The sequence below is a fragment of the Panthera pardus genome, unplaced genomic scaffold (assembly GCF_024362965.1).
Source record: "Panthera pardus isolate Hobbes unplaced genomic scaffold, ASM2436296v1 HiC_scaffold_25, whole genome shotgun sequence".
In the NCBI taxonomy this organism is placed as follows: domain Eukaryota; kingdom Metazoa; phylum Chordata; class Mammalia; order Carnivora; family Felidae; genus Panthera; species Panthera pardus.
Window position 1 is genome coordinate 5,898,602 of NW_026526821.1, and position 282,407 is coordinate 6,181,008.

Below are 282,407 nucleotides of genomic sequence, written 5' to 3' on the forward strand. Positions count from 1 at the left end.
CAAGATGAAGGACATGATACACACATTTGCAGGATTTGGGTTGCAACCGACTGAAACTCACTACACGGTGGCTTAAACGATCAAACGATCTTTTTCAATAAACGAAGAAATAAATGTTTAGTCTCAGTACGTCTCAAATAAAGCATGGGACGTACTTAGACTGAAAGCCATTCATTATTGGGGCGCCTGGGTGGCATCCGACTCCGGCTCAGGTCACGGTCTCGCGGTTCGTGGGTTCGAGCCCCGCGTCGGGCTCGGTGCCGACAGCTCGGAGCCTGGAGCCTGCTTCAGGATTCTGTGTCTCCCTCTCCCTCTGCCCCTCCCCCACTCGCTCACGCGCACTCTTTCTCTCCCAAAAATAAATAAAAAATTAAAAAAAAATCGTTCATTATTTGTCCAAAATTCACATTTAACTGGGCATTCTACATCCTTCTTTGTTAATCGCAGCAATTACAGCCGCCCTTCTCGCTCTGTTTAACCGGAGAAGCTCTGTTTCTGTTTTCTGTGTCGAGCATATGTGAAAAGCGTCCTTGATCAAAAGTTCCAGCTGCTGAAAAAAAGAGGCCTGTAAACTTTAGACGGACATGGTTCCCGTGGCCCCTTCCAGCTCCCTGATGCTGTACCCTGCAGGCTTGTAGCTGTAGGCAACAGAAACCATCTGGGGCTGACTGGTACAGGAAAGGAGTTCACCGGAGGATCTTGTGGGGCTCACAGAAGTTCCAGGAAGGCCAGAGAACCAGGTTGGGGGTCTCTGCAATTGGGAACATGGCCCCAGATGGTTCTGCAGAATGGCCCAGGCCCAGGCTAGCAGCATCTGACTGGCTGGGACATGGTCACATGCTCTGGTTGCAAAGCAGGCTGGTCCAGGGCATCTCTCATCTGGGGGGGGGGGTGGGGGGTGGGAGGCTGCTTCCCAAGATGGGAGATTCCCTGAACACAAGGGAGGACTCAGACGCAGAGGGGAGGAGGGAGACCCTTGGAGGCAATGGCAGTGAAGGCTTAGGGTCCTGGAGAGAGAATTCTGGATTTTGATGTTTGTGGGGGAATTTTCTGAGCTGGCAGGGGTGGGGGGGGCGCTGCTTTGAAACGCACAGACCTTGGGGTCCTTTGGTGTGGGGAGTGGGGAGGCTGCATACACCCTCCAAACCCAGCAGAGACCTATACAGGGACAGTGGCAAACTGGAGTCCAGCATCTGGCTGGTAGATGGGTTTTCTTTGGTCTAACAGTTGAAAAACAAATTGAATTAGCTGCCCATACACACTGAGAGCCGTCACATAAAAGCAGGGTTTCCGCTTCTCTTGAAAGTTAGCATTCTGTGGGAACGTCAGAATACAATTCCTGGATGGCACCCCCCCCCACGCCCCCACAGGAATGTGGCTTCCAGCTCGCCCTCTCCCCAGCCCTCCCTGTTAGATCTGGGCCCCGGGTCCCTTCCTTCTGTTGTGTTTGTCTCGTGTGTGGTCTCCTTTAGTGGAAGAGGAGGAAAGTGAATTCTAACTTCGGAAACATAGAGTCCGCACACCCGGCGACATCAGCACCCCCTGGGAACCGAGTAAAGGTGCAGAATCACAGGGCCCACGGGGACCAGGGGTGTGGGTATGCGCATTTTGACAGCTGGGGGGGGGGGCGGATTTGGGAAATTCGACAGCACAGTCAGGATGGAGAAGGTTTGCTTTCAGATCAAGCGAGGGGGAGAAATGATCTGCTCCCAGGCCATTAAACCACCAGGTGCTTCAAAGCCCGGGCTGTGCAGACAGATGTGGCTTTGGATGATGGTCTCCTCCCGAATGAGTAGCGTGACACTCTCAGAATCCCGGTCTGCTTCTCTGTGGTCCGAGAAGAACAGACCCGCGCCTGGGGGAGGGGGACGTGGGCTTAGGCAGCGAACGGTGTAGCAGGTGCCCCGCTTCGAGCTTGCCAGCCGCTCACGTCTGGGAAGCAGGAAAGGGCTTCTTCTGCCGCTCAACCGAGAATAGTAAATGCTCAAAACCGGTTCCTTCAACTGAGGCAGAAAACAACAGTCGTGCCAGTAAGAAACAAAACCGAAGCTTTCTTCTGGCTCTTTGGGAGACCCTGATAAATAAATCTATCTGGGAGCATCAGCTTTCCCTGGAGCGAGTGTGTGTGTGTGTGTGTGTGTGTGTTTTCCATCTGCAACTGTGGCTACTGCCACATGCACTGAAGACCGATAGGAGCTGTTTTGTGTCTTACTCCTCTGTTGAAAAATTTGTGCAAAGCCCCAGGGAAAGTGAGCTTGAGTCTCTATCTCCAGCGCAATGAAAGGTCTGCATGGAAAGCCACGTTTCATTACAGGAGTGCTAAAATAATTTCTTCTCTGGGGCAAGTGGACACACACACGCACGCACGCAAGGATCTGCACACAAGGATGTGAAAACCTGTGCACGAGGAGGCTCTCGGCCCCCTATTCCCGGCGGGCGTCTGACGTCCGTCCAGGTCATCAGGCCATGGCCAGGTGGGGAGACAGAGGGAACAGCTCGCTAGACTGGCCAGGCCGGGGGGAGGGTGCCCCCGGGGAGCCCCCAGGCCCGCTGAACTTCTGCCGGGACAGGTGGTACAAGGGTTCTGCTGGGGAAGACGAGGTCCCTACCTCCCGCTGAACCTGAGCGTCAGCAGGATGACTTTTTTTTATTGCCTTCGAGACACATGCTGACTCGGTCAAAATCGCTCGGGCAAGATGTGAGCGATGATGTATGAAATGAAAACTTGCCCCAGCGCTGAGAGCCGGGTGTGGACTCTCGGCTGGGCTGGCCAGACACAGCGATACCCCTCACGTTTCCAGGCTGTCTTTCAGCCAGGCGAAGCAGGCCCCAGGTGTGGAGCAGAGAGGGCGGATCCGGTTACGGCCGGCCGGGGAGTCCTGCGCTGGGTGCCCAGCTCAGGGAACCACAACCGGGGTGGGGGCTGGGGCACCGGCTGCTGGGAAACCAGATAGGCCCCCGGGAAGTTCCTGGGCCCTGGATGGCACAGGAGGGGCGCCGGGGGACAACGAGGGGGGTCAGAATGCAAGCCTTGCCCTTTCTTCTCTACTACTGTGATGCTGCTCTGCTCTCACCCCTCACCCCGCCTCTCGATCTCTCATAATCGGGAGAAATGGACTTTTCTCTGCTTGGCCAAAACCAGACCCTCACGAAGAATTGTGTTGTTGTTGTTGAATTTTTTTAATGTTTATGTTTGAGAGAGAGAGAGAGAGAGAGACAGAGCGTGAGCAGGGGAGGGGCAGAGAGAGAGGGAGACCCAGAATCCAAAGCAGGCTCCAGGCTCTGAGCGTCAGCAGAGTGTGATGCGGGGCTCAAACCCATGAACCACGAGATCATGACCCGAGCCGAAGTCGGTCTCTTAACCGACTGAGCCACCCAGGCGCCCCAGGATTGTGTTTTTTTTTTAATTTTTTAAAATGTTTTTATTTATTTTTGAGACAGAGACAGAGCATGAGCAGGGGAGGAGCAGAGAAAGAGGGAGACACAGAATGGGAAGCAGGCTCCAGGCTCTGAGCTGTCAGCACAGAGCCCCACGCGGGGCTCGAACTCACAGACTGTGAGATCACGACCTGAGCTGAAGCCAGACGCTTAACTGACTGAGCCACCCAGGCGCCCCTGTTGTTATTTTTAACTTAGAAGGCTTTCCTGTTAACATATTTTCCTTTTCATCCAGATCGTAACAGACACTTATCAAATGCTTTCTCTGTGCCCCAGTCACCTTGCAAAGCACTTTACATGAATTGCATTAGCTTCCAAATCCTCCTGGGAACCGTAGGAGAAAAGTGACCCTAGGAAATGGGCGCTAGTAGCCTCCCATTATACAGACAGGGAAACTGAGGCACAGAGCGCTTAAATCTCTGAGACAGAAGGGCAAGTGGCAGGGCTGGGGTGTGAAACCAGACAGACAGGCTCCCAGGGCCAGGCTGCTAGCTCCCCTCTCCCCGACTTTCTCTAAATGATCTCCAAGGTTCTGATGGTGTCTTCAGCTCTCAAACCAGCATCCCATACATTCCCGGCCAGATATTTCTCGACTGTGTGTTGGCATTCATTCATCCATTCATTCATTCATCCAGCAAGCATTCGCTGAGGGCTGGGTGCAGTGCTGGGGACTCCTGTGGGGGAGGAAGCAGGGAAAATAAAGAACACACCCCCTCCCCCAGAGTGGATGGCAGGAAAGATAAAGCCGAATCAGGTTGTGGGAATTCGGAGGGAACCTTATCTTTGCCCAGATCTTGGATATGGAGAGCGTGTTTTCTCTTCGCCTTGCATGAGAAAAGACGGAAGGGTCTCGGGGTGAGGGGTCTGGGAGACACCTCGCCCTGGCGCCTGCATGGTCAGCCCTCAGTGAACTGTGCTTTTCAGGTATTGGCTCTGCTCATTTTGCTATTCATCCAATGGGCACTTGCTGAGCACCTGCTGTGGGCCAGGCTCCACTGGGCTCCCGGTGGGATGTGCAGAGGGGTGAACCATAATCCTGGCTTCAGGGCCTTCCTGGGGTTGAGGGGAGCAGGGCAGATGCCGACCAATCAGTTGTTTTCATATGTAAATCGGTAGCACCAGCACCGGCCGCCCCCACTCCCTGCCTCCCTCGCTGGTCAAAATCCCCCTGAAAAACTTAAGAGTGGATTAAAAAGCAGACAGGGCTGCAGCAGAGGAAGAAAGTGACCTCCTTCATCTCAGCTGGTGACGGAAGTGAGCTCAGGGGCAACAAAGCCCCGCGTCTGTTCCTTGCTCTGCACAGCCTGTGCACCTGCTGGTCGCTCTGCCTAGGATGCCTTTCCCTGGCGAAGCTGGCTCTCCCTCCTCCTTCCAGGACGCAGGTCAACGGCATCTGGTCCAGGAGATCTCCTTCCCACTGCCTCATCCTGTTGACTTAGCCCCGTGGCTTATCACGAGATGATCTAGGGCGCGCCCCTCACCCGTGGACTCGGGAGGCCCGCCAGCACTCCTCTGACTGCCTCCGCAGGCCCCCGTGTTTGCTTCCTACCCACCACGATGCCCGTTCGGGTCTCTGCTCCCTGACCCTCCTGTGTTCCCTGTGCTGCCTGGCCCCGGCCGAGTGCACCACATCCTTCTCCGAGAGAATCAAGGGACAGCACTGCCACCCCTCCGGACCTCTAATCCCATTGAAGGTTCCCGCTTCGTCTCCTCTGGGCTGAAAGCCAGCTTTGCGATGGAGGCCGCCGTGCGGGCTCGCTCTCTGCGGTGCCCTCCAGCCCAGCACTGTGCTTGGCACTGGGACGGGCGCGTAATTTGCAGGGCCCAGTGCAAAATGAAAACAGGGGCCCTTTGTTCATAGATTAGGAAGAATTGCAACACAGAAGCAGCAGAACATTAAGCCAAGCGTGAGGCCCTTTTGAGCTTTGGGGCCTGGGCGTCCCCACGGTTGCCCGCCCAGGAAGCCCACCCTGCCTGACACGGAGGAAGTGCTTCACAAACCTTTGTTGAAGGAAGGAGTTAATGGATAAAGGGCAGGTGGAGGGGGCTTTCAAAGGGCCTTGACTGACAGGTGGGCAGAGGGGCCTCAGGACCTGTTCCACCTGGAAGCCAGGGGCCTAAGAAACATGAATGGCTCTGACTTGTAAGCCTTGTAGATCTCTTCTCCTTGCCTGGCCTCCGGCCTCTCTTCTCTGGCTGCGATCTTGTCGAAAAGCCCCCAAAGGACCGCATGGCAGAACCATCTCTGCTCCGGAAAACTCTAGAAGGCCAGGTTTATCTTGACCGACCCCGGAGCTTTCTCCTGTCCCCAGGCGAGGCTTAGCCAGACTGTCCCCCCCACCCCCCACCAGCCGGGGCTCTTGTCTCCCAAACTCAATACTTTACCTTCCTCCCAAACTCTAACCCACCATCTGGGAACTCCTAGCTTCTGGATTTGCCTCTTTGGGGCAGTCCTAGGAGGGGACGGAGGCAAGGTTGAACTTGTACCCACGGCCTCACTCGCACTCCGGGGGAGTATTTTGCTCCCGTTTTTACGGATGAAGACATCAAGGTTCTGAAGGGCAGTAATTCACCTAAGTTCTCCAAGCATCATCCAAGGCATCCGTGTCCCTGCCCAATAGCGCTGGGCCCCGAGGAGCTCAGGATGTTTGCGGGGTGAGGGAAGGCCAGGAGGGAAGAAAGGAGGTCTCAGGCACAGAGCCACAGAGGGGAACTGGGTGCAAGGTGGATCCTCAGACAATGCCAAGCCAGGGGCTGATGGGGAAGGGCGGACATGGGGTGGGGTAGGGGCCAGGGTATTCAGTCCCAGGCTCTGGAGTGCTAGGAAGTAAACGGGGGGGGGGGGGGGGGGGGGGCGGGGGCCCAGAGGGGAGTAGGCGGGGCGAGTTCTGCAGCTCATAATTTCAATCCTTCAGCAGATAATGATTGTGCGGCCACAGTGGCTACCAGGACCCGGGTCCAAGGCGCAGCGGGTACAGAGGAGGCTCAGAGAAGCCAGGCCTGGGTCTCCGGGGTGGGGGACTCCGTTTCCGGTGTGTGACGCGGGGCGGGGGGGGGGGCACGGGACAATAAAGGCAGCACGAATAACTCAAAACAGGAATCCAGGCGGTGAGGGGGGAGTTCAAGAAAACACAAGAAGTGACCTTACCTCTCCTGGTCCGGGAGGAAGTGGCACCCGAGTGGCACCCGGAGGTGGAGGGTTGGCTATCGGAGCTAGGCACAGAGGGTGGGAAGGGAGAGAATTCCGGGCGGAGGGGGGTGGCAAGAGCGAAGGCTGGCGCTAAGCGCTGGGAGGCGCACAGGGGTCAGCGTGGCTGGAGTAAATGGGGGGAGGGGGGCTGGTGGAGCAGAGGGGAGGGAGGGACTCGGGGTCACCTCCTCCGGGAAGCCTTCTCGGATTGCTGCGCGGCCTCCGCACCCTCCCCCCCGCCCTCCCCCGCTTCTTCCCCCTCAGCCCGAGAAGAATCCCACCGGTCCCGCTCAGGCCTCCTCCCTGGCCGGACTCCGCGTCCCCAGAGGGCAGGGCCGGCTCGGATTCCTCCCTCCGCATCCCCGCGGCGTCCGGCCCGGCGCTGGGCACCCCGTGGGCACTCGGTAAATATTTGTAGAGCGCACTAGAAGGAATGAATGAACCCATTGGGCGCAGCTGGGGGGAGGGCGGGGCCGAGGGCAGGTGGGAGGCCGCGGGCGCGGGAGGGGCCCTTGGAAGCCCGTCCTCCTCCTCCTCCTCCCAGGCCCCAGCGCGTACCAGTCTGGAGCTCCCGAGGCGGCCTCTCGTGCGATCAAGGGCGCGCACCGCTGGGAGAGCGACTCGGGGCCCCCGCTCTCCGCGCCGCAGTTCGGAAGAGAGTGGGTCGCCGCCGCCCGAGGGCGAGAGCGCGAGCGGAGCGGGAGGAAGGAGCGCTCGCTCGCCCGCCGCCTCGCTGCCTCCCCGGCGCTCGCTCTGCCGGCTCCTAGGTTTGCCGGCTGCTCCTCCCACCCGCGCCCGCCTCCTCGCTCGCTCGCTCGCTCGCTCGCTCGCTCCAGCCGGTTTCCGAGCCCCGCGGTGAGCCCGGGCGAGTGCGGGGCGAGGGACCCCGGGGCCGGCGCCGAGCAGGGGGCGGGGGTCCGGGCAGCAGAGCGCAGCCGGCCGGGGAGGGGCCATGTCCGGCGCGGGCGCAGCGGGACCCGTCTGCAGCAAGTGACCGAGCGGCGTGGACGGCCGCCTGCCCCCCTCCGCCACCTGGGGCGGCGCGGGCCCCGGTGCCGGGTGCCCGGAGCCCGGGTCGCGCGTAGAGCCGGCGCGATGCACGTGCGCTCGCTGCGCGCCGCGGCGCCGCACAGCTTCGTGGCGCTCTGGGCGCCCCTGTTCCTGCTGCGCTCCGCCCTGGCCGACTTCAGCCTGGACAACGAGGTGCACTCGAGCTTCATCCACCGGCGCCTCCGCAGCCAGGAGCGGCGGGAGATGCAGCGCGAGATCCTCTCTATCTTGGGCTTGCCCCATCGCCCGCGCCCCCACCTCCAGGGCAAGCACAACTCGGCGCCCATGTTCATGCTGGACCTGTACAACGCCATGGCGGTGGAGGAGGGCGGCGGGCCCGACGGCCAGGGCTTCTCCTACCCCTACAAGGCCGTCTTCAGTACCCAGGGCCCCCCTCTGGCCAGCCTGCAAGATAGCCGCTTCCTCACCGACGCCGACATGGTCATGAGCTTCGTCAACCTCGGTGAGTGCGGGCAGGAGGGAGGGGGTGAGCCTCTAGGTCAGGAGGCACTTTGGGACGGGGAGGGGGGGGGGGTGTCCCTTTTTGCACGCAGCCCGCCCATCTTTACACTCCGGGCGGTTTGCAAAACCGCAGTGCCTGGCGCAGGGTCCGAGCCGCCGTGGACCCCAAGCAGCGCGCGCCCCAGGTAGGGCGAGCCGGGCTCCTTCGGCCCGTGGGAGTTTGGCGGAGGAAGGGGTTGGTTTGAAGCCCCCTCCGGGTGAAGTCGGCCGGCCGCACCTCTGGGGGGCGGGAGGCGCCGGGCCCGCCGCGGCTCAGTTCAAAGCGCGGGGCTGGGTCATGTGAGCCGTGCCGGGCCCGCGCGGCCCCTGCTACCTGGATTTAAAGGGCCCTGTTGGGCGAAGCTGCCTTCCCGCCTTTTCGGGGCCCCTCTCAGCCCTGCCTGGACCTGGCATCGCCGGCGTCGCACCCCCTTCCCCGCCCCGTGAAGCCCTACCTGTCCCCTCGCGGTGCGCCCGCCTTGGCGTGCGGCGCGCCGCCAGTGTCTCCGGGCGCCCTCCTGGCGGCCGGGCGCCCCCTTGCCTCCCAGCTCTCCTGGCGGGAGCCGGGGAAGAAACGGTGCCATCGCGAGCTTTCTATTTTAAATATTTAATGATAGGTCCCGGGCGGGCAGAATCCATTTTCGGCGTTTATCACGTGTGGCGCGCAAACCGCGGGTTTTGGCGATTGAGTGGCGCGGGATCTCCGAGCAGACGCTGCCGGGGGCGGTCCCGGGGGACCTAGCTCTCGCCTGGAGCCGCGATGGCCCGGGGGACGGGCGGCTGGCGCTGCGGCGGGGGCGCGGGGGCTCCTCCATCAGAGCGCGCACGGTCGCCCGACTTGCTCAAACTAACCCCCGGCAGCGCGCTGTAGGACTGATGATCAAATATTTGGCTTCCCGAGATAACACGCCCCGATAGCGCCGTTTCCTGGGCCGATTTCATTCTACGTGTGTAACTTGCTGCGAAAACGCGAACGGAGCCAGGACAACAAACTCACGCCCACGGGCGCCGTGTCAACAGGGAGATGATACCGAAGCCCCCCGCTGGGGGCGCGGGGCAGGGAAGGGGGCGCGGGGGGAGCGGGGATCAACCCTCGTGCTTCCAGCACCGGATAAGGTTCCCTGAGTTCCCGGGTCGCCATTGTCTGTCCTCATAATAGCGAGAAATCAAATAGTGCAGCGACTCTCAAGCTAGAAAAGGGTGGGAGGTTTAGATGCCAAAATAACTTCAAGAAAGTTTAAATTATACTAAGCAGCCTGTTAGAAGGAGGCAGCTCCATATGTCCTGATTTAGAACGATCTCCAAGATGTATGAGGTGGAAAAAAGCAAGGTGCAGATCAGTGAGGTTAGTATGTGCTTGTATATCATCCGTTCCCCCTGGAAGAAGATACCATGAACGTGAAATACATTTTATGGGGGGGGGGGGGTAGCACTGGAGCTGGGGCTTAGGGAGTGGGAGCTGGGGTCTGAGTTTTCATTGTCTGCACTTTTGTCTGTGTGCCTTTTTTTTTTTTTTACAATGTGTATTTATGACCTACACCAGAACCTAAAGAAAAATTCCAAATATATTTATAAAAGCGGGGCTCTGTAACCATCCTGAAGCTGGGGGTTAGCCAAGGCCCTTTCTCTGGTGAGGGATTTATGGTATCTAATGCTCTCTTGGGTCCCCGTGACTCTCAGTGAATGCCGCAGGTCCCAGGGGTGGCCCTCAGAGCTAGGCTGGGGTCACTAGAAAGGGGTATGTAAACCCTGGCTTCTGTGGAAGGCTTTGCAAACCCAGTGCAGAAAAGCACCCCGTTTATATGGATGAGCCTCAGTGGTCAGGGCTCCCCCCACCCCAGAGAAGGACTAGGCTGCTGACTGAGCGCCTCTGGGAACCTTGGGGCAGGGCTGTTTGCTCTCCCCTGGTGGTGGGAGCGAGCTGGGACTTGTTTGGGAAGGCCACAGCTGGGTGGTTCACCTCCTCTGGCTGAACACACACCTTTCAACCCGTTAGCCCCATTTCTTTCATCTTGAAAGGACAAAGACCGGCTTGTCTGAGCCTCTTAATCAGTCGGGCTGGCTTTGGGCTTTGTGGGACAGTCCTGACTTTCTCAGGTCTTGCTTTCTGGAACATCACTCCAAATTAGATGGCAGAGTGCCTTTTAACAGAGTGCGCTGACCTTGTTTTCTTTCTCTCGCCGTCCCTAAAACTCGAGGTAATTAGTTGGGTGAAGACCTGGGCTGCAGTTTGGCAAGACTCCTCCTGTAGATGCTTTAAGGTTGGCCTTTAATTTCTGCTGAGCAACAGCACAGGAGTAAACCGCCGGTCCCTTCCATTCTGTCCAGGCTCCAGAATTTCTCCATGGGAGGGGCTTGGGGGTGGCAGCTGGGGGTGGAGGGGAGTCTGTAGGAGACTAATCTGGAAGCTAAGTTTGCAGAGGGAGCACATGGTTTTTCCCGGGGTTGCAAAGCGTAATTGATCTGTAACATACCAAGTTTTCTAAAGGTGCGTTTAGTCTCACTTTATCCAAGCAGAAGAAAATGTCATTTGTCCCTATCAGACCATCAGTGGGTATCATGCGGGGGACCTGGGGGACGTTGGGGGGCTGTGGGTGGAGAAGCTGGCGATCTCCACCACCCTCTCCTCCCTCCACTCCACACGGCTGCTGCCCTGCATGCCAGGGAGACCTCTGCCTGGATTCTGAAGGCTTTTGCAGACCCAGTGCATTACTCTTGTGTCTGCAGCCAAACCCGGTTTTGTTCGTCTAGGTTGTTCTCCTTGGAATTCTAGCTTTTTGCCAGGCTGAGTGGGGTCTAAACTAGAGAAGGAGCTGGGAGAGAATGTACAACAAAACCAGGTGCTGAGATTGAGGACTTCAGACCCCACCTTATGACAAAGACCAGCCTGTCTGATGACCCCCCCCCCCCCCCCCCCAGTGTAACGCTAGCTGAGCTGCGAGGGAGACTCACATCTCAGCCTGGGCCCCTTTGGTTCAATGGCGAGATTTGTAAACTGGTTTGGATTAACAAGCCCCTGATTCCTCTGTGTAGAACTTAAGTTTTTGAATTCAAAACAGGCTACCTTCTCTGAAGTTGTCCCCAGGCAATGTGAGTTCTGCAGACCGAATCCAGCCAGAGCCCCCTACCATTTTTTTTTTTTTTTTCTTTTTGCCTTTGGGGAAATCCAAGCGGCCCCTTTTGGAACCTTCAAAAGAAGCCGGCTGGCATTAGGGGTGTATGATGGGTGTTCGTCTCCGGCCCAGGTTATGAAGGAAGCAAATTTGTTGAATCTTCGGAGCTGAATTAAAAAAAAGAAAAGGCTGGAAACCGGTCATTATTGGACTCCACGTCTCAAAGTGGCTTTTGTTAACGCAGCCAAAGAGCGGGGAGAAGAAGGCTGTGCAGTTTTTTGCTTTATGCCATCTGGCTGTCCTTTTTGTTGACAAGTGTTTGGCATTACGATCTCTCCTCTTGCCCCTTAAGAACAGGCCCTACCACTGTAGACCATTAGAAAAAGATTCTGTTACAGTTTAAAAATTTCCTTCAGGGAGTGCTTCGAGAAGGGAGCATGGGCTGGAGGCATTTGCAGCTGTAACCTGGCTTGTGTTAAAATTTGGAAGGGGCGGAACCACATTCCAGCACTTGGAGCGCAGGCCCTCACTGGTGAGCAGCTGGAGGTTAATATAGATGTCACACAGGCTTTCCCCCTTCTTTCTAGCTTTCTTTTCTTGTTTGCTGCAGGGTGTCCTCACTCTAGGGCTGCACCAACAGCTGTGTGCTTCGGAACCCTCGCGAAATCGCTCCCCTTAAACCTCCTTTTCCTGCTTCTTAAATCACAGATCTTCTCCCACCCCCGCCCCCCACCCCTTTTCCCAAGGATATACGTGCCCCGGACTTGAACTTTCTTGATCTTCTTTGCATGCCCTTCGGGAATCCAAGCAGGTTGAGGCCGAGCCCTGGGTGCCAGCCTGCTGTGGCTAGTTTGGGGTTTTGATTCCGGGGCTCTGCTTTGGTTGTGGAGTGGGGCGAGGGAGGTGGCCCGGATAGATTGATTTCAGGACTGCAAAGGGACGATTCTGTGAATGCCCAGAGAGAAGAAACCGCTTCTAAAGCACAGCTCTTGGGACGCCTGGGTGGCTCAGTCGATTAAGCGGCAGACTTGGTTTCGGCCCAGGTCGTGATCTCACGGTTCGTGGGTTCAAGCCCCACATGGGGCTGTATGCTGACAGCGTGGAGCCTGCTTGAAATTCCCTCTGCCCCCTCCCGCCCCGACACCCCTCACCTTCTCCCCCCTCCCCGCCATCTCCCCATAAAGAAATGAACTCAAAACACAGCTCTTGTGAGCTGTGCATCAGGGGCCTTTCATCCCGTAGTAGGGCTCTCAAACCCCTGCGAGATAAACCCAGCTGGCGTCCGATCCCCTGACGGCCAGAATGCCTGTGATGTGAGCGAATATCACATGTCCGCTGAACTCCGAGACAAGTGATGACTTCATTCCGGGGAGAGTCCCATCTAAGTTGATTGATCACCCCTATCGCTTTAATATCTTTTTTCCCTATTGGGTAAGGTCATATTTGGCCCCTTGCAAGCATCACAGTGTCCTAACGCTCCCGCAGTCCCCACCCTCCCCAGCCTGCCCATCCGTTTTGCCAAATGGATATTTTGAATGGAGGGCCCGAAGGGCTGGCCGTGTTCGTTTCTTTGCAGTCACTCTTCAGACCTAGCTGGGGGCTGTCGACACACTGTTTCTGGCAGGCTGCTGCATCACTTTGCCTTCATGCCGTCAGGCAGTGTCGCGGGGGTTCGGGCACAGGCAGGGATGCGTGGGACCTGTCATGTTATCGTCAGAAGGAATGCAAAGAAATGCCGTGAAAACGTGGTGGTGAGAGAGCAACGCAGCTGTGTATACTTCTTATAAAAGACTTAAGTCCCACTGGTAAAATCAATATATTGAATTGCATGACCCTCTGCTTTTAATTAGTTTAAATCAAATGTGCCGGTGCCATTTTGCCTCCTCTCGCCTTCATGGGGCGAGGAAATACCAATATTTACATAGAAACTGTTAATTTGTGGTGAAAATGATGGCACATTTAGCTTCACACACCCAAATTGCTCAGACTTGATGGATCCCAGAGCAACGTGGAGTCGCAGGGTGACGTCACCGGGGCGCGGGAGCAGGGCAGAGGCGGCCCCAGGAATGCGGGGTCGCCTGGACCCTGGACGTCGCGCGTGCAGGTGGGAGCTGCCGTGGGTGCGGGTGCCCGGGGAAGCTGGTCTTTGAAGCATTTGGCCGGTTCTTACCCGGTGAGCCAGAACTGGTGAGCTTGACCCGTGCGTCATCTAAAATCTTTCCTCGTGAGCATTCTTACAAAGCTGTTCAGCGGGCACTTGCCTTTCTGGTTGTTTTGCGTCCTTGCTCCCAGCATGCTGGGTCTTTTGTACGGGGCAGCTCAAGGCACAGTACTTTATTTATTCCAGAGCTTCAGATGCTTTTCTTTCCAATTCCTGAAACAGTTTATAGAGGAAGGGGGGGGGGGGTTCTTTCGCTGCAAACGATCCCGTGTATGATCACGGCTATTATGTGAACCATTTGGTATTAGCTGTGTGTTCAGCTGCAGTTGAATTCTGGGTTTTGCAGCAACTGGCATTTGACAAATAATATCTGACAAAAATGTGACTTGGTATTTCTTAATATGGAACAGATATTTTTTCATATATTTCATAGTTGACCTCCCCCCCCCCCCCCCCCGAAAGATTGCTTGAACCCAACGGGGAATGACGCGGTGGGTGAACACCGGGGGCCGGCCGCCGCGTGTTCTTCCCCTCGCCAGAGGGGAGTGTTTATGATCTGGGGGGTGGGGGGGAGGACATCAGGAGCGCAAGAGTTTGACACTTACTTATGTGAAACTCAGAGCAGCATGTGCGATGCGGCCTTTCAACATTTGTAGCAGAAGGCATTGTTGGGAGCCGCGCAAAGCCTTTGCTGATCCGAGTGGAGTGGATTGAATTAATGACAACTCTGAGCACCAGTTTTAGGGTAATTGCTTTATTGTTTTGGAGCCAGGGTGCTTATAATCCGGTTCCTGTACAAACATGTTTAACGTGTGTTAATGCATTTGCAAACCAGAGCCTCTCAGCCCAGCCCTGCTTTCCATTAATTGATGTCGGTAGCATGGTACAGTGTTTCAAAGGGCTGGCCAAGTATAAACTGTGTTTCCAATTTCCTTCCTTTCCTGTGTTTGGAATGCCAATGTTAATTTGTTCCCTTGCGGGAGAGGGGGCTTCCAACTGCAGCTTTCTATAAAGGGCTTCACGGTGAAGGTCTCCAGCCCTTGCTGATGCTTGGGGCTGCCTGGCCAAGTTTCCTGACACTTTGCAGCTAATTCTGGGTGATATATGGAGTGGGGGGTTGGGGGGCTTCACTGCCTTGTAACGGAAGTTCTCGGTGACAGCCGAGGGTGTGACTTGGCAAGGGAGAACGGAAAGGCATCCGCCGCGATTTCTCTTTAGACACAGCTTAAACCCATGTGTCTGTTTCCTCTCTGGTTGCTGTGTGACCTTGAACAAGTTCCTTAACATCTCTGAGTTCGTGTCCTCGTTTTGTAAAGCTGGGTAACGATCCCCTCCTTCACAGATCCTCGCGAAGGCACAACCCTATCACACACGTGTAGAGCCTGGCAGACAGTAGGTGTGCACGAAACGGTGGCTCTCGTTTTTGTGGTGGCCACAGCGCTACTCATTTTGCTATATTGGTCTCGAGGTGAGGTTTTTAAAAAAATTTATTTCTTCACGTTTATTTATTTTTGAGAGAGAGAGAGAGAGAACATCAGTGGGGGAGGCGCGGAGAGAGAGGGAGACACAGAATCCGAAGCAGGCTCCAGGCTCCGAGCCGTCAGCCCAGAGCCCGACGCGGGGCTCGAACTCACAAACCGCGAGATGGTGACCTGAGCCGAAGTCGGACGCTCAACTGACTGAGCCCCCCCAGGCGCCACCCCCCCATATGAGTTTTTTAGTACTTAAAATATTTAGGTTAAGCCACCCATGTTATTTTAAAGATAGCAAGAAAATGGCCCCCCAAATGTGTGTGTGTTCGCACACACACGATTTCCTTCTTTCCGAGATCAATGAAATTTGAATGAGCACACCAAACTTCTTTGAGGATAAACAGAGCATAATGCTGACTATTTCTCTTGCTTTTAGCATCTATGGCTATTTAAACATTTTATTTCCAGGGAAACTAAAACTTGGGTGAAGGTATATGGGAACTCTCTGTACTCTCTGTGCAACTTTTCTCTAAGTCAAAAATTATTCCAAAATAAAAAGTTTTAATTAAAAAAAAAAAAAAAGCCCAGCACTGAACTATTTCTTCCCACCCCTTCTGGAAGATGGTCAAAGTACAAATTGTCTTTTCCTTCAAGGGAGCGACAAGCCCAAAGCATTCATTAACAGAACAGCACAGCCTCCCCACTCTTTATTGGAGCAGGTGCGAGGCTCTCCCCCACTCCCCCGGCTGGGGGTTAGGCTGCAACAAAGCCCTGTGTGGATTCAGTGCGTTTAGAAGCCTCTGGAGACCCTGGGACGAAAGAGAACGTCTCCAGGGCCCGAGACGAGGGGTGGGCTTAATCACTCGAGGCTTCCCGTAAATTCCCTTCAGCTCTTTCTACACTGCTCGAAAAATCTGACTTAGTGAGTATTAGGTTTCCCTGCATCTTTGAGGTCACGTGTTATTCTTTCCCATCTTTATCTCCCCAGAGTGGCTTTCAAGTTCCAATCTTTTGTTGTCTGGCTTAATTAAATTTGGCTGTGAATAAAAACTTGCACTGTTTCCAAAATCGAGGACTCGCATGTTTTTTAAGCACTGGAGTTAGGCCTGTGCTGTCTTGTCATGCCAGCCTCTCTCTTGCTTTTATGTAGTTTGGAAAAAAAAAAAAAATCTAAACACTTAGCGTGACAGTCAGCTTAGACTGGTTCTGTAATGGTCCCGGTGCTCATCTGCCCCGACAATTTAAGGCGGCCAACAGAGGCAAGCAAGTTATTCTGCGGTTTCAATGACTTGTGTTTGGCCTTTGATAAAGGACTCTTTTCTTGACCGTTTTTTCAGACAGTCTTACTATTTTGTTCTTGCACTGTCTTGCCAAATTCTCATGGCACAGGAGGTGATCAGATATTGGCTGCTTGTATGCATGAATGAGTTGAAGATGTTCTAAGGCAGCGGCTTCTGAATTTTTTTTTTTTGCTTCTGCCTCCCCACTTGTAAATTTCTGGGTCGAGGCCCTAATTAGAACTAAGTCCTATTGGGGGCGCCCGGGTGGCGCAGTCGTTTGAGCCTCCGACTTGGGCTCAGGTCGTCATCTCCTGGTTTGTGAGTTAGAACCCCACATCTGGCTAGCTGCTGTCAGCCTGTGTGCACAGCCCACTTTGGATCCCCTGCTCCCCGCCCTCTGCCCCTCCCCAGCTTGCACTCTCCCCCCAAATAAATATTAAAAAAAAAGAAATCCTACTGTTTTAGTTTTTTTTTCTTTTCTTTTTTTTTTTACCTTATAAAACATATCTAAAATATAAATTTAAGGAGGAAGGCACTAAAGGTAAAAACATGGGGCGCCTCGGTGGCTCAGTCGGTTGAGCGTCTGACTTGGGCTCAGGTCATGATCTCGTGGTTCCTGGGTTCAAGCCCCGCGTCGGGCTCTGTGCTGACAGCTCAGAGCCCGGAGCCTGCTTCCGATTCTGTGTCTCCCTCTCTCTCTGCCCCTCCCCTGCTTGCACTCTGTCTCTCTCTGTCTCTCAATAATAAATGTGTTTAAAAAAAAAACAAAAAGAAAGAAGACCCTAAAGGTAAAAACAATGCAAAATTCTGATGTTAATTGATACACATTTTAACTAATTGATCATTATTAATTAATACAAAATTGCACTTTTATTTAACGAGACACCTTCACCTAATTTTGCTCTCACGGGTGAGTTCATGTTGTGCGATAGAACTTGATGGCTTTCAGAATCGTGGCCCAGCAGTTCGGGATCAGCGAGCTAAAGGCCTGGTCCTACATTTTTATTATTTTGGCCCTCCATTTGCCTAATCAGCATAAGTGCAGTTATCACATGATAACAGAGACCGCAGTCTTGGTAGGCTAAACCCACAGAGGTTTGTTGTTCTCTTGTATTAAGTTTGGCTCCATTGTGGCTTGGTAGGGGCTCCGCGCCTTGGCCGGGTTGGCAGGGGGCGCAGGTCCCCTGGCTGATGGGGCTGAACCCTGTCCGGTGTCACCTGTTGCCAAGTCGGAGGGAAAGGCTCTGTGAATCGTGCCTGGGCTTTGACAAGTGAATGCCCCACTTCTCACATCTCATTGGTCAGAGCTGGTCACGTGGCCACAGCTGACCCAAGGTGGGCGGGGAACCTAGAACCCCAGCTTGGAAAGGGGAGCACCAGAAGGAACCTGGGAAGTGCTGTACTATGGTGGGAAGGCTTTCTCCCAGGAAGAATATGGCAGTGGAAGAGAGGAACTGTTGGCTGAAACACGATCCTCACTTTGTATTTAAAAAAAAAAAAGTTTTTTAGGGGCGCCTGGGTGGCTCAGTCGGTGGAGCGTCCGACTTCGGCTCAGGTCACGATCTCACGGTCCGTGAGTTCGAGCCCCACGTCGGGCTCTGTGCTGACAGCTCGGGGCTGGAGCCTGCTTCCGATTCTGTGTCTCCCTCTCTCTCTGCCCCTCTGCCACTCGCTCTCTCTCCTTAAAAGATAAATAAACATTAAAAAAAAATTGAAATGGCTAAAATGGTGAGCTTTAGGGACGCCTGGGTGGCTCAGTCAGTTCAGTGTCTGCCTCTTGGTTTCGGCTCAGGTCATGATCTCATGGTGTGTGAGTTTGAACCCTGTGTTTGGGCATGGAGCCGACAGTGGGGAGACTGCTTGGGATTCTCTCTCTCCCTCTCTCTCTGCCCCTTCTCTGCTCATGCTCTGTCTCTCTCTGTCTCAGAAGAAAATAAACATTAAAAAAAGATTTAAAAAATGTTTTTTAAATGTTTTTATTTATTTTTGAGACAGAGAGAGACAGAGCGTGAACAGCAGAGGGGCAGAGAGAGAGGGAGACACAGAATCTGAAGTGTTTTTATTTATTTTTGAGACAGAGACAGAGTATGAGTGGGGGAAGGGCAGAGAGAGGAGGAGACACAGAATCCAAAGCAGGCTCCAGGCTCCGAGCTGTCCGCACAGAGTCCCATATGGGGCTCAAACCCACGAACCGTGAGATCATGACCTGAGCCTGAGTCAGACGCCTAACCGACTGAGCCCCCCAGGCACCCCAAGATCCTCGCTTTTTATCTCCTCCACCAGTTACGCAGAGATTTTTATCAAAGCTTGGCTAGTAAATTTCCACCTTCCCTGACGTCCATCGGTCCTTAAAATGTACTTAATTATGATTGGAATATTTTCCCCACATCCCGGTGGGTCCCTCCAGCCTCCCCCAAGTGCTTGCACCCCATTGTGGAGACCAGTGTTTCTAGAAGTTTCTGCATCACTGAGGTATTGACATGGTTCAACAAGAAGAACCACTTCTCCTCTCTCTTCCCACTTGTAAAACGACTGACCTCTTTAGGACTTGTCTTTCAGCAAAAGCACGCTCCAGCCTCCGTCTGGTTCCCGACCCAGAGAATCAGGAGCCTGATTCTGGTCCTGGCTGGCGCTTGTCTGGCTTGTGCAGGGTATGACTCTGTCACGAAGTCTTGCCCCGAGTGGGGGTGCTGCCTTTTCTGCCTGGGCCTCAGGGCCACTTCCTGTAGTCTGGGTGGGATCTTGCAGGGCTGAATGTAGGGACTGAATTCAGAGAGTCCTTCGTCAGCTAAATACGCCACTGAAATAAATCCTAGTGATAAAGGACACCATCGTTTTGTAGCAGCCGTGGGGCTCTTACACCCCTCTTTATCGGGCTTCTCATTTAATTCTCTCAACGTTCTGCAAAACGAGTCGTTCCCCTTTTATTAGGGAGCAGGAAGGTAAAGGGGCCCCAACTTGCGTCGCTAGAAAGCTGTGGGGTTGAACGTAAAGCAGTGTACTCTTTTCTCCTCGGCCCATGGAGGTATGTGAACGGGGCTGGGGGACACGCAAGGGGAGTGGTGTTGGGCCACCGAAACACGCTGAGCCCTTGACCTTAACTTTGTGGTTTGGTGCATACCTTTTTCTGTCATCATCTATCCTGCTTATGATAACTCCCACCTCCCTCTCTGGGACCTCAAACAAACTGCCAGGGTGGAGGGTCCCGAGTGCCGTGTACCGGGGCTCCTACATGCACCCCACTCCCCTTGGATGGTGAAATTCCAGAGGCAACTAAAGATGGGTATTTAAAAATTTTTTTGGTGGCGGGGGGTGGGGGGGGGGGCGCCTGGGTGACTCAGTTGGTTAAGTGTCTGATCGGGTCATGATCTTGCGGTCTGTGAGTTCGAGCCCCGTGTCGGGCTCTGTGCTGACAGCTCGGAGCCTGGAGCCTGCTTTCTTTTTTTTTTATTTTTATTTAAAAAAAAAATTTTTTTTTAATGTTTATTTTTTTTTGAGACAGAGAGAGAGCATGAACGGGGGAGGGTCAGAGAGAGAGGGAGACACAGAATCTGAAACAGGCTCCAGGCTCTGAGCCATCAGCACAGAGCCCGACGTGGGGCTCGAACTCACGCACCGCGAGATCATGACCTGAGCCGAAGTCGGACGCTTAACCGACTGAGCCACCCAGGCACCCCTGGAGCCTGCTTTCAATAATTCTGTGTCTCCCTCTGGCTCTATCCCTCCCCCGCTCATGCTCTGTCTCTGTCTCTGTCTCTCTCTCGAAAATAAACATTAAAAAGTTAAAAATAAAAAATTTTTTAAGGTTATTTGTTTGAGAGAGATAGACACAGCATGAGCGGGGGAGGGACAGAGAAAGAGGGAAAGAGAGAATCCGAAGCAGGCTCCACACTGCCAGCACAGAGCCCCACGCAGGGCTTGAACCCACAAACCATGAGACCGTGACCTGAGCCGAAACCAAGAGTCAGATGCCCGACCAGCTGAGCCACCCAAGCGCCCCTAGAGATTGGTATTTTAATAGCAATACCTCAAGACACTCTAGAGAAGACTAGAATCACCAAATGCCTAAATGTCCACGAGCAGGAGATTGGAGAAATAAATCTGCAATCCGTTTATTTATAAATTTGTAATCAACCAGAAGGGAACGGAAGGTCTTCTTTCTTATGTAGCAATACAGATTCAGAATGATGTCAGGAGGGAAAAAAGCAAGTTGCGGGAAGATGTTTAAAGGTATAACCATTGGACACTGTGTCGAACCACACACACTCAGGAGGGGGCACCAGGTCATACTATGTGTCGTCTGTGGGTCCATACGTATGAGGTCACACCAGGGGCACTCCCAGCAGCTGCCTCTCGGGAGGCAGGGAAGGAATGCGATTGGGGAGAAATTTCAAGTAAACTCCAACGGTTCCTGTCAAGTTTTCTTTCTGTTACACTTTGCTCTGCGATCTTTGTTGATTACATTTTTTTTTTCCAGGCCCCAAGGACTCGGGGAAACCCTCCCAGAGAGCCGGTCTTAAGAGAATGTTCGGGGTATCATGCCCCAAGGGCCAATAACTAATCAATCCACAGACCCACTAGCGCGACAGGGACTCAGCTGGCAAATGAAAAGCCTGTGCAGCTGTGCCCTGAGACCTTTAAAACTCTTTCTGCCCCCGTTCATAAGATGCCCAATGTGCAGCAGACATTCGTTTATGAGCGCGAGAGACAGGGTTGGGGGGGGTCATGTTAGGTCTCTCAGCGTTCCTCCTGGTCCTGAACTTTGTAAAACGCACCCCCCGCCCCCACCACCTTCCCCTTTCTCAGGTTCCCTTTTCTGATTGACTTGACCTAACGTTTGTTGAGAGAGAAGCCCTTAAAAATGGCAGTGGGGCCTCAGAACCTTCCAGGGCTAGTAAATGTTTATAGGGTAGAGGCACCGGTTGGTCATTTCCTTTAGGAGGAAACAATAAATGAAGCTACTTGCCTTATACCTACTCGAACCCTGGGCTCCTCATTGTCTTAATATACTTGGGGGAGGGGGGGATGGGAAAGGGGGTCCAGAAACCTCTCGTGGCCCAGACGCCCTGGGAACTGGGCGGTGCCTTCTTTGGGTGGATGTAGGGCAGGGTTTCCCAGTCTTGGCACTCTTCGATTTTTAGCCAGACGGCGCTCTGTGGTGAGAGGTGCCCTGCGTGTTAACAGGGTGTTGGGCAGGCCCTGGCTCCTCCCTGCCAGGTACCCGTGGCACTGCACCCCGAGGCGTTTTGTGTCCAGACGTTGCCATTGTCCCCCGTGTGTGTGTGTGGGGGGGGGGAGTTGCCCCCAGTGGAGAACCACTGGTGTAGGGTACCTTTCCTCAAAGTTAGAAACTGATTTGAGAGCCTTTGCTTCGAACCCGTCGGCCCATGGCGGTGAATGGGCGAAGCGGCCTTTCTAGACCGATGGATCATTTTCCAGTCGAAAGGAACACGGACTGCAACCAAAATGTGAGCCCTCTCATGGGAGCACAGCGCTGCCTGGGTCTGAAACACCCTGGGGACAAAGAGGGAGGTCACATCTCTACAGAGTGGCATCATCTCCCAGGAACCAAAGTAGTTTTGTTTTGTTTTGTTTTGTTTTCATACTTATTTTGGGGAGAGCACAAGTCGGGGAGGGGCAGAGAGAGGGGGACAGAGGATCGGAAGCGGGCCCCGTGCGGACAGGCTGACCTCAGCGAGCCTGATATGGGGCTCGAACTCACAAACTGGGAGATCGTGACCTGAGCCGAAGTCGGACGCTTCACTGACCGAGCCACCAGCTGCCCCACCAGAGCATTCCAGTGACTTGTGCTCCGTGATGCTGAAAGGCTATTAGATGCACACTTAGAAGTGGCCCCTCTCAGAGGCATTGGGGTAAAAACGTCTCTTACCAGGTGACTGTCCTCCTCTCTCGGCAGGTAACTTAGGGGGTGTAGCGGAGAGGTGGTGTTTCTGCATCCACCGTAGCCCAAAAGCTGATTGAAGCAGGGAGACCTGCTGGCTTCCGGCCACGGCCCACGGCCCACATCTGAACCTCTGTCTGTTTTTGCGTAGCCTGTGAGCAAGAGTGGTCGTTACATTTTTTTGAGTTCATTTTTTTAAAGTAATGTTTACACCTGACACGGGGCTCGAACTCACGACCTCAAGATCAAGAGTGGGATGCTTTTCTGGCTGAGCCAGCCAGGTGCCCCGGTTTTTACATTTTATTTTAATGTTTATTTTTGAGAGAGGGAGAGAGAGAGACAGAGCTCGAGCAGGGGAGGGGCAGAGAGGGAGGGAGACACAGAATCCGAAGCGGGCTCCAGGCTCCGAGCTGTCAGCACAGAGCCCGACGCGGGGCTCGAACTCGTGAACCGTGAGATCACGACCTGAGCTGAAGTCGGACGCCCAACTGACGGAGCCCCCCGGGCACCCCGGTTTTTACATTTTTTTAAAAAGCAAGACACATAATCCAAAGAAGAAGAAGACTTCGTGACATCTGGAGATTAGAGGAAATCCAGGTTCCGGTGTCTGTACGGTTTGCTTCGAACATGCTCGTTCGCTTACGTGTTGTCCGCCTCTGCTTTTCCACCGCAGCGGGAGTGGAGTCATTGCAACGGAGCCGATGTTCTCCGAAGCCTTACGGTGCTGACTCTCTGGCCTGCTGGAGAAGGTCGCTGACCCCTGCTTCCGGCTGCCCACACCCTCTACCTGGGAAGGGCGAAAAACAAAGCCTGAGTTTTACGTGTCCCCCTTTGTCCCTCTACAGACGACCAACGACACAACGCACCCCGTCTCCTCCCGGCTGTTCAGAGGGGCCCCTCTGATTTATTTTAAATTTTTTTTTTTTCAACGTTTTTTTATTTATTTTTGGGACAGAGAGAGACAGAGCATGAACGGGGGAGGGGCAGAGAGAGAAGGAGACACAGAATCGGAAAGAGGCTCCAGGCTCCGAGCTGTCAGCCCAGAGCCTGACGCGGGGCTCGAACTCACGGACCGCGAGATCGTGACCTGAGCTGAAGTCGGACGCTCAACCGACTGAGCCACCCAGGCGCCCCATGGGCCCCTCTGATTTAAACGGATTTCTCCGCCGACGGCTTCTCGGCATCCGTCACGCGAGCCACGCGTCGTGCCTCCGTAAGAGATGCCGCAGCCCAGCGCATGCTGCTTCCTGAATTCGCGTGATCCTAGTAGCCTCCTCCCCGTGTTCTGCTTGTAAAAACTTCTACGGGCGCCAGGGTAGCTCAATCCGTTAAGCATCTGACTCGAGCTCAGGTTATGATCTCACAGTTTGTGAGTTTGAGCCCCGCGTCGGGCTCTGTGCTAGCAGCTCGGAGCCTGGAGCCTGCTTCGGATTCTGTGTCTCCCTCTCTCGCTCTTCCCCTCCCCTGCTCAAGCTCTGTCTCTCTCTCTCAAAAATAAACATCAAAAAAAAAACATTCTCGTAAAACATCTCCGGTGGTAGTTAAGACTGGCTCTGGGGTTGGACCTTAGGAGTCTAAATCCCAGTTCTGCCGCTCGTTAGCTTTGTGACCTGGGGCAGGTGATTATACTCTGGGTCCCCGTTTCCTCGTCTGCGTGAATACTGGCACCTGCCTCCCGGGCAGCTGGCGGGACCCCCTGGGCGGAGGAGAGAGGAGAGCCGGGCATGGTGCCTACGGGGCATTGGATGCCCAGGAACGTTAGCTGCCGGCAGTGACGGGGTCACTTGCCCGGCCAACGCTTGGGCCACCCGGAGCGGGCTGCCCGTGCTGGCCCCCAGCGTGGCGCCTCTGGGCCCCCAGGGCGGCGGGACCCTCCGTCGGCTTGTGCCGAGGGTCACAGTGGGCTGGACGCTGAGCTCTGCAGGCTTGGGGCTGACGGTGGTTCCCCCTTAGCCGCGATGACCCCCGGGAAGCGGAGAGCCCGTCTGAGTTAGCCGGACGTGAGACAGACCGGGAAGCTGGCTCTCTTATCGCAGATCCTGTTATCCCAGAAAGTCACCCCTTGCTGACTCCGATCCCTACTGATCGGTGCAGAGTTTTAGGGAAACACGGAACCCCCAGGCCCAGTCTGCATGTGCCGTCCAGCTCAAGGCACAGACAGCCCTTTGGATTTACACACTTGGCTGTGGGCTGGTCTACTCGTAAGAGATAAAATTAATTAATTAACTTAAAACTCGGGGCGCCTGGGTGGCGCAGTCGGTTAGGCGTCCGACTTCAGCTCAGGTCATGATCTCGCGGTCTGTGAGTTCGAACCCCACATCGGGCTCTGTGCTGACAGCTCAGAGCCTGGAGCCCGTTTCAGATTCTGTGCCTCCCTCTCTCTGCCCCTCCCCCGTTCATGCTCTGTCTCTCTCTGTCCCAAAAATAAATAAAAAACGTTGAAAAAAAAATTAAAAAAAAAAAAAAAAAAAAACTCACAGTAAAATTGTGCCTTTTTTTTTTTTTTTTTGGCTTTGGTTTTTTTTTCCTGAACGCCACTGATGTCACACTTAGTGGGGTGGCATTTCTTGTGTCCCCTCATGTTTTTATTAAAAAAAAATTTTTTTTTTAACATTGATTCATTTTTTGAGAGACAGAGACAGTATGAGCAGGGGAGGGACAGAGAGAGGGAGACGCGGAATCCGAAGCTCAGGCTCCAGGCTCCGAGCCGTCAGCACAGGGCCCGACGCGGGGCTCGACCCCACGAATGGCGAGATCGTGACCCGAGCCGAAGTCGGACGCTGAACCGACTGAGCCCCCGGGCGCCCCTGTGTCCCCTCGTGGTTTGATGCGAATCCCTGATACTTCTCCATCTTAAGTGACCCGCCCCCCCCCCCCCGCTGTTAGCATGCTTTCCCACATTCATTACCACATGTGAGGCCAAGTGGGGGTCAGGCTTGGCCACTCACTTGTCTGGCTTTGGGGACAGCAGGTCCGTGTGGCTTTGAGTCCCAGGTCGCTGGTGTGTGACCTCAGGCAGGTTACTGAAGGCACCCGGGCGCTCGGGGCCTCGGTTTCCACCTTAGTCAGTCTGGGCCATCGCAAAGGGCCACAGACCGGGCGGCTTAGACCACAGACGTTTCTTGTCACAGGTCTGGAGGCCGCAGGGCTGAAACGAGCCTGCCAGTGTGGCTGGGTCTGTTTTTCTCTCTGGCTACACGTGTCCTCTCAAGGTGAGGGCCGGAGCCCCAGTCACCTCCCCCTCGTATGGGGACGCTGACTCCTGCCTGGGGCCCACCCTCACGGCCTTCTCTAAACCCAATCCCTCCCCAAGACCTGTCTCCTGATAGCATCGTTTGGGGGTCGGGCTTCAACACGTGGGTTCGGGGGGCACGATTCAGTCCACAGCACTTTCCCCGTCAGGTGGGGCGGCTGGGGGCCCGGGGCCACAGAGACCGAGTGAGATGGTAATGGGGAACCCTCAGGAAACGAGGGGCTCCTCCTGGAGCTGCCCTGGGAGCCCTTGACTGCTGCAGAGTGTCTTCTAGGCCCTTCTGGGAACATGGTGATGAACCAGCCCCTGACGTGTGGACCGGTCTGCCTGGTACAGCTCACTGGGGGCGCCTGTGAGTCCCTCTCCACCCCCGGCCTGGGCCCCTCCTATCCAAGACCGCATTTCCATAAGTGGCTTCACATTTTAAAAATTATACTTCTGGGGGCGCCTGGGTGGTTAAGCGTCCGACTTCGGCTCAGGTCACGATCTCGCGGTTCGTGAGTTCGAGCCCCGCGTCGGACCCTGTGCTGACAGCTCGGAGCCTGGAACCTGCTTCGGATTCTGTGTCTCCTCTTCTCTCTCTGCCCCTCCCCCGCTCACGTTCTGTCTTACTCTCTCTCTCTCTCTCTCTCTCTCTTTCGAAAATAAATAAACATTCAAACAAATGATACTTCTGCTTTTTTACTCCCCTCCTATTACAGATCTTGACAAGAGGCCTGGACCCTTGCAAAAAAGTGTGAAAAAAAGGCAGCGGGTTGGATAGAAGCTGGGCAGAGTGAAAATTACCCTTGAGATCCCTTAGGAAGCTGCCACGTTGGAGACAGACGTGCTCAGCGCCCATAGGACCCAAATGCTTCTCTTTAATCACTAGCAACACCCTCCAGGACAGCAGATGGTGCAAGGCATATATATACCTCCCAAAGCCTGCTCTCTGCTTCTGTGGAGAGGAACGATGTCTCATCTAGGACGTGTTCTGAGTCACAGAACACCTGCCTAACAGCGGCTTTGGCGCTAAAGACATGTCATTATCTCCCATACCAGCAAGACCTTAAGGAGGTGATTCCGAGTTTGGGGGTGGTAGCTCAGTGGTCTCATCCAGGTATTCGTGAAACTTACGCCTTATCTTCACCACCTTCAAATTCCTCGTGCCCGTTGCCTCGTGGTTGCAAGATGGCTGCTACAGCCCCAGACATCACATCCTCGCACAATCTCACGTTCAAGGCAAGAGAAAGGGGATGCGTTCAAAGAGCTCCCCTTGCTTGGCCTCGCTCTTCATTTTCTAGAATTCTCTAGAAGATTTCTCCTTAAGTCCCAGGAGCCAACCTGGTTCATAAGGCCAGCTGTTGTTGCCAGGGAGGATGGGAAGGTATGAAAGTGGCCTCTAGCCAACGCAGTGGGAAGGGGGTGATTTTTGTTTCTCTCTCTGACACAGCCCCGAAGCTAGTTTCTGGTCTCCAGACAATAGTGTGCCGCCGTGAATGTATGAGAAGGCCGGTAGCATGTTGACACGAATTCAGACCCTCTGTGGCCCACGGAGAGACTTGAGCTTCTCTTTAGGCTCACCCCCCTAAGTAGACACAAGGTGAGTCCTCAGGACTCTAGCCAACAGCTACTTGTTTGCTGAAAACAAACTTTATCTTATCAGCTCAACCCTCCTGATCTCCTTAGACAGGGGAGCAAAGTGTTTGAAAAGTCCCGAGAAGGTCAGGAATCATTGTCCCCTGGGAGGAAGCAGAGGCTGGGCCCGGGGCTTGATCTGAGCTCTGCTTGTGGGACAGGTGGCTCCTGTTTCCCTCTGGACAGAGGATGAATCGATCCAGATACTCGAGGCATCGTAAGAATCCGTGTTGCACGGTTTGCTAGCCAGAGGTGGAAAGCTGCTTGGAGAGAGCCTGCTCAACCTTGTGCGTATGCTGAGAGCCGGAAAGAACTTTCAGGAAGTGGGCTTTGGGTACTAGGTTGCTTCTGCTTGCCCGCGAGAGAGTAATGCGCGAGGGTCCGAGTGTATCCTTGGGTTCGCCGGTAGGAGTTGATGATCAGAGGCAAAAGAGGTGGCAGGTATTTTCAGGGATCGTTTTTGGGCAGTGGGTGTTGGGTGTGAACAAAGGTACACATAACAGAATTCTTTGGTCCAGGCAAAATAAATCTATTCAAACTAGCTTAAGGGGGAAAAAAAAAAAAAAGGAAGTCAGTGCATCCCAAGCCTTAGGGAAGGACACGCCAGCAGCTTGCAGGTCCTTAGAGAATCCCAGGGTTATTCTCTCTGGGTCCCTCATCTGTCGCTGAACAGCTCCCCTCTTGCCCCTCTGCCTCACTGGTTTCCTCTGCTACCCTGTCGGTTGGGAGAAAGAAGGCCACCCACAGCAACTTGTAATTATAACTATCTGGCTAGCCACATACTTGCTTTCCCAGCTTCTCCAGCAGGTTGGGATAGCCACAGGATGCTGTCCGAACCAGTGAGACACAAGAGGAAATTTGCTAGCGGAGGAATGGGGTAGGAGGTGGTTCTGAAAAATATTTTGCTTCCAGATGAGTGACAGCTGAGCAAACAGAACTCTCTGTACTACTTTTTTTTTTTTTTTTTTTTTTCTGCCATGAATGTGGCTCTGTGAAGACATGATGTTTGGAGTCGTGGCAGCCATCTTGTGACCATGAGGCAAAAGGCCTAAGGATTAAAAATCAACATGCAGACAGTGGCAGAGCAAAAAGACCGAAGAAACTTGGGTCCTTGATGGTATGGTAGACCTCTGCACCTCAGAGAGACTCTGAGGCAGCTTGGATCACATGTGTACTCGTGCATCAGTTGGATCTAGATGGCAGATCGTGCTACATGAATAAGGTTGCTGGGAGTCAGGTTCTGGTCCCTTGTGACTGGGTTGGGGATTGAGGGTGTGTCTACTATGTAGTTATATCTGTGTTAGCCATTTTTTGTTTTAAGTTTTTTTGAGTTTATTCATTTTTGAGAGAGAGACCGAGCATGAGCAGGGGAGGGGCAGAGAGAGAGAGGGAGACACAGAATCGGAAGCAGGTTCCAGGCTCCGAGCTGTCCGCACGGAGCCCAATGCGGGGCTTGAACTCACGGACCGCGAGATCGCGACCTGAGCCGAAGTCGGACGCTTAACCGACCGAGCCGCCCAGGCGCCCCCGTGTTAGCCGTTCTAATAATCTAAGTAGGTACCATTGGTCAGGGGCTTACTATGTGCCAAGCATCCTTTATCCTCTTTACCTAAATTAACTTGATGACTTTTCCTAACAACGATTTCAGGTGGGGGCTATTATTATCTTCCTATTTTATAGACCAGAAAACTGAGCACAGAGTGTAAGTAGCTGGCCCAGGATACATAGCCAGGAAGTGAATTTAAGTTTGGAGGTCCGGCTCTTGAGCCGTCCCTCTTAAACTTGATCCTGAAGTGGTCCTCGGGCTCGAAAGATGGGTTTAGAGCAGGTTAGTAAAGAGCCTTGCTAATGGGCAGGTCATCTGCGAGGGCAGGAGGAAGCCACAGAAATGTTTTACAATCGAGTCCTTTAGACACAATACCCCATTTCTTTGATTATCGGCGTTTCTGAAACCAAAATGTCATAAAATCGATCAGCGTGTTGGTACCTTTTCCCCCAAGAGCCTTCATTAAGTTGATCACACCTCTTACAATAGAGGAGATACGGTAATAAATACTCGTGTTGTATTGAAGATGGATAAAGCCAGCCAACCTTTACCACGCACACTGTTAACAGAAGTGTAACCGTGTACAGCACCGTGCACAAATCAAGAAGCAGAACACGATCAGCTCCCAGAACCCCCTCGCGTCCCTCCCCGGGGGTGACCCCTGTCTTGTCTTCCCATGGCATGGATTCGTCGCCCCGGTTTTAAAACTTCACGTAAATTCAATTGTACAGGAATTCTCTTCGATCGCTACTGATCCTTTCCAGTGATTTGTAAGATGTCCCCAGGTAGAACGGGCTCATGTAAGCTGGGGAGCCTCCCTCTGGAAGTCGTTTGCACCTCTACGGATGATGTGCAACAGATTTCAAAACCATCCTTTGGCTTGATCGTGGATTCTCCTTCCCTGACCAGAAATAGGTGCAAAGGACAACGGTGTGAGCTCGAGGGCGTTTTGGCGTAGTTCAGTTTGGGGATCCAAGTTCGGCCTGTCGACAGTGTGAATAGCGAGGCACTTGGCTGGCTCGGTGGAGCACGTGACTCTTGATCTCGGGCTCGTGAGTTCCAGCCCCTCGTTGGGTGTAGAGATTACTTAAAAGTAAATAAGTAAATAAACTTGGGAGAAAAAAAAAACTGGAAAATGTGAACGTCAGACAGATGGGGCTCCTGAAGATCGCTGGTTCCAGCAACCCTCCCTCCCCCCCGTGTGGTCCAGCCTTTGCACACCTCACGTACACTATCCTGTGTGCAGCGATCACTGTGGATGGCTCTGTGGTTCGGTCCAAGTACTGGGCTTTAGAGAAGCTTTTATTTTGAAAGGGAGATGGGAGCCCAGCGTGAAGGAAACATACAACAGTCTCTTCCTTAGCTGCACCTGCACGGGGGGGGCCTAATGAGTTTGGGTTGATGGAGCCCAGACCTCAGGAAGGATTATAAATTCTCATTTGATTTGATTTGCTTCTAAAATACCTTAAGCCAGCTGTATGTGCCCAGCTGACCCTGGAGTCTTTGGCTGCTTTGGGGCAAGGTCTGGAGAGGCTCCCTCCTGTCCCAAAGCAGCTCCTCTCCCCAGTAGGGGCCACCCTGGGTGGTGGTGGGGGGGGGCTGCTGTGGTTAGGGCACATGTGTCCCCCTCCACCCCCTGCCTCTGTGACCTTGAATTCTTAAAAGGCCCCGTAACTGGAGGCCCCTTAATGTCTCCATTTTACAGAGGGGCAAGCTGAGCCTCCCAGAGATGGGTTAACTTGTCCTGAGTCCCTGCCGGTGGTTGGCAGAGCCTGTGTTCGAACCCGTGTCCCCCCCCCCCCCCCCGACCCAGTTATGTATTGCTCTTGAGCTGAGTGAGGCGAGGGTGCCGGTTGGGGAGGTTTCTGAAGACTCTTCACTGAGATACTGGAGAACCTGCCAAGAGTCAGGCAAGCGACAGAGCAGATGGGACAGTGGAGAACAAGCAAATTGTGACAGCTAACATCGTTCAGGACCTCTCTGGGTGGTGGCATTCTACACACAGCCTCTGTCCTAGCGGTTCTTAAAGCGGGGCCCCCAGACCGCCAGTACCTCCTGAGAATGTGTTAGGAATGCTGGTTCTTAGGCTCCACCCCAGACCCCCTGAATTACAAATGCCAGTGATCTCTGTGTTAATGAGCTCCCTGGTAATTCTGGAGTTGGCCAGTCCCTGGTCTATTTTGAGCCAACAGCAACCTGATGAAGGGTTGATTGATGGATTGATTGATTGGTTTTTGACAGAGAGAAAGAAAGAGAGCGTAAGTGGGGGAGGAGAAGAGAGAGAGGAAGAGGGAGAATCCCAAGCAGGCTCCACACTGTCAGCACAGAGCCTGACATGGGGCTCGATCCCATGAGCTGTGAGATCATGACCTGAGCCAAAATCACGAGTCGGACGCTTAACCGACTGAACCGCCCAGGCACCCAGAATTCAGTATTTCTAGAGCTCTCCCATTGTACAGCTCCACGGTTGAAACCTGTTAACGTCCTGTTGCTCAGTGTGTATACTCTTGGAGTTAAAACCTAGAAGAGGAGACCGTTAATAAACAGGTCAGCAGGCCCATCAAACTAATCAGAGCAGTTCAGTTCTAGGCGGGAAAGAACGGGGCAGGTGGGGGAGGGGAGGTTAAGGGATGTTACGCCCTGTGGGGCTGCGACCATCGAGACGAGCCCAGCTCCGCACGAGGGAAGGGGCTGGGGCGCCAGGGTGACCTAGAGCAAAGACAGAACCCAGAGCCGCGGAGCCACCAGCCTCCGTCCCAGGCCTCGCACACAACTCAAGGATTAACCTCTCCCCGTCTCCGTGGCATTTTTCACAATGGGGGTGTCTTTGAGCTGGGGGGAAAAAAACCTCCTCTCGTATCTCCGAGAACATGTGTTCAGACCCTGGTTTGCAGTGAGCTTTACACATCGTCTTGGTGCTTTAAGAAGCCAGCACACCGATAACGGCGAAGCATGGCTGCCCAATAGAACCTTCTTCCCGGACGGAAACGCTCTGCGTCTGTGCTGCCCGATACGGGAGCCACTGGCTTCACGTGGCCGTTTAGAGTCAGACGAATCACGCTAGAATAAATGGAAGCCTTCGGGTCCCAGCAGCACCAGCCACGTGTCAAGGTGCCCCGCAGACACCTGTGGGTTAGTGGCAGGCATATCGGAAGCACAGACACAGAGGTCAAGCGTAGAGGCGTGAGCTTGAACCCTTATAGGTCAAAACTGGTAGAACGTTGGCAGCTTTCCACGGTACAGCCCTGATGGGAGTGCAGGGAGGGGGCGAGACCGATGAAATCTGTCCCCTCGTTCTGCAGGGGAAAGCCGAGGTCCAGGGTGCCTGGGGTCCCGCTCACCTAGCCGAGAGCCCGGATGGGGCCCAAACCCGGGATTCCTGACTCTCTTAGGAGTCGTTTGTCTGTTTGCTCAGGGAGTCTCAACTCGGCGTGGTTGACAGTTGGGGCCGGACCATTCCCTGAAGGGGTGGGGGGCTGTGCTGTGCGTTGCAGGATGTTTAGCAATGTCCCTGGCCTCCACCCACTAGCTGCCAGTGGCAAATACCCCGTCAGTTGTGGCAAAACAAAACCGAATCCAAGCATTGCCCAATATCCCTTGGTGGGGTTGAGGGGAGGACAGAATCCCCGCGGTTGAGAATCACCGGTCGAGCCGAAAACAGCGGCCGGTTTCCGTTCTTTGCCTCCGCTCGCAGTTGACCAGGAACGGGATTTGGGGACCCGGAGACCCCCGGGGGCTGGCTTCCTCCCTCCGCGGAGCTGGGGCGCCCACGAATGAGGGCTGGCCGCCTGGGCTTACGGCAGGAGGCTCGACATGTGCTTACAGCCCATTTTTCTTTCCAGTTCCACAGCGTCTGGGTCTTTTTAGGCAAATAACTGGCTTCAGCCCTAGAGATAATTAAACCCATCTTTTCTCCCTCTCCCCACCCCATCCCCTAAACCCTTTGGTCCATTCAATTCACAATGATAACATTGTTCGAGCAACACTGAGCACATGTTGGCACTGAAGTGTTTAATCTTGCGGTACAGTAATTCCCCTGCCCCACCCCCACCCCACATCTGTGCCGCGCAGGATGACAAACGCCTGGCCTGCCAGCGGCCTCGCCTCCGCGCCTGGGTCTCTGGGCATCTAACAAGGAGGCAGTGTCTCCAAAGACCCTCTCGGAGCGCCCGGCGCTGGGACCCCAGGTGGTCTCCTCGGCAGCCCAAGTATTTGGTGGAAAGTTCGAGAGTTGAAGCAGCGGTTTCGGGGGCGGGGAGACAATGCTGCTTGTGTGCCCTCCGCCAGGCGGGGGGCTAGGGAGGGACGATGGGGAGACGGGCCAGTCTTGGAGCTGTCGGCCTCTCTCGGGGGCGGCTCTGGCCTTGGGCAGGAGCCGAACTTGCAAACTGGAGAGGGACCCGAGTGGGATGCGGTCTTCAGTCGCCGAGCTTAGCGTGTAAGGAGGCGGATGTGGCGAACTTGCTGTGCTTCCGAGCTGTGTCCTTACCTGATGATCTCCGCAGCTGTGCGGGCGGTGGCCGTGTCCAGCGTCAGGGAGGGGGTCCCGCGGCCGGTGATGCGGGCACCATGTGGGTGTTCGGACCGGCTGTGTGGCTCTGGGGAAGCGACTTGACCTCTCTGAGCCTTATCGTCTTCATCTGTAGAATGGACCTGATTCACGTGCCTGCCTGCCTCTGAGTAGGGCTTCGATAAGGGTCCCGTGAGATCCTGTGTGTGACCCCTGTGACGCGGCATCCAGGCCCGCGGGAGGGCCTGTGTAATCGTGGCCGTCCACCGCACTGCCATCCGCCTGGCTGCTGTCAAAACGGAACGCCAGAAGACAACAAGTCGACCCTTCCTGGTGAGGACAAGCAGAGACCAGAGCCCTCGAGCACGGTTGGTGGGACGGTAGGACGATGCAGGCTCCTTGGGAAACGGCACGACAGTCCCTCGAGAAGTGAAAAATATAGTTACCGAGGCTCCTGGGTGGCTCAGTCGGTCAAGCGTCCGACTCTTGGTTTCTGCTCAGGTCACCATCTCGCGGTCCGTGAGTCCCAGCCCCGCGTCGGGCTCTGGGCTGACAGCTCGGAGCCTGGAATCTGCTTCGGATTCTGTGTCTCCGTCTCTCTCTGCCCCTCCCCCGTTCATGCTGTGTTTCTGCCTCAAAACGAAATAAACATTAAAAAAATTTGTTTAAAAAGATGGTGAACCTTATGTATGTTTTAAAATATTAAATGATTAATATTAAATTACGTTGCATTGCAATGAAATAATACAATCTATAAATGAATATGATAATTAATATTAATAACGTATTACTGTTTTTAGTACTAAATATTAAACATAAAATTTAAAAAGCGATAGGCATTACCTAGCTCAGGGATTAGGCAGGGGACAGAGCTTCGACCTAACTGGGCTTTTATCGGTGTTTCTCGAATCTCAGGACAATGGGGCGCTCTCCCACACCCCGCTGGGGCGGTCAAGGAGCATTTGTTGAGCGAGTACAGTGGGGTGCGAGGAGACGCTGAGCTATTTTCCTGGAAGCATGTATCATTTTACGCTTTTGCGTGCTATTCCTTCACTGTGCGTGCGGACAGCGCCCTGTCTTCTTCTGGAACGGTTGCACAGCCGAGTGCCAACCGTCGTGTTACTAAGAGAACCTCTTCCTCTGGGAGTAGTTGGGTACGCCTGTTCCACTTTCCAGAGCTCCCGATTTCTGGCGTGCCTCGGGCAGCTTTCCAGACTCCGTCATCTCGCCGGGTAAATCTTCGAATGAATGTAGAGCCATCCTGGAAGTTGACATGCCCAAGGCTTCCGGGCCACCGGTTGCCTTCCGACAGCTGCCTTGGTAACAGTCAGCTCCAGGGAGTTCTGGACGTGTGACAGAACCTTCCGGGTGAAGTATATCTCTGTAGGAAGGAAAGGAGCCTGGGTTGGAAGTTTTAGAGTCAAGTCAGGATGGGGGAGGTTTCTGACGCGTGGGATCTCGAGCAGTCAGGCGTCCTTGAGAAGTCAGTTCTGGCTTCTGGTTATATTGTGGACTCTTGATTGGTTCTCTTGCCTCCCGGAGCGTCATCTTTATTAAAGAGGCTCAGAACTGGAGATCTTTGGACCAGTCTGTCTCCTCTGCCCGCGGTGCCCTTCCCTGTCCTCTGGGGCTGGTTGTCCCCATCCTTCCTCAAGACTGGATTCACCGTCTTCCGTGTGAAGAAGTCCCTCAAACGTAAACAAATGCACTGGGGTCTACAAACAGAAACTAAAACGAACTGTTCCTCTGGGGGCTGTGTCTCATTTGGCCCCGTTGCCGTTACCCCCACATTCTTGACATGGGAACAGTCAGGTGCATCTACCGAAGACCAGCGATTACCTGCCCGCTGACCTGCTCTCCCGCGTCAGAGTGTTTATCCAACAGAAACGTGTTCGCCAAACGGCACGCACCAGGATGTTCCTCAAAGCAGGGTGTGTAACAGCCCCAGACTGGAAACTACCCTCAAAGAGGAGACGGGGGCCTGTACCCACAACGGGGTTCTATACAGCAGTGCAGACGAGTGACCCATGACTACACACAGCCACACGGAGGGAGGCTGAGTGAAGGATGCAGACGCGGAAGGGTAAGCACCCAGCCGGCTGCGAGAGTCTGCGTGTCGGGTGTCGTGACCGTGGTCACCTGCATGGGGCAGAGGTGTTCCCTGATGTGTCAGCGGGTGGTGAGAAGGGACGCCCGGGTGGGTGGCTTCCTGTTCCCACCTGCCTCTGCTAAACAGATAAATGTCCATAAACACTGACATTCTCCCACCCAGAATTACCCCTCCCAGGACCAGCGTGGGGGTTATTAATTCCAGCCTTTTGTAAAAGGACACGAAAATCGGCTTTGGGGAATGGTGTTTCCCGGAATCCGTCTTCTTTGGACTTCTCTCTTGGTCTCGGAGATCTGGGCCCTTTTCATCTTTGAAAGATGAAAGTCGTGGTTAATGCCCGGGAGCTCTCTTAGCCGGTGGGGTGCTGGAGTGCAGAGGTCAGTGCAGAAAAAGCTAGATTCCTAGGCTCTGGGTTCCCTTTGGAAAGCTTTTCTGCATGGACAAAGGGAGATAACAACTCTAGGCAGTTATTTCAAAACCCAGGTCTTGGGTAATCAGGAATGGTGACGTGACAAGGAAATGTGAAGACGTATTTACTCCCTCAAAGTACATGCATTTCTCTGCTTTCGCGGCGAGAGCTGAACCGTCTTGACCCCTGAGATCGAAATGGTGTAGATTCTGTGCTGTGGGGCGACTGCTGTGTAAAATGGAAGCCTTGGAAATACGAGATTGGGAGTTTGGTTTGGACTTTGAATTATTAACTGCTCTTTTTTTTTGGGCGGGGGGGGAGGAATGACTGTTCTTTCTTTGATAAATCACAAAGTTATTTTTAAAACCCACGATGCCGTGGTCTTAGGAAGCACAGGAGGTCCATGTGGTTTATGCTGCTCATTGCCCTGAAATAATTAGCGAGGGCAATTTGCTCAGAAAGCCGCCCGAAAGGGCCTGCGAATGTTTGCAAGAAATGTAGCTGGACGCTCGGTGCCTGTATCGTTTTAACAAAAGAAACCGTATAACCCTGATCGCTTCACTGTCTTCACAGGTAAGATGCATTTTTATCTTCGGCGTTTAAAAGGTTATGTGTGCACCTGCTGCCACAGATTGAGCTTTGTGATTATGCATCAGTCTTTTCTCTCCTTGTTTGGGGGTGGCTTTAGTGATGGCACCTGTGTTCATGTCGTGCTTATTCGCACATGTCTTTAGTGTTCGGTCTATCCGCACTCTTTTTCAAATACAGTTGTCAGGTACCCACACGCGCATAAGGCTCCTCCTTCTGCACCGACCGTCGTTCTCTCGGCTCATCGTTTGAGAGGCCCAGGACGGGAATTGGTTGTGTTTGCCCAGCATTGCTGTTAGTTGCTGACTCTGGACAGCTCAGCGAGAAAGGGCCGTTCTCATTATTGTCCCCGGGGCAAGGGGAGGCATGCAGAGGTTAGGGAACGCGGTCAAGACCACACAGCTGATAGACACAGCTGAGATTTGAGCTGAGCTCACCTGGTTCCAGAAAGTGTAAAGCTCAAGACCGTGGGCTTCTGGAGGCCAGCCACTCACTTCACTTGTAATCTTGGGCAAGTCCCCGAGCCTCCGGTTCCTCATCTGTAAAATGGGGATCCATCCTGCCTCACCAGAGTCGATCAGATGATGCTGGAAAGTGCCCAGAGCTGGTGCTTCGTGAACACCCAGAACTTCTGGGTTCTTCAGGCATCTTTGCTGCAAGCTGGGGGTTCTGCACCCACGTTCTCTCGGGGAGGACAGAGGCCGATGGTTGGAAATGGAGACTTGATCTGTGCAGTCTGTCGGCATGGGGGGAAGGAGGGGGGCCGTGGAATGCCCCTGTCATATTCCACAGCCCCATGGGACTTAAATAGGACTGTGTAAGGGGACATTTCAGGGGCGCCTGGGTGGCTCAGTCGGTTGAGCGTCTGACTTCGGCTCACGTCATGATCTCACGGTTCGTGAGTTCGAGCCCTGCGTTGGGCTCTGTGCTGACAGCTCGGAGCCCGGAGCCTGCTTCCGGTTCTGTGTCTGCCTTTCTCTCTGCCCGTCCCCTGCTTGTGCTCTCTCTCTGTTTCTCAAAAACAAATTAAAAAAAAAAAAACAAGTCGAGTACAAAAGAATACGTACCGTGTGAATCCCTGTTTATAATATTCAAAAACAAGGAAAACCAGCCTGTGGCTTGAGAAGTTGGGGAGAGCAGAGGGGTGCTGGGGGGTGATGCTCTGTCGATCTGGGAGGAGCTCCGTGGGGAGGTTCACCTTGACCGTGTGCAGAACCACACACACGGTTCGAGCGCGTTCCGGACACGTGCTGTCACGCAATGAGAATGTTCTGACAACAGGCACAGTAATTGGTCTTGCGGGGCTGTTGGCTCAGCCACTGAGATGCGTGGCTGGGATTTGGTGGGGCCTGGGTTCGAGTCCCGGCTCTTTGGCCCCGGGCAGGCCACCCCACACCTCTTGGGTCTCAGGTGCCTTCCCTGCCAATGTGGCATTGTGCCCACCTCCTTGGATGACCTGAAGGTTGGATGAGCTAGAAGGATGACAGAGGACCGGCCCCGGGCATTTCCCCAGTGACAGAGTCGAGGGTCTTTGCTGTGCCCCCTCCCGAAGCTCCCGTGGTCCCCAGTGGGCTGTACTTCCTAGAAGCTACCACAAAGACCCCTCCCTCCCCACTTCTGCATATCAGAGTTGGGGGACTGGCGACGCGTGCCCATCACCATTGTTTGCCACCCAGCTCAGCCTTGCCCGTAGACCGGGTCAGAAAGGAAATGTTCTACAGATCCAGTGGTTTCTGGAGAGGTCACTCCTGTGCCCAGCCAGAGTCCCCTGGCCTTGAGGGCTGCCCCTGATGAGTGGATAATTCCTCAACACCCCTGCCCCCATCGCAGTATCTTTCAGAACTACTATTAAGGTTTAAAACAGATTTTTTTTTTTTTAATGGAGATCTGTAGGAAGGGCCTTTGGGCTGCCACTGTTGGGGACCTTCTTCCTCAAAGGCGTTCACGTCCTGCTCGCAGCCGGGGTAGCCCTGACCCAGCCTGAGAGCTTCTAGAGTTCATTAAGCCAAAGCTCTAGACGAAACTGGCATGTTTCTCCTCTCTTCTGGCCAAGCTGGTTCCACTATTTTCCCTGCCTGTCTGGTCTCTCCCCACCCCTCCCCTGTTCCATTTTGGACCAGAGGATGCGTGCACCTTGGGAATCACAGGTCCACTCCCAGAAACACCCATTTGGGGCTTATATCATTGGGGCGTTTATTATCGATGCAGCGGGTATCATACCGGAGGCTAGGATCGCCGCCAGAATGAAGCAGGAGCACTGAGGCCTTTCGTTACTTTATCCAGAAGCCATTTTCAAAAGCCACGTCCCCTGACCTTGCCGTTCACCTCTTTTTTCTGCTTTCACTCTAAGGCTGTGGTTGTAAACCCTGGTGGCCGTTAGAAACATCTGGGGTGGGGCGCCTGGGTGGCTCAGTCGCTTAAGGATCTGACTTCGGCTCAGGTCACGATCTCACAGTTCGTGAGTTCGAGCCCCGCGTCGGGCTCTGTGCTGACGGCTCGGAGCCTGGAGCCTGCTTCCGATTCTGTCTCTGTCTCTCTGTGCCCCTCCTCCCTCCCGCTGCTCGCATACTCACGTGCACTCTTTCTCTCAAATATAAATAGACATTAACAACCCCCCCCCCCAAAATAAACACTCCTGCTTATGAGAATTTGGTTACTTAACTCTCACAACAACCCACGAAGGAGGACTATTGTCCTTATTTTTAGATGAGGAAATCGAGGTCCAGAGAGATGACTTGGTACCTCGTGCAGGCCAGCTCCTTAGCGGCAGAGCCCGGATTTGAACGCAAGCCTGAGCTCCCGTGAACCCGAGTCTGTCCAGGGTCCCTGGGACGGCTGGGTCTGTGCCCCACTCTCCCCAGGGGGTTGATGGAGAGTCATTGCTGTCGTTCAAGGCGGCCGTAGGGTCTGTGGCTGCGACCCCACCCCCACCCCCACCCCGGCTGCACCAGGTCAGCGGGAACGGGCAGGTGGCACCGGGGGGGCCCGGCGGTGGGCAGGCTGGGACGCGGAGCCACGAGCGTGAGAGCCGGTTACTGACGAGCTTTCGGTGCCCGCGTGTGCTTTCTTCCTCTCTAGTGGAGCACGACAAAGAGTTCTTCCACCCGCGTTACCACCACCGGGAGTTCCGGTTCGATCTTTCCAAGATCCCAGAAGGGGAAGCCGTGACTGCAGCCGAATTCCGGATCTACAAGGACTACATCCGGGAACGCTTCGATAATGAGACGTTCCGGATCAGCGTTTACCAGGTGCTGCAGGAGCACTGGGGCAGGTGGGTGCTGTGACTGGTCCCTGGGGGGCGTCCTGAGCTTCCTTCAGTGGCAGAGGAAGACGGGGGTGGCGGCCGGGGGATGGGGCCAGTTTGGGGCAGGGGGCAGTCGTGGCCGCTTCCGTCACGGGTCACCCACCGTGTGCCAGGCCCCCTCCACGGAATGTATTTTTTCAAGAAAGTTGATGGTGTATGTCGCTGTGTCTTAAAACTAGCCCCTGTCAGCAGATTGAGTTAGGAATCGGAGACAGCCAGGTGAGCCACGTGGGTATTTATGGGGGGTCTGGGTCTGGCATGCGTTCATGGGCACCGAGGGGACGCGGGTAGGGAAGAGGGAGAAACATTTTGGGGGGAGGTCTACCCTGCGCCTCACTGCGAACCCCAGCCCATGAGGTCAGGCAAGCAATGAAGGTGGCCATTTGTAATAAAATGTTGGGGGAGCAGAACCTGACTAACCAGGCAGAGAGAGACCTCAGGCTTCCGAGAATCACGGAGTCAGGAACCAAAATCTTACATTGATTTAGTTTTGAGGTCTCCCGGGGGGGAAGAAGGCTGAGAGACGGGCTGGAGCATCGGACAAGGACATGATGGGCTCCCGAGGTGGATGTGACCCAGGCGGTGACACCCAGCGGTTGGCTTTCAAGATGTCTCAGGCTGGCAGACTTTTATCGTCTTCTGTCGTCGCCCGATGCCACTTCGTCAGTAACTAATGGAGGGATTCATGGCGCCTCCTGACGGACAGCCCTTATTCGCACGTGCAGCGGGAATGGGGACCTGTCACCACACTAGGGACCTAGGAACCATCACCACCTCCCCAAGCACCGCCACGTTAGGGGTCGTCTTAAACACTAAGAAAACCGAACTCTTCTTTCTCACTTCCACTGGTTTGCATGTGTAACCTCATTCTGCGTGCACCGTAGCCCTCCGGGATGGGGACTCCTCAGTGACGTGGGGAGAATTAAGAGCTGAGAGCAAAGGGTGGGCCGTTTCCCCCCACCACCCAGAGAGAAAGTGGCCAAATTAGGGCTTGAGCCGGTGGGGGGGGGGCGGTATACAGAAAGTGTTTCTTTTGAAGATACAGGTTTGAGTAGCTAAGACGCGCGGACGTCATAAAATTCAGACGCGAGAAAAGCAACGAACGTGAAAATTGAAGCTCCCGCCCAGCTCTGAGTCCCAGGGGCCCGTCTCTCAGGCAGCCTCAAGTTCAGTGCCGTGAGCTTCCCTGAATCCACAAACGCGTGTGTGCGAGTGTGTGTCTTTCCAGGGGGCGTCTCTTCATATTCTCCCTCCTGCACCTTGCTTTCTTCGCCTCACAGCAAGCCTTGGGCGATCCCGGGTGGGTTCACACAGAACGTCCTTTTTCTCTTTGTCACCATGCCGTGAGGGACTTAGCCAGCTTCCTGCATGTGCGTGGCGGGTTCCCCACCTCTCTGTGTTACAGGCGGACGACACGTTTTTTTTAGGGACGCATTATTTCACGTCCGTCGTGTCTGTCGGATACGGCTCTAGAAACAGACTTGTGCGGTCCGAGGGTACACGCATCGGCAACTGATAGGTTTTGCTGAACGGCTGTCCTTGGAGGTCATGTCTGTTTATACCAACCACGTAGGACAGGAGGCCTGTTTCCCAAGCGCTCAGGACGCCGTCTCTCATCGAACTGTTTGGTCTCTGTCAGTCTGACGGGCGACCAGTGGTATCTCAGTGTGGACGAAATTTGCACTTTAGAGCCCCCACTGGGACACAGTGCCCTACATGCCGTCCTGGAGGGGACGGTACCAGAAAGGGACGCGGTGTGGCGTGGGGAAGCTGGCACCCGGTCCTGGCAGTCGCCTCCGAATCTGACTGTGGACGCTCAGGTGCCCCAGGTAACCCTGACGGCCTGTGCCCTGGCCCCCAGACTCATAGGAAGAAGCGTGGAGTGCATTCTGGGGGTGCGACACACGTTTGCTCCGTTCGCTCACAGATTGCCCCAGGACCCTTGAACAAAACCAGATGTTTGACTTTTCTCGAGAAGGCTGATGAGCTGGAGGCGAGGCAGAGGCCGTTGGTCGATAGCACTCCGTTGCCCCCTCGTGCAGAAACCCCGAGTGAGCCCGGCTCGCTCCCCAGCCCTCCTGGCAGGCCCCCCACAGCCGCCTCAGAAATCTCCATCAAGGGGCTTCACCTCCGGAGCGTGGCTGCTCCGAGTGGGTCTGGCTGAACGCGTCCGCGAGGGTTGGCGGCTGGCACCTGTGCTGCTCTTTCTCCGGTCCCTGTGCAGGAGCGCGGTGGCCCTTCCCTGGCCGCCGGTCCCCGGGGGTTCTGGCCGGGATGCCGCCCCTTCTCGTGAGCGGGAACCTGCTCCAGCACTGCCGGCTCGCGCCCTCCGGGGCCGGGCTTGCTGCCAGGGGTGTCGCCACCCGCCGGTCCCTGCACTGCTGGGGGACGCTGGAGGCTGAGAGCGGCAAGCCCGGCTTGACGGGCACGGGACCTCTTTCGTGGAGGTGCGAGGCCCCTGCACTTGGACAGAGACGCGTGAGCCCAGCGATCTGTTGCTTCCACCGCCTTGAGCGTCCAGGTGCCGGCCTCAGAACTGGACCGTGGGGACGAGCAAGCTCAGATCACGAGGGCGGGACCCATCTGAATGGTGGCTGAGGAGTGACCTAGGTTTCTGGGGCGTCCTGACAGAGTACTGCGAGGACAGTAGAGAAGTGCTCAGTGCCGGAGGCTAGTCGTCTGAAGTCGAGGCAGGGCCGTGCTCCCTCGGAAGCCTTTGGGAGGTGGTGGGGGGCCCTTCCCGCCTCTGCCAGCTTCCGGGGCTGGCTCTCCACTGTCGGTGCCCTTGGCTTCCAGCTGCGTCCCTTCCCTCTACCCTGTTGCCACGTGGCTCTGCTCCTTCACGGGACACTGTGTGTGTGTCTCTCTCTCAGAAGGAAACCAGTCATCTCGAATTAGGGGCCCGCCTTCCTCCAGTATGACCTCATCTTACTCCACGGAGGGTCTGCAAAGACCCCCTTTCCAAACAAGGTCACACTCCTAGGTCCCGGGGGGAGGACTTGAGCGGATACAGCCTTCCCCGCGACGGGGTAGAGAAGGTGGATGGGAAACAAATGGGCCGCGTGGCCTGGCAGAGTGCTAGTGGTCATTGATGGCCTTGCTGAGCTGGGGATGTTCGAGTGACAGGAAGGATCTGGCCACGGGGAGTGGGAGAGAGCGGGGAGAGTGTCTCAGGGGAAGTGCAAAGGCCGTGGTCCTAAGTGAGGGACAAGTGTGGGTCGTGGGGAGGACAGAGGCACGAGATGCTGCCCGGGCAGGGTGAGGCACTCAGTCCTTGCTTAATGGAACACGAGCCCTGGCCTCCCGTCCCCCCGGCTGCCAGCAGCTGCTCCCCTCTCTGCTTGTCTCAACCTGCTGACACCGTGGGTACCTGTCCCATCCCGGATTGAGGCTGCTGCCCCCTCGACCCTGGCTTAGCTCCGTGGAGTGGCTCCAGAGGCCCCAGGGGAGGGGAGAAGGCCCGCGTCGCTGTGGTTGGATGAGGGATGGGTGGGACGGCTGTCCGTGGCTCTCTAGCAGGGGGCCAGGGTGGGCATGGCAGGTTGCCCCCGATGAGCAGCTTGGCCACAGGCAATCTGTGGGGCTATGAGCCTTGCTCTGGGTCCCTGACTCTGGGGGGCGCTTGGCTTGCTGGGAGACCAAGTCCCTTGTCAGCAAACGTTTGAGTACCCGCTGTGTGCCGTGCACCGGTGGGAGTAACCAGACCCACGTCCCTGCCCGCTAGGAGCTCACGATCCAGCAGAGGAGATAACATGACAGGTGCAAAGTACCAAATAGGCGGGCAGTAGAGTGACAGGGGTGGGGTGGCAGGGGTGGGGGGAGGCGGGGGATGGGAATGCTATCTTTAGATTTCTAAATTTCCTTTCCGTACCTGAACCAAGGAGACGAGAGCTCCATTCTCCGGAAGTTAAAAGGTTAAAAAAATTTTTTTAAATTATTTGTATCTTTTCCTGGGTGGGTTGTTTTGTTTTGTTTTTTTTTAATACAGAAGCAAAATGATTCTGTTGTGTAATTCCCCAGGTAGGATGGCCCGGCTAGTAAGAGTGTGGGTTCAAATACCGACACTATCTACCAGTAACCCTTGGAGCCTCAGTTTCTTCCTCTGTACAATGGGGATAGTAATTGCATCTACCTCCCAGGGTTCTGGTGAGGATAAAGTGGGTTAACATACTTATTTATTATTTATTTATTTATTTATTTATTTATTTATTTATTTATTTATTTTTTGAGCCGGAGATAGAGCGTGAGCGGGGGAGGGGCAGAGAGAGGGGGAGACACAGAATCGGAAGCAGGGTCCAGGCTCCGAGCCGTCAGCCCAGAGCCCGACGCGGGGCTCGAACTCACAAACTGCGAGATCATGACCTGAGCCGAAGTCGGACGCTTAACCGACTGAGCCACCCAGGCGCCCCGACATACTTATTTAGAACATAGTAAGTGCTCAATAAAGGGTCACTGGGTTTAGATCATCACTACTGCCACCACCATCACCACTTTGTTCACTACGATCACCGTTGTCACAGGGGCTGCAGAGACCCTCAGAAGAAAACGGGAGCTCCCGGTTTTGGCTGCAGCACTGCTCCCCCCCCACCACCCCCCGCCGAATCTCTTAGCTTCGCGGTCTCTGATGGGGAGGAAGGCCTGAGCTTGTGTGGAGGCGGGGCCCCTGTTGGCGTTTCCCCAGCTCTGCCGGTGGGGTGGGGTGGGGTTGGGGACACGCATCGTCTTCGAGAGCTGATCCCCAGAGGAGCCCAGGTCCTGCCCCTGCCACCCCACCGTGTGGCCAGCCTGCCCCCTCTGCTGAGGGGTCTGTGGCTTTGCTGCCACCAGCCACCCAGCTGCGTGGAGCTGGGCCATCTGGCTCCCTGGCGAGCCTCTGCCGGGGCTCCAGGGAGGCCCCGGGGTGCCGGGGATTAGCTGGCTTTGGGTTAGCCCCAGCGTCTCTCCCCTCGTGGCAGCCACTTTCCACCAAGTCCTCTTGATCTCTCGGAATCCAGATTAAATTCCGATAATGAGCCGAGCTGGAGGCCTTCCATAGCCGTCGGGCCCTGCTTGCAGCTGGAGAGGCAGCCGGAGCCGCCCTTGGCGGCCTGCGGGATGAGTGGGGCTGAGGGGCAGGTCTGGGGACGGGGGCCTTGACCCCAGTGGCTTTGCCGGGGGAACTGGGGGGCCCGGGGATCGGGGCCTGCCCTCCTTTTCTGAACCCCGAGCCTCAGGCTGGACCGGCTGGGACCCGGCTGTCCGGAGCTGGATTCGCGCCCGTGTGGAGGTCGCACAACTGAACCGGTTTCGTTCCCGAACGCTCGACTGGGCCTTTCCATCCTGACCCCCTCCCAGCCCTCCCCGCAGAGGCCCCGGCTCGCCCCCCTCCCCGCCCCCCAGCCCGTGCTGCCTCACCTGTGCGGGACACAGGTGCTCTGCGAGACACGCCCTTGGGGGACCACAGGCCTGCCGGGGACGGCAGCGCCTGTTCGAAGGGGGTCAGTGACTGCCAAGGTCGAGATGGTTGAAAACTGTCCCTCAGTCAGTCTCAGGGACTCGGGGTGCCGGGGGAGTGACCTCAGAGCGGTCCCCGAGGCCAAGGTTGGATCGGCCGCAGCCTGAGCCACCGAGGAGGAAGGAGCTGTCCCCGTGACGGGCCGGAGTGGGGACCGAGAGGCCGCTCGCCGAGGCGGCTGGCGGGCGAGCGGAGGGAAGAGGCGAGCCTGTGTCCCTGTGCTGCCGGATGGGGGTCTTGGACACGCTCCCCCCCCCCCAGCCCTCCCCGGGGACCCCCAGGGCTCCCGGCTGCCATCAAGGAGGGGGCATCCTGTCTCCTCAGCGGTGCCCTCACCCCTCCCAGAACTCTCAGACCTGCCACGGCTCTTACCTTTTCGTCTCGAGAGGGGAGCCCCGTAGCATTCTTGCCCTTAACAGTTCAGTGACCGGGCTCCCAGGATCCGGTGAAAACGTGGTCGAGTCTGCCCTTTGCGGGGGCAGGGCGAGGGGGGGCTGACCTTGTGCATTTCTGACAAGCTCCCAGGGGATGCCCTCGTGATTTCCATCCGTGGGAAGCAGGGACAAGCTGCCTGCGTGCTGGGGGCAGAGACTGTCTTACTGGGAGAGCATCGGCGGCTGCGGGGCGCCCGACCCTTCCCCAGCCTCCCTCGTGTTAAAGGTTCAGGACTTGGGAGCGAGGCTCTGACGTTTACCTGATTTTGAGCTGAGCATGTCTGGGCAGAGGGATATGGTCACCCACCAGAGCACATCCCCACCTGTGTTCTAGATTTGTCATTCTTTGGTGCTTTCCGGATGTGACTGCGTGTGCTGGGCCTTTTAGCCTCATCGTGTCCCTTGGAAAAGATCCTAGGAAAACTCACTATCCCCATTTCCCAGGTGTAGAGACTTCCTCAGAGAGAGGGCGTAACTTACCTGAGGTCACACAGCTAGGACGGGGCAGAGTCGGGACTTGAACTTGGGTCTCCGAGATTCCAGGGCTCATGTTCTTGGCCGTGGTGGCACCGTGGTGTTTCTCGCTGGTACTGATTCCCTCACGTGATTGGGATCTGAGCTCTGGTTCTCACCCTGGGCTGGGGGTGAGAATCACCTTGGGGTGGGGCGTGGGGGCTTTTACAACTCCGGATACATCAGAGTCCCGAGGGTCGAGGCTGGGCATGTTTTTACAGTTTCCAGGCTGTGGGCAGGTGGCGAGAGCTCCCTTCTCTCTGGTCTGTGAGCCGTCGTATCTGCCTGAGAGATGGAACGGGACCGATTCCCTCCAGTCCGGGCCTCCATGTTCCCTTTTGCCTGCTCTTTCAACGATGACCGTTTTTCTTCACAGGACCGAACCCAAGTGCCGTCCAGACCCCGCTTCACAGTCTCGGCGGCACAGGCGAGGGGCTGGCTGAGGGTGGGGAGCCCTTCAGGCTCTGGCTCCAGAGGCTTCCGGAAGCTTCCGGAGCCTTTCTGCTGCTCCTCAAGGCCTACGTGCCTGGTTCCCCGTCTCCTGGCTTGCGCCTCCTTCCACTACACCTCGGCCCCAGGGCGTGAGCTCTGGTTTTGAGCTGCTTTTACAGAAGTTGCCGATTCAGCTCCCCAGTAGAATCTTCAGAGGGCAGGGAAGGAGCAGCTGGCTGCCTGGGCACCCACCGGCTGTTCCGGAAGGTCAGGGGAGAGCATGCCCGGGGCAGTCTGGTCAAGGACACCTTGGCAGGTCTCCTTGCTGCCTTTCTGTAATCCCAGCCCGGAGCTGCCTCAGCGGGAACCAAGTCCCCCCATGCCTCTCGGTCCCCCTTGGGGTCCTCTCCCGTGTCCAGAGGGACCGTTCTGGAAAAAGCCCGCATTCGGGGACAACCCGCCGGGTGGAGACGGCCGGCACCGTGTCCAGTCCAGTTAGCGCCATCGGCGTCCTGCCCTGCGGGCTGACGCTGGCGGGCCTTGGTGGTTTTTCTGATCTTTGGGCCTTTGTTTCCTTCCATAATTCATCCCAAGCCTGGCTTGGTGGGGAAGCGATGGTGACAGTTTCCGTCGGTCACGTGCTCGCAACAGATCCGGTCAGTGCTTAGCACAGCGCCCGCGTCCTCTCTTACTCCGCACGATGACCTCGAGACGTCCGTATTCTCCCGCTGGGTGGATGAGGTCGCCGGGGCGCAGAGTGGTCACATGAGCCTCCCAAGGTCACACGCTAGAGGCGGAATTCAAAACCAGGCAGTGCAAGTGAAACTCGGCACGCTGGAGCCCCACCTCGAGAATTCCCACGGACTCGGTCCTGGCGTCACCTTGATAGTGACACTGACTTGCTCCCCGCCCTTGCTGTTCCCTCGAGGATCGGTGGGAGCTCGGATGAGTCACTTCATCCCTTTCATGGGGGTGCAGACTCCCGTCCCGCTCCGCCCCCAGGGGTTCGAGGGCTGTGGGAGGTGCAGCGGGGTGGCAAATAGGGCTCCCGAGGTGACTGGAAGGGTCTGGCCGCCTTTCTGCGAGGGGATACGAGCGATCCCCTTGAGGTCCACTTGAGAGGCGCCTCCCACCCATCTGCCCCAGTCTGATCGCTTTAGGTGGGCCTCACACTTGGCGGCTAAGGTCACGGTGAGCACGGGTCCCCTTGCCTGCGGGCAAGGGCTGCTGCTGGGCACACCTGCATCGATTCGGCCGGTGCCTTCCATTTCGCCCACCCCTTTTTTTCTTTTTAAGTTTACTTATTTATTTCGAGGGGGGGGTGGGGGGAGGAGGGGCAGAAAGAGGGAGAGACAGAGAAGCCCAAGCAGGTTCTGCACTGACAGCTCAGAGCCTGACACGGGGCTCGAACTCCCAAACCTTGAGATCATGACCTGAGCCGAAACCAAGAGGTGGACGCTCAACCGACCGAGCCCCCACCCCCACCCCCCAGGTGTCCCCTGGCCCTCCCCTTCTTGAGAACGCCCCTCTGAACGGAGAGAAGAGACGGCCACCTTCTCGAACAGCGATGATGACAAAGCTAGCTTCCTTGAGTACTTGCCAGGCGGCGGTCTGTGGTCCTTCGCATCACACCCCCCGAGGGAGGTACCGCCAGGCAGCTCGGCTCACAGACCAGGACACTGAGGCACGGTGCCGGGCCAGGGAGTAAGGAAAGGAAGCTTGCATCTGTCTTTAGTCCCATCGGGTTTTCTTCCTTGGCCGGCAGGTACGCTTTTTCCTTTTCCTACACGGCAGTCCTAGGAGTTGGGTAACGGTGGGGAAATCCGGTTTCCTGCCCGAGGAAACTGAGGCAGAGAAGACAGAAGACCTGGCCGGCTTATTCCACAAATCTGCGTAGTGAAGAGGGAGAGACTGGGGGGGGGGGTGCTCTGGAGACACCTGGATCCACCCCTGTTCCACCACTGGGTCGGCGGGGGGGGGGGGGGGGGGGGGGGGGGAGGGGGGGGAGGGGGGAGGAGGCGGCTCATGGACCCTGGCTGAGCCTCACCGGAGATCTGAGTGCCAGCTGCTGAGACGGTGGCGGTTGCCCAACAGCAGGGGTGGGGACGGGTGCCTCGAGAGGGCAGGGGTTTGCTTTATGTTGCCCATTGTCATGTTCTTCGCGCCTGGAGTCTGACACAGAGCCGGCGCTCGGTAAAACCTGTGTGTGTGATTGCCTGACAGAGCATCCGGCCTTCTGGGGCGTGGGCTTCCTCCCGAATCCCGGGACCACGGCCGCCTCTTGCCTCGAGGTAGTCCCGGCACCTGAGCGGTGCCCAGTGTGGAAACGCACGCCAACAGTTACCTGTTGGCTGAGCGAGCGCCGCCGAGGAGCCCCGGTCCAGCCTCAGACCGGTCCGTCCCGGCGTGTTCTCTCTTCCGGAACTGAAACCCGAGAACGTCTTGTTTGCACTCTTTCCTCGGCATCTGAGCCCAATTTCCAAAAAGTGAAAATTGCCCGTAATTATAATACTTTTCGATCTTAGGGACGTTTCCCTGTGATGATTATAATTATATTATTTAGAGCTGCGTGCCAGTGGGTACCCAAGGGTGGATTGGTTCTCGTCTGCAAACAGGGGACATGTCAGCGTGGGTGCCGCGGCCCTGGGTTTCCTACCCTGGAATGAATTTGGAGAGGATGGCTTTCGCATTGGGGGCTGGCTGTATAACTTGATCTGGCGCTTTAATTCCAAAAGCACTTCATACTTGGACCTCTGCTCGCCTATAGGAGCCTGTTTTTCCAAATGTATTAACATCTGTGTTTCATATCAGGGCCTGTAATTGCTTTAGCCTTTTTGGCAGGAGACAAAGAGAATTAATATTTTTCAATGTGGTGGTGAGCGGTCATCTGTGGCTGGGAAGAAAAGAACCCAGTGAGGACCAGGAAGGCAGGCTTACCAGGAAGATCATGTTTTAAAGGCGTCAACCGCGCTTGTGGAAGTCCTCGGTTATTTCAAGTTCGTGGCGGAAGGTAGCCATCCGGGCAAATGCTCAGGGTTCCTCCAAACCCTGGGTCTCCCTTCCTCCGTCTTCTTGCCAGCCTGTCAGCACCATTTTCTTCTTTTCCCCTCACAATGCCCTTGGCTTTCCATCCTGCCGCTCCCAGGATGGCGGAAGGAAAGCAGACACCCGGCCTGCACTCCCCCTCCTGCCCCTCCGGCATCCGAGGCAGACATTGCTAATGGATCGCGGCACGCCCTCCAGCCTGATCGTCGGCACAGGCCTTCGCTTCGCGAAGCGGCCGAGTGATCAGCCGCGGAGGGAAGCCGGCAGGCCCCCCGGTCTCAGGTCCGGTTTCCTGGAAGCTCACCCCGACACGAGGGTTATGGGTGAAAGTGAGTAATTAGAAAACGTTTCCGGCACGGAGGAGTGGGCGGGCAAAGGCGGGCCGCCAGGCGCCCTGAAGTCTCCGTGGCGGGACTGTGGCTCCCTCCGCCTGCAGGGGCTCCTGGAGACAGAGGTGCAGAGCTCTGCAGGTGTTGAGGCCTCCAGGTCCGTCAGTAGGGGTTAAGGGCGAGTGTCGCGGGCTTGGCAAGCCTCACCTGCCGTGGACTCAGTGCGGATCACCGTGTGAGGGTGGGTCGGGCCGTCCGGGGCCCTGCCACCCGGGAGATGGCGCCACCAAGTTTCAACAACCCCAAACGTGTCCAGACGTCGTCATATGCCCCCTGGGGGCAGAATGGTCCCCGAATGAGAAGCGCCCAGAGTGGAGCAGGGGGAGGTCGGTCCCCAGGCCCTTCCACTCTAGATGCTGCTCGGCGAAGGGCATGCTGGCGTGGGGGAGGGGAGGCTCATTGCCGCCCCGGAGCCTCCGAGGAGGATCTGGGGTGCTGGGCCAGCCCCAAGGGGTGCTGCTGGCTCTGACCCACGCTCGGAATAGGAATTCTTCACCACCCTGCCTTGTTCCTCCTTTCCCCTTCATCTTGCTTACCGCCGTCTGCCCCTTAAAATACTGCTTAGCCCCTGCCATGCACCTGCTCACAGGCTTGTATCCTTCCACAGTCAGGGATGATGAGGCCCAAACCGAGGCGTCATCAAAACCACTTGGGAGCACATTTAAAGAGGAAAACAGAGGGGCACCTGGGTGGCTCAGCCAGTTAAAGGTCTGACTTCGACTGGGGTCATGATCTCGCCGCTCGCGGGTTGGAGCCCAGTCGGGCTCTGTGCTGACAGCTCAGGACCTGGAACCTGCTTCGGATTCTGTGTCTCCCTCTTCCTCTGCCCCTTCCCTGCTCACACTTTGTCTCTCCTTCAAAAATAAACATATTTTTTAAAAAAAGTTTTTAAAAAAAGAGGAAAATAGAGATTACCATTTTTTTTTTAAGTTTATTTATTTATTTTGAGAGAGAGAGGCAGAGACAGAGGGACAGAAAATTCCAAGCAGGCTCCGTGCTGTTAGTGCGGAGCCTGACGCGGCCCAGGGGCTCCATCCCACGACTGTGAGATCATGACCTGAACCAAGCAGGGACTGGAAGTCTTCGTTTGTATTCTACTTTTTTTTTTTTTTTTAATTTTTTTTTCAACATTTTTTATTTATTTTTGGGACAGAGAGAGACAGAGCATGAACGGGGGAGGGGCAGAGAGAGAGGGAGACACAGAATCAGAAACAGGCTCCAGGCTCCGAGCCATCAGCCCAGAGCCTGACGCGGGGCTCGAACTCACGGACCGCGAGATCGTGACCTGGCTGAAGTCGGACGCTTAACCGACTGCGCCACCCAGGCGCCCCTGTATTCTACTTTTTAAAAGTTTTATTTTAGAGCCGTTTTCGGTTCCCTGCAAAACTGAGGGGAAGGGACAGAAGTTTCCTCTATGCCCCCTGGCCCCACACATGTACAACCTCTCCCGTTATCAACGTCCCCAGCCAGAGTGGGACGCTTGTGACATTGGATGAACCTATTTGGACACATCATAATCACCCCCGGTGTGCTGTTTACACTAGGGGTCACCGATGCTGGTGCACATTCTCTGGGCTTGGATAAACGTCCAGTGACGTGTGTCCACCATTATACTGTCATACTGAACGTGTTCACTGCCCTAAAAATGCTCTGTGCTCTGCCTACTCCTCTGTCCCCTCCCCCATCCTTGTTTTTATTGTCTTCATAATCTAATCTTTTCCAGAGCGTTCCGTAGTTGGAACCGTACAGGGTGTAGGTGTTAGTATTGAGAACGAGCACCTAGGACTGGCCACGTGATTTGTGAGACCTAAGGCAAAATGAAAAGGTCCTGAGGATTTCGAGACGGTGACGGGAGAGCACACAGAGTCCACGCACAGAGTCCTTCTGTGTGGGGGACCCTGAGTGATGGGACAGGTGCCATGCCCGTGGGGCTGGCCCTGCAACGTCTCCGGGTGTGGATATCTGTCCGTTATCTCTGTGCGTTTGGGTACCTTGTGTCTGCACCTTGATTCCGTGGTCTAGCTCCAACCTCATATACACAGACACACGAAGATGCACACACACACGTACACGCGCTCTCTGGTGTGGCCAGGTTGACATTTGCACCCCCTTTTTTTCTGGGGGCACCTTGTTTTCAGGCCTCTGCGTTTCTCACCCCATTTCCCCGTCCGTCCGGTCTTCTACTCTCTTAATTCCCGCCCCTACACCCTCCCCCCACCAGCTTTTTAAGAAATACAATTTACTTTTTATTACCAGGTTTTTATTTATTTCCTTTTAAAGTTTACTTAGTTATTTTGAGAGAGAGAGTGGGGGGGAGGGGCAGAGAGAGAATCCCAAGTAGGATCCGTGCTGTCAGTGCAGAGCCTGATGGTGGGACTTGATCCCATGAACCACGAGATCATGACCTTAGCTGAAGTCGGATGCTCAACCGACTGAGCCACCCGGGTGCCCCGATGTTTGTTTATTTTTGAGAGAGAGAGAGAGAGAGGGCATGCGCGCGCATGAGTTGGGGAGGGGTAGAGAAAGAGGGAGACACAGAATCCGAAGCAGGCTCCAGGCTCCGAGCCATCAGTACAGAGCCCGACGCGGGGCTCGAACCCGTGACCCGTGTGATCATGACCTGAGCCGAAGTCAGACACTTAACCCACGGAGCCACCCAGGTGCCCCAACCCTACCTACTTTAACCTCCAGCTCAAGTCCATCATTGTGGTCTCCCTGCCTTTTGGACCTGGACATGTGGGGGTTAAGATCGCTGGGTCCTCAGCTGGAGAGCCTTGTAACCTTTGGGGCTTTTACCCACCGTCCCTCCAGTGCCTGGCACAGAGCAAATGCTTCCTTGAGCGAAGACTAGACTATGAGAGTCTTTTAAAGAAGATGATTTTTTTCCTTTCGGACTCTTTTTCAGGGCCTAGTTAAGGAATCTTTAAAAATGATACTTAGGCCCCAAAGCAGACTTCTTTTTTCTCCTCGACGTTGTGGGTTCAGGGATTTGCATTCAACCTTTGGCTCAGGGATTGGGCCCACAGGTGGGGGAGGAGGAGGAGGAGGAGGAAGGGCAGGGTCGTTTGTGAGTCAGGTGGGACCAGGAGTCAGAACCAGGAGCCTCCGGGGCCGGCTTGTCAAGGGAAAGGAAACGGGGACTCTCGGGAAGCTTTAGCCGACAGAGCCGTGCTTCGGGTCCCTTTACAAACATCAGGGGGCCCGGGCGCATCTCTGGACCCTGAATTCCTGGGAGAACCCGTGAGGCCCAGTCTTGCTTCCTGGGCAGTAACGGGGGGCTGCTGCCTTCACCTTCCTCGCTCACTCCTCGTCTCGGGTGGATGTCCCTGCCCCGAGTCTTTGAAGCACTTGTTCCTCTAGCCTACGGCGGCCCACCTTGGGGGATGGCTTCTGCCACGTTGGTCTCGCCAGCTGTGGCCGTGGACAGAGGCTCTGTCCCTCCTCGGTGAGATGCCACAGACCTGGATGCTCCTACCCAGCACCGGCCCCTCCTGCCCGAGGGTCTTCTCTGACCCTGGGAATGTTTGCAGCCCGCGGAGGAGCCAAGGCCCCCGGGAGCAGCCCCCCCGTTGCTGGTGGTCAGGGATAAATGGTGGATAAATGCCCCAGCCTCCTGTCACCTTGGGGAGCACCGCGCTGAGCTGTGTTCGCGCCGTGTCCCCGGGGCGGGGCGGGGGGGGGCTCAGGCGTGTGAGCCCCCGATGCACACAGCTTCCTGTTTGGGCTTTTTTTCCATCCCTGCCTCTCTTTCTGCCTCACCTCCAGGTGGTTCCCGGGGTCACCTCTCAGGCTACTTGCATTTAAGTCCTTGACTCAGGATGTGCTTTTGGGGGCGGGGGCGGCCCCTGAAATACGACGGAAGGTATGACAGAGTGGCCATGAGGCATAGCGTGCGCTTATTACGAAGAGGGAGCTGTTTCCACAGCCTTCCGTCCAGCCTCCACTCTTCCGGTTAAGGATCCATGGTCGGGATGAAGTCCGAGACACCCCTTCCCACTCGGCATCGAGGTGCTCTGATCTGGCCTTGGTTTCCGGACCTCGAACTTGGTAATCGCGTTACGCGTTTCTGTCTGCACACCCAGCTGTCGGGCTCCCTTCTCTGCTGGCTGCTTCCTTCTCTTCGCGTCTCTGCCTCTGGGTTTGGAATCTTAAAACAGACTGTGGTTCTTTTTCAGAAAAAAAAAAAAGAGAAAAAGAAAAAAAGGCAGGAAAGATGACCCAGCAGGAAAACGGTGTTTATGTTGGTTTGTTTATTCCCTGAGTGTGCGTGAAAGAGGCAGAATTTACCTCGTTCTATTTTGGTCTGGGGCTGGAGGCTGGAGGAAGTGGGGCCACCAGGGAAAGTCTCGAAAGATGAGTCTCCTGTCCGTGGTGTCTCGCCCGCCCGCCCCCACGATGCCAGATGCACGCAGCTGCCAGCCTCGGGGGGTTTCCAGAGCCACCCCCAAGCCCCACGGTGCTCCCCGCAAGGCCTGGTTTCTCTGGGGCGGCCCCGGGGCCCTTTCTGTTTCACCGCAGATAGGTTCCCCGGCACTGAAGTCAGCAGCACGGCTCTCCTCTCGTCACTTGCTGTCTGGATGGCTCGTGCCTGGGTGAACGGAAGGAACGACAGGGTCTCCAGTTTCCGGAAACTCTGGGGCCCAAACCCTGGAGCCTTGAGCAAAGGGGGACAAGAGTCAGGTCCAAAAGTAAACTTGCAGTTGGCTTTTTTCCCAGCTGTGGCTTCCTGTCTGTCTGTGTCCTCCCGGCTCCCCCTGGACGCTTACAGATAAAGGGGCCAGTGCTGACAGTGACAAGGGTGCAAATATGGGGGCGGTGAAGCCCAGACCACCAGGCAGTTTCCCACCGGGGGTGTGTTCGCGTAATCTGGTAGCCCCCCGGTTGCACAGGCAGGCCTGGAGGGTGGGGTGTGCAGTGCCCGAGGCTAATCAGCAGGTATTGTCGGGAACCTGGGTTCCCGGTGGGTACCGGGGTTGGGGTGGGGGGCAGCGGGCTGGGGGTGGATCCATTGCCAGAGGTGCTTGGGTCGTTTGGAAAAAAACATGGACTTTTCCTCTCTTAAAGAAACATTTTTTTTTTTTTTTAAGTTTATTCATTTTGAGAGAGACAGAGAGCGCTGGCGGGGGAGGGGCAGAGAGAGGGGGAGAGAGAATCCCAGGCAGGCTCTGCTCTCAGCACAGAACCCAACACGGGGCTCGATCCCACAACTCCAGGATCATGACCTGAGCTGAAATCAAGAGTGGGACGCTTCACCAGCCGAGCCACCCCGGTGCCCCGACTTTTCCTCTTTTAATAACACAGATAACAGAAAGTGATCCCAGAAAGCCCCCTGGGCTGGTAAGAGGACTCTGAAGATACTCGCACGTTCACTTGACGTAAATTGGAGACCTACTGTGCGCTGTGCCGTGTGTTAGGTGCCGGGGCTGCAACGAATGGCTGGCAGAGCAGGACTGTTTCTTCCGGCCTTAGGAGCTTGAGGTCTGGTAGGGAAACAGGGAAAACCCAAAGAACCGTGCAAACGAACTTAAACCCCAGCCTGAGTTCTCGGAAGGGAGAGGCTCGGAGGGCGTCTAGAGACGGTGTGCCCATCAGGGCGTCGGCAGAAGCTTCCTTGGGGAGCCGAAGGCTGGGCAGGTGTGTTGGAGGTAAAAAGGTGAGGACGGTGTTGCAGCGGCCGCACGTGCAGAGGCCTGGGGTAGGCTGGCGTCTGGTCCGGATGCGAGCCTGGACGGAGGCTGGGGTGGCTGAGGCCGTGGGGGCCGGGCAGCGGGCGTGTGGGGTGACGGGGGGAACACATTAGGGAATTTTGGCTTTTTATTCTAAGAGCCACTAGAGGGTGGAAAGCAGGGCAGTTGTGTACTCAAGATTTGAGCCCCGGAAAAGCCCTCGCAGGTTGCTGGGGGTGGGGCGGGGGTTGGGTAAGGACGGGTGGGAGTAGGACCCCCCCGCCCAGGCTTTCCCCCATCAGAAGCGTTGCTGGCTTCCCTGAGCCTCAGCCTCCCGCCTGTGGAAGGAGACAACAGCACCGACCTCTCAGGTGTGGTGGGAACCAGCGGGCTCCCTGGGTGACGGGGTGCCAGGCCCGTTCTAAGATCGTCGCACCTTGAGTGAGGGTCGGAACTTGGTTGTGAGCTCCTTGCTTTGGGGCTGGGGCAGCTTAAATCTGGGGTGGGGAAGATTCACGTTGACGAGGAGGTCCGCTCCGGCCTGGAGCCTTGAGCCTTGGACGCTGGCGTGGCATCGGGAGTGCATCATTCTATTGAATCCATTTTTAGAACAGTCCTCGTAGTTTGCCCCACTTCATAAGTAAAATAACACGAAAGACAGGAGCTGGCTTGTCCAGGGTCGCTCCACTGGGATTTTACTCTAACTTTCCTGGGACCCAAAGCCTTGTGTTGTAATGCCTACATCCCTGCCCGCCCAAAGTGTGGCCCAAGGACCAGGCTGGGGGATTCTTCGCAAGGTGGATCCTGGGCTCCGCTTAGACCTCCTGATTGTTTTCTCCTGCCGGTTGCTGCATCCCTGATCGGGGAGAATCTTCTATTTTTAGCTGACCTCCTCGTCCACCTCCTACCCCCACGACCCATGTGTACGCACACATTTGAGGGACTCTTTATCACACACCAAGGTCAGAGTAGGCGTTTCTTTGCAGCAGGACTTCTCAGAGCCTTTAAAGAGCTGATGTACCTTAAGGAGCAATGATCCTGTGGTGCATTCCACCCTTGTGTGAGAGCCTTTTGATTTTTGACCCTCTCGTTTTGCTCTCTTGGGTGTTCTATTAGCGGAGGCAGTTGTTGAGAGCTTGGTAAACACATCCGTCCTCTTACATATGGGGAAACTGAGGCCCAGCCCTTGATGGCTCCTGACTGACTTCCTGACTTTTGACAACATGGGCCTCCTGGACTGTGGACAGGAGTCTTGTTGGCCCTCCTGCGAATGCCCAGGCGGGGGACGGGGGAAGGGAGAGAGACCGACCGACAGACAGACGGACAGATGGCCCCGGGGTGGGGAAACCGCGGGCTGGCGGCTCATGCTCCGGCCGTGGGAGGAGGCTATCATGCTTCTTTGTGTGTTTTCCCACCTTCCTCCCAAATGACTTAATTTTAGCCTTCCTGGATGTGCGTATGGTCTTCACGAAAGTATTTAAAAAAAGCCTCTCTGACTTCATCTTCCCGTCCCAGGGATGCCAGGGACCGTTTGGGTAGCTTGGTAGAAAGGCAGGGCATTCCCCGAAGCCCCCGGGTGGGGTGCTGGGGAGCCGGGCTGGGTCCTCCCCAGCCCGGGGCTCTGGAGGGGCACTCCCCACGGCACCACGCCCCGGCTTCCTCCCTGGGCCCTTTGATCTCCTTCCCTGCAGGGCTGGTGTGCAGTCCAGGTGCGAGCAGGGCTGCTGGCTTCCCAGCCTGACTCATCCTTTGCAGCAACATGCCTGCTCTCCCTCCGTGACTTCCTGTCAGCCTGGGGCTCCCCGGTGTGCGCCCTCCTGCTCTCCGGCTTCTGGGGCACGTTCTCAAGGCTCAGCGGCGGTCAGTGACGTGCGGAGTTTGAAAGCGCCAGTCCCTACGGTGTTCCAAAGAGCCGCGGGCTGAGGGTGAGGGTCAGAGCAGGGGTGAGGGAGAGGAGGCTGCTGGTGACCCTTCATCGTGACTCCACCCCCCGGCTGGAAACTTTTCCTAGCTTCCCAGTCCTCTTCAGACCAGAACCCACCCCCTCCCCACCCCCACCCCCCGGGGCCGGAAGCTCTCCCCGCCTCTCTTACCTTGCCTCGCACACTCTGTTCCCTCTGCTGGAATGCCCTTCCCGCCCTCCTGGCTGCATTAGCCCTGCCCATCCCTCTGACCTGCCTCAGGAGACACTCTTTTCCTTCCTCTGGGGGTTACAGGGGACTCCTTCCCCTCCTTCGGGCCAACCGACCGGGATTTAATTGCCTTCGCCTGGTGAGGCGCTCAGCCTCCGGAGTCCAAGCTCTGTCTCTGGCTGACGGAGCGGGTGTTGGGGGAGTGAGACTCCATTCATTCCTGTGGCTGCTGGACCACACATTTAGCGGCTCGAACGCGCACCCATGATGGATCTCGCCGAACTAACGTGAAGGTGCCCCAGGGCCGCGGTCCTCCTGGAGGCCCCAAGGGAGGATCCGTTTCCTTGTCCTTTCCGGCTTCAGATGCCGCCCCCATCGCTCGGCTCACGGGCTCCGGCCAGCAGTCGCGTCCCTGTGACTCCACGTCTGTCCTCACCCCTCCGTCTCTGGCTGGCGCGCCCCCCTCTTTGGGGCCACCTGCACCACCCAGGATCCTCCCCCAGCTCAGCATCCTTCGCCACATCTGCAGAGTGCCCTTGCCTGGACAGGTCACGGGTTCGGGGGATGAGGACAGGGTCTTCCGGATTGAGGGGCGGGTGTTATTCTGCCCACCCCATAATCCGAAGTCCGTTTCTCTCTGATGGGGGTCGCTTGGCACTGGGCCAGCCACATTCTCCTGGCTTCTCTCCACGCCCACTGACCCCTGGGAGGATTCCTGGCTTGGGGGGGGCCCGATGGGAGGGATTATTCATGTCGCTTTCTGTCTGGGGTGTGCTCCTCATTGGCTGAAGACACTTTTTGTGTAACGTTTACTTACTCTTGAGAGAGGGAGAGAGAGAGAGAGAGACCGAGCAGGGGAGGGACAGAGAGAGAGGGAGACACAATCCAAAGCAGGCTCCAGGGTCCAAGCTGTCGGCATAGAGCCTGACGCGGGGGCTCGAACATAGGAACCGCGAGATCACGACCTGAGCCAAAGTCAGACGTTTCACCGGCTGAACCACCCAGGCACCCCATTAGCCCCTCATCTGTAAAGCAGGGGTCATGGCTCTGTACCCCGGTGAAGGAGGAAGGATTAGGTGGGAGAATGTCACTCAAGCCTGGTGGCACAGCCGCTGCCCAGGCCTCAGTGTTGGGGTGCCGGGGCCCCTCGCTGCTGGGCAGGACTCCTGGAGAGACCCGGATGCCTCCCGATGTGGCCCTTCCAAACCCCGGCCGCGTGTGCTCCCCGAAGGTTGTGGGCTGTGTTCCTGAGGGACCCCAGGGGGGACAGCCAAGCTGGGAGTTGGGCTGTGACGGATGGGTGGTTCCATTGTACCCTACGCTGAGGCCCAGAGCTGGCTACCCCCACGCAGCCGCCGGTGGCCTGCACACAAAGTCTGGGTTTCGGCGCCGAAAATGAAAGCAGTGGGAAGAGATTTCCGAGGCCCCAGGCCGCTGGGACCCACCGGCGGGAGTGGGAGGCAGGAGGTGGAAGGAGGCCCGGTCCCCTCAGTGCTGCAGGATCGAGGGAAAGAGGAGGGAAACTGGGTTCTGAGACAGGACAGGGGCTCTCCAGTGCCAAGGCCGCGGGCACTGGGGAAGCTGGCTGGGATCTGTTTCCTGTGGCTCCTGCCCCTGCCAGGGGTCCCCCGGGGCCAGAGAAATCCTCCGGCTTCCAAGCTGGCCGTTCGGCGGGGCCCAGGGGCTGTATTCTGTGGGGGCTGTGTTTGCGTAGAGGGCCGATCTCTGAGGTCCCGGTCCGGGGGTGGTCCCCCCACATTCCCCCGGGGATCCCCACCGCTCTGGGAGGTGGGTCGTGGTGAGGCCCTGTAGATCACTGTCTCGGAATAGTTTCTATGGAGCCAGAGGGAAAAAAAAAAAAAAAAAAAGGACTTTCCGCCTTCCCACGTTGGATTAAAAATACCCACTTTTCCAGCGTGGTGGAACTTTCCGGGGCAGGTGGGCTGTGAGGCGCTGGAAAGCGACTCTAGCCATGGCGTGTGGCCCTGCTGCTTCTCTCTGGGGCTTAGGTTTCGGCTGGTTCTCAGGGCTGGTTCTCTCCCAGGAGAGGAGGAGCCCACAGGCCCCGGCCACACACTGTTCCCAGGCCGGTGGTTAAATATTAACACCCCTCCGTGCCACGAAGCCGGGGTCACTGGTGGTTCAGGCCTCACAGGGAGCACGGCTTCAGGGGCTCCTGGGGGTCAGGAGGGAGAAGGTGACCTTCTGCGTCTTCTGTCCTCCTGCCGCTGCTTTCGTCGGAAGCAGCGGGAGAAGGTGAAGCGAGGCCACATCTGCATCTCAGCTGGGCTGCGCCCCTGTGCGCTTGGAGGGGTGGGCACGTTGTCCACACCCACGAACGGGGGCTGAGAGCCGGGCCAGCGCCCCCTTCCCGGTTCGTAATGCGGATCGGGCCGAGCGGGGAACTAGGGTTGCCCCACGGAGATCTGGCTTCTTCCAGAAATGGAAACAACGTGCCAGGGGCTCCTCGGGGGCTCAGTGGGTTAAGCATCCGACTCTTGGTTCCGGCTCAGGTCAGGGTCTCTCGGTTCGCGGGTTCGAGCCCCGCGTCGGGCTCTTCACTGGCATCACGGAGCCTGCTCGGGATCCTCTCTCTCCCCCTCTCCCTGCCCCTCCCCCCCTAAAAAATCAAAAAGTAAACCTGACCACGTATTTAGAAGACACGGAACGGGCCAGCTGAATTGGGACAGCGTCGATGAACACGCGAGGAGGGGAGCCATTTGGGGGAGAGTTGTAGCCGAGACACGGTGGGTGGGCGTGGGAACCTGAGCGTACTATTAGCATGATGGCTCTTTGCTCCGTGTTTTAGGCCTACGTTGGCTCTACCCGCTTCACGCGACACGGCTTTATTGAGAGAGAAATCGCATTCTGTACGACTCACCCTTGTGAAGCCTACCGTTCGGTGGTCTTTAGTCTGTTCAGAGGTCTGCGGCCATTACCACTGTTCCACGTGTTCATAAGCCCAAAAGGAAAGTCCGTACCCACCAGCACCCCCCGCCCCCCCCACCCGGCCCCCTCCCAGCCACCGCTCGTCTTCCCGATTCTCTGTAAACTTGCCTCTCTGGACAGGTCACGTAAACGGAATCCCCCCGCGTGTGGTCGCGTGGCCGCCTTCCTTTACCCGGCAGGGTGATTTCAGAGTTCGCCCATCGTACCGGCCGGTTCTTTATTCTGTCTTACCGCCAAGTCATTTTCCGTGGCGTGGATTTACGACACTTTGTTTATCCACGTAGCACTTGATGGGTATTTGAGTTGTTCACACTCTTTGGGGCCACGTTACAAATAATGCTGCCGTGAACCTCGGCGTGTCGGGTTTTGTGTGGGTCTGTGTGCGCGTTTCACGTCCCCATGAGCGGTGTGGGAGCGCTCTGGTTACCGCGTATCCTTGCCAACACGCGTTACCGTCTGTGTTTTTGGTTTTAGCCGTCCTAGCGGGCGTGAGGGGCTGTCTTACTGTGGTTCTGCGTCGCATTTCCCTAGTGGCTGGCGATGTTATCTTCCTTCCGCGTGCTCACCGGCCATTGGTATGTCTTTGTAGAGCTGCCGTTGACATGGGCCTTGTCTGTTGTTGGAGTCCGTGGCGGACGAGCTTTCCCCACCTTGTCCTGTGCCATTGTCTTGACCCATTTGTATAAGCAGGAATTGTCCATTGATAGTTTGTCAGTTTTGGTCAAAGTAGTGCCAAACCATTTGGGGTTTGGGGGTGAGAAAGGCTATTTATTCCTGTTTCAATTCTTTTTTTTTTTCTTTTGAGAGATCACGGGTGGGGGGGGCACACTTGTGCAAGTCAGGGAGGGGGCAGAGGGAGGAAGAGAGAGAGAGAGAGAGAGAGAGAGAGAGAGAGAGAGAGAGAGAATCTCAGGTAGGTTCCATGCCCAGCACAGAGCCCGATGAGGGGCTCGATCCCACAACCCTGGCATCATGACCTGGGCTGAAACCAAGAGTCAGACACTCACCCGACTAAGCCACCCAGACGCCCCACGTGTTCCAATTCTCAACGCATTTACTTCGGCTCGAATTCTCTGTTTGTTTTTTTCCGCCATCTTTAGCATTTTGTATTTCTCCGGAAACATACGTGCTACGCGTTCTGTTTTATAGGATCTTTTTGCTCGGTACCCTATTTCCCCCTTGTCAAGCAGTGTTGATTTGCGTGGTCCTTAGAAGCCACTCCATGGGACTTGTACGCGCCGTAAGGTTTTACTAACGTCTCTTAGTAAGTAGATGGTTTGCGGTTTTTCTGTAACGCGGCGTGACTGCTCTTGGGGTCCTCTCTCCGGGAGGGACGGCCTCCCCACGACACAGCGGCTGAATCGGCAGAGTCCTATTTTGCTCAGAAATCCAGGCAGGGCTCAGCTGGGAGGTTCTCGTATCTTCCGTAGGGTCTGCTGTGGTCACTGATGAAGCTGGCAGCTTGGCTGGGCCAGGGACACCCAAGGTGGCGCCTTGTCTGGGGGCTGGCTTGGCTTCTCTCTCTCTCTCTCTCTCTCTTTCTTTTCCAGACCCTCTTCCCCCATGGCTTCTGCCCCCTTGCACGTGGTCTCTCTTTCCAGCACAGCAGCCAGATTTCTTGATCCAGTGGCGAGCTTCCCAGAGAGCAAACCCAGAGCTGCTGAGCCCCTTACATTTTAGTCCCCAGCCTAGCCGGGCCTCGCTTCCCCTGGGTCCCACCGGTCACAGCAAGTGGCAAAGTCGGCCCAGACCTCAGAGGCGGAGAACAGACCCCACTGACTTATGGGGGAGCTTCATGTGGGGGCAGCGGTGGGAGGAGTTGCCAGTGGCCCTATTTGCAGAAAACCTACGACTGGAAACATCCTAATACAGTTGCCTGATGCACTTTGGGGTCCAAGTGAACATTCTTTGAATGGATACGTGGTCTGTTGACTTGTGGCTCTTGGGAAGTCACGGAACATCTGGGGCCAAGGCAGGTTGAGTTCCGCGGTCTCGCAGGGAACCGGCCCCTGCGTGGCTCACGTCAGCACAGGGAGGCCCCGCGGAGCCTCGAGAGTCTGGTGCTGAGCTGGTCTTCACTTGGGTCTCCCCGTCGCCGAAGAAGGTCGCGTCATCCCCATTTGACAGAGGAGGAGACTGAGGCCCCGGGATCGGCTGGCTGGACCTACTCTCCTCCCTTCCCCCCCACCCAGACCTCATTACCCGTCTAGTATTTTCTCTGCTCCGCTGCTGTGCTGTGATGGGAACCTGTGTGAACGCGGCATCCGACCACCTCCCGTGTCTCTTGTCCTCTGGTGAGAGGGTGATTTAAGGACGTCCCAGGGCTCGTGTGCTCAAGTTCCGGGGGTCAGACTTCCGATGCTGTGCCCGGTCCTGTCGCTCACCAGGTCACTCGGATGGACAGTTGGCTTCGCCTGTCTGGAGCTCACCCTCCTCATCTGTAAAATGGGAACACCGCTCTTACCGTCGGGAGCCCCAGAGAACTGACGGGAGGAAAGCACCGGGGCGGGGGCGGGGGGGTGGCCTTCACCCTGAGCCTTTTCGGCCTCTGCTCACGCCTGGGCTGGCTCCAGGAGGCCAGCGTGTTCAGGGTAAATGCCACGTCACCGAGGGCTTCTCCGGTTCCTCCTCTGCGTGAGAGCCGCTGTGCTCTGATAAGACGCTCGAGGTGCCGGCTGGAAATGGCCAGTCGCCCACCTTTCCCTCCAGACTTGGTTGCAGAGCGACCTCTCCGTTGCTTTGTCCGGGCCCGCCTCGTGCCCGGACCGTCGGGGCAGAAGCAAAGCCCGTGTCCGCGTCCCGCTCTCCCCGCCTCGCCAAGTCTCTCCTGCCCCAGTGCCTTCGAAGACGACTCTGCCCCTGCCAAGCAGGCCTGGAACAGACTGCAGCCCGTGGCTTGGGGGCGGGGAGTCGGTGCGTTCCCGCTGATTCACGGATGAGTCAACGCTCCCTGAACATCTGGCGCGGGGTGTCACGGCCTGTAAGAAGAACGTTCAGTATCGTTTGGCAAGGCGTTCACCGTTCGAAGGCCTGATTCTGTGGCCCTAAGTGACTCCTCGTGGTGTTTTCCTGTCCGTGAGGGCCTCTCCGGATATCTGGTCGCGTTTTCTTGCAAACAGCGGCGTCCAGCAGAGTCACCCCCCGCCCCAGGTTTGCGACTTCCGTGCTATGGTGTGGACGCCTCCCGCGAGGGCCCCGGGAGCCTGTGGGAGCAGGGGAGCTGTGTTGGCTCGGAGCGGTGTTTCTTCTCTGACTGTGGCTCGTTGGGAGCAGCTGACTGGTTCCCTGACGATGTTGGCAGCGATGCATGGCCAGCGGAGCCATCGAGGCACACGGGGGGCGAAGCCGGCGGGAAACTCTCCTTTGTAAGCTGGTGATCTGCCTGGAACATCCCCCAAAGCAGTTCTCAGTCTGCCTGTAACGGGGCGCCGGGCAGAGGTGGAAGTAAAGCGGTCAGGAAAGACTGTCTCGTCGTTTTTGTTCAGTTCAGACGTGACAGTCAAAGCTAGGGTCTTCAGAAAGACTTCGGGGCTCCAAAAAGCCGTCCCTGGGGCGCCTGGGTGGCTCGGTCGGCTGGGCGCTGACTTGTGCTCAGGTCACGATCTCGCGCTCCGTGAGTTCAAGCCCCGCGTCGGGCTCCGTGCTGCCAGCTCGGAGCCCGGAGCCGGCTTCCGATTCTGTGTTACGTCTCTCTCTCTGCCCCTCCCCTGCTCGCGCTCTGTCTCTCGCTCTGTCTCGAAAAGAAATAAAGATTTTCAAAAATTTTAAATTGCTTAAAAAGGACAAATACAGATAAAATGAAAAGCTGTCCTTGCTTCCATAATCTCTCTGCATCAGCGAGGGGACTGAGATCCTCGGGGACTTCGGGTGGCTGGCCCCATTTCTGTCTTCTGGTCCGGATGATGCTGTCACTGTGGAGCGCCCAGCCCTCCCATGGCCAAGGGCTGGGCACCAACTCGACTAAGACAACCGGGTTCTCTGCTCTCAGACTTTGGGATGGGGCGATGCATAGAGAGAACTAGAACTCAAGTTCCTGCCTTCGACAGCTGGGCCGGATGAGACAGCCCTGCACCCTCACACCTGCCTTGGCTCGTGCTGCTTCCCCATCCCTGTGTAGGCTTTTCTGAGTGACCTGTTCACCTCCCCATACGTTTCCAGTGGGTTCTGCGATCAAGGAAATTGAAACACCGGCTAAAGTCACTGATCTAGTTTCTGCGTGCCTTCTCACGACTCTCGTATACATTAAGGGGCTTGGTACATGTCTAATGTGTTATGGCACGCAGCAGAGGTAGAATTCGGCCGACCTCACAAACATGGAGTCTCCGGGCCACACAGAAGAGGGATGACAGGACATGTGTCCCTCATCTAAGGTCGGGGGGCGTCTGCTCCTCGGTGCCAGCCAATGGCTTAATGGCTTGTATTACAATGAGTTTGGTTTGCCAGAGGTTCTGAAATGAGGACAATCACACCCGAGCAACGGCAGTGTCTAGATGAACCACGTGCGTCCCTGGTTGCAAGCTTTGACTGGCAGGTAGTCTGGTTGGACTTCGATCCCGCCTTGACCGTGTTTCAGCACACAGTGACCCCTGCAATCCCAGGCAAACAGCTTTGCCTTTCTGAGCCTCAGTTTTGAGATCTGCACAATGGCACAGGTAATTTTATCCACCTCATAGAGTTGTTGTAAGGATTCAGTGCTGATAGGATGCTGGTCAGGCATTTCAACCCAGAGTCTGGCACATGGTAAGTGCTCAATAAACAGTCACTCCATCTCAGGCCTTTATGTGTGAGCAGAGAAAATTTGCCTTAATTCCCAGGAAAATTAGATCACTCCGGGTATGATGCAGATTGTCGATGCCCCAGGGCAGGGGCTGGTTAGGGTGTTGTTCACCATTGTACCCCAGTGTCTGGCACAGTGTGGGGGTTCAAATTTTTTAACTGATTGTTGAAGGACTCAAAATGTTGAAACTTTAAATTCTTACGAGTAAAAGTGTGCAGAATGTTATGAGATGTTGTATACTACAATTCTATTAACAATGAATGTAAAAATTCACCCATCCATCCATCCATCCAACCATTCATTCATTCATCCATCTATCTATCCATCCACCCACAATCCACCTATCCATCATCCACCCATCTATCCATCCATCCATCCATCCATCCATCCATCCATCCCGTATATCCCTCCCTCCCTCCCTCCATCCATCCCACCATCTATCTGTCCATCCATCCAGTCATCCATCCATCCATCCAACCATTCATTCATCCATCTATCCATCATCCACCCATCTACCCATCCATCCATCCATCCATCCATCCATCCAACCATCCAACCATCCAACCATCCATCCATCCATCCATCCACCCACCCATCCACCCATCCATCCATCCATCCATCTGTCCATCCACCCACCCATCCACCCACCTATCCATCCATCCACCCACCCATCCACCCACCTATCCATCCATCCATCCATCTGTCCATCCATCCATTTATCCACCCACTTATCCACCCACCCACTCTTCCTTCCTTCCATCCACCCATCCATCCACCCACTTATCCATCCATCCATCCATCCATCCATCCATCCATCCATCCATCTATCCATCCACCCATCCACCCATCCATCCATCCACCCACCCATCCATCCATCCGTCCGTCCGTCCGTCCATCCATCCACCCATCCACCCATCCATCTATCCATCTATCCTCCATCCACTACAACATCAGTTGTAGTTTTACCCATTTTGCTACTGCAAAATGTGAGAAAGAGAGGATTAGAGGGTTATCTCTATTAATGCCCATCTAGGTGTCCACCACCTCATACGTGGTGGGTTTGGGAGGAAGTTGCACGGCATGCAAATGAGGAGTGTGTGTACCGGTGCTCGGTTGCCTGAGCTCACACCCCAACTCCTGGCTAAATGACCTGGGGCAAGTCATGGTTTTACCATAATCGTGGCGATGATAATATCCCTACACCTTAGAGTCGTGAGAATTGAATGAGGTAATATGTGTATTCCAGGCCATGCCTGGCAAATGGTGAGTAATCCAAAAAATGTGAGCTTCTATTCCCTGAGAGTTCAGGCAACACAGAGGCTGCAAATGCCTGCCTTCCTGTACTGTCTCCCATCGGGATCCCCCCTAACAAGTGTGAAGGGTGAGCTCGCCTTGGAGCAGTGCCCTGTCCCCTGCGTGTATTCTCTGTGCCCCTTCTACACTCCCTTTTTCCATCACAGCTACTAAGGGGTCTTCAGCCCTGGATCTTGCTCTGATGTACCCCCTTCTGGGGGCCCGGTGGACCTCCTCCCACCTCCCCTACTCCCCATGGTCCTTCTGTCCAACGGCGGCCGGCTGGTGACAGGGCTGACCGAGCCATGACCTGCCACGCCTCGTGTCTCTCCTCCTCTTTTGTAGGGAGTCAGACCTGTTCCTGCTGGACAGCCGCACGCTCTGGGCCTCGGAGGAGGGCTGGCTGGTGTTCGACATCACGGCCACCAGCAACCACTGGGTGGTCAACCCGCGGCACAATCTGGGCCTGCAGCTCTGCGTGGAGACCTTGGACGGTAGGTGTCCCGTCACCACCCCTCTGGTTCCGACACAGCCTGTGCTCCTGGACTCACGTAGGAGCTCAGCAAGTTCATGCCTGTTCCCATCCAGGGAGGGCTCGCTCCTCTGACCCCCACCAAGCAGTGCTCGCTCTCCGCGTTTTGATCCCAAGCAAGAGTAGCACCTGCCCCTTTGCAGGAGACGATGACACCGTTGGCCACACCGGGTTGGGCGAGGCCTCATTGTGCAGAGCAAGGTCCCCGCACCAGCGGGCTGGACATCCTCGCGGAAACACAGACTCTGGCCCGTCCCAGGCCTGCACTGTTAAAACCGGCACTTAAAAAATTTTTTTTTTTACATTTATTTATTTTTGATAGAGACAGAGCACAAGTGGGGGAGGGGCAGAGAGAGAGGGAGACACAGAGTCCAAAGCCGGCTCCAGGCTCCGAGCCGTCAGCACAGAGCCTGACCCGGGGCTCGAACTCACAAACCGCGAAATCACGACCTGAGCCGAAGTCGGACGCTCGACCGACTGAGCCACCCAGGCGCCCCTAGAACCGGCACTTTAACTGGAGCCCCAGGTGATGCCTGAGCGCACATAACTGTGTGAGACGCGCTGACCCAGGCACCCCGACCGGGGACATGGGACATCCTGGGTGTCCCGTGCATGGCAGGATGTTGAACCGTGTCCCCGGCTTCTACCCACTAGAGGCCGGTCTGCCCAGAATGTCTCCAGCTGTTACCGAATGTTCCCTGAAGAGCCACATTGCCCGTGGCTAAGGACCTCAGCCCTGGTGCAAGGCAGGAAGCCCCTTCCGGGAGACCCCGAATGTGGTTCTGAGCCCCCAGGACTTGGAGACTCCGCTGTTGGCTGCGTTCCCCGGTGCTTTCCGCGCCCCGCCTTAGATCCACCGTCTTTGACGAGGGCGGACGGAAGGCGAGTGGGAGCCAGGGTGGGGTTAGCTGCGCCCATTTCTTCCCCCGAAATGTGTTTCTTATTAAGTTGGGGGGCGGCTCTGGGGTCGGTAGCTTCTTCCTTACGCCAGCTTTAAGGAAAAAAAAAAACACACACCCAAACGAAGAACACATTTCTTTCAGAGTGGATAATACTTGCCAGTGGCTCCAAATTCAGGTCACAGATGGGTGCACCCGTGTGGACTTGCCCCGTGACCTCCTTCTGTAGCTGAACTCCACCTCCAGCGCCAGTGCTGTTCCCCTGGTAGTGGACATCTTTTCAGAGGTGCCCTCTGGGGATTTACACCATCGCACGTACATTCTGTGTTCCTTTTGTTTATCTGTTTTCCCCTGCGGGCAGTACCGTAGTCTAGACAGCGTGGGCCGCCTGGCTTTTTTTCCACCTGGCGACTCACCTTGAAGGTTGGGCCTTTTCAGCCGTTAAAGAGCTCCCCTGTTCGTGTGAGGGCTGTTGTGGGTTTGTGTACGTGTGGAGCGTTTGTAGCTCTTCCGCTCGCTCGCCGTGTGACTTTGGGCAGCCTCCCTGGCCTTTCCCAGCCTCCTCATCCCCAACGCCCAGGGCTCCGGGGTGGTTCTGAGATTACGTGAGTTAATACAGAAGGGGTTTTAAAATAGTGTCCCAATGGGGCGCGGGGGGCAGCTCGGAGGGTCCGACTGTGGATCTCGGCTCAGGTCACGATCTCGTTGTTGGGGAGATCGAGCCTCGCGTCGGGCTCTGCGTGGACAGGTACGTGCCTGCCTGGGATTCTCTCCCTCCCTCTCTCCCTCTGCCCCTCACCTTCTCTCTCTCTCTCTCTGTCTCTAAAACAAACTAAAAACAAAGTTTTAACGATTAAAAAAGGGGTGCCTGGGTGGCTCAGTCGGTTAAGCGTCCTCGTCCGCTTGAGTGAGTGTAGCCCTGGGATAAATTCCTGAAAGGGACGCTGTCTGTGCTTTGGATCAATACACCCCCCCCTCCATAAGCAATGCACGAGGGCAGCCGTTCCCCCTTCTTTGACAGGACACGTTTCCAAACTTGCCCATCTTTGCGGATCAGGTAGGCGACAAATGGGACCCTGTAGGTTTGCTTTGCTTTTCTCTCTCACGTTTGAGGCTCCGCCCTTCCTCCTGTGCGTGGCCTGCAGTTTTCCTCCGTGTACCATCCGTTCATACCCTCTGGTAGAGCGTTGGTCTTTTTCTTTGTATTCTACGGACAGCTGGCCCTTTGTGCTTGGAGCTGCAAATTCTTTTGCCCGTTTTTGGTTTTTCTTTTTACTGTGGTTAATGCCAGGTTTTACCCAATGGATTTCGGTGATGCGCCCAGTTTGTATCTCCTTTTCGTTTACGCCTCCTGGGCTCCTGGGCTTGGCCACTTTTCTTTCCCATCGGAGGCCACCGCTTTGGCCTCGGGCTGCCTTCTCTGCCTGAGATTTGCCTAAGACCATGTACCATGTGGGACGGGCCGCAGAGTTTAGGGCCACGCTTGTCTTGTTTCCAGTGGTTTTCTTTCTCCTGGTGGAGCCCTCCCCCTCCCTCCCCTTCTCCTTTCCCTTTCCATGACACTTAAGGTCGGGGCGGGGCGGGGGGGGGCGGTTCCTAGAAGAGCTGAAGTTTTCCATTGCTACATTTCGAGTTGGCAAGCTATATGTCTGATGGACCAAATTCAGCTTGCAGCCTGTTTTCCTGTGGCCTGCGAGCTAAGAATAGTCCTCACATTTTTAAATGGGCAAGATATCAAAAAAGAAAGACTATTTCATGACATGTAAACTTCTGTGAAATTCACATTTTGGTGGCCATAAAGTTTTATTAGTACACAGCCACACTTACTGATTTACATGTTGTCTAGGCCTCCTTTTGTGCTATCACAGCAGCGTCGAGTAGTTATGACAGAGACTCTGGTCCACAAAGCTGAAAAATACTTACTATTTTCCGATGATTATTTACAGACAAAATGTGCAATCCCTGTTGTATGCCAGAACTTCTCAAACTGTGTTCTGTGAAGTGTTCGCGGATGTCCCGGGGTAAAGGAAAGCATTTATGATCAGTGAAGCGTGAGAAATGCTAGGTTGGAGACACTCAGCAGGTTTCTCTGCAGGACTTATCAGAGCCTTTATTTTGCGAATGTCCATTGGGAGTTTCCTGATGGGGAATATAGCGTAGAGGAATTCCAAACGTATTTGGCAATAGAGTCATTCAACTCTGCTTTTTACTTACAAGCTTTTGAGGAGCAGATGGGGGGGGGGTGAGGTTAAAAAATGAGGCTAAGGTAGGCTTGATCCCTTTCCCTGGACTTGTGGATCCTGGCTAGACCTTCCAACTTGACCTTAAGGGGTCCTGTGCTTCTCTGCCCTGCTGGCTCGAGGCGGCCCAAGTTTGGTTTTTCTCTTAAGGGACAACCAACCCCATTCCCTTTGGTTTTTGCCACTGTCTTTCTCCCCCAAAGTCTGGGGCTTTGTACGCTTATTTCCTCCAGCTTCTGCTCCCCCCTAGCGTGAAGGGGAGGCTTGGCATCCACCGAGATGGCATAGCCTGCTGGTTAAAGCTTGGGCTCAGGAGGCCAGACTCCCCGGGTTCAAATCCCACCTCGGCCGTGTGCAGCCATGTGAGCCAGGGTGAGTCACTTAATGTCCCTCCTCTGGAAAGTGGGGTTAATAATAGTTTCCACCGTCCAGGGTGGTGGTGAAGGATCAGATGAGCTCATGCAAGTGAAGGGCTCAATTGCTCAGCTTGAGGCAGCAGCCGAGCACGGAGCGCTGTCTGCCGTGGTCCCTCGTAAGTCCCACCACGGGGCCTCGAGGCAGATGCCGCCGTTCAGCTCCTCATGGCACAGGGGAGGACGCCGAGGCCCCTGAGGCTCCCTCTTCTGGCATCCACCTGGGAACTCCTCTCCGTCTATGGGTGGGGGTGTAGCCTAGTGGTCATAAGCTGCTGCCCAGAGTCAGGGCGAGGAGCAGAAGCTGTACCCCTGACTCCGGGCCCGTCTCCTCCCCGCCCGTCCCCTCCCACGCCGGGCACCGGTTGCTGGGCAGGGATGCCGCCCCCCGGGGACTTGGCTGGTCCGTCCAGGCACTGTACCTGCCACGGAGGCAAGTTTGGCCTGGCTGCCTGGGTCAGGGCAGGACCAGCCACTCAGCCCGCCAGGGAGGAGCCGAGGTACGCCGTGGCCAGTGGGGGCTGTGAATTTGGGGATCTTCTCGGGGATGAGATGAGAGGCAGGTGAGCCCGGCGGTTCTGAAACCACGGGCTCCTGGCTCTGCAGTTGTCCATCGGAATCCCCCCGGGGGTTCGTAGAGAATAGTGATTGCCGCCCCCCCCCGCCCCACACCGGGGCCTGGCCCAGGGCTGGCACGCTGGCCAAGCCGTGCCCTGTGTCCCATTGGGGGGTACCCGCCGGTAAGATGGCACCCAGGCCGAGCGCCCCGTTTGGGTTTCGGGTCTCACCCGCTTTGTGTTAAACGTCTGTACAGGTGCGACAGACGGGAGCCTGCTGGGGCGTCCGTGCGATCTGGGCTCCGTCTGCTGGCACCCCGCTGCTGTGTCGCCTGCAGAAGCAGCCGGGCCCCTGCCCCTGCGGCTCCTGCTGAGCAGCGCAAAGTCCAGTCCGTGAGCATCACCGCCTTCTGCGGCCCCCGGGGCAAGCCGAGTTCCAGGCATCTCCGGCCCTCGGGGAGGGGAGGGGAGGGGGCACCGAGTCAGGTACAGCATCTCGCCCTGGTCCAGACCCTAGCAGCATCTTGCAGCCCGCCGGGCGGCTGCCGGAACAGGGAGCCCGGGCCCTGTCGGGGGCCTCAGTTTCCACGCCCGTACAATGGGCGTGATGCCAGCAGTGCTGGTGAGGTCGCCTCCATCCTGGTGAGGCACAGACGTCACAGGTCTCCTCTGAGAAGCTTGGTGCTTGGTGTGGGGTGAGCCTCCCGCTCGCGGGGTCTCCGGATCCCTCCCGGGACCACCCAGGAAGTTGGCGTCCCGTCCCTGTCCCTGCAGCCGCGCCTTCCCGTGGGTGCCCCCGGGGGCGGCACGGCTGGGGCCCGTGCGGGGGAGAAGCTCGTAAACGCTCCGGGCACCTGTGGCTCATAAGGAGCCAACTGGGGAGCGTCGTCTCGTCCGAGGGCAGGACGCCGAGGGAAGGAGGGCCGGCGTCTCCCGATCTCTCCCTTCGTCCAGAAGGCAGGAGGAGTGGCGGCCGCCCCCAAGCCACCCGGGCTGCGCTCCCCACTCCTGGGGCGGGTGGGAGAGGAGCCGAGCAACCCCCGACGGAGGGGTTCCGACGCGTTCCGGTGCCACCCGAGTGGAGGGCTGGCCCGCTGACCGGGGGGCCGTCCCTGCCGTGCCAGGCGGGCCGAACCCTCGCCGTGGGCCAGGCGGCCGGCGCGGGGCTCCCGCGCAGAGCAGAAGCGGGACCGGCCGGCGGCACCCCCGCGGACTCGGGAGCCGACGGCCCCAGTCCCTGCTCCTGGGGCAGCTGGTTCAGCCTCTCGATGCCTCGTCCTTTCGTCCGTTCCACGGGCGCGGTGATGGCCGGGAGGAAGACCTGAATGGATTTGCGGTAAAATGCTGAGTCCTGGGCCCGGCACCCTGGCCAACCGCACGTGTGCTCGAGATCGCCGTCGCTGTGCTCGCTGCTCGCGGGGGCCCGCCCGGGTGGCTGTCAGCAGGGGAGCAGGGGAGGAAACCGAGGCCCAGCAGGTGGGGTAACTTGCCAGAAGGCGCCCAGTTCCCTGGGCAGACCGGGGGCTCCGCCGCGGGTTCCCAGTCCGGCGCCCCCGACCTCGCTCTTTGCGGGACCGCGTCCGAGGAATGTGGTCAGCGGGGCCCAGGCCGGGGGGGGTTGTGTGGTTCGGTGGGTGCCCGCCGGGTACACGGCCGGGCCGTCCGGACAGACAGCCCAGGACCGTACAGCCTCCTGGTCCCTCCTTGGGAACGAAGCTGTTTGAAAAGGAACCCGAAAGACCGTGGGCTTCCCACAGGACCAACAGAAGCGGCCAGGGCTGCATCTGACTTTCGTGGACTCCTTCCATTAAAGAAAAAAAAAAACACCAAAAATTATGTTCTATGACCACGTTAGTATAAAGATGAATATAATCCTGGCCGGATTAAAAATGAAAACATTTTCTGCGACCCCCAAAAAGTTTGTGTTTTGTCTTCCGATTTTAAGAGACATTAAAACATTTTCACGGGCCCCTAAAAGTACCGTGGGCCTGGGCACGGTGCTCGCGGACAGCTTGGCCCCGGGCCCTGCCCCCCCCCCCCCCCCCCCCCCCCGGCCTGAGAGCGACGCCGGGCTCTCCCTGCCCCGTCAGACCTGCTTGTTAGAACCAGCCTCCTGCAGCTAAGAGCCTCTCCGCCTGCACTGGGTACACGTTTCTTCACTCAACAAACATTTAATATGGCAGCGATTTGTTGTAGGCACCGGGGCTACGGCCTGAAGGATTTTGCCGTCACCTCGCCCACATTCTTGTAGGAAGGCGGAAAGCGGAGAGACCGTTTGCTGAGGGTCAAAGTTGAGGCTGTGAAGACAAGTTCAGAGCCTCGGAGGTTCCCAGGAGTGCTTCTGGCTGCTTGCTCTCCAGATCGGGGCCCGTGGTTCTCCCGGGGCCGCCTTCCATCTCCAAGCTGCCAGGAGACGATGGAGACACTGCTTTGGGCCAGAGATGTCTCTGTCCTTACAGACATGAGAACACCTGGTCCCTTGTTCCCAAGACAAGGACTTCAGCATTTGTCCTTCTTTATAGGGTCCTCCTCCTCCCCCTTGTAGAGAGAAGAAATCACTGGGAGGCCCAGGAGGGCAACGTCTAGAAGCCCTACCCTTCCAGTTCGAGAGGACGATGCGGTGGCCTCACTGGCCCGTCTCACACTTCTGGGGATCGCAAGGCATTTAAAGGATTGGGGGCGTATGCTGTCCCAAGTGCGATGCTCGGCTGGGACGGGACCAGGAGGTGAGCCGTTCGCCCAGGGCCGCTGGGGAGACAAAGCCCCAGAGAGCCAGGTTGGCGACTGGTCCCGCCCCCAGCGCAGCTGGCTCCAAGGTGCCTTCGCCCTTGGTGCTGCTTCACATCCCGTTTCTCCAGAGGCCGAGCGAGAGAAAACAGGAGGCCTTGATGACCCAGAGGCTGGGAGGGGTCCTTCCAGGGCTGGGTGGGCCGCAGGGGCCGGGACAACATTGGGTAATTGAGGCCAGGCCGATGTCACAAGCATTAACTGCGTTCTCACTTGTCACTTGGGCCTTGGGCCATCGAGACAAGTGCCTGGAACCGGCGTTTTGCACAATCAACAAAGCGCATTCTTACGCCTCGGGCCTCCGCAGGGGAGCCCGTGGCTCTGGGCCTGGAAAACAAGGAAACCACAGGAAAACCAAGATGCTCCTTCTCTGTGATGAGGCTGTGCTCTCTCCTCTCCCGAGAGGCCCCCGTCTGTGCCCCGGGCCGGTTCTGGGGGGACGTCCTCTGGGCTGGGCGTGCGGACTCTGCTCGTGCCATCCCAGGACCTGCCGGCGGTGGCTGTCGCCCGCCCCCGTGCCTCGGCGAGCCCTCCCTTGCCGCTTGAGGCTCCGCGTGTCGCCCACATCCGTGCCTGGGCAACCTTTCCTCCCTGCGTCTCCGTCCACCCGGACTCAGCGACGGTCTGATGATTAAGTTCACAGCTTGGAGCCCGCTTCCCCGCCCGTAAACGTGGGGTCAGGAGGCCGCTTGGAGGGGCACGGAAGGGGCTCAGCGCAGTGCCTGGCGCAGAGCAAAGGGGCCGGAAGGACGGTTTCTCGTCCTTCTTGTGAGCCACCAGCCGCAGAGAACCAACTCTGTCGGGAACGCGTTCATTGGCAGGTAATAGACAAAGTGTCGCATCTCGGGGGCAGGTATGGTCGCCTTTACGGTCGGGGTATGTGGAGGCAGGGTCGGTTAGAGCAGAGGTCAGCAAACTTTTAAGGACCTACAAAGTTCCTGTAAAGCACCGGGTAGCAATGGTTTTAGGCTTTGTGGGTCAGAGGTGCTCCGTCACAGGTCGTCCAGTGTGCCATTAAAGCATCCAAACAGATGGTGAGTAGGCGGTAAACGGAGGGAGAGCAGGTCTAGAGAGCAGAGTTTCTCTACCTTGGCGGTATTTGGTTTTTTTTATTTTTTTAAGTGTTTATTTCTTAAAGCATTTTTTTAAATGTTTGTTTATTTTTGAGAGAGAGAAAGAGACAGAACGTGAGCGGGGGGGAGGGGCAGAGAGAGAGGGAGACACAGAATCCGAAGCGGGATCCAGGCCCCGAGCCGTCAGCACAGAGCCCGACGCGGGGCTCGAACCCACGAACCACGAGATCGTGACCTGAGCCGAAGTCGGACGCTCGACCGACGGAGCCCCCCCGAACGCCCCTCCACCTTGGCACCGTTGACATTTGTCGTCCTCTGTCGTGGGGTCATCCTGACTGGGGGCCTCTCTGCATCCTGACAGAAGTGGTGATCACGTGAGTCTTCTCACGGCTCCGTATATGAGAAAGGTCTGTTTTACTACATGCTCACTTACCGGCCAAGCCCTCACCCTGGATCCATAACCTGCCCGTCAGGTGGACCAGATGTCCCCAGCCATCCTGTTTGTTTTCCATCGGGAAAACCTTTCTCCCCTAGCTTGCGGGGCACCTCTTGGCGGATTCAAATACAGGACGCCCCGTCAAATTTGAATTTCAGATCTGGGGCGCCTGGGTGGCTCAGTCGGTTGAGCATCCGACTTCAGCTCAGGTCACGATCTCACGGACCGTGAGTTCGAGCCCCGCGTTGGGCTCTGGGCTGATGGCTCGGAGCCTGGAGCCTGCTTCCAGTTCTGTGTCTCCCTCTCTCTCTGCCCCTCCCCCGTTCATGCTCTGTCTCTCTCTGTCTCAAAAATAAATAAACGTTAAAAAAAAATTTTTAAAAAAAATTTGAATTTCAGATCAAAACCCAGCAATTACTCCGTGTAAGTGTGTCCCCACGTGCTGCAAACATGGTCATTTATCTGAAATGCACATTTAACCAGGCATCCTGTATTTTCATTTGCAAAGTCTGGCAACCCTGGACTTGGGCAAATCTTCAGGTGTTGTTTCCCCCTTTTTTTTTTTTTAACCTATTAACTCTTAGCCACACTCTAGATCGTTTCCGACTTCCCTGAGGATACAGACCTTATGGTTAAAGTATTGGGTTTCTCTGCCCTCCCTGCCTAGACCAGGTGTGTCCCCTACCTCCGTCCCTCTGCCTGGTGCATGTGGCCCGAGTCCGTATCTAGCGTGAGTCGCCCTGGACACTTAGAAACAATCAAAACGAGCATTTGTGCTTCTGTGTGCTGTAACTGACATCATACACTGAAATCGAATTCTTCCCCCAGCCCGCCCACCGTGTCCCGTCCTTCATTCGAGCCTTCCTTGGCCCTTTTGGGGGGACATTAAAATAGAAATACACTTTCCGCAGGTACATACCCACGTAGGTTGGCATACGCGTTAAATTTCCTCTCTCCCAGGTGTAATCACAGATCTTGTTCTGTTCCTCCTCTACGGGCCATGCGGGAGCCTGGGCCTGTCTTGTTCCTGCTTATAACCCCCGGGGTGCAGAGAAGTGTGGGGCTTTGGCCCGCACGCTGTGAACACTTGTGAAAAGGTGAATGAGGAGAGCGAGCGCCTGGGTGACTCGGTTAAGCGTCGGGCTCTTGATTTCAGCTCAGGTCACGATCTCCTGGTTTGTGGGATCGAGCCCCACGTCGGGTTCTGTGCTGACAGTGCAGAGCCTGCTTGGGATTCTCTCTCTTTCCCTCTCTCCCTGCCCCTCCCCTGCTTGCACTCTCTCTCTCTCTCTCTTAGATAAACTTAAAAAAAAAAAGATGAATGGTTTAGGTGCCTGGTCGGTTCATTGTCTTGGGAAAAACGCCACATTGTCTCTAGGATTTTGTAGCTAAAAACTGGACGGCAATGACTTCCGGCTGTATGTCCATCCAGGAGAACAGGTGCTTACTTTAGGGAAGGCGTGGGTAAAGCCGTGGCTCTCCACTGGGAATGTGGCCTCCCAGGGGACACTTAGCGATGTCTGGAGACAGCGTCTGTTGTCAGGACTCAGGGAGGGTGCTCCTCGGGCACGTCTGCCGTGCTGAGGTGCCCCCCGCTGGCCTCAGTGCCTCCTGCCATCGTCTGTGTGAACGTGCTTTGGCCAGTGTCGAGCCCTGTCCTGTGCCGGGACAGTGAGTGGAGGGGACCACCCTGCCCTGAATTGCCGGGCTGGATGGAGGGCAGCACAATGTGTGTGGGGCCCAGAGAGGCCACCCAAGTGCGGGGGTCTAGAGGAGAGCACGGGGGGAGGGGGCTCCATTCCAGATCACCATTCACCCCCACATACTCCCCTGAGCGGGCCTCAGAGGTTTGGCCATGTCCCCCCTCTCCAGACCCTCTGTGGCCGCCATCGTACCTAGAATGTGATCCAGAGCCCCCGCCAGGGCCCCCAGTGACCCAGCCTCATCATCGGGCCCCCTCCCTCCCTCCCCCTCTCTCTCCAGCCCCACTGGCCTCCTCCCTGTTCTTTTTTTAATTTATTTTTAAGTGTTTATTTACTTATTTATTTTGAGAGAGAGAGAATAAGTAAGTGGGAGAGGGGCAGAGCGAGAGAGGGAGAGAGAGAATCCCAAGCAGGCTCCACACGGCCAGCGCAGAACCCAGCGCGGGGCTCGAACTCACGAACCACGATACCACGACCTGAGCCGAAATCAAGAGTCGGACGCTTAGCTGACTGAGCCACCCAGGCGCCCCCGCCTCCTCCCTGTTCTTCAAACACACGTTTGTGTGTGTTCCTGTCTCCGGGACTTGGCATTTCCTGTTCCCTCTGCTGGGAACGTTTCTCTCCCAGGACCCCTGTGACTGTGCAGCCTTCCCTGACCAGTCCCCCCTCGTCCCTGTCCCTGCCCCTGCCCTAGACTGCTTCTCGGCCATCACCACCGTCCCTCAGCTCATCCCCCCCCACCCCCCCGCCCCGGTGGGCCCCCCAGGGGGTCGTTCTGGCCGTTCTACGTGCACACCTAGCACAGGGCGGCCCACGGCAGGCGTGCCGTCGATAGTTGCCGAATGAACTAATGAGTCAGTAACAAGGTGGTTGTTGAAGCCTGGAACACATAACGCAAATGTCCACGGGCAGGAGAGGATGACGTAAAGGCCTTTCCAGATGTGAGGCTCCTCTGCGGCCACGAGGGATGAGGTCAGTGTGTTTCATCGATGCGGAAAGATGTCCACAGTGTATTGCGTAAAAACCAGGTTTATAGGAAACGGCAGTAACAGTACGATCCCAGTTATGAGGACCTGTGCACAAGCGTGACTGTGGACACACGTGCAGGCAGCTCAGACTAAACAGTCACGGGGGGTTTATTCATCTCGGTGGTTGGGGCGAGAAGCAAGCTTCAGGACCGGTTTGATCCAGTGGCTCAGGGATATCACCAGAGGTTCCATGTCCGTGTCTCTGCTCTTCCTTCCACCCAGGGCGGTCCCACTCGAAAATGTCACCCGCTTGTGGTCTCTAACTGGTGGCCATTTCTGGGGCTCCATCCACTCCTCCTGCCTCAGTCTTGTCCGGGGGCTTTCTGGAAAGGAAACTTCCAGGGTGCCTCCCCTCCGTTCGTTGGCTGAGTTGGGTCACGTGCCCGCCCCCGAGCCGGTCGCTGCAGCTGGAGGACTAGTTGTTGTCTCGTAGGCCCACCCCTAAGGCACAGCTGCAGAAATGAAAATTGGGCCGGGTACCAGGGACAGGAGCCATGGCATCATCCCCATCTTACAGATGAGGAATTAGAGGCCCCCGCATGCAGCTTGACTTCCCTCGGCCCACACGGCGTGGTCGGTGGCAGCTGCAGGTTTAAACCCCCCGAAGACCCGCTTCCGTCCCCTCTGTCTGCCCGTTTTTGCAGCGAGGCTGTGCTCCAACAGCTGTGAGGGCGAGCTCGACCCCCTCCCTGCACACACTGCTCACGGCGCTCGCGTTTACTGTATCTAGATCGGCATCAGCTTTTCAGGCGAGGCATTTTTATTTTGCCCTGAAAGCCTTCCAGGTGGGGGTGGGGGCAAGATGCAATTCCTAGGGGCTCAGCTTTAATGGTTTCTTTTATAGAATCGTTCGAATTATAAATGCATGAACTCGAGGAAACCCTGCTGAAGAATGCAGGAAAGCCGAACGTTTAAAGGGGTTAAGGTAAAATAGTGGTGGACGGGGGAAGTCTGCTCTTTTAAACGCCGGCTGTTAAAAAACCAAAGCGAACCCCCTGGTGCTGGTCTGGTCCCTGGGAGGCTGGGTTTCCTGGCTTGGGCCCGTCTGGGGGGCTCCAGGTGAAGTTAATTCCAGATGTGGACGGGCCCGCGGCCTCCAGAAGCTCCGCTCCCACTCGCCTCTGGCTCCCCTCGCCTAACTCGGGGTGACGCATTCCTGTCGTGGGTACGCAGCCTGGGCTCAGATTCGGCTCGGCCCCTCCCCAGCTGGGTGGCCTTGGGCAGGTTATTCAGCCTCTCGGAGCTCTTCTCTCGCGAGTGAGATAGGCTTTCTTTGCCCCCTGTCTCTTGCTTTATTCTTCTTTGGAATACTTAACCACCAGGAGGCAGGACCTCAATCCCTACCGGCCAGTGGCCTGCTTGTTGCCGCGGCCGAAAGGTAGACTGATCCCGGCTCCCATCCTACTGCACACCCATCAGCGGAGCACAGGACACCGAGATTATTCTGCCCGCCTTCTCCTCTCTGCCTCCAGGACCCCATATCCTCTGGGTGTCCCCCTTCCTCCTGCCCACACTTCTTCTAGATCCTTCTGACTGGGCACCCCTGTCCTCTCGGTGGTGGAGACAGGATGCCTGGGCTCAGCCCTCGTAACGCTTGTCCAGCTACACGCCCTCCCCAGGTGAGCTCCTCTCTGCCACCCGGACGGCCCCCCGACCTCTGCCCTGAGCCAGCGTTTCTCCAGCGCTTGGGGAACGCAAAGCTCTGCTCTGAGGAGCGTCTGGGTGTTGAGTGGCAGAGGCGGGACTTGAACCCGGGACGTCTGGCACCGGGCCAGAGCACGTGTGGCCCCAGGTCCGTCTCTGCCCCCGGACCAGGAGCCGCACCCAGGCTGGGATGCTGTGCTTCCCACGCTCCGGCTTCCCTCCCGCGTCAGGTGGGCACTGCAGACAGCGGCCGCGAAACCACCTGCTTTCGCCCTCCACCCTCCCCTCCCTCCCCGGCTGATTCTCTCCCCCCCACCCCCACGCCCGCCTCAGTTTCCCCACCTCCATAAACGGCCCCTCCCTTCCTCCAGGTGCCCAGGCTCAGAGCAGGAAGGTCAGGGATGAGTCCCCACCTCTTCACACCCTCTCTGTCCGGTCCCTCCACAAGTTCCGTCACTTGTGTCTTTTCACAGTCCCTCCAGGATCTGCTGGTTCCCAGCTTCGGAGGTACTCCCGTGACGCGACCGCTGGGCGAAACTGGGGAAGGAGCGCGGGGGGCACGTCCCTGTGCGTTTTCTTCTGCGACTTCTCCTGTGAATCTGTATAATTATTTCAAAACGAAACACGAAAAACGAATTCCAAAGATGGAGTTGAGAAACGGACCGTTGAGGAGCCCCCCGTCCCCTCTCCCTGCCACTGCCCCGGTAGCCTCCACCGGCCCCCCCCACCCGGCCCCCCCAGGACACCTGGGCTGCTCTGTTACACGCAGCAGGTGGCCGTCTCGGGGTTGCCACTTCACGCCATCGCCTCGGTCTCCTGGGGCTACCGGGAGGCCCCAAACCGGGGGCCGCAAAACAGCAGGCCGCACCTTCCTAAAGCCTGGAGACCGCAGGCCCCGGGGCCGCACCCCTTCCGAGGCCTCGAGGAATGAGCCCTTGCTTGCCTGTCCCAGCTTCTGGGGGCCCCTGCTGTTCTTTCATGTTCTCTGGCCTCCTTCCCTCCGGGTGTATGCACGTGGGTGTCTCTGTGTCTTCACGTGGCCTTTCTCTGAGGACACCCTCCAAGCCCATGTGACCTTACCTTAACTGATTGTGTCCGCAAAGGTGCTGTTTTCAATGAGGTCACATCCTGAGGTTCTGCACGGACTTGAACTTGGTGGGGGCTGGTGGGGAGGGGACGCTGTTCGACTCGGTAAACAGAGTAAGGGTAAAGTGCTTGCTGTTGCCCACAGGACCCGACCTTACCTGTGCTCCTGAGAGTCCCCCACGATTCATCCCCCTGACCCCTCATTCTTCCCTGCTTCCCCCCAGGCTGTGCTCCAGCCAGGCAGCCAGCGTCCTCACTGCTCGTTGAGAGAACCCTCCTCACTCCGTCCTCCCAAGCATTCGCCTTGGTAGTGCCCTCTGCCTGGAACGCCTGTCCCCAGACATCCGTTCCCCCCTCCCTGTCACGCAGTCCTCCGCTCACACGGCCCTTCCGTGCCTAGGGTGGCAGTCACCAGGGCTGTGTGCAGCTGTCCCCGCCGTCCTCGGGCAAGCAGGCTTCTCCCACCTCTTGAGATAGGCGGATCGCATGACCAGCTTGGGCCAATGAAATGTAAATGCAACTTCCGCTAGCCTGAGACCTGCAAACCTCAGCCTGCCTGCCCCACCTGCCCGCACGCCCAGAGGGCAGGAGGTTTTCTCTGTGCGGTTCCCTGCTGTGTTCCAAGCTCCTGAACAGCATGGCACAGAGTAAATGCCGAATAAATACCCGCCGGGTGGACAGATAACAGATGCATGAATGAACCGTGAGGCGGGAAAGAAATCGTGTCCGGGCGGCCCCTCCCCGCTCACCGGCTCACCGTTTCTCCCATAATTGATCTTCTGTGCATTTGGCTGCTTCCGGTCTAGGGCAGAGCATCAACCCCAAGTTGGCGGGCCTGATCGGGAGGCACGGGCCCCAGAACAAGCAGCCCTTCATGGTGGCCTTCTTCAAGGCCACGGAGGTCCACCTTCGCAGCACCCGCTCCACGGGGGGCAAGCAACGCAGCCAGAATCGCTCCAAGACGCCCAAGAACCAGGAAGCCCTGCGGGTGACCAACGTCGCAGGTACGCCGGGCTGGGAGGGTTAATGCACAGCCCCTGAGGATCCCACAGGCCCCCGCAAGACCCCAGAATTCATCCTGTACTCTCGATGTGACCCTCGAGCCAATGCCGCGGGAAGCAGACCCCACAAAATCCTGTGCTGCGCGGATCCCACTGCTTTAACTGGATAAAGTAGTAAGTTCGTGTAGAAATGCACGTGGCAGCACATTGGTGCATTCCGTTAGTATACAACGTATACTAGTGTGTTACGTTAGTATATGTTAGTATAACAAGATGCCGGTCATGTAAATTTCCAAGTAGGGAGAATCATGGCCCCAAATAAATGAAAGCAAACTCTGAAAACATGCAGAGCAGGAGACGCCACCCCAACATCCCCAGGAAGGCCACCCCTTGGGAGAGGAAAGGAGGACAAACGGGGAGAGTTTGCTGTGTCTTTCATTGTATTTCTTAGGTGAAACATATTTGAAACTCCTGGCTCGCTTTACTGCTTGTTCCACACGGGCGGCAGCGGGGCTGTTTTGAACGTTATTTGGGATACTTTGAACGTGTGTTTGAAGTGTCAGAAGTAAAGAAAAAAAGAGCATTAACTCTTTCAGTGCATTTTGGGGGGTACTTTAGGTTCATTGAAATGTTGCCTTGTGACAAGTAAACACAAACTGGAAATAAAGGGAACATCTTCACAGCAAGCAACTCAGAGACGAATAGCAATCCTGAAGGTAGTGAATTCCGCAACAGAAACTTCCAGGAGGTGCTACATTTATGTACACTGTGCATCTTGAGGCTCTGAGGCGGACGGCCTCCTGTTTTGAAGAGGGGGCGACAGTGGGGCTCAGAGAGGTTAAGTCACTGGTCTGGAAGTGCACAGTGCAAGTGTCAGCCCTGGGATTTGAGCCTGTTGATTTTGCCGGGAGGCGTCTGCCTGCCCTTGATGAGCTTTGGTTCCTCCACAGTCCTGTTCAGTGTTTTCTGACAACTCACCAGGTGCCTGCTGAGCCCTGCCCGGGCCTGCCTTTGTGCCGGCGTCGGGGCTGGGCCGAGACATGGTCCCTTTCCCTACCGGCTGATCAAGCAGCAGGATGTTGATGGCATCTGGTGGCCTGGGGTCGCTGGGATGAGTTTTGGGGCTGGGCTGGCCTGGACCGGCCTCTTCAGCACGGTGGACGCCTGTGGCCTGCGTGCCCACACCCTGGCCCGTGCCACGTTCTCCTGCATAGCAGACGCCGCCTCTGTTAGGGAAAGATGCTTCTTGATTTTTCCCCCAGAGCAAAAAGAAAATTGCAAGTAAATTAAGTTGGCCCGCAGACCACGTTCCCAATGGGCTGCAGAAATGACCCACCGCCTCCGAGGAGCCCAGCTTGTGCCCTGTCCCCCTCGCCTTGGCTGGGTGCGCTGCTCTCCAAGGGGTATCCCTTGGCTCCTCAAGAAACTGTTTGCAGAATAATGCCCCCCCCCCCCCGCCCCCGCCAGGCCTCCGATGTCCGTGTCCTTAATCACCAGAACTGGTGACTGTTTCCTTACATGGCCAACGGGACCAAGGCTGCCGATGGAATCCAGGTTGCTAATCAGCTGACCTTAGGATAGAGAAGCCTGGACGGCCCAGGTGGGCCCAGCGCCGTGCTGTCATCACGTGGGTCCTTAAAGGGGGCAAATCTCTCCCCCGAGCGTGGTCAGAGGGGCGGCGAGGCGCGATGTCGCTGGCTTTGAAGCTGGAGGCGGGGTGGGGCGCACGTCGCGAAGGCGGGCTTTTCGAAGCTGGAAGAGACCAGGAAACAGAAGTCCCCCTGAGCCTCCAGGAGGAACGAGGCCCTGAATTCGGCCTGTGATGCACTTTCCGAGCTACAGAGCCAGAAGCTTATAAAGTGGTGCTGTTTTCAGCCGCCGTGTTTGTGCTGATTTGTTGAAGCAGCCACAGGAAACCCAGCCACCGTGTTTGCAGAGCGGTTGACTCAGCAGACGGATGTGCCGGAACACGTCCCCCCGAGGCCATCACGGAGCTCTGGGTGGGCTGCGGGGCAGGGCAGGGTCTGCAGCAGGGACCAGCCTGCCCGCCGCGTGGGGAGCTCTGAGCTGAGCTCATCGGCTCTGCCCGCCGCTGGGCCCGGAGCTGGCACGAGAAGCATGCGGGGGGATCACGGGGGTGTTCAGAAATAGGGTGGTAAGCCGGCAGAGCGGCCCCGACCCCCAGATTGACCCCGTATTGTCATTAGCTTCTTTGGCCTCATGTAACCAGTTTTTAAGTGTCTGTTCGTTTTCCTTCTCGAAGAAGAAAGGAATGGTTGCTGTGCTTGGTAAAGCTTTCAGAGTCGGGTTTCCTGACCCCCCCAGGGGCCCCTGGATGGACTCCAGTGGCCCTGGAGACCATGTGCAGGGGATTTGCAGGGAATCTTTTCTGGCAGTTGGATCCATCCTTTTTCAGGCTTCTCAAAAGGGTCTGTCATGCCCCCTAATTAAAATCCAGCAACCGGGGCGCCTGGGTGGCTCAGTCGGTTAAGCGGTTAAACGTCCGCTCAGGTCATGATCTCGCGGTTTGTGAGTTCGAGCCCCGCGTCTGACCCTGTGCTGACAGCTCGGAGCCTGGAGCCTGCTTCGGATTCTGTCTCCCTCTCTCCCTGCCCCTCCCCTGCTCACATTCTGCCTCGCTCAAAAATAAATATCCAACAACTGGATCCCTTCCTTTGCATTGGAAGCCTCCTCTATGCTGGCCCTGGGGACGGGGGTTCAGTGGGGAAAGCCCAGCCACCGTCCGTCCTCGGGATTTGGGCCAGGCTGGAGGTTGCTGCCGCTCCCAGGCACACTTACAGGCCTGAGAGGCAGGGGGTGGTGACTAGGGATGGATGCATTGGGGGAGGGGACTTCAAGGAAGACTGTCCCCCGAGAGCTCTGGGACCAGCAGGTGCCCTTGAGGCCTGGCTGGGTCGGCTGGACCAGGGTGACCCAGGGAGCGGGCACAGAGACTTCTGGTGGGAGGCGACAGGGCGCCTTCGAGGAGAGACATGGTGGCTGGGACCAGGGACGGCGGGGCTGGCAAGGTGAGCCATATCAGGCTCTTGGGAGCCCCGTCTTGAGTTTGAACTTCATCCAAAGCAAATTTGGAAGCCTTGGCAGAGTTTTAAGCTACGATGGAGGGCGGGGGGGGGGGGGGGGGCAGGGGTGATGAGACGATCATTCTGGCTGTTCTGGGAATGGTGAGGAGCAGGGTGGGGTGTCAGAGTAGGGACCCCCGTTAGATGTCTTTCCATATCAGCCAGGCAGGAAGCACGGACAGATTCCTTGCCAGCCGACACGCAGGTGTGCCTCAGGAGGGAAGGAAGAGGGACCAGGCCTCAAAGTCTTAGAATTCGACACCCGGTTTCCCCCACTGCATACTCCCCAAACACTCACTGGGTCTCCATTTACATAACCCGCAGGACGGGGCTCTCACTACCTCACGTGGCACCTCTTCTAGCTTGCTTGCGGTCTGCCTCCTTCCCGGGGCTTTCTACTTCCTGGCCCTTTTTGAAGTTCGTCTAAACCCTTCCTGGATATTTAATTTAAAAGCCATAGCAAGGCCTCCCCCCGCCCCGCCCCACCCCAACAGACTTGGTAAACCAGAATGGCTGAATGTGTGAGTACATTCATTCACACCTTTTGAAGTGCTTGGCCCCGCGTGCTGGGCTGGGAATCCCTGCTCTAGGGCCCTCCAAGCTGAATTCTCTCTCATACGCAGCCCTTCATGTGCCGGGGGGGCGGGGGGGGGGCACATGCTCCAGCCTGCTGTCCGCCACGGAGCTTTCTCTCCTGCAGGCTCATCCCCCCCTTCCCCCCTACATACACCCCAGAGCCTTCTACTGCTCGTGGACGGTGTGGTTGGGGATGGAGAGCCTGGGTCCCTGGCCTCCCTTCGACTGTCTTCTCCCCACCCCCCTGGTAATTAGGCAGCTCCACCAGATGACCTGGGGGAGGGGAGGGTGTAACTCGTCAGCCGCTCAGGCAGGGGCCGGTGGAGGCGGATGAAGCCGTGGAGGCGGATGAAGCCGTGTGGGGTTCGGGGGGATAGGGCAGACCAGAGGGACAGGGGCGCTGGGAGTCATCTCTTCTCCCCTGTCCTAGCCTTTCTGCTAACACGCGGTCATCTCGAACCAGGACTTCTGACCGCTTTCTCCCAGAGCGGCCCAGCGATCCAAGGAGGCCCGGAGGTACAGTGCAGGCGTCTGGGTCTCTGGTGGCAGGGCCGGTGCCCCCCCCGCCCCCGACACTTACACCTATAGCTGGCCTCACACGCTGCTCGCAGCCTTGGTCTGTTGGGCCTTGGGTTTCAACATCAAGCCAGATATCATTGCTTCGCTTTAAGACAGGATTGGGGAAAGTGGCACTCAGGCCGACCCTCGCCCTTCCTCTGCTCATGGCAGACATTACTAATCGATGCTGGCACCTTCTCCTCACTGAGCCTCGCGTGGCTTCGGATCCTTCGTTACCCAGGGCATCGAGCAGCCAGCATCGACAAAGCTTCGTAGCCGCGCCCCTGTCCCAAGTTAAGGCGCTCAGTCCTCTGTCTTGTTCAGGCTGCTCCACGTGTTACTGGGCTGAGGGGAGGCTCCTCCTCCCTCCCCTCTACCTTCCGGCTCCCCACAGGGAAGGCGGGGAGGGAGGCCTGTGCATTGAAATTGCTGCCTGTGGCCACGGGCGTTGCCACAGCAATGGAGGCCATCTTTGCATTTCCGCTCTGCATTCCAGACGGCATTGTGAATGGTCCGTCGATTTCTGGGGCTCTTCGCTGATGGCTCCCTTGACCTCGACCGTCACGTGTTGAGTGCCACTGGGCCCTCCAGAGGACCCCTGCAGCCGGTTCCCTCTCTCAGCCCTCCGGCTGCCAGGCCCAGAGGTGGGGAAGGGGAGCCCGACCCCCCGCTGCTGCTCTGTCCTCCCAGCCACCCCTCGGAGCTCGGTCAGCAAGGCCCACACTGCCTGCTGCTGAGCCCCGCTCACCCCTCCTCGCTCCTGGAAGGTTCTGGTGCGTGGCCGTCTGTCCGTCTGTCGGCTGCTGGGGCTGTCAGGGTTCTCGCTGACCTTCGCGGTCACGGACGGCACGCTCCTCTCTCTCCTTCTGCGTCCTCGGGCTGGAGCGTTCCTCCTTTGGGTGCCTCTCTGGCGGACTCTCGCTCCCTTTCGGTTCTCGTGCAAATGTCACTTCCTCCCAAGGGCCTTCTGTGAGGACCCTCCCTCGCAGGGCCCCCTGGCGACACACCCCCTCTCCGGCCTTACTGCTCTCCTCGACAGGACACAACTCAAGCTGACCCACTGATTGATCATCTGTCTGTCACTGGAAGGCGTAGGCGCCCGGGGCAGGGCTTTGTTGTGTTGGCGCCTGTGGCTCTAATGCCTAGAACAGTGGCCGCAAACTAGTAGACAGACCCCCAGGAACAGATGGCATGAGTCAATGAATGAATGAGGCACCAGGCAGTGAACCTGTGTCCCCGCGCCCCCCCCCCCCCCGAGGTCATTTCTGTAGTCCCGACTATCTGTCGTGCTCAGTCCAACGCAGTTTTTCTCACCGGTTTGTAAATCTGTAAAAACTGCCTTCCTGGGCGCCTGGGTGGCTCAGTCGGTTGAGCCGCCGACTCTTGGTTTCGGCTCAGGTCACGATCTCAACGGTGTGTGAGTCCGAGCCCCGAGTCAGGCTCTGCACGGCCAGGGCAGAGCCCGCGTGGGATTCTCTCTCTCCCTCTCTCTCCGCCCCTCCCCCATGCTTGCGTGCTCGCTCTCAAAATAAATCAATAAACTTAAAAACAAAATAGAAAAGAAAAATTGCTTTCCTGGACTATAAAGATATGTATAAAATCGGGAATATTCACAGAGGCCGACGAAGGTGGAAGTCGCGTCCGATTAACCAGGCCAGCCGTGAACACGGGCTCGTCACCTAAGCGTTTCCGGAAAGCCCATCTGAGACCGTTTTCTGATGGCTGTGCCCTCTGCCGCCCTCCCCCTGCCCTCCCTCCTCCTCCTCTCGTCCAGTATTGCTCTGCCAGCCCGACCCCATCCCTCCTTCTCCTTTGTCCTTCCCATCCTCACTCCCGCCCCCCTCCATTTCGCTTCAGATTTGTTCTCCACCTCGGGGTGGCCCAGGTGGCCGTATGTTTGGGGTGTCTGGGACAGCGTAATATCTCGCAGGTGTCCGAGAGGGTTTCCCGATCTGCTGTGGCCGCCACATGTGACTTCCTAGAGAGCCGCCCCACCCACTTCCCAGATGGGGAAGTTGAGGTCCAGGGAAGGGAATTCAGTGATACCCTTTTTATCTGACTATTTGTCATGAACCTAGAAGCCACACGGGGAGAATTCTCGTGAATCAGAGGAAGGCGGAAAACTGGTGGACGTTTCGCTTCTTGCCAAACGGGCGTGTCGTGGGATTTGGAGGAAACAAGGCGTTCACTTTAAATGGCTGAAGGGTGTCTGTGTGAATGAAGTTCGTGGGGAGTGTTTTTTATTATCATTTAAATTCAAGTCAGCAGCGAAGTCTGGGCTTCAGGAGCAGACCCCTCCCTCGCAGGTGGGCCGGAAGGATAAGGATCAGCAGCTTGTCGCTATGAGCCGAGTGTTGTGCGAGACTGATTTGAACGTTCGAGGCCGCCCCAGTAGGCACTGGATCCTCGGCGAACGAGGAGCCCAAGGTCTGGGAGAACCGGGATGTGACTCCAGAGCTGGAGGGGCACCACCCCCTTCCCTGGTCCACACCCACTGGTCAGACTCCACTTGGGAGCCGGTGCGCTCTGGGGTCTATACCTCCGGGGTCTGTCCCTGGGCTCCAGCTGACCACCAGCCCCACACGGGGACGCACCTTCCTAGGTGGGACCCGCTGGGTGGTTTGGCCGCAAGTCTCAGAAGCACAGATCAAGTGGCGTCAGCCACCAGGGAAGCCATCGGCTCGCGGCGCCAGGGCCGGGTGGGCGCGAGGGTTGGTTGGTCCACAAAGTCAACGACAGTGGAAGCCCGGCTTTTTCGACCTTGCCCTTCTGGGTTCCGAGTTGGCTTCTTCTCAAGGCTGTGGCCGCGTGGAGCCATCAGGCTTCATTCCTCTTCTGCTCCCGGGTGATAGGGGGGGAAGAGCTGAGCACCGTATCCCATGCGTCTTTCTTAGGAATCAGGAGACTTTTTCCAGAAGCCCCCAGCACGCTTCCATCCACGTGCTGTCGGCTTGGATCAGGCCGTTCGCTCTTACCTGAACCAGTCCTCACTCCAACGGTGGGAAATGAGCTGGTGAGCTCAGTCCTGGGTTCTCAACCAGGGCGGGGGGTGCCGGGAGCACCTGAGGCCACCAGGAGGGCCACTCCCCTGGCCATCTGAGAGGCCTGACCAGGCAGCGGGAACGGGGTACGTCTGGAAGCCTCCCAGGTACGGGCCAGGTGAGCAGGCAGCCCCGGTTCCTCCTTGTGTCTCTCATCCACTGGTTTCATTACCTTCTGGGACACTTAGGCCTGGAGGCATCACAGCAATGGACAGAAGCTGGGGCACTAACCTCTCCTTTAGTTGTGCGTTAATTACACAAATATCAGTGGACACTGGGCTCTGGGGATCCAATGGTGACCTCGCAAGACCTTTTTGAAGGGGCGACATTCAGACAGGCTTCAATATCAAGTAGATCCAGACATACAAAGATCACAAGAAACATTTCAGGTGCAGAGAACAGCAAGTGCAAAGGCCCTGAGGCAGAGACAGGCTTGGCATTAGATTCACAGCACAGAAAGAAGGCTGGTGTGATTAGAGCTTAGTGCTTGATGCTTTAGGAATCCGGGTTCCATAGGACCTGACAGGCCAAGGGCAGGAGTTGAGAGATGTTGCTCGAAGCATGCTAGAAAGTTTTAGGTGGGAGAGAGACAAGGCGTGGTTAAGGACAACGATCCCTGTGGCTGCAGGATAGAAGATGATGTTGCAGTAGCAACAGAGTGAGTGAGTGTGTGTGTGAGAGAGAGAGAGAGAGAGAAAGAGAGAGAGAGAGCGTGCGATTGAGAGAGAGAGAAAGCCGAGGGTTTCTGCATGTTCACAAGTGCTCAGGCCCTAACCCAAATGCCAACAACCCTTACATACTTCCGGAAAACCCCAGCGCATAGTTTCGACTCCTCAAAGCAGCCTCAGGAGAGTGTTTTTCTGGGAGCTCAGTGGGATCTGACTTCCTGCCCTCTCCTTTCTTCCTGGTGGTGGGGGCCTTGTCCCAGGCCCCGTCTGCGCCCCCTCGCGCCCTTTCTTGCAGGGTGAGCCTCGCCAGTGGGCGGGCCTCACGGAAGCAGACCCCTTGAGCGGGCTCCTGGGGCCAGCGCGGCGGCCTGTGGCCGTAGTTTGATTCCCGCAGGGAATCTGGGCCCGTGTCTGCGTCTGAACAACACGTGTGGACAAAGACACCCAGGGTCCGCAGAAGGGTCCAGAGCGTGGCAGGAGCTAAGGTGGCGCGGGAGGAGGGGGAATGCGGGCACGTCTCGCGTGGGCCGTTCGTCGGGGACGGAGATGAGTTTTAAGGCTGCGGGTACTCGAACAGCTTCTGTGTCCGAAAGGTCGCCTTCCAGCTTTCTGAGTCTGACCGTGCTCACACCATTGCCTGCGACCGAGGGAACTCTAACGTGCGCGTGTTTCCTTCCCTCCCCACCCCCCTGCCCTGCACCTCTGCTTCCCGTCAATGCAGAAAACAGCAGCAGTGACCAGAGGCAGGCCTGTAAGAAGCACGAGCTGTACGTCAGCTTCCGAGACCTGGGCTGGCAGGTAAGGGCGGTCGGCTGGGTCTGCCGGGTTGGGGGGGGGGGGGGGGGCTCTGGGCTGGGCTTCCCCCAGGCTCCCCCGCCAGGGCGGTGAGGGCTGTGTCGCACCCGTACGGTGGGTCAGGTTTCTCACCTACTCGCCTTGAGACTCCAGCCTCAAGGGCCCTCGCTAGGGTAGAGAATCCAGGTTAAGGATGCAGGGACGCCTCGTGAGATCCAAGAGCGGGAATGGAGTCAGGACGCAAAACAGAACCAGGAGCCCCAACGCTCCGGACCCTGAGCCTCGTTCTCCACGTGGGCTCCATTTCCATCCTGCGGCTGGCTGGCTGCTCTCAGACGCGGGGGAGCCCGTGTGCCAGAACGCAGCTGCCTGGAGGGCCCACCTCCTGCCCTGTCTGTCCCTCCCTCCCCCTTCCGTGATTCAGTTGTGTGGGGCAGGGAGTTGAGGAGCCAGCTCGGGTCAGGTGCTTGATCCTGAACCGGTCGGCTGTTTGGGGGACGAGATCATGTCCTGGGACCGTGACTGCTCCCTCCGGAACCATTCGGATGGAGTGGGGTGAAGGGCAGGGGGCGTATCCTAGGACGGGCATGAGGGTCATACGCTGTCGTGATTGTTTGTGAGTGTCTCCGACATTCGGGGCCCTCTTCCGGGCACCGGAGATGCAGCCGTGAGCGTTAACAGTGTGCCCGCCCTCGTGGGGCTCGGCTCCCCGATGGGGCGTTGAGATCACCAAGGCCACCGACTTCGTTCTCTCCTCAGTGAACTTGTGGTTCGGTGGGCGAGGCCAGATCCTTCCCTGGGGATGGCTCCCAAGCGCACCTTCAAGGCCAGCGTGGAGCCCTCCCCTGGTTCTGGCCCTCGTACTCACGGCTCCCATGCTCCACGGGGCACCCGGCCGGGCTGGAACCGAGCCCCAGACCCCGCTGCTGGAAGAATCCGTGGGCTTGAGTCAGTGAGGGGTGTGGGTATTGCTGGGACGGCAGTGCTGCGCTCACCCGACCGTAAAGGCAGGCACGGCCGCGCGTCCTTCCCCAAGCCGCTCGCGTGCACCGGGCGGCTGGGCTGGCTCGTCGACACTGTCCTGTATCTGTTCTCCCCGTGGTGGGTGGTTATCAGTCTGTGCCCCACGTGGGCGAACTGGCCGACGGAGACTTTGCCGAACGCAGACCGCCAGCGTGTAACCACCTGGCAGTGCTAACGTGGACGTCCCCTCGGTCGTGCTTCTCTGCGCCACCTTCCCACAAAGCCGTGCGAGCGTCCGCTCCGGACTCAGCCCAGCCCCCGGGTGGCCTTTCCTCCATTCTGCCTTCAGTGGGGACCGTGACAGCACATCATCACCTGTTTCTCCTGCTCCGGCAGGACCCCCGCTGCGCAGGACGGAGCGGGGCCGGGTCTTTGTGCCCGGGAGCGCGGAGTGTGGCCCGCAGGAGGCAGTTTGGACGTGGAGGTTAGCGGGCCGTACGGGGCCCTCGCTCGCCCTGATTCGCCCTCTCTCGCCCGCAGGACTGGATCATCGCTCCCGAAGGCTATGCTGCTTACTACTGCGAGGGGGAGTGTGCCTTCCCTCTGAACTCCTACATGAACGCCACCAACCACGCCATCGTGCAGACGCTGGTAAGTGTGGCCCGCCCGCCATCGGGGCGGCCGGACCCTGCCTCGGGCTCCTCCAGGCTGGGGCCCCCACCCCATCCCGCCTGGGCCCCTTCCTCCATAAAAAAAAAAAAAAAAAAAGATTAAGAATCCTCTTTTACAACGGCATCGGCATAACAATGTGTACAACAACCTCTGACCCTAAAGTTCATGTATTTCTCCCAATTTTGAAAGAAGCGAGAACAGTTTCCTGGACTCCTAAAGGCATCTCGGACAACGGTCACTGTGCCTAATGGGGAAGTCGGCCCTGGTCCTGCCTCTGTCTGGGGGACTGTTCTTGGCTGTCCGCACGTCTACCCCACGTCCATAGGGCCTTCCCCGACCCCCCAAATCCGCACTTCCTTTGGCTCATGTTGGCTCGAGAGCCTGTCCCCTTCCCGAGTTCACGTCTTTGCCTCCTACCCTTGAACTCTGGGGGTTCAGCCATCCTAGGGCGTCTCCTGAGCATCTCCTGCATGTAGACCCGGACTGGGAACAGCGGCCACCGCGGGGAACAGCGGCCACCGCAGGGAACGGCACAGATGGGGTCCTTGCCTTCGGGGCCTCGGTTTCCAGGGAGAGAAACGGTCAAGTAGACAAATGAGGAAACCTGAGAGGAGTAAGGGACAGGAAGGTGGCAGACGGGACGATAGGACAGAGAGATGGGGTGGAGGGGGGCCTTTCAGGTGGAACTTCCCTGGGCTCACTAGAGGATTCAGTGTGATAATAAGCTAAACTCTTACCAGGGTGCCCAGCACTGGGACCCCTGGTGCATGTGATTTTTATTACTCTCCTGAAAACAGCAGTAGTGATAAAAATTAGGAACTTGGTTCTTCGGTGTAGAATCTGAGGCTCAGGGGTCTTGATTATCTAGCCCTCTGCCATGACTGTTATTGGGGCCTTTCCTGTCAACCGGTCATCCTCCCTGGCTTGAATGCTCCTGGTGACAGAGAGCTCCCTCCTCAGGGCCATCCCCTCTGTCCTGCAGTTCTGTTTGTGATGGACTTTTTGGCTTCTTTTGTTTCAGAATAAACGTCTCTCTCTTCCCTTGTTACCTCCTGGAGAAAAAGCTCCTTTGGTCCTTTCGCTTGGGCCGCGGTCTGCCCTTTGAAGGAAGGCCTCTTCTTTTTAGCAGTGCTTTTGCAAGGTCCTTCCTCCCCCAGCAGTAAACTCCGGAGCCCTGTTGAGGATTGTAAGTCCTCGGGCTGGAAATGAATAGTGCCCCCACCCTGTTCCTTGGCGCCCACGTGCCCCCTAAGTCCTGTCCTGAAGCCTCTGGGAGGTGCACCGGGGGTCTCCCGGGCTGCCACGGGTCTAGCTCTTCCCTCCGACCCCTGCTTCATGGCCCACACGACAGGAGCCTAGCCGTCCTGTGACCACCCGCCCCGTCCGCTCGTCACGAGGAAACTCTGGGATCAGAGCGAGCCCTCCGATTATTCCGAAAAGATGCTTCTGTGGTCATGGTTAAAAGGGGGGGTGGGAGGGGCGCCTGGGTGGCTCGGTCGGTTAAGCATCTGACTTCAGCCCAGGTCATGATCTTGCAGTTCGTGAGTTCGAGCCCCGCGTCGGGCTCGGTGCTGACAGCTCGGAGCCTGGAGCCCGCTTCGGATTCTGTGTCTCCCTCTCTCCCTGCCCCGCCCCTGCTCACGCTCTGTCTCTCACTGTCTCAAAAAAAAAACCAAAAAACATTAAAAAAATAAAAGGGGGTGGGGGGAGAAGCCTTGCCTGCCGAGAGTCCTAGTGAAATACAGAGGAAATGAGCTGATGTCTGGGATTTGCTTTCAAATGATTCAAGGGTGGAGGTGGGGGGGCGGTTAGATGTGTAAGGTTTGAAATGGTCCGTCATAAAAAGTTACCAAGTGCGCTGGCTCATGTCAGAGGTCACAGGCTGGAGGCCTCTACAGGGTGCTTTCCCTTGGCATGTGCTTGGAAACCTGAAGTCTGACATAAAAACTCCTGGCCTGTCCCGGGCACTCGGCACATTCAACTTGCTGGCTTTGGTGGGCCGCGGTCAGCTGGCCGCGTCCGCCCTGCGGTCTGCCCCAGCCCTCACTCTTCCCTCTCGTCTGACTCCCTGCCTGCCTCGCTCACCCGGGACGCTTGTGTGGCCCCTTCGGGCCCGGGGCGTCGTTTGCCACCAGCCCTGGTCTCTGTAGGGTGCAGAGACTCCCACGAGCACGAAGGGCAGTAAACCTGAGCAGCCAGCCGGCCTCTGTCTTCAGTCCTCCCTTCCCGACCTTCTTTCCTGATGATGTCCAAGCAAGCGTTCGCTCCGTTTTGTCCTCTTAACTGTCACTACTAACGAGGCAGGACGGCCTCGTATCGTTCAGATCTGCACCCTCCAACACGGTAACCCCATTTACACGTGGCTCTTGAGCACTTGAAAAGGGGCCAGTCTGAATCAAGAGGCGTCGGGACTCTAACACACACCCTGCGGGCGCCTGGGTGGCCCAGTCGGCTAAGTATCCGACTTCGGATCAGGCCATGGTGTCTGGTGAGTTCGAGCCCCACTCTGGGCTCTCTGCTGTCAGCGTGGAGCTCGTTTGGGATCCTCTGTCCCCCTCCCTCTGCCCCTCCCCCCCTCAAAAATCAACATTACAGTACAATACGATACGCACTGGGGGTGCGCCTGGGTGGCTCAGTCGGTTGAGTGTCCAACTTCAGCTCAGGTCACGATCTCACGGTCCGTGAGTTCAAGCCCCGCGTCGGGCTCTGGGCTGACGGCTCGGAGCCCGGAGCCCGATTTCGGATTCCGTGTCTCCCCCTCTCTCTGCTCCTCCCCCGCTCATGCTCTGTCTCTCCCTGTCTCTCCCAAAAATAAATAAATATTTTTAAAAAAATTTTTAAAAGAAGGTGACGGACATCTGGGTGGCTAAGTCAGTTAAGCATCCGACTTCAGCTCAGCTCGTGATCTCACGGTTTGTGGGTTCGAGCCCCGCATCAGGCTCTGTGCGGACAGCTCGGAGCCCGGAGCCTGCTTCGGATTCTGTGTCTCCCTCTCTCTCTGCTCCTCCCCCGCACATGCTCTGTCTCTCTCTCTCTCTCTCTCTCTCTCTCCTTCAAAAATAAATAAAAACATTAAAAAAAAAACCCAAAAAATAAAATAGACACTAGTTTTTGAAAACTTGGTACCCAGAAAAAGCACAATACGTCATTAATGATTCTTTACGGTAAGTATGTATTGCAACGGTAATATTTTTGAAACCCTGGGTTAAATTAAATAGATTATTTAAATGAATTGTACGTGTTTCTTTTCCATCTTTTCACATGCGGCTGCTAGAACATGGGAGATTACATGTGTGCCTTGCTTTCTCCTTTTCTTGGACCGGGCAGGTGAGCCCGGGGGTCAGCCACCTTTTTCCGGACAGAGTCAGGCGGTAGATGTTTTTCACCTCGCGAGTCCTACGGCCTCTGTTGCAGTGACTCAAGTGTGCCAGGTGCAGCCCTAGGTGCCGATAAAACTTTATTCGCAGGAACAGGTGGTGGGCAGGATTCGGCCTGCGGGCCCACTCTGTCCCCACTGGGGGCAATTTTGCCGCCCCCCCCCAGGGGACATTTGACAGGTTCTGGAGACATTTTTGGCCGTCGCGGCTGGGGGTCGAGTGCCCCTGGCCTCCCAGAGACCCCGCGAAGCCCTCCGCGCTGTACAGGCAGCCCCGCGGTGGAGACCCGCCCGGCCACGCGCTTCCCAGCCGAGTGCTGTGTCGACGTCGGTACTCTGGTTCCCTGTGAGCCTTCTAGAAACGAGGCGGCCGGGGGCGGGGGGGAGTGACGCGACGCGGCTCACCGCTGCCGCCGTTTGCTCGTTCCAGGTCCACTTCATCAACCCGGAGACGGTGCCCAAGCCGTGCTGTGCCCCCACGCAGCTCAACGCCATCTCGGTGCTCTACTTCGACGACAGCTCCAACGTCATCCTGAAGAAATACAGAAACATGGTCGTCCGGGCCTGTGGCTGCCACTAGGCCCTCCCGGAACTCCGATCCTCGGGGGGGCCACGTTCTTTTGGGATCCTTGGCAAGGCACCAGCAGACCCGCCGCCCCTCGAGAGGCCTGTCCCGCCCCCGTCCCCAACCTTAACGGTGTAGGAGTATCAAGGAATTTGGGAGGTGAAGGCCTTTTGATCAGGTTTTCACCGGCCTCCTATGGACAAGATCCTACAAGCTGCTGCAGGCAAAGCCTGAAGGAAAACAGTACATATGTAAAGAAAAATTGCCCGGCCGCGATCATTGGCTGTGAAGTCTCTGCCGTGCACTGACTCGTTCCCAGGGGTAATTAGGAGCGCCCTTCAGCTGGGCCCCCCAGCAGCGGGAGGAAGGGGGCGCAGCGAGGGGTGGGCGCGTTGTGTCTGTGCGCAAGGAGAGTTAACACAGAAGTTCCTGTAATAAATGTCACAATAAAACGAATGAACGAAAATGGTTAGGATGTTACAGATATATTTTCCTAAACAATTTATCCCCATCTCTTGGTTTACTCTGGTTTCGTAAACAGAAGCTGTGGCCGGGGGAGGATGGGGAGACACCCCCCCCCCCGCCCTGTCATTCCAGTCTGGTTTCATTCTGAGACTTGCAGAGGCCCACTGTTTATATAGACTTGCCTAAATCTAAGATTTAGCCGGGCAGGGAGACGGCAGATTTCTGCTCGCAGGAGGGGGGGTGTTGACCTTGAAGGAAAAACATGTTCAGCTGGGGGTGTGTGTGTGTGTGTGTGTGGTGGCAGAGATTAAAATAGCCATGTGGAGTGCTGGCAGACTTTGGAACCGGTTTCCCGGCTCTCCTCACGGTAGGAAACTCGATGTGGCGTGCCAGAGTGGACGGGACAGCCACCGGGACAGCACCTGCAGCCACACCTGGAACTCTAGCCACCATGGCCCCATTTAAAGGAGTGCCAAGGAAGCCCAGCTCTAGATCGGGGTGGGGTGGGCGGGGGTGCTGGCCACCGCCCCGGGGGCTCCCCCGTTGGGCCGTAGATGGACAGCAGCGTTCTGAGGTCTGGGCTCCAACCAGGGCCCCCGGTGGCCCCTGTTGAGGGCTCTGCAAACAATCAGCTCCTTGAAGTAAGGAGCAGATGACGTGGTTTAGATCTGCTGGATGCCAATCTCAGATGGAAGGATCTAGAAGCCGCTTTGGGAGTGATGTCCTAATCGGGTGTTCCAACTCCCAAGTTGCCATTTCTGATGTGGCTCTTGGTGTGAGCCTCCCTTCCCTTGGCCAGTGGGTCCCCTAAGTGGCTGTGCACCCAGCCACTAGCTGCCACACAAGCCTTGGGGAGCTCTGGGCAGTCTAGAGCAGGGTTATCCACATGAGGCTTCATCCAGATGAGGCCTGTGCCCCTGGAATCCCGTCCAGCAGGGGATTGTTTTCTCCGCCTTGATTAAGTTGGTTCCTGGAAACACCGGAGCCCCCGTTTTTATCTTCTTTTATTTTTCTTCTGCAGTAGCTTAGGCTGCAGCCTTCACTCGGCCCGGTCAGTAGGGAAGACTCACTGTCTTTGCTGTGCTTTGTCTTACCTGTTGGCAGATCTGGGGATTTTTGTGTGATTCCCTCTGGGTGCAAGTTTTCTGGCCACTTGTACACCACCTGGCTTCTGGCTCGCATCGTCTGTACATTGAAACATGTAAATAGTTGTTACAAAACAAAGGAAATTATTTATGTCCATCGGAAGCTCACTTTACACCCTCCTTCTTCGGTCCCTCGTTCAGGATGATGAGTTCGCTTCCCCCCCCTCCCCCCCCCCGGCCTGTTTGTTTTCTTATTTAAGACTATTTATTAACGGTCAGACCATTGTACCTTCAGCTGTTGCACAGAGCGGTCCTCAGCGAATTTTCTGTACAAATAGACAAAATAAAGAGGGTTTTTGCCTTTTCAATAAAAGGAGACATTTGGTTCTGATTCTTGGGGCCGTGGGTGTCGGGTTCTTCCCCTCTTAACTCCCGGACGTCGCCGCTCCCTTGGTTTGCTAAGAACTCTCTGCCTTGGCCCCCACCATCAGCGCGCTGTTCATCAGCCGGGCCCCGGGGAGAGCGGGGCGCTCAATACTTGGTGCAGCTGTGTGGGGCTCCAGGCAGGAGGGATGGAACCGAACCACAAATGTGAGCCGGGGAGGCTCGACTACAAAGATCCTTGATTGAATTACAGTGCAGCTGTCAACAGCTGTTTCAGAGAGGCGGGGGGGTAAATGAGCTGTGTTTACTGCTAACATAGTTTAAAGATTTAGTCATCCCAATAAAAGAGAGGCACAAGAAGGAAACAAAAAAGGCAGGCTGGGGGCGGGGGGGGGGGGGGGGCGGGGACGTGCACACCCAAAGCCGAAGCAGCAAGGGCCCCGTCGCCAGCATTGTCCAATGCAAATTGTTTCAGTGGTTCAGGGCCAGGGTGGGGGGGGGGGAGCTGTTGGCTCTGGGCTCGAGCCGGGGAGGGACCGACCGGTGGGGGCCCGGGGGAGGCAGCCAGGGGCCCACCTCCTTGCCGTGCACGCGGCAGCGCTCAGCCGTGCAACATCACCGGTTCCTTTGTCACGTTCAAGTGCACCCAGAGGTCGCCGGTGGATGTTAGGAGCCCGGCTGTTACTTGGCCAGACGGCCCGCCCTTCCCCGTTGCCTCAAACGAAACAACCGCTCCCGGCAACTTCCAGCCCCCGGGACCTCCAAACCCTCCTGTCACTGTCCTGATGCGCAATCTAGCGTTTGTTCCAGGTCCAGGCCAGAGACCGGAGCCGCACACCGGAGGGCCGGATGCGCCCGCGGACGAGCCTGGCTCCCCGCTCCGCCCCCCAGCATGGTGTTGATACCTCTTCAAAAAGGGAGTTCATGGCCGTCATGGTTTTTGAAAACTAGAAGGTTGAGGGTGAAAAACACATTCCCCAGTTCTGGCTCCTCTTGAGAAACGGGCAGACCTGCCTGCCGTGGGCCGCATTCCTGCATGGAGACTCTGGCTGGAGCCAAAGAGCGCTCGTTAACCACAGTCCTCACTACTCCCAATCGTCTGTCTCGTGAGGCTCTTATTCATAAGGGGTGAATACCAGTTGCTGTTTTAATCATTGCAGATGGCTCTGGATTTGTACCCACATGTCTATTAAGAGCAGGAAAGTAAAAGCCACACCTTCTGGAAGAAGCCGAGAGGCCAGTCTCAGAGCGACCTGCTGGCCCGCCTCCCCCGTCTGGCACCTCTTTGGGCTCCCGTGGGCAGGGGTGTTGTGGCCAAGGCAGCGCACGTGAGGTCATTTGCCTTCCCGGTTTCCACCCCTCTTGCTCACTTTCACCTCCGAGCGGTTTCTCATCGCCTCCTGTCCCGCCCCTGCTCTCCGAGCACCTGCGTCAGGCACCTTTGCTCCCGCGGCGCGGCCTGAGGTCCCCGCTGGCCATGCCGAGCAGGCGCGGAGAGGTGAAGGCGTTTACTCGAAGTCCCCAGCCACCAAGTGCCGCGATCAGAATTTGAGCCCCGCAGCCTGGCCTCCACCGAGATCACCGCAGCTACGATCGCCCGGGGGTGCTTGTAAAAGCGGGGTCTCTGGGCCCCCCGCCCCAACCCTCCCAAAGGCCCCCGGGGCCGTGTGTCAGTCCCCGAATCCGTGCCGACTTCCTGGAGCACAAAGGGCAGGCCCGGGGTCTCCCTGCCGTTTCCAAGCCGCCCGAGACCTTCCTTTGTGAGAACTCTGAGCGCAACACAAAGCTTCCTCCCTGGCTGTGGCCGGCGGCCTCTCCCGCCGAGCGAGCGAGGCCTTCGCTCGGAGCCCTCCCTCGCCTGCCGGTGACGGACCGTGTGTGGGCCCTGCTGAGAGGCTGGGGGTGTTGGCCGTGGCCACTGAGGCCATCTGCTCGGAGAATCCTCACATGTACGTTTGGAGTCCTTCCCTCTGTTCAGATGTTTCGGGGAAGGTGAGCGTGTTCGTGTCCCGGAGCTGCCGTAACTGATGACGACAGTGGTGGCCGAAAACAGAAGTGTTTGCTCGCGGTTCCGAGGCCAGAAGTCAACACTCAAGGTGTCTGCAGGGCTGTGCCCTATGCAGGGACTTCAGGGAGAGTCATTCCCAGCGTCTCCCAGCTTCTGGGGCTGCTGGCTCCCTCGGCTGGTGGCTGGGTCACCCGTCGTCACATCTCTCCGTTTTCCTCTGGTCCTTCCTGGGCCTTTTGTCATTGCGTTTAGGATTCGCTGGATAATCCAGGACGATCTCATCTCAAGATCCTTAATTACATCTGCAAAGACCTTTTTGCCAAATAAGGTCACATTCGTAAGGACGAGGCGTTAGGCTGTGGACAAGTCTTTTTTGAGGCCGCCATTCATCCCATTACGGTGAGGTTCCTGTCTTTCTCCCACGGCCTTGTCCCCTTCTGCCCCCACGACGTTCTGGAGCCTACCAGAACTTCCCAGCAGCCTCAGTTAGTCCCAGCCTGCCTCGTGCCACACGTGCTGCCGCTTTCTGCCCCATCCTGTGGCTGGAGAAGGGGCTGCGGGAGCCCAACCCCCGCTTCCCCCCACTTCCCGCCCTTGGCCCATGCACGACGGGAGCCACCGTCCTCCGGTGGGGCCGACGTGGCACAGGGATCCAGGAGGAGTAGGTAGACCACACACAAGGATGACCACGGCCAAGGGCAGCCAACCCGCGCTGCCCTTTGCGGGAGCGGGGATCACTCCAAGGAAGCACAGCCTTCCTCTTCGGCCGGAAGCATTCGTTCGCTCGTTTGTTCATTCACTAGTTCACGGCACCAGCATGCACCAGCCCCGCTGCGGCCACTGGAGAGGCAGGGGACGAGGCAAAGCGTCCTCACCACGAAGCCTGCGTCCGGGGAGCACGGGAAACAAGTCGTAACTGGCGCCGCACCGTGGCCGCGTGGACCCCCTCCTTCAGGCAGGATGACGCAGATTCTGTTACGACTGGGTTGGAATGGCAAGTAAGTCAGGCTGAATCCCATCCATTTCTTGCCTTCTGATTTTAAAAGACGTGAAAACACCTTGGGGGCCCCTGACAGTGCCGTGAGCCCTGGGCACTGTCCACCGTGCCTGATGGACAAGCTGGCGTGGACCGTGAGCACTTTAGTGGCGAGTAATGATGTGTATCAGGAAGGAACAGCGAGCGGGGGAAGGAAGTGGGGGGTTGGCTTAGCTTGGCTAAGCTCCTCGGACGGAGCGGTCAAGGAAGGGGTGGGCCCCCGAAGGAAGGACAGAGCAGTGGAGTGACTGCAGGGAAGAGCATCTCTGCCTCAGGGATCAGCACGTGCAAAGGCTCCGAGGCCCCAGTGGAACCTGTCCTGCCTCCTCATGTGCAGAGGCTGGAGGGGGTGAGCCCCGAGGCCCTTCACCAGGCGTTTGGGGTGAGAAGTGACACTGGTCAAATTCACCGGTGGGGGCAACTGGCAGGACACTCACTCACCTGCTCTGGGGGAAGTCCACTGCTGCTTTCTTACAAGTATCTGTTTGACGTGGAGGAGAGTTCTCACGCCACAGAGTCAGAGGCAGTGCGTGTTGGGCACAGGGACCCGGGGCCAGTTATTTAGTTAGCTGTGGGATCCCCGCTGTGGGCACGTCTCTACCTTCTCTGTGACCTCAGTTTCCTCCTCTGTGAGATGGTATGGTGCCCACCGAGATAACGTAGGGTGAGCATAAGCGGTACTTAACCGCCGCCACAACAAAACCCCCGAGTAACAGTGGCTTAAACAAGATAAGAGTTTCTCATTTAAAGGAAGTCTGAAAGTCAGCTGTCCAAGGTCAGGATGGCAGTTCCACCGCACCATTTGGGGTCTAGTCTCTTTCTGCCTGTCTGCCCTGTCGTCATCACTCATGGCCTCCATCCTCCCAGTCCACTTCGTGGCCCAACATGGCTGCTGGAGCACCAGCCATTATATCTGTATTCTAGGCTATATGCTTCCTTCCAGTAGCCGTCCTAACGCGTAGACACAAAATATCCAGTCATCCGCCATTAGCAAAAATACAGTCACATGGCCACACCCAGCCGCAGGGGAGACTGGAAACTATAGTCTTTGATTCAAGGTGGCGAGGTATACAGTCAAAAATCAGCAGTCAGTGTTTTATTGCTCTCAGAATTTTATGGATGTTGGAGACTGGCAACTACCTATTGGTATTAGTTTTCTCTTGCTACAGCACAATTACCCAAACTTGTTGGCTTAAATCATCACCCATTTATTATCTTACACCTTCTGCGGGTCAGAAGTGTGGGCAACGTGTAGCTAGGTTCTCTGCTCAGGACCTCACGGGGCTGTAAGCAATGTGCCAGCAGGTGTGTTGTTTTTTTTCTTTTTATGTGTATTTATTATGTTTATTTTGAGAGAGAGAGAGAGAGAGAGAGAGGGAGAGTGTGAACATGGGGGAGGGGCAGAGAGAGAGGGAGAGAGAGAGAGAGAATCCCAAGCAGGCTCCGTGCAGCCAGCACAGAGCCCGAGGCGGGGCTCGATCTCATGAACCTCGAGGTCATGACCTGAGCGGAAGTCAAGAGTCAGACGCTCAACCGACCGAGCCCCCCAGGCACCCCCCCCGTGGCTCCATTCTTACCTGGAGCTGAGGCTTCTTCCAAATTCATCCCAGCTGTTGGCCAAATCCAATTCCTTGCAGTCGTAGGACCGAGGTCCCCATTTTCTTCCTGGTTGTCAGCCCTGGGTCACTCTCGGCTCCTTTACAGGTGCTCCCCTCACAACACGGCCGCTTCGTTCTTCAAAGCCAGCAGGAGGACCTCTCTTCTTTTAAAGATTCATCTGATGAGGTCAGACCCACCCAGGAAAATCTCCCTTTGATTCGCTCAAAGTCCGTTGGTTATAAAATCCCTTCACCTTTGGGAGCGATCCTTCTACGCCGGGCAGAAATCCGGGGGCTATTTCAGACTTCTTCCCTCGCACATCACCTGAGCTACCCCACGCACCTTGGGTTATGGAGGACGTTAGGGGTAGCACGGGCACAGAAAGTCCCTGGCAAGTAGCAGGCACGCGAGAGAATGACCATGGCTATAGCTGAACACAGAGTCCTCCCACGGGGGACGCCCCCCCCGCCCCGATCCCATCCAGTGAGTTGAACGATTTAGGTTGTGACCTACAAGTGCCCAGAATCATTACCTGTCGTCCCCAGATTCTTTGTAAAGTCCCTCATCACCTCAGCTACTCTCACATGTGCCCGGGAACGATGGTGGCGTGACCTGGGTGGATCTTTGCAAACCACAGTGTCAGCCCTGGAGTGCTCCCTCCGGGCCAGGGGCCCCGGCCGAGGCACATGAAGTGCGTCGAGCTCGTGCAGATCCGCGGGACAAGCCTGAGAGCCGCGTACGCTGACCGCCCTCCCCACTTGAACACACAGGGAGGTAGAAACCGTCACACGTTTGCTGGGCGTTAGTGAGCTGGGCCCTGCACACCTCCAGGGGGCGCTGTTTCCCGGGAGGGGTCGGGGAAAACAGCACCTCCGGGGTGGGGCAGTGCGGAGGCGGCCCTGGGTCCGGGGGCCTCCGATGGCGGGACGGAGCCTCTGTCAGGGGACCCGGTCCTTCTCCGGGCTCGGCCCCGCCCTCAACGTGAAGTCTGTCCATCCCTTCCAAGGGTACTTGCAGTGACCCCTCGCAGACACGTTTCCCTTCGCCTGTGGATCGGTCCACCCTGGCTCAGACCGCTTCGGAATCTGGCACTGGCCTCTCTTGGTCTTAGATTTGAGGAAATAAAAATAGAAGAGGGAAAACACAGAACTCGCCAAAGCCTTTCGCAGCAGCTGTTTGGACAGAGGCAGAGTGCACCTGGCCTGGGCGAGCGGCGCCCTCTCCGCCGGCCGTCTCTCAGACCCGGCGGCCAGCAGGCCCAGGAGCTGGCTCAGGAGCGGGCCCGCTCGAAGCGCCGTGACACTGAGGTGTGGCCGCCACTCTTGTCCCAGCACCGCGGGCCAACGTTTCGCGACGGTACGAGCTCTCCTCTCTCCGGCCGCGTGTCCTAAGCAGCCGCACGAGCCTCTGTGCTCGGAACGGCCCCTTGCTGATTCGAATGGGCTGTGGTCATCGTCCTGAAGTCCCTCCTGCCTTTTGAGCCAGGGCCCCACCCTGGCCGGGCTGTCCTGTCCTGTCCTGTCCTGTCCTGCCGGGCTGTCCTGTGCTTGGGGACTAGGACAAAGGCTTCGGGGCCAGGCCCGGGGCCCAATTCTGACTCGATACGTCTGCCATCCAGCAGGTGCGTTTTGAGCATCGACGCACTGTGGGCGGTGTTCTGGGCACCGAGGACGCACCGTGACCGAGGGGGAGATGAGGGCCCCGTGCTCGTGGATGGTGGTGCGTCCAGGGGCAGAGGGAGCAGAACAAGTAAGCAACCAAGGGAAAGGGGTGACAACGTTGAGCGTTGGGTGGGGATCGGTGCAGGGGAGCGGGGCGGGGAGCAGAGAGAAGGCACTCAAACCAGGTGAGGGGGGTGTCAGAAAGGGGATGTGACAAGGGGCGCAGGCAGAGTGCACAGAAACCCCATGTGTAACGCCCCCATGGCCACAGGGCCGCCCGCAGACCCCGAGGCGGGGACATGAGGCCAGTAGACGGGTGATGGGCAAACTGTGATTCTCGGCCTCGGCTGCTGCCGTTTGGGGCGGGGCACCCTGCACACTGTAGGCTGTTTAGCAACATCCCTGGCCCCCATTCCTCTCCTGTCCCCCAAGTGGTGATGGCCATTAATGTCCCCAGACATTGCCCCGCGTCCCCTGGGAAGACAGTCGCTCCCGGTTGAGAACCACTGATGGAGAAACGGAAGCCGGGCCAACAAGGCAGAAGCCTGGGAGCTCAGGGGAGATGTTAAGGGGCGGGGGCCCCTCCTGCCTTCTGGAAACCCCCCCCCCCACCGTGGTGTCCACTCGGCGGATTGGTGACAGAGTCTGTGTGGCAGTGCCTGCCTCTCTGGGAGAGCCGTGAACACCCGCAGGAGGCAGTGAGGGGACAGCAGACGGCTGGACATTTATTCTAGGGGACAGTTGAAGGAAATCTGCCGGGGCGGGGGTGGCCACCGATCGAAGGACCTCGTACGCCCCACCAGGGGGAGAATTGGAGCCTTTTACGAGCTGGCGCACCTCGAGGCACCGCACAGCGACCACGGAGCTCCCTGAAGCCCCAGCTTCCTCTTCTGTGAAATGGGCACGGTGCTCACAACCTCTCAGGGACATGGGGAGGCATTAAATGAGATGACGTAAGCAGAGCACTTAGCTCAAGCACCGGGCTGATCGCCGCAGCCAGAGTGATCCTGTTAAACCCGAGGTCTCTGCCCAGCACCCTCCCCGAGCCCCACCCTTCTTCGAGTCAAATCACCCCAAAGGCCCCACTGCATCTGTCCCTTCCCCGGTTTCCTGGGCTGCTGTGACAAATGACCCCTAACTCAGCGCCTTACAGCAGCACGGATTTACCCCTCACAGTTCGGGGGGTCGGGAGTCTGCCCAGGCCGCAGGAGAGGGCTGGTTCCTTCCAGAGACTGGAGGACCCCCGCCTTTTCCAGCTCCTTCAGCGCCTCTGCTGTCGCCCCTCGGCTTGCGGCCCCTTCCCCAGCCCCAGGGCAGGAGAGTGGCGTCCTCAAATCCCCCCACGTCTTTCTCTGATCCGACTCCTCTCTCACACGGCCCCTTGTGATGATGTTGTGCTCACGCAGTCCAGGACCATCCCTCTGCCTCAACGATCCTTAACCCAACCACATCTGCCGAGTCCCTGGTGCAAGGTGGGATCGAATAAAACATAAATATTTGGTCTTTGTCCCCGGTTCCTGGCACAGAGCTTCTAAAACCCTTGGAACTTCCTGAGGGGTGGGAAGAAGGGGGTTTTGAGATGTCGGCCGATTCCCAAAAGTAGCTCCCTCCAGCCACGTCTGAGTTTATTATGCTGAGGAGGTGACTCTTGACTGGCCAGAGGGACGGACCCCTAGAGGAGGGCTGGAACTTCCAGCCCAAGGCCCCTGACCTCCAGGAGGCTGGGGACCGAGTTCATCACCACCGGCCAGTGATTTACTCAGTCCTGCGTAGTTAATGGAACATCCGTTTAAAAAAAACCCCTGAAAAATGGGGTTTGGGGAGCTTCCTGCCTGGTGATCGTATGGGGGTGCCGGGAGGGCCAGGAGCTCTGAGCCCCCCTCCTCCCTCCCCCCATGCTCCGCCCCAGGGACCTCTTCCATTTGGCTGTTCCTGGCTTGTGTCCTTTACGGCCGGTGCTAATAAGGAAAGTGACTTGAGTTCTCTGAGCAGTTGGAGCAAGTCACCCAAGCTGAGGAGGGGTTGAGGATATCCGCCCCCCACCCCCCGTTTATAGCCAGTCGGTCAGAAGTCCAGGCGACAACCTGGGACTTACAACGGGCGTCCGACGCAGGGGACCCCCTAACCTTGGGTCTGTGCAAACCCTGGGTGCTTAGTGCCAGAATCGAATCGAATCATAGGACATCTGGCTGGTGTCTGAAGACTTGAAGAAGGGGCTCCTCCTAGGGTCTAGGGTCTAGGGTCTCCTCCGCTTCACCAACACATTTGGTGCCAGAAGTGTTGTGGGTGAAAATGGCAGACGCTAAGCTACATGTCAGCTCCGTAAGGTACCATATGCACAGAGTCCGGGGACTGGGTCGTGGACATCTTTGAGGGGCCCTTATTTGGCCTCCCGCACCTCGCCCCGCCCCCTGTCCCTTTATGTTCTCTGCTACGGCTATGCATCCTCCTCGCTGTTCTCAACACCCCAAGCGTGCTCTGCCTCAGGGCCTTTGCACCGGTTCCAGCCTGTGCCAGGAATGCTGTTCCCCCAGACAGCCACAGGCTGTTCCCTCAGCTTCCGTAGATCTTCGCCCCAAGTCGCCTCGTGCGTGAGCCCTGCTCCTGGCGAGGAGTTTGGTCACTGCGGTGTCCCCAGTGCCCAGCCCATGGCTTCCCTCGCATGTTTGGTGAACACATGTGATTGTTGTCATCAACAGGCCTGGAATCAGACGTGGGGTGTGCCCCCCGTGGCTGCACGACCTCGAGGAGGCCTTCGCCCTGGCCCTCGGCGTCCCTCCCTTTCAGATCAAGGCTGGGGTCAGGGGCTCTCGGTCGGCCTCACCCCGTGGGCACATTTGACGCCGTTTGGGGATCATCAGTGAGAAGTCTTCTCAGGTGTGCCCGGGCGTGCCAACGGAGCAGTGAACCTTCCCGCTGACTTTCATCCCAAACCCGTGGCTGTCTTCTTTGCTTTTCCCGCTCCGTGACGGGCAGTGGTGGGGAGAACTGGGGACGATGCATCTGCCCACGTTCTCCCAAACCTGTGGCATCATTTGAGGCAGCTGGCCGGCCGGCGAGTAGAAGATGACATAATCCCCAAGAACAGCGTGCGCGTGTGTCCGGTGGGGGTGGGGGAACGGCGGGGGCCGAGGTGGAAGGGGTGGGGGATGGAGACGCGGGCCCCAGTCGGCTCAGAGGCCCGCACCTTGGCCCTTGACCCTCAGCGCCACGTATCCCACTTAATTATGTTATCGAGGTGCGGGATGTAGACGGTTTGAAGTAGGGAAATTCCACGTTTGGGCCCTGACCCTCTCTAACCGAGTCCAGATCTGGGATCTCTTTATTTTAGGAGGTTTTTAGCAGAAGTGACCTCACGCAGCCCGTCCAGCCCGGGGTTGGGGAGCAGACCTTGGCCTCGGGGGGCGGGGGGGTGACCGCCCAGAGGTGCTGGGGAGGAGGATGGAAAGCATCGCTCTGAGCAGGTTCCTTGCCCAGACGCCTTTGGGGAGGGTGGTTTCCCCAGGCAAGTGGTGGTCTTTGTTGGACGCTCGCATAGCGTGTTGACGAAGGAGAGGATGACGGATGGCTGGGTCCCATCCCATCCTGTCCTTCTGAGCGGTCCCTGAAATAACACCATTCGTGGGGCCAAGCGGAGGCCGCTTATCTTCAGAGCCGGCCTGCTGATAGCGCTGAGCGGGCCTTCTCGGAAGCCCGGGGCTGAGACGGGGCGGCGGTCGCGGGCTTAATGCGCCACAAGGCTCTTTGCTTCCTGGCCCTCCTGGTGACCTCCCAGGGGTATAAATAGTCCAGCGGGCCGGGGGCCTGACTGTGTGGGCGTGGCGTTGATGGCGAAGTCTGGCACGCCTGGTCCGTGACCCCCACGACCTGCCACGGCTTCTGCCCGCGTGTCCTCACCCACAGTGGGGCCCTGGGCTCAGCGGTGGTCTCACCCCGGACGGCCTTCCTTCCAGCCTTTGCCCAGCTGGGACGTCCTGTCCCCGCCGTGGGCTCCGACGTGCTCCCCTTCAGCGTCGTGCCCGAAGCCTCCGTCTGGCTGCCGGTTCAGCCTCCGAACGCTCCTTTGGTTAACACGGATTGTTCCCAATCTTAGATCCGGAAACGAACAAGGGCTCGGAGGAAGAGGTCGAAAACATTGCCCATCAATCCAGCCTTCTCCTCTCGGCGGACGGAAAACAGGACGCACGTTTCCCTTCCTCTGGTCGGTTGAGAAATGCCTGACTCGTCCCGCCCAACACACACACGACAGCCGCAAGGGCTTCATCTCTGACACTGCACCTGGCACTGTTCCAGAAAACAGGCACGCGGCAGGCCGGGCCGTGAGCGGGATAAGGCACAATCCACCACGTCCCCGAACCCGCAAGTGACAGTCCCCCAGCCACAGAAAGCGGCTCTGCCGTCAACAGGAGAAACAGCGGCTCGGCCGGCCGTGAAGGGACACTTACCGGGGGCATGGCGGCATCGTGGCCAGCGGTGAGGCCACCTGCTAGGACAGGTGCTGAGAGACATTTTGGCGGAGACGGGAGGACAAGGGGGGGCTCACCATCGGCCCAGGCCCCCACCGCCCCTTGGGCGAGGGAAACACAGTCAACGTGATGTAATCGCATGTATCCGGGGTTTGCTGCTGAAGAATGACACCCGTGCAGGAAGGAGCACCAACTTTGCAAGTGAATATGCACCTAGTGACCCCAGAGTGAGGGCCTCTGCCCTGGGAATAAATCAAGAAATAGCATCACCACCCCCCCCAAGAGGTCTCTTCCGGTACAGCCCCGTCTCCTAGGGTAAACACCTGCCCAGATTCTCACCCCAAAATTGGTCTGGCTGTCAGAGAAAGGGAGGCGGACAAAGTCGAATTGATACTTGTTCTTGTGTGTCTGGCCTCTTTCCCTGAACGTTGTTTGTAAGATCGACCCATCTCGCTGCGTTTACCTGTAATCGGTTCATTTCCTCTGCTCTGTAATATTCCATTCTGTGAATGGAGCCGATCAGTTTATCTGTTCTTCTCTTGATGGGCGTGTGGTCGTTTGGAGTTTCTGTTTGAGAAGGAGACGAAGGGTTGGGGCGCCTGGGGGGCTCAGTCGGTGGAGCGTCCGACTTCGGCTCCGGTCATGATCTCACGGTTTGTGGGTTCGAGCCCCACGTCGGGCTCTGTGCTGACAGCTCGGAGCCTGGAGCCCGCTTCTGGATTCTGTCTCCTTTCTCTCCGCCCCTCCCCTGCTCACGCTTTGTCTTACTCTGTTTTGCAAAAATAAATAAATGTAAAAAAGAATTAAAAGAAAAAAAAAGAAGGAGATGAAGGGGTATCTGGGTGGCTCGGTCAACGGAGCGTCCGACTCTTGATTTCGGCTCAGGTCGCGATCCCAGGATCGTGAGCCCCGCGTGGGGCTCTGTGCTGAGTGTGGAGCCTGCTTAGGATTCTCTCCCTCTGGCTCTCTCTCCCTCTGCCCCTCTCCCACTGTCTCTCCCAAATAAAAAAGAAAAAGGCAATAAAAAAGGAGATGATGCTGGGAACATCCTTGCCTATCTGCCTCTTGGTGAACATATGCACACAAGTCAGCGAGTCTAATCCTAGGAAGGAGATCAGAGCAGCTGGGTCGGACGGGGACTTGTGCATCGTTCGCTCTAGTCGATTCCGCCCCCCTGTTGTCCAGGGGGACACTAAGTCCCCAGCGGCAGCCTACGAGAGCTCAGACCCTCCCCAACACCTGATATGTCTGTCTTTCTCATTCTGCATACTCTGGTGGGTTGTACCATTCAATTTTGAATTCCCTGTTTTCGAGTCTATTTTTTTGAGGGGGGCGCACAGCCACACCAAATTCTTTAGGGGCAGGGGCAGAGGCCTTACGGGCCATTAGTTGCCAACCCGAGTGCCGTGTCCAGGTGCTGGTCTGGGTGTTTCCACCCGCTGTCCCAGTCCGGCCCGTAAGAGAGATGCTGTGATCGGCCCCCCGAGCTGTGCGGAGGGCCACATCTACTGAGAGGGCCACCTTGTCCCTGTTCACACAAAGGCGCTCGGCAGACATGGGGGTGGCCCCCGGAGAAAAAGGGTGTGGGCCCAGAGAGAGTAATTCGGGCTTGAGAGCTCACTTCGCCCTGGCAGGGCCCCCCACCACGGGAAGCCGGGCAGGTCCACTGTGAAAGCCGCTCTCGCCAGGACAGCTGTGGAAAGGAGAGTGATGTGTTTATTTATTTAGGATTTATAGACGGACTGCTTCCCAAAAAAGGTTCGGTGGGAGGCTTCACAAAAAGCTTAAGCGTATGAAAGATGGGAAGATCAAAAATACAATCAGAGTAAAAGTGTGTGGAAAGGGGCCGTGAGTCAATGACTCAGGCACCTGGCAGCGGGGGAGGGGCGACCACACAAATGTGCGAGGGGCCACCCCGTGAGACGTGAGCATGACGTCGACCCCGTGGAAGGCAGACCAGAAAAGCAGAAACCCCGGGGCCCTTGCTGGGGTGACCAGCCGTCCTGGTTTGCTGGGCACTGACAGGTTCCCCCAGAGGGTGGAGATTTCGGTGCTAAAACTAAGGAAGTCCCCGGCACGCTGACTCGAGTGGGCCACCCCAGCCCTCGGTGGCATTTCGTGAGCTTCTGGATCCAGCTGTACCTGAAAGCCGGCCACCCCCACCCCAACCCCCTCTCTGCGGACGAATTCCTTGCATTACTTTTGCTTCCCAGAGAAAACTGTGCTTTTGTCACTTTTCACATTTACTTTCTACTTACGCAGAGGTAAATAAGACCTCTGTGTTCAGCGGAATACAAGTTTGTGAGAAAGAGCAGCCGTGGGCCAGTCCCCGCTCCAGCACCGACTCCTGCTTTCGGTGGGAATACAGGTGAGGATCCACCATTGTTTTAAAAACAATGTTTGAACTGTTTATTTTTGAGAGGGAGAGAGACGCAGAGTGCAAGCAGGGGAGGAGCGGAGAGAGAGGGAGACACAGAATCGGAAGCAGGCTCCAGGCTCCGAGCTGTCAGCACAGAGCCTGACCCGGGGCTCGAACTCACGGAGGGTGAGATCATGACCTGAGCCGAAGTGGGACGCTCAACCGACTGAGCCATCCGGGTGCCCCACGCCATTCTGAACTTTATTGTACTGGGCACCTGGTGGGCACTTTCAATGCGGGAAGAAAACACTTTTTCACTCTTTTGGATCTTCTCATATATATACCTCTGTATTTCTAAAAAATATACCCATACTGTTCTTTCTTGACTTTCTATTTTATTTGATTATTTTAAAAAAATGCTTATATATTTATTTCGAGAGAGAGAGAGAGAGAGGATGCACACACATGCGTGGGAAAGGGGCAGAGAGAGCATCCCAAGCAGGTGCCGTGCTGTCAGCACAGAGCCCGACATAGGGCTCAGTCTCACGAACCATGAGATCATGACCTGAGCCAAAATCAAGAGTTGACGCTTAACCAACTGAGCCACGCAGGCACCCTGTTTTATGTTTTAAACATTATTCATTAAGTTAGACATTAATTTCACATTTAAACATTAAAAATGTTCCTGTTTTAAACATTATTCATTGACCTCTCCTACGAAAGATGAGGATTGAACACCTTACACCATCTGCATATACAGACTACTCGCGTACATCCTCTTGGTCTATTGATCCCAATTTTTGGTGAAATGTATGTTTAGCATTTGCACAATTATGGCCGTGGAAATACTGTTTAACCTCGACACCATGCGGTATATTACGGCATCATTTCCTTTCCTGCACAGACTTTTGTTTTTCCTGAAGTTTATGATTGCCTCTAGAAGACAATCTGCTCAGCTTTCCTCGTGCCCCTATCTCTTTCTCCAACTTTCCGAAAGAATTCTGAAGTTTTTTCAATACATCAGGTAATCTATTGGGTGACTTTCTTTTCGTTCTGGTTTTTCAATTATTCTTCCTGGTTTCTTGTCAGTGGCTTCCAGGCCTGCTGCACGGCTGGGACTTCCCCACCTGCCACCCTGGGACAAGTTTTCACCTCCCTCCTGCAGTGCGTCCCCCCCCGGTTCCTGGATCCCGTGTCTTTCATGGTTTATACTGTTGTGTGATTGGGACAGAGGCCTCCAGGAGCTACTGGGGTAAGATACACGGGAGGCCACTTTTTGAAACTTCCAATATCTGAAAACATCATTCTGTCTCACACGTTGATTACTTAGCTCGATAGAAAACTTCTCGCTTGAGAATAATTTTCCTCCAGACTTTTGAAGGCCTCGTAAGGCTCGGCTCCTGTTTCTCAGAGTTGGAACATTTCCAGGATTGTTGTTCAGAAGTTCAAGGCTATTCCGATTCCTGTTCATTTGTATACGCACTTTCCCCTCTTTCTCTGGCAAAACTTGGAGTGTCCTTTTTGCCTCCGGTTTTCCAAGAACTGTTAATGCTATGATCATTTCTCCCTCCGTCCTATCTCCTCTTTCTAGAACTCTTGCCAGTTGTGAGCCGGGTCCCAGCATGGAGCCTCTGACTTCTGCTTTTCCATCACCATGGTTTTATGCCAAGCTTTGGGATATTTCTTTGCTTTTTATCTCTCGAGTATTGTATTGACTCTCTCATTACAGTTTTACAAGAGGACATTCTTACTTCTCCAAAAGGTCTTTTTTTTTTTTTAATCACATTTCGTTCTTGTGTGAATTCAATCTTTTATCTCTGTAAGGATATTACTGCTATCAGTAAGGATATTAGCTGATATCAGTCAGCTAAGCGTCTGACTTCGGCTCAGGTCACGATCTCACGGTTCCTGAGTTCGAGCCCCACGTCGGGCTCTGTGCTGATAGCTCGGAGCCTGGAGCCCCCTTCAGATTCTGTGTCTCCCTCTCTCTCTGCCCCTCCCCTGCTCACGCTCTGTCTCTCTCAAAATAAATAAACACTAAAAAAAATTTTAATAAAAATTTCTTTGTCACCTCTTCAGCAGGGGCTCTGGATGGAACAGAGGAAAACACACCTGTTCGGTTCCCCGGGTTCGCCGGGAATAGGGTGACCGACTCTTCCTGATCTGCCCAGGACTTTCTTGGCCTTAAAACTCAGAAGCTGCCACCCCAGGAGAGCCCTCCATCCGGGGAACTACCCTTCTCCAGGGGTGGCTTCTGAGTGTTTCCCCCCCCCACCCCGGACTGTCCGGACCCACCTGAGTTCAGTGTTCCCTGAACGGCCGCTAAAGGCAACCCTGCTCATCCAGGCAGTGGGTTCTCGCGGCCTCGGAGAGTGATGGAGACCGAATCACTCATGTCACAGACACTCACGAGTGTCTGGAAAAGTCCCTGTATTTCTGGAAACCCCAAAGATAACCGGCGTGCATGACTATCATTACTGAAATTGCTGGCTGCGGCCGAGACGTGCAAACCCACTGGCCTCCTGGCGGCACTTCCCCCGCCCACACTACCTCTGTAATTATAAGAAAGCGTTTTAAATTGTTCCAGTCCAAACAAGACCTGGAAGAGCCGAGAACAGTCTGGTCGTTGGGGCTGCAGATTAAGGGCCGCCGTGGAAGGGCCTGGAAAGACTTACTCATGGCCAAGGGCAGGGCTGGAGGTGATGCGCTCACCGCCTCTGCTGCCATAGGGTTTGTAGATGGAAAGAAGGCAGCAGACCCTGCTCAGCACCCCTAGTCCCCCCGCAGGAAAGGGCATGTGGGAGGGGCCCTTTAATTCGGCTGGTGCGTCTCTGCATTCCGAATAAGGATGCATTTGGAAGAACCAGAACTCAAAAGAAAAAAGCAGATACTGCTACGAGGAGTCGAGCTTGGTAGTCGCTCACACCTTAGACTAAATTAGTGTACACAAAGACGGAAGCAAGCCCACGCCAAAGCAGTTGCTAGAGGCCAGGTGGGACGGTGGCGGCCAAGGAGGTGCTGGTGGGGAGGGAGGACCGAGGCGTGTGCCCTGATGGCGGACGCCCCCGCCTTTCCATCCCAGTGTCCACCTGCTTCCTGGCTGTGTTATTTGGCTTCCTGGAGCCTCAGTTTCCTTATCTGCAAAATGGCTATAATTATAGCATCTGCTTCATAGAGCTGTTGTAAAGATTAAAAAGAAAAATAAGCCCATGTGCTTAGCATATTATGATAACATGGACCATCACAAGTGCGCAAGGACTGGTGCCGTCATCATAATTATCAGGCTTATTTGGCCATCCTTCCAGGGACCCGCCTGACGCTGCCCGCGGAAACGATCCCCACTCCGCTGGAGGTTCCCGCCGCCCGAGACGGAAGGCGCGGGAAAGAGCAGACCGTAGGCCGGCCTCAGCTAAGTGAGACCACAATTAATTGGAACTCAACTGAGCCGGCTGCCCCTTTAACCAGATCCCGCCTCCCCCACGTGTCTACACCCCACGATGAGCACAGAACAAGAAGCGAGGACCTGCCCAGCAAGTCCTGGGAGAGGGCGGGGCCTGGCCAATCTCCTGGAAGCATCTCTGTCTGCCTCTGTCACTGGAGGTGATGCTCCAGGCTCTGTAAGAGCAGGGCCACGAAACGGGGGGTCCGCTCAAGCCCTGTGGGTCGCCACGGAGGAGAGCCCGAGCAGGGCATCACAGCAAGATGCCGGCCTCAGGGGGTCATGGACAAAGTGACCGGAAACGTTCCTTCCCTCCATCTCCTCTGGCTCAGAGATTTCTGCTTCGTTGAGCTCTTCCTGGTCAGGGTCCTTCTGATGAGCCCACAGTTCTTGTTGAAATGAGGGAGGGGATCGATGGGGGTGCGGGAGAAGGAGCGAACGACGAGCTAAAACATTTGGTCCGGTGGGGGTAAGTGCGGGTGTGGTGGAGGCCCGTGGGGCCGAGGGACCAGAACCCACACAGCTGCCTACTGGTCCCCCTGCCCTGCCAGCCCTCCACTTCCATTTCACAAAAGCCCAGGCACAACCCGGGCTGTTTTTAGAGCACGGAACAGAGGAGAATACCGAGCAAGCGAAATACAAAATTCTTTCCGGCGGGGTTGCTTAAGGAAAAGAAGGGGCATCCAGACATTCACCGATTTGAATCTCCGTCACAAATACCTGGGAAAATATTTTGAGGCGTTGATTAATGTTCCTTCTGCCTTTTCTTCCTGCCTGGAACGTGGGCGTGCTGGCCGGAAGCTCGGCTGCCACCTTGCAGCTATGAGGTGACAAAGGTGCGGATGAGGGAGAAATGGGGACAGATAGGGAGAGGACCAGAGGGTCAGAGAGGGACACATGCATGAGCACTGTAGGGAGAGAGAAGTCCAAAGGAGGGACAGGGTGAGGGGACAAGCCCATATGGGCCACCACCACTTTATCGGAACGCTGACTGCTCTGGGGAGCCCCCCATCTGGGCACCACCGTCCTGAGCCCTCTGCCGTCTGCAGCCTGAAACAAAACGAGGGGGCCCTTACCTCCTAGCAAGGTCCGGGAGTGCTAAGGAGGGTCTGGAGGGCCCATGTCACATGTTGTCCCACCAGGGACTCTCAGTGACCTCTGCTTCTGCTTCGGAATGTGGGAAGGAGGGATCCCTCCTGGTTGGCATATTTCTTTGAGGCTTCTCCCCCGGGGGGCCTGGCGGGGGATGTGTTTTCCTGAAGGTGAAGAATAAACACGGAAAATATGCAGGGGAGTGGCTCAGGTCTGGCACAAACGCGGCCAGGACCACGAGCGTGGCGGGTGTGTGCGTGGGTGTGCATATGTACGTGTGCAGGTGCCTGCGTGGGTGTGCGTGTACGTATGTGCAGGCAGGGCCACGATCGTCAGAACAGCCGTCGTCCAGCGCTGTGGAATTTGCAAGGCACCTTTTCAAAAATATACCATTCGTACAACTCGGCCGCTTAAAGTACGCGGGTCAGTGTTTGCGGTGTATTTGTGGTTGTGCACCCGTCACAGGCTCGCAGAGGGTTTTCCTGGCCCCCAAGAGACACCTCAGCCTCATCGGCAGCCACTCCCCAGTTCCGTCCCCCCCCCACTCCAGCCCCACCCCCTGGCAAGCACTGATTTCAGTGTCTGTGGAGCCCTCTGTCCCGGACATTTCTCGCAAGGGCAACCACACAGCGTGGGGTGTGTCTGGCTCCTTTCGCCCCGTTCAGCCACCTCGTCGCAGGGGTACCATCGCTCCCCTCGCCTGTGTGGCTGAGTAACGTCCCATCGTAGGACAGACCGCGGTCTGCGCGTCGGTCGGTGGGTCACTGGGTTGTTCCCACTTCTGGCTTTTGTGACTCATGCTGCCGTCAACATGCGCGTGCAAGTTCTCGTGTGGACGTAGGTTTTCGTTCCTCTCGGGCAGGCCCTGAGCGGGCCTGCCGGGCCATAGAATAACCCTCCATTTTAACTCTTGAAGAGCCGCCACACTGTTCTCCGGGGTGGCCGTGCCGTCTCGCGTTCCCACCGGCCGGCCGCCCAGAAGGGTCCCGATTTTCTCCGCGTCCTCGCCAACGCTTGCTTTGGTCCGTCTTTTGATTCTGGCCGTGGTAATGGGTGCCGAGGGGTATCTTCCTGTGGTCTTGATTTGCATTTCCCCGATGGCCGATGGCGCGGGCATCTCTTGGTGCGTTTCTGGGCCACTCGTCCCTCTTCTCTGGAGACGTGCCAGTGTTTTCGTTGGGGCGTTTGTCTTTCTTGGCAGAGCGGTTCTACAGACCCACACTTGAGCCCCACGTCGTGGCTGCTGGGCTGGGTCCATTCTGTTGTCACCGCATCTTGCCGACGAGGGAACTGACGCCCATCGAGGTCCCACAGGGACGACTACATCATTTGCGGCCTCCAGTGCACAACACAGAACGTGGGGCCCTTTGTTCACACTCGTTACGAATGTGAAGACAGTGATGGCAAAGCATTAAGCCAGGCGGGGGCCTTATGCCTGCACGGCTCTCTCACCCGGAAAGCTGCCCCGTGTCTACCTGACTGTAAAACTAACCGCTAACATGTGTTGAGCGGTCACTGTCCGCCGGGGTCTATGCGAGACACGCCCTACAGAACATACCGAGTCTTGAGACTAATGCAGCGGCTGCCGTTATTGTCTGCATTAAAAAAAAAAAAAAAATTAATGTTTATTCAATTTTGAGAAGAGAGAGGGAGACAGAGCACGAGCAAGGAAGGGGCAGAGAGAGAGAGAGAGAGGGAGGGAGACACAGAAGCCGAAGCAGGCTCCGGGCTCCGAGCCATCAGCACAGAGCCCGACGCGGGGCTCGAACGCACGGACTGTGAGATCGTGACCGGAGCCAAAGTCACCTGAGCCAAAGTCAGCCTGAGACAGCAACCACGTGAGGTGAGCAGTGTGCGTGGGGGAGACTCGGGAGTAGGGAAGTCAGGCAGGGAGGGGAGGTGGCTGACAAAGGGACACCTATGGCTGCGGGCGGCTGAGCCGGTCTTGCTGGGGACTCCAGGGGACAGGGTGGGGCATGCATTTCAGAGCCGGGAGGATACTGGCTTATTTACCCCCCGTAGCTCAACCCCCCCATAGCTGCTCCCCTGGGGGGCGCTGGTTCCCAGAGGGCTTCCTGAACGCATCTGATCCTCTCCCCGACCCCGTAAGGTAGTCAAGGCATTACGCCCATTATATAGATGGCAAAACCGAGGCTGAATAGCTTTTGAAGGTTATGATCTTCGTGGTCGGTCAAGCTGGGATCCCCCCCACACACCCTCGGGGCCCACGGCCCGTGCTCCGAAACTCCGCTGGCCTCGGCCCCGCCTCTCCGCGGGCCACGGAGCAGCTGCACCCTGGCCACGGCCCCGCTGGCCGACGAACCCACGTTCTCAGCCCCAAGATGCAGGGAGCCCAAATGTTCAGTGTCCTCCCGGACCAGGGCTGGCTCGGGCCTGCCCCCCGCTGGCCCCGGCTCCGTGCCTGCAGATGGTGCCTGCTGTGGGGCCTGGGGTCTTTATCACCGTGCTGTGCCCGTCCTTGGTCCCTCCCGCCCCGGCCTGGGCGCCCGCCACTTTGATGTGGTTTCTGCTTCCCGTCCTGCATCTGGTCTGCACATGGAGGGGTGGGCATCTGAGCTTGTCCCCACTCGGCGTCCTTGCTGCCGCTCCTCCAAAGCCGTTCGCGATCCCGGCATCGTCCAGGTTCTCTATTCCGGCCTGGGGCTCTGCCTTTGGAGGCGCTTGGGAGTCAGGGCTTGGGGGCGGCTCCTGGGAAGACACGGGAAAGCCGTGGCGCCCAGCCTGCTCTTCCGGGCAGAGAACAGGGCCCGTGCCCACCACGGCGGCAGCAACAAGCTGCGAGTTGGCAAAGAGCGTGGCTCTGAGCCCCCCGCGTGCCCCTCCCGTCACCCCAGGCCCCCCTTCCTCCCCAGTTCATTGTCTAAAGGAGCAGCATCTGCACAGCGGGGGAGGCCGGCACCGCCCTCCACCCGTGCGCTGTTGTATGTTTGCAGATGCACCTTGCAGCGTGGGGGGGAAGGCCGGGCGGTGTGCACGTCTAGGGACACTGCAGGGCCACCCCGTGCGCCCACCGGTCACAGCTGCCGGCCACGGAGTATGACCAGCAGTGAGTACATCCGTGCCAGTGCCTTCCGGGGGCCTGAGTGCCTGGGTTGGAATCCCAGCTCCTGCTCTCAGGGCTGTGTGACCGCGACCGAGTCACTAAACCCCTCTGACTCTTCCCTTTTGCATCTGAATGGGCAGACTGGTGCCCTCCTTGAAGGGCTGCTTAAGGGAAGCAATAGGCCCCTGCCTCCGCACCCAGCAGAGAGAGAGTCAGCGCTCAGAACACGGAGCGTTACATATACACGTGAACTACACGGGTCCATCCGGGCTGATGTGTGACCTCTTTTGAAGCTGAGCCGATGGAGTTTTCCACACTCTGGTGGATGTAGCTGCCCAGCATGATTTTGAGCCGCGGGGGCTGACAGCGCGGGGCTCTGGAGCCAAGTTGCTGGGATCGCAAAGTCCAGCCTTGGCTGGGCGGCCTCAGGCGAGTCACTTAACCTCTCTGTGCCTCACCTTCCACATCCATGAAGCAGGAACAAAATCAGTCCGTCGATCAAAGGATTATTGTGGGAATTAAGTTAATGGGAAGAGAGAGAGGGCCTTGGCCCGTTTTCTGGCACAACATAAGCTCCCTGGACAAGCTGTTGTTTCTTTATTATCTCTCCGTGGAATTGGTGTGCCTTCACCTCTGTAGTGTGACTTCCCATGAAGCAACTTGCCCACAGCTGGCATCTGAAACCAAGCCCTGTCTGCAGGACACCAGGGCCCATCCAGCTAATCAAGGAAACCTAGAAGCTTGAAACCCTGAGACGGAGAAGCCAAAGAGGCACGTCACGAACCCCTGAATTGCGAGGAAATGCTTTCTTGTAATACAAAGGGACTCGGATCTGGCATCAGAGTTCCAGCCCGGCTCTCTCTCTAACCACATGATCTCGGTTACATCATTCCCTGTCTACAAAATAGGCATAGTGGAAGGATCTTGTATTTCTTTAGTATCTTAGATGTGTTCTGAACCAAAGATGCCAACGTGTAAAGGCAGAGGGTGTAGGGAAAGGACAGCTCTCTGGCAGAAAGCGCTGGATTGGGCTCCCAGATTAGCAGCCACCTCCCCGCTACTCAGCAAGGCAGTCCAACGGAGGCTCCCTTTCAACGGGAAGGGGACAGAGCCATCTTCCTGAGAATCAGACGTAGGGCAGATGGTGTCCCCCTAACCCGGGAGCTGTTGCGATTGGCACAGGGTCGCCAGTACTGTTGGCCTGGTCTCAGTGGCTGCGGAGGGCACAGCACTTCCCCGGATGGCTCAGCTCAGGCCCCGAGAGTCCCCGTCACTCGTGACCCTGGGAATGGCATAGCCCTGGGCCACTGAGGATCAGTCCCTCCTTCCCAGAGGTTAACAAATGATCAAACCTGAGTGTTCCCTCGGCAACCGTTCTGTCATTTACTGACGGTGGAAAGAAGCCCCAAAGGGAAAGCTGCGTGAGACGGTCGGTGAGGCGTCCGACTTCGGCTCAGGTCATGATCTCACAGCTCGGGGGTTCGAGCCCCGCGTCGGGCTCTGTGCTGACAGCTCAGAGCCTGGAGCCTGCTTCGGATTCTGCGTCTCCCTCTCTCTCTGCCCCTCCCCCGCTCGTGCTCTGTCTCTCTCTCAAAAAAAAAATACTTTAAAACATTTTTTAAAAAATCTTGCACATGAACGTTCATAGCAGCATTATTCACAATAACCAAACCGTGAAAACAACCCCGCTCCCGTCAACAGAGAAATGGAGAAGCAAAATGGGGTCTATCCACACAACGGAACGTGATTCAGCCGTAAAACGGTGGAAGGCGTGGGCACCTGGCTGAGCCTTGAAAACATGGCGCTAAGTGAGAGAAGCCGGACGGAAAAGACTCGAGGTTGTACGATTCCGTTGACAGGAAGTGTCCAGAACTGGCAAGTTCATAGAGACAATAAGTGCTTAAAGTACTAAATTTTGTGATATGATTTTCACCCCAGTAAAAAAGCAAAAAAAAACCCCACTGCGTACCCCCAACGAGAGCTGGGCCTGACACGAAGAAACACCCACAGTGCCTGGCATAGAATAAGGACTCGCTGAATTCTGCTCCCTCCAGGTAAATGCTCAGACTTGCACACCTCTAGCTCGTTCACACCATCAAATCTGAGTCTCTCGCTCAGACCGGCCGACAGGCTGTCCTGGGCTCAACAGAAGCCGTCTCCACGCACCCCTCCCGTCCGGTTTACGTGGCACCGAGGACTCCAAGGAAATTAAGGCCAAACAGGGAAATCGCAGGACAAGTGACTGCAAGAAAGGGTATGAGCTGGAACGGGGCAGTGTCCTCTTTCTTCACGAGGACCAACTCAGGAAAAATGAAAGCCTCTGTGTGACATGTTGTCCCCTCGTTTAACAATGAAGACAGTTAAAGTGAGTCCCATAGAAGATATATATTCTTACAATTTAGGCTACACTAAAAAACACTGAAAAACCGTGCAGTCGAGAGCGCAGATTGCTGGGGTCGGACCCCGCCCCGGAAGCACCAGCTGTGGGGCCTCAGGCCGGTGGCTTCACCTCTCTGTGCCTCAGATACCTCCTCCGAGCCTGGTGGGGTGCTGGTGAGGACTGCACGCAGAGTCGTCGGGCCTGTGCTTGGCACAACACGAAGGCTCTACAAATGTTAGCTCTTATTAAAGATATGAGCCAGGGCGCCTGGGTGGCTCAGTCAGTTGAGCGTCCAACTTCGGCTCGGGTCACGATCTTGCGATTCGTGAGTTCGAGCCCCTCGTCGGGCTCTGCTGACAGCTCAGAGCCCGGAGCCTGCGTCCGATGCTGTGTCTCCCTCTCTCTGCCCCTCCCCGGCTCGTGCTCTGTCTCTCTCAAAAATAAATAAATGTTAAAAAAAAAAAAAAAAAAGATATGATTGCCATTCGTATAATATTTTCCTCTATTTTTTTTTTTAGCCAAAAAAAAAAAAAAGTTAATTTCTGGGCAAACTTGAGGAATGTCACAGAGAGACATTTCTAATCCTTCCGTCTGAGATTGTGAAGTGAGACGGGTCATCATTATTACAGAGCAGGGTTTCTTAACCTCAGCACGGTGGACATTTGGGGCTTCATCCTTTGTTGTGGGGACTGTCCCTTGCACGGCGGCAAGTGTCGGGGCCTCCCTGGCCTGCACCCACAGAGTACTCACCTCACCCCCACCCTCTTTGGAATGTTCCCAAATGTTCCCTGGAGCCACATGACCGCAGGTTGAGAAACACTGCTAGCGAAGGAAAAATGGGGACGAATAGACAATCGTCACAGTTTGTCGGTTTTCCCTCTGCTTGCAGAGAAGTGTTGGGAAAGCCTAGGTTGGGGTGAGTCTGTAAAACTCACATCTTAGGGTGACAGAGGACTTCTCAGTTTGGTAGAGGTGACAAAACTTTTGAACCAAGAGTTTAAAAAATACCAGCATTTGGGCCCTGGCTCTTCATCACCGTCGGTGTGGCTTGAGACGCGGATTTCTACTGCCCCCCCCCCCCCCGTCTGTCTCGTCCTTTGTCACCCGGAGAGAGTGGTACACGTCAGATGGAATCTCCAGGCCTTGGGGCCATCCACTGAACAGGGGTGCCCCACACTGCTCTCACTCACCTTCGTGATTTTTACCTGTCCCCATAAAATAACCACATTAAAAAAATTTTTTTGAAAAATTTTTTTTAATGTTTATTTATTTTTGAGACAGAGAGAGACAGAGCATGAGTGGGGGAGGGGCAGTGAGAGGGAGACACAGAATATGAAGCAGGCTCCAGGCTCTGAGCTGTCAGCACAGAGCCCGTCGGGGGGCTCAAACTCACAGACCGCGAGATCGTGACCTGAGCCAAAGCTGGCCGCTTAACTGACAGAGCCACCCAGGCGCCCCCCTCCTGTGTTTTTTAATTCAGTTTCTCAAACCGGTTGGAAGTTGGAATTACCAGGGGGCCCGGGGCCAGATCCCAGGCTTTCCAGTGATTGCTCTGGGGTGTGGCCCCAGCATCTGAATAACTGAGAAGCTCCCCAGGTGAGGACTGAGACGCAGCCGGGAGGCCCCCCTGCCTGACAGACAGGTCCCCTCCGTCTGAGCTCTGGGAGCATGCATTCAGCCACTCATAGCCCCGGGGTCTCCTGGCTGACATGGTTCTAGCTCAGTCGTAAACTTGGGTGAGCGGGGGGGGGGAGCATGGGAAGCTTCCAGAAGCCACCACGCACCTGCCCCCTCCTGGTAGCCGGGTAAGATTTCACATACTCGCTGGTCAGCCAAGGAACCACAGCAACGATGGCCATGGCTCACATTTGTCCCCTGCTTAGCACAGGGGTGCAGTTAGGGTTGAGGGGGCACCAGAACTTCAGTCATCCAGGTAAGCAATATTTTCATGCAATGTTGTTGTTGTTGTTTTTAAATCAAAAGTAACATAAAAACATCCCCGATGAACAAAGTATCAAAACTGTAAACAGAGACAGGATGGGTCCCAGGGCTGTGCCAACCCATCCCAGACCCCAAGGCAGGAGCAAAACTCAGTAATGCCAAAGGTGTCCTTATTCACCTTGAGTCCTCAGACTTGTGGCAGTCCCTCTCCCCCATCCGAAACTTGGCACTTGAGGGGAGTGCCCGACACGGTGGGTGACGGCCGGGGGCTGGCTGCCTCAGTTCACGGAGTCCTCCCTGGCTGGACAACACCAGGACCCGAGGGGTCTCCCCGATTGCATTGCCCCCACTGGTCCCGGCAACCCATCGTCTACCCAGAGCCACAGAGATTTTTTAAATGAACATCAGCGGTGTGGGGGGCAGAGGGGACGCCTGGGTGGCTCAGTGGGTTGAGTGTCAGATTCCTGATTTCAGCTCAGGTCATGATCTCACGGTTCGTGGGTTCGAGCCCCGCATCGGGCTCTGCCCTGAGTGTGGAGGCTGCTTAAGATTCTCTGTCTCCCTCTCCCTTTGCCCCTTTTCCCTGATTGGGTGCAGGCGCTCTCTCTCTCTCTCTCTCTCAAAAAAAAAAAAAAAAGAGTGAAAATGGGATCCTATTCAGACTCTTTCAGTGGAAACTTCACACTCAGAACAGCAGCCAGACTCCAGAGCCTCCAGAGCGAGCCTCGCGTGTGACCGTCCCCTACGTCGCCAGCCTCTTCCTCCTCCTTCCACCTCCCTCCCGCAGCTCTAGCACACGAGCCCCTTGGCATCAGCCTGGACGCCCCGATGCCTTTCCCTGCCTCCCGGCCTTTGCACGGGCTTCGGGCTCTGCCGGCACATTCCATTCTAGACTGTGTGCCTAGCTCACCCCGTCTTCGCATCATTCAGGGCTCCACCCCGGCGCCACCGCTCCAGAGAGGCCTTCCCTGACCGCTCATCTTGGTCCCTTTGGGACACATCTTATCGTTTTTTCATCCTGACCCGGAGTTTTCTTATTTGCTCATCTGTTGGTTTCCTGACTGGCGAAAGTGTTCTCGTCCAAAATGTGAGGTCCACGAGGGTAGGGACCTGGTCTGCACCCCGCTGGATCCCAGTGCACAGCCCGGCTCTTTAACTGTTTTCAGAATGAGTGAAGGAATGAACGAGGTCCATTTTTCCGGTGAAGAAACTGATCCCTGACTCTCCCCGAAGTTCTCAGGAGCCCGCTGTGAGTTCTAACGCGGGACCCCCCTTTTCCAGGCGGTCACTGGGCTTTTCTGTTTGGAGATCCCTGTCCCCCCACCATCGCAGCCCCGCACCCTCAGTCTGGCTCTGATTACCGGTCGCTGCCACCCGCCCGCAGACTAACAAACGTGGAACAGCTGTGCCACAGGAAATCGCCTCCAGCTCAACCCCGATGCTGCAAGGATGTCTTTAGTTAACATAAATAGGCTTTTAGCTTCATTTGTTTTCTCTTTGTGCAAAATACCTATCATTAATTCTGACTTGGGAGATCAAACAGTTAACAACGTGTTGATCCTAGCTTACTTTCAAGTGATGTATTGTATCATTTCGGAGAGTTATGGGGGGTTGATACTTTCTTTGACAAACACATCTAAGTCCACCAGAGAAGGGCTAACCAGCATCCCGGGGAAGGAAGCAATTAACAGCTCCACCCCGAGGGTTCTGAGCGCCATTACGTCATTCCTCTGTGTTTTATTAAACACTGCCTTTTTCTTTTGCATTCTGCTTTTTTCTTTTCTTTTTTCTCTTCTTTTCTTTTCTTCTTTTCTTTCTTTTCTTTTCTTTTCTTTTCTCTTTTCTCTTCTCTTTTCTTTTCTCTTTTCTTTTCTTCTTTTCCTTTTTTCTCTTTTCTTTTTTTTCTCTTCAACCAAAGGAAGTGAGCTTCTTCGATCCATCACTCCGAGCAGGAGCAGAGGCAGAGTGGAAAATAAAAAGGCTTCACGAGCATCGTCTGGGCTTTTTCCCTCCATGTTGACGTGGCTCTGCCAGGCTCTTTGTGAACACGCTTCACTTTCTTCGTGTTGTGGCCAACTCTGTCTTCCCGGGGAGGACCCCGTGGCCTTTCAGCCCTTCGTACCCCCAAATGCCAGTCATTCCAAGGCAAGAACACATACCCAGTGCCTCCGGGGCCCAACTGAGCCCATAAACCAATGACATAGTCTAGGCGTAAGACACTAGGGCGTGGTGGGGACTTCGGCACCACCCCTGGGAACCACCTGCACCACCAGCACTGGGAACCCCTGCCCAGCCAGAAGGGGCCTGCCACTACTCAGGGCCATGTGGTGGCTCTTTGGGGAACCATTTGTTCAAGAGAACATGGAAATCTGGATTATTTTCTTATTTTGGTGAAAACTTAAAAACACTACATAAGCCATAAAAAATTAAATTAAAAAAAATACTACAGAAGCCAAACAAAACCAAAGGGCCCGAAGGGCACCCGTTTACAAGTTCTGCTGTCCAACAGAGCGTCTTAAACTGGAGCATTTTAGCCTCCGGGCACAGTCAGGGGGTAAAAGGAGTCAGAAACGCCCAGAAGAAATGAGGTACATCCTCTGGGAAGGCAGATTGCATTAGAAGTTCTTTTGAGAGGAAGTTTGTGGGATTTCACTGATAGACAACCAAAAACACCGTTTTTATTTTTATTCATTTATTTATTTTAAAAGTGTATTTATTTACTTTGAGAGAGAGGGAGGGAGGGAGAGAGAGAATCCCAAGCAGGCTCCACACCTTTGGCACAGAGCCTGACTCGGGGCTCGAACTCATGAATCATGAGACCGTGACCTGAGCCAAAACCAAGAGTTGGACACTCAACTAGCTGGGGCACCCCCCAGGTGCCCCCAAACATCATTTTTTTAAATGTTTATTGATTTTTGACAGAGAGAGACAGAGCATGAGCGAGGGAGGGGCAGAGAGAGAGAGAGAGGGGGACACAGAATCCGAAGCAGCTCCAGGCTCCGAGCTGTCCGCACAGAGCCCGACGCGGGGCTCGAACTCACGAACCGTGAGATCATGACCTGAGCCGAAGCCGGACGCTCAACCGACTGAGCCACCCAGGCGCCCCCAAAACATCATTTTTATATTAAAAAAAAAAAACTATGTAAAAATGTGTGTAAAAATCAAATCAACACACACACGCACACAGAACTTCAAAGAAACGCTGCTTTTGCAGTAGGTAGATTTGGGAACCGCCCCCCTCCAGGTCCCCAGCTTCTATGTTCCCCTTCTTCCATTATCAGGAGTATTTTGATAGAAACATTGAGAAACCCGAGACTTGGTCTTCTCATCCGTGAACTGGGTATCATAACCGTGCCTGCCTTGTGGAGTCATTTTGAGGAATCGATGAGATAACTTGGGTGCCGTTTCCGGCCTCCCCTGCATGCCACCCCTCCTTCCAGCCTACCCTCTGTCAGTGACCCTGAGTCCCTTCCCTGTCCCCTTGCTACCCTGAGTACTAGGACAGGGCCATCGACACTCAAAGCCTGAGTTGGATTTGATCTGTCCCCGTGAGAAATGGGTGAATCTTTTTTTTTTTTTAAGCTTAATTGTTTACTTTTGAGAGAGAGAGAGAGAGAGAGCTGGGGAGGACACCAGCTGGGGAGGGGCAGCGAGAAAGGAAGACAGAGAATCCCAATCAGGGTCCGAGTTGTCAGAGCCGAGCCCGATTCGGGGCTCGATCTCACAAATCGTGAGGTCACGACCTGAGCCGAAATCGAGAGTCGGACACTTGACCGATGGAGCCGCCCGGGGGGCCCGGAGAAATGGGTGAATCTTAAACTGACTCGGAACGAAGGGGAGGGCGACCTGCGTCTCCCTGTGTCCCTGAACTTCTTCCGCCCCCCTGTGCGTGCGGCGCTCGCTTCCTCTGGGACGCGGAGTCACGTATGGGACACGGCTGCCCCGGGCTCCGTCCAGCACTAAGATATAGACTGACACCCAGCAGGAGCTCCTAGAAATTTGGTGGAAATAAAAGCGTGCCAAATTGGTTTCCCAAACGGGCCATCTGCTTCGGGGAAAATCATTTCTGGCAGAATTTTGATGAGATTCAAGCATGTTGAGTGATTTATGGAGCTGTTAAATATACACTAAATCCATCTGCCTTTTTTTTTTTTTTTCTCTAAGAGTGGGGGTGGAGAAGCGACATCCTTAAGGGAAAAATAAAGTCTCTGCAAAATAAAGAATTTGCAACCTGGGGCCTGACGTTGCGCAGAAAATGGCCGCTGCGGTAACACGAACCCAGCCAGTCGATTCGAGTGTGATAGTTCTAATGTTCCCCGAATCTTGCAAAATGTGTATCCAATTAACCACTACTGAAGGGCCTTATTTATAAAATAATACTTTTGTGGTCAGGTTGCACTTCTTCCATTCGTTTCTGGTGCACGGGGCTCAAGTTGCAGATTCTGCCTGTGATTAATGGAGACGGACGTCGCGTTTCTGCTGGCATCCGCGGTGCTGGGTGGAGTCCGGCCGGAGTAGTTCAAACCCGGGGACTGCTCGACGCGGCCTCTCCCGGGGAACACGGGGGTGAGGGAGGGCTGCAAGGAGTGCTGGGCAGGGGGTGGGGTACGAACGGTAGGGGGAAAAGTCATTTTTCTTGGACGGGGACGGGTACAAGCTCCCTGTGATCCAGGCAGGCCCCTGGCACATCCCGTTGGCTAATCGGAGGGGGAAGTCCGAAGAACGTTGCAGTATGTGGGAAAGGGCCCCCTGGCCCACTCAAGGGTCTGGTTTCCTTTTAGGAAGCCAGGTTTACTCTTGTTAATGCTGTGCCTCGTTCCCAAGCCTCTGCCGAGAGACTCTAACGGAAGCGGGGTTCGGGAGGTGGGGGTTTAGCATTTGAGGCGGCGACGTTTTTTAGGCAGGGGTCAGCAACCTGTGTCCGCTAAGGGCAGGTGATAGCCATTTTCCGCTCTGCGGGCCAGACCATCTCTCCTGCCCCTACTCCGTCCTGCCTCCGTGGCCCGGGACGGTGCGGAAACAAGGGGGCATGGCTGTTCCAATAAAACTTTATTTACAAAAGCAGGCAGGAGGCTGGATCTGGCCCGCGGGCCCCAGGTTGCCAACCCTGGTCAAGCCCTGCGGGGACCGAGACGCGGGACTGAAGCAAACAGACCGCTTCAGCCAGGGGTGAAATCCGTTCTCTGTCCACAGCGGGCGTGAACTTCTGTCTTCTGTCTCTGGGGAGCCGGGACTGTCACTCCAGCTCAAGGTACTTTCTCTTTCAAGTCCCCTGTGTCGGATGGCAGAGACCTCGTTTGGGGGATTTGGGCTCCTCCTTTCCCTGCAGTGCTGCTTAGGGAGGCCACATAGCCCCGGACGTGCGTGCGGTACCCGGTCCGGGCGGTCCCCAGGTGCCCGGGCCCCGGCCGAGCCTGCACTGTCCTCTCTGCACTGTCCTCAAGGCTCACCCGCCACACCAGTGCCCTCTGCACCTCGGGAGCAAGGCCTCTCCCAGGGTGCTGGGTCCCGGGGCCACACCTGGCAGGGCACCCCGAGGGCCCACAGGGAGCTTCCTGGATACCGTGGAGTTCTGTGCTGAAGAAACTCTACGAGGCTCTCAGGCGCACCGGCCACGCGGTCCCTCTACAGTGGCCCCTTTTGCGCGTCTCGGGAAAGCGCCGGGAGCTGGCTGGTTCCCCGGATCCTTTTCCACAAGTGACTGGCATGGGTTTTCTTGTACTCTTGGGTCCCCAGAGTAACAGCAAGTTCTATCGCCCACCTCTACCTAACTTTGGGAGTCCTGGGGAAAGGGAAGGGCGCAGGCCTGTGGCACGTTCATCACTGTGTTGTTAGTCACAATCGACACAATAATGCCACATCACACACCGGCCAGTGGCTCGCACGACGAGAGGGGTTGACTGCGGCTCGGCTGACGCGGGTTGAGCTCTGCTGGGCTCGGTGCTTCAGGCCGAAGGTCTGCCGGGCTGGCTTACAGGACGGGCGTCGGGCTCGCTCAGCCCCCGGGCGTGTTTGCTCTGAGCCCCAGGCTGAAGGGGCAGCAGGTGACCCCGGGCGCGTTCTTCTTACGGCGGATCACTGGGCACAAGAGCCAAGCCCTTTGGGGGCCACTGCCTGTGGGACATCCACGAATGTTCACTGATCGAGGTAAGCCACGGCCACGGCCAAGTCCACAGTTAACGGGGGTGGGGAGGGATACTCTGCGTGTGCTGTGAAGGAGGGAGGGCGAGTGGCTGCTTGCCCAACAATAACCCATCAGCAACGATCACGACCACCACGCTGCCCGTTAGAAAGCCTTTGATCAGCAAAGACTAGAACGCTCACCTGAATGTAACCTAAATCATGGATTCAGTAAACCCACCAATCAGCTGGAGACAGATGGTCCCAGCGTTGGTTCGGTGCCTTAACGTAACATCAGCAATGGCCTCCCGAGCCCCTGCTGGCCTGCCACCCCCCTGCGGTTCTCCCGGTGGCATTCCCGGCGGGACAATAAGGCAGAGACATTCACCACGCTTGGCTCTCTCTCTTCGGGGAGGAAAAGTCCTTGCAAGCCCGACCCCTTCGCCCCCTGGTCTCTTTGGTCCCGGGTCTACGAGCACAGAGTCTCTGAGGCAAGAATCATCTGGGACGAGAAAGGATACGGCACTGTCGGGGGGCAGAAGGGCCCCCCAGAGATGCCCTCCTCCGAATCCCTGGAAGCCATGGGTGCGGTAAGTTACCCGGCAGACTGGACTTCGCAGAGCTGCTGCTGAAGGTTACAGATGTTAAGAGAGGGGGTCTGTCCCGGGTTTTCCAGGTACACTCACTCTCATCCCACGAGCCCCTAAAAGCAGAGAATTTTCTCTGGCTGGAGTGGGAGATGTGGCAGGTGGGAAGACAGATCTGAGGCAGGAGGGGCTCGATCCGCTGTTGGGAGAAGGGGACCACGTGACAAGCACGAGAAGGCACACGGGAGGCGTCAAGGTGCACGGACCTGTCCCCGGCTGTCGGCCGGCAGGGAACGGAGACCTCGACGGACTGAGTTGGCCAGCACCCCGAATGAGCCTGGAAAGCCGCTTCTCCCCTGGAGAAGAGCACAGCCCTGCCGACAGCCGGGTTCCCGCCTCGTGAGAGCCGAGCAGAGGACTTCGGACCAGCAGCTTGTCGACAATAAACGAGTGTTGCTTTAACCATTGATTGGGTGGCGGTTGGCTTGGGGAGCGATCGGAGACTAATATAATTGGCGTTTTTCCTTCCCACGTCCTGGCTGGCCACGGGGAGACCGCAGGCGTGATCCCTGGGTCTTGTGAGCGGGGACACGCGCACACATTCTCTTCGGAGAGCGGCCCCTGTCCGGTGGGAGCGTCTCCTCTGCAGCCCCGCGTTTCCCAAGATGTGACCCCTGCACGCCTAACTCAGAAGTGCTTGGGATGCCGGGTGGGACGGACTCATGCCTGGGCCCACCACGGGGGACAGGGGTGCCCGTCTGAAATCCAGATTCCTGGGCCTAGGGCACCGCCTCCCCGCCCGTACCTCGAAGCAGACGTGCAGGTGTCCCACAGCCCCTCTGTGTTCTCTGTCCCTGTGCCGGAGGAGCCCGCACGCCTTCCAGCTACAACCCCCCCCCCACCCCCCCGCTGCCCTAGCCTCTGGGCCCTGCCTGGCAAGTGACTGGGTTGGGGGCTGATCCCAGGACGGACCAGCCGCGTAGCTGGAAGTGAGCAGGCTCCTGCTGGGGGCATCTGGGTGGGGGGCGGTCTAGCAGAGGCCTGGGGGCGACCTCGTGGGACATGCCCGTGGGTTCTCTGCGAGGAGCCCCGGGAGCGATCCTGGGAGTGCTTGCGGGCGCTGGCACTGGAAGCTGGAGGGATCACACGCCCAGGAAGCGTGAAGGCCAAGGGGATACGGCGGGCGAGGGGGACGGGCAGCGGCATTCGCTAGAATCTTCTTCGTCAGTCGCTCCGCCACCTCCCTTTGGACATAAAGCGAACGTCTTCCCGGGTCGACGAAGGCACTTTCTCCACATCCGCTGCCAGGGGCTGCAGAGCGTGGCCTCGTAAAGGCGGCCATGCCGGGGCATACGACATTGGGCCACCTCGTTGTCCTCTCCGGTCTAGCCGCTCTCAGAGCGACGTCTTACAGGTTTCTGAACGTTTCTTGTCCGCTCAAATAGCGACGTTCTCGCCTTGCCCTATGCGCGGGTCAGGGGGAGCTCACAGATCGCGGCTTGCTCCTCTCGGTCCCTGTGAGCGACCCCTGGGTGAGAAAGAGTATCCCGGACACCAGGGTCGCTGGAGCCCTCGCTGGGGTTGGAGGCGGCAGGTAAACCCTCGCAGAGAAGGAGCGTCATCTCCAGGCGAAAGGTGGACGTCCATCTGAGAAACGCACAGATTTCCCGAAACATGATGTCATGACCTCACGGTTTGTGAGTTCGAGCCCCGCGTCGGGCTCTGTGCTGACAGCTGGGAGCCTGGAGCCTGCTTTGGATTCTGTGTCTCCCCCTCTCTCTGCCCCTCCCCAGCTTCCACTCTGTCTCTCTCAAAAATAAATAAATATTTTCCAAAAATTAAGAAAAAAAAAGAGTCCTTGGACCCCGCGGGGTAGCGTGGACATCTCTCTGTGAACACATGCCCGGCGCGTGCTCTGCCTGGAACCTTCCAGCACAAAGGCCTGCCTCCCTCCGCCCCTCTGCACCGCCCAGACCCACCGGCTCCCCTTAGCTCCAGAGAAAGAGCCGACCGAGCCCCTCAAAGGCTTTCCGTCTCTGTGGGTCCCCCGTTCGGCATGTTTCCCGTGAATGGGATCCTTCACTGGGTGGCCTTGTGCGTCTGGCTTCTGTCACCGCGCCACGTTTTCGAGGCTGGAGCTCAGATTCAGGGCGCGGGTGCTCCTGGGGAGGGTGAGGCGCTGTCTGCCACCGAGTCCTTCCTCGAGGGGGCGCCCGAAGTTCCCGGGCAGCGATCTTGCAGCGGCGGAACCCTCGCCCGTGGAGGTTTTAAAATTCCACGTCTACGTCGGAGGAGGCCCCCGGACTGAGGGCCTCTGGGAAATGTCTTTACTTTGCACCCCACCAGCTCACTGTGCAACAACGTGCCTGTAAAAATCACATCGCACATTCCCCATCGCGATAATAATCGAGCCCCGCCCCCCACCCCCCTCCGCCACCGCCGTTTTCGGGACGAGGACGCAGAGGCCCGACGACTGGCTCACGGTTACCGAGCGCCAAGCTGGGACCGGAGCCAGATCCGCTCGACTCCCCCAGACCTCACGAATTGGGGGAGGAGCATCTACAGGGAGCGGGGAGGAGGTGCGTGGGCACAGAGACGGCCCCGCCACCGTGGTCAGCACAGCCCTTTGGTTTTCCTCCCAGACCCCCAGGAGACACGGGCTTGGTGCTGTGGTGTGACCGGTTTGCCCGACACGGGGGGAGGCACGCGGGGCCTCCCGGAGGACACGTGTCCTCACCTGCTCCCTTGGCCCGTCGGCCTGGGAGCCACAGAGCCTCAGGACGGGCGGGCCCGGAGAGCTGACCACGACTTGCAGGTGGGCCCCCCGAAAGACTGCTGCCTTCACACATTCAGATACGGGCGAGAAGGAAACCTCTGCCGGAGGGACTCGTCCCCAGCGGCTGCTGCGACAAACGACCACAGACGCGATGGCTTGAAGCAACACGGATTCATTATCTTACAATTCTGGGGGTCAAAAGTTCTAGGGGCGCCTGGGTGGCTCAGTCGGTGACACGTCCGACTTCGGCTCGGGTCACGATCTCGCGGTTCGCCCCGCGCTGGGCTCTGGGCCGACAGCTCGGAGCCTGGAGCCTGCTTCGGATTCCGTGTCTCCCTTTCTCTCTGCCCCGCCCCTGCTCGCACTGTCTCTCTCTGTCTCTCAAAAATAAATAATCATTAAAAATAAAAGTTCTAAAATCAAGGTGTTGGTTACCTGGGTTCCTTCCGGAAGCTCTAGGAAAGAATCTCCTTCCTTGTCTTTTCCAGCTTCCAGAGGCACCCTCACTCCTTGGCTCCTTCCTCCATCAGCAAAGCCAGAAATACAGCGTCTTCAAAGCTCTCTTCTCTCATTGTCTTATCTTTGACTCTGACCCTCACGCCTCCCCCTCATGACCACCCCTGGACTCACCCGGGTACTTTAGGGTAATCGCCCCATCCCAAGATTTTTAATTTAATCACATCAACAAAAAATCCTTTTTGCCACGTAAAATATCATACAGGTTCTGGAAGTTAGCATGTGGTCACCTTTCAGGGGACCTTCTTTCGCCTGTCATACTGCTTTAGCCACCACACTCGGGATTGTTTGTCCCAGCAGCACACAGGGTTACTCCTACTACTGCCCAGGGGAGTGAAGGTTGACCACCCAAATCAAAAATCTCTACCTTCTAACTGTGCCACGCTCAGACTTCATGCAAACCAGGGAAAGTGAAATGGGTTTTCCTGGAAGGACAGGGATTCCTCTTTGGGTGGAGTGGATGCCCATTTGGAATTGCTCTGGAGAAGGTTCCAGTCACCACCCTCAGGTGGCAATCGGTGAAAGGAAGACTGGGCTAGCGTCCCGGAGAACGTACCTCTCATTCCCACTTGTTCGTACCTCTCCTTCAGCTACCAGAGGCTCAGAGCAATTTGCTTTCCCTCAGAGCGCCTCGTTAACCTCCTCTATAAAACGAAAGGCTTTGTCAAGTTCAGGGTCGGAAACCACAGGGCACCAGGGCTCCCCCTGTATCTGTCTGTGCCCACGGCAGACATAACCAATCGATGACAGCAGAGCCAGAGCGATCTCTCTCATCCTTTTCAGTGGGGCGCCAGCCCTTGGCCAGGGCAGCGCTCCAGGCAGCGCTTAAGGGAATCAGCATTCCCCAGATGAGATCCCTGCTGAATTCGGAGCCCAGGATGGTCTCCAAGCTCTATTTTACTCGTTGCATCCTATGAAATCCCGATTTTGTGAGCAACCCAACCCCAGCGGGAGGAAAGGCAACCAGCTTGTGGAATTGGAATTGGAGAACCTTTCTCCCAGCAGTCAGAGCGGCTCCACTCCCAGACCTGCCTGAGGAGGCCCCGGGCGGCTTTTCCCCCAGCGGAGTCAGGTCCTCCCACGTGTAGCCCAGCTTCTAAATTACACGGTTCAAATTCCCCTTCCTCTGCTTCGGGATGGGGGAGGGCCAGTCACTCTACAACCGTGGAACACAAATAATACTTCTCTTGGAGAAGTTTCTCATTCCCAAGGCCGTCTCCCTGAGACCCAGGAGTTCAGAGGCATCACAGGGTGTTGCTGAGTTGTGTTTCTTAAGCCCACAGAGCCCCACTTAACGTTCACTCGCGCCCAAAGCATTCCAACCTAGGTTGATGCCCGGACCGCAGCCGCTTTACCACGTCTTACGTTCCCTTCTGATCAACCTAGTTACACTGGCTCCTGGGGCCTGGGCCGGGTTCCCCGCCGCCCCCTGCCCTCGGCAGGACCGCTGATCGGTGAGAAACACGTCCTTCCGCTCTCATACCTCTGTGTGTGCCGTTTTTGCCCCAGGTTTTCTGCATTTGCCACAGTCATTAGTGTTTTACAAAGCAGTGATGTTTGAATGTCCATGACTTGTTCGAATGTGAGATTTTTAAAAAAACGGGGTTTGCCAATGGTCTGATCCTACTTAACATAATTGACATTGATGAAGTCTAATTAAATTGAATTATATGATAGGGATTCGAACAGAGGCAGGCTCTGGGGGCGGGCTATCAGGTGAGTGACCTTGGGCAAGTTACTTAATCTCCCCAAGTCTCAATTTCATCCCAAAATGAGGATAATAATAGCACTTGTTCGTGGCAAAATCTACTAATTATCTCTCACTTTGCTTCCCTCCTTCTCCCTTGGCAAGGAAAACCCTGACTCTTACTTGGACCTGTAGCCAGCTCAAATGGAAACCGTATTGTGCAGGGGTTTTTGTTTTTTGTTTTTGTTTGTTTGTTTGTTTGTTTTCACCAAGTCCTGTGACTAAATTCTGTTAAAGGGAGCATAAACTGATATGCATAGAGTGTGTCCTCAGGGAGGATACGTGCCCTTCTTTTTGCCTCTTCCTTTTTGTTGGCTGGAATTTTATGTAATGGCTGGATCCCCAGCAGCCATATTGGCCTATGTGGGGGCGGGGGGGGGGTGACCTTGGGAATGGAGGCCACACACAAGGTAGACCAAGAGGGAGGGGGTGGGAGTCCCAGTCCCAGTCTTGCCCTGCTTACCTCTGAATTTTAAAATTGTATTGAAACCACCGATAGTTTGGGTTTCCTGTCCCTTACTTTGGACTTGATCCTAATGGATACATACACACACTGCAAAAGGTTGCCGTGAAGATTGCCTGGGTGAAGAGATGGGCTAACAGCTTTAGGATGCTTAATACGTGGTCTCGGACAGTGAGTCCTCAGTATGTGGTGGTTATGACTTGTGTTATTCTTTAAGCAAACATAGGGGCACGTCGGAGTTCTTGTATTTCTCACAAAAGAAACCCAAGCTGACTTGTCTGTGGCACATGAGTCTGTAATGTCCTGAAAGTGCGCCACGGCCCCTGGCCCGTTCGGACGAACCCTGACCCCAGATTCTGTCCTCCAGAGCCCTACTGAGGTCGCCGGATAAAATATAGAATGCCCAGTTACATTTGAACTTCGGATCAACAAGAAATCATGTTACAGGGTGAGTATGTCCCGGCTACCTATGGCAGGGGGACCTGGCTTGTGCTAAACCTGCATTCACTGTTGATGGGAAAGTCACGCTTAACTGAGAATCCTGAATTTGTATTTGCCACATCTGGCCCCCCCCATTGCCCTTCCCCAAACTGGAGCGGGGATCGTTACAGATCGGGTTCCTGAGGAGGCCGACTGGGAGACAAAATTAGTGTGTGGGAGGTTCACGGGGCGTGGTTGGGAGCAGACGTGTGTGTGTGTGTGTGTGTGTGTGTGTGTGTGGGAGGAGAAGGTGGGGCGGGTTGTGGTGTGGTCACAAGGAAGGCCTCACTGACCCCGCGGGGAGCTCCGGGGCGGCGGGGATGCCCTGAAGAGTTCTCTGGAACAGGGCGACGGGCCTGTGCCTGTCTCCCTGCTCTCTGGCCAATCACTGGACGGCACCCACCCGAGATGGGGCCCGACCGTGGGGGTTGTGACTGTCAGAGGCTAAAGGCAGTTCCTGGAGAGGGACTCAGCTAAGAAGCGTCAGCCACTGACACCCCCAACAGCCCTAAAGGACGGGTCGTGGGCACATCGTGGCGCCCGCCGCGGGCCTACGTGATCCTCGCAGAAGAAGCTACCGGCGGCCCGGCCAGGACAGCTGTGCCCGCTTGGGGCAGGCGGTGCCGTTGGTGATGGCCAGACAGTCAGCTCGTGTCTCTCAGGCAGCTCAGAAAGGAGCATCCAGAAGAGAAAGGCCGTGGCTGACTCACAGTGGTGACCCCTTAGAGCAGGGACACGAGAAGCCCATTTCTACGTGGGAAACCGTATGCCTGGGGCCCTAGAATGATCTGGAATTCCAAGTAAGCTTCTTACTCTGCGGCGTCCGGCTTTTAAGATTCTTCTCTGAAGTCCTCACTTCCTGGGAATCCTGAAAACAGATCCCCGTCACCCGAGGTAACCTGACCGCACCTCCGGTCCGTGTACCCTAAGAGGCATTGACAGTGAGCCCTCAGAACAGCGGGGCCCCACGTGGCCCAGTCTCAGCAGAGACTCTCATACAGAGAAGCTCAGGACGGGGGCCAGAAGTTACGAAGAAGGATATTCTGGTAGCCACGGGCATCTCTACAAGAATATGGACAAGTGTCCAACTCACGATGCATAACCTCACTTCTCGAAAGCTCTTCCCCCCGCTCCCCTGCCCCTGGCACCGCTCAGCCCATCCGAGCCTCTCCCCTACCCACTTGTAAACATGCCACTGTCCCTCTCTGTGGCTCTTTCTGAGGTCGACTGATGGCTTTTCTAGGTGGATCATGGCCACTTTTGTCCCACCTTTCCCATCTTGTCTCTTGTCCCATTCTTCAGTGTTTCACTCATTTGGCAAAGACATCAGGTTGAATTGATTTGGGGAAGTCAAGATGCAGCTGGGGCAAAAACGTCTTCTTTTTTTTAATTTTTAAAAAACGTTTATTTATTTTTGAGAGAGAGAACAACAGAGTGTGAGCAGGGGAGGGACAGAGAGAGAGGGAGACGTGGAATCCGAAGCAGGCTCCGGGCTCCTCAGAGCCTGACGCGGGGCTCGATCTCCCGAACCGCGAGATCATGGCCTGAGCCGAAGTCAGACGCTTCGCCCACTGAGCCACCCAGGGGCCCCGAGACATTTTCATATTAATAAATCCAGCTCTCACCACAAGGATGATTTAAAAAAAGAAAAAAAAAATCCCACCATTTATTGAGCACATACTATGTGTCAGGCACTGACCTGAGTATTTTTCCTTGTCTACGCCAATTTAATCTGCACATCGAATCCCTGATTTGTGGAGAATAACCACCCGGACCGGAGCCCAGGTGTAGTGAACGCTAAGGTCACCCACTCCGTGCCCCTCTAAGAAACAGGCCAACCCCTGTGATCATGAATTTGCAGGACAACCCTCTGCGCTGCCTCTTGTCTCCACATCACCCCGCCTGTCTGCTCTCTCCGTAGCCTCACGGCTCCGTGGAACCCGAGACAAACACAAGACAAGCCAGAAACACCTCCCCCGAACGCAGACCATATTCCGGCGTTCCTTTGAAGCAGGAAGATGTGCCTGTTTTCAGGTAGATTTTAGGAGAGTCCTAGTAAACGGGAGACGTAGCCTTTCCGAAGCATCATTTGCCTGTTGCGTAGACGTGCAGGGTGACTCGGGGATAAATATTTCAGCTCTTTGTCATGGTCACTGTTTTTCTCTCCTGCTTATCACGAGACATTCTTTAAAGGCTGAAATTACAGTCACCTTTGCTGGAAAGCAGGATTCCCGGGCAGGCGATAGGCATCACAATAATCTCCAAATCGCGGAAAAAGCCGCTCCCAGGAATGTTTCCAGTTCTTTCGTTACGCCGCCTCCACTTACCCTCCCTCTGGTAACTGTGTCTCGTTGCCCTTCCGCAGAGCGGCCATCCTCCCCCAGTCCCAGTTCACGGGATCTGAGCAAAGCTTATCGTCCGCCCCTCCTTTTTGTGAAGGCTGAGCACATGACTGGGACTTCACATGCTCCTTGCCCACAGGGGTTGGCCGTGGGACGTAGGCGCTGCCCAGCCGGAGCCTGCGATACAGGGATTCTGTTCCGCTGGAAGTGCGAGCTTGAAGGGGATGTACCATCTAGCGTTGCTGGCAGCCATTTTGTTGCTATGAGGGAAGAGCCTGAAAAGAGAACCAACAGACAGAGAGAGAGAGAGAGAGAGAGAGAGATGGGCTTTGTTGATGTTATGTAAGGTCCTCATCCAGTCTTCCCTGCCAGACTTGCCCTTCCATTTTTCAGTCACGTGAACCAATACTCTTTTCTTAAGCCAGATCAAGGTCCTCGTCACGTACAACCAAAGACATTGCAAATTATACAAAAGGGAAGGGAACGGAAAACACCTGCTGGGTGGGAAGCCCCTCGGAGAAGCCACCAGCTTCAACCTGGCTACCACCAAATGATATTTCCCGGGGCGCCCGGGTGGCTCGGTCGGTGAAGCGTCCGACTTTGGCTCAGGTCACGAGCTCACAGCTCGTGGGTTCGAGCCCCGCATCTTGCTCTGTGCTAACAGCTGGGAGCCTGGAGCCTGCTTCGGATTCTGTGTCTCCCTCTCTCTCTCTGCCCCTCCCCGGCTCCCACTCCGTGTGTGTGTCTGTCTGTCTCAAAAATAAATTGAAAAGAATGATATTTCCAAATCGCAAACTCATTCTGCAGGATAGATTTTGAAGGAAGACTTGGCGGGGTTCACTCATTGGATACGGGGTGTAGGGAAAGGGTCTGTCGGGAATAGCCTTCGGGTTTTGGCCTGAGTTGCTGCAAGAATGGGGCAGCCCTTAGCTGAGATATTCGTGTGGGATCACGCGTCCCACTGGACGAATGGAGCTTTTAACAGAACGCCCACCCGTCATATCCGTTTTCCAAGTATGGATTCCAAACCTGCGGGGAGTTTCTACTGGCTTAATCAAAAGTGCTTTTATTTTGTTCTGGGAGAACACGACTGTGCCTGGCTTCTATATGCAAAGCGGTATTTCAGACTTTTCTTTCTGGAAAAGTGATTTTCTCCTGCTTATGGGTTAACCGCTCTGGCCCGTTGGCCTTCTACAATGTCAGCAGAAAATGGAATCCTCTGCAAAAAAGCCGTCTGCCACAAGATTTCCTTAAAGCTTTCATCCTGACAGAATTCAAAGCATAAAGAGCCCGCTGGGCACTAGCCGGTGTCCTCGGTCCCCCTCTGGAGGGGACAGGAAGTGAGGATGGGGCCGGTGGGGAACTCCCAAGTCCCCCGATTTAAAAACAGAGAATCAGAGGCCTGGACAGGGGTTGGGGTGGGAATTGAGGCCAGAGGAGGCCCGAGCTGTGTTCTCCGGGTGCAACCCTGCACGATGGCAGACCCCGTGGCCGCGCGGGATAAAGGATGGTCTGGAGGCCGCCTTCCCTTCGAGAGCCCGTGACCCAGGACGGGCGGGCTGTGGTCCACCCCAGGGGGTGCCGGCCTGCGGCGATGTCCCCCAGCCCCGGGGGTGCGCCCTCGAGGGCCCCCAGGGTGCAGAGGCATCTGGGGCGCTCTGGGGCGGACGCAGAGCTCCCACACCATGTGAGAGTGAGGGGCCCCCCGGAAGCCACGGGTGGAGTTACGGGAAAAAGAGCCTCGCGTTTCCTCCTGGGCATGACATGGGTGCCTGACTCATGGTGGGGCTTGTCCAGGATGGTTAGGAGGTGTCCGCGAGCTTTCTGTGAGCACGTGAGTTTTGTTCACTTGGGATATAGATTCATGTCTCTAATAAAAGTCCACTCGGGGTCACGGGGCTGCCCCCCACCCCCGGCCACGGCCCGGCCTGTGCCTGCCTTTGGGCTTCGGGTCAGTGGGTGTCGGGTCCTGCACTTTGACGGTCGGCACCTGCTTTCCCTGCCCAGCCCTGCCCATCTTGGCCTCTACCCCTCCTGCCCTGACCGCTCCCCAAACCGCCAGCCCCAAATTCTTCTCCCCGGGTTCTGCAGAGCTCCCCCCGCTCAGGTCCTGCCTTCTGTCACCCGAAGCCCCAGAGGCACTCGGAACCCGAAGGCCTGCAACGAACAGAGTCCCTGCTCAGAAGCCCCTGGAAGGATAGACGGCGTCGGAGGCAGGCGGCAAGCGGCACCTTGCACACGGCAGGTGCTCAGCCAGCGCCGGCTTCTCGCTCCCCCACGGCTCAGAGCGAGAGGCATTTAGGGGGGTGTGTGGGAACCTCTCCCAGCCTGTGATGGAGCCCAGCTGGACGGGAGACAGCATATCGTCCCATCCCGACAGCTGGCCTTTCTCAGCCTGGTCTTCAGGCCCCTCCTCCGGGGCCAGCTCACATTTGCCATGACTGCGGGTGCTGGGGGTTCAGGGAAGCAGGGCAGGGAGGGGGCGGTGTAGGGGCACAGGCCCGGGGAGGCTCCCCCCGGGAGAGCCCCTGTTCACATGCAGCCATGGAAGGGTCCTGAGAGGAAGCCATCCCTCCAGGAGGCCGCCAGCGCCTGCTTTTCGGTGTCACACACGGACCTGCCCCTTCCCAGGAAGGAACTAGAAACTCACCTTCCTGGAGCCCCAGGCCAGGCAGGAGCGACCCAGCTGGGGCACCTGCTGGGTGGGATTCCCGGCTGGGAGGGAAGGGGTCAGAATCCCCACATTCTCCTTGACAGGAGCAGGGAACCCACTCACATTCTGGGATCGGTTTGTACCCTGGCTGATCCTTGACTTCTGGCGGCCCCAGCAGGGCGCCCATGGTTAAAGACAGCTCTGGAAATAATGGGGCCGACACACAAAAATGGTATTTTTATTTTTATTTAAAAAAATTTTTTTAACGTTTATTTACTTTTGAGACAGAGAGAGAGCATGAACGGGGGAGGGTCAGAGAGAGAGGGAGACACAGAATCTGAAACAGGCTCCAGGCTCTGAGCTGTCGGCACAGAGCCCGACGCAGGGCTCGAACTCACAAACTTCGAGATCGTGACCTGAGCCGAAGTCAGATGCTTAACCGACTGAGCCACCCAGGCACCCCAAAAGATGGTATTTTTAAAAGACCCATTCTGAGTTGTGGGACTCAGATCCAAACTGAGAATACCACTAATGTCCAGTAATAAGGGATGTTAAAAAAAAAAAAAAGTACCACAATTACAAAAAAAATTACCAAAATTACAAGCCAGTCATCGGACACCAGTGATGCGGCTGGTGAAATGAGACGTCATTGACCTTTTCATAGATCAAAACGGCTGGATATCGGTGATGTCTCGCGGCTCAAACTTAGCTCTGTGTTTCGACAGGTAATGTAGGTCAAGATGCAAGTTATTAACGAGGAAAGTAGGAGCTCAGTTTTGTACAACAGATGTATTCATATGTATGGATTTCCACATATATTATAAAACATATATATATATATTTAACTTTGCTTTTATACCGGTTCGTATTTGATCAGGCTGCTTTTACCGTGTAAATGTAGAATTCTTATGGCCAGGGAGCAAGGTTTCGTTTTGGGCGGTAAAGAAGCAGGAGAAACCGGTGGGTGCCCGGGGTTGGGGGGGGACTGCCCCTCCCCCACTGCCCTCGCGGTCGCAGGGGTGGCTCCCAGCAGCACGTGGCCCCCTCCCGGCTCCGGTGACCACGGATGGGGCAAGGGTGGGTGCTGGCCCACACTGGGCCGGTCAGAGTCGCTGCCCTGAGACTGAGAGCTCGGGCCCGGGAAGAGGTCGTGACTTTGAGCCGCGGTTTGGGGGTTTGCGAGACAATCGGCACAAGTACTTCCCCGTGGACGGAGCCCTTACCGCGTCCCAGGGACTAGGCACTTCTCACGTCGAAGTTCATCCACCCTCCCCGTTTTGTTTTATATTTTATTTTATTTTTAAATTTAATTTAATTTTATTTTTTAATGTTTATTTTTGAGAGAGAGACAGAGCGTGAGTGGGGGGAGGGGCAGAGAGAGAGGGAGACACAGAATCCGAAGCGGGCTCCAGGCCCCCAGGTGTCCGCACAGAGCCCGACGAGGCTCGAACCCACGGACCGCGAGATCACGACCTGAGCCCCCCAGGCGCCCCCCCATCCTCCCCGTTTTAAAGACAGGAAGCTAAATCTAGGTGCGGCCAAGACACCTGCTCACTTTGCTGGCACTGGTGCCCCTGGGACCCAACCCCCCAGCTTGTCTCTCGGCTCCCCCCTCGGGAGGGCCACTTGCCCCCACCCTGCAGGTGCCCAGCTGGCTGAGAAGACCTGCGTCCGCCCCTGCGACCCCCACCCCCACCCCTGCGCATTCTCAGAGGTGGGGCTTGACGAGGGGGGCGTTCCTGAGGTCAGAGACTTTGAATCGTCCGTGACCCCCCTGTTACGCTCACCCATCACGGGTCAGCGAGGGCTCTCGGCTCCCCTCCTGAGATGCAGCCTGGATCTGGCCCCCCAGTCGCCAAGTCCACCACCAGCCTGGTTCCCACCGCCACCTTCTCTCCCCAGTGACCCCAGAAGTTCCTGCCCGACTCCGGCCTTGCCAAACGGGCCCCCGGAACCCCCCTGCACAAATGCTCTGAGGGCTCATCTCAGCCCTGAGATAATGTCCACTGTTCGGCAGCCTGAGGATGTAGGAGGTCTGGCCTGCCCGCCCCCCTCACCCCGACTCCAGCTTGAGCCCCGCCCCCCCTCCCCTCGCTTGCACTTCCGGGTTCGGTTTCACCTTCGGGATGGTCCACACACCAGCCCCCTTCGAGGAGTATAGACACAGCAGATAACCATCATTTGTTGAGCGTTTACCAAACCTCAAGGACAATGCTAAGCACTTTACATTTATTATCTCATTAAAACCTCACACTGGCTCAGTCACCTCTGCTGCGTATTTCGGCAAACAGAAGATTAGATGAGCCCCTAAGTGTGCCTCTCGCAGGACCCCAGGCGGCCTGGCTCCAGAGTCTGGGCTCCCACCGGAGCACCACCCTGCCCGAGAGCCCCCCCACGGCCCCCAGCCGATTGTCTAAATCTGCCTTTCCAGCTCGGAGCGAGGCCCGTGTGAAGGGCAGAACTGCGCCCCGAAAGCCTTGTGACCGGCAGCGCCTTGCGGCGGGAGGGACGTGAGGGTCTAGAGCCTGGGCGGGCCTGGGTCTGAGTCCAGCTTTCCTACCTCCTGGCGGGAGGGCCCGGAGCCAGTGACCTCACCTCTCATGGCCTCCGTCTCCCCTTCTGTAAAATGGACACTAAAAACATTACGTCACCGCCATGGCTGAGGTGGAGGGAAAGTGGGGTAACGCACCGAAAATCCCGAGCGTAGCCGGGATCGCTCTTGTCTCCGTGATTACGGTCATGCTTCTGTCTGATCAGAAGCCTGCTCAGACAGCCCGCTGAACTGCCGGTCAGGTCTTCAGGAGGCCTCTGGCTCTTTCTGGGGGCTTGCTTGCGTCCGATGGGCCCCCTAAGTAGAAACGCTATCTTCCATTTTCTGAAGATGTTTTTCTAGATTGAGAGCCGGGGCTGTTTGCAGGGGGAGAGCAGCCCCGACCCTCAAAGTCCATTCCTCGCCAGGCGCCGACCACACGGTCACGTCACCAGAGACTTTAGGGTCCCGGGCACCGGCTGGTCGTTCCTTGCTGGGGCCCCCTCCCCATCTGCAGGGAGGACCTCACGGACACAACCGGATGAGAGAATTCAGGTGGAGTGCCCGGCCCGTGGTGGGCAGCCAGGGCGTGCCGTTTAGTTTAGAAGATTCGGCACCACCCTCTCATTGGGTGGCCTTGGGCACAGCCCGTGGCCTCTCTTGGCCCGTTCTCATTGACAGAGGGGCTGAGCCCTCTTTTCCAGGGCGTGTCCCCGAGTGTCTCAGCACCAGGACTGGACGGAGAGCACAGCTTTCTCATCGCCGGGCGGGGAGTGGCTCTGCTCTGCGCCCTTCAAGCCCCCGCTGTGCCCCCAGCCTGCACTCCCCGTCAGGGCGAGTGTTTACTGAGCCCCTGCGTGTCTCCTCCTTCCTCCCCGCAGGGACCTGGACAGCGAGGGGTCTGCGGCCCTTCTAGCGGACGACCAGCAGGCACCCAGAGAGGTTAGGTCCGTGCTCCGATCCCAGAGCTGCGAGCAGTGAGCCCAGGTCTGACCCTGGAGCCACGCCATCGACGGCCGAATGGTCACCGCGCGGCAAACGAAAGGGCTCGAAGGCCCTCGGGCCCCACCGCAGCCCCCGCGGGCCCCACAGGCTTTGCCGCCGGCTCTCGGCCTTTCCCCCTCCCGCCTTCCAGAAGAGCTGCAATCTGTTTCTCAAAGTGCCGCCCCGCAGCTGCCCCCGCCGACTCTGTGGGGACTGGGAGGGACACTGAGATCACAGGGAAGGGCCGGCCCCAGGGCTGGCGGCCTCACCCGAAGCAGCTCTGGGGACCGCTCTGGGCCTTTGTCAGCCTCACGCACTCATTAAACTGGGTTGAACCAAAGGTCAGGTTTTACTGCAAATCTAGAAAGATCCTTGCTGGTCAGGCCAACCCAGAAACCAGCTCTGTGAGAGGGCCGTGGGGGGGGGTTTCCCGGCCATTTTCACGGAAGCTCTTCCGACTCGGTGGGGGGAAAATTAAGGGCTGGCTCCCTTCGAGTCGGCAGCACGCTGGCCCCAGAGGTCGGGGAACTCCGGCGTTGGGGCAGGTCCGCCCAGCACAGGCGACCTGGGCTGGAGTGACAAACGATGACGCAGGACGGTGGCAGGGGGACCTTGACAGAGGGAGAACCGCCCGACGAGGTCAGGCCTGGGGCCAGGGGAAACTTCCCCGCAGACTAGGGGTGAGAGAGAGAGAAGAACCTGGTGGCCTCTCCGTTCCTCCCGCTTGTGCTAGATTTTGTTTTAATTTGTTTTAATGTTTATTCAGCTTTTGATAGAGACAGAGCGTGAGTGGGGGAGGGTGAGAGAGAGAGGGAGACACAGAATCGGAAGCAGGCTCTAGGCTCTGAGCTGTCAGCAGAGAGCCTAATGTGGGGCTCGAACTCACGGACCGCGAGATCATGACCTGAGCTGAAGCCGGCCGCTTAACTGACTGAGCCACCCAGGCGCCCCTCTATCTTTTTTTTTTTAAAGCTTGTTTATTTATTTTGAGAGAGAGAGACAGAATGCGAGTGGGGAGAGGCAGAGAGAGAGAGAGAGAGGCAGACACGGAATCGGAAGGAGGCTCTGAGCTGTCAGCACAGAGCCCGATGTGGGGCTCGAACCCACGAACCGTGAGATCATGACCTGAGCCGAAGTCGGACGCTCCACCGACTGAGCCCCCCAGGCGCCCTGAGTGGGATCATTTTAGACCAGTTGGCCCTCCGTCTACCTTCGCAGCTGACCGCAGGCCCGAGACGAATCCCAGCTTTGATCAGCGGAGACCATCCTAGGTCAGCAGAACTTTCCAGCTGACCTTATACGTGTGCAAAACCATACACGTGGCTGTCGTTTGAAGTCACTGAGCTTTGGGGCGGTTTGTCAGGCGGCAGTAGGCAAGCCACACAGACCACCTGTCCCCTTCCCTTTTGCCAACACCCCCGTCCCCGCTGTGGACACCCCATGGGGGTGGGGACCGGGTCCGCCCCGTTCACTAGAGCATAGCATGGGGCTGGCATATATCGGGCCCTGAGTAAGCATTGGTCGAGTGGATTCAGTCATAGATCGGCTGGTGCTTATTTGGTGTGATATTTAGGGACTGGAAGCTCCGTGAGGGGACCCTGTCCGTTTCGATCTCCTCCGTCCACTCCTTAACTCAGCGCTAAGTTCAGTGTGTAGCACACAGTAGGTGCTTCATGAACCTTCACGGAAGGAGGCTCCGTGTGTGTGTGTCTGTGTGGGCAGGTAGGGACTCCACTTTGTCCCAGCTCGCTGCAAGCCCCAGTCTGTCCCTCGAAGCAGGTTTTCACCGGCATGGGCTGCGTGGAGGGCGATACAGGCGGCTGGTGCAGTGACCTTTCTGGAATACCGGCCTCCCGAAATGTCCACAGCCCAATCCCTGAACCCTCCGAATATGTAACCTTCCGCGGAAAAAGGGACTCTGCAATAAGATATGAATAAGTTCAGGGCTCCGAGGTGGCAGGATGAGCCTGTGGGCACCAGGGTCTTGACGGGGGGCGGGCGGGAGGGTCCAGGGCAGACGCCGTGCAGCTGGGCCTCAGGATGGAGGAAGGGGCCGGGGGGCGAGGGCTGCGGGCGGCGTCTAGAAGCTGCAAAAGGCAAAGAAACGGGTTCTCCACCCCCCCCCCCCCCGGAGCCTCCCAGCCTGCTAACCCCTGCATTTCCCCAGGAGACCCGTCTCAAGCGTGTGATCTCCCAAACTGTAAGAAAACACGCTTGTGTGGTTTAAAGCCACCCCGTTTGTGCTCATTTGCTACGGCCGCCGGAGGAATCTCATTCACCTTTGACCGCTTCCTGCAGCGAACAGGTACTCAGGTGTCCCCCAGGCTGCGCCGAGGGCTGGGGCCGCCTTAGGGACCGCGGAGAAGGGCTCGGTGCATCACCCGCCTCTGCGGAAGTAAACGTGAACGCTTCCCTGCAGGCAGCCCACGGTCCGGGAGGGGACTTTTCAGACGCTGCAGAGAGAGGGGTGGGGGGGAGGGAATGGGTCCAAGCCCGGTGGGCAGCGTCCATGCAGGCAGGTCCTGGCTGGCTCGGGGGACCGGGTGGCTCCTGGTGCCCAGCGGGGACTTCTCCGGACGCACTTACAGAAGGCAAACCTCCTGGATGGTTGGTCGCGGGAAGTGTAATCCAGACTCGGTAATGGATTTTTTTTTTTAACGATTTTATTTTTAAGTAATCTCTACACCCACACGGGGCTTGAACTGACAACGTTGAGATGACGAGTTGCGTGACCTACCCACTGAGCCAGCCAGGGGCCCTAGAGACCCTGTAATGGATTTTGTGAAGATGTTTCCCGGTCCGGGGTCTGCTCCCCTCATTCCGAAGGCACCTGCAGGCTTTTCTTTGGGGAGCCACCCTTCCCCCAGGGCCAGTGGGGGTCAGGAGGGCTCACATCACTCGCCTCCTTGGGATCCAGGTGAGATTGTGCCACACGGGCTCAGCCGATCCGTGAATCCCACCCCTTGGGCCACAGGGATTGGTTCAGGGGTGAGCTTGTGAGCCAGGTTTGTCCGAGCAGGGCCAACACGGACCCTTTTGCCCGAGCTCCGGGGTGGAGGGAATTGCTCTTTGCGGTGGAGGCTCTGAGAGGACAGCGTGGAAGTCTGGGGCCACTGGCGGCCTCTTGCCTCCCCACAGGGAGACTGTGCACAAGAACGGAGCCAACACATAGGAATGCAGAGCTGAGGGGTGGAGGGGAAAACCCTGGCAGGGGTGGGGGAGGATTGAGAGAGAGGCAGAATGGGCGACATCGTCAGAGCCCCTGGATGGAGCCATACCTGACTCCGTCTGCCTCACACCTCCCGGGCCGGCCAGGAAACGCCTCCCTCGTCCTTCCCTAACTCAGCGTGAGTGGGGTTTTCTGTCATTTGCAGCCAAGAGAGCCCTCGCTAGTGCAGCACCATAATGGCTGAGCTGCATGCGCCCTTGGTCGCCGTTAGGGGTAAGCCCGTCCTTTTCTTTCTTTTTTTAACGTTTATTCATTTTAGAGAGAGAGAGAGACAGAGCACGAGTGGGGGAGGGTCAGAGAGAGAGGGAGACACAGCTTCCGAGGCAGGCTCCAGGCTCCGCGCTGTCAGCACAGAGCCCGACGCGGGGCTCGAACCCACGGACCGTGAGATCGTGACCTGAGCCGAAGTCGGCCGCCCAACCGACTGAGCCACCCGGGCGCCCCTGAGTAAGCCCCTCCTTCCTCGTGCGGTTGGAGAAGCAAAAGCCCAGAGAACACGGCAGGTTGTGCCAGAGTCCAGACCGGACCCGAGGACGTAGACCGTCCCCGCTTAGGATTCCCTCATCCACCCTGTGGTGAGGAGGGTCGGTTGGCCTCCTTCCCGCCCACCAAGCATCCTTCGGGGGATCGACCATGAACGTGAGAAGCAAGAGTTGGTAATTAGGCCGGATTCGCGTGAGGCTGTGCAGAGACCCCTGTGGACCCGAGAGCCGGAGGCTGGCACAGGAGATCGGGGACGCAAGCGAGGAACCCTCCTCCTCGTTGGTAAACGCGGCCGACCCGTAACGCCAGGGTCTTTGTTTCGAGGGTGTGACTAAAGCGTGTTGTGCAGCTGTGGACGTCAGGCACGGTGCTGGGCGGAGGAACTTGGGGCGCGCGAGGGCCTTGCACCCCTGCCTGGTGCCGCCTCTCGGGGGTGATGCGAGGATTGAGCGAGACCCCGTGCAGCCGAAGGAGTCGGGTGGGGGCCTCTGCACCCTAACTGCCGGGCGGTCCCCTGGCCCTTGGCGTCTGTCAGAACCCCCAGACCGCGTGCACGGCCTGTAAATTCTAGCTCAGTAAATGAAAGCCACTCAATTTCATGAAAAAGCGCGCAGGAACATCCTCTCCCTCCACGAGAGTAGTTGGGCTTAGGCTGCAAGCCGAGGAGAAAAGCTTTCCGTGCCGGGAAAGCCAGGCTCCTTAAAACAACAAAAGAAGTGAGTTCAGGAAGGAGGGGAGAACGGACGTCAGACGCTCTGGCCGCGGGGGTGCAGACCGGAACCGCGGACAGCGTCGGGGACAGCGCGTCGTCGCCGGGACCGAGCGCGGTCACACGCACCGGCTATCGTCCCCAGCAGGGCTGCTGTGGCTCTCAGCTGTTTTGGATGATCTGTGTCATGACTCCCGTCCCCGAGCTGAGGTCACCGAGGAGGGACCGCGGCTCGGGGCCCACGCCCGCAGGCTTTGCAAAGCAGCGGTGACAGGTGGGACAGCTAACGGGAGGGAGGTCAGCCACGGGGCTGCTTACCAGCACCCAAGCCACCGGGGACCTCTTGGCGAGTGCAGGCGCGAGGTGGGCGGGGGGCGGGGGGGGGACGGGCCGGCTCCCCGCCCTCGCCCGCTGTCCCTCACCCCCTCTCTGGCTGCCCAGCACCCCGGAGCAGGAGCCCCAGGAGGGCAGGGACTCTGTATGCAATTGCCCGGCCGCTGGCCTGAATTGTCCGATGAGGCCAGGAGCGATGCGACTCTAAGCGTGACGTTCACACTCCCGAGGGGGAAGAGATGAAATTAAAAATTCAGCCTATGAAGCGAGGCCAGCAAACGGAGAAGACAGACGAAGGCCCGGAGGAGGCCGCTCTGGGGAGATGCCACTCTTGGGCACGAGCCAGAAGAAACAGTCAAGCAGGTGGGTGTCTGAAACAGAATCCCAGGCGGAGAGACTGGCTGTGCAAAGGCCCTGAGGCGGGAACGTGCCCGCCGCGTTCCAGGCACGGCCAGACACAGAGAGCTGGGGGACGACGGGTCAGACGCACGGCAGGAAAGCCAGATCACGAGGACATGGGCCCCAAAGTGGCACATTGGGGTTTATTCCGAGCATCTCGGGGGCCAAGCTTTGAAGAGTGAGAGAGCTGAGGCAGGGCTCTTCACCCCAGCGGGCTCCGTGCAGAGCTCAGAAGGTGCCATAAACAGCCATGCACACCGGGCCACAGCTGGCTTCTACGCAGAGGCTCTTAGTGCCCTGTCAGAGTCACCCGCGCTTCCTTCCCGCCTCCAGGGTTTTCTACCTCGGGAAACAACACCAGGGCTGTATCTGGAGGTTTTGCTTTCCTTTTCTTCCGACGACATTAAAAAAAAAAAAAAAAAAAAAAGCTGACAAGTGACAATAGGCCTTTCCTCCTCGCCAGGCCCCACGTATGTCCGTGCGTATCTTCGAAGGGATCACCTGCCACGAAACGTGAGACCAGGCCCGGGGCCACGGATCAAATGGATGTTTCAGACTGTCAGCGCGATATGCGTCCATATTTGCCAACAAGTGAAAAAAAATTATGTTTCGGGGGATCCAGGGTTTACACGCTGGGATCTCGATGGTGTCTCCTTTCTCCCCTTTTCTGTCCCAGCAATCATCTGAAGTCCTACTCAAAACAAAGAGCTCCCTGTTGGCAGTTAATCCTCAAAGGGAAAGCTTTGTTCGAGACTAAAAAAACCTCATTCAACCCTGTTGGCAAGGAGCTGGCGTTCCTTGTGCCAACTCGGCCTGGTATTTCCAGCTCTGACTGGGAGCCTACATTTGAGAGCTTAAGTTCGTTTTTTTCACCCCGTGCAAGGGGAGCTCTGTATCACATGGCGTGTCGGCTGAGCAGGTACTGAAGGGAATAATCGGGGAATTAGAACAGTGGCAGGAATAAAGCCAGGGCGAGGGGGTAGGGAGAGGTGTGGATGTGCTGGGAGAGGTTTCCCGGAGAACGGGAGCCCGAGGACAGTGCGGGCAGCTGCGTCTTCAGCGGGCTTCCTCCCGGCTCCTTGCACGCATGAAAAGATTGCCCTTTGTATTAGCTTTCGATGCCGTGTAACAAGTTGCCCCAGACGTAGTGGCTTAAAACAACACCCGTGTTTTTTCTTCCTCATTTTTGTGGGACAGAAGCGTGGGCACAGAGAGGCCGGGTTCTCTGTCTCACTGGGCTGAAATCAAGGTGTTGGCCGGCCTGTGTTCTCCTCTGGAGCGTCGGGCCCAAGTCCTGTCTGCTTGTTGGGGTGAGCCCGGGCTCCCTCCATTCTGAGTGGCCTTATTCCTTGCTGCACGGCCCCTTCCGCTTTCAAAGCCGGCCCGCAACAGACGATCTCCTTCGTGCTGAATGCCTTATGTGCTTTGAATCTCTTTTTCCAGGAAGGGCTTCTTCCCTTTGCAGGGCTCACCTGATTAGGTCAGGCCCACCAAGGATAATTTTCTTTCTAGTGTTTATTTATTTTGAGAGAGAGAGAGAGCACGCACACAAGTGAGGGGGGGCACAGAGAGAAGAGGAGAGAGAATTCTAAGCAGGCTCCTCATTGTTAGCACAAAGGCGGACGCAGGGCTCAATCCCACGAACCGTGAGATCGTGGCCTGAGCCGAAATCAAGAGTAGGACGCTCAAACGACTGAGCCACCCAGGCGCCCCCATTTTCTTCCTTAAAGTCACTTGTGCCCTCTAACACCACTATATACGTACTCACGATGCAGAGGATCATACGAGGGTGTGGAACATTGAGGGGCCGTCATGGGATTCCGCCTGCCGTATCTTTCCTCACGGTCATTAATAGACGTTCAGAACCACTTGCCAATTCCAGGCTTCAGAAGCACTGCCTATGGGCCCAAGAAAGCCCCGGACTCTCCACTGAGGCAGGATGCTAGGGGCTGAGGCCCGGGAGTCAGAGAGACTTGGGTATGTGTCTGGGTTCTTGATCATGTGACTGCCTCAGTCACGACGGGCTGGATTATGCTGTGGTGACAAACGTCTCAGTAGCTTAAAACAACACAGGTGCACTTCTCACCCATACCACAGGCGCGTCGCAGGCCGGCAGAGGGATAGCACTCCGCGTGGCCCCTCAGGGACCCAGGCGGAGGGCGGCTACCCTCGCAAAGGTGTCCCATAGCCAGGCCAGAGGGAAAAAAAGAATATGGCGGAAGCAAATCACGTGGCCACACCTACCTCCACAAAGACAGGGAGGTGCCCTTGGAGAGACAGCGGGAGGGAGACGGGCGGTGATCTTTGGTGAGCGGCTCCCCGTCTGAGCCTCAGTTTCCTCTATGAAACAGACCTGAGAGTGTGGTCTGTAGAGGTGGGGATACGATGAGAATGAGAAACTAAGCCCCAGAGAAATGAAGGTCACGCAGAAGGCAAGAGGAGGGATCTGAATCCAGGTACGCCTGGCCTTAAAGACCCGCCACTTGGAGCCCTCCCTGTGACGCCCCGGGGGGACCTCTTACTCAGCTTTCGGTCCCTTCCCCCTGGCTTCTGGGGTCAGCTCAGCACGTGGCTCTGGGCGGAGATCTGGTCAACCACCGCGTCTGGCCTGAACAGACACTCCATCTGCCTGGCCTTCAGCTAGACACAGCTGGCCGCAAAGGGACTCACTTTATAACCCACCGCCAGGTCTATACGGCCGGCACGGACGCGAGAAATCTTCTAGGCCAGCGGTTGTCTCTATCAGAAAGGGAGAATGTGCCCATTGGATGCTGATGGCGGGGTCCCTTAAGCTGTCTTCAATCCTTGAGGAGCACAATGGGAATGGTGTACGATCTGCAGTGACCTTTACCGTTGTTTAAAGCGTGAAGTTGCACTGGGGACCGGGGCAAGAACGGGGGTGGCTCTTAGTGGGTACAAGGACTGTTGTGGGGGGTGATGAGAACGTTCTGGAACCAGACCGTGTGATGACTGCACAGCCTTGTCACCGTGCTAAAAACCACTGAACGCACGCTTTGAAACGACAGACGTTAATGGCACGTGAAGTCTGTGTCAACTGAGAAATGTCAGTTGGGGCGCCTGGGGGGCTCCGTCGGTGGAGCGTCCGACTTCGGCTCAGGTCGTGATCTCGCGGTCCGTGGGTTCGAGCCCCGCGTCGGGCTCTGTGCCGACAGCTCGGAGCCTGGAGCCTGTTTCAGATTCTGTGTCTCCCTGTCTCTCTGCCCCTCCCCCGCTCATGCTCTGTGTCTCTCACTCTCAAAAATGAATACATGTTAAACAAAATATTTTTAAAAAACATATCACACACAGACACGCGCAAAAGAAATGTCAATTATGAGAAGTCTGTCTCAATTAAGAAAAACAAAAACAAAACACAAAAACAACAACAAAACAACAACAACAAAAGAAACGTCAACCTACTTGCCGTTCAGCCTCTTTGCCTACTTTCTCGTTAGGAGTGTCAACTCTTTTTATGTGCCAGTGTCTGTCTCCCTGTTGTTTTTTTCCGACGGTGCCCATTTTTCCTCTGGGAAACTACACTTCTGCCATTCTCCTTGGCCCCAGTGAGCCTGTCCCCCCACAACACACCCCCTCTCCAGGTCAGATACGGCAGATGTCCCCGTTTGATTTGTCTCCATACAGACATGGGTTCACTGGAGGCCATGTGACCCTAGGGGAGCCAATCAGAATCCTGCCCTGGGACTGCTAGGAGAGGGCGGGGAGGGAGCAGCTCTGTTTTCCCCGGAGGGAGGCAAGTCTGGGGACTCTTCTTTGCCTTCATAGAGGAAGGCCACCTGCAGGAGGAGAGGTCAAGGTTAACACACAGAAGGTCCCAGAGCTGAGACATGGAAAGATGGACAGTCTGGAAGACTTGACCTTGGTCAGGGGTTCCAAAGGGGTGTTTTGCCCTCCAGTCGACATGCAGCGATGTCTGGGGACATTTTCGTGTGTCACATCTGGAGCAGTGCAGGGGTGGGGGGCGTGGGGGGCGCCACTCACCATCTAGTGAGTAGAGGTCAGAGGTCGGGGTCGTTGCTGAGCTCCCAACGATTCACTGGACGGCACTCACATCAAAGACTTACCCAGTCCCCAAATGTCAGTACGGCCAATGTGGAGAAACCCTCATCTCCAGCCGTGTCTGAAGCCAGGTGCCCACCCACCCCCTCCACATTCCAATGACATGAGCCAGTAAAGTCCCTTTTTTTTGTTTTTTTTTTTTTTTGGCTTAAGCCACCACCACGAGTTGGGTTTCTGTCCCTTGGAATCAGAAGAATCCCAACTAATACACTGGTCAGGGGCCGCTTATGAATCAGCTGGGCTCTCACGCTGTTCCAAGGATCAGAAGCCTGGGGCTCTTTCTTGCTCAGACAGCGAGACGACTGGAAGGGGGCGGTTGCCATTGGTGCAGCAGCTCGGCGATGTGAGATGCTGATGCCTCAGTGATTCTCTTGGCCTTTTCCTTCAGGTCACAAGATGGCTGCTGCAGCTCCAAGCATCACATCAGTAGGCAAGGCGGGAAGAAAGAAGACGCGATGCCAGTGACATCTGTTCCTTTCAGCAGGAAATCAGAAGTTTTCCCAGGACCCCAGCGGACTTCCCTTTATGTTTCATTGGCCAAGACGATGGCATGCGGCTGCGGAGGAGTCTGGGAAAGGGAAAACTTAGCTTTTCCAGCGCTTAGAGTGAAAGGGGAGAGGAATGGAAGTTGGATCAGCTGTAGGAGAAGAGACGCGCAACCCCGTGGTTAATCCTGGTTATCTCATCCGGAACCCCCCGACTTGCCAAGACATGTTTGAAAACCAAACATGGGACATGGGTTACTACATACAGATTGATAAACCCACCTTCAAGACATGTGATGCATGCGGGAAGAGAAATAAAAGCAGAAGGGGTGTTTGAGAGTGAAATGCCCACATCATAGATGAGAAAACTGAGGCCAAGTGATGTGTTCCAGGCCACAGCAGCAGCTAGACAGGGGACGGAGGTGTAGACAGAGCCTTGTCCGGGTCGTCTGGGGTCTGGGTCCAAATCCAGGCCTGGCCTCTCCGAGCCCCAGTTCCTCAGATTCCAGAGGACCTGTAACGTGTAGTTACTGACCTCCTGCACCCAGTTCTCAGCCCTGTAGTTCTTTTCTCCCCCCAGTGTTTATTTATTTTTGAGAGAGAGAGAGAGAGAGAGAGCACACAAACAGAGGAGAGACGGAGGGGGGCAATGGACAGAGGATCCGAAGGGGGCTCTGCGCTGCCAGCAGAGAGCCCGACGTGGGGCTCGGACTCACGAACCACGAGATCACGACCTGAGCTGAACCGACTGAGCCACCCAGGCGCCCCCCGGGTCTGTTGTTTTTCAATTGAGGTGAAATTCACACAGAAACTTAACCACTGGTATTTAGCGTCTTCATGAGGTTGTACAACCACCACCTCTATCTCGTTGCGAACCATTTTCACCACCCCCAAAAGGAAACCCTGCACCCGTGAAGCAGATGCCCCCCATTCGCCTCTCCCTCCAGCCCCTGGCAACCCCCAGTGTGCCTTAGGTCCCTGTGGGTTCATCCCTAGTCTGGAGATTTCACATAAGTGGGATCCTACAGCATATGGCCGTTTTTGTCTGGCTTCTTTCGCTCTGCATCTTGCCTTCGACGTTCATCCACGTGGCAGCCGTCTCACGCCCCATTCATTTTTATGACTGAGTAATATTCTACGGTGTTTATTCACCGCGGTTTATCTATCCGTTCGTCGGCTGTTGGACATCTGGTTGGGTCCACCTTGTGACTGTTACGAACAGTGCCGCTGTGAACGTGCCTGTGCACGTACGGGCTGAGCACCTGTCTTCAGTCGTCTGGGGCATGTACCTGCAGGCTCACCTGGTAATTCTAGGCTTAACCTTCTGAGGAAACACCAGACTGTTTTCCACGGCGGCCGCACCATCTCACGTTCCTACCCGCAGTGGACAAGAGTTTCCAATTTCTCTACACCTTTGCGGTCGCCTGCTGTTGTCCGCTCTTAAAAATGACAGCGCATCCTCGCGAGTGCACTTTTGTGGCTTTGACTTGCGTGTCCCTAACGACGGGGAACACGCAGCATCTCTCCGTGTGCGCGCTGGCCATCCGTACACCTTCCCCGGAGTCCTTTGCTCATTTTTCAGTTGGGTTGTCGGTCTTCTTGTTGTTGAGTTGCAGGCGCTCTTTACATATTCTGGATGATGCTGGATCTTTATGCAGTGTTTAACCTCTAAAGCTGGGAAGCCCACGTTAACACTTAAAACTGATCAGAGAGTACTCGAACGCCTGCTCCTAATGGCCATCCAAGTGGGGTGTGAAGGCAGTGGTCCCAGTCATAAAGGCCCAGCCTGTGTCCAGTCAGCTGTCCAGGCCACAGAGCAGGACGCCTGTTAGAGCAAGTGTGCCATTCACACCCGTCTTTTGTGTAACACTTTAGATACTAACATTACGAATCTCTGCATTCCCGATGGCCGCCTTGGTCAGAGAGGGCGCTACCTGCCCTCTTGGTCTCATATTTGTTTTATTTTATTTTGTGAAAAGTGGATCTGTTTTTATTTTACTGATTTTTTATGAACTTAAAAATACCACTTTATTTTATTTTGGGGGGACTAAATCGTTAAGGAAGCGGGGGAAGCCCCGTGCCCCCTCCCTAGCCCCGGGCCGCTGGCTCCTTTGGGAATTGATGTCATGTAACTGCTTTCCTGAGGGATCTGAAGCAACTCAAATAGAAAGCACAGATACAGTTAAACGCTGACTCTCCTCTATCAGACTACAGGGCAGTCAGAGTAGGCGATCAACGTGCTTGGGCTCACTTTCTTGCTCCTGGGCTCCCGGAGGTCACTTGAATTCTGTCACCCGTCAAGGTCATATCCCCGGCCCGGCTCGGCAGGGAGTGGGAGCAGCCAAAACATTACCTCCCTGTGGCAGGAAGGAGATGGTCACGGTCCGGTGTGGCCTCTTCGTGGGCGTGCATGTGATTCAGACACTCAGGAAAAGGTCTCCTTCACGCTTGGTTTAACACTTCCTGTCACCATCTTGGAATTCTTCATAATTAATTATGTAGCCAGTCCTACCCACTTAGGGTTGCCAGATGTAACAAATAAAAAACACAGCTTGGGGGGAGGGGGGCGCCTGGGTGGCTCGGTTGGTGGGTATCTGGCTTCAGGTCAGGTCATGATCTTGAAGTTCGTGGGTTCCGACCCGCGTCCGGCTGGGTGCTGACAGCTCGGAGGCTGGAACCTGCTTCAGACTCTGTGTCTCCTTCTCTCTCTGCCCCTCTCCCACTGGCACTCTGTCTCTCTCTCTCAAAAATAAATAAACGTTAAAAAAAAATGATAAAAAATTTAAAAACACAGGAGGGGGGCACCTGGGTGGCTCAGTCAGTTAAGCAGCCGGCTTCGGCTCAGGTCACCATCCCGCAGTTCATGGGTTCAAGTCCTGCGTCGGGCTCTGTGCTGACGACTCAGAGCCTGGAGCCTGCTTTGGATTCTGTGTCTCCCTCTCTTTCTCTGCCTCTCCCCTGTTCTCTCTCTCTCTTAAAAATAAATAAGCATTAACAAATAAATAAAAACAAAAAACAAACCAAAAAACACAGGACTCCCAGTTACATTTGGTTTTTACATAAACAAATTACTTGTTAAGTGTAAGTATATCCCATCCAATATGTTAAAAAAAAAAAAAACACACAAAAACCTATCTGTCACTTATCTGAAGCTCAGGTTTAATTGTGCAGCCTGTTATTTTTATCTGGCAACCTTAAGGCCATCTCGTCCACGTGACAGGAAGGGGCGTGGCTGGGGGCGTGGCTGGGGATGAGGTTTTGAGTCCCGGGAAGAACAGGAAGGGGACCCAGCTTCGTCTTTTCTGTAAAATTGGTCCTGTGGGGGAAATATGTGTCCCCAACTTGCACACGGAAAGGACCAGGGTGCAGGGTGCCCCCTTCCCACCCTGAGATGGTCCTGCTTGCAGCCTAGAGGCAGGGACTGCAGGCTGTGGGTGACCGAGGCCTCCACGCCTCTGCTTTTTCCCTCTCGGTGACTGTCGGTCTTGGGGCGGCCACTCCTTTGTTGGAGTGACTGGGTTTGGTTACACTCTAGTCTTCATTACGGTTTTATGTGCGATTGTTAGGCCCCTTTTACAGCTGAGGGCGCAGGTAGAGCAACACTGCCAGACTCCCCGTGTCGGTCAGCGTCCAAGCAGAGGAGCAGAACCGGTAGGAGACCGATCATAAGGGATTTCTTGCAAGGAGCTGGCGTGGGCCTGGGGGCGCCTGGCCAGGCAGGTCGGAGTCCGCGGGTCAGGCCGTCAGGAGGCGCCGGGGTCCTTGGACACCAGGTGGGGCTGCTGTCCACAGGCAGAGTTGTTTCTGCGGGAACACTTCAGCCCTGTTCTTAAGGCCCTTCAACTGATTAGACCAGGCCCACCTGGATCATCTAAGACACTCTACCTGAAAGTCACATGATTTTGGAGACTGTAATTACTTCCACACTACTTCCTACAAGTGCCTAAATGAACGATCAAGTGAATGACTGGGGGCTATGGCCTCACCAAGTTGACACATGCAATTGACCATCGTGACCTAAGTGGTGGGCCCGAGATTTGAACTGAGGCCTGACCTTGAGCTGATTTTGATTACCACGAACATCTAATTAATCCTTGCAGCAACCCATGAGGCAAGCAATATCCCCACTCTATAGACGAGGAAAACAAGACCCGGAGAAGATAAGCCACCAGCCGACTTACGCATCAGCTCTCAGCCGGCATTCAAGAAATAGTTTTTGAATGAACAGATTTCCTTAGCCAAGATTCACAGCCTGTCTTGTGTGGCACCTGATGACTGACCCTCCCACCCTGGCCCATCCTGCTCTCGTCTGTCAGGAGCTGCCACGCCATCTGAGCAGTAGGGACTTTTATTCTGGTGAGGGACCCTGGGGTAGGAAGAACCTTTATAGAGAGAAATGGGAGAGTGCAGCCCAGACCAGGGTGCTGACCAAGCTCGAGGACGACTGTTGGGGTCTGCGGCCTCTGCCCCTGGGTCCCACAGTGAAGGGGAACCCGGCAGGAGGGCCACCCTCTCCCAGATAGTAACCATGGACAGCACTTTGTCACTTAGCGCCTGGCATCTGCAAGCAGAGGAAACACCGTCTGGCCCTCGCTGGCCCCCTCCTGACCACCCACCAGGACGTGCCTGGGGAGCAAAGGGGCATGTGTGTGGGGACGAGACTTTGATGCCCGGGGTGGGGGTGGGGGGCCGGTGGGGGAGCTGCCCTCCACAATTACCTAGACGACCAGCTTGTGAAATCAAATATGAGGGATTGGAAGACTTTTATGGGGGGCTTTTCTGCTTCCAGCAAATTCCAGGGCATGATTTTACAATCCCTTGATTCCAGGCCTCCCTTTGCCCCCCACTCTCCGTTGTCTGAAGGTAAAGGTTGGGGCTTCCATGGAGCTTGGGGGGGGGGGGCGAGGGGATGGGGTGGCCCAGTGAGAAGCAGGGCGGCTGGGCAGGGAGCGCTCTGGAGGTCGGAGATGAGCCCTTCAGCAGAGTCTCAGGTCAGGCGACTCCAGCCAGTGCCCTCGGGCCACCGCTGGGCCCCCTTCCTCCTCCGCCAAGACCTGGGACTTGGTCCACGTTGTAGGGAAAGTTCAGAGACCCAGGGACACTGAGTTTCCATGAGGGACTTCAAAATACGTCCACAGGGTGAGCGGGGCCGGGGAAGCACGTGTGGGGACGCCGCACAGGGACGGACAGACGCAGTGATGGGGAGACGCACAGACACACGGGCGGAGGGGCAGCGGTGGAGAGAGAGCGAGACCGAAAGAGCAGCGGGAACAGGGACCCACAGTCAGAGAGAACCCGGGCGCAGGAGAGAACAGGGGCGGCCTGGACGGACTGCGGAGCCGGCCGGGCCCCCGATCGCGTGTTGTCCGAGGGCGACAAGTTAGTACAAGAGGCAGGAGGCGGCGCTGCAGTTACACCGCTGGGGTTGGAAGTCCCCCCTCCCAGCACGTCCCCTAACCTCTCCGGGCCTCAGTTTCCCTCCGGGGCAGGGAGGACGGAGCGGTCCCCAGCGCCCAGGGTTTGCTGGGAGGACGACACGAGTGGCAGTCCCCAGGCGAGGCCACCGTCGCGGGCCCTCCCGGCAGGGCCGGGGATCGGCGGCCACCAGGCACGCCGGGGCCACGAGTCCGCCGCGCGGCTACGCGGGCTCCCGGTGGGGGGAGCAGGACGGGCCCGTCCACGCCTGGAAAGGGGTGTGCGTGTGACTGTGTGTGTGTGTGTGTGAGTGAACGTGTAGGGATATGTGTGTGAGTGCGTGCAGGCCTGGGTGTGAGTGTGCCGATGCGTGTGAGGGTGAACTTGTGCTTGGGTGAGCGTGGTCTGGGAGCGCACGCGCGTGCGCACACGCCCCCTGGTGGCCGGGTCCGCTGGGAAACGCCATCTGTCTTTGCGCGCTCTTCCCCGTGAGTCACAATTCGCACACAGACCGCTGTCGCCGTCGGCATCGTCAGCAGCCACATGGCCACCGTTTACTGGGCAGGCTGCACCTACTACAGCTATGCGTCCTACCCCTCACTCATCCACCCAGCAGTGCTTTCTTGAGCGCCTACTGTGGGTCAGGGGCTGTGTCACCGACAAGAACGTAACCAGCGTCACTCCCATTTCACAGACGAGGAAACCGAGATTCAGAGAATTTAAACGACTTCCACGGTTATGGCTGGTGAGGGTCCCAGCAGGGTCTAAACCCAGGTTTTTTACCCCTTAGCCTATGCTTTCGCCATGGCTGATCCCCTGGCACCTCTGAGAAGCCCCTGTCCCTGTCCCCTGTCCCCTGCCCCTTGGCCCCTCGCCCCCTGCCCCCTGTCCCATGGCCTCCTGTCCTCTGTCCCCTACCCATGGCGCCCCCTTCACGGTATTGCCCAGTGCTCACTGCAGGTGCTCACACCTTGCCTGCCTGGCCTGTCTCCCCTGCTAAGCCCCGAATCCCAGAGGGTGTCACTGTATCCTCAGCTCCCAGCCTACGGCCCAGGCCATAGTAGGTGCTCAGCATGTGGTTCTTGAATGACTGGAGGACACCAAAATCTCCCCTCTCCCTCCTGCTTGGCTACCTAGCTCCTAGTTTTGAAGGCTTCCCCTCCTCCAGGAAGCCCTCCATGGTATCCCTCCTGCCCCCAGGCTCTCCAGGGTCCCGGGCCCCTGGCTCATCCCTACACACCACAAATGTCTGCCTCCCCCACCGGCCTGTCTTGTTCACTATTGCATTGCCTGGCACATAGTAGGCGCTTAGTAAATACATTGAAGGAATGAACGAGTGGCTGAGTGAACGTGTGCGTGAGTGAGTGGGGGCTTCCCAGGAGGCAGGTGGGTGGGGACAGAGTTGAGGGGAGGCTTGAGAACTTTGGCCAACGGGGAGAGGAAGGGCAATCCTGGTGACCTCTTCCAGGTTCTAGAAGCTGCTTCATTCCTGGGATTCTGGCCCCTTGCCCCGACTGTCACAGCCAGCAACGGCCTCCAGCGTTTTCCTCACACTGCGCCACTCCGGCCTCTGCTGCCACGGGCACGTCGCCTTCTCTGACTCTGACCCCTGCCTGCCTCCTCTGAGGACCCTCGTGGTGACTCTGGGCCACCCAAGCGCTCCAGGACCGTCTCCCCATCCCGCGGGCCTTGGCTGAATCACATCTGCACAGTCCCCTTTTGGGGTGCAAGGTGGACACGGTCACAGGGTCCAGGGATCGGGATGTGGACCTCATTGGGGGCCACGATTCTGCCCACCACTCGGAGTACATCGTGCCCCTCTGCAAACCTCGGCCTCTGCATCTCTAAAACGAGAATTTGGGGCTTTTGCACCCGGGGCTCTGTGCACCTGCAGCACCCACACCGTCCTTGCGCTCGGGGGTTCGCCGGAAGTCCCAGTGTGGTTAGGATGCGGACCCTGCCACCGGCCCGCCGAGGGACCAGATGCTGTCCGTGCTGGGCCACAGTCCAGTGCCTGCTGCAGAGACAGGGAGGCCTGTGGCGATCATGCAGAGCCCTCAGCCCTGCCCCTAGTCAACGCCCTGAGGATCCCCGCTGCTGTCACAATGTCAGGGCACAAAGGGCACCCGCATCGGGTCTGGACCCCTCTGTGGGTGCCTCTGCCGTGAGGCCTCCTCTGCTCCCGGCCTGGGTCGCCCTCCCTTACGGATGCATTTGCTGCCCTCTGCTGGCTGTGACGAGCTCTGCCCGGCTCCCCGCAGCTGTTGGGGGCTGCCTCTCCGAGGTCCTCCCTCTTGGTGGGGGTGATTCCTCCGGGTCCCCACCTTGAGGTGGGCTCAGGCATGTGCCCCTGTGACCTACTGCCAGCGCTGTGAAGAGTAGAAGGCCATTTCCCAGGATGAGCCGACACAGTGCGGACAACCCCCGCCTCTTCGCTGGGGCAGGAAGGACCACAGCTCGGTCGGGTGTCCTCGTGGCTGTCCGGTGGTCTCGTAGCCTGGGGTCTACCTGCCGGCAGCTTAGAGCCGCTCAGACCTGTGTGCCAAGCTTGGGCCTACCGCTTCCTGGCTGTGCGTCCTCGGGCGAGTTACTTAACCTCTCTGAGTCTCAGTCTCCTTTTCCGAGACATGGCATTAATTCTACCTTGATATAAGAGCTAATATCTGTCCAGTGTGGACTGCCTACGCGACCCTGTCCTGGACACTGGATCACCGTTTAAATCTGAATTGCTCTCATCAAATACTTGCAAGAACTTAGGAAGGAGGCACTGTTTTGGTCTTCATTTTACAGATGAGGAAACTGAGTCTCGGAGAGGCACAGTCTCCTGCCCCAGGCGTATGCGGCCAAGAGTGGAGAACTAGAATATAAATTGGGGTCTGTCTAAACCCACCGCCTGTTCTCTCTGCCTTATGCCCCTGGGTCTCTGGTCGCGGCAGAAACCCCCAGTGGCCAATACATGTGTTCTTGATTGTTGTTCTTGTTGTTCTAAATAAAGGAAAATAAATCAGTTAATGAAAGCATTTTGCTTGGCGGTCATTTCTTCTCCATACGTGGGGTGGCTGTGATATTAAGAAAGATTCTTGGGGGGCAGTGTTGGGACCCCAGCCTTCGATACTTGCCGTGCGTATCCTCAGCCTTACATCCCGTCCAGCCCACACCCCCTCCCCGCCTCGACCTCCAACCCACAGCAACGTTCCAAGGCAGGGAGACACCCCTGGACTCTGAAACCCCCAAGAAAAGACACCCCTGCCACCCACCGTCGCCATGTTGCACAACTTTCCTTTGGCGTTTTTATTGTCAGCCCTTTCTGCTTTTAAGAAAAGCTCCTAAAACCAAAGCCAGTTTGGGTAATTTGACGTTTGTGAGAGCAGAAGCGATGTTTTGATTCCAATTAGTAAACCACAAATCCCTTCGGCAGCCTCTCTTTTGGGGTGAGCCTAACAGCAGAAAACCCATTAGAACATTCCTGAAGGGAACAAAAACACTCTAGGGTCTATTTTGTGCCGGGTGCCTTCCGTCTATCACCTCATTTAATCCTACCAGCTGTGGCAAAGCGTTTTACCTCTGACAGATGGGGAGCCGAGCCTGCGAATGTGCAGGGGCTCCCCAAAGAGGCAAAGCGGGATCCCACTAGACATCACTGGGTTCCTGCCCACACCACGCCTCCCTCCTCTCCATCCCCTCTCTCACTGGACAAGCCTCTGTGCGCGGGGCTGGTCCCTTCCTTTCCGGCATCGATCTTTGTTAGTCTGAACCACAGGGCAGCAAACTTTTTCCGAAAGGGACCATCTAGTAAATAGTTTAGCCATGTGGTCTCGGACACTGTAGTATGAAAGCAGCCGTGGGCGATATGTAAGTGAACGGGTGTGGCTTTTGACATAAGCAGGTGACGGATGGCTTTAGCGCCCAGGCTGTCGTTTGCCAGCCCCTCATCTTAGCCAATCAAGACTATCAACCCCCCCTTGCCAACAGTCGCTAGGAAGGGGTTGGGGCTGTGGTTCTGGCCCATAAGCCCGGGGGGATGTCTGCTGGAGGGATTCTGGCCACAAGTTTCCTTAGTCTTAAAAAGAGACCCTAGGAGCGCCTGGGTGCTCAGTCGGTTGAGCTTTCGACTCTTGATTTTGGCTCAGGTCATGATCTCCTGGTTCTGAGTTCGAGCCCGGAGTCGGGCTCTGTGCTGACAGTGCAGAGTCTGCTTGGGATTCTCTCTCTCCCTCACTCTCTGCCCCTCCCCTGCTCATTCTCTCTCTCTCTCTCTCTCAAAATAAACTTAAAAATACACTCAAAAAAAAGAAACAAGAGAGACCCTAGGTGGAAACCTTTCTTCTCTGTATCTGGGTGAGTTTGGTGAGGTGATGGCTGGAGCTGGTGCAGCCCTCTTGTGCCTCCAGGAGAAGGGCCTGAGGACCACAGCGGATCTACAGAGGGTAGAAGAATCCTGTCGGTGATGTTAGCAAGTCCCCGAATGAACAGTCTGGCGTGACCGCCCTTCCTCCTTAGGATGTGAAACTACAAAGATTTGTATTATTTAAAGCATTTCCAGTAGAAATCTGTTTCTTGATGCTGAAAGTCTCCTAACTGATAGGGTGTCCAAAGTTTATTCCTTGCCTACTTCCCCACATGGTTTTCTTGGCTTCACTGGGTTTATTTTATACAGTGCGGAGAAGAAACACCAGTGTTTCGCGCCAGAGGAAATCAGCTGCAGCCTGTGAGTTGGCCCAGGTTGTACAAACCCACAGGCACGGACGTGTATGCAAATGGATGACTTCCCAGTGGGAATTTCCACTTTTGCAATTTTTGCCTTATAAAGCCAATGATTTAATTGGCAAACGTGCATTTGCATCCCAACCCCAGACCAGGCGTGCTTCTGACTACAGAGAGAGATGTGCCCTCTCAAGTCACCTGATGGGGGGGGGGGGGGGGGCAGAGAGCCTGCAAAGATAACCTAGCAAGCGTATGGGGTTTTACAGAAAGGGGCAGCAGTGAGGTGGGGTCTGTTCTGCTGTCCCACGACTGACGCCTAACCGGCATGTAAACGGAGCACTGAGGTCTGAGCAGTCAGCCATGCCTTCTTGCAGGGGAGAGGTACCGCAGCCAGGCCGGGCATGGACTCGGAAGGCGATGGTTGGGTGGGGGTGGGGGTGTTGCTTTCCACAGAATGGCTTGCGCAAGGCCAGGGGTAAGGATAAGGCAGCGTGTGATTGCTTCCGGATATTATGTTCTCGGGCCAAAATGTGCATTCTGTTAGCACGATTTTCTACAAATCTCCTAAAGTGCCCATCAGTAAAAGCAGCCCATAGATTTGTGGTCACAGCCTCGTGTGACAAATCCCTGCGCTACCCTGGCTTCTCATCCTGGGCCCTGGTGGCATCTGGGGCAAGATAACTGTGGGACACCGTCCTGTGCGTGGTGGGGGCGTGTAGCAGCACCCCGCCTCTTGGCGCGAGATGCCACTCGCAACTTCTTCTCCCACCTCAAACCACAAGTGTCTCCAGGCATCAACAAACGTCCCCCGGGGGTGCAAACTCATTCCCGTTGAAAACCAAGGGCTGGACTAGAAGAAGGCAGGTCTGTGTGCCAGAAGGACGGTCGGTCCGGGCCATCAGAGCCTCCCGCCTTTGCAAACCCGATCGGCTCCAGGCAGATGGGGGTTCTCAGAGGCTGCGGCCCGTCCCGCGCTTTGTTCCCCGTCTGCGTTACTGCTGAGCCTCCAGCCCCTAACACGTGTTAGGAGAGGCGCCTGTTTTTTGAAGATGAAACAAGTCATGGCAGCGGCCCCCACTGGCGGCCACCCCGCTCCAGGCTCCCTGCCCGGCAGCCCCGGCGCAGCGCGGGGACCGCTTCTCAGGCAGGCGATCCGCCCGCGCCTGCGCTTCCGGGCCATGTAAATGAGTCATGGTCTCCTTGGTGGTGATTGGTTTAGGGCTGGGCACGTGACTCAGCGCTGGCCAATGAGGGGTGGCGCCTTCTGGGAGCGGTGCCCTGTCTGGTAAAGACCCCCAGAAAGGCGGGGCCCTTTTGCACCTGCGCGCTGAGGGGGTAGCGGCCTCGCGGAGACCCCGGGGGAGCCCGTTTGGGCGAGCGGAGGGGCGAGGCGAAAAGAACCCGGGTGCTCTGTGCCGTCTCCGAGCTGTGGGATTCGCCAGCGGTGGGGCTGCCTCCCGGGGGCCGTCCTGGGATGAGAGGCACGCAGACTCCCTGAGGGTTTCAAGTCAGGGAGGTTAGACGTGTCTGTTATTTGCAATGAAAGCATCCTGATGCAACACTCTCCCGGGAAGGCACCCAGCCCGCAGCGGTGGCTCCATAAACCCATGCGATTCTTGGAACTAGAGTGTGAAAGAGTGAAGGCACTCGTCTTCTCTCTTTCCAGCTCTTTCGGCTGGGACCGCTGACCACCGTCCCTTGACGTTGGCTCCTGAGCCCGCGGGCTCTCGTCTCGGGGTGAGGGTGGGGGCAAAGCCAGCGGGTAAGTTAAACCTCCCTCTGATGACACGGTCCGCTGCCGGTGTCCGGCTGGGGATGAGGCCAGGAGCTGAGCAGGTCCCTGGGGAGGGGATCACTGCCCTGGCCGGACGCGCTGGGGTCTTGCGATGTTAACAACACGCCCGGGACTTTTCCGTAAAGCGGAGGCAGACCCATCCCAGCCGCCCCAGGATCTCCACCGGCTCTTGTGCTCACTACAAAAGAAGGACTTCCCACAGTTCATTAAGGATTTTTCTGTTCCCTTTTTATTAAAATTAAAACCAAAATAAGTCAAAAGACTAAAAGAAGAAAGAACCCCTCCCTGAAGCCACAGGATTGCTCCCAGTGCTGCCGATACTGCACCCCCCGCCCCCAGGCAGGGTGTTCCCGCGGATGGGAGGGTGGGGTGCAAAGTGAAACCAGGCTTTGCACCGCTGAGGGTGGTGTCCCTGAGTGCCCCCTGTCTGGGCGTGGGGGCTGGGAAACCCCCGTCCTGCTGCCGGCCTCACCGACCACCCACAGCCTGCGAGCCGCCTAGCTCCACTCCGACCCAGCTTCCTCCAGACGCGGTGGAAAAACCTGTCCCGAGCACCCTCTGACTCTGATCGAGCACCCTCTGACTCTGATCGTCGACTCTGGTCGTTGCCAGCAGCCTCCCAGGTGGTGGCCCGCACCTGAATTGAGACGGCTCTGTTCCCTGCCCCGCTCTGAGTCCCGCAGGGCCCAAGCCTTCCGAGCTCCCAGCGGTGGGAGAGCTGGCCTCCCCTCGCTCAAGGGCCACCCAAATGCCAGGGGCTTCCGAGGATGGCCAAGATGTCCTGACATGTCCTTGGCTGTGACTGCTGCCGCCAGAATGGGGGAGGGGACACTTCCCAGGTCGTGTGTTCTCACTGCCCAATGCACACGTTCTCCCCCTCGTGTCTCCTCCCCTGGGTCACTCCTTGGTACCCTTCCATACCCCTTCAAGACCCCAGTCTGAATGACAGGTGGCCCGCCGCCCGTGGGGGCTGGATTATGCCCGCTGCCAATCAACATTTGACATTCAACTTCGTGAAAGACATTGTGGGATAAGTGACCGTAGAACCAGTGTTTTGAGACAAGGGGAGTTGAACTCGTGCCCCAGTGTCTGCGTAACAAATCACTACAACCTGGGTGACTTAAGATAACAAATGCACTCCCTCCCAGTTCCAAAGCCAAAAATCCAAGATCAAGGTTTCCACGGGGCCAGGCTCCCACCCAAGGAGAGGTGGGTGGGAGAAATTCTTTGTCTCCTCCAGCTACTGGTGGCTCCAGGCCTCCCTGCCTTGTGGCCACATCTCTCCAGTCTCCAGTCTTCAGGTGGCCTCCTCCTCTGCTTCTCTCCGTGGTATGTCTCCTATAAGGACACTTGACTTTGGATTTAAGGTCCACCTAGATAATCCAGGATGATCTCATCTCATCTCGAGATCCTTAATTATATCTGCAAAGACCTTTGTTTCCAAACAAAGCCACATTCACAGGCCCCAGGGCTCGGAGTGTAGACAGATCTTCCGGGGGGGGTGGGGGGTGGGGGGCACCAGCCAACCCCCTACAGGGGTGGGAGTATAATTACCACCAACAGATGCAAACTGTGTGGCCTGGACAGAGTGGGATGTACAGTCAGAATAACTGTTGAATGAGACACACGTGGGAGACAGACAACGCTCAGCTGTCATGTCCCCTGCCTGTCCTCTTCAAAGATGTCAGTGTCGGCAAACACCCAGAATCGATCAGATTGAAGGAGACCAAAGAGACGGGGCCACTGAAGGCATTGCCTATGCCTGGCTGGGGTCCTGGGGGAAGATGGGGTCCCCGGGGGAGGATGGGGTCCTAGGGGGAGGATGGGGTCCCGGGGGGAGGATGGAGTCCCTGGGGGAGGATGGGGTCCCAGGGGGAGGATGGGGTCCCCGGGGGAGGATGGGGTCCCCGGGGGAGGATGGGGTCCCCGGGGGAGGATGGAGTCCCCGGGGGAAGATGGGGTCCCCGGGGGAAGATGGGGTCCCCGGGGGAGGATGGGGTCCCCGGGGGAAGATGGAGTCCCCGGGGGAAGATGGGGTCCCTGGGGGAGGATGGGGTCCCCAGGGGTAGGATGGGGTCCCCGGGGGGAGGATGGGGTCCCGGGGGGAGGATGGGTCCCCGGGGGAAAATGGGTTCCCTGGGGGAGGATGGAGTCCCTGGGGGAAGATGGGGTCCCTGGGGGAGGATGGGGTCCCTGGGGGAAGATGGGGTCCCTGGAGGAGGATGGGGTCCCCGGGGGAGGATGGAGTCCCCGGGGGAAGGTGGGTTCTCTGGCGGAGGATGGAGTCCCTGGGGAAGATGGGTTCCCCGGGGGAAGATGGGGTCCCTGGGGGAGGATGGGGTCCCCTGGGGGAAGATGGGGTCCCCGGGGGAGGATGGGGTTCCCAGGGGGAGCATGGCCATAAAAGCTCTTCACTGAGACAATAGGCAGGACCTGGATGTGGCCCGTAGGTCAGGGTCTTGTGTTGAGGTTCTGTTTTCTGATTCTGGCAGTTGCACTGCATGGAGGAGGGTGTCTTTGATCTTACAACGTCTTGCACTAAAGTAATGGGATGAGGAGGTGTGATCTCTCCCAAGTAGTTCGTAATAAAGAGTGCGTGTGCGCGCGTGTGTGCGTGTGTACTGAGATGGAGACAGACAGACAGAACAAAGTGTTAGCATTGGTGCGTGTGCGTGAAGGGATTACAGGAATTCTTTGCATCACCTCAGCGCTCAAGAAACCGAGTCCCAGCTTTATTCCAAGCGAACAGCAGAGGGACACCTGGGCCGCGTTCACAGGTATGACCTCACGTGGCCTCTGGGCAGCCATCGGCAGAGAGCGGAGCAGCCTTGCGTTTTCAGCAAAGGAAATTGAGTCCCCGAGACCTCAAAGACCGGACGAGTGCCCCCTGGCTGTCGGACGCCCGATCTTGGGCTTGTGACATACAGGCTCGGAACAAGCATCCCAGTCTGTCCCGTGGGTTCAAGGGAGTGGCGCTGGGTCAGGGGAACCCGCAAGAGCAGGAGCAGGGGTCCGGACCAGCAGCTCCGGTGGAATCCCTGGGGAGTGGTGAAGGGCCGGGCCTCATTGCTGATTAGTGAGGTGGGTCTGGGGACGCACATCCGCTCCTCGTGACGCAGCCTGGGCTCGGCCGGCGATCGGTGAGCGAACACGTGGCACCTCTGCCCGATCCTGGCGACTGGCACTGAATTTGGCACACGTAGGCATTGGCAGGACAGCAAGCACCGCCTCAGGAGTTGGAGAGCCCAAGAGAAGATGGGACAAAGGTTTTTCATCCTTTTGAAGTTTGTGGACCCCCAAGTCCAGACTGTAAGAGCCCCGAGGCCGGAGGTCTGAATGCAACTGGAAGATAAACCCCTAGAGGCCAGTGTAGACCTTTCCCCCATGCCTGACACGTGGCGGGTGCAGCATACGCGGATGAACACGGACTTGCGCTGTGGTCGCCAGGCCCCTTGGTCTCGAGTGATTAAACTCAACCGGCACCAGCTTCAGACTCCAGAGGAAGCCGGTAGAAGGCTGGCTGCAAGGGCAACAGGCAGCGACGGGAACCCAAGTCAGGGCTCAAGCTCCTCCCCTCTCTGCACATCTGCCTCATTCTTTTCTTTCTAGAAAGACTCCCTTCCTCGGCTTCTCGTAGCTGTCGACAGCTTCCAAGGTTTATATTTTACCAGGCAGGTGCACAGAGAGCATTTCCCAGGGAAGGACTCTGATTGGCTCAGCTTGGATCCCATGCCCATTTCTGGACCAATCAAAGAAAACTAGGAAGTCAGAGTCGTATGATAATATGCTGCTTCCGTGGTGGTAGGCGGGGCATGCGGAGTACGGAGAATTTCTATTCCCAGAAATGGGATGCTGAGCAGACAATCTCATAGGTGTCCATGAAAGAATTCATTTTATAAGGAATTGGTTTTTAGAAGTTTATGAAAGTGATACATTTTCATTGTAGTAAGTCCTGGTAAGAGATGAAAAAAATCACCCGTAATGCAGCAACTCAGAGTTAAATGACTGTTAACATTCTTCACATGTCTCTGGTTGCTTCTTCTCAGGCTCCTCTGCTGTTCCTAAAGCCTCAGGGCTCATCCTTGGATCCCTTCTCTTTTCTCACCCCCTTGGTGAGCCCAACAGCCTCGTGGGCAGAAGATTCCAGAATTCCCATCTCCTGCCTGAGCCTTTCCCAACACCTGGCTGGTAAATCCAGCGACTGTCTCAACACCCGGCTGGTCGTAAGCATCCTAACCGCACTCCTCCTCAAAACCCCAGCTCCTGCCTACTCACCTGTCATTCCCACAGTGTCGCACCTCCTTCAATGTTGGCTCATCCCTTTGGAGGGCTCAGTTTGGGGATCATCATGATGCCTCTCCTTCTCTCTCTTCCCCTCAGAGCTGATCTCTTGGTTCTGCTCTCAAAATCTGGCCACCGTTCATCTCGTCCTTCTCACCACCTGACCGAAGCCACCTCCGGCTTTCCCTCTGTCATCCCGCTTCCCCCAGTCCCGCCTTCACCCACCCCAGCACCCTGTACCTGGAATCCTGAAGTGAAAGTTCCTGCGGCTCCTTTCTCGAACACTCCGACGGCCTCCTATCAAATTTGGAGGAAAAGGATGGGGTTTTCTTCGTGGTGACGAAAAAATCCTCAAGACAGCGATGGGGGTCGTGCGACTCCACGAATGTACTAAACCACCCTGAAGGGTCCACTTGAAAGAAGTTGAGGTTTAGGGCATGTAAATTCTATCTCAAGAAAGCTGCTATTTTGAAAAGCAGCAGAATACTTAAGAAATGATTTTAAAAGCTTGGAGTAAAAACTGAAGTCTCTCTGCTGGCCTGCGCCACATGAGCTGGCCCGCTGAGCCCTCCTTCCCTCCTTGTCACCCTTGTCACTCACTCTGCTTCGGTGGCACCTCCTTCCCCTCCCCCACCTCCCCCAAGCCTCTGCCTCAGGGCCTTTGCACTTGCGATGCTCTTCTCCCGGATGGCCCTGGCCCACTCGGCTTCTTTCACTGATGCCTGTGCCATTCACCCCAAACTGTGGTCCTCCCTGTCACTCCCTGTCACCCCCCGTCACTCCCTGTCAACTCCCAGCTTCGCTTTCCTCCTTCACACTTCAATTAATGTCCCGAGACTGCCGTACGGAAGTCCCACAAATGGGGCGGCTTAAAACAACAGGTATTTGATCTCTCACAGGCTGGTGGCCGCCAGTCCAAATTCAAGGGGCTGGTAGGGTTGCTTCCTTCTGCACGTGCTCTAGGTGAGACCGTATTCCTCGTACATCTCGCGGCCTTGGGGGCTCCTGGCCCCTTTTCTCAAAACCTCGATGCTGCCCAAGTCCTACTCTGAGCCTTGAAATGGCCTCGGAGGTTGGTGGAGTGAAGAATGTCATCCCCACACTGTGGTTGAATCTTGGGTCCAAGACTGGACCCAGGGTCCCGTATGCCCAGGATCCAGGGTCCGGGGCAGGCGACCCAGGGCACCAACACTGCACCGGCTTCAAGCCGCTCAGGGTCACCGCGGACATTTCTGACGACAAGGGTGTGGAGGGGTTCGGTGCATTCACACAAGGCCACCTGTTGCCCCACCCCTAACAGACCAGGCCTCCAACGTCCCCCTCCAGGCCTTTGCTTATGTCCTTCCACGGCTTGGCTGAGCTCCCCGAGGCCAGGATGGAACCCAGCTCCCAAGGGCCCGGCCCACAGCAGGTGTCTCTCTGTGGGATGAGCTCAGGGACCGAAGGTGTTGTGGTTCGGAGTAGGGGCCCCAGAATCAGGCAGATCTGGGCTTGGACCCCGATGTTGCCACTCCGTCGACGTGCTGTCTTGGGCAAGCGCGACGGCCTGAACTGTGTCCCCCGCAAAAGATGAAACGTGAAAGTCCTAACCCCTGGCACCTGTAAATGTGCGCTTATTTGGAAATACGGTCCTTGCAGACAGGATGGGTAAAGACGAGGTCACACGGGATTAGGACGGACACGCCATCCAATGACTTCCAGGGAGAAACACAGAGACACCGAGGGAGAAAGCCAAGCGGCCGTGGAGACACAAATCGCAGTGATGTGTCGACGAGCCGCGGAACAACGGGGATTGCCGGCCACCCCAGAGGACGGGAAGGGCCGGGTAGGGGTCTCCCCTGGATCATAATGTACGTCCCCTCCAGCCGTGCTGCTGGGTGTCGGGGGGTTGTTGGTTTTTATTCCCGAGCGTCCAGCGTCTGGCCCAGCACAGTGTGATGATCCCCTGTCCTGTTGCTGGATGTTTACACTAATGCTGTAAATCTCCTGGAGCTACGAAGGAGGAGGAGGAGGAGGAGGAGGAGGAGGAGGAGGGAGGAGGAGAAGGCACAGAGAACAGGGCAGATGAGGGCGAGTTCTCACAGCCGCTGAATTCGCAGCTGGGGCAGAGGGAGCCTCTGAGCCAAAGCTTTATGCTTTTTGCGTAAATACAGCCAGTGCCTTGCACACGCCAGGCATGTGGGGAGGACGCAAAACCGTTGCGATGAGCGGTAGGAGGAGACGTTTTCTTAAACGTATGTAATTACAGTAACTGTCTTACTAAGTTGGAGGCCTGAGCGCTGGCTGTCACTAGATCTCGGCGCCCCCACGGGATGGCTTTCCCCGGGATCCCACTGCTGTTTGACAAAGAGATGTTGGTCTCCAGCAAGGACCCAGGAACACCCACACCCAAGCCGGGACCAACCCTTTCTCCTTCCTGTGAGCCCCCTGCCCGCCCCCCACCCCCCCCCCCCCGCCGCCCCGGCCTCCTGGAGCCCATTGTGGGAGGCTGAGCAAGAAGGAAGTTAAGCCTCACCCGTGGCTTTGTCTCTGCGATTAGTGGGGAAGAGAAAGCCCAGATGGTTGCAGACGGCTCTGGGGACTGTGGGCGGCGTGACCCGGCCCCAGGATCCCCCCAGCTCCGGTCACTGAGTCCCGGCTCTTTGCCTGGAGGCCCTGGCGAGCGAGGCCGTGGTGAGGGCACCAGAGCTGGGGGAGGCAGCTGTGGAGGCACAGGGGAGGTGGAGGCCGAGCTATGTCTCCATCACTCGCCCCCGGGACGCTGGCAGAGGGAAGGCCTGGCTCGCCCGGTGTGGTCTCAGATTTCCCCTTCGAGAAGACAGTGTTCCCCCCGCCCCCGGGAAAGCGGTGACTCAGCCTCCCCTAATCCAGTCCCACAGCAGAAGCGCCGTAGACCGCGTGTCTCTCGGTCTGTAACGTTTGCACGAATTACCCAGGAGTCTTGTGACAACGCAGTTTTTGACCTAAGGTCCGGGGCACCGCGTTTCCCCCTCTGGCACTGGACCCCGACCCCGCGGCCGGGATGCCCAGCGTGTCCGGTCCATCTCTGCGCCCCGGGGCCCGGCGGTCTTAAGGACTCAGTGGCACCTGCTGTGACTCAGGCACTGGCGAACGTCCCTAAAATCCCTCGTGCCGTCTACACGAGGGCCGCTCCCTCCATGACTACCCTGCCTGCAACTCACTCAGGTTAACAAGCCCCCACGTGCGAGTTGGCTGAGCCACGACATTGCCAACCAGAGGTCGGCGGTTGCCCTGAGTTCCTTTGGGGTCTTCCCTGGGCAGGGGAATGTCCTTTAAACTGGAGAAGCTTCCCCACAGCCTCCCTGGGAAGGAGAATGACCCCGAGAGGCCGTGTTTGTCCTCATCTGGTGGAAAAGGAGGTGGTCACATCAGGGGAGGTGAGGGCCGGGAGGAAAACTCCCATCAGCCGCCCCAGGTCAAGCCTCCCCCCCTCCCTGGCCTGGGGGCAGCTTGCAGCGCCCCAGAGCCCATAAAAGCCAGTCCCCCTCGGGGCTGGCTCCAGGGTTTATTAAATATCAGGCATCTGGGCCAGGAAAAGACTAAACAAAATGTGGTTTTCCTCTGTGAACTGATTGCATCTGTTTTGAAGGAAACACACAAAGAATCACCTTTGGGGGTGTATTTCCTAAAGACCAGCTTGCCGGGACCTCCCCCCCCCCCCATCGTCCTAGACATTGTGCTCCCTGCCCCCGGTCTGAGGCCGTGGACTGGGGGTCAGGGGCTTCCCTGGGCGGGGGCGGGGTGGGACGCACCAATTCCACGGGGTGGGGGTGGGGTGGGGGTGGGGTGGGGTGGGGGATGGGACCTCCGGCAGCTCAAGAAGGAAAGGAGGCTGGGTCTGTAAGTCTTCGAAGTGACAGCCACCGGGACCAGGGCAGAGGGAGAAGAGAAGGGATCTGAGGACAAAGTCCCGGGGAACATCTACACCAAAAGGGCCGCAGGAAAAAGAAACATCCCCGGAGAGAACAGCCAGGGACAGGAGATGAGACCGAGTGCTGCATTCTGCCTGGGAAGGTGTCGGCCATTGAGCAAAGAATGTTCACTGTGGATCCATGTTATGGCACGGTCCTACTTTAAAAAAAAAAAAATGCTTTTTATAATGAAAGATAAAGAACAGTGACGGGTTTTTCATATTAAGTGTTCATTACCAATAAAACCCAAGGAAACTTTAATGAGTTAGACAAGAATGAAAAAGGGTCCTTTCGTTCCAAAGAGTACAGGAGAATGACAGTGGGATGCCTTCCAGAAGTGCAAGAATGTTTCCATGGGAAGAAACCCATTAGTATAACTCACATTAGTCAGTGAAGGAACAAAACTATATCACCGTTGTGATCGAGGTCCAAAAGGAATTTCATAAAATTCAACATCCATTCCTGATTTTTAAAATTTATTTATTTTAGAGAGAGAGAGAGAGAGAGAGCACAAGCAGGGGAGAGGGGTAGGGGAGAGAGAATCTTAAGCAGGCCTTCCCACTCAGAGAGAAGCCCAACCCGGGGCTCGATCCCATAACCCTGGGATCGTGACCGGAGCCGAAATCAAGAGTCGGACGTCTAACTGACTGAGCCACTCAGGTGCCCCCATTCCTGATTTTAAAGAAAACCTTTGAAAATGGAAATGGGTGGCTGGGGTGCCTGGGTGACTCAGTCGGTTAAGCGACCGACTTCGGCTCAGGTCGTGATCTCACGGTTCGTGAATTCGAGCCCCGCGTCGGGCTTCCCCTGACAGCGAGGAGCCCGCCTGGGATTCTCTCTCCCTCTCTCTCTTTCTGTCCCTTCCCCGCTTGCTCTCTCTGTCTCTCTCTCTGTATCTCTCTCTCAAAATAAATAAACTTTAAAAAATTGAAATACATCAACATTAAAAAAATGGAAATGGGCAGAGAACTCTCACATATAAATGTTTCCCCCAAAAGCTAAACGATGAACAAACACTGGCCCTAAGGGCCCAAAAGGCTGGGCGCACACACACAACCCCAAACGCCTGTGGTCACTAACCATGACACGATGTCCCACAGGCCCCCGAGCGACATCCTGAAAAGGTGGAGAGGAGCCCACAGCTCGGCCTGCAGAGCCCTCGGAAGTAGGTCTGACGTCAAGGCTGAGTCCTGGGGCCTCATCCCGCCCGGTTCAGCACCTGCTGCGCTGAGCAGGGGTCTAGGAAGAAAGACACCTTGCAGGCACGGCCTGACCTTCTAAGGCACACGCACTGCACTAGCAACTAACATGCTGGGCCCCGGACAGATCGTTGCCCTCTTCCGAGCACCTGACGTGTGCCAGGCCCCGGGTATGGACTTCTCGTGAACCTCTCGGCGAACCTATCTACGGACTCTGTGGCCTTGGTGACTCCAGAGGTAACAGTAACTTCCTGCCCACCTAAACTCCCCGCTGAAGGAACACGCACTACCTGACAGGACAGCCCAGCCTGTGTCCTTAAGATACGAGGATGGGACCAAGGGTGACACCGGACCCAAACTTGGTCAGTCAGCTTCTCTTCTGGGAATGTGAGACCCGAGGGGCTGGGTTACCCACAGGGCACCGGGCTGCAGGGTCCGAGCTGAGGCCGCCATTTTGGTGGCCATGATGGGGCCCAGTGGACACGGATGGGGGGGGTGGAGGAAGGAAGCAGATGCGCGGGAGGGACAGAAGGACAGAAGGGACAGAAGGGACGGGAGGGACGGGAGGGACAGAAGGACAGAAGCTCCACAGGGAACAAGAGGAACGAGCAGCTCCTTTGCATCCTCTACGTCCCAGGACATCTTGGGGTTGGCGGAATCTCCCCAAAGTGGAGTCCATGGAACCTTCCTGGTTCCTTACCGCGAAAGCCCCTCTCCTTAATCCACCTCGGGAGGGCTTCTGTCTTTCGAAGCCAACCTACAGATGAGGAAACTGAGGCTCTGAGGCGTGAAGTGACTTGACCAAGGTCATGGATCTGCCGTGCTCACCACGACACGTGGCCTCTCAGCGCAGGCTCTCAGGCTCTCGTTTCCCCGGAGCCTGCTTTTTCAGAGTAGACGGAGCTCCTGCCAGCCTGGTTGATTCGGGGACAATTCAGTGACCGTTCAGAAGCTCAAGGGTCCTGAAAGGCACCGTGGGATCAGGAGGGTATTTCAAGAGCTCGAAGGGTCTGAGATTTTCCCCACTCGGGAGCTGACAAGTGAGGCCGCCACAGTCCCACGGATGCCGGCGGAAGGCGCAGGACTCCCGCGTCACAGGGGAAGGACTCTGGGCTGCACGAACTTGGTGTCTGCGTGGTCCTCCCGCACCCCAAGCCTGTGGGAGCAAGGCAGAGGGGCCCAGGCGGATGCTGCGGGCACGAGGCTTTGGGTCACAGCTGAGGAAGCCCCAGCGTGCCATGACAGGCTCCGGACAGACCCGCCCGCTTTCGCCTGGGAGGGAGACGTGATGGTCTGTTCACTGGACACCAGGCACATCTGCCCTCCGCCCTGGAGGGAGGCACGGGCTCTGTCTTCAAAGACTGTTCACAGACAAACATCCTGGAAAAGATAATCTGGAAGAAAGGTTCTCAGTGCCTCTGCTCCGAAGGTGGGCAGAAATGTGAGAGATCACAGAGACTGTCTCTCAGCGGGAGTGAGAAGCGGGGAGGAAAGACAGAAGGCTTCTACAAAGATCTGTGCGCACAGAGTGAGGCCGACGCACCAGGAATCTGTAATCTAATTGCTGAGTCTTAATTGTGTATTCTCTACCCTACTCAAGGACGGGTCAAAACGTTCTGTATCTCCCTCGACAAAACTCAGCCCCGGGGCTCCTGCAAGCTGCTGGCTGGCCGATGCAGTAGTTGGGATACACTTGGCCACGTGGAAGTCACAAAACAGCCACCTCCATCGTCTCCGATATAAGACATGTTTTACTTCACTAACCAGAAGCCGGAAAAGGAGGCAGCGGCTCCAGGGCTGGCAGGTTTGGAGGCTCGGGGACACCATTAGGGACACGTCTTTCTCCCCTGCCGTCTTGCCTTCATCCCTGGGCTCGTTCCCTCATGGTTGCAAGGTGGCTGCTGAGCTCCACACGTAACAGCCTCATCCCCCACACTCGAGGAAGGAGAGCAATGTCTCTGTCAGGAGCCTGTTCCAGAATGGAGACGAACTTCCCTCAAAGCCCCCCAACCTCCAGACTGCCTCTCACCTCTCATTGGCCAGAACTGGGTCACCTGCTGTTTCCTAAACCAATCACTGGGAAGAAATGGAATTACCATGAGTGCCGTGGACCAATCAGGTCTCCCCCTTGGGACTAAGCTTCCTGAGAAGACTATGGTTTTCAGATAACTGAACCAAAAAGGAAAGAGGTAAGGTGACAGGGTTCCAGATTTAGCATAAACAAACAAACAATAAAAAAATGTAAAAAGTGAGCCATTAAATTTCAATTCAGAGACACCACAGATAAATTTTGGGATAAGTATATCCCGTGCGATGTTTGGGATGCACTTACACTAAAGCATTATGTGCAGTTGCGATGAAACTCAACTACATCCTGCGTTTTCTCCAGCAGGCTTCGTAGGTGACTGATAGTGTCACCAGAGTGGGGTCTTCCCCCAGCCCCCCCCCCCCCGGCCAAGAAGACCATTACTGGTGGGAAGGGGCCCATCTATTTGACTGAAACAGAATATTCTGGTGACGTTTTCTCCCCCATACCCGCACATCCCTTTCCCTATGCACACCAGATCTCAGCACAAATGATGTTCCTGTCGTTGTTATTGAAGCTGGGAGACTGGGAATCATCTGGAATCCTTCTCCCCCTCCACATCTCCTTCCAGTTCAACCCATCTGTTCCCTCGGAGCCTTCAGAAGACCCTCCCTCCCTTAGGATACCTTTGCTCCATACTTTGATGGCTCCCTTCTTGGGGCCCCAGCCCCAGCGTCACCTCCTCCCAGAAGCCTTCCCAGGCCTCCGCCCCCTGGCACTTGCCGCCCCTTTTCCCCATTTTCCATCCTCCAGAAACGTCCTTCAGAGAGCCACAGTCTTCTCAGATCTTATTCATTGGTCTTGCCATTGTAAACGTTCGCAGAGCGCCTGGAATAGAAAGGCGGCTTTCTGAGGGCAGGCGCCCTCCGTTTTGTGCATCGCTGTCCCCTCGGTGCCCGGCACTGATGGGGGCTCAATCAGGATTTCCCGAATAACCGAGAGCCATGCGTTCACACAGACTTACCAGTTAAGGTCGGGATGGGCTACGTAACTTGCAGCACACCATGCAAAATGAAACTGCAGAGGTCCTAGTTCAAAAATTGCCAGGAATTTCAAGACGACGACGGGAGAGCATTAAACTGGGGCACCCGGGGGGCTCAGGTGGTTAAGTGTCCGATTCCTGATCTTGGCTCAGGTCATGATCTCACGGCTTGTGAGAAGAGCCCTGCGTCGGGCTCTGCACCGACAGTGTGGTGACTTCTTGGGATTCCCTCTCTCCCTCTTTCTCTGCCCCTCTCCCATCCTCTCTCTCTCGCAAAATCAATAAACTTAAAAAAAAAGGAGAGCATTAATCCAAATGCAGGGTCCTTCGGAGCACAGGGCCCTGGGTGTCCCCCTGGTCACGTGCTGTTACTAGCCCTGATTACAATATTACTTGATAACAATGACCAAAAAGTAATTTCTTTTTTTAAATTTTTTCATGTTTATTTATTTTTGAGAGAGAGAGAGGGAGAGAGAGAAAGGCTGTGCAAGCAGAGGACAGGCAGAGAGAGAGGGGGGCAGAGGATCCAAAGCAGGATCCAAAGCAGGCTCTGAGCTGTCAGCACAGAGCCCGACGCGGGGCTCGAACTCACAGACCGCGAGATCATGACCTGAGCCGAAGTCGGACGCTCAACCGGCTGAGCCCCCCAGGCGCCCCCAGAGAGGACTTTCTTGATTAAAATCTCTCACTTCCGTCAAGGCTCCCCAAACGCAGGTCCAAGCTGAGGATGCACTGGCTGGCAGCAAGCTAAGAAATATACAGAAAATGCAGCGAGGCTTTTCTAAAAGCTACGTTTACGCCTAAAGGCTAAGTATGATCTCTCCTGCAATTGCTTTCCTTTTACATCTCGGCGGGGGAAATGTCTTCTCTTTTCTGAAACAATGGTGTTGGTAGATGTGGTTGCAAAACAAAAGGTTGGCCTGACCCTCAGCCCTCAATGTCTTTGGAGTTTGCTTTGTAAGTTTCCCTAGTCCTCGGACTCCAGCATCTGAGGAGCCTCGTCCCCAGTAGGAGTCAGGCTGGAGGCTGCCTTGCAGGGTCCCTTTCAGCAGAGAAGTGACTGATTTTCGTGGCCAGCAGAGGGGGCTATAGGAATGCCAAACCCCCTTGGCTGGGTTTCCCCCCCCCCCCACGAATTTGGAGGCGGTTTTTCTACCCCTCAGCCGCCTGGGGCTTCTTTATTATTATGGGGGGCCATTCGGAACCGGAGAAACTTACCCGGTGCCCAATCCCTTTCTGCCCGTTGCATTTGCATCGTCTTCTCCAGGCAAAGCCTCCTTGCTTTAGCTCCGTGGTTTGCTGCTCTGGCTTGCAAGGGACGCTCGCCTGGAGAGCTTTCCAAAAACAGTTCGATTGAAATGCCCAGAAATTCTGATTCCGTTCCTTCCGCATGGAGCCCCGAGCATGAGAACTTTTTCCGCTCCCTGCTCTCCTCCCCCAGTTCTAATCTGAATGGGTTGAGAACTCCTGCCCGGTAAAGTTACCATCAAAATACGGCGGTCTGTGTTTTTAGACAGGGAGGAAGTGTGTGTGTGTGTGTGTGTGTGTGTCTGTGTGTGTGTGTGTGTGTGTGTGTTGGGTTTTTTTTTTTTTTTTTTTTTTTTTTTTGAGGTTTATTTGTTTTGGCTCTGGAACAGCTGTCTTCATTTCATTTGTAGGGAAGGGGCGGTTTACAGCAGAGTGCGAAGGAAGCTTCCAGCTAGGGCTGGGAGGTTGGGGATGGCTGGTGCCTGGCCCCATGATTCTCAGGCACTCGAGCCACCATCCCGGATCTCCGCAGAGTTTGCCCCTGATTTCCTGGCCCGCCTGTGTCTTAGGCAGACCCGCCCTGGGAACCCTGCGGCCAGGGGTCCCCCCCCTGCTCCTCCCCGCCCCCGGCTTGCAGCTGTCCCTTTGGAGCAAGAGCCTAAGGAAACATTTGGGTAGGAAGCTTTGGTTTAGGTGCTCCTCTGGGGAGGTGTTTACAGGTGGGGTATACAGGAAACACCCCCCCCCCCACCCCAGCGTCTTTACTCAGAAACAAAGGCTAAGGGACTCCCGTGTCTGCTCACTCTGAGACTAGGGGGAGTCAGGGGGGAGGAGACGGGGTCCCAGCGCCTTGCCAGTTCAGGGTTGTGCCAAACAGGCGCGAAGTGCTCACCTGACTCTCCTTTGCCTGCGGAATGGGCCTATGTGCCCTGACAGGCCGGGAAGCAGGACTCAGCTCTATGTCACATGCTCCCTCCTGGGTCAGTAAGACAGCCCGCTCAAGTCTGGAGCCCCGGGGAGGAGGCAGAATTAGGGATGTCACCCCTGCTCACCCACCGCCCCCTGCCCCCTGCCTCCTTCCTAAGAGCGGTTCCCTTTATCATCTTTTCACGGGGAGTTGGCGTCTCCCGGCATCACCCTCATACTCCCAACAGCCAGGACGGGCTCCCGAGCTACCGAGATCCCAGAGCGCCAAGGAGAAGCCCGGCATCTCTTGTCCTACAACTTGAGCAGCCGAGGGGATGTCAGACCCGCCGGGTTGGCAGAGCAGTCACAACCCCGCGGCTCTTTTAAGAAATTCTCATTCTTTTACTCATGCACAGGGGATCCTGGTGAAAGCCAGACGTTTCAAAACGACCCCAGCGGATGAAGCCTGTCCTGTAACACAGTCAACCCCAGGGTGGAAGATGAATCACGACTGAAAGGTAAAGCAAAACTGGAACGGAGTAGACGTGTCTCTCCAGCCGCCAGAAGGTGGCTCTGAGGCTTTAAGAGAATTCGCTCTTCGGAGCCCCTTTTGCGGGGTCTGGTTTGTACCTCGGCTGAATACCAGCTGCGATTAAGTAATAAGTATGGAAATGACAGTAGACTTAAATCAATCACAAGTGAAGCCTGGTTTATCCTGAGTCTCCAAGTAGTAAAAATTGGTTCCGATATAATTTAGCCCACATCAGAAGTCAGCTTCGAAACGAGTATTGCAGGGAAACTACAAATTACATTTCTAAAGATTGGTGGATAATTACAGGCTGAATTAATTACACGAGGGATTTGTTCTCGAAAAGGTGTACGAGATGTGTCCTATTTTGCACCAGGGAGATCCCCTAGAGGAAGGAACACGGCCGTTGGACTCCTGATTCCGGCTCGGGTCCTGATCCCAGAGTCGTGGGACGGAGCCCCAAGTCAGGCTCCGCACTGCGTATGAAGCCTCCTTGGGATTCTCTCTCCCTCTCTTTTCTGTCCGTCTCCCCCAGTCGCGTTCTCTCTCTCCCTAAAAACAAAAAAACAAAACAAAACCCTGTAGTTCTCTTTTAAAGCCTTGCAGGTATTAACTCTCAAAAGTCAAGCAACACAGGACAGTCTAAACCAAAGGCCTGCCTCACCCACGTTCCCCGTCCCGCCGCCCAGAGGGCCCTCTGCTAACAGCGTGGGCACGGCCCTGCTCCCCAGGACTCACGCACGCCCAACATACATCCCTCGTCCGGCTCTGTGTGTAAGCAAACACGGGACCACGCTTTACAGCACCTTGTACCTGTGCCATGAACAAGAGGGAAACCCAGCACGGTGGGGACTGGTCTTTATCTCTCTGACTGGATCTTGAACAAAGATCGCTTAAAAAAAAAAAAAAAAATCTCTCAAGTGAGATTCTCCCACGATGTTACCGACTTTGTTTTCCGTTCCTGCCCCGTTATGGCGTGTGCTCCTCTGTAGGTCGGGGTGATCCTGAGAGAATCAGCCTTCCTGAGAACTCGGGCCTGTTTTCGGCCTCCCTGGAAGATACCTGCAGCTTCGAACACGCGTGGGAGTTACGGGCTTCCCGTTTCATCGCTGGCAAGGGACGTGGAGCCCGCCGAGGAAAGCCATGGCAGAGACGGGGTGACCAGCTCATCCCAGTTGAAAGCGGAAAGCCCCACATCCCGGGAATCCCCTGCGTCCCGGGCAAACGGGGACAGTTGGGTGGAGAGCGGCCTACAATTCCTTCTTGGGAGCTCACGCGATGACACAAAGAGGCTAAGTCCACACCCCAGGCAGGGCGGACAGGGACCCTCTGTTGAGGGCTCACAGCTGCCTTCGCGCCGGCCGGAAGCTGGAACCAAGAAGCGTTATTTATCCCCAACGCTCTGTGCGCTCACAACAGAATGGTTATGTTTGCAACTGGCATTTAGCTGGTGGCGAAGCGGCGAGCCGAGACGCTGGTGTGGTGCCTGATACGTTGGTGGCCTTGCCTGGGAACGGCCGGAGAAGCAGAGCGAGGCCCAGAACCCCCTTTCCCTGAATTCAGCTGCTGCGCGTAACGCGAGCCTGGAGATCCGGGACCCCCGGTTTGCAGCCTGGCTCACCCCCAGAGGAATCCGCCCAGAATCTGGGAGGAGAGGCTCAGCCTCTGCAGGGAAGCAGGCTCGGACTTGATGGGGTTTTGCCTTCCCCCGCGGCGCACACACGGTGATGTGATGTACCCCCCGCGGCACAGCCCTCTCCCCAAGGCTCGGCCCCAGCGCGTCGGGGAGGTGGGGAGACCTTGAAACCCTGGAGCTTGCAACATAGACGAGGCCGAACCAGAGGGCCACGGCGCCCCCCACCCTGCTCACCACGCTGTGTGGCTTGGGCGCCCGGTTCTGCGAGGCGGCCCCGGGGACCCTCACCCGGCCGCCACTGTGGGCACCCAAAGCCGCAAACATCACCCACCCCGGGGATTTGCTTCTGTGTCATTCACTCCTCCCCTCCCCCTTAATCACGGCTACACACATTTCATTAGATCGTTCCGCGGGATGGGGTTCTTGTATTTTCTTCTCTATAATCAGAGAATAAAAACTTAACAGCCTCCCCTGGGTCAAAACATACCATACGTGGTTAAAAAATATTGTTTTTAAATAGTGGCAAATTCAATCTTTAGAAATTAGGGGTGACACTGCAACCTAGATTTCTTTTTGTTTTTTAATTTTTAAATCTTTTAACGTTTATTTATGTTTGAGACAGAGAGAGAGAGAGAGAGAGAGAACAGGGGAGGAGCAGAGAAGGAGGGAGACACAGAGTCCAAAGCAGGCTCCAGGCTCCGAGCTGTCAGCACAGAGCCCGACGTGGGGCTCGAACCCACGAACCGCGAGATCATGACCTGAGCGGAAGTCGGACGCGTAACCCACCGAACTCCCCAGGTGCCCCCGCAATCTAGATTTCTTGATGCTTCTTAGAGGAAAACCAGAAACTGGGAGCAGTAGGCCTGGTTCCATCAGTCAGAGCTGAATGGCAGATCCCTCCGGGAGACAGGGCGGGGCGTCTCCTGTTTGCCACAGTCCCCTCCCTATTGTCGGCAGGCCCTCCACCGCCAGGGAGCCCACCGAATTTCCAATCTGCTCCTCGGTGTTTGGGGGCCACGTGGCTCTACCCTGTACCACGTGTGACTGGGACGGCTGGGTGCCCACCCGATATCAGCTCTCCTTCTTTCCTTCCCTCCCGCCTCCCTCCCTCCTTCCCTCTCCTTCCCTTTCTCCTTCCTTCTTAGGAGAACCCTGCTTTTATACTGAGTGGTCATGTGCCCAGCCCAATGACTTTATTTCCGGACTTCCTGAAGGTAGAAATGGCCCGTGAGATAGATATCAGGGAAAATTATCACATGGGGCTGCTCGGTTGGCTTCTTAAAAGCAGTCAGGCAGACTCAACTAAGAAGGTTGTCCTTTTCCTCAGTGCAGCCCCCTTGTTCCTTCCTCCTGCCTAGAATAAGTCACGATGGCTGGAGTTCCAGCAGCCATTTTAGACCATGAGGAGAAGTAAAGCTGGAAGTCTCACGTTAAGAATGAAAAGCAGAAAACCAGAAGGAGCCTGGGTTCCCAGGCCGTCCTGGCCTGCTGTCGCCAGGACTTTTAAATGAAAAGGAAACAGACCTACCTTATTTAAGTCGTTTATCTGAGTTCTCTGTTAAAAGCAACAAAATGTAATTCTAACTGTGTCCTGTTCTGATCTTTATTTTCCTTCCTCATGGAAATATATTGCAATATATCTTCAGATCTTGGCCGTTTGGATTTGGCCATCCAAAAGCCAATTCAGACACTTGTGCCCAGGAACTAGCAATGCTGGGTTTTTACTAGTCCCCAAAGACATCTTAACATGATCATTGTCATTTCATCAGGCAAGTGAAATGAAATTGAAACATTCTCTATTTTAAGAGCTCTAGATTATTTTCTTAGAGTTCTAGAACTTATAGGATGGGAGCCTTAGGGTTCTGGTCCTTTCTATTAGCTCTAGATTATTTTCTTAGAGTTCTAGAACTTATAGGATGGGAGCCTTAGGGTTCTGGTCCTTTCTACTAGCATACATACATATCCCACCCTGAATTTTTTCCTAGGGTTCTAGAACCTTCCTCACACAGACTCAGAACTTCAGGTTTTGTCCTTAGACTTAAGTAACCCAAATGGCGACTGAAGGTTGAATTTTTCATGTGGGGCCAGGGACACATTTTTCTTTGAGGTCTTGGAAAATTTAGCTCCTGATTCAGGAAACGACAGAACTTTCTGCGACGATGGAGACATTCTGCATGCGCTCGCCTAGCATGTTGTTGCGCTCTTGAAATGTGGCCAGTGTCAGCGAGGAAGGGAATTGTAAGGTGTGTCTACTTTTCACCAGGTTACATTTAAATAGCCACCTGTGTCTCACGGCATCCCTACTAGTTAGTTCAGCTTTGCTCCTTTTCTGTAGAGGATTAAAAGTTCCCTTCGGACTCGAATAGACGATGGCCAACAGGCACACGGAAAGACGCTCAACGTCGCTCCTCATCGGGGACATACGAATCAAAACCACACTGAGAGACCACCTCACGCCGGTCAGAGTGGCTAAAATGAACAACTCGGGAAACGACAGACGTTGGCGAGGATGTGGAGAAACGGGAACCCTCTTGCCCTGTTGGTGGGAACGCAAACTGGTGCGGCCGCTCTGGAAAACAGTGTGCAGGTGCCTCAGAAAATTAAAACTAGACCTACCCTATGACGCAGCCGCAGCACTGCTAGGAATTGTCCCAAGGGATGCAGGAGTGCTGACGCACAGGGGCCCTTGGACCCCAATGTTTATAGCAGCGCTTTCAACAATAGCCAAAGTATGGAAGGAGCCTAAATGTCCATCAACTTTATTTATTTATTATCCAACGAACGGATAAAGAAGATGTGGTTTATATCTACCATGGAATAGTACTTGGCAGTGAGAAAGAATGAAATCTGGCCATTTGTAGCAACGTGGGTGGAACTGGATGGTATTATGCTGAGTGAAATAAGTCAGGCAGAGAAAGACAGAGACCATTATGTTTTCACTCGTGTGGAACTTGAGAAATTTAACAGAAGGCCATGGGGGAGGGGAAGGGGGAAAAATAGTTTCAAACAGAGGGAGGGAGGCAAACCTTAAGAGACTCTTAGATACTGAGAACACACTGAGGGTTGACGGAGGGGGGGTGGGGGAGAGGGGGAAGTGGGTGGTGGGCAGGGAGGAGGGCACCTGCTGGGATGAGCACAGGGTATTGTAGGGAAGCGATGAACCACGGGAATCTACCCCCCAAACCGAGCGCACATGGTACACGCTGTGTGTGAGCCAACCTGACAATAAATTATATTAAAAAAAAAAATTTCCCTTCGGGATTCGAAACCGGAGAAATTCCTGCCCTCCACCTCCATACCTCCTTTTCTCCTCGACTTGAATTTGGCTTCGATCGATCCAGCTTCGGCAAATCCAGGCTGGAGGCCCAGCTCTCCACTTACCCATCGTGTCATTGGGGCACCCTCCTTCTCCTCCTGAGCCTCGGTCCCCTCCACGTGCAGCCTCCCAGAGCTGTCCGATGCTACTTTGAACCCGGCCCGGTGCTCGGCGCTGTGGGGAGTTCAAAAAAGTCAAGAGACTGGAGTAGTTGCCGAATGGAATGAGTCACTCGTGTCCCGACAGGATCTACAGCGGTGGCTCGCCGGGGACCTCGGCACCAGGGAGCAGGTCGGAATTACCTGTCACCTGTTCTCAAGCTCACGAGTGGCGTCTCGAGCCCCGGGGGTGCCAGTGCAGGCCCTCCGCTGTCAGAAACTGCTCGAAAGGAGGGTTGTGATGGGACTCTGGGACCTTCTGAGTCAACCCTCTCCAAATTTTAGGGTTAAGCCACTTCCCCGGGGCCGTCTTTTCTTCCGACACGGGCGTTCTCATCTTGTGCCTTCAATGCCAAGACCATCAGAGGATTCGGATACGGACTGCTTCAACTTTACGCAGGGAGAAACTGGTCACCAAGGTTAAATAAACGGCCTGTGTTCACACAGCTAAGCAGGGCCAGGATTCAAATCCAGGCTCCAAGGCCGCCTCCTTACCAACGGGGATATTTTGCCTCCCAGAGACGGTTCACCGTCTGGAGGGACACCGTAAGAAAGCAGTGACCTTTTTCTGGATTATTCCCCATGTAACAAAAAAAAATTCCAAACAGGTCTTTCCTGGAAACGGGATTGCCTGGCGAAATACTGGACACCCTGTGAAATTAAATTTCAGACAAAGAACAGGTCATCCTTTAGTATAAGCGTGTCCTATGCGGTATTTGGGACATCCGTACAGAACTAGGAAAACAGTTCGTTTCTCTCAAGTTCGGGTCTACCTGGAGGGCCTCTGTTTTCCCAGCCCTACCAGTTGGTCCCAGCTGGGCAAGCCTGGTCCCCCCACTCCCCCAGGAGGGCCGTCCTCTCGTCTCCCCGGGTCCTGCTCTGGTGTCAGATCCTCGTCAGACCCGAGAAAGGGAAAACGAGGTCTCCCAGGGAACCATGAAATACACGGCACTTATTAGTTTATTAATTAAACCGCGCAAATGGCTGAGCTCCGCCAGCCCTCACTTGTAGTTCGCTGCCGGAATTTACGGGAGCGCCCGAGGGGACGGCAGGGTGGGACCTCGCTCTTCTCATTTGCTGCCAAGGTTTGGGGCGACCAGTCGCTCCTGTCAATCTTTGGCTTAATCATTTAGCAGTTGTAAAGGACTCATTAAAAACGCCGAGGTTTATTGGAAACACCTCCCGCCCGGCCGGAGGCAGGCCAGATGGGGAGCTCTTGTAGGCACTTGTCCTCCCGGAGGCCCCCCCACGAAACTGCTGACTGTAATTACACCGCTAGGGTTTGGAAAGGGGCAGGGCGGGGCGTGGGATGGGGGGGAGGAGGGGAGGAGACCCCGAAACTCCAGCGGCCAGGCCTTCAGAGGGCCCGGGCCCTGCGCGGAGCCCCTGCCCAGGCCCCCTGCCCACCTGGATTTTGGCTCCGTCAGCCCCTCGCCCTCCCCGGAGGCCAGCCTGCTCTCTGGGGGGCTCAGCTGCCCCCTGCCCCCTCCCCTCCTTTCTCCCCCTGTGAGCACGCACTTTCTGAATGTTCTCACAACCTGAAAGGATGTAAAGGAAAGAAGATCCAGGGGCGCCTGGGGGGCTCAGTTGGTTGAGCGTCCTACTTCGGCTCAGGTCATGATCTCGTGGTCTGTGAGTTCGAGCCCCACATCCGGCTCTGAGCTGACAGCTCGGAGCCCGGAGCCTGCTTCGGATTCCGTGCCTCCCTCTCTCTCTGCCCCTCCCCTGCTCGCCCTCTGTCTCTCAAAAATAAAAAAAAAATTAAAAAAAGAAAAACAAAGAAGGTTCTTCAAGCAATCCTGTCTTCACTGTGGGTCCTTCCAGCCACCACGCACAGACCCGTCCCCCAACCTCCCTCCCCCCCGCCCCAGGAGCGCGTGACAAGCAGAGATGGTCCCTTCCTGGGCACAGGGGGCACAGGGGACACAGTGGCCACCAGGCTGTCCCCTTGGCTGGCTTCACACCTCGGCTCAGCCCGGCTTCGCTCTTCTTGTGGGATATGGATGTAGTTCCCGATATTTTTTTCCTTTAAATTATAATTCTGGCATTTTTTATCTGATGCTCTCCTAAACCTCCCCCCAACCCCTCTTAATCTTTCCCCTTTTTTCCTGGCTGTTTCCTTAGGGTGGCTCCTCAGGTGTGGGTTACTGGGTGAGAAGAGGAGACCACGGGCTGGGAGGGACTTGAGCCATCCCCGGGTCTCCCAGGACACCCGCTTCTCACCTGGGCACCGCCGGCACCTGGGGGTCCCTTCTGCGGCCGCCCTCGCCCCCTGCCGGCCGTCCCCAACACGGCAGCCAGGGGGCGCTGCTGAGACCTGACAGATCCTGTCCCTCTGGAACCCCCTTAGCGGAGTCCTTCGTGCTCAGGGTGACAGACCGTAGACTGACACAGCCGTAAAGCAGACTCTCTTTGCTCCTGCGTCATTGAAACTTGGGGTCAGGTCATTCTCTACTGTCGGGCTGTCCTGCACGCCATACGGCCTTTAGCACCCCTGGGCTCTACCCATCCCCCCCTGGGGGGGAAGCACCCATCCCCCAGGTGTGACAACCAAAAATGTCTCCGGATATTTTCAAATGTCCCCTAAGGGGAAAAATCGCCCCCCGGTTGAGAACCACCGTGATGAAGAGAGCCTCTAAAACTCCCTTCCCTCTCCCACGCCCCGCCCCCCTCCTGCCCCTCACTGTGCTTTAGCTCCTCTAGCTCACCCTGGCCTCTGCACCTTTGCACAGGCTGTTCCCTCCGCCTGGCACGCCCCTGCCCCCCCCCCCCCCCCCCCCCCCGTCCCCGCCACCCGCCTGGCTCATCTCCTTTAGGTCGTTGCTCAAAATGTCCCTTTCTCGGTGAGACCGGCCCTGGACAACCTTACTTAAAACAGCTCCCTAAGTTCAGCACGCCTCTCCGCTTGGTCACGTTTGGCCGACACGCTGTATTTTCACTTACTTGTTAAGCGGGTAGAGAGTTGCAGGGGGATCCGCCGCAGGAGCAGCCAGGGGGCGGTGGCTTCGGGTGGGCGAGCGCCGGGCGGGCCGTCCGGAATCCCACCTTGTGTTTCTCTGCAGCTGATGCGCCCTTCAGCGCCAGCCCGCTGACCGCGGGCCGCAGCATTCTGACAGCCGGGCACTGAACGCGACTTTGAAATGCGCGACACAGCAAAGCCCGAGAGAGTGGGGATTCTTCCATTGGAGCCAGAGAAATTGCAAGATTGCATGTGTCGTTTTAAAAACGCCTCTGGGCGGGGCGCCGGGGTGGCTCAGTGATGAAGCGTCTGCCTTGGGCTCAGGTCATGATCTCACCGTTCGTGGGTTCGAGCCCCAAGTCAGGCTCTGTGCTGACAGCTCAGAGCCCGGAACCTGCTTCCGATTCTGTGTCTCCCTCTCTCTGCCCCTTCCCTGCTCATGCTCCGTCTCTCCCTCTCTCTCTCTCTCTCTCTCTCTCTCTCTCAAAAATAAATAAACATACGCACAAAAGATTTTTTTTTAAATAAAAACACCTCTGGATTCTTCAAATGTGATTTCGCCCCTTGTTTTTTCTACCTGTCTTGGGTATTGTTTACAAATGGGTTTTGAAAAAATTCTTCCTTATTTTTTCAAAGTTTCTTATGGAGACAGCGGCAATGACGAACTTGAAGCCGTCCCCAGCGAAATTCTTGCTCGGGACTCGTGTGTTGTCATATGCTGAGCACAAAAGCCGACACAGACGAGGTGCGTTCGTGGAAGCAAGTTCAAGGTGTTTGCTTGTGTGGTTTTTAAGATGACAGGGTTTTATTTGGAAATTCTAAACAACACTTATACCCCATAATCCTTATCATAATTACAGAACATTCAAATGTAACACTCTTTTTTAATTTTTTTCCCACCCGGCTCCGTGCGGATGCCCTCGAGCCTGTGTGGTGGACCCCAGAGCGCTGTCTAAATATTGTCATTTTCCGTGTGCCCTTGTTTGACAACCAGGGAAAGAGCCGCTCTAGAGAACGGAGGTTAGGTCCTTGGCGTCTGGCACCAGCCCGGCAGGTCGTCAGGGCTCGAAGATGGGAGCCGGGGCTTTTGCTCAGGCCCTCTGTCGGCCTGTGGCAAACCTCGGCCTGCCTTTGCTCTTTTCCAGAGAGCCGGGTCTCCTCGCCCGGGGTGAGGCAGCACGTGCTCCGGATTCAAAACAGACGAACGGCGGGGGTGCTGAGGGTGTGCTGGGGCGCTCTGCAGACTGCGGGTCCCGGCGAGCCGTGTGCATATCGTCGGCGCACGCTTATGGAGTGCCGACTCATGGTCCAGCGCCGTTCTGGGCCCCGGGGACGCCCGCGGCAAAAAACCCCAAGTGCCCGTGCCACCCGGCTCACACCCTCGTGGCAGAGATCACGGCTCCGCGGCAGGCCGGGTCGCAAGCTCTTTATACACACTGACCCACTCACTCTCGTGTCAACCCTCTAAGGTAGGTAGTAGTAATTACCGAAGAGGTCAGGCGGCTCACCCAAGGTCACACGGGAGGACCTGGGGTTTTCTCAGGGATGGGAGTGGACGCTGGTGTCAGGGTTGGGAACAGCGTCTGGTGAGGAAGGAGCCCTCGGAAAGGCCCGGGTGCTCTGAGCTGGGGGGTCCTGGCCAGGGAGGGCAGGGTGCTGCAGGCTGGGGCATGACCGCACCGCCCTCCCGGCCGGCTGCCTCATCCCTGCAATTCCCTTTCATCCCAGGGAACCTGGCATGATTCGTGCGAGATAAAAATCAGCTGCTCGAGCCCTTCCAAATCGCAACTGGTTGAAATCCTGGCACTGCAGCCACGGGCTCCTAGGTTGGGGCGGAGACTGTGGCTCCCGCCCGAAGGGGTAGGGACGGGTAGACTGAGCCTTATGAGGGCAATCCAGGAGGATGTTTTGCAATGGCGAGCGAGCTGTGTCTTTCTGGGAACGGAGTCCAATGTCCCCAGAAGACTCTTCCGGCAAGCTGGCGCTGTTCTTGTTTTCGCGTTCGGCATTGACAGGGAGCATTGTGGTTTCATTGCACCGGTGTTTGTGTTGGCCTCTGCGACACACGCACAGATGTCTCAGGTAGAGAGGCAGACTTTCCAGCCGCTCCTCTGGGACGATACATTGCTGGCTTCGAGAGAGGGATCCCTGACCCTGCTCTCCTACGTGCCCCAGGGATTCCAACTAGCTCAACGTGCATCGACATAATTTCAGAAGAAGATTCACATTTATTTAATGAGTTTTAACTTTAGAATCGTTGCGTTCCCTGAAGTCTCCGACGTCTGAGGAATCTGTCCTAGGGCCACGGGCAGAATACGGGCACGGATCAGTGGGCAAGCACACTCAGCGAGCGGTCGGTGCACAATGGGGAAAAAGCTAGAAACAACCTACCTGCCCCACAATGGGGGATGGTTAGATCATAGCAAAAGCACAGGAAGAAATGGGCTGTTGGGCAATCCCAGAATAATTGTTTTCCAGGAGAACAAACTGACACGGGAAAATTCTCATGGCTTGAAATGAAACTACGTTCTAAATGGTAAATAATGGAAGGAGTTCACATAATCACATCTCAGATGTGTTGATGTGTGTGCGCGTGCAAGGATGTATGAGAGGATATAAGGAAACATCCTGAAACGTGACCAGCAACTCTCTGGGGAGTGCGATTTTTATTCTCTGTTTTATCCCTTTATTTTCCACACTTTCTGCTTATTTTCCAAATTTTCTACTTTAAGGACATTTAACCTCAGATAATAATCAGGGAACGAAAATGCTATTTTAAAAGAGGGAGGGTCTCTTTGAGTGGTCGGGATCTCTCTTCTCCTTTCTCTTTTTATTGCCCTGAATTTCCAACAGGAACATACTATTCTTACAAAGGGTAGATGTAGTATTCATTTTATTTTCTGGGGAAAGAAGGGAATTTACGTGAAATGAAGTAACATAAAAGCAACACAACTTCAGAGAAGGAAGAAATTAGCGGGGGGCGGGGGGGAATGGCGGGCATCCATGGATTGATTCTGGCACCACGGCCATGGTCATAACCCCGAGCTCCTGAAAGATATTAAGATACAAAGTGCACAGAACGAAACGCCAACTAGAAGAAAAGATTAACCTTCTCAGATCTTCAAAAGCACAAAAACAAGAGTTTGTTTGTTTCTTGCTAAAGAAGTTCCCCTTTTCCCACCTCCCCCTGCTATAGTCTGAAACCAGAACGAGCTGCAATAATTCTCAAGGTGTCCTAGCATTCTGCTAACCTCTTCCCAAAGTCCATTTTCCCGTCTGGATTTTTTTTTTTAATATGCAATTTATTGTCAAATTGGTTTCCATACAACACCCAGTGCTCATCCCAACAGGTGCCCTCCTCGATGCCCCTCACCCACCCACTCCTCCCTCCCACCCCCCATCAACCCTCAGTTTGTTCTCAGTTTTGAAGACTCTCTTATGCTTTGGCCCCTCCCTCTCTAACCTCTTTTTTTTTTTTTTTTTCGCCTCACTGGTCTTCACCTGGGTGCTTGGCTGTGGCCTACCTCCCACAAAAAGCCACCTCCAGGCCCCTGACGTGCTCCTGTACCGAAGATGCACACGACCGGCACGTCCTTAGTCGTATCTCATGGCAACATTCTGATGAAGGGACATCCTTCTTATCCCCATTTTATAGAATGGGAAACTGAGGCTCAGAGGAATAAAGGAACCGGTATCAGCTCCCCCGGCCAGGAAGTGATGGAGCCAATATTCGGATGTCGGTCTATGATCTTCGAAAACTTTACGGAATCTGGCAGGTGATAGCAGAGCCCTGGGCTGAGCGAGAGCCCCTGGGAGGCATTTACCTGATGCCAGGAGGCAAGGGGGGTGCCCCTGGCAGGTGAGAAGGGCTCAGCAGGAGAAGGGGATAGAACATACCTCTTCTCCCGGCCGGGGGTTGGCCGAGCAAGAAAGCTATAAATCAAGTTATTGCAACACGGTTGCTGTCTGAAACACAGCCTGGTGATAAACAACCGGTCGGAGATTTTTCTGTTTCTTCTTCTTCTGAAACTGATCCATTCAGTATGAGTCACTTCGTCGAGGCTGAGGCCATTCCCCTGGAAGTGATGGTACACTGAGTAATCTTATCAATGGGCACATCTTGAAGGTGACTCCCAGCCTCCAGAAGATTCCAAGGAACCTCGTCATCACCCAACCAGCCCGGGCTCCAGGGGGTCCGAATTCAGAGGTCGTGGTAGGACTGGCAGGTAAAACACAATACAGACCTGTACTGAAAAAGTATTTGTTGTTTTGTCTGAAATTCAAATTTAACTGGCCTCCTGTCCCGTATTTTCCCTGCAACCCTGCCCGTATATCATTCTTGGTTTTTGCGCAAAAGTAACACACGCCTAGCAAACCTCAAATCTCTAGAAGACAGACCTCCAAAACTGAATCTTGACCCTGTCAAGGTCTTGCCTAAAATACTAACCAGTTCCGGGGCACCTGGATGGCTCAGTTGGTTAAGCGTCCAACTGTTGATCTCAGCTCACATCGTGATTTCACGGTTTGTGAGTTCAAGCCCTGCTTCGGGCTCTGTACTGACACACAGCCTGGAGCCTTCTTGGGATCCTCTCTCTCTCTCTCTCTCTCTCTTGCCCATCCCCCACCTGTGCACGTGAGCTCTCTCTTTCTCAAAATAAATCAGCCTTAAGAAAAAATACTAGCCATTCCCCATCACTCATAGCAATGGTTTACAAACTCTGAGTATGCATCAGATACCCTGGAGGGCTGTGGATCCCACTGCCATTTTTCTATTCGGTAAGTCTCGGGTAGGACCCCCAGAATTTGCATTTCTTTTTTTTCTAATTTTTTTTGTAATGTTTATTTATTTTTGAGGCAGAGAGAGAGACAGAGCATGAATGGGGGAGGGTCAGAGAGAAGGAGACACAGAATCTGAAACAGGCTCTCCAGGCTCTGAGCTGTCAGCACAGAGCCCGATGTGGGGTTCAAACTCACGGACCGCGAGATCATGACCTGAGCTGAAGTCGGCCGCTTAACTGACTGAGCCACCCAGGCACCCCCAGAATTTGCATTTCTAACAAGTCCCAAGATGCTTGTCCTGGGTCCATACTTTGAGATCTGTGTTCTTAGGGTACAGACCAGCCCTCCAACATTCTCCACAGCCATTCCCTACATGCCTCTCACAGTCAAGCTCCCGCCAACCCCTCACAACTCCTCCTCGCTCACCTGGCTCCCTGACCTCCCTACAGTTCCTCAAGAGAACTCGTCTCTAGTCCCCACAGGGCCTTTGCACATGCTGTTCCCGGCCCTGCCCTTTGCCCCACCCCATCCCTTTTACTCTAGGAGGAGAAGTATTATAATTACTCCCATTTTACAAACGTAGAAGAAACTGAGTTTTGGAGGGGCGCCTGGGTGGCGCAGTCGGTTAAGCGTCCGACTTCAGCCAGGTCACGATCTCGCGGTCCGTGAGTTCGAGCCCCGTGTCAGGCTCTGGGCTGATGGCTCGGAGCCTGGAGCCTGTTTCCGATTCTGTGTCTCCCTCTCTCTCTGCCCCTCCCCCGTTCATGCTCTGTCTCTCTCTGTCCCAAAAATAAATAAAAAACGTTGAAAAAAAAATTAAAAAAAAAAAAAGAAACTGAGTTTTGGAGGCTGAGTCAAACTGATAATAAGAGGTAGAATCAGGGACTTAAAAATCTCATCTGCGTGTTTCTTTTCTGCCTCACCACTACCTCCCCAGACTGGACGTATTACCTTCTATTTTGAGCCTTTCTTGAAGGTTGGTTTTTGTAAGATTGTTGCTTGAAAGCCACACAGTTGCCCTCAAACCCAATCCCGTGAGATTTCGTACTTTGGGATTTGGGAAACACGTTTAAGGTCATTCTTTGACACCCTTCAATCCCCTCTCGATGTCTCCGTGTCTGTCTGAACTCCAGTGCTGGCCCTCCATTCCCAACTCCCCCGCCCCCCCACTCCTGAAGCCTACAGTGTTCTGACACTTAACGTTGCCGTAGCAACTGAACGCTTGTTGCCTGAATCCCTCCCTATTGGTAGGATGACATCAACTTCCTGCCTTCTTTTAGAAAATAATTTCAGCTCCTGGCGTCCACCAGTGAAGTGGGGCCAGGACTTGGGTCCAGTGGGTGAATGGGACCCAGGTTGTTGAGTTAGGAAGGCCAAGAGGCTTATTCGGTGCCCATGCTCCTCTTCTGTGGGTTTCCCTGGTTCTCAGAAACTGTGGTGTTACCCTCCTGCTTTCCAATCGATTCATTCATTCATTCATTCATTCTTTCGGCAAAAAATGTATCGAGTATCTATCATGTATTTCACTCTGTGCTAATTGTTGGGGACACACTGACCCTGTCTCATTCCTCATGGTAGGCGGCGCCTGGTGGGGAATAAATTCTGATGAGCCACGTGGGCAACAACACTGTAAATGCACTGATGGTGTGTGATAGGCAAGAAGTGGGTGCGGTCCCCTAAGAGCGGGATTTGACCCAGGTGGGGCACTTGAGGAGGGCTCCACTAAGGAAGTGAAGGTTGAGTCAGGCGGTGAATGCCCTCCGGTAGATGGGACTGCCGCACAGGAAGGGGCAGTTTCCTTAGAAGGCACAAATGAAGATGTCAGCCAGGGATGAAATCTCATCTGAACACTCTACTGGGGAAGGATCCACCTCAAGGCTCACGCAGTGTTTGTTGACAGGATTCAGTCCCTCGTGGGCTGTTGGGCCGAGCTCATCAGATGCCTTCTGGGTGTTGGCTGGAAAGTGCCCTCACTGGCCCATCGTGGCAGCTGGCTTTCCCAAGGTCCACAAGGTGAGAGGGCCATGGAGAGAGTCTGTGGTCACAATTTTTGTAACCTGATCTCAGAAGCGACATCCCATCACCTTTGCGGTGGGTCTGACGTGTGTCGCCAGGCCAGCCCACACTCACAAGGAGGCGCTCACACAAGACGTGAGTACCAGGAGGTGGGGGCCATTGGGTGCCATCTTGGAATCTGTCTTCCACGCGGAAGGAAGCATAAGAGACTCACGCGAGCCGATGAGTGAGCAAGAGAATTCCAGAAAGTCATAAGTGAGGGAATAAGAGTGCAGCACCCATCAAATGACAGAGGGATAAATGACCCATGAGGACAGGACCGGTCACTCTGGCCTGTACCACTAGTTTTCCGCCTGGGCCCCAGGACTCTATGGTACTGAGTAAACACTTACGAACGTAGCAGTTTGTCTGGATGTGGATATCCTAAGTAACCACGAGGCAGGGGCCAGGTCTCGCTTTCTGCTTCCAGACCAAGATCCCATCTACCGAAATGCTCCACTGAATGGGTGTATTTCCTGTTTGGGGTTTTTCTCATTTATTTTTATTTTCCTAAAAGCCACTAACTGAGTTTTCTTACTTCTGGGTTGGGTATTTAGTGGTTGCTTGGGTTCACGTCTTTTGGGGAATTAACAAGAAAGTTTCCAGGAATACAGTTTCAGGACATTTTTCCCCCCTTTCCCTGAGCAAAGGCACCCACATTCATCTCCAGAGAGACACAAGCACCCTTTCATGGAAACGGAAAGATCAGGAGGTTATTGAATAAGCTCTCAACTGCCCGCTGCTTCCCCATTTTTTTTGTAGCCCGGAAAACAGGACCAGAGTTGGACTCTTTGAAAGCATTTGCTGTTACCCCGCTCCCCTCCGGCCCCGAACTGTCCCCGGGAGCCAAGTGGCTCATAGCGGTGAGAGGACAGACCGAGGGTCTTGGGGCTTGGCTCCGATGCTCCTGTAGCTGGTGTTCTCCGGCAAGAAAGGCAAGTGCGGACAGAGAAGAAACAAGCAAGCCAAGTGAACATGTCACAGTACAAGTCAAACCCAGAGAGCCCGCCCCTCCCCCCCCATAGCCCGGGTGCCATTCACTTCCACTGGTAGTTACCTTTCCAGGCTGTCCTCTTGTGTACATCCTTACTGCCACTTCCCTGGCCCAGATTTCCCACCTCCAGCACTAGGGGGACCTTTGGGCAGGATACTTCTCTGTGGTGGGGGCTGTCCTGGGCATTGCGAGATATTTAACACTTCCCTGCCTTCTAGAAGGCACGTGCAGTGCCCTCCCCCACAATCTGGCAACCGCCAATGTCTTCAGATATTGCCAAATGTCCCTTGGCGGGGGGGGTGGGGGGAGCAGACCAGGGGCCTGGGGAGCAAAGGCACCCCTCCTTGAGGAGTGTTAGCTTAGTCCAAGAGCTTGCCTGCCCTGCCCGGACTCCCCCAGCCCATCCCGGCTTCCGCCACGGCCACCTAAGTGCTTTGCCCACGTAGGCACTCAACACCTTGATGGCATGACTGGAGGACAGTGCCTGCATCCTCAGGGTCTAGGACAGTGTCGTAGGTGCTCAATAAATACTTGCAGGATGGTGACAAGTTCCTGTGGGAGGGACCCAGCTCTGTGGCTTGCAGCCAGATTCAGGTGCTTTTGTTTCTCCTGTGTTTGAGCCGGAGAAACCAGTGTTTGGGATGGTTAAGAGACTCCTTCCGGGACCTTCCACAGGCAGACCTGGAATTCTGACACAGGCACGTCTGACCTCAAAGCAAACGTGGACTCAAAGAAGTTTTCCTGAAAGACCGCCCGAGATCCCATGTAAAGCAGGAACGAAGTCTATAGAAAGTGATCAAATCACATCAGGTTCTTTCCTCTGCCACCTTGAGGGACAGGTGACAAGTGTCCTCCTCCCTCTGGGTCTCGGTTGCCCCCTTTCAAACATGCGGAGGCTACGGTGCTCTCTCTCGAAGCATCCCCGGAGCTCGAAAATGCCCGGATTCCTGTTCCCGCTGCCGCCAGGGGTAGCCAGGGCCGCACCCGGCCTGGGCCACCGTGGATGACGACCGGGAGGCACTTCTGCCTTCGCCAGGGAGGTGGGACCCTCACCGCTGACTGCGCTCCGTGCACATTTGGTTTCAATTCTCCCAACGCTTTTGCACATGTTGCTGTCGTGATGAGATAAAATCAAGCAAATGTAAACGGAGAGCCAAGAGAGCCTGGGAAAACTCCAAAGGAAAAAGACAGCTTGCGGCTGTTGGAACCACCCCTGGGTCTCCCAGGGGGCGTGGGGGGTGTACCTGGGGCCGATGGGTGAGCCAGGCTCCCCCGTGACCGCCCAGGGTCGGGGCCGGCAAGGGGTGGCCCTTCTGAACCCAGCCACTGTTTCCCAGCCCAGAGACCCCAGAGGGCTTGGGGATCCAGGGGCCCCGGGTATTTTCTAAGAGGCGGGAAGGGCTGCACAAACCCCCTTACTGGTTAGCACCCGGCAGGGCCGCGCGCTCAGATGCAGCCTGGGGACTGGGGCAGGGACTGGGCAGGGGCTGGGCAGGGACAGGGGACAGGCCAGATCTCCCGAGTTCTCAAACAAACCCAGGAATTTACATTCTTGTGTGAAGCCTTCTAGTTCTTAAATGTCAGGACGCCACCAGGGGCCAAACCAAATGCACCGGCTGATCCCATCGGGTCTGTGAGCCTCCAGGCTGCCGCCCGGCCATTACCACTGCTGTGACCTTCTCAGATCGACCCCTTGCTCGGGGACATACATGTATTTGTCATGTAACGAGGGACTGCCTCGGACCAGATTGAGACCTAAGGGAGCGGCAGATCTTCGTCCGCTCAGTCCCATAAACGGCCCTGCAAGTATTCTGGGTACAACTGTCGTCTTCCCTTTACAGATGGGGAAACTGAGGCACAGCACGCCCTTCAGTAACGTACAACCCCTGAACAAGCAGTTCCTCCCCTCTGAGCCCCCGTTGACTCAGCTCAGTGAGTCCTTGGTCAATGGAAATCATAGTTCCAGACATGGGGGGTCTTGGGGGCGAAATGAGAGGCCAGGGGCGGCCAGTGCCGTGTGCCCACGTAGCTCACGTGTTCATGGCCTCCGGCACCAGACATCTGTCCTGGGTTGAGCTGAGGTCCCTCCCCAAATTCACCTGTTGAAATCCTAACGTCAGCCCCCCAGATGGGACCTCCTTTGGAAATAGGGTTGTTGTGGATGTAATTCGTTCCGTGAAGCGGGCGTCACGGCCGCGGACGGTGGAAGCCTCATCCAGTGGGACTGGTGTCCTTCTAGAAAGGGGGGAGTTGGACACAGGAGGACGCCTGGTGAAGGCAGGAGTGATGTCCCACAAGCAAGGAACGGCGGGAAGCTGGGAGGGAGGCCTGGAGCCACTCCTTCCCTAGCTCCTTCGTGGCCGAGCCCGGCCCTGCCGGCACTTGATCTCGGACTCGGCAGCCCCCAGAGCCGGGAGACGACAGACGCCTGTCGCCAGAGCCACTCAGTCCTTTGTTACGGCAGCTCCAAGAAACTCAGAGATCATTCCGCGGCTCCACTCCCATCCGTCACAGTTCCATCGCTCCTGCTGGTGTGTTAAAATACAAACATTGGGGGGCGCCTGGGTGGCTCGGTCGGTTAAGCGGCCGACTTCGGCTCAGGTCACGATCTCGCGGTCCGTGAGTTCGAGCCCCGCGTCGGGCTTTGTGCTGACAGCTCGGAGCCTGGAGCCTGCTTCCGATTCTGTGTCTCCCTCTCTCTCAGACCCTCCCCCGTTCATGCTCTGTCTCTCTCTGTGTCAAAAATAAATAAATGTTAAAAAAAAATTAAAAAAAAAATACAAACATTGGTTTTCTATTCTTTTTTTTTTTTTCAAGTTTATTAGAGTACCTGCTCTCTAAAGCACCGTGCTGGACGCCGGGGTGGGGCAAAGGTGTGCCTCCCGCATTCAAAAAGTCTGCCTCCGTGGTACCCGGAACAGGGGGAGGGAGCATTTTGGGGTGAGGGGCTCTCTCTCATTGTCTTCTGGGTGTGGTGTAGACCAGGGGTTCCCAGCCAGGGAGATTTTGCTCCTTCCCCCCCCGTCCTCCCCCTCTTCATCTTCCTCCTCCTCCCCTCCCCCTCCCTTCCCCCTCTCCCCCTCCTCCTCCCCCTCTTCCTTTTCCTCCTCCTCCGTGCCCCCCTCCTCCTCCCCCTCCTCCCCCTCCTCCCCCTCCTCCCCCTCCTCCTCCTCCTTCCCAGGGAGCATTTATCAATATTTGGAGCCATGTGGGTTGTTACAACTGGAGGCAGGGTGCTCCCTGGGTAGAGACCAAGGGTGCTTTCAAACATCGTGCAGTGTGCTGGACGGGCCCCACCACGGAGGATGACCCGGCCCCCGTGTCAACAGCATCACAGCTGAGAAACTCTGCTGCAGGCGCACAGGGCTGAGGACGCTGCTGTGCCCCTGGCCTGACCTTGGCCCGGCCCTACCCCACTCCGAGCCCCGGACCCCTCAGCCGTACGTTGGGCCGGCCGCTTGTGAGTCGCCCGAGGGCTCCGTGACACCTCGGGTCCTGGCCCTGAGCCTGACACAGAGCAGGAGCTCCGCGGACACCCCTTCTTTCCACTTCTCCCTTCTCAGCGGGGACCCCGCGGCGAAGGAGCCTGCTTTTACGTACCTGCTTCCCTCAAACAGAACGCTTTATATGAAGATAAAACGTGTCCCATAAATTCTGATTAAACGTATCTTAAAAGAGCTCTAACTGTTGTATGTCCTTGATTCTAGGATGCCGTCGGTTGTAACACAGATCCCAGCTTAACAAGAGCTTTTCGGAAGGAAGCCCCCGGGTGGCTCAGTCACTGAAGCGTCCGACTCTTGACTTCGGCTCAGGTCATGATCTCACGGTTCACGGGCACGAGCCCCTTGTCAGGTCGTACGCTGACAGCACGGAGGCTGCTGCGGCCCCAGACAGCACTGGCAAATCCGGTAACTTCTAGCGGACTCTTCCGGCTCCTCCTTTTGAAGAGCGAGGGAACCTTCCCCAGAAGCCCTCAAGCAGTTCATCGGTCAGAACTAGGTAAGTACGCGTGGCTAGGGCGATGGCTGGCCAAAAGAATGGGGTCATGGTTGGCTTAGAACAGTTGGGACTGACTCTCGAGCTGGGGACGTGATCACCTTCCCAAAGTGTGGTTCCTGGACAAGCTAAGGGGTATTAAAGTGGTAAGGGGAGTATCGGGTTGAGTAGGCAGCCGCCGGTGTGTGCTCGATAAATATTGGTCGAATAAATGATTCACAGGCCGGTCTCAGCTTTCACTGTGAAGCATCAGGAATCAGTGTCTGCTGAGGGTGATTCAGGGTGGGGAGCAAGTCAGCCATCCCCCCCAAAGACCTCCAAATTAGGTGAAAATCCATGAAGGGGTAATAAACAAACAGAACATGTAGATGGAGGGAGGGAGGGAGGGATAGGTGGATGGTTGGATGGACGAATGGACAGGTGAATGGATGGAGGGATTTACGAAATGGAACTAAACTGATAAACAGAGAGAAACAGAAGCTGAGCGGCGATCTATCTATCTATCTATCTATCTATAGCAGGATATAGAAGGATATAGAAGGATGTGGAGAGATCTCTTTTTAGGCATGCATAATCCATTAAGGCAAAAGATAATGCACCTTGCATATGGTGCCACTCAAATTCGTTCCCCGAGAAGGTCACCCAAAGAGTTTCCTTGCAGAAAATTGGTAATCCCATTGCGATTTCCTGATTAAAGGAAAGGTTAGCCAAACACTCAGAGAAATGGGCCCTTTCACAGAGAGGCAGCGCTCTGAAAGACATTCTTTTCTTCTCTCGTCGCTCAGGTAACTTCTGGAAAGGGTCTACCTTGGTGCAATTTAGAAACAAAGCGCGACCATTTCTTTACTCACTGTCTCCACTGTCACTGTCCCCTGTAGCTGGCTGGGTCTGTCCACACCCAGAGGGGGACCCCACTCTCAGGAAAGGGAACGAGGTGGTCTCCAAGACTTTGCCTCGCCTGATCGTGCTAACGAGTTGCCGGCTTGTAGTGGAAATCTGTCACCAGCTGCCCCTCGTCTATCCCTTGCTGCTTCTAGAAAAGAGTGCGGCCAGTACCCTTGGGTTGCCCTTCCCCGCTTCTTAGCTCATTGCTTTGAGGGTAATTTGAGAGTTCTGTCATTGGTCCAGAGTCACCCAAGCACCCAGGGAGTCGAATGAGAGTCTAACGCATGTAGAGATGTTTGCAGAAGCGAACAGTTCTCGCTTCCACTGGACGGTGATGAGGGTGCGACAGCAGAACGTCTGCAGCCATTTTGTAAACCGAGATCCCGGCTGCTGTTAAAAAACAGACACCCAGGCCGCACCAGCCATTGTTGAGCTTCTGCAAGTTTTCTGGTACTTGCGATCTGGAGCAGACACCGTTGGTTATTCAATGACCATTCACATTCCCCTGTCTCATCTGCCCCTCAGGAGAGGCAACCCCGACCCAGCTCAGGAGTGACTCTGCTCAGTCTAAGCCAGTTGTCTAAACCCCATTCCTTTCAGCAACGATCTCCTCGGGAACAGGCATTCGACACCATTCTGGCCAGCAAAGCATGACAGGGAGGCTGCCTGAAGGCTCCTGGGACACCTTCTGTTGCTCTTAAAAGCAGACATGTCACGAGCAGCAGCCTCACCGGGCCTCTGGGGGTCACGGCGTCGGGAAGAGACGCCCAGTAGGCCTGCAGCCATCCAGGAGCGTGACGGGAGCCGGCCCATCCCCACCTGTTCTATGATAGTTTCTTCCCCAAGACCTTTGCGCACAAGGGCAGGAGCCTCCCCGATCTGCCTTCCAGCCTCAATCGGGGTCGGCCTGGGGCAAACCGAGCCTTAAACAGCCTTCTCTCCTCCTGCCTCAAGCTGTATTGAAAACCATTTTAATCGTCTAAGAAACCCGTGATCACTGTGGATCAGGCCCGTCAGAACGTCCCCGGATGACGGAAACGTCTGGCATTTCCAACACCAGAACCACTTGCCACGGTGGCAACTAAGCCCTGGAAATGTGACCCGCGCAGATCACAGTTAATTAACATCCGAACCACCACAGCTGGCCGGTTGCTACCGCATCGGGCAACACGGAAAGAGAACAAGTCGATGACACACGTAAGCACGAAGGGGAAAACACAAGTCAGCCCCGATTCTATCCCCAAGGCACAACCCATATGGAACTCTTGGATTGTATCCTCGTGTGTTTTATTCTGTCTGTCGGTCCACGACTGAATTTCTTGCAGAAACAGACGATGTTTCCAACTCGTCCACTACATCTATGGTGAGCGTCTTCCCAGCTCGGCTGATACGTTTCTGAGGAACACAGAGCAGGTGTTAGGAGCGGCAGATTTGGAAGCAGACAGACGGGGATTCGTGTCCTCGGACTGACAGACGGGCTGCGTGACCCTGAAAGAGTTAAGGAATCTCTCTGCACCTCAGTCTGCTCATCTGCATATGGGGCTATAGGTCTCATCTTCACCACCGCGCGGTTGGGCGCATTAAATAGAATAAAGCCTATACAGCGCTTGGCATGGTGACCAGACATCGGCGTACTGGCCATTTGTATGGGTTTCACGACATCATTTTTTATGGCTGCATAGCATCTCGTTACACGGCTGGGACTTGATTCGCTTATTCAAACTTTTGCTATCTGACACCTGGGCTTTTGTTTTTCAATAAACAATGCAGTGGGGTGCCTGGGGGGCTCAGTCGGTTAAGCGTCCGACTTCAGCTCAGGTCACGATCTCGCGGTCCGTGAGTTCGAGCCCTGCGTTGGGCTCTGTGCTGATGCCTCAGAGCCTGGAGCCTGCTTCCGATTCTGTCTCCCTCTCTCTCTGCCCCTCCCCTGCTCATGCTCTGTGTCTCTCTATCAAAAATAAATAAAACATTAATAAAATAATAATAAATAAACAAGGCAGCAACAAAAGCCCTTGTGCCAAAAACTGAAATAGGAAGTCGCGTCTGGGGTCTGCCTTCTGCCGCCATAGAAGAAACTGGGAATTGGCCGAGAGACTGTCAGGCTGAGCCACACCAGACCCCCAGCCCCGTGCAGCTTTCCTCTCCTCGAGAGAATTTAGTCCAAGAGATCTTTTTCTTTTCATTCCTGCTAGGTCAACCGCAGCTCCAACCGTCAGAGACAGCATGGGCAAAACCAACGCTCGCATGTGTGTTTATGTTTGGATTTTCTTCTGTGACTCACTGTGGGCTAGAGGTCGTCAGACCAATACGACACACTCCTCGGAGAAAGGAAAAGCAAGTAACCGGAGGGGCTCCCTCCAGGAACAGTCCTTGGGGCTTTGGAACCTGCGATAGGACTGGATCCTTTGGTACGACTCTTAGAGATCATATTAAAAAAAGTGTCTTTGTGGCAAAATACACACAAATACAACAAATAAAATTTGCCGTTTAATTCAGGGTCATCGATTAAAGTTGCGACGTTGTGCAACCGTCACCACTGACGATTTTCAAAACCTTTTCATCACCCCAAACAGACACTCCGTGCCCAGGAAGCAATAAATCCCTTTCTTCTCCTCCCCCAGCCATTACTAACTGGAATCCCCCTTTCCTCTCTATAAATTTGCCTGCTGTAGATGTTTCCTATCAGCGGAATCGTACAACGTTGGTCCTTTGTGTCTGGTTTATTTCATTCGGCATAATGGTTTCAGAATCCAGGTGCATTGTGTCAAAACTTCTCCCTTTTAACGGCTACATAATACTCGATGTATACACCGTATTTTGCTCCTTCGTTCATCTGTTGATGGATGAACAGATGAACAGATCTGTTGATGGGCTGTTTCTACCTTTCGGCTACAACGAATATTGATGTAGAGGTGTTTGTTTGAGCCCCTGCTTTCGGGGGTGGGGGCACATATCTACCTAGAACTGCTGGGTCATATGGTCACTCATACGCTTAACTTCTTGAGGAAATGCCAAACTGGTTTCCGCAGTGGCTGCACCATTTCACGTTCCTAGCAACAATGTCTCAAAGTCCCTGTTCCTTCCCATCCTCATCAACACTTGTCGTCTTTCTCTCTAAAGGCTTATTATTATCGTCATCTTAGTGGGATGAAATGGTGTCTCATTTTGGTTTTGATCTGCATTTCCCTAATGACTAACGACATTGACACTATTTTCAGGTACCTCCTGGCCCTTTGTACATCCTCTTTGGAGACGTGTCTATTACGTCCTTCGCCCATTTTCTAATCGGCTTTTTTGTTATTGGGTTGTCGGAAGTCTTTATATAGTCTGGGTATAAAACCCTCACCAGATACATGCTTTGCAAATATTTCCTCCCACGTTGTACCCTGTTTCGGTTCCTTGATATTGTCCCTCGATGCACAAAACTTTTCGATTTTGGTAAATCCAATTTACCTATTTTTATTTTGTTGTTCATGCCTTTGGTATCGCACCTAAGACTCCATTGCTGAATCCAAGGTTGAAGGTCATTCTAAATAACTAACGATCGCTTGTCTCTCAAGCTCTATTGTAAATTTCCTGTGAACCAAGGTGGTGAGTCTCCTGGTGTACCCGGTGGACTGGGTTGACTGGTAGGTAGGTAGACAAGTAAATCTAATTGTATCTATTTATTTATCTAGCCAGTTTAGCAAACTCTTCTCTTCTCCATCTCTGGTCACTGCCCTCTGGTCTTAGGGACCGTTCCCGAGATTCAGGATGGCCAATCATAATAGCCTATGGCCCTCCATTGGGTCCAAGGGGTTGCCATGGAACCCAAGCTGGTCCAATGAGACCTTCTCTGGGACTGATAGGCACTTGCTGGGAGAACAAAATCTGTTGGCATTGGAGCTGGCAAGCTGGAACTGTGGGCAGCCGTGTTCTTCACTGAAGGAAGTCCCTCTTGCTGGAGGCAAGAATGAGGCAGAGACGCACAGCAGGTCGAGACCGGCAGAGATGGAGATAGGAGGCTGGAGGGAGAGTCACGGGGCGGGGAACCCCCCGCTCCCTCCCAGGGGCCCCGATTCCTTCAGCTTGTCCTTGTACCTCGTGAGCGGGTCCCAGGGCCCCTCCAGTGACACAAGCCAGTCCGGTCCCTTTCTCCTGCAGCTCTTTAAGGGTGGATTTTGACCACTCGCAAGTGGAACCACCCTCATGGATCCCCCCCTCTTTCGGATGCATCAACAACTGAATACATATCAGTTCCTGGCTCCCGTGTTTACTTTTCCCAACCCTCCGCCCACATCCCTCTCTCAAACTCTGGTTGCACGACACCTCCTCCCTGGAGCCCACCTGCTCCCTCCGCTCCCCCCAGCCTCCGAGGCAGCGTGGGCCGATTCCTCCCGTGGACCCTCATGTTAGCCACGACACCGCAGACATGTACCATTCTGCTCACGTGTCTCTCCCCTCTGGACCGTGGGCTTTCGGTGGACAGCCGCCGTGTCCCCACGGCAGGATCTCCAGCATCTAAGCCGGGGTCAGCGCGTCAGGGGAACCTCACTAGCTCCCAGCAGAACGTCTGAACTGGGGCTCGCAGGCAGACAGACAGACCAACCCTGGGCCCCACCGCTTACTTGCCCCGTGAACTCTGAGCAGGTGAAAACAGGTTGATGATCACGGCAACTCCTTCCCAAGGCTGCGTGCGGTTTAGTGAGTGTTTTCGGAAGAAAGGGCGCACGGAGATCCCTCCCTGGAGGGACAGTGGCCAGCGGAGGTGAAAACACAGGATCCGACCTCAACGCAGATCTCAGCCCTGCATCTTAGGCATCAGCTGTGTGACCCTATTCAAGTTAGCTACCTGCTCTGTGCCTCAATTTCCTCCTCTCTACAATACGGACCAATAATTGTGTCTGTCTCCTCGGGTCTGGTGAAGAGCAACGAGACGGCACAGGAGGAGGTGGGTCAACGGCAAGCTCATGGCCTCTCGCCTGCAGAGACCCCCCCACCCCCAAAACCGCCCAAGGTGCTGGGCAGGGGCCCTGCAATGGCTTCGCATGGGCGCGTTTTTGTAAAATCTGCAGAAGTTCAATGATCTCATTGTGATCTGTTCCAGCCACAAAGCTGCACTCTGAGTGTCCTCTCCACACTTCCCTGCGTCAGGTGGATACTTACCGGATGCACTGAGTTTGAGATTGGCAAGCTCGGGCTGCATGGTCCAGGGTCGGGATAGGACGAGGGAAGCCGGCACCTTGGGTGCAGAACGGAAGGAGGCATTGGCAGGACCCTGAGAGTGAACAACCTCCAAGGTCCAACACGCCTCACCCTACCTTCCTCCCTCCTTCCATTTTCTTTCTTTTTATTACATCGAGAAATAGAGTCACCAACGAGGAAACGTCTCAGAAGCCCTACTGTCACTCTCCTGCCTCCGCTAAGTCCTGCCTGAGTCCAAGTTTACTAGAAGGGCCAGAAAGGAAAAGAGGGGGGAAAAAAAAAGGCCACTTTTCATCGCCTCTAAATGGCTGCGTTTAGCACGTATATAATTGCAGCCGCCTTCAAATAAAGAAATCACTTAGTGCTCTCCAAGAAATCCCAAGAATCTTAATACTCCCAGCTCACCAGGCAATCTGAGTTAAAGAAGAAAAAAAAAAAAATCAGGAGAAATCCAAAACTTTCACGTGAAGTTTTAGTTTGACTTGAAACATTTAATTTATTTAAAAATAGAAATGTAAATGCAATCCGTATGTTTTCCTCCCCGTCAGGAGCTCTGTCTTCTGCTCTGACTGACTCATTAACAAATTAACATGTTGTGATCGTGCTGTGAAAAGTTACAGCATAATTGTTACAGCCCCGGTCCTGAGGGTCTGGAGCTATGCTTCCCAAACTCTTTTATGGAGTACAAATTAGATGCTTTTCATATATGCTATCTACTTTTAATTAAAATTTGCCCTGAAGCTATCCTTCACAGCTTTGAAGTTGCTAGAGTTTTGTCATCTTGGGATGCTGAACGTTTGCAGTTGATAATGTCAAAATCTGTACCCATGGAAACCGCTTCCTGACTGCTTCTGCCCGGGACAAGCTCAAATCTGCTGGAGTTTTGATTTCAACGTGGTCCAAGAATTGTTGTCTGTTGAGAGAAGGGGTCTTCCTCTGTGGGCAAAGTTGGTATTTGGAGATGGTAACTGGAGAATGATTAGCAGAGGTCTCTGACGTCGGCGATGCCGGCACGATCTTCAAATGTTTGCATTTTCATCTGTCTCTAGTAGAAAGAAAATCATCCTGATCCCGCGTTCTATTGAAACGACCCAAGGGGACCTAGAAATTTGGAGAAACGAAGAAAACCACCTTTCCCAAGGCGATACGATTGTACCTGAGCTCAGCCCCGTCACCAACGCATGCTGGGAAGATTTTTTTTTTTTTTTTTAAGTAAGCACGTTTTAAAAGTTGTGGGCAAAATGTCATCAAGTCCTGAAGTTCTTGAGGTGGTTACAGGGAAAGCGTTGCTAAGCCAGAGCAAATGTTGAGGGTTCCCTTGGGAGTCTTGGGAAATGCCTTGGGAATCTTTTGGGGTCACACTCCCCACCCCCACTTCTCAGGGGGGGATGATACAATGCCGGGATCCTCGTATGAAGCATTAAGTCGTGGTATGGACCTAACTGCTCCCAGATAAGGCACCCCGAGACCAAGGCGGAGATCATACAGGCCAGCTTGGCTGGAGGCCGTGTTTCTGCTCTGGACGGGGGTCGTGGTGTGGCAACAGCACTTCCTGTGCCTTTCTGGGAGATTTTATAGGCCTTCACGATGACCCCTGAAGGCATCTGATGGAAAGTTCTCCAAGGGCAGTGAACACTGTCGTCCTTATTGTGCGCACCTGTGAGCGACTCTGAGGCCACAACCACATGCTGTAATTAAGAGGGTAAAGTGAGTTTCAAAGAGCTCGCTGGGTGGTGACTGCTCACCAGGACAACCGTGGAAATCCTCAAACAGCTGGCCCCACGGAGACATCATATTCATTCATTCACTCATTCGATCATTCATTCTACACAATCTTGTGGCTTCCCCATGTCTCTTCTTCCGTTAGCCAGAGTCAGCCTCTGTTGCTTGCACCCACAGGACTCTGACTGCGTCCCACCCACGGCCCCAGGGACAGTCCGCCCCCCCCCAAAGCTAGAACCCACTCCGGATCGAGAGAGGCTTGTGCGTAGGAGTATGTGTGATGACGGCCTCCATTCTTTGTGGACGCACATCATCTATCCAGCATCCTTCCTTTGGGAAAACACGTCTCTTCCGGTTGGTGTGGTCGAGGTGGACGGAAGTCAAGCGGCAGGAGAATTGTAACCCTTGCGGTCAGACTCCAAAGCCCCGAATTCTGCACCCGCCTCTGTGTCGCCACCGCTGGCCAGATTGTGACGTGGCTGGCCAAGCTCTCCACTTCTGCAACTTGGATATGTCTCCTCCAGGAGGTGTTTGAGACAAGCTGGGTCTCTGAGCATCACAAACATCTGGACAGGCCCAGTGAGCCCACATCTTCCCTCCCCCCGAGGTCCCGGAGCATCTGGTTCTGTGGTTCGGATTGGCTCCTTCCCTCAGGGCTATGGCATCAGAACCAGGGCCTCCTTCTCATTGGCTGAACTACTCCCGAGAGGGGTGAGTCGAGCGGCTATTGGTGACACGCTTCATACTACTTACTGTGGGAGAGTCACTTACTGAGACTAGAGATCAACGTGGTTGGGGATTCCAGACCCATACGGCGTTTTCCTCTGAGCCATGGTTGGTGCGACACCGTATCACCCTCAACATCTGATACGTCAACACAATGAGATCTTTGCTTCTTTTTTTCAAGGGGACAGGAGTAAAAGAACACTTCGATACGCAAGTCCTATTGGTTGCCTATGGATGCCATAACAAATCGCCACAAATTGGGCGAGTCAGAACAACAGAAATTTATTTTCTTACAGTTCTGAAAGCCAGAAGTCCAAAGTCAAGGTTTTGGGAGAGCCACACTGCCTCTGAAGGCTCTCGAGGAGAATATTCTGCTTCTTCCAGCCCCTGATGGCCCTGGGCGTCTTCCTCTCTTTGGAGATCCCCAACTGCACACGGCCTTCTCCTCCGCGTCCCACCGGGTGTCCTTCCTGTCGCTCATAAGAACATTCTCATTTGGCTTAGAGCCCGCTCGAATCTGGTATGATCTCCTCTCAATCTTAATCATGTCTGCAAAGCTCCCGTTTCCAAATAAAGTCATGTTTTGAGGTTCCAGGTGAACGTGGATTTTGGAGGGACGCTGCCAACCCACCACACGAGGGGGTGCTCTCTTGACCTTTTCTCATCTCCAAAGATGAGGTGATCACGATCGGACCTCTAAGAGCTGCTCCCTCCCTTCCCACAGCACTCAGCACACAGTGATTCTTAGAAAGGATCGGTGGGGATCTGGTGGCTTCCCTGCTCTGAAAGAAAGGTGGGAATTAGAAGGGTTGTTCTCCCTCAGCTAAGTGATCGATTATGTAGAACAGGGGTCCGCCAACACCGCCCCAGGGCCAGGAGCTTATTTTGATGAATAAAGTTTTATTGGAACAGAACCTCGTTCGTTCATTGACGTATCACCTACAGCCGCTTTCATGCTGGGTGAGCTGAATGGTTGAAACTGAAACTGTGTGGCCTGAGAGCTTAAAATATTTGCTGTCTGACCCTTTCCAGAAAGTTTTCCCAACCCCTGATGTAGAAAAGGAAAAAAACAAAAACAAAAACAAACCAAAACACAACTGAGTCCACCAGATGTCCGATTTTTTTTTCTCGGATAGGGAATCGGGAATTAGGAAAATCCCTCAATAAATGTGCAGAGGTGTGGCGGCGAGAGCCCAGAGGTAGTGTTCGAAAAAGACCAGACACGAGGTAGCTTTACACCAGCCATGGGGACGGAGGAAGGGAGACAGGACAGGAGGTGAGAAGCCGGGAGAAATGGCAACGAAGCTTTTTACGAGAAAAGCTTTGATTTAACCGCTTTTTTTTTTTTTTTTTTAAATTTTTTTTTCAACGTTTTTTATTTATTTTTGGGACAGAGAGAGACAGACCATGAACGGGGGAGGGGCAGAGAGAGAGGGAGACACAGAATCAGAAACAGGCTCCAGGCTCCGAGCCATCAGCCCAGAGCCTGACGCGGGGCTCGAACTCACGGACCGCGAGATCGTGACCTGAGCTGAAGTCGGACGCTTAACCGACTGCACCACCCAGGCGCCCCTGATTTAACTGCTTGTATCAGGGCCATGTTAGCCTCCCACGTCTTCCTGAGCCTTCAGTAAAAAGTGCTGCGACGCGGAGTGTGGCTTTATCGTTGGAAACCAGGGAAATGGCGGAGTTTCCCAGGCTGGACTCAGTCAGCACCGGAAGGACCCCGGGGGAGCAGAGTGTTCGGGCTTCCCCAGGACGCCAGGGAGGTCTGGGGAGACACGGGGCCCCCGGTCCCCACGAGCAGGAGGCTCTGCTAACACCGGGCTGAGAAGAGACGTCCCGCCTGCCCCTCCTGGGCCTCCCTTTGCAGGCTTCCCGCAGAAGCCATCGCCCCCACCTGTCCCCTGAGATCACTCGGCCTCGTGGCTGCCGCCAGCTCTGGGCCCGGCTCCCCCCGCTGGGCCTGCTCCCCGGGAAGACGTCCCCCGCCCAGGCTGGTGTTCCAGGGCAGGTCTGGGGAAGGCTGGGAGTGTCCTTGACCGTGGAGCTCAGACATCTCGCTGCGCAGGTGTTTTCCCCTCCCGGGAAGGGTGAGCGGTGGGGGCTGGAGACAGGCTGGGACTTGGAGGCAGGGGGCCTGGGCTTGAGCCCCGGCTCTGCTACCCGCCCGCCGGGTGACGTCGGGCAAGTCCCTGCGCCTCTCTGAGACGCAGCCCATCCGTCGCCCCCCGCTTTACGCCGTCCGTGCGTGCGTCTCATGAGAACAGGTCCAAACTGTGGCGTGCATTTCTTGCGACTCTTACGAGAGTTGGCGGGCTCCCGGGCAAGAGCGAAGGGCCTGTGTGGGCCGAGGCTGGGGAACCCCGGTCAGGGCTGGGGGGGGCGCAGTTGTCCCCCTCCCCGAATGTCCTCTGTCCTGCCAGCAGGCATGACCGCCTCCCCCTCCCCAGAGTGTCCTGTGTGTCCCTCACCCATCTCCCCCAAGAAGGAAGGGACATCGAAGCCGACTGGGCTCAGGTAGCTGTTGCTAAAACTTCTGAAGGGAGATGTTAGTTTTTAGAAATGTGAAACCGTGCACATGCCATGCGTTTATAATATGGCAGGGGGAGGGGCGGGAACGCTAAATAAAAAGCACCCAGAGGGGCGGTCGAGCATCCAACTCTCGGTTTCAGCTCAGGTCGTGATCTCACGGTTTCGGGAGTTCAAGCCCCGCGTCGGGCTCTGTGCTGGCAGCTGGGAGCCCGCTTGGGATCCTCTCTCTCTCCCCCTCTCTCTGCCCCTCCCCCACTCACTCCGTCTCTGTCTCTCTCAAAATAAATAAACTGAAAAAAAAAAAAAAGCACCCAAAAAGTCATGTACCTCTTCCACGGACTTGCAAGCTCGTTCTTTCCTCCCTGATTCCAGACGCCGTCTCCCCCACCCGCCCGGTATTTGTGGGTCACCCCACATGCACGTTAGGCGTAAAGGTCAAACGTCCCCTCCTCGGAGAGCCCTGGGCGAACTTCCAGATCGCGTGGGTCCCCTGCACCCCCTCGACACCCCACGAATCTCTCTGCTTTATTGCCTCCAAAGCCAGGCTCGCAGGGAGAAGTCAGCCGGCCACCCCCTGTCTCCCCGGGGGGACCGTCCGCTCCACGAGGGGGGCTCGTGGCTTGCTCGGTGGCCGCGTTGGGCCCGGGCCTTGGCACCTAGGAGGGCTCCGTCAACACTCGTCGAACGCATGAAGGGTCCATCGGGCCATCTGCCACATGGGGGTCCCCATTTCTCAGCGGCTCGACTCGGAGCACAAAGTTGCAATCTGGTTGCTGCCTCCTGGGTTGTTTTTGAGGCTTTCCGTAAGGAAAATCTGATCCGTACGTTTCTGGCTCGTCTGTCCCTTTCCTCCCTCGGCCGTGGTTCTTGGGGAGACAGCCCCTCACGTGCGAATGTTTGCCTCGGAGAAAGAACACCAGCACCTCTAACTAACAGTGAATGTGGGTAAGCCCCCCAACGTCAATTGTCGTCGCACCTGGGCTCCCAGGAGGTCAAGAGCGAACGCCCTGGGGGCCTCACCCGATTGCCCGCATCCATCGCCCCCCAGCCCCTGGCGGTGGGGAAGGCAGCTCCCCCCCCACCCCGAGCTGGGAGGCCCTCTTCAGGGGGGACCACGGCCACCGACCTGAAAGCTGGCGAGGAGGGGGAGCCCACAAGACTGTCACTCGGCCGAGAGATAAATATTTCACAAGGGATGCTTAAAAGGAAGGGGGCAGGAGGTAGGCTGCCCCCCCCACCGCTCCCCTCCAACTTTCATGTCCCCTACCCTGTAATTAGCGGTGTCGACATTTGAATGACACACGTCTTTAAAGTGTGCGGCCAGCGCGAACATGTTGGTTCTTTGGGACCACGCTGTGAATCGGTAATTATGCCTTCCAGTCCCTTCTCTCCCTGGATGCTGCTCTGTAAGTGGGCGAGTCTGCAGGGAGGAGAAAGGACTGTTAGAGAAATTCTCGCTGTTAACCGCCTTCGCCGAGCCCAGAACATAAGGACACTCGGGGAACTTCCCGGTTTTCTCCCGCCTGGAATGATGTGGCAGGCTGTAGAACTCGCCAGCAATGGAGGCTCTGGATAAGGCAGAGACAACCACACTGCTAGATATCCCACGGAGTTGGAAGAGATCAATAATAATAATAATCCCTGACATTCATCCAGGCTTACATGAATCCAGACGAATTACAGGCTCTAAACTGAACGATCTTCGGGATAGAAACTAAGCCGATGGTTTAAATGTGATTTCTCATTTCTTCTTCCCAAAAGGCTTATGAGATGGGCACAGCTATTATCTCTGTGTTTTTTAAATAAAGGATTAGTTCTTTTTTTAAATTTATTGACAGAGAGAGAGAGAGAACACACACGTGTGCGGGCTGAGGAGGGCCAGAGGGAGAGAGAGAGACAGAGAGACAGAGACAGAGAGACAGAGACAGAGAGACAGAGAGAGACAGAGACAGAGAGAGAGAGAGACAGAGAGACAGAGAGAGAGAGAAACAGGGAGACAGAGAGACAGAGATAGAGAGACAGAGAGACAGAGAGAGACAGAGAGACAGAGACAGAGACAGAGAGAGACAGAGAGAGAACCCTAAGCAGGCCCCATGCTCAGCAAAGAGCCCCATGTGGGGCTCGATCTCACAACCATGAGTCACAACCTGAGCCAAAATCAAGAGTCGGTCGCTTAACCGACCGAGCCACATAAGCGTCCCTATCTCTGTTTTATAGTCGAAAACAACTGAGCAAATTGCCAGGAATTGTTAGATTTGGGGGCTCTTTAAAGAAAGAGAGAGGAAAACCCAATTTCCTTCTTACGGTTGTCTGATGCGGCCATTCCTAAAATCTGGAATTTCACTCCAGTAAAACTTCAAAAAAAAAAAAAAAACGCATGGGTTGATTAGGATTGCCGACTCTTGCCTTTGCCAGGTATGAGCATTTATGGAAAAAAGTGGCTGATATCATTTCATGAAAGACATTTTTGCAAAAAAACACATAAGAAAATCTCAGAAGACATCAATCACATTCTGCACTATAAAATACTCACTCTGGTATCTCTTTCTTCCTTCCTTCCTTTCTTTCTTTCTTTCCCTTCTTTCTTTCTTTCCTTTCTTCTTTCTTTTCTTTCTTTCTTTCTTTCTTTCTTTCTTTCTTTCCTTCTTTCTTTCCCTCCCTCCCCTTTCTTTTTCTTTCTTTCTTTCTTTCTTTCTTTCTTTCTTTCTTTCTTCTTTCCTTTTCTTTTTTCCCTTCTTTCTTTTCTTTCTTTCTTTCTTTCTTTCTTTCTTTCCCTCTTTCTCTTTTTTCTTTTCTTTTCTTTCTTTCTCTTCTTTCTTTCTTTTTCTTCCTTCCTTCCTTCCTCTCTCGCTCCCTCTTGCCCTCCCTCCCTTCCTTTCTTTCCTTTTCTTTCTCGTTTTGCCAAGGGCCAGTGAACATCCCATCCCAGGCTCACCCTAATTTGAAGACTTGCACTCAGGAGTGCTGATCCTTAGTGCTGGTTCTCAGCCAGGGTGAGAGTGGGCAGCGATTTTGTCCCCAAGGGGACATTTGGTGATGCCCGGAAACATTTTTTTATTTTGCAACCTTGGAGACCTCGGGGAGGTTGGCTACAGGCGTCTAGTAGGTGGGGGCCAGGACGCTGCTAACATCCTACAGGGCACAGGTCGGGCCCCGGCACAGACAAGTACCCTGTTCCCCACGCGGGTAGCGCTGAGTTGAGAAGCAGGTGAGTGGAGCCCTGAGGGACGGCCGGGGAGGAGCCCAACACTCCACGGATGCGCCGGAGGGACAACGGAAGCTGTGCTCAGAGAAAGACGAGCGTGCCCTGCCTTGCACATCCCCCGGCGAGGTCAGGGGAGACCCTTGCACGTTAACTTGCTGCGGGGTGAATTACTTTCCAATCGTCTGGGAAGTCCCACAAGTAGCCCAGCAACACGAACTCGGCGCCAGACCTTTCTGGGGCTGATTTGATTTCTTCTTGCCCTACCTCCCTAGTTTGACCGTCTCTGTGACGCGGGGCTGAGCTGTTGTCCGTGGCCAGGCCAAGTTGTCTCGGTCTGCCGCACACAGTGCTGGGTCCACACCCCGGCAAAGGACATCAAACGGATCTGTGAACCGCGGTTGTGATGGGAACCAATCAGCATTTCATAACACTCAACAGGGGAGGAAAAAGCAGCGACACTTTAGAGCAAATAAAACCCACTTGCAAATTTAATATTTTTCTGACAAGTTACTCCCTAACCATTACCTCCCCCCGTCTCGTGTAATTTATTCCTTCAACTACTATTTGTCAAGGTTCCAGTCTTCGCCAGGCTTCGCTCACTGGGAATCCGCTGGTCAAAAGCTGCAGTGACATCGGGGTCTGGGTCCTCCCTGATGGCGGCCCACGGCCGCGTCAGGCCCGTCACCTGTGTTTGCACAACCCACAAGCTAAGGAAGGGTTCCGATTCAGCGGAAAGCCGTCAAGTGAAACCAGGCAGTTACGATTGCAAGAGACGCTTTGCGCCCTGAGCACTTAGCTCACGTGAGTGAGCTTTCGAGGTCCGATGAACTGTACCGCTCTGGTTTGTGTGACTTTAAGAATCTGGCCTGCCTCGGGACACCCATCTCCTGTCACTGGGACCCCCGGCCTCAGACAGACCTGGGTCCCAATCCCATCTCGGCCACTTCCTGGCTGTGTTTGACGTCACTCACCACAGACCTCCCTGATCTTCCGATCTGTCTGCAGAGATGCGTTAATAAGAGTATATAAATCATCAGTTATGGTGAGAATGGACGGAGACCATGAACAGAGAGGGCTTAGCCCGGTGCCTGTCCCACAAAGCTGTGGTGCGTGTCAGCTGGTACGATTACCAGATGGACCGGCCTTGTAGAAAGTACCTGCTCAGAGCGGACGGGCCCTCCCCGAGCACATCAGCCCGTGTCCCGTGGACAAGGAGTGAAGTATGCTGCCATCTGTGTAAGGAGGAAGGAAGAACACGTACACAGATTTGCTGACATGCACATAAAGCGTCTTTGAGAGAATCCCAGGGGCGCCCGGGGGGCTCAGTCGGGTGAGCGACCGACTTCGGCTCAGGTCACCATCTCCCGGTCTGTGGGTCCGAGCCCCCCCCCCCCCCCCGTCGGGCTCTGTGCTGACCGCTCGGAGCCCAGAGCCCGCTTCGGAGTCTGGGTCTCCCTCTCTCCCTGCCCCTCCCCCTCTTGCTCTCCGTCTCTGTCTCTCTCCCGGAAATAAATACACATTTAAAAAAAAAAAAAAACTAAAAAGAAAAAAAGGAAAGAGTACCAGAAACTGTTAATAGTGATTTTGCCTCCGGGAAGGGGACCAGGGGGCTGGAGTGCAAGGCAGAGTGGAGGCTTTTCCTTTTTTCTCTCTGGCGTAGCTGAACATCAAATAACGTGACAATTCTGTATTCAGAAAAGCAAACCGGTGTTTACCATGCAGGGCACCCTCTCGATTCAAAGGGTCTGAACACACGAGGGAGGGGCTGACATTGGGGTTGGGGGGCAGGCGTGGGGCACGAGGCCTGCCAACGAGCGGGGGAAAATGTCCAAGTGAAAGGTATCAGGTGCAGCTTTGGCATAAACTTCTGTGCCCACGAAGCGGCAATTAGTTTCACGAGTAAATTAACTGGGAGCAAAGCTCAGCTCCGTAAACACCCACCAGGCGGCTGACAGCCAAAGCCGGGCCGTTCCCTCTGCTGGAAGGGCAGGTGAGAACAGGACTTCCTCGAGGACATCTGGAGGGGTCATTCCCACAGCCCTGGCGAGAAACATCTTGAATGCATTGAGGGACGGACCACCGGGGCCAGGGACCTGCTTGTCAAGCCCAGCACTTTCGGAAAATTGCTTTTGACACGTACCCGCTTGTTTGGGCTTCGGCCGACCCCCCACTATCCGTGCTCGCTGACCTCTGACGCGAACCCCCGACAAAGGTCACGCCAAATCAAAATGGCATTCCAGAGGGTTCTTTTCAGCAGCAGGTACCCACTGACCTAGATGTTTTCTCAAATGTCAAAACCCTGGGGGAGGGGGATGGGGGGGGCAGGGGGAAAGGCGCTAAAATTGGCCAGAATGACTTAGGGGCGGGGAAGAAACGTTGTTTAAGTGACCAAAAGATTGAAAGCAGAAAATAGGAGCAGAGGAAAACACGGGTACGGAGCCTCAATGAGGAACGTTCACTTTGGTTACGCCCTTACAGAAATAAAGATTCGTGGCTCAGTCGGTTGGGCGGCCGACTTCGGCTCAGGTCATGATCTCGCGGTTCGTGAGTTCGAGCCCCACGTCGGGCTCTGTGCTGACAGCTCAGAGCCTGGAGCCTGTTTCAGATTCTGTGTCTCCCTCTCCTCTGCCCCTCCCCCATTCATGCTCTGTCTCTCTCTGTCTCAAAAATAAATAAACGTTAAAAAAATTGAAAAAAAAAGAAAGAAAGGAAGATTCTTATACACGGTAGTTGTGGGAGGGAACCAAAGTCATGCACAACTTGGATGGACTGTAATTTGGCTGGGGGGGGGGGGTGGGCGCAGGGAGGTCAGGGGAGGAGAGTAACAGGATGGGGGTTTTATGAGCCAGGTTTTCACTCTGTCTGAAGCACAGACTTTCACGGGGGACCCCTGGAGGGGGTCACGTAGGAGTAAGTCTATTCTCTATATTAATGTGTCCAACAACATTTCTGAGCTCTAACAGTCGCTCTGGATTCTTCCCTCTCACATGACAGATGTTAGCTGGAAGCCAGCGAGTGTCTTGTTTTCAAAGTTGACGTGTGTATTTTGCGCGCAAGAGAGGGAGAGAGAGAATCCCCAGGCTCTGCGCTGACGCGGGGCTCGAACTCACGAACCTGGAGATCCTGACCTGGACGGAAATCAAGAGTCAGATGCTTAACTTACTGAGCCACCCAGGTGCCCCGAAGCCGGTGAGTATCTCAAAGCGACTGTAAATACATTTATAGGCACCTAAAATGGGAAGAAAAAAAAAAAAAAAGAACCAAAACTGGAGAAAAAGCCAATCTCGTCCGAGGGCAGGAACACCAAGGGGGAGGCTCATTCTCCAGGGCACGACGGCATGAACGTGGGGCTCAGACAGACCTGAATATAAATGCTGGCTCTTCCTTTCTGAGCTGTGTGACTCTGGGCAGGTGACCTCACTTCTCTGAGCCTCGTTTGCCTCATCTGGTAAATGGGTATAACGATAGGAGCCACGTCACAAGGGGCTTCAGGGCGAAATGAGATCATGTTAGCTATTCCTTTTATTGCCTCCCGGCAGGATTTGTAGGCATTTACCTTTTTTCTCTCCCTGTTCTCCCGCCCCTGCCTCCTCTGTGCTCCTTGGTCCCAGAGGAGGGAGGCGGGGACGAGGGGAGTAGAGGCTTACAAACCTTTCTGGCTTTTGTTCTCTAAAGGCAACGGAGAATTTAGAGAGATCACAGAGTAGCTGAAATCGTGGGCAGGGACAAAGCGCCTGTGAAGAGCAGGGAGGACAGTGCTCCCCGCCCAGGCCCAGGCTCGCCCTGCTCTCTGCGTGCTGCCCTGAGGCGTGGCTGGCAGATGGGGCCGTCGAACTTCTCACCTCCGAGCAAGCCATGGAAGCAGGAGAGAACCAGAGCTCAAGGTTGCCTTGCAGACAGGGATGCTGGTATCTCCATGGCAACCGGTGTGCATGAACCTCGGAGGACCGTGTGTCTGTTCTCCCCTCTGCCCTCGGACCGGGGCACAGCCCTGATGACGGGGATTCCAGGTAAGGTGACCTGTTTTCTCTATGAGCCCCGACAAAGCACACTCAGTGCAAAAAAAAAAAAAAAAGTTTGATTCCAGAAAACTAAAGCAGTGATCTCTCTCACATCCCTCTGCTTGTGGACCCAAATCCCTGCCTGTTCCATCAACACCCCTGTGTCCTTTCCCAAGCAGCCGCGGGGCACCTCCCGCGTGCCAGCGGCCAGCACGCGGTGGGCCAGACGCAGGGAGTGCGTGGGTCCACGGGGTGAAGCCTCCGCCCTGGGGAGGCTCGGGGTCCAGTGTGAGGTCCCCACCCCTCACTGTGCTTCCCAGCTCCTTGGGGTGCCCAGGCCCTGCCCTTGGAGATTCTAACAGCACTGATAGCCAGCGGGGTCCAGGCAGGGGGTTAGCTCGAAAATCCGCTCCCCGCCCCCCCCCCCCCCGGGGGTTTTAGCGTGCAGCCAGGATTGAAACCCACCGTCTCGTAGGAGAGACGGAGAGACAGAGCTACAGGGCAGGGGGATAAGGGCTGTGACCAAGGGGCTTACCCCGGGGTGTGGGGGGAGGCCTGGCCCAGCCTGGGGGTGTCAGGGAAGGCCTTCTCAGGGAGCGCCCGTAGCTCGGCCACAAAAGGTAAGTAAAAATTCACTAGAGAAGACGGTGGGACGTGAGGGTGGGATTTCAAGCGAGGGGATGGAAGGAGCGAAGGAACAGAAGGGAGAAAGCGTATTTGGGGGGCGCCACCTTGGCGAAGGGTGGAGCAGGGGTCTGCGGATGAAGAAACCTGGCCGGTTGGGGTCGGCCCCTCGGCATCCTGTCTCCCCTGCCGCGCAGGCTTTGAATTGTCCCAGAGAGAAGTTAAGTCGCATCAAATTCCAGTTCTAGAAAGATCCCTCTTGCTTCTGCGTCAGCCTGCGTGTGGCTAGAGATGAGTTAGCAGAGGTGAGGGAGGGCCGTGCTGAGCCTCTCAGATGAGGCTGAAGATTGGCTCTTCCAGAAGAAAAGGCTTTGGTGCCGAGAACTCGGGGAGACACCTGCTGGGCGGGTGGCAAAGAATTTCACCCCTCACCGCCCAGAGGGGAGGGTCACTTGGCTTCATGGGGGCTTTTTAATGACAAAAGCCAGCTCCCATCCCCACAGCTGGTTCTGCTTTGGGCCCCGGCAGGGGTGTGGGAGAGGGGACGGTTCCCGCCCCCCCATCCCTCCTGGGGGCAGGTGTCGGGGAAGCCAGGCTCCCCCAGTTCCACTGAGCATCGAGAAAGATGGCTCTGAGATTTCCTGGGCGCCCGGAGCCTGCTCTTCGCCCGGGGACCAGGGGATGTCACCTCCAGGGCTCTGGGCTCGTTCCCGCATTCGGAGAACACGACACGCTTGAAACTTCAGGTGTAGCAAGAGATTCATGTTGCCTCCTTCTCATTCTCTTATCCCAGGGTGGACCTCGAAGTCGGAGTTTGCCCAGACCACATGGAGTGGGGACAAGAGAGGGCCGGGCCTCCTCGGGACCGGACAGATCTCCCCTGGCTGGTGGATCAGGGTGTGCGCGCGGGGGGCAGAGGGGCTGCGGTCTGGCACCGTCCGCCCCGCCGTATCCACCTGTGCCCACGTCGGTCAGCGACTTCAACCCTCCGCACGGGCCCTGGGACTTCAGGAATGATGCCCAGTGTGCTTCGGTGGGTCCCCCAAGGGCACGGACACAGTCTCTCACGGTCCTGAATTCAGAACCAGGGGGCGGGTCTCTCGGCGCCCACCCTCCTGGCCTGGACGCGGTGTGTCCTCTGCAGTGGGGACAAGCCGACCGGTGGCCGTCCACAGACTCCAGACAAAGAGGAATCCTTGCCCATCCCCATGAGTAGATACCACGTCGGGCATTTTCCTTTCACATTCAGTGAGGATTTGCCTCGCGAGCTTCCCTCCCCTCCCCACCCCCCCACCTCTGCAGCTGATTTTAATGGCTTGTGACAGTTATTTGTATAATTTGAGTTATGTGGCATCACGGAGATCTTTCTCCCGGGGAAGATTTCATGAAACTGTTTTGACAGCTCTCACCAAAGGGGCAGCATTTAATATATAACAGTTCATAAAACAAAACTGGGATCCGAGAATACCTTTCGCTGTTAGTCACGATGATGTCACTTTAAGGTCTAAGAGGAGGGAAAAAAAAGGCAGAATGTGCTCTTTGAGCCTTGACATCTCTGAGAGAAGCTAGATAGCTGAGCGGGCAAATTTGGATGTGAAGGTAACACATCCCCCTTCTGCACAGGGAACTGGAAACTTTGGGAATCGAATGCCCACCGTTTGAAAGATGAATTTAAAGAATCCCCAAAGGACTCCGAGCCTTGGGACTCTCCCTGTGTTCCTTCTCCCTTCTCCGGTTGAGGAGGAATTGTTCAGTCTCCAAACCAATCATCCCCTGCATTTGAAAACATACATGGCCCCCGAGGCCAGTTCTCCTCTCTTGCTGCCTGTGTCATTTGTTTTAAGTCTGCAGCCCTGTTATCTCATGTCAGGGAGCGTTTTCAAGCAGAGTTTCTGTTAAAAAAAAAAAAAAAAACGCTTTTGGGAGATCAAGTTGGACCTAGATCTTTCTGGAAGGGGATGGGGAGTGGGGGGTGTGGTCGAGAGAGACAGGTGCCTCTAGTCTTAACAAGGGAACGTCGCTGCTTCTCAAATCTCTCCCGTACCACGCCCCGGGCCCCAGACCTCAAGCACAAATATGTATATATATATATATCTCCAAAGGAAAAGTGGCTTCTCTCTCGCAGGGCTGGAAGCTCGCCCTGCAAACTTTGCAAGCTCCGAATAAGAGCAGCGAGCTGGGGCGCCTGGGTGGCTCAGTCGGTGAAGCGGCCGACTTCAGCTCAGGTCACGATCTCGCGGTCCGTGAGTTCGAGCCCCGCGTCGGGCTCTGGGCTGATGGCTCAGAGCCTGGAGCCTGCTTCCGATTCTGTGTCTCCCTCTCTCTCTGCTCCTCCCCCGTTCATGCTCTGTCTCTCTCTGTCTCAAAAATAAATAAAAAACGTTAAAAAAAATTAAAAAAAAAAAAAAATAAGAGCAGCGAGCTAATGACCACAAGCCCAGAAGCCAGAGCAGAAGCTTCTCGTCGGGGGATCCGGGAAGAGCTCTCTTCAGGCTTCAAGTGTGGCACGGGGTTTGGCCACCCCTAGGACGTGGCCCTTGTCCGCAGGCCCCGTCTGGCTGAGGCCGCGGGGCTTTCTGGAAATCCCGCTTTTCCAAACCTTGACAGGAGCGGGCAGTTGCCACAGAGCCTGAGAAACAGAGCCATTTGTCCAGGGGGCGGGCAGGCGGGGTGGGGGCCTCAGGGGAGGGGACGCTGTTCTACTCAAAAGAGTGGGCAGTCGCTTAAATCCAACAGCAGGGGATGCGGGGAGCAGTGAGTTCTCCGCCTCGAGAGTCACCGCTTCGGGACACTGTACAGGCTGGGCTCTACTGTGGGCAGATCTCGGGAACCTCCGATTCCGGGCTCACAGCCTCCCTCCCCTCCCCCCGCTGAACATCATGAAAACTTCACTCATAAAGCAGCAGATCTGTTCTATTTTGTTTTTTAAACGGAAGAGCGATGCTTGAATGGTCCGATCGTGGTCACGGGGAAAATATTAAAGGCAGAAGCTGGTAAGACCTAACTGAGCTGAAGGTGAACAGCGCGTTAATTCCCCTTCTCTCATTCGTGCAAGAAATGTGTGTTAAGCTCCTCCCAGGTGCCAAGGTCTCAAGTCTGAAGACACCACCTTTAGGGGAAGTTGAACCCCTGCTCTCACCTAGCGTTCTCCGGGTCAGTAATAGACAGATAAATATGTACTATCATGTTGGGGAGTGGTCCACGCTTTGATAAAAACACAGCAGGCAGAGGGGCGTGGGGGGGCTACTTTAGATAAGGCTGCGAGGGAAGGTCTCCCCGAGACTTGAAGGAGGTGAGCCCTGCTTTTATCTGGGAGGCAAGTGCTCCAGGCCGGGGCGCGGTAAGTCCAAAGGCCCTGGGGTGGGAGTGTGCCTGCCCCATTGGAGGAACAACAAGAGGCTAGTGTGTCTGGGACAGAATGAGGGAGAGCAGGTGGGAATGTGGGCAGAGAGACAACGCCAGGCTGCACTCACTACAGGAGGGCCCAGTCCCCTGGCGAGGCCCCTGTCCCCAGTTATTTAACCAAAGAGTCGTGTAGCTGCTTCGGCGGAGGCATTTTGCAGATGTGATTTATTTCATTTAATTAGCTGACAGTAAGAAGGACCGTCCTAGATGGTTTGGGTGGGCCTGGTCTAATCAGTTGAAAGGCTTTAAGAGGGGAGCCTGAGGATCCCTAGTGGAGAAGAAATGCTGCCTGTGAACAGCAGCTTTGGCCTGTGCCTGAGGGTTCCAGCCCTTTCCAACAACCCATCCCATGGATTCCAGGCCATGGAATCCAGACCCACAGTCGCCTACACCAGCAATGAATCCCTTATTATATCCCTTCTACTGGGCCTGTTTCTTCTATTGAAACTTCTTACTGGTTCTGCCTCCCCAGCTGAAGCCTGACCGAGGTGCCAGCCTGGTCAGATCCTCAGGCATGCGCCTGTGTGGGTCCTGACCCACCTCTGCCATCCCCTCCCTCCCTCCTTCGGACTCCTGGAAGCTTCTGCCCAAAGCCGTCGTCACTTGGCCCCTGACATCCTTTTTTATGGAGACAGAGCACATGTTCGGGCTGTTCTCCGCCTGCCTCCCCCGCATTCCCCTCCCTGCCCACACCTTGCCGCCCTCCGGCTCAGCCAAGAGAAGCCCCCCTGCCAGCCCACGACAGCTTTGCCCTTTCCCCAGCCGCCAGGGACACTGCTCCTTGTGCTTGTCCCTCTGGATCTAGTCCGCTGGCCCTAGAAGCTTCCGTCTCAACACTTGCACTGATCCGGAAGCTCGTTGGGAGCAGCATTCCCGATGGGTACCAGTCGCATCCCCCCAGCAGGCCAGGCTCATCCCAAACTGCCCCGAAGCGGTTGCTGACCTGAACGATCAGGATATAGGGAGGGATACGCCTCCTGGTCAGAAGACAACACAGCCTGGCCCGGTTGCTGGACTGTCCTGACGGCTTTACTGCGCTCACGTGGTGGCTTTGCAGTCACAGACTCCTCCGGGGTCCCCGTAGCAGTGCCTACCTCACGGCGGCATCGGGGAGGCCGAGAAAGAAATGACGTCGGCGAAGGGACGAACATTCCGGAGCACCAGCAGGTCGGACGTCCGTCCCGGGACTGATAGACACCGCAGTGAGGCTGGTGGCCAGGCCGACGGCTGGGGGAGAAGCAGCCACGCCTGTGTCGCCGGGGAGGGGCTCTGACCAGGGACCCTGCTTCCTCAGCAGCAGCGCTAACCATGACAGGGGCTCTTTCCCATCCTCCTGGGGTCACACGGTGCCCCGGGGGCCCTCTGACGGCCGGGCCCCGGTTTTAAAGAATCTGCTAGCGGCGATCACGGCCAGGCACGCTAACTGACCGGCCCTGAGCTCGTTCGTCTGACAAGTATTAAGTGTCCACCGTATGTACGTTCTACGGCTGGGGGGGACACCAGAGAACTGAGCGCACGGCTGCCCCCACGCTCTCGACACTCTCAAGGGGTGAGCCGAAAACCAGATAAAGAAATGACACGTATAGGGGCACCTGGGTGGCTCAGTCGGTTAAGCGTCCAACTTCGGCTCAGGTCACGATCTCACGGTCCGTGAGTTCAAGCCCCGCGGCGGGCTCCGTGCTGACAGCTCGGAGCCTGGAGCCTGTTTCGGATTCTGTGTCTCCCTCTCTCTCTGACCCTCCCCTGTTCATGCTCTGTCTCTCTCTGTCTCAAAAATAAAGAAAGAAAGAAAGAAAAAAAAAAACTTTGTTAAAAAAGAAATGACACGTATAATAATATGTCAAGGTTGATGGTTCTGTAGAGGCAAGAAAGCAGGATGGGGGGGGGGTGGACAAGGAGCGCCAGGGCGGGGGTGGGCTTCCTGGTCTTTGCACGGCAGTCGGGGAAGACGCCTTGAAAGAGGTCACAGTATAAGGAAGAAAGGGAGCAATCCCCCCGACCCTCCCGCAGCCAGCAGCCGAGCCCTGCGTCACCTCCATCTGTGTGCCTCGGGGGCCGATGACATGACCTACCTACAGAGCTTGGAGGCCAAGAAGAGGTGCGTGTGCAAAAGGGGGGGCTCGAGGCCCCTCTGCCACCCGCCTGGGTGTGAAGAGACCTGGGCACGGCAGGGGTCGAGAATGTGCTCGCCAAGTGCTGAGGCGACACCCGGCTCCCCAAGGGCTCTGACACTCACCCAGTGCCAGGAAAGAAAAACAATGTGGCCTCCCCCCACCCCCACCCCCACCCCCGAGGCAGCCAGAGTTGCACCCACCTGGCTGTCAGGGCCCAGAGGAGTGGAAGAGGAGAAAGGGGCCTCAGTGGACCTCAGGGCATAGGGAGGCCAAGGTCTGCGTGATCTTTGACGGGAGATGGTGTTCATGTGACTCTACTTACTAACCTCAGAGGGTCAGATGAAAGCCATCGTTACCGACTGCGAGAATCCCAGACCCCCGAAGCCAGCGTTTCCATCGTAGAGATGGGGAAACTGAGGCCCAGGTTGGAGAAGAGTCTGGCGCACTGGGGAGCGGAGGCAAACCAGAGCTCGGACCTAGAACCTCTGGCCTCAGTATCAGGTTTAGAAACGCGGAGAAGCTGACTGGGCAAACCCACCCCCACAGTTCTCCGACACCCTGCTCTGGAATTTAGACACTCACCCAGCTCAGCCCTGAGAGCTCGTCCCCAGCCTCTCAGGACCCCCAGACCCAGTGCAGGAGCGGAAAGGAACAGGGAAAGAAGGAGCAAGGGGACTGCTCGGAGACCCCGCCCACACTGGGAAGAACAAGAAACATAAGCGTCCGCACTTACAAAGCCCACCTTCACTCCTTAGGAGCTGTGTGACCTTGGGCCTGTCACTTAACCCCTCTGTGCTCTCCTCTGCGAAACAGCGATGTGTTTTCTGCTGTTTGGCGAGGATTCAAGGCGAAGAGTCTACAAAACGTGCAGCCCCCCGCACTGAGTGAACGGACGATAAGAGCAGCCGCACTGTTATTGTCCTTTTGTCACCACAGTAAAATGGCTCTGACGACTGCAGAGATGTTCGGCAGAAACGATCTGGCCTCTGGAGTCATGTGGTCATGGGTTCGAGTCCCCCGCGAAGCGAAGCCAGACCGCACAGCGTTCGGGAGCACAGGGAGAGCCACCCGCCCTTGACGTTGACGGGATGGGGGGGAGGGGGGACTGCAGAAACACGACCCCGTGCTTGCAGGTGACCACGGGCAGCTCTGTGCCCCGTGCACGCGGGAGGTGTTCCCCGCCAGTTTGGATGGGCAATCCCGGGGCCCCTGGTGTAGAGGTGTGTTTGCTCAGCGTTACAGGTTCCAGTCGCTTCCCTTCTAAGGCAACGTCAACATCAGCCCTGGGAAACCCACCACCGGAGTGGTCAGCGCTCGCAGCTCGCACCCCTCCCGCCCCTCCTCCCTCCGGGGAAACCAAACACCCAACGGACCGACCGCCCAGCTTCTGCGGCTGAGTGGCTGAGTGGCCGGCTCTGTTCTCCAGCGTGAGTCACCGTGACTGCCGCTCATCCACACGCCCCTGCTCAGCCCGCAGACTCCTTGTGCCTGAAGAAGCCTCGCCCCTCCCCGGGGCTTCTGTACCCATTCCCTCCCTCCGCTCATTTCTCCATCCAGAAAGCCGGTGGCCGTGTTCCCGCGTCCAGCTGTCTGGGTTTCTGGGCGGATTCTGATCATCAGAATCATCCAGGGCCTTGGGTCAGTGCTTGTGGGATCCCCTTAGCACGACCTCACTGGCCTAGGCCAGCGCCTCTCACCTGGCGCTGATCGGTCCCCCAGGGGACATCAGGCAACGTCTGGAGCTGTCACAGCTGGGGCAGAAGGGCCCTCCTGGCATCCAGCGGGTAAAGGCCAGGGATGCCTCTAACACCCTGTGATGCCCAGGACGGCCCCCACGGCAGAGAATGACCCAGAAAACCTCTAGCACCGGGGTTGAGAAGCCTAGTCTAGGTGGCACCTTGCTCCCCAAAGTATAGACTCCCGACTGGCAATGTTGGCATCCCCTTGGAACTCATTATAAACGTAGAATCTCGGGCCCCACCCGGACCCGCTGAATCAGAATCCACATTTTAACAAAGCTCCGCGGGGGATTCAGCATCCATGGGGGTCTGAGAAACACGGGTCTGGAGGGTTGAGCTTTGGAATCAAAATATGTGCCCCTCACTTACCGTTCATCATCTCACTGACACCCACCTGACCGTCCAGGGGGGCATCATATCCATCTTATGGGCCTGAGAAGCTGAAGCTCAGAGACGGCGAGCCACCTCCCCAAGGACACACAGCTGATGAGCTGCAAAGCCAGCATCCTGACCCACTCCATCCAGCTCTGCATGCTCCCCTCTACCAGGGTCAACCCCTGTCCGCACATTAGCATCCCCTGTGTCCCTCGCCGATCCACCGAGGACCCCTGGAGGAAGCGGTGGAACGGATAGGATTTCAAAGCTTCCGGGGGATTCCAGTGTGCGACCACCTTTGGGAACCACTCCAAACACGTTACCATTCCTAAAACACATCTGATCATCAGAATCATCCAGGGCCCTTGTCAAAATGCAGATTCCCAGGTTGCTCTCCTAGTGGTTCTGAATCAGGCAGCCTGGGTCAAGGCCAGGGAATCTGTAATTTTGGGAAGCTTCCTCAGGCGAGTCTGATATCCGGCCAGTGCCGGAAGAGACTCTGAACAAGATGTCAATCTGCCCGCCGCATTCTCCGCGGACGAGATTGCCCTCGAGGGGCCCAGGCTGGTTGGGGGAGGAGGAGGGTGGACGAGAAAGTCCTAGTGTCTTGATGCATAAAGCACAGATAAGCAGACAGCACGTAAATATATACTTGGTATTGAAATCTCATAACGGAGAGCGATTAGAAAAAGTGTCTGAAGAGAACTCTGGGGACAAAAAGGAAACAAAAGTTATGACAACCCTCACCGGCTACTGTGGTCTGTCCCAGATATCCACGCCGATGCCTGCCAGTCTTTGCTACGTGGGAAACTGGCCGGAGGTCCTGGGCAGGTGATGGTTCCAGAGACAGAATCCAGCAAACGGTTGGGGCACAGCTGAGCGTGCTGTGATCACCACAGCTCTTCTGCTCCACGACCCCGGCATCGTCCCTGGCTGTGTGACCCTGGCCTTCAGCCTCTCGATAATTGCCTGGGCTACCCCGTATTGCGAAAATACCTTTTCTCTTCCTTGCAGCTAGCAAATCTGACTGATGGGGGGTTCCTCTGAAAGCAGGGTTTCTCAGCCTCAGCACTACTGACCTTCTGGGCTAGCTCACTCTTGGTTGCGGGGACCACAGTCCTATGCACTGCAGGATGTCACTGCAGTAGCCCCGACCCACTAATAGCCAGTAGCAGCCCCCCCACACATTGTGGCAGCCGAAAGTATCTCCAGATGTCGCCGAGATTTCTGGGGGACAGAATCACTGCAGTTCGGAACTGGTGGTCTGGACCATGTTGAAGTCCACCAGGGAGAGATGGTCTGCATTTTGGGCTCTTCTCACAAGTCCTTGGGAAACAGTTTTACATCTTATGTATCCTTATCTCTGTCTATCTATCTGTCTATCTGTCTTCTATCTATCAAAGTCTGGAATAATGCACATCAAACTGTTTTAAGGTAATTACTTTTGGAGAGCGCAATTGGAAAAAGATTGTCCTTTTTATGTTATACGTTTCTGTGCCATTTATATTTTTTATAGTGAACTCATATGAATTTTCGTTAAAAACACTTTTTTTTTTTCATTTTTAACGTTTTTATTCATTTTTTGAGAGACAGAGAGAGACTGTGAGTGGGGGAGGGGCAGAGAGAGACGGAGACACAGAATCCGAAGCAGGCGCCAGGCTCCGAGCCGTCCGCCCGGAGCCCGACGTGGGGCTCGAACTCACAAACCATGAGATCACGACCTGAGCTGAAGTCGGACGCTTAACCGACTGAGCCACCCAGGCGCCCCTTGGTTAAAAACATTTAAAAGGTAGGCTGGAGAACTTCATCCTCCACACTTACAAACCTGAGTTTTCTAAAACACAGATCTGATCACGTTACTGCTGAAAGTAACCTTCAAACTAATCTCCAAAGACCTTCCCCACCCCGACCCCCCACCCCCACTCCCCATTGCTTTCAGGATAAAACCTGAATTCCTTGGCTTCATTGACCCTGAAGACCCTTACAGAGCCCTACCCTTCCTTTGGCCTCCTCCCCCACCCACCTCGGCCCTTCCCTTTCCCTCACCTGCCCGCTTCAGCTCCACCCTATGACCACCCTGAATTTCTCTGAGCTCCCCACACGGTCCGTGCTCCCTCCAGCCTCCTGCCTTTGCTCAAACCTTCTCGGTTCTGAGTCACAGCAGCTTCAGTGACACCTCCCCGGGAAGCCTCCCTGATACGCACCCACTCACCCGAGTGTCAGAGCGCCTCCAATCCAGCCCCCCTAAAGGGCAACTCTCTGCACTTCATGTGCTTCGTGAGCTGAACAGCTAGCCTCAAGCGGAAGAACCCCGCTTGAGTTTGCTCCTGCGGATCTCAAGTCCCTGCTGTGGAGGTGCCCTGAACACCCACTTCCACTCCCCCAAGCCATCTGGAGTGGATGGACTTGTGTTCCAAACTCCTCTTTGAACCTCATTTGCTGTGTGACCTCAGGCATGTCTCTTACCCTCTCTGGGCCTCATCAAAAAAGTAGGGATAAGGGCGCCTGGGTGGCTCAGTTGGTTAAGCATCCAACTCTTGCTTTCGGCTCAGGTCACGATCTCATGGGTCACGGGTTCGAGCCCCACGTCGGGCTCTGTGCTGACGGCACGGAGCCTGCTCGGGATTCTGTCTCCCTCTCTCTCTGCCCCTCCCCTGCTCTGTCTCTCTCTCTCAAACATAAATAAATAAATATCAAAAAAAAAAAAAAGTAGGGATAATTGTAACCTACCCGTTTTAGTCCATTTGGACTGTTATCACAAGGTGCCACCCTGGGCGGCCTCTACACAACACGTTTGTGTCCCACAGTTCTGGAGGCGGGGGGTCCCAGATCAGACGGCAGCCTGGTTGGGTGAGTTTCCTCTTCCTGGTTCGTAGGTCACACTGTCTCACTGTGGAAGCCCCAGTGAGCCTAGGCGATGAGGGGACTCTGTGGGGTCCCTTTCAGAGACCACGGCTCTCATTCACGGAGGCTCCTCCCTCACGATCTAAGTACCTCCAAAGGTCCTACCTCCTAATACCATGCCCCTGGGGACTGGGATTTCAACTTGCGGATGGGGGGGGGGGGGGCGGGGAGGACACAAACATTCAGACCACAGCCCTGCTTTAGAAGGCCGTGTTGACCGAAACAGTGAATCCAAGCTCCCAGCGCCAGGCGTGTGTGGCACATTTTCATCCAATGTCGTCTGTTACTATTGATGTTCCTTGGCTATCAAGCCTGCAACGTAGTAAATGCTCAATAAATAATAGCGATAAAGTCACAACCGCCTTTTTGTTCCTGAATGGTTCCGCCGGGCACCACGCTAGGCGTTTTGGGTACATTTTCTCGCTTGCCCTTGGCAACCGCATCGACAAGGATATTTGTATTCCTTTTGTAATATGAAGAAAGGTCCAGAAAGGTAAAGCAACTTCCTGGTGACCGAGTCCCGGTCTCTCTGGTCCCTGGCTGTAACAGGGTGGGAGTTACTGGTGCTGGGGTGATGGCGATTTTCCACATTCCGTGTTCCTCATCCGGACAGACCAGGCCCCTCCTCCCTGAGCCCGTCAGGTGATAAACCTCCGAAGAGAAGGGACACTTGTCTCAGTGGAAGCCATGCTTCCACGGGGGGAAACCAGAAACTGTCCTAAGCCCAGAGCCAATGGCAGGGCTGTCCTCCACCAGCCCACCCTGGGGCTGCCACAGTCCTGTCCAGCTTTTATTTTTTATTTTTTAAACATTTTTATTTATTTTTGAGACAGGGAGAGACAGAGCATGAACAGGGGAGGGTCAGAGAGAGGGAGACACAGAATCCGAAACGGGCTCCAGGCTCTGAGCCGTCAGCACAGAGCCCGACGCGGGGCTCGAACTCACGGACCGTGAGATCATGACCTGAGCCGAAGTCGGCCGCTCAACCGACTGAGCCACCCAGGCGCCCCAAGTCCTGTCCAGCTTTTACAAGAGCCCTGGGTTTCCATCAGCGGCACCTTGCCTCCTGAAGCTGGAAAGGCCCATGGTTCTTGATGATTCTGAGCATCCTCCTCTGGCTTCACCCAGCCCCCGGGGGGCCAGACGAGCGCTAGGAGCTCCCTGGAACCCCGTCCTGGCGGCAGGGCGCAGGATTGATTCGCGTCCTGGGGTGAGTGAGGGGGCGGGGCGGGGGCGGACACCTGCTTGGCTGCCGTCCTGACATATCTCGCCACCAGGTGGCGCAACTGAGGTGCCCTGAGGTTTTCCTCGTTTTCTCTCTTTCCCTGCATGAAAGCGCAGACCCTCCTTGAACCCCAGCAGCAGAGGACAGACACCAGGACGCGCCGTGTGTATCTCGTGGCGTGTGCAGACGGCGTTGGCCTCTATGGTTTTGGAACAATCCTTTTGTGCTGCTCAAGTTTGTCATTGTTTTCCTTCCGGCCACGCGGAGGGCTCTCCCACGACCCTATACATCTGGCGCCCGCTCGTAATAAGCGCTCAAAAATCGTTACTCTGAATACACGAATAGTGGCGAATGAGCCCCAAAGTCCCTCTCCCTCGCTCTTCGGGAAGCAAGCACCCACTCTCGGGTGCCTGCCCTCCGAGAGGGCGGAAGGCAGACACCTGTTCGGGCTCTCATCTCCCTCCAGGTGTGCCAGAGGCCCGACTGCGGGCGGCTCTAGAGGGCGAAGGAGGTCCCAAGTGCAAGGACAGCCGCTGGGAACACCCACCTGGGCTCCCAGCTTGCTTCGCTTTTTCAGGGGGCTGCGGTCGTGGGTGCTGAGTTGCCACGGGTCTGCTTTCTGGGTGATGCGGGGAGTCTCCCTGCTCTGACTGCCTGGCACCCCCCCCCCCCCCCCCCCGCTCCCTGGGAGGTGGGGGGGGAGGGGCTGGACCCGGTTTTCCTCCAGCACCTGCCTGTGCGGGGAGGTGGCGCTGGAGAGGGCCTGGGTGGGGGAGGGGTGGTCAAAGACTCGCCTCTCTTTACCTAGAAGATTCCAGCGTTTTTCAAACGCGAGATTAGTTGCAAAATTAAAACGATGATGAGAATAAGACAACGCTACGCCCATCATTCATTTATCCCAGGAAGCGTCAGACGTGCCACGTGGGGGTCTTTGCTTGGAGCCCGGAGGGTCCAGCTGGGAAATCCGGAGTGGAGGGAGAGGGGAGGGACATAGATACGGAGCTTCCTTGGCTTCTCTGGCTGAGGATTTCCACGCTGATTCATCTTCCAGCCGGGACAGCAATGACCTGTCATTACCCGTGATTTGTTATTAACTCAAACTGTGCTGTTTAATTTTCTGCCTGGATCATTGTGCCACTGAGGCACCTGGCGATACTTCTCCGAAAGACTCGCTCATAAATATCCTTTTTGTGGCCGCACCTACATCACTGGAGAGTAAACGTGGCCTCTCCCGCCCAGCGCCTCTCTCCGACGTGCCTTGATGTGAAGCCAGCCCCTTGGTTCCCAAACTAATTTTATGAAACACTTTCCTGCCCATTTCTCCTCGGGGGACTTCCCAGCTGGAAACAGCAACATTTTGGACTGGAGCAGGGAATGACGTTTCTAGAAGCTAATGTGGCTAGTTTACGAATGGGCGGGGCCAACAGATAATTCTCCTCCAACACCTGCTGGTCCCTGGGGAGATGTCCCCATTGCGTTGCTTATTCCAGGAGGACTTTCCCTCCGAAGGGCAGTAATTGTCCTCCTTTGCTAGGCTGCCGGTGCCCTAGGCCTTCCCCCCCCCCCCAGGAGCCAGCTTTCTGTTGCTGGAAATTTCCCAGGACACGTGAGCTTCTCAGGCCTCCTTCTTCTCCTCTGGGCCCTGGATCATCCACCCACGCGGGCCTGATAGGTTATCACTATTAATAAGAAGAGACGCCAGTTACAGACCAACTACTAAGAGAGGAACTCAGATAGACAGAGACACCTTAGATGCGGGAGCCACCCCCCTCCTCCCCACCGGCCCAGCAACCCTTGGAAACAGACATGGTTAGTCCTCTGTACCCTTCAGATGAAGAAACCAGGGCACAAAGAGCATAGAAGTCCTGCTCAAGAACAGAACCAGGCTCCCAATCTAGGTCTTCTGGCTTCAGGGTTGACCTGCTAACCAAAAGAAAGTGGCCCAGAATGTGGGGCTACCCACACGTCCCCAACACTGTCCAGGGCAAACAGAGGATGACACCCAGAGGAGCTGACTTGGGCATCTGGTCCACCTGTAGGTGGACACACGCCTGTTGCAGAGACAGAAGCCCCTCGTTCTGACTCCTGCTAACCCACCGTTTGAGAAAGGTGCTGTTATGAACCCCACTTTGCAGATGAGGCAACTGAGGCTTCGTGAGGAAGAGAAACTTACCTACCAATGCCTGCTGATAAGTGGGGGAGCTGAAGGGCTCAGTGCCCATCGGGAGAGAGTGCGTGGTTCTACGTGGCAGACACACACTGGGCACACACCTGTCGAGATCTAAAAAGAATCTGGGCTTTTGCCCTACTCGTAAGCTAACAAGTGGCCTGCCGCCGTTTCGTGGGTGCTGGCAGAAGGCGTGGCATTCCTGGGTCAGAGGCAAGGGGCTTTATCACTCACAGCCGAGCAGGAAACGGTATCAGCATTCTTTTCGTGGGGTGGGTCCTGGAACTCCAATTCCCACAGGGCAACGCAAAGCAGAGATTCCGGTGTGTATGGGGTTGCTCACAGGAGAAGAATCCTGAATCCAGGCAAGCTTTGAAAATGGCCGGTAAGCATGCCTGCTCGCCTTTGCTTGGGCTGGAGACCCCATTTTCCGAAGCTGTTCTCTGTACAAACACCCTTGGAGAGATGGTCGAGAACACAGGATTACCAGCTCCTTGGTCGTAAGATGTGCAGAAGCGTGTGTCCCATGGAGACCCGTGTCCCAGGAATGCCACACGCAAGGTGCCTGAGAGGTGGGTCCTGCTCTCAGAGCTACTGCTCTAGGAGGGAGAACAGGCGTGAACCCAGCTGCCTGTGAGCGAAGGCCCTGAGGCTGGTGGGCAAGGCCGAGGGATCAGATCATGCAGGGCCTGGGGGCCGGGATGAGCAGCCTGGGTCTTGCTTGTTCTAAGCGCCAAGGGAGGGTGCTCCAGCGTTTTAGGCAGGCAAGTGGCTTGAGCGAATTCGTGCTTTAGTAAGTCGCCTCCCTGGCTCTTAGGTGTTGCCCTGATGAGAGGCACTGGTTGGATGAAACATAAGCGGCCGTGGGTTGGCCGTTGTTGAAGCTGGGTTCTTGGAACCGAGGCTCGTTATACTACTCTGCCTACTGTGGAAAGAGTTTGAACACTTCCATTGGGAGGTCGGGGGGCGGGGGGCAAAAAAACGTAAATATGTGACTCTTAAGGCTTTGGTTTCATCGTGTGGCCCCCTCAGGAAGGCCTCGTTCGGCTTCCTCCTTTAAGCCATTCTAGAACCTAGTCTGGCGCCTTGATTTGTTCCAGCCTTGTGTTCACCGCTCTTCCCTAGGCTCTTGCTTCCTAGGTTCTTGAAACAGGTGGAAGTCATCGGAGGGCAGGAATCGTGCCCCCTCCTGGTGCCCTTGCTGCTCTCCCTCTGGTCCCCTTTCTGGGTGGAAGAGTTCGTTTTGTTGCTCAACAGCGGCCGTGTGGTTTCCTCCTCCAAGAACGTCAGTCTTGCCAAACCCTACCTGCTTTCCTGGTCCGCTCCCACTCCCCTTCCAGGGATCTCTCCTTGATTCCCCGGCCCTACCCCCGCCCCCCGAGATCTCTCCCTCCTCTGAGAATCCTCCTGCATTCAGATCCGAGCCCCCCGTAGGAGTCTGCACGCAGAGTTCAGGGCTGACATCGGCTGGTATTGATCCAGCCCTTCAGGGGTTCCTGATCAAGCTCAGGGAACTTACGGAACCGCCCAGAGGGGCTGAGAAGCTAAAGCAGCGAGCTGAAGGGAGGCAACGGGGAGCCAGGGCAAAGCGCTGGGAGCCGGCGATCATTGTCAGGGGTCTCCCACACTTGACAATGGATGGGTCTTCCAATTTTTCCAAATAAACCATACATTTAGATTTTTTTTTTTTTAAGTGAAATCTTCAAACCTTTAGACAGTGGCCTCCGGTTCAATTTTTTAAATAAATACTTGCGAGAGAAGGAAAACATGCCATAGGCCAAACTTGGCTGTGGTTTGCTAGACCATAACCCTTATTCCGCTGGGTGAGACAAGGCTGTGTGTCTCATTCACTTCTGTAATTTCCTGAAGCCACCCCCACCAGCCTCTTGATAAATGCAGGTGAGGCGCCAGATCGCCGGATCGCTGGAGCGGGGAGCCCGGGTCTGACGGATGGAGAGTTCACTGCAGAAGTTCAGTGACCATAAAAATTGCTGCTTCCCAAGCAGCCCCTATAGTCTGCGGAGGGACCCAAGGGACACATGTCAACTTACAAGGAGGGGGGCAAGCAGGGGACAGGGACACCGAAGGGTTTCACAGTCCTTCTTGACCTGGGGTGACGTCGCCCCATGCCAGGGCACACTTGGCAATGTCTGGGGACATCTTTGGTCCTCATGTTTGTTGAGTGCTCCTGGCGTCCGGTGAGTAGAGAACAGGGACGCTGCTGAATGCCCCGCCATGCGCAGGTGGCCCTGCTGGGAAAGACACCCAGCCCCAAAAGCCACCAGTGTGGACCTCGAGAAGCCCCACACCAAATTTTCGTGGGGGGACCTTGAATTTTGTTCCTGTTGTTAATAAGCCTTTCTAGCCCTCCTTTTTCTCACCGCAGCTCAGGACTGGCAGAAGGTAAGTTCTTTCGAGGAGGGGTGCGAAGTTTCAAAAAGATCGTGCATGTCAAATGCTTAGCACAGACGCGGCACACAGTATATCCTCAATAAATCCTAGCTGCGATCGCGGGCTGTCTCCTTCTGAAAGCAAAGAGATCGCTGCAAACTTTTGCCTGAGGGCCAAATCAACAGGACTCTGGCATTGAACTTCCAAGCCTATGAAATGGGTCAACATTCAGGGCAACCGGTGGAAATCACTTTTCTTTTTACGAGTGTGCCTCTTGGTGCCTCGAACCTCATTAAAATTTTTTTTTTAGTGTTTTTGTTTATTTTTGAGAGACAGAGAGAGACGGAGCATGAGCAGGGGAGGGGCAGACAGAGAGGGAGGCACAATCTAAAGCAGGCTCGAGGCTCCCAGCTGTCAGCACAGAGCCCGACGCAGGGCTCGAACTCACGGACCGTGAGATCATGACCCGAGCCGAAGTCGGACGTCCAACCGACTGAGCCCCCAGGCGCCCCCGAACCTCATATAATAATTACCCCGTCAAATGTAACACTTGGGCTTCCCCCGGTCCTCGAAGTGAACGTGAGACGAGCTGTCGGGACCCACAGCTAGTCAGCAAGCACACGTCTGTCTCCCCGTCCGCCCTCCTTTTCGATCTCGCTTTGATGTGAGTCTATAACCAATCACTTGATGGAAGAAAAGCAGGGCTCGGCTCGGGTGAACCCGCCAGGGGCTGGAGGGAGGCACTTCTGTCAGAGACGCGAAGTGACACATCTCCACCTGGGACGCCGGACTCCGATGGGGCAATGCCGCCCTGCTGGTGGGGGGAGAACCTGCCAGGCGTAGGTGATTAGCTGGGAGAGGTGGGCAGAGCGTGGGGGCGGGAGAGGCAGGAAATATTAATAGACGGTGTCGAAACTTACTCGGAGGGCATCTGGCTTTCAGATGATCTAATCCTTTCGTCCAGGCCCATTACAACGTTGAGTGAGGGGATTTCTCAATCCCAGCAAGGTGGGGGCCTCCCCTGCCGACGGGCATCAGACCAGGAACCAGAGGGAAGAAAACGTTCCTTAAGTTCCATGCAGTGAACTCCGTGGGGTCCGCGAAGTGAGCCCAGGCAAATGGAACCTTGGTAGGAACACCACGCAGGATGCCATTTTTGGCCAGGGTGGGGGGGACCCAGAGCAGCCTAAACTGGAATTCGTGTCTGTCTGTTGGCGTCTATGGTGAGGGCGCCCGAGCCGATACGCCGAGAGACAACGGGGAAGCGGGGATCGGTGCTTTGGGTCTGGACTCTTGGGGCAGAGGGAAGGGGACAGCGTGTGGCTGCGACGTGAGCTGACAGAGCCTCGCTCCTTTTAGAAGGAGAGGCTGTGAGCTGAAGACTTCTTTTCTCCGGGGACCGTGAGCCTTGGACATAAACGTCCTGGCTTTGGGGCCAGGTGACCAAGTAGGCGTCCCCTAGAGTCCAGGAGAGACGGCCAGGGGCAGTGCAGCCTGAGGGGTACGTTGGCAGGTGGGTGACTTCAGGAGCGTGGGGCACGGCGCCCGGGGCAGGGAAGCAGGTGGGCCCGGGGGCACCAGGAGCAGAGACCACGGGGCAGGACAGCCGGAAGGGATCTCACTCAGTCGCATCGTTTCAGGACAGAAAGGAGGGCCCACAGGGGAAGTCTCTGTGATGAGTCATGATCACAGCCATGGCTGAGACTTACCCAAGACCCAGGCTGTGCCTCCCTGTATCGGCTCATTAAATAACCTTCCCATCAGCAACGATGCCATTATTGACTCCACGGGCGAGGAAACTGAGCAGTGAAGAGTCAGAGCATCCTGCTCCCCGCCAGAATCCGCACCCACGGCTCTGCGTTGGGCGTCTACAGTTGCCCGGGCTCAGCGTTGCTGCAAAACCCCACCAGGGAGAGACTCCGCTTTCAGTCTGGGCAGCCGTATTTCAGGAGACACGATCTCTTCTCTGTCCTAGTCCGAAATTTTTGCCTGCTTACCAACAAACCCTTGCCTCGAATGACATCAGGTGCAGAAAGTATGGGAAACGGGTCAAGACAGAGCACATGCGGGGGGCGCCTGGGTGGCTCAGTCGGTTAAGCGTCCGACGCTTGGTTTCGGCTCAGGTTATGATCTCACGGTCTCGTGCGTTCGAGCCCCGTGACAGGCTCCACACTGACGTTGTGGAGGTTGCGTGGGATTCGCTGTCTCCTTCTGTCTCTCTCTCTCTCTCTCTCTGCCCCTCCCCCACTTGCATGGTCTCTGAGTCTCTCAAAATGAATAACCTTTGAAAAATGTCTTTTAAAAAAGACAGAGCAGCTCTAAGGTTTACACAATCACAACGAAGATGAAATATTTTTTGACGGATCAGATCGGCAGACATCGTAAAGGTTGATCATGCGCGGAGCCCCTGAGGGTGTGGAAAAGCCGTGGCTCTCCTAAGTGGCTGTGCCGTGGGGGGCGGATGTTGCTACGGTATTTCTGGAGGACGGTTAGGCTATCTCCGTGAGACGTCACCAGCCACGTCCCCTCTGACCCAGCAACTGAACTTCTGGGAATTCACCCTACGGATATACTTGCAAGAGAATATCAAGGTACGCACAAGGCTGTTCGACACGGCTTTGTCCTTGAGCTTCTCCGTCACCTCTGAGAGCTCCTAATGCCCCTTGCTGGTCAACCACCACCACAGGAAGTAACCCGAGCTCTGACTTTAGAGGCCGCAGAGAAGGTCTGCCTGCCCACGAACATCTTACGTCTGTCTCTTTCGCTTGGCATAACGTTTCTGAAATTCGTCGCTAGCATTTCAGTGGCTGTTCCTTTACATTGTCGAGTGGGATTCCACCGTGGGATCGAACATCTGTTAACCTACCTAAATGTGTGACTTTGCATCGTTCCTACTTTTTGACCAATAGGAAGGAAGCGGCCCTGAACGTTTTGGATGGGTCTTTTGGGGGACAGATTGCTGGGTCCGTGAGTGGGTGTGCATGTAACTTTAATAAAAACCTCTGAACGGTTTTCCAAAGTGGTTCAACCAGTTTACACGCGCACATCAGCGATGTGTGATCATTCCTGGTCTTTGTCAACACTTGGTATTGGTAGTTTTTTTTTTAAGTTTATTTTCTTATTTTGAAAGAGAGAGAGCATGAGCAGGGTAGGGGCAGAGAGAAGGGGGAGAGAAAGAATCCCAAGCAGGCTCTGTGTTATCGGCGCAGAGCCAGATGCGGGCTCATGAGTTCGCGAGTTCGAGCCCCGCGTCGGGCTCGTGCCGACAGCTCGGAGCTTGGAGCCTGCTTCCGATTCTGTGTCTCCCTCTCTCTCTCTCTGCCCCTCCCCTGCTCACACTCTGTCTCTCTGTGTGTCTGTCTCTCAAAAATAAATAAGCATTTAAAAAAATTGTTTTAATTGGAGAAAGCAGTCCCACCTTACCCCTGCCTCCCCCCCAAAAGAAGTCCCAGAGTCACCTCTTTGGAAGCCCCGGGGCTCAAAGTAGCAGAGGGAAAATCTTGTTCTGTGCTCGCCTGTTGATGAAAATCCACGCCTCTGCAGTACCTTAAAATTCAGAGACCAAGGTCATTCAGCATTCCACCTGCACCCTTCTTTATGCCTGAGCCACGACGGAAACACTAGTTTGGCTTATCTGCATGTCGAGAATAATACAAGGGAGAAGGCGAATGGCGAGAGCTCCATCGTAGGTCCCTCCATTTAAAAGGATAACGAAGCAGTGGAAATATCCCCCTACGTTCTCCGTCTCTAATGAAACCATCTCTTCTTCTCCCTGTGCTTCAGGCGGTCACGAGGCCTACGGGCTACCTATTACTGGCCTATTCTGGAATCCAGTCGGGCACCCGAGGCAAGTCCCTTGATCAGCCCTCAGTCCTGGGAATGATTCTGCACAGCTCTCAGCTCTGTCCTCTGGATCCTTGGTTCCATCCCCTGGATTATCCTTCCTTTTTCATACAAACTCTACTCTTGCAGGTTGAGCCGGGTACTTAGACTATTTCCTGCCCATAAAAGTCCTCGCTTCATTTTGTGGCCTTTGGCAAGGGACGACCTCTCTGGACCTCAGCCACCTCATGTGTAAAATGAGGCTAATTATGGGCTCACACCACAGAGTCATTTAAAGATGAGGTGAGAACACGCACGGAAAGCATTTAGAAAAGGGCTTGATGTGGAGTGAAAACTCAACAAACGTCAGCCCACAACACTCTCGGGCGCAAACACTCAGATCGCTCGCAAAGTGAACGTAATTCGAATGTCACACAGGGGCAGCCGACTGGTTAAAGAGTTGGCAGATCGATGGTTCTAACGCATAACTCACTCTCGTTCCGGCTGGAGGTGGTTCCTGAGTGTTTGAAAAATCAGCCTGCCCGTCGGTTCGTGAAGTGTTCAGACTGGGGTTCTTTACTACTCCCTAAAGAATTTACTATTCTTGGGGCACCTGGGTGGCTTGGTCGGTTGAGCGTCCGACTTCGGCTCAGGTCAGGATCTCGTGGTTGGTGAGTTCGAGCCCCGCGTCGGGCTCTGTGCTGACAGCTCAGAGCCTGGAGCCTGTTTCGGATTCTGTTCTCCCTCTCTCTCTGCCCCTCCCCTACTCGTGCTCTGTTTCTCTGTCTCTGTCTCTCTCTCTCTCTCTCTCTCAAAAATAAAATTTTAAAACATTTTTTAAATCAATAAAAATAAAAAGAATTTACCATTCTTGTGATAACAGTCATGACTGTTTATTTACATTTATTCTGTGAAAATAAGCAAATTAAAGAAGTACACCTCAGTGACACTAAGGAGCAAATCCAGACCCCCAGCTGGCGGTTCCAAGGCCTTCTCTGAATTGGTTTCTTAGCACCCGTAAGTTAAGACTCGCCCGCGGCCTGCGCTGTTCATAGCTCTGTGCGAGGCGTCAGAGAGGGACAAGAGACGTTCCTATGCCTGCTCTTGGGGTTCCCTGCGCGTCTGGCCACATCAGCCGGCTACAAAGGCAGCAACTTGAAATCCGACAGCACGGTCGGGGTGAGCCTGTCACACCATATCGTGTCGAGTCGCTTCGTCACGACAACTACCCGGGACAGTGGCCAAGCGCCCCAGCTCCGGGCCCCGCTGCCTGCGCGCAAAGCTTGACTCCAACAGTTGCCTGCGGATGGCCTCGGGCAGATTGCCTGGCACCCTGGGCCTCAGTTTCCCTCTTCTGCAAAATGAGAACGACGGCAACGAGAGCCATCTCACGGGGTTCTAAATAAGATCACGCATGTTTTCGTTAAAAAAATATATACATTTTTAAAAGATAAAATCAGGACTCCTACAGATCTAAAATGGAAATGCATCGAAGAGTTTATTTAATGCCTTGGTTCACGAGGGAACCAGTAAGATGTGACAAACAGTTCAAGGGACAGTTCAAACACACACATAACTATACGGGCAATCAGAAATGCTGAAATAAATCTGTACATAGACGCAAAACGGGTCCCCAGTCATAGGGCAAGAATCAGTTGTGCTCCGGGAGACAAAACTTATGTGCATTTCCAGGGACAAAATCCTTTGCCTTCCTAATGATGCAGCATCCGCTGACCGAACGTACACCCGATAGTCTCCCTTTGTCCGTTTCGCAATCTCTTCTGCCAACATAACCCACTTAGCGCACGTGAAGCACTCCAGCTACCGTGAGCCTTCATTCCTACGGTGGGAGGTCCTTTCCCACCCATCCTGGGCTTCGGAGAAGGAAAGGAGGCAGGGAGAGAGGGATGCGACCACAAGCGGAGCCCGTGACACTTTTTTGGCTGAGGCTGACGCGGCTTGAGGTTCAGCGAACTCAGAGCTTTGCTTCGGGGCTCCCTTCCGCTCCCTGCTGCGTGTGTCCACGAGGACCTTGTCATTAGCTTGGGAGGGGCCGTGTCCCGATTACGGCGTGAGTCCTGTGGCCTGGCAGATCCAGGCACCCTCTTTCCTCAGCCTGGCCTGGGGACGCTGAGCCCTGGGCTAAGCTCTCCAGCCTCCACAGACCTGCCAAGCCTCAGCCTTCACCGGCCTGAATCTTGGGAGGCAGAAGAGAACACAAGGGGCTTGGATACACCTGTTGAATGCATGGATGGGTGGGACCCGTCGGGTCAACTCTGTAGGGACTCTGATTTAACCGTGTCTCGTGGACCCTTCCCAAGTTCATGTCTTCCTGGCGTGGCTTTGGGACCTGCATCCCCCCACCTGCTCCTCCGGCACACCAAGAATCTCCTGCCTCAGGCCCTTTGCATGTGCTCTCTTCTCCCTGGAAGGGACTTGAGCAGATCAGTGCTGGTACGCAGGCAAATACTGAATGAATGTGAGCTGTTATTTTTCCTCTAAACCGGCTTGGCGAGCCACAGCCCTCCAGCAGCCTGACTGATTTTTTTGCCTTTTTCCCTTCAGCTCCGAGAACTAGGCATGTTTTTGATAGTTTTAAAGGGTTACCTTTGAAACGGTTTTATAGAAACTTATATACTATCCTCAGTTTTGCCCCTTGGCCCACACAAGCTATAATATTCACTCTCTGGTCTGAAAAAAAAAAGGGGGGGGGGGTGCCTGGGTGGCTCAGTCGGTCATGAGTTCGAGCCCCGCATCCCGCTCTGTGCTGACAGCTTGGAGCTGGAGCCTGCTTCAGATTCTGTCTCCCTCTCTCTCTACCCCTCCTCCGCTCACTCTCTATCTCTCTCTCTCTCAAAAATAAATAAACATTTACAAACTGTATTTAAAACAACACGTCCCACATTGAATAAAAGCAGCTGGCGTCTAGAATAGTGGTTCTCAAAGGAGAGCGTGGCGAGGGGAGGCTGGGGCCGCACGGGTCTCCTGACGATGTCTGGCCACGTTTCTTGGTGGTCAAGGTTGGGGACAGGGAGGGGATGCTGCCAGGGAGGCCGCCAGGCATTCTGTAGCACACAGGACAGCCCCCACGAGACAGAGGCTTCTGGCCCCGGTAGGGCCCGGTGGAGGGACCCTGCTCCAAGACCTATAAAACCACATCCGTGTTCCTCTGTGAGCTGAGCCGGGGAGGCTGTCGCAGTCAGTCCAATATTCACCTGCCAAAGTGAAACACTGGTTTCCCACGGTTTTCTGGCAAAGGGTAGAAATGTGTGTGTTTTGCAGAACGTGTTTTAGGGGCAAAGACGTCGCTGTGTCTCCATTACTCGGAGAAGTGGAGGGCGTTCCTTGATCCCTGCGCACAGGTCGCTGACTGTTAAATCTGCGCCGCCCCCCCCCCCCCCACATCCCGCCCAAACCCGGACCTCCTTCCTGAGCTCTGACCAGGAAAACAGCTCCAGGCAGTGGAGGCGGAGGGGGCGCGATGTGTCTAAGTGTATAAATATAGACGTGGCCGCCAGGCCGACGCGCTGCACCAGCCCAAGGACTTGAAGAAAAGGCCAGAGTCCAGCGGCAGCAGCGTGGGGCCGCTGTGCCGTATGAAGGGCCGCGAAAGTCAGGCTTTGACTCTCAGAAGCAGCCTCCAGTGCTGACAATGGGGGGGGGGGGCTAGGTGTAGCGAGCGGTAGGACATTCAAACCGAAACCGAAGACGCCCCAGTCAATCAGAGCAGAAAGCTATCCTCAACGCGCCGTCGAATGGACAGAAGCAGGTTTCAAACCCGTAGGATCCCCTTGGGGAAGGTGGGGGGGGGAGGTGGCCAGGGGACCTTCTGTGTCTTCACACATGCCGGGGACGCGGTGAGTTCACTTTGGGAAAGTTCACTAGGCTGTACCCTGTCACATGTTTGGTAAAAAGCTCCCGTAAAAAGGAGGGCTCCATTGTTGTGGACAGCGTAACGGAGTGATTCTAGAAGAGTCCGGATGCCTGGAAGGAGTGGCCCCCTGCCTTTGACTCCTGGCTTCTCCTTTTATGGGCTGGGTGCCCTTGAGGGCGGAGCTTCAAGTCTCTGAACATCAATGTTCTCATCTGCAAAATGGGGATAAAAATAGTAACTCACTTTTCAGGATTGTTGGCGAGATTAAATGAGCTACGACGTGCAAAACACCAAGCCTGGGGTGGGGCAGCGATAAGTGTTCAATAAATTGCAGTTGCCATTATTTTGCATTATTATTTTTATTATTATATAACATATCATACTATTAAATATATTATTATATATAATAATTATCATATAATAATAAACAGCAAAGTGGGGATAGCGGTTGTCTCTGTTTGGCTCATCGGTTAATTTCTGTATTTCTGAAGGACGAGCACGTGTTATTTCTGCAATTCGAAATATTATTAAGAAAGAAAGAAAATCGTGACTTTTACTGCTGGGATGAACACCAAGGCCCAGGAAGAGCCAGATTGACAAGCAGGTTGAGAGCGAGGCTCTGTTCCGACACATCTTATCCCTTTCTTCCCAGCAGCCATTGATAAGGGTCTTGAATAGGCCACCTGCACAGGTGGGTGGGGCTGGGGGCGGGGCCCATCTCCTGAGTCTTCTCCCCAAGCTCCCGTGCAGGTGGTACAGAGCCAGGGTCGCCTTGAGGTCCACCGCTGCCCAGGTCTTACGCCAGATTGGCTGGATGGCTGCCCAGGGCTCTCGGTGCCTTCTGGAAGGCAGTCAGTCACAGGAGCACCCCCCACCGGGGGGTAAGTGGGGAGATGCGGGGCTGTCCTGGCACTGTCCTGATCTCCCTTTCTCCAGGAGAAGCTGGGGACCGGGGACGGTGAACCCCTTGGCCCTTCCCTCCCGCAGCGTGGGGACCTGTGGGGACCCCGACTTCACAGCAATGGTTCCCCACGGCCCCACCTCTCCCTGGCCCTGCAGGCTGCCCCCTCTTTGGCTCTTGGACTTCTCACATTTAAAATTCCAGAGCCTTCCTGGGCCTGGGCCCTTCACCTAAATTTTCAGGTAAGACCACATTCAGGGTTTGGAAACACCATCACTGTCCTCATGCAAGGTTTACCTCTGGCCTGGAAGGAGAGGAGAGCGTTGAGAGGCGTCCAAGGACTCACCGGGCCACCCCCAAGGCGGGGCCCCGTGGCCAAGACCTGGGTCCCAGAGTCAGACAGACAGGATGCCAGTCCCCACTCCCTTGCCCCCTGGCAGAGGGCTTACAGAACCTCTTCTGCAATAATAATAGAACCAGCATCCTACAACGGCCAGCCTGTCAAAAAGGCATAGTGGGAACAGAAGAAGTTTTGAGATCTAAAAAATAAAAATTACTTGGCTCAAAATACCACGAACTCGAAACGTATAACGGCTTACGTCACGTCCACAAAACCTGATGGTATGTTGTTAAGTGAGTTTGAGAGGATATGGGCGGCGGGGCCTGGAAGGCAAGTGCATGGAGCCCCCACACAAGTCCGGAGATGGCCCTGGCTTCACGGTCTGTTCGGAGAGCGACATGAAACCCTGCAAATAAATCCCGGCCCCGTGGCTGGCGAGTCCCCAACACACGTCACTGATCACCGTCGCTAATTCCGACCCAGGGGCCAGAGACACCCAGGTCCTCATCCAGCCTTGCCGCTTCATCGCTGTGTGACCTTGGGCAAGTCCCATGCCCTACCTGAGCCCCACTTTCATCCGCAAGATGGGAGTATGAACAGCACCTGTCTTATAAGCACGGAGGCACCGAAAGCATTGAGCACAGGGCCCCGCATACAGGAAGTGCTCAATAATTGCTTGCCGTTATTAGGATTATCTTTCCTGTTATTGGTACGGTCACCACCTAAGCAGCAGGTGTCAGGGCCTCTTGGAACTGAATGAGCAAGGACCCCCAAGTCTTGGGATCAGAAGAAAGAGCCATAAAGACCAAATCCTGGGCTCCAGGTTCTGCTCTGCCCCTCGTGATAGTTGGGGGACTGGGGGCAAGAGGTCCACCTCACCTAGAGCTAAGAGAACAGCCATCGCCTGCCCACACCCGCCCCAGCGGCTTGCAGAAGCACACATTGTCACGGTTGCTGCCCCGGACAAGAAGTCACCGGTGAGGAGGAAAAGGGGGGTGCGGCTGTGCAGGAGAGAGGGGACGTGTCCCCCCACCACGGCACACAGCCTTGTGTGCACACCTCCTCTCGCGCGTGAAACGTGCAGGCACGCTCTTGGACACTGCCTGGCACAGACCGGGTGCGGCGGGCCTGATCCCTGCCTCAGCAAGCTCCCACTCTAGCCGGGGACACGCGTGTCGATCCCACAGGTAAGAGGCAGGTACCCTGGCCACTCGAGGTCGGGATACATAAAGGGCCTCATCCAGCTAGAGCCAGACCCCAGCGTCGCCTCTGTTCACACGAGCTGCTTGCGCGAGGGGGCAGACGTCTGGCACCGGGGGTGCCCTTGCAAACCTCCCGTGGCTTCCCAGCAGGGCTCTAATTATGGGCGCAGTGAAAGTCACAGCAGGCGGCTAAGAGAAGCCATAGCCTCGAGCCAAGCACTTGACCTCCTTCTTGCCTCAGTTTCCCTAGTGGGAAAAGGGGGGAGAAAAGGGAGGGGGCCTGCTGAGATACATAATTACGATTTGTTTATTGCCAACGCTGAGCTGTGGGGACGAAGACCTTCATGTGCGCGGTCCGTTTCATTATTATCATCACAGCAGACTCGGGGGAAATTCAAAGAGATGTTTTATAGCCCAAATTATACAAGTTTCTCTGTTCAGGAAACAATGCCGCAGTGTAATTAGTGAGGAAACTGGGGTAACAGCCCTGCCAGGACACCCCAGCTGCGAGAGTTGTGTAGACCTTCGACCTGCTGACCCCACACAGGAGCAGGGTGACCCCCTGGGGGTGGAGGGCGGGCCACGGCTGCAGAGCAGAAGGGGACAGGCAGAACCGGGATTGTGTGAGCAGGTCGGACAGGAGAGCGGGGACTTCCCTTCCCCTCCGTCATGGTCATAGTTCCTAGCACTTGGCAGACTCCCCAGGGGAGGGAACTGAGTGTTCCCTGGGGGTGATGTTTTCTCTGAGGATTACACCAACTCTGCTGGGAGAAGGGGTCCTCAGCCAGGGGCCCAGGGCTCTGGCTCCCGGGCAGGGTGATGGGAACGGGGAGCTTTTCATTTGCACTTGAACCCACTTGGTTGTGAATGATGCCACCTGACCACATCTACAAGCCTGGCTAGTTAGGAAAGCTGCCAGCCTTCTCTCCTTCTTTCAGAGAGAAAATGCCTGCGGCTGCAAATTAACAGAAAAATCCTTGTTTTCTCACATGACAAGGACCTGGGAGGTGGCTGCAGGGACCAGTTCGGTGGCTCAGCAGCGCTGGTGAGGCAGGTTCCCGGTGGCCCTTCCTTGCGGCTGTGAGAAGAGGGACACCCTCTTGGCCATCGGCTTCTGCACTCCTGACAGCGGAGGGAGGAACAAACGCGACCAGATGCATCCAACCTCTTCGTCAGAAAAGCAAATAGATGCTGCCCCACAAGCTGCCTCGGGGCCTTTGCCTATGCCGTTCCTTCTCTGGGAATGCTCTTCCCTTTCTGGAGGTCCCGCTATCTCCTACTCAAGCTGGAGCTGCGTAGTTTCCATAGGATCCCCGATGCTCTCCTTCAGGAGCACTTTGCCAACTGAAATTAATTATCTACCGAAATTTCTTTAATCCCCGTCTTCCCCAGTAGAACTGTAAGGCCCGGGGGAGCAAGGACTTTGTCGGGCCGGCGCGTAGCCGAGAAAATCCTGTCCACTTCCCTCCTTTTCCCCAAGGTGATGGAGGCCCACTTAGGAGAAGCCGTTTCTCCCGACTCAAGGCCGCTCTCCCCACGTTCCTCCAACGAAGGCGGGCAGGCCAGGCGCTGTGCTGGGCTCCGGGGAGACGCCCACAGAGCAGACAGCGCCCCAGACCGCGGGGCTCACAGGCTGGTGACGCAGATACCGGCTAACGAGTGCAGGGGGTGGGCGGAGAAGCACGAGGAAGGCTGTCCACCCCTCGGCCAGGATGCCGGTTTCTGGAGCCCCGATTAGAACCAGAACAAAATTAGAGACGGAAGAGTATGTCAACCACTCCTCAACTTAAAAAAAAAAAAAATTATGGTGGGAGAAAAAAAGAACCAGGAGAGCAAAGGCACGTAGTTTGGCCGCGTCCCCCTCCCCCTCCGCGCCACACCTGACCTCTGGGTTCTCCCAGGCGGGCTGTTCAGCATGCGCACCAGGCATCATCTGGCCCCCCGGGGGTGGGACCTAGAGGAACTTTCTTTGCAAATGCCTTCTGGCTTCAGCTCTGCCCTTGGGAAGAACACCAGCGTCATGGGTCACATTTTCTATGGTTGACTCCCTGCACTCCGCCTTTTGAAGGATGCCCAGGGAGAAAGGCAGCAGGCAGAGTCCTGACTTTTGGGGGGTGGGGGTGGGGGAGAAAGGAAGTTTGGCGAGCCTTCCGGAAGCCGGTGTCGTGCCAACAGTTTGGAAGGAGCCCGCTTCGGGCTTGGCTATGAAATCTCCCTGGGCCAGCTTTTCCTGCTGTTCATTTGCATGGGGAAAGACACAGGTGGGGAAGGTTTTGAAACCGGGCAAAGGGGCACAGAACCGAGACGGAGGCACGTTGGCTCATCCTCCAGCCCAAGGACCCCATCACCGGGGTGGGGGCCTCCTGATTCTGCCCCACCTTTAGGGACGCGGGGCCCTTCTGGAGATCGTGTGACTTCTCAGAATCAGTGCCTCTTCGGACCCCAAGGGCTCTTCCAAACTCTTCCGTAGAGGACAGTCCGTACCCAGCAACATCCAGGGTTGTGCAACAGGTAGCTTATGCCACGGCTTCCCCAAAGGGACTGTGTGAGTCTCATTAAGTGAAGAAGTTATCGCGAAATCTTTATTTCCACCCAGTGGCATCATCTTACCCAGCCCCGTTTGCCCTAATTTATTCTTCGGTCTTCTTTGAACCTATTGTTCAGATTTAATGAAGGTCGTTTTGGTCTGCAGCCTGGTCTCCGGTGTGCCCGTCCGTCTAAGCCAGGAGGGGGCAGCGTTTTCCTGCCAAGCAAAGGACTCTGAAGACCGAATTGGGGTGGGGGCAGGGGTGGGAGCTGTTCCCGGCCAGCAGAATCTGTTTTAATTGTCCACAGGACCACAGCGTGATGAAATGGCTTCGCCAAACCACTGGACATTCCTACTGGTCCGCTCTTAATTGGAGGGGAGGGGGCTGGGGGAAACAGCCACAGCATCAGCCTTCACGGCTGCCCTTATTCACTCAGCAAACATCTGCAGGTAAGAGCAGGAAAGCCAGGAGTCTCCACTGTTAAAAAAAAAAAAATCTTGGGGCGCCTGGGTGGCTCAGTGGGTTGAGCGTCCGACTTCGGGTCAGGTGGTGATCTCACGATTTGTGGGTTCGAGCCCCTCGTCAGGCTCTGTGCTGACAGCTTGGAGCCTGGAGCCCGCTTCGGATTCTGTGTCTCCCGCTCTCTGCCCCTCCCCCACTCACACTCTGTCTCACTCTTTCTCAAAATAAATAAATAAATAAATAAACGTTAAAAAACAATCATGGCTTGAAATTTTTTTCCTTTTATTACTTTTCATCATGGTAAGTGTCCTCTTTAATTGCCATTCCCTAATTCCCATCCCTGCCCCCCACCCCCTCTGGTAACCCCGAGTGTGTTCTCTACAGTTTCAGAGTCTGTTTCTTGGTTTGTCTCTTTCCCCCCCCCCCCCCGCCCCCCTTTGCTCATTTGCTTTGTTTCTTAAATGCCACAAATGAGTGAAATCATACGATGTTTGGCTTGCTCTCGCTGGCTTAGTTCACTCAGCATTATACTCCCTAGCTCTATCTGTGTTGTTGCAACTGGCAGGATTTCATTCTTTTTTATGGCTGAACAATATTCCATTGCGTATGTCTATTCCACGTCTGTATCATCCATTGGTCAGTCGATGGACACTTGGGCTGTAAATAACCCTGCTGTAGGCACAAGGGGGCATATATCTCTTTGAATTTGTGTTTTTTGGTTTTTTAAGTTTTTTCATCTATTTATTTTCGAGAGAGGGAATTTGTGAGCAGGGAAGGGGCAGAGACAGAGGGAGATAGAGAATCCGAAGTAGGTTCAGCGCGGTCAGCACAGAGCCGGACGTGGGGCTCAAACCCACAGGCAGGGAGATCATGACCTGAGCCAAAGTGGGGCTCTCAGCCGACTGGCTGCCGACTCAGGCACCCCTTGAATTAGTGTTTTGTATTTGGGGAGTACTCAATAGCGCAATGATGGATCATAAGGCAATTCTATTTCTAATTTTTTGAGGAAGCTCCATACTTCTTTCCACGGTGGCTGTACCAGTTTGCATTCCCACCAGCAGTGCAAGAGGGTTCCTTTTTCTCCACATCCTTGCCCACACTTGTTGTTTCTTGTGTTTTTTACTTTAGCCATTCTGACAGGTTATGAGGTGATATGTCAATGTAGTTTTGATTTGCGGGTCCCTGATGGTCAGTGACACTGACCATCCTTTCATGTGCCTGTTGGCCATCTGGATGTCTTCTTTAGAGAAATGTCTGTTCGTATGGTCTGCCCATTTTTTAATTGGATTATTTGTTTTTTGGGGTATTGAGTTTTATAAGTTTTTATATATTTTGGAACCCTTTATGGGACATGTCATTTGCAAATATCTTCTCCCATTCAGTAGGTCGCTTTTTAGTTTTGGTGATGTTCCCTTCACTGTGCAGAAGCATTTTATTTTGATGAAATCCCAAGAGTTTATTTTTACTTTTATTTTCCTTGCCTCAGGAGACGTATCTAGAAAAATCATGGCTTAAATTTAATTCCCTAGAAGATGTACAGATAGAGACAGACAGACAGACCGGAAATAATTTGTAACTAAAATGCTATGGGTGATTTTTATTTTCTGTTACTATGATTTTCTTTATTTTTCTAATTTAGTGATTTTCTACTTCCTAATTTTCTCACATAGTGAACAGAGTTGACTCTGTAAGCAGAAAAAAAAAGGCAATTGGCAGTTTTATTTTTAGAGTAGTACTCTGGGACGGCCTGGTTTAGCCATGGGTTCTCTTTCATTAGGGGTTTATTGAGCAAGAGAGGGAAGCTAACATTCGGTTACTTGACTTCTCAGTCTCTCAGCGTCATCATAGATACTACAGAGCTTTTAAAGCACCTGCCATATAGTGTGTGTGTGTGCATGTGTGTGTGCGTGTATGTGTGCGCGCACCCATGTGTGTGATATGAAATGAGCTAATCCACATAACAGCACCTGGCAGTTTCTGGCAACCCGTTGGCTGCTATTATGATTATTACCGTTTTTTGCTATTGTTCTAGTTGTTTCCAAAGGAGGAAAGGGGACAGGAACGCTAGCGGAGCTCCAGGCTTAGGCAATGATTTGCAAAGCCACACGCATCCGGGCGCAGGCAACGAAACGGGTCCTCCAAAAGCGAAGGTCGTGTGGGTCGTGAGGGTAAATACGACGAGGTTTCAGAAGACTGGAGGGCGGGTAAGAACCAGCAGCGTGAACAATAGTGAATAAAGTCACAGAAGTGGACGAGATGCCCCAGCCCTCGACTGCCCACCTTTCCACTCAGGTCCTGCCCTGGAGCCAGACCAAGCTTTGCACCCGGGACTCTCCAGCCCCAACCCCGCCCTTAGCCACGCCTCCAATCACGACCCCAACCAATCAACCGCGCTCCTGACCCCGCCTCCCACTGCACCTCCAGTCAAGCCCCAGCCCTCCTGTAGCCCCGCCTCCAAGCCTGCTTCAACCACGCCCCCGGAAGCCTTGCACGGAGCTGCTCCCCCCAGGGGCTGCTGCTAGAACCCGGGGATGTGCAAACCGAGAGGTAGAACGCCAGAAAAGCCTGCAGACGGGGTCAAAGGCAGATGCGGCAAGGATGCTCTGGGGTTGGTCAGGGTCGCTGGCCAACTGAGACGGTGTGGGCCTGAGTTTTTAGGAGACCGTCGCAGTGAGAAAAGAGAGAGGCCGAAGCGGATCCCACGTGGCGGGAGTAACGATCCCCTCACACTGACCGAGGGCTGCGTGCTAGGCTCACTGCCAAGTTGCCCCGATCCTCGTTCTCTTTCCCCTGTAACCCAGACAGTAACCTAGCCCTTAGGTACTACGAGCCTCCCATCTTCGTGAAGTAGACTCCGAGCCGTTAAGCAACTTGTTCAAGGTTCATAGCTGGGAGCTGGCAGAATGGGAATTCGAACCCCAGGCGCGGGCCCGACACGCAGTGCAGGGTTGGGTTATACCCGGGTATTGCGGGCCAGCCGTGGTGACGGACTGTTCCTTGCAGGCCAAAGACGCAAGTTAAGGCAAAGTATACAGCAGGCATCCCCTTAGTAAATGAGAAAGGGGCCCATTAAAAACAAACAAACAAACAGTGGCACAATCATTTGCCAGCAACATCACCTCCTGACTACGTCTGATCTTCAGCGCTCAGCCCCCGCGGGGCAGGAAGCGAAACAGAACTGACCCCTGTCCTCCCCTGGCCTGCACCGTCTGCTGGGCTGGGCCTGACCCTGAAGATTCTAACCGTGTGGTTGGGGAGACCGGACGACTGGATACCGGGCAGGTTTCTTCAGGACTGATTCATCACGTCTGAGCACTAAATCCTGGGGAATTTAGACACTGTCTTAGGCTACATAATGGCCGTCCACAGATATCAGCTCTTAATCTCCGGAAACTGTAAATGTTATCGTATTTGGAAAAAGGATCTTTGAAGGTGCGATTAAGTTAAGGATTTGAAGGGATAATCCAGGATTATCTAGGTGGGCCCTAAATGCCATCGCAGTGCCCTTGTAAGAGAGAGCTGAGGGAGATCAGACAAACGCATACAAGAGAAGAAAAGGCCATGCAAAGGTGGAGGCAGAGCTTGGGCTAATGTGGCCACAAGCCAAGAAATGCCAGCAGGCACCAGAAGCTGGAAAAGGCAAGGAACAGATTCTCCCCAGAGCCTCCCAAGAGAGGAAGGACCTACCGATGGCTTGACCTCAGCCTCGTGTATCAATTGATCGTGTTTTCTGACGTCCGACTTGCAGATCTGTGAAAGAGTATATTTCTATTGGTTTTCATTTTTTTAATGTTTATTGAAACAATAGTAATATTTTTGAGAGAGAGAGACAGAGTGAGTGAATGGGGGAGGGGCAGAGAGAGGGGGAGACACAGAATCCAAAGCAGCTCCAGGCTCCGAGCTGTCAGCACAGAGCCCGACGCGGGGCTCGGGCCCACAAACCGCGAGATCGTGACCTGAGTCGAAGTCGGACGCTCGACCGACGGAGCCACCCAGGCGCCCCTACAGTTCTGTTGTTTTAAGGCATGGAGTTTGTGGCCAATTGTTGTAACAGCCGTAGGAAAGTAATACGGACAAAGTACAGTGGGGGTGTAGTGAAAGGAGCGTAGGATGAGAAGCCCAGTAATGTGGACTCAAATCCTGGCTCTGCATTCTGGGGCCCCGGAGCGATCAGACACACGCTTTTTGCCTCGGTCTGGCCACTCACGCAATAGAGGGCGTATTCCACACTTATATTAGTTGAGCTATTTTGGCTGCGTGTGACACAACTCCAGCCTCAGGTAACAGAAGTGGAAGATGCCAAGCAGGTTTATGACAGCAAAGAAGAGAAATGGTGGGGCTGGCTTCAGGCTCGGCTGGATCCAGGGGTTCAAAGGAGCTATCATTCCTTGTCTCCCTCCCCCATCCCCTGCCTTTTACCTCTTCTCTGGCCTTTTACCTTGCTTCTCTGGCAAGTTGGTCACATGTTCTTATTCCGCAGAGAGGATCCTTCCGCCTGTCTCCAGCCTTGATGAAGATCTGCTCCATTCATCCTCCCAGCTTCACCACATCAGGTAAGTCTAACTGCTCTGATTGGCCAGACTCATAAGACATGCCTGGCTCCTGGGTCCAGCGGCTGTAGCCAATGAAATCAGGCCTTCGGGTCGGCCTGGCCCCCGTCACGGGGCGCCCTGTGGCGCAGGCTGAGGAGCCACGACCTCCTTGCTAAAGTGTTGAGAGCAGACGCCCCAAGGCAGATATGGGAAGGGACGCAGGGGACACACAACCAACGATCGTCTACCTCGTTACCTCGCAGAGTTGTTGCAAAGACTGAGCGATGGCAGGTGTGAACGCGCTCTGTGAGGCACGAGTGCTTGGGACGTGGGCACTGTGGGTGTCTGTGGCCTCAGCCAGCCTGACGCCGCCCGCACGGTCCCAAACCCTCGATTTCGGCACCGTCACCTCCTTGTGCCTCCTGCTCCTTGACAACCCCCCAGGCCTGGCCTGCAGCTGCTAAAACAGGGCAGGAGGAAGACTGGGCCAGGTGAGCTCAAGTGGCTTCAGGCTCCCAGAGAGCTTAGAAGCCCCAGTTCAGCCTCAACCCAACAGAAAAGAGGGAGTCATGAAGGTTACTGATTTCTCGCGTTACAGGAAACCTTTGAGTGAGTCACTGCGTACGTCCCAATCGGGACTGCCGAGACGTGCCATGTTATCATCTGCCTCCGCTCGTGTCGCTTTTCCCCCGCCTGCCAGGCAGGTGAGCGACGCCCGGGGCTTTAAGAATGGACCCGAAGTGGCAGAACTTCGTCACAAGGTGGCTTCCAGCTTGAGGGTCACTGTGTTCGACAATTCAAAGCCTCTTCTCCATTGCCCACGTTAAGAGCAGCATAAGTAATCCGTATTTCTATACTAGGTGTTATGAGCCCAGCCTTGTGCTGTAACTAAGCTCAGACACCAGCAGGGAGCCACATGCGGCTCTTGAGCACCTGAGATGTGGCTGGTCTGATCTGAATTTAGGTGGGCTGTAGTGTGAATTATCTGCCGTATTTCCAAACTCTGGTACCGGGGGCGCCTGGGGGGCTCAGTTGGCTAAGCCTCTGATGTCCGCGCAGGTCATGATCTCACGGGCATGCGGTCAGCACAGAGCCCGCTTCAGATCCTCTGTCTCCCTCTCTCGCTCTGCCCCTCCCTGCTCCTGCTGTCTCACTTTCTTTCAAAAATAAATAACATTAAAAAAAAAATAAACCTACTCCCTCTCTCTCTGCCCCTCTCCTCCTTACACACACACTCTCTCTGTCACAAATAAATAAACATTCAAAAAAATTTTTTTTAAACGGGGCGCCTGGGTGGCTCAGTCGGTTAAGCATCCGACTTCAGCTCAAGTCATGATCTCACGGGTCGTGAGTTCGAGTCCGGCATCGGGTTCTGTGCTGACAGTTCAGAGCCTGGAACCTGCTTCGGATTCTGTGTCTACCTCTCTCTTTGCCCCTCCCCTCCTTACACTCTCTCTCTCTCTCAAAAATAAACATTAAAAATTTTTTTTAAAAACCTCGTTCCAAATATATATACATTTTTAAAAATATTTTTTATTATATGTTGAAATGGTAATATTTTCAGCTAAATAAATAATGTTATTAAAGTCGATGTCACCTGGTTTCTTTTCTGTCTTGAATGTGACTATCAGGAAAGTTAAAGGTACCTATGTGGTTTGCAGGGAGAGGTTTGCAGGGAGAGAAGGAAGCTCTCCGTCAACCAATTTCCATTGGACAGTGCTGTGCTAGAAGGTTCGAGCGTACATACATTCTCTTTCTGGTGCTCAAAACAAGCCATCGCATAAGCAAAGAAACTGAAACTTGGTCAGGTTGAGGGCCAGCAGTGCCACCAAGGGGGCAGAGTTAAGTCCCCAGAGGGGTCCAGTTCGAAGGTTCATCTTTTTGCTCTGTACCAAGTTGCCGAGTATAGCATCAGCTACGATGCTTTAGGCTGCAAGTAATGAGATCCCAAATTCAATGTGGCTTTCAAAAAAAAAAAAAAAAATCAGCATTTATTGTCTTACGCGAGCAATTCCAAGGTTGGCGAAGAGACTTCGCAATATCATCCAGACCCGGACTTTCTGTATTTTTCCTCTGTCCCCGTCCTCAGGTCGGTTTGGTCCCAGGTTATCCCGCTGTGGGCGATCACAACTGCAGCTCAGCTCCCAGCAGCCTGTGTTCGCACAACAACCGCCAAAAAGCCTGCTTTTCTTCCCGGGTATCTTTCCACTGGGGAGGAAAGCTTTTCCCACAAACTCCTTATGACCTCATAACTCAAGGTGCCGTCCACCTGCCGGGGGCATCGGCGGGCGGGTCTCACTAGGATCTTGTGTCCCACCCCAGATGTGCTCAGTCGGAGTCCACATCGACAGAGATGCCCAGAATTTCCTGGGCAAGTTCCGGTTCGGGCAGCGCCGCCCCAGGAGGCTCCCTGTGAAACCTGGTTGGTCGTGACCGCATCGTTGGCAGATGCCCGTATCAGCCATCGAGAAGAGGAATAGAGTTGCCATAATTGATGCAGAACCATCCTCCTCCATGTCCTGGGCTGGGCTGGAGAGGTGTCACCTTCCCTGAGCACAAAAGGGTGGACCCGGCTCCCCAGGAAGGAAGAGCTGTGTGTGGGCGAATGGGGATGGTGTGGGGTGATGATCGCGCACAGGCAATCGTGAGGCCAACAATTCCTTGACGTGTGATGTGAAGACTAAATCAGGTAAAGAATATACGGCGACTAACAGATTCATTCATTATTTCGCCCAACATTTTTTTTTTTTTGGTACCAGATACCCTTTGTGCCTGAGGTTACGTGGTGCTCGCGACACTATCCCTCCCCTTGTAGGCGGGGCTTACATTCTAATGGGGAAGCAGGAAGAAAGAGGAAACTAATCTAACAGGTAGCATAACTACAATTGTGAGAAGTGCATGGAAGAAACAAACAGTGCTGAATACAGAACTCGGGTGAAGATGTGCCCCCTCTGGGAGGGAGGCATTTAAACAGAGACCTAGAGAGTGACAAGCAGCTTCCCGCGCCCTGAGATGGGGGACAGGGTGGGAGCGATCTCCACAGAGGTGGGGAACGTCGTGTGCAAAGGCCCCGGGGTACGAAGGATCCCGGCACGTTCAAGAAGTGAGTGGTAGTGGGCCTCGTTCAGGGTTGATGTTTGTTTGCTCTCACCTGTATGCCCAGAGCCTTGCATGGTGCCTGGGACTTTGTGGGGGTTCAGCACAAGTTTGCTAACAGGCATGCCCATTCCCATGGCTGATAAGTTGGTGCCAAGTGTTGATGAGGGGCCTTGGGCCCTCCCCGTGCGGACTTCTCCATGGGCTGTTTGAGTGCCCTCACGGCATGGCAGCCGGCGACCTCCCGAGCCAGCAATCCAAGAGGAGGGAGCCAGTGGAAACCACAGTGCCTTGTGTGACTTCGGCCCGGGAAGCCGCGTGCCATCGTTCCACCGTTGAGTGTGGCCCACACGCAAGGGGAGGGCGTCAGCCTCCCCTTCTGCAGGGAGAATGTCAAAGAATTTGACAGGTTTCCAAGATCAGCCGCTGGCCTGTCCGCCCCTAGCCTAGTGATGGTCAACTGGTTAAGCAGAGCACACGGGTAAAGCAGGTACTCTTTCCTGGGTGCAACCTCATGACGCTCAGTCTGTGACACGCCTCCGTGTCCCCAACTAGAGGGACATATTGCATCAACAGCGTCTTCTACCAAGCGCTTGTGAAGTGGGCTCCTGAGGTTGGACACCTTCTGGGCGATTCTCTTTTCGAGTGGGACCAGGGGAGAGCTGGGAGAGAAGGAAGCTCTTCATCAGCTAATGGAGGTGTCCTTCCTCCCCTCCCCCACAGCGTGTCAGGCTAAGAGGCAGCTTTGCGGAGAAGGGGGCCTCTCTGTCCTCCTCTGTCTTTCGGAGGCGGCAGAACTGGACCTGGCATCTCGTCAAAAGAACCCACGTTTCCCAGGCTGCCCCCGGCATTGCCCCCCTTCCCTGAGCCACAGGGAACCTTCGCTGCTCGGTAGACCTTAAACATCGAGCACAGTGTCACGTTGGGCTCCGTTCAGGCTCCTCGAGGCAGGAGCTGATACAGCTTCTACGGAGGACAATTAGGCAATGGATTTCTTAGTTAAAAAGACACACATCCTTTGGCCCAGCAATCCCAGCTCAAATAATTTATCCTACGCACACACCCCAACTTGTGAGACCGAACGTGTGTGCAAGAAGAAAGTGTGCCTACTGGAAACGATCTAATCGTGCACCATCCAGGGCTAGTTGCATGGGTAATGAAATACCCATCCAAAGGAATACTCTGTGGCTGTTAAAAAGAGAATGAGGGGGGCGCCTGGGTGGCTCGGTCGGTCAAGCGACCGACTTCGGCTCAGGTCACGATCTCGTGGTTGGTGGGTTCGAGCCCCGCGTCGGGCTCTGTGCTGACAGCTCGGAGCCTGGAGCCTGCTTCGGATTCTGGGTCTCCCTCTCTCTCTGCCCCTCCCCTGCTCACGCTCTGTGTCTCTCTGTCTGTCAATAATAAATAAATGTTAAAAAAAAAAAAAAGAGAGAGAGAGAGAGAGAGAGAGAGAGAATGAGGATCTTTTTGTTTACAGAGATGAAGAATCTTCAAGAAACATTAAGTGCAAAATAAGCAAGATGAAAACCATTGCTTCTCATTTGTTAGTTTTCATATAAAAAAAAAAAAGAAAACAGGAATATTCTACCCATGTGCACATTTATGCGTGCGGAGTGCCTGGACAAGAAACCTGGAATTACAGATTGAATCATCAGAAACTACCACTTTTTGTTGGCAACAAAAAAAAAAAAACAAAAAAACAACCCAGTAAATGTGGACCATTTCATACGGGCCAAGCCAATAGTAACAGCGAGTGATGCTGGGGAGGGCCATTGGGTGAGAACAGAGATGATGAAGCACTCAGTGGAACTTTTTTGTGCCTTTGGAATTCTGTACCATATGCACGATTTAGCTATGTTTAATTTTTGGCGCATTTAATTTTTCAAATAGATGACCAGAGTGTATCATCGGAATAATTCTTTGTAAAGACTGGACAGTCCCACTCTTATCAAGCGGGCAGGGGCAGCGTTATCCTGCCATCCTATAAAGATAATTTTCTCTTGCCTATTTTTATTCAAACAGGAAAAATAATTCATTGTTTCAAATTCGTTTATGCAATGTTTATTTATTTATTTTAGGAGCGGAGGGGCCGAGAGAGAAGGCGAGAGAGAATCCCAAGCACGTTCCTTGCTTAGCGCAGAGCCCAAGGCGGGGTTTGATCCCACGACGGTGAGATCATGACTTGAGCTCAAATCGAGAGTCGGATGCCTAACCGACCGAGCCACCCAGGCCCCCCTCAAATTACTTTAATTAAGACGGAGTATTCGAGCTGAGCACAGGGCAACCTGAAGGCTGAAGAAGGATGGTAAATAAGCTGCTTAAATGGGGCGCCCGGGTCGCTCAGTCAGTTAAGCATCAGACTCTTGGTTTCGGCTCAGGTCAAGGTCACGGTCTCAAGGGTTCGTGGGTTCGAGCCCAATGTCAGGCTCAGCACTGGCAACGCCGAGCCTGCTTGGAGTTTTCTCCTTCTCTCCTGCCCCTCTCCCCCATCTCTCTTTCAAAATCAATAAATAAACTTGAAAACATATTTAGAAAGATACTCCAAAGGGCTGTTAAAGTGCACCTGACCCTGGCAGGCGTGCCTCGGTACGGCTGGAGCCCCAGACTCTCAGCAGGTGATTCTGGTGGGACTGGGAAGGAGGCAGGCTCGGGGAGCCGTCCTCCTTAGCACACCCAGTGCTCCTGGGGAGCACGGGCCTCTGGAGGCAGGAGGTGACGTACTGGACATCCGCACCTCCTAGGGCTCAGAGCTCGCGTCTTCCTGGGGATGGCAGAGGACCCCTGAGTTTGCACCAGTCGGGCAGCCCCAGCTTGTAACAGGGTCCCCAAAACAGAACCCCGCTTTGAGTTTACGAAACAGCTAATCTTTTGGAAGCACAAACGCAAATTGGAAAATCTGAAATTGCCACTTTGAGTAGTCGTGCTTCTTTAGCTGAAAACAGACATGAATAGCCAAGCGTAAACAAAAGGCCCAAGGGCCCTCCCGAATGAAACGTGACATCGTCTCTTTTCTTCTAACGTGTTCAACACCCTTTCCTCACAACCATCTTCCTCACGGCTTCCGTGCATGTCAGCAAATGGGACACTCGGTGTGGGGGCCAAATGACTACAACCCTCTTTTCTGGAGTGGCTGTTGGTGGATGTTGGTGGATGTTAGTTTGTAGCAAATATTGACACGCTGGCACCTTTCAGCCAACAATGTTGCTCAAAAGAATCCGACGATAGAAATACTAGAATGTGCGGGGCGCCTGGGTGGCTCGGTCGGCTCAGTCATGGCTCAGGTCACGATCTCGCGGTCCGTGGGTTCGAGCCACGCGTCGGGCTCTGCGCTGACAGCTCGGAGCCTGGAGCCCGCTTCGGCTTCTGCGTCTCCCCCTCTCTCTGCCCCTCCCCAGCTTGCACTCTGTCTCTCTCTCAAAAATAAGATACAAAAAAATTTTTTAAAAAGAAAGAAAGAAATACTAGAATGTGCGGACACAGGTGTTGGTATGAACAAGGAGGTTCGCTCTGGCATCGATTCCGACCGGATCTAACTGGAGGCGGCCCAACGTGTCTAGTCGCGGGAGGCTTGCTGGGGACGTTCTGACACCTCCATCCTCTGGAGTGCGATACAAAAGAGGGAGGTAGGAACGTGCGACCACAGTGTCAGGGCGCTGTGAGAGTGCGACGGGCCAGAAGCAGCTGAGAACTGCGCACGGCCACGCTCGTTAGCCCAGGGGTCCTCGTCTGGGCGATGTTGGCTCCCAGGAGACATGTGACAACATCTGCAGACATGTTTAGCTATCACAACTCGGGGGGGAGGGGGAGGGAGGGGAAGCTACTGGAACTAGAGGCCAGGAATACTGCTAACTACCCTCTAAGGCCCAGGTCAGCCCCCAACACAGAGAAGTATCTGACCCCAAACGTCAGCCAGCCACACCCCTGGCATAGCCCCGGACATGTACTGCCTTCTCAGTCGGTGTTTGTCGAATGAATGAGTGACTGACTACTAGAAACTGTGCGCACACGACCCTCACCAAACGGTTAGCAGCGGGAGGAGAGGAATGAGGCATCGGTTTCGGATGCTTTTAGGTCCTACTTTTGTATCATCCGCTTTTTTTTAAAGCCACGTTTATCACTGAAAAGAAAGGAAAGATGGGAGGGGGGGAAGAGGGAAGGAAGGAAGCGGGGCGGGGACCGAGGGACGGAGGGAGGAATACCTTTGACAAAGTTATTTCTGCTGCTCTGCCCGGTTCTCCAGGCTCTGCGGTGGGCCGGGCGTGGGCGGGGCGCTGGCCTCCCTGGACTTTTGAGAGGATTAAACTCGTTCCTCCTCCGTGTCACGCCCCGTGGACGGCACAGGAGGTAGAAAGGGCTCAGTAACCGCCCTCACCTTCACCCACGCCGTTTTGATTTCTGGCCGGAGTGTTCTCCAGGCCCTGGGCTGGTCGCGCAGGGTCCAGGGCGGGCCTGGGACCTCATCGGTCCCCTCCGATGACCTCGGGAGTGGACTTTGTGCCGGCGTGTTCTGTGGGCCTGGGGAGCTCCGGGACCCCGGCGGGCGAGCGGCGGCCCTCCGCGTGCCCGTCCCCCATCTGCCCTGGAGCCGGGCCAGGCGAGGGAAGCCGCAGGCCCCTCTCTCTCGGTCCGCCTGGCCCATCTGCCCCTCGGGCCTGCACCAGGTTAATGGAGCATGAAGGCATTTGCGAGCGGAGGACCACGGGTCCCCCCCCACCCTGCCCCTTCCAGGCCCAGACATCAGGAGATCCGAACCCACGTTTTCCCTGCCTCCAAAGCAGATGCTGACCCGGGTCCGGGAACGCCAGTGGCTGGAAAGGCGTCTTTTTAACGGAGCCGCGTTGTCCTGGGAGACGGAAAACTTTCCAATCAATGCAAAAACGCAGACAGAGAACAGGGCTCCCCAAGACCCCCATTACCCACTCACCCCCTACATGTAAGCCCTATTTAGCAGCAAATCCTTAAGCCAGCGCTTGTAAAAAGCAGCTTGTTTGGGACTGACCTTCCCATTCATGTAACGTGATATTGCACGCTTGGCCGACCCCGGCAAGCAGCGAAACATATGTCGTCAGCTGGGCGCTGAGGCCCCTCTATTAAGATGGTTCTGGAAGCATATGTGGGAATGGGCCTGCCCTGGAGACCCGAGGGGAAAGGCAGGACACAGGCAATTAGAGGGAGCCCGCCCTGACCCCAGGGCTGGGCTGCAGGAGGAAACTCAGGGCCGCATCTCCTGGGCATGGCAACAATTAAGGTCAACAAATAATCTTGAAAAAGGAAACTTTGGAAAATAGGAACCTGGTTAAATGACCTAGTAAACACTCGGTACTGCCCCCACCCCCACCCCCAGCCTGCCCTGCGCAGGGGTGGGGTGGGGGGAGGGGAGGGGGGGGCTGCATCTGGGTTTCACGTGCATTCTCCCCGTCCTTTTTGGATAATGACTTCCCTTTGCAATTTCCTGGAGGAAGTTGTTGAAATGATCTTCCAGTAATAAAATAAGCAGGGTGATTCTTAATTTTCAGTCTGAAGTCTTTTTCCCCTTCCAGCCCAGTCTCCTCATTAACTCGGGTCAGCAGCCTCATGCAGAAACCTCTCTCTCTCTCTCTCTCTCTCTCTCTCTCTCTCTCTCTCTCTCTCGTGCCTGTGCCAAAGGGGGAGAGAGATTCAAGCTGAGAACGTTTGTCTTGGGTGGGGGGAGGGGGGACATGAGCCGGCCAGATCTGTGGACCCGCGTGGGCTCTGCTGGGGGCCGAGGGGGAGAAACTTCCATTTCCCAATTTGTGCTCTCCCAAAGGACAACCGTGCTACCGCTTCCGAAGCACTTTCTAGAAATTCTCGACCTGCGCTGTCCAACAGGGAGGCCGCCAGCCACATGTGGCTGTTGAGCGCTTGACGTGGGGCTTGTGTGACAGAGGGGCTGAATTTTTTTAGTTCTATTTAATTTCACTTCGTTTAAATCTAAAAACCGACAATGTATTGGAAAACTTGAAGTATGCTTGGAACTCCTTAGGTGTGTGAGCCTGTCTTGTCAACAGAACACTTTTAAAAATCTAAATAGAGAGGGGCGCCTCGGTGGCTCAGTCGGTTGAGCGTCCGACTTCGGCTCAGGTCATGATCTCACAGCTCCTGAGTTCGAGCCCCTCGTCGGGCTCTGCTGATGGCTCAGAGCCTGGAGCCTGCTTCGGATTCTGTGTCTCCCTCTCTCTTTGCCCCTAACCTACTCACATTCTGTCTCTGTCTCTCTCAAAAATAAATAAACATTAAAATAATAAAACAAAACAAAATAAAATAAAATAAAATAATAAAATAAAATAAAAATCTAAATGGAGATTTAGTATTTGTATTGAAAATTTAGCGTCTGAATTGAGACATGCTCTCAGGGCAAAAATACACACCAGATTTTTAAAAATTTTTTTTGAGTTTATTTATTTTTATTTTTGAGAGAGAGAAAGAGAGAGAGAATCCCGAGCAGGCTCCACACAGTCAGCACAGAGCCTGACGTGGGGCTCGAACTCACCAACCGTGAGATCATGACCGGAGCCAAAACCAAGAGTTGGACACGTCACCAACTGAGCCACCCAGGCCCCCAAACACATCCGATCTTAAGGGCCTCGTAAGAAAAAACGTAAAACCTCTAGGTATATAATTTTATATTATTTAGATAACAATGTGAATATACTAAAGACAACTGCAAGATACACTCAAAAATAGTTCAGATGGTAAATCTAACGTTACAATTTTTTTTACCACAATAAAAAAAATTAATGTCACCGGTTTCTTTTTACTTTTTACTCGAAAACGTTAGGGTTACATCTGTGGTTCGAATTCTGTTTCTGTCCGACGGTGCTGTGCATCCAAGATCTCCTCAAATCTGGGGACAGTCCCAGCAGGCAGGTCTGGGGACAACATCCCTCTCCTGAAGGACCCGCATCCCATGTAGGTGGGAGGAAGAGGTGAAACGGATCCCATGGACAGGCTTTCGCAAGATGCAAGGAAGTATCTTGGGCCAGAACCTGGAGGTCTGGGTGGGATGATAACAGCCTCTTGGCTCCCAGACCTTTCTGCTTCCTTATCTGGGGGCAGGACACGTGGAGACAAGACAGCTTGCCTTTGGGCATTGGCACGGTGTATGCCCCTGCCTGGCAAGCGCCTACCGGTTAGTAAAACTACACTCTGCCGTAGAAGCTCCGTCCGTGTCTGAGGGTGTCTCCACCCCAAACCGCTCTCCCTGCCTCTTCCCCACTAAAGTCGCAACTTACAAAGCTCCAGCATGAAATGAGAAAATTCTTTCCTCCCTGGGTGTCTTTTGCAAAGCCCTCCACAGATCCCTGGAAGGGGCATGATTTCCCCTTCCTCAGAATTTTCCAGGCCTCAGTGAAGGCAGAGCTGTAGGACCTAGAGAACCAGTTTTCATCCCGAGCTTTACAGTTCGAGAGAGCAGAATTTAAAGTTCGCCCTCACGTCCCTCCGTTTCCACGTCCGTGACCCTCCTCAGGCCTCTCGGTCTCTCTAAGGCTCAATGCTTAATCTGTAAAATGGGGACAATAAGAAGGGCCACCTCCGTGGGGTGTGGAGGAAAAACATGAGTTGGTTTGAGCAAACTGTTCAAGGGGCGCCTGGGTGGCTCAGTCGGTTGGGCCTCCGACTTCAGCTCAGGTCACGATCTCACAGTCCGTGAGTTCGAGCCCCGCGTCAGGCTCTGGGCTGACGGCTCGGAGCCTGGACCCTGCTTCGGATTCTGTGTCTCACTCTCTCTCTGCTCCTCCCCTGCTCACACGCCGTCTCTCTCTCTCTCTCTCAAAAATAAAATAAAAGATTTTTAAAGAATTAAAAAAAACCCACACACATTCTGCACATAGTCTGACAGTGTAAATGCTGCCCCCGGACAGCAGCGAGAGGGCCTGAAGGCTGGACTGCTGGCCACCTGGGGTGGGGTCAGTGCCGGCTGGGTCTCTGGGCCAGCACGGACAGGGACAGCAGTCGGCTGGGGGAATGCGTAGGAGAGCCGGTGACAGAGGTAGGCTCAGCCAGCCATCCTATCCTGACTTGCTCTCCTGCCCGCCCCCAGCCACGCAGAGAAAGCACCTTCGTAGCTGGACTGGGCCCCAGGCTGCTCCGGGACACATCCAGAGCTGGGCTGCTGGGGTTCTATGTGGCCCAGGGTGAAACCTGGCCCACAGTGACAGTAACATGCTATGACAGCTGTCACAACTCTTCTTGGGTCATCGCGCCGTGAAGACGCCAAGCAGGGAGCGTCCACTGGGGATGGGAACAGAAGCTGCCAAGGGCACACGGGCACGCTTGATTTCGATACCCATTCACGTCACTCCTCAAATGCCCACAGAGCTTATGTTCCGCACCAGGTGCCGGCCGGGCTTTGGGGACTGTCACGTGAACAGGCCGGATGGGCCCCCTGCCCTCAAGGGGTGGACGTTTCTCCCGCGGGACCCAGTGAGCATGCAGACTTGACCAAGATCGTTTCGGGTGGTGACAAGTGTGCGGGGGGAAGCATGGAGGACAGAGTTGGGGGCAGGCCACGAGGCAGGCTAATTTTAACTAGGATGTTGTCCCAGGGCTCGAAACAGGGAGCTTTGCAGCTGGAGCCGAAGTTGGGGATCAGAAAGCAACCAAGTGAAGAGCCAGCCCCGTAGCCATGCCGGGAGAAGGAATAGAGTTCCAAGTGTTCCCCGGGGAGGGCGCCTTCCTGGCGGCAAGAGGGAGGCAACGGCGGATCTGGGTTGGGGTGTCTCAGCCCCGGAAAACATTCTGAGGAGCCCTAAGGCTCATCTAACAAACTATGACATGAACACAAGGAAGTCCGGCAGAGTTCTGAAACTTCCCGGGATGGCCACGTTGATACCCTCTGTTTCTAAAATCTCACTTATGACCTATTTCCTCCGGGGTTTGTGCTCAGTTTTTGGATGTCTCTGCTTGGCTGTGGCCTTCAGCCTGTGCAGCGGGGTCAGGAATCGGGGACAGGGGACCGGTGCCCGCACTAGGGGCGCGGTGGAGAGGTACCAACCTGCACGGGCCCAGGGGTGCTGGGCGTGAGACATGTAGGCGCCAGTATTTACCCCAGATAAAGCGAATCGGGGCTCCCCTCCTGGCTAGACACGCGGTCCCCACTGGTGGGAGAGGGGCGGAGGGGTGGCCATGACTGACAATTGGGATGTAGGGCGGTGGCCCCCTGTGCCAACTTATTCACAACACCTGTCATCACGCACTGTCAGCAAAGCCCTCCGTTATGATTTAATTTATGCCTCGTGTGTCATAAGCCAGCACAGACTGTTTCTAAGCCATCACGCGGACTCTGTCGTTGATGAGACGCACGCCTTCTGACAGATGTTGGGCTTGACTGTCGGGAGGGCCCCTCCAAGGCTCCAGCCCTTCAGCCCCGAGGTGGAGGCTGCCAGGGGGTAACTCCAGACCTGGAGAGCAGCCCGTGGGGCCGTGAAAGGAGGAAGGAAGAGCCTCGGAGGGGAGGAGTGGGAAGCCTCTCTCGGGTTTGGGGTGCCGCTGGCCGCTGCACGACGCGGGAAGCCAATGACAGACGCCCCAACAGCCCAGAAGCTTCCAGAACTGCCTTAATTCCTCAGCCACCTGAATATGAATGTCTGCATCGTGCTTAGGGCCAGATTCTCACCACGTCTCAACCTTGCGTGATGGCTGTAAATAATCCCGAGCTTACACGCAAAGAGACGTCAGCGCCTAACTGATCTTTTGAGGAATGCCAGCCGAAGGAAGCGCACGATTTACCTTCGACAGCCTGCGCTTGAATTTGAAATGTAAACTAACAGACTGTAGGTCCCTCTGTATATGCACTGTATCTCACAGATGTTACTGGAGGGAGCGTGTTGGGATACCATGGTTCCACAATCCTCAAGGATGCTTGCTCCCCCTTGCTCTGGTTGAATTCGTTTCCTGTTTTCCGGGAACCAATTTCCCACTTTACAAAAGGGCGGGTCTTTGTTTTTAGTCTAGTGTTGGAGTCAAAAGGGCACCGACGAGCTGTCATCGGATGTTCCCAGAGCTGTAAGTAGGTATGCCCGATTCCTTAGAATATCCTAGGAGTTCACAAAGGAAAAGAGAAGGGCATCTGGAAAACAGTCAACTCACCCAATGCCTCAAACCACTGTATTCAGTGACTATGGCCTGCCCTAACAAATTACTAGGAATTTAGTGGCTTAAAACAAGACAAAGTTATTATGTTACAGTTCTGGAAGCCGGAGGTCCAAAGCACGTCTGTCTGGTTGGACTATATGCAGTTAAGCTGTCCACAGGGCTGTGTTCCTTCTGGAGACTCTGGAAAAGAACCCATGTCCTTGCTGCTTCTAGTTCCTAGAGGGCTCCCACATCCCTTGGATGGTGGTGTCGCCTCCCGGTTAAGCGCCCAGCTCTTGGTTTCGGTTCAGGTCCTGATCTCACGGTTCATGGGATGGAGCCCCCCGTCGGGCTCTGCACTGACAGCTCGGAGCCTGCTTGGGGTTCTCTCTCTCCCTCTCTCTCTCTCTCTGCCCCTCCCCTGCTCATGCGTGTGTGAGCTCACTCTTTCTCAAAATAAATAAATAAATAAATAAATAAATAAATAAATAAATAAACTTAAAAAAAAAAAAAAGGAGTCAAAGTCCTCAGCTTAAGGACTGGCTTAGAAAACAGACCCAACCCACCTTGTCATACCCCCTCCACCAATGGGTCTGCCTTTGTTTTCTCTGTCAGAAGAATGCTGCTTGCAGGGCTCCTGTTTCCAATTACTGGGGGACAGTCCAACCACCAAGGCTCTGTCTGTATCAGTTTCAGACAGGCTATAATTTTTGAACGAGAGCATTTGCCATGAGTGTCATCAAGAAAAATCAACAAAAAGTTGCGTTAAGCAGAAAAGTCGATTCTTTTATTTCAAAGACGGTTCTTCAAAACGACACAGGATGCCGTTCCGTGTCCAGAGAGCGTTCTCCTTTGCAAAGCAGCCAGCTCTTGCTTTTCTATTTCCTGTTGTTCTTCCTCCCCCCCCCCCCCCCCCAACCCCGCCTTTCTTCTTTTTGGTCAATCTGCAGTCATTCTTTGGAAATCAAAACTGCCCTTTGTTGGAACACAGGCGGGTCGTAGGGAGTGATGGCGATCTCACCTCTGTACCCGCGTACCTCCCCAGCAGGACTGAGCCCAAGTCCAGAAGAACCAAGCCGGAAGCCGACTCTGGGCAAGGAGTGAGCTGTGGGGCTGGGACTAGCTGGCTGGAAGGCCACGCGCATGAGGGCATCGCTCCCTTCTTCCTTGTGTGGGGATGAAACACCACTCCTTGGTTACTTTCAGCATTGAAAAAGCAAATGGTCAGGTATTTTGTGGGCACCTTTTAAAGAGAACGTGATGGGGGCGCCTGGGTGGCTCAGTTGGTTGAGCACCCAACTGTTGATTTCAGCTCGATCATGATCCCAAAGTTGTGGGATCAAGCCCCACATTGGGCTCCACACTCAGTGTGGAGCCTGCTTGAGATTCTCTCTCCCTTTGCCCTTCTCCCCACTCTAGAAAGGAAGGAGGGAAGGAAGGAAGCAAGGGAAGAAAGAAGGAAGGAAGGAAGGAAGGAAGGAAGGAAGGAAGGAAAGAAGGGAGGGGGGAAGGAAGGAAGGAAGGGAAGGAGAGAGGGAGGGAGGGAGGGAAGGAAGGAAGGAAGAAGGAGGAAGGAAGGAAGGAAGGAAAGAAAGGAGGGGGGAGGGAAGGAATAAAGGAAAGAGGGAAGAAAGGAAGGAGAAAAGAAGGAAGGAAGGAAGGAAGGAAGGAAGGAAGGAAGGAAGGAAGGAGAAAAGAAAGAATGGAAGGAAGGAAGGAAGGAAGGAGAAAAGAAGGAAGGAAGGAAGGAAAGAAGGGAGGGGGGAAGGAAGGAATAAAGGAAGGAGGGAAGGAAGGAAGGAAGGGAAGGAAGGAGGGAGGGAGGGAGGAAGGAGGGAAGGAAGGAAGGAAGGAAGGAAGGAAAGAGGGAAGGAAGGAAGGAAGGAAGAAAGCAAGGAAGCAAGGAAAGAAGGAAGGAAGCAAGGAAGAAAGGAAGAGGAGGAAGGGAGGGAGGAGGGAAGGTGGGTGATGACTTAAGAAGAAGAAAGTGCAGTATGAGAGGTTTTAGAGCCTAGATGTCGAGTCAGTGAGACCCAGTTCAACGCCCTTGTCACTCCCTTGGAGGCCTTACTCTTCTCTTCTGTATATTGGGACAACAATCGTCCCCGCCTCCGGGGTCTTTAGGAAAATGAAATCAGATGATGTGCCTGAACAACTTTGTCCATTGCTAGCACTCAACCATAGTCTTTATTAACATTCTCACTAGGATTCTCTAGATTTAAACAGAAGCCCCCTTTTAATTAGCCTCTTTCTTTCTCAACAGCCCAATTTAGATGCCAAGCACTCGTCTGTTAGATTTTTGCCCTTTATGCAGACAATTTCACAAACCACACTCCATGATTTAGAAAAATGATGGTATCTCAGCCAAGCGGCAGAATCCAGGAGACTCATGGACTCCCGCGGAGTGGCTCGGGGCCTGGGGACAGAGATTTTTGTCCGTTCAGTTTCATTCACCGCATTTCTTCTAAGCGGGGATGGTTCTGACCATCTCTGCCTCCGCAGCCCTTTCGAATACAGATTAATCTAGAGGGCGCGTCCCACGAGGAAAATCACCCACTGTCTGACCTAGAAATCCCACCCCGGAGAAGCCATCCTGCAGAAGTGCGACGAGGCTGTCCAGCCTGCAACACTCGGGGCGGCTCGGGGTTCCCTGGAGCCGGGGAGCTGCGACCCCTGCCTCTGGGGGGAGAGGAAGCCGGGCTGGGTCCCCCAGAAGCGGAGCGCTAACGCGGGTGATTAACACCGCGGCCTCAGAACCAGAGGTGTGCAGGCTTCCACCCTGGCCCCACCCGTTATATCTGGAAAAGATACTTTGTCTCTACCGAGAGCTCACGTACTGCTAAGTCCGAGGCTCCAGGAAGCCACCTCCCCGCCGCCGCCAACAAGGAGACTCTGATTGGCCCAGCTTGGGTCAGGTGCCTGCCTCCGGACCAATCAGATGTGTCCAGTCAGGTGCTTGCCTCCGAACCCGGGCTGCGATGCACCTGCTTGGGCCCCTCGCGTGGGACGGGCTGGACCCACGGCTTCCGGGGTGCCCGATGCGCCTGGCAGTGCTGCCCGGGGTGGGGGTCGGGGGCGCCCTGAGCCTGGACCGGAACCTTCCAGAGTTCAAATGTCCTGTCCCAAAGAGGTTAGAGTGGGAGAGAACCAAAGCATAAGAGACTCTTAAAAAAATGAGAACAAACTGAGGGCTGATGGGGGGTGGGAGGGAGGGGAGGGTGGGTGATGGGTATTGAGGAGGGCACCTTGTGGGATGAGCACTGGGTGTTGTATGGAAACCAATTTGACAATAAACTTCATATATTGAAAAAAACATAACAAATAAATAAAAACATTAAAAAAATTTAGAAAGTTAAAAAAGGAAGTAACAGGATATATACCACTTTCTAACCATATTAGGTGCTACTGGGAAAAAAAAAAATGTCCTGTCCTGTTAGTCCCAGGCACCGGCAAACTCTCTGAAATCGTATTTTCTTCTCACCTGGATGTGAGGCCGCTGGTGCCGCTGCCGGCCGTGCTCAGCCCGGGTCTTTGGCAGCCCTGGGAAGCAGATGCCGCATCAGAAACGCGCATCATAAAAAGTAAAACCGAGGTTTGGTGACCTGAAAAGGCTCGCCCAGTGTCACCAGGCAATTTCAGAAATGCCCCGAGGGTCCAAGCTCTGGGAGGAGACACTCCAGTGCTCACTCCCACAGGGGCAGGGGTATGATGGCTTTGTCCCCACCCCTCCTCCTCCCCCCCCCCCCCCGCCCCGTTACCCTCCCCACCACCCGCCCCCCCGCCCGTTACCCTCCCCCGAGTTTGGCTCAGTGCTCCACACAGATGTGTGTGTGGTCAGCGAACCTCTGATGAGTGAATTAATGTGTCTCAATATTTTCTAGGTAATCTGTGGGGGGGGGGAGAGCTAAATTTTGACAGCTGCCCTTTGTGTCTACCACGCCTTTTCCTTTCCTGCTTTCTCCAGGTCACCTTAGCTCCACCAGTGGCCTCCTGGCCCATCCAGTGTTTCTAGCAAAAAAAAAAAAAAAAAAAAAGGATGGTCACTGAATCCTCACTGCCCCTCAGCAGTCACATCCCATCTATCAGCAACGCCTCCAAACGTTCTACTGGAGAAAGAAAGACGGTTCTCCAACCCGCCCCTCCCCCCGCTCGCATTGCCCCCGCCCCTCCCCCCGCTCGCATTGCCACCATGCCTAGGTTCTCGACTCTGGCCTGTGTTACACTCCCCTCCAAACCGGTCTTTCCGCTTTCACTCTCGTCCTCTCTATGAGACACGATCAGGCGGGGCCGCCAGCAGTAGAAATCCCCAAGTCATAGAGGCCTGAGAGCTCTACAGGCTCATTTCTGTCTTTCCAGAGGAAAGCAATCTGGGGCACACAGGGTGGCTTCGTGGTGGCCAGCGGGAGCCCACGTCTCTCCTGTCCAACTGGTCAGCCATCCTGTGCTCACGACTTCACACCTCTTGGCCCAAGATTGTTGCTCGAACTCCAGTCCTCCAGCAGGAAGAAAGAAGGGAAGGTAGGGGCGCGGCCCCTCTCTTTAAGGACAGTCCTTGGAAGGCACGCCACACTCCCATTTACATCACACTGGCCGGAACCCAGGATTGAGGCTCGAGAAACGTGGTCCTGATGGCTGGTGGCCATTGTGTGCCAAGCCAACTCCCAGTGCTTACTCCCTAACAAAAAGGGATCGTGCCAGGGCGCCCAGGGGGGCTCCGTCGGCTAAGCCTCTGACTCTTGGTTTCAGTTCAGGTCATGATCTCACGGTTCATGGGATCGAGCCCCGCGTCATTGTGTAGAGCTTGCTTGGGATTCTCTGTCTCTGTCTCTGTCTCTCTCTGCCCCTGCCCCCACTTGTGCTCTCTCTCTCTCTCTCTCTCTCAAATAAATACTTTTAAGAAGGGGAGGGGCACATGGATGGCTCCGTCATTAAGCATCTGACTTTGGCTCATGTCATGATCTCAAGACTTAAGAGTTCGAGTCTCACATTGGGTGAGCTCGAACCCCGCTTCGGGTGAGCCCCACTTCTCTCTCTCTCTCTCTCTTTCTGCCTCTGCCTCTCTCTTTCCCTCTGCCCCTCCTGGGATTCGCTCTCTTTCTGCCCCTCGCTCGCATGCGCCCTCTCTCTCTCAAAAATAAAATAAATAAAATAAGAATAATGTCTATCGAAGAAATCTCTGCCACACAGTCCCACAGGCCAAGCTCCATCAACGAGTCAACTGGTGAGATCACGTCACACACACTGAAAGCAGACTCCGAATTCCTTCGCGTGGCCAAAAAGAAACGTGGTGGCTTAGCTCCTCCCTTGCCAATCCCCGCTCCTCCCTGGAGTCCCCCGGGACTTCTTTCTGTGCCCCCAGTGGCCCAAGGCCATTAAAGCCCCAGGCATTCTCCACTTGCCATTCTTTCTCCCTCGGGAACCCCTTCTTCCCAGGACCTGCGGCTGACTCTTTCTCCCTTTCTCCTCCGCAGGTAGACATCAGGTCTCATACTGGCTTATATCCCGTCTCTTGTACCTACAGCAGCCAAACACCCTCCAGCCACCACCCCCTCCAGTCTTGTGGCATCCACCAGTCTGTTACCTTTGTTACTACCTCCTCTCACCCTCTGAAATGACCTTATGCATCTGTTCCCCCCTCCCCTCCCTCCCTGCCCCCAGGAAAGCACAGCAGGTGTCCTATCTGCATTGTTGGAGCCAATGCTGCAGGGCAGGTCCTGGAGGTAACATCTCCCACACTCCACTGCCTGGCAGAGAGAAGGCTTCTCTCTCAGCCTACGGTAGCCAAGCGATGACAGCGGGACTGCCAATCAGCGTAGGCTGACACCAAGTCCCAGGACCCGTATCTGACCAGGGGTGGCCCTCCGTGCCTTGGACACAGGCCACCGAGGGCCTCTAATGGGAGCCAGCCAATCAACGTGGTTTCCTGGTTTCTTCGATCCCTCCCCTTGGAGCTGAAGGAAAAGGAGAAGGTGGCTTTGCTCTGAGCACCGTGGTGCTGGAAGGAAGTAAAAACTAGGACCCCGCAGAGACATGTTCCTCATGTAGGGACAAGTCTGCCCCCGATGGTGGGGGAGGAGGTGAAACAGATCAGAACATGCCGCCCCCAAACAGGCCACTTTGGCACATTGATTGCTTCGGGCTGCAGGCGATTGAGAAAGAGCAGATACAGGCAGCACCCCTGACTGCCTCCTTTCTGTCCAAGAGCAAGGCCTAAATTCCCGTGAGAAAGATGCCCTCCCTGTACCAGGAAGAGGGGAACATTCTCATCACCGGACACGAGGAATCAACACGGGGATGAATCTGTACAAACAAACCTACTACAGGAACCCTGGCATCTAGTAGTTTTCCCAGCATGTTTCCCAGCATGTTTCCCAACGATTTCCTGCCCCAAACCCCTTTTCCCCTTGTCTTCACACCTCTGCACAATTTATTATTCATTGTTAAAATGGTATGTAAGCTCTCAGCCCTCATTGCTTCTCGGGGGTTTTCGCTTCTTTCTATGAAGCCCCTGTGCCATGTAAAAATACGAATATCAAATAAAATGTGTATGTTTTATCTCCTCTGACTCTGTCCTTTGTCACTTCAATTCACAGGCTCTAGTCACAGACACTCAGAGGGTGGAAGAAAAGTGTCCCCTCCTTAACAGAGGCCAGTGCCCAGTGAGAAACAAATTGTCAGAGATGGAAAATGAGGAAGATACAGAAAGGGTGCATGCCTGATGACATCACTGATACCCCTGGATGCAGCCTAGCCTGAAGCTGTCCCTGGCCTTCCCATTTCCTTGCGTCTGTAAAACTCCTTTGCTGTTATTAAGCGAGTTTGCAACCAACAGAGTACTGAGTATCGTCTTTCCCCATTTTATCAAGGAGGATACAGAGTTGGAGAAGTTAAATCACTTTATTTATGGCCATAGTGCAACTAGCAAAACAGGGATTTAAACCCGGATCTTAAAGCCAACGAGATCCCCATGATATGAAACACCTTGCCCTTCCCAGTGTCTTCTTCAGAGGCCAGGGAACCTAACTGTAGATCTGTAGGCAGTTACCTTTGGGGAGAAGAAATAGAAGCGACAATGTAGCTCCTTCGGCCCAGGGTTGCGAGAGAAAGTGCCATCTAGAACTTTGCTTTGACCCTTAGCTAATCATTTCTCTAAGAGGAAAGCAGCGTTTCTAAGAGAAATGCAAAGTTTTCTCATTCGGAGGTCTTTTTTTTTTTTTTTTTTTTTTTTTAATGTAACCTAAGCCAAGAGGACGACTTCAATTTCTAGACTAGTCATTAATAATGTTCATTTAAAACCAAGACAAGACTTCCCAAGGCAAACAAAATGGTAAGATTCTGTATTTTGATCATGTTGGCCTAATTGCTGTATTTAGGCGATTAATGGGCCAGCGGGCCGGTAGAGGAAGCTTGGTTACGACTTTGAAATCCTCCAAAATTGCTAAATCCACCTGAAATCTGATTTCACTCTTCTTAAAAAAAAAAAAAAAAAAAAAAAAGCATTCCGAACATTAGCTGAGATTTTTAAAAATGCGCATAAATATTTGCAATCAGTATCACTTGGGCTCTCAAGATAAACAGTCATAAGACAATATTGTGACCGCATTTTCCCCTCCCGCTAAACAACTTCCTCCGAGAAGGAAAGGTTAGACTCATCAGAAGTAAATTAACTGCAGCTGCAGCCAACATTTTCTATTTTTAAGAGAAAGCAGTTTGCAGTGATTGTGCCGCGACCTCGCTGCGTGGGCTGCGGTGGGAATTTGGGGCGTCCAATCTGGATTAGGATGAGGTGTTGAAGGCAAACCCCTGTTTTGTAACACTGCTGTCTCTCGGGGCGCCCGGCTGGCTGGGCGGGCAGAGCACGCGACACTTGCTCTCCGGGTCGTGAGTTTGACGCCCCCCCCCCCCCCCCCCCCGCCAAAAAAAAACCCACTGTTCTTTCTAGAACGCCTGGGAGAGGCCAGTGGTGGCTCCCACCACAGCAGAGGAGCGAGGGGTGTTAACGGGGCACGCAGCCAGCGTCTCTGTCTTCTGTGGGGCTCCAAGCTGGATGTTCATTCAAGTGTCCGCAGGTTTTAAAACGTCCTTTTCAAAAACAGCGCATTGTTCTCATTTACGCAGCCAGGAGCTGGCAAGAGCCTTCCACGCTGCCGCCGAAAGAAATGTGGCTTCCAGATTTGTTAAGTCTCGGTGTGGTTACTTGCAGGTGCGCGGTCGATACGGCAAGAGAGGCGGTGGGGCTGTTGCCGGCATGTCGTCCTTCCCGATGCGGGTTTTCCAACCCACTTTGTCCACCTCGTCGGTCACCAGCACCAGAATACGGAGCTCCCTGCCCCAACCCAATGACCCGGTTAGTGGCTGAATGCTATCAAGGGTTAAGGTGAAGGTGACGCGCTCACTCATTCATTGCATGCGTGCGCACGCATGTGTGCCTGCATGTGTGTACGTGCGCGCGTGCATGTGTGCATGTACGCGTGTGTGCGCGTGCATGTGTGTGCGTGTATGCGTGCATGTGCGTGCGGGTGCGTGCATGTGTGTACGTGTGCGCGTGCATGTGTGCATGTATGCATGTGCGCGCGTGCATGTGTGTGCGTGCGTGCGGGTGCGTGCATGTGTGCGTGCGCGCGCGCGTCCGTTGTGTGCATGTGGGTGTGTGTATATGTGCAATGAATGATCAGAACAAAAATGGAAAAAGTTTAGGGAGTAGACAGGGCAGTCCACTTAGTTTTGTGTTTGTCGCTTAACACTGGGTTATAAAAGCCCGTTTTCTTGCAACTTTCTTTCTTTTTCAGGGCCAAGAGGTCACAGTCCAGAGCTTCGGAGCTCAGGTTCCGGCACAGGATGGTGGATTCAAGTCCAACTCGCCACCCACGAACTCCAGACCCTGGGTGACCCGCTTACCCCGAAGCACCTTCATTTTCTCACCTGCAAAGTTAGGGCAATAACCAAATCCGCGTCGTGAGTTGTGGCAAACGCAAGTCACACGTGCAGAGAGAGCCTTCTCTGCAGCGTTTGGTCCAGAGAAAGGGGTCGGTCGGTAGCACCTGCGAGCATCCACGCCTGCAGTTCCAACGATGCCTTTACGCGCCACGATCACACGACGTCCCGCCGTTTCCGGGCTCTGCGCTGACGGTGCTGCAGGGAACTTCCCCGTCAGGCCACCCTTCCGGACACTTGGTTTCTCTGTAAGCTCCCCACAGTGAGTATAAACACACGTCCTAGCAGAGTCCTCGTCGCGGTTTCGCTTTGCCCAGTGGTGGCCCCCGCGATGTAAGAGGACGCTCACTCCCTTGTACCCTCCTTGGCACAAAACGTGGCCGGTATTTTAAAACTTTGCCACTCTGAGGGGTGAAAGCCGACATCTTTGGGTGTTCGATGACCATTTCACAGACATCCGGTGGGGCCAGACACCTTTTTATGTAGTGTTTTGACTCCTGGCGTTTTTCCGTTAGTGAATTACCTGCTCATGACTTTTAACTCCTCCCTCTTACCTAAGCATCTGTCTTCAGTGAAAAAAGCCAGTGCATGCACGTAAAAGGAAAAATATCAGGCAATAGCTAACATTTTTAATGTTTATTTATTTTTGAGAGAGAAAGAGAGAGAGACGGAGACAGAGAGAGCGTGAGTGGGGGAGGGGCAGAGAGAAAGGGAGACACAGAGTCCGAAGCAGGCTCCAGGCCCGGAGCTGTCAGCACAGAGCCCGACGCGGGGCTCGAACTCACAAACCTCGAGATCATGAGCTGAGCCGAACTCGGGCGCTTAACCAACCGAGCCCCCCAGGTGCCCCGAACAGCTAACATTTTTAAAGCATTGTTTACGTACCAGGCGTGAGGCTAAGCACATTCCATACATTCACCTTTCTACATCATCAGAGCATCCCTATAAGGTGATGATAACTCCTAACCCCTATAAAGAAATGAAAGCACAGAGAGGCTTAGCCACTTGCCCAAGGTCACACAGCTAGGAAGTGGCCGAATGGAATGTAGAAGCAGGCAAGTCTGGCCCCTTCTTCATCGTTCTGTCCAACTGTCCCCACAAAGCCATCCCGGTGGCCCCTCAGCCTCTCTCCTCGGGGTTCTCATTATGAGCTGAGCCCACACTGCAGGGAAATCATAAAGGCAGAGAGGAACGGTGTTGTTTCCCCATCTTTTCTTTCTTTCTCCTTCTGGAGCATCTGGCTGGCTCAGCCTATAGAGCATACAGCTCTCGATCCCAGGCTCGTTAGTTCGAGCCCCACGTTGGGCAGTTGGGTGTAGAGTTCGCTTTAAAAAAAAAAAAATTCTTGAACTGAATCAAAATGAAAACACAGCACATCAGAATCTGTGGCCGCTGGAAAAATAGTGCTGAAAGGGAAATGTAAAACACCAGATGCATACATAAAAAGAGAGAGAGAGAAATTTCTTTCTCCTTCTGTCTAAATAAATGCCTCCTTCAGCAATTTAAACAGCACAACACCCTCCTAGTGGATGTTGCTGCTTAAATGTGTGGGTTCCTCGTTGGGTGGCATTAGCCACGTCCCTCAGGACAAACGGCATCTCACAGATCCTCCTTGGTCGGGGATGTTGCTTTGTTTTGCCTTGTCTTGGGTTTGTTTTGTTTGTTTTTGTCCTGTTTTTAAACCGCAGCCCTGAACGTGAGGGTCCAGCTGAGAAGCTATGGTGTTTCTTTGCAGGGAAAGATGCGCTAGATGTTAAGGCAAATATTTGGTTTGTCAGTTTCAACTATTGAAGCTGGGCAGGAGGAGAGACTCGTCTTCCAAGAAGTGTGTGAGCAGTGAACACACATCCAGGAGCAACTCTGTGATTTCACTGTGCATATACTGCCAGGCAATTTTCCTGCATTCTTTAGCTGATTCTTCCCCCAAATACCCTACGAAGTAGGTACAATTATTGTTCCCATGTGACAGAGCAGGAAACTGAGCCTCGGAGAAGTTCTGAGACTAGCCCAAGTTCTCCTGGCCTGGAGCTGGGTTTTGGACCCAGACCTCTGGAGGTTCTAAGCCAAAGGCCCGTTCTAACCCGTGCCCTAGAGGGAAACACCAGGAGGCATTGCCGGAAAAATTTTCAAACTACTTCATTTTTTTGTTTCCATCACAGTAACCAAATTTCTGTTTGAAAGGGCTCATGTACAGGGGCGCCTGGGTGGCTCTGTCAGTTAAGCGTCCGACTTCGGCTCAGGTCATGATCTCGCGGTTCATGAGTTCGAGCCCCACATCGGGCTCTGTGCTGACAGCTTGGAGCCTGGAGCCTGCTTCAGATTCTGTGTCTCCCTCTCTCTGCCCCCTCCCCCGACTTGTGCTCTCTCTCTCTCTCTCTCGCTCTCTCTCTCTCTCAAAAATAAATAAAAACATTGGGAATGCAAGCTGGTGCAGCCACTCTAGAAAACAGTATGGAGGTTCCAAAAAAACACAAAAAAATAAAAATAGAACCACCCTATGACCCAGCAATTGCACTACTAGGCATTTATCCACGGGATACAGGGGTGCTGTTTTGAAGGGACACATGCACCCCCATGTTTATAGCAGCACGATCGACAGTAGCCAAAGCGTGGAAAGAGCCCAAATGTCCATCGATGGATGAACGGATAAAGAAGATGTGGGATATATATCCAATGGAGTGTTACTCGGCAATCAAAAAGAATGAAATCTTGCCATTTGCAACTATGTGGATGGAACTGGAGGGTATTATGCTAAGTGAAATTAGTGAGTCAGAGAAAGACAAATATCACACGACTTCACTCATATGAGGACTCTAAGAGACAAAACAGATGAACGTAAGGGAAGGGAAACAAAAAGAATATAAAAACAGGGGAGGGGGACAAAACAGAAGAGACTCCTCAACATGGAGAACAAACTGAGGGTTACTGGAGGGGTTGTGGGAGCGGGGGTGGGCTAAATGGTCCAGGGGCACTGAGGAATCTACTCCTGAAATCATTGTCGCACTAGAGGCTAACTAATTTGGATGTCAATTGTGAAAAATAAAATTAAACAAAAATAAAAATAAAAACAAACCAGTACAAAATAAAAATAAATAAATAAAAGCCATTGACCTAAATAAATAAATACATACATACATACATACATTAAAAAAATTAAAAAAAGAAAGAGCTCGTGTACAGAACGGCAACCGCAGAAACGAAAAGCACCGAGATAACAGCTGTCCGGTCCGTCAGGTGAGCGACTCAGGGTCGTCACCCACAAACCCGTGTGGGTAAGACAGTGTCCTTGGCCCACCTTCCCGACCTCAGGGGCTGTGGGGTGGCTTGGAACACAGGCTTCAAACGCTGCTCCGAACCAACATCTTTACAGGAGAAATCCCAGAGCTGGAAGACGAGGCACCTGCATGTTACAGAAGAGGAAGCTGAGGTCCAGCCTGGGAAGAAACTTGCCCAGCACCACGCCGATCAACGTATGAAATTACAGCGCGGAGGAAAGACTTGGTTTGCCAGCAGAGGTGGGCAGCGGGCCGGGTCCCCAGAAGGCGCCCATGATTTCATCCCTGGAGACCTGTGAGTGTGTCCCCTTGCAGGGCACGAGACACTTTGCGGATGGGATAAAGGATCTTGACGGAGATCAAGACGGGAGCTCATCCTGGGTCACGCGGGTGGCCACAGCATCATCACAAAGGTCCTTCTAAGAGGGAGTCAGAAGGGTCAGAGCCACAGGGACGGGAAGACGCGACACCCCCGGCTTTGCAGATGCTGGAAGGGGCCACGAGCGGAGGAACTGGGGGGGGGGGGCTGTAGAAGCTGGAAAAGCCAAGAACGAGAATTTCCCGAGAACCCACAGAAGGAACATGGCTATGCCTCCACCTTGGTTTCAGCCTGGTTGGTGGGGGCGGGACTCGCGCCCCTGGAGCTGTGCGTTCCTCACAGCGCCAATAGGAAATCCCGGCGCCAGCCCTCCTCCCCTCCTCCCTGTAAACACACACACACCATCCTCAGATTATGAAGGCCTTCACTCTGCTGGAATTTCCTGGCCCCGTGTGGCCCCCAAGCCCCCTGCATTCGCTGCCTGGCCGATGGATTTACCTTTGCCACAGATCCCAGAGACCTTATTTTCCATTTTGTCGACATAAACTTTTCCATCGCAGACGAGATCTGGATCTACGGAGAAGGCGCAGAGGCGGTCCGAGGGCTCCCCTCTACCCCGCCCTCTGTCTCCCTTTGGCTGACATCTGACATCAGCATTGGCACACCGTGTCCCGGTTACGGGCCACTCCTGCTACATAATTACTAACCGACGTTCACCCTTGGGTCCTGTTTCCTTGGCCCCTCCCTAGTGTCCTTACCCAGTTCCAGGGTCCCACCCAGGACACCGCATCACGCTCGGTCTCCCGAGGCTCCTGCTGGCTGTGGCAGCGTCTCGTATTTTCCCTGTTGACGACCCTGCCGGTACCGAGAAGTCCTGCTCAGGTGTTTTGTAGAACGCGCCTCAACTGGGACGTTTTTCATTTTAAGACAATGTCTCTTTAAAAGAAAATATCATTACAGGAGTTACTGGTGCAGGGTGCGAGAAACCCTAAGGTTAAAAAGTCAAGTTGCAGTGGGGCACCTGGGTGGCTCAGTCGGTTGGGCATCCAACTTCAGCTCGGGTCGTGATCTCGCGGTGCGTGGGTTCGAGCCCCGCGTCGGGCTCTGTGCTGACAGCTCGGAGCCTGGAGCCTGCTTCGGATTCCGTGTCTCCCCCTCTCTCTGCCCCTCCCCTGCTCATACTTTGTCCCTCTCTCTTCAAATAAATAAACGTTAAATAAAAATACAGCAATATGATCGGGAACGTGTCCCTGGGAATAAAATGCGTGTGATCTCTTTCTGCATCACCTTCTCCGGAGATCTACACCTGCCCCTGAACAGATGTACCATCATTTGTTGAACTGGTGCCCTTCTGATGGGCGTTACCTTCCCGTAGTTTCCTTAGAACACATCCCTGGCAAACAGGGGTGAGCAAACTTTCCACAGAAAGCTGTTGTGGGCCACAGATGGTCCCCGTCACAACGGCTTGCAGTCACCAGCAATATGCAAACAAATAAGCACGGCTGTGTGCCAATGAAACTTCATTTATGGGCACTAAAATGCGAATTTCACATCATCTTCATGGGTCATGAAATATCATTCTTCTTTTCATTTTTTCCCCAAACATGTAAAAACATAAATACCGTGCTTAGCTTGTGAGCTGCACGGGAACAGGATGCGGGCCATAGTCTGGGGACGCCTGTTCTAAGGACAGCCACTGGGTGCAACGCGTGGGCTTTCGACATGTTGATGCATGTTACAAAACCTCCCTCCAGAACGGCTGTATCTTTTGTCTAAAGCAATACCCGTTTCTACTCCCACAGCCTAAGAGACCGACCCCTTTCTTTAGATCCCGCCCACTGGAGTTCCTGCCCACGAATGTGCCAAGTGAAGAGATTTGTATTCCAAACTGCTTCTGTGAGACACTAGGTACCGGGTGACTGGAAACTCCGGTCTTAAGCTTTCCAGCCCCAGTAAATATAGGTGATTGGTTAGGAAATCTCTAGAATCTGCTAATGGACCCACGATTGAGGGGCCGCTGTGCCTAGCCATGACTCTAGCTGGCCTGCAGGAATGAGGGCATCCCCTTCCTGCAGAAGATTCCTTAGAAACTTTGTCTTGGATGAACTGGGTAGAGGAGCTGGAGGGGTCGATGTTGGTAAGAGGGAACTAGCTTTCTCGGGTTTTACAAAGTGACCCAAAGCTATCTGTGCACCTCCTTACACAGTGTATTTTCTTTAAAAAACATTTTTTTTAACATTTACGTATTTTTTGAGAGACAGAGAGAGACAGGGCATGAGCAGGGGAAGGGCAGAAAGAGAGAGGGAGACACAGAATCCGAAGCGGGCTCCAGGCCCTGAGCTGTCAGCACAGAGCCCGACGCGGGGCTCGGACTCATGAACCGTGCGATCATGACCTGAGCCGAAGTCGGATGCCCAACCGACTGAGCCACCCAGGCGCCCCTACACAGTGTACTTTCCAAAGAGAAGAAGCCACTGTGGGGTGGGACAAGCCAGCCTCTCAGCCTGTGGGTCCCTGTCACCTGACAGGGGAGCAGGGGGTTACACCATGTTTTTGGACTACAGATCCTATTATGCTCAAGACAACCCCTCCACCTTTGAAAGACTTGCTAAGAAGCGCTTAACATCAGCTGACTTTAGGTGAGAGGTGGTCAACTAATTCTTGGTTGTGGCCAAAGCCAAATGTTGCAGAGAAGGAAC

General features: G+C 55.4%; 1 protein-coding gene across 3 annotated transcripts; it reads left to right on the forward strand.

Moving 5' to 3' along the window:
* Positions 1 to 7,221: 7,221 nt before the first annotated feature.
* On the forward strand, positions 7,222 to 170,797 carry BMP7 (bone morphogenetic protein 7). 3 transcript variants are annotated; one of them, XM_053890114.1, is made up of 7 exons: positions 7,227 to 8,141; positions 39,219 to 39,411; positions 66,914 to 67,062; positions 81,773 to 81,970; positions 90,615 to 90,691; positions 92,192 to 92,302; positions 170,451 to 170,797. In XM_053890114.1, exons 1-7 carry the CDS (start codon positions 7,724 to 7,726, stop codon positions 170,454 to 170,456), a joined length of 1,152 nt encoding a protein of 383 aa, XP_053746089.1. In that variant the 5' UTR covers positions 7,227 to 7,723; the 3' UTR covers positions 170,457 to 170,797. The 3 variants fall into 3 exon arrangements, with proteins under 3 accessions (XP_019282014.1, XP_053746089.1, XP_019282013.1); XM_019426468.2 differs by lacking the exon at positions 170,451 to 170,797 and adding an exon at positions 96,130 to 96,309 and having other exon boundaries at positions 7,228 to 8,141; XM_019426469.2 differs by lacking the exons at positions 81,773 to 81,970; positions 170,451 to 170,797 and adding an exon at positions 96,130 to 96,310 and having other exon boundaries at positions 7,222 to 8,141.
* Positions 170,798 to 282,407: the final 111,610 nt, after the last annotated feature.

Coding starts and splice junctions, on each gene's coding strand:
- BMP7 (XM_019426468.2), top strand. CDS start 7,724: ATGCACGTGCGCTCGCTGCGCGCCGCGGCGCCGCACAGCTTCGTGGCG. Junction 39,412..66,913: donor CTGCAGGAGCACTGGGGCAG/GTGGGTGCTGTG, acceptor CCTCTTTTGTAG/GGAGTCAGACCTGTTCCTGC. Junction 92,303..96,129: donor ACGCCATCGTGCAGACGCTG/GTAAGTGTGGCC, acceptor TGCTCGTTCCAG/GTCCACTTCATCAACCCGGA.